This window comes from Balaenoptera borealis (genome assembly GCF_965194805.1).
Source record: "Balaenoptera borealis genome assembly, chromosome: 1".
In the NCBI taxonomy this organism is placed as follows: Eukaryota; Metazoa; Chordata; class Mammalia; order Artiodactyla; family Balaenopteridae; genus Balaenoptera; species Balaenoptera borealis.
The window spans coordinates 48,192,822-48,441,134 of record NC_138860.1 but is presented as its reverse complement, the minus strand read 5'-3'; the positions used below and the strand labels follow the sequence as shown (position 1 = coordinate 48,441,134).

At 44.1% G+C, this 248,313-nt stretch overlaps 4 protein-coding genes and 1 long non-coding RNA gene across 18 annotated transcripts; 2 read left to right on the top strand and 3 right to left on the bottom strand.

The window, feature by feature from the left end:
* Nucleotides 1–2,870: 2,870 nt before the first annotated feature.
* Nucleotides 2,871–20,582, bottom strand: RNASEL (ribonuclease L). Its single transcript, XM_082385489.1, has 7 exons — nucleotides 20,465–20,582; nucleotides 16,580–18,244; nucleotides 12,225–12,310; nucleotides 10,764–10,969; nucleotides 9,837–9,969; nucleotides 5,796–5,929; nucleotides 2,871–5,142 (listed from the first exon to the last, which is right to left on the bottom strand). The coding sequence occupies exons 2-7, from the start codon at nucleotides 18,054–18,056 to the stop codon at nucleotides 4,962–4,964; spliced, it is 2,217 nt and encodes a 738-aa protein (XP_082241615.1). The 5' UTR covers nucleotides 18,057–18,244; nucleotides 20,465–20,582; the 3' UTR covers nucleotides 2,871–4,961.
* Nucleotides 20,583–27,778: 7,196 nt separating this feature from the next.
* RGS16 (regulator of G protein signaling 16) lies at nucleotides 27,779–33,540 on the bottom strand. Of its 3 annotated transcripts, none has more exons than XM_082402201.1 (5): nucleotides 33,368–33,540; nucleotides 32,360–32,470; nucleotides 31,511–31,575; nucleotides 31,055–31,221; nucleotides 27,779–29,624 (listed from the first exon to the last, which is right to left on the bottom strand). In XM_082402201.1, the coding sequence occupies exons 1-5, from the start codon at nucleotides 33,409–33,411 to the stop codon at nucleotides 29,418–29,420; spliced, it is 594 nt and encodes a 197-aa protein (XP_082258327.1). In that variant the 5' UTR covers nucleotides 33,412–33,540; the 3' UTR covers nucleotides 27,779–29,417. The 3 variants fall into 3 exon arrangements, with proteins under 3 accessions (XP_082258327.1, XP_082258328.1, XP_082258329.1); XM_082402202.1 differs by having other exon boundaries at nucleotides 31,511–31,572; XM_082402203.1 differs by lacking the exon at nucleotides 32,360–32,470.
* Nucleotides 33,541–74,731: 41,191 nt separating this feature from the next.
* On the bottom strand, nucleotides 74,732–210,578 carry RGS8 (regulator of G protein signaling 8). 7 transcript variants are annotated; one of them, XM_082401391.1, is made up of 14 exons: nucleotides 210,292–210,578; nucleotides 201,660–201,774; nucleotides 177,126–177,209; nucleotides 167,940–173,241; nucleotides 166,608–166,681; nucleotides 165,509–165,656; nucleotides 104,688–104,803; nucleotides 103,481–103,553; nucleotides 101,978–102,125; nucleotides 101,440–101,568; nucleotides 98,905–99,006; nucleotides 97,819–97,883; nucleotides 81,219–81,385; nucleotides 74,732–79,999 (listed from the first exon to the last, which is right to left on the bottom strand). In XM_082401391.1, exons 10-14 carry the CDS (start codon nucleotides 101,463–101,465, stop codon nucleotides 79,817–79,819), a joined length of 543 nt encoding a protein of 180 aa, XP_082257517.1. In that variant the 5' UTR covers nucleotides 101,466–101,568; nucleotides 101,978–102,125; nucleotides 103,481–103,553; nucleotides 104,688–104,803; nucleotides 165,509–165,656; nucleotides 166,608–166,681; nucleotides 167,940–173,241; nucleotides 177,126–177,209; nucleotides 201,660–201,774; nucleotides 210,292–210,578; the 3' UTR covers nucleotides 74,732–79,816. The 7 variants fall into 7 exon arrangements, with proteins under 7 accessions (XP_082257517.1, XP_082257516.1, XP_082257515.1 ...); XM_082401390.1 differs by having other exon boundaries at nucleotides 166,608–173,241; XM_082401389.1 differs by having other exon boundaries at nucleotides 165,509–173,241.
* LOC309604894 lies at nucleotides 118,551–133,752 on the top strand. Its single transcript, XR_014231118.1, has 2 exons — nucleotides 118,551–124,165; nucleotides 124,198–133,752. It is a non-coding gene; the product is annotated as an uncharacterized lncRNA (long non-coding RNA).
* A 40-nt stretch (nucleotides 210,579–210,618) lies between the features above and the next one.
* Nucleotides 210,619–246,964, top strand: NPL (N-acetylneuraminate pyruvate lyase). Of its 6 annotated transcripts, XM_082402123.1 has the most exons (13): nucleotides 210,719–210,733; nucleotides 211,751–211,867; nucleotides 214,731–214,815; nucleotides 224,303–224,376; nucleotides 225,514–225,601; nucleotides 228,737–228,794; nucleotides 234,731–234,806; nucleotides 236,477–236,569; nucleotides 237,347–237,495; nucleotides 237,622–237,668; nucleotides 239,931–240,015; nucleotides 244,397–244,436; nucleotides 246,355–246,964. In XM_082402123.1, exons 2-13 carry the CDS (start codon nucleotides 211,825–211,827, stop codon nucleotides 246,537–246,539), a joined length of 1,023 nt encoding a protein of 340 aa, XP_082258249.1. In that variant the 5' UTR covers nucleotides 210,719–210,733; nucleotides 211,751–211,824; the 3' UTR covers nucleotides 246,540–246,964. The 6 variants fall into 6 exon arrangements, with proteins under 6 accessions (XP_082258251.1, XP_082258250.1, XP_082258249.1 ...); XM_082402125.1 differs by lacking the exon at nucleotides 211,751–211,867 and having other exon boundaries at nucleotides 210,619–210,733; XM_082402124.1 differs by lacking the exon at nucleotides 211,751–211,867 and having other exon boundaries at nucleotides 210,708–210,804.
* The last annotated feature ends 1,349 nt before the right edge of the window (nucleotides 246,965–248,313 follow it).

Sequence of the window (248,313 nt, the reverse complement as noted above, 5' to 3'; positions counted from 1 at the left end):
AGGAGGCCCTGCAAGACCTCTAGGTAGGTCTCTGGACCTGCTGTGAGCACTGTGGGGGCAGCTCAGACTCTGACCTGGCCCAACTCCCATGTGTACTTGCCCCTAAATTCCACAGCTGCTGAAGCTAGACTGGTCTCAGCTGTGGGAGCACTCGTCCATTCAGATTTTCTGCAGCCGTTGGCTATACCAGGCCGATAGCAGGGGTTTAATCCATGGCGTGTGCAGCTGCATGGAGAGATTTCAGTTCCTCTTCCTTAGTTGCACAGCCCCGGGGCTCAGCTTTGGTTTCAGCCCCACCTCTGATTGTGGGCCATCTTGAGGCGTCTGCTTCCCACCCAGATGAGAGGGGGTGAAGGCAGCGACTGACTGGGCACACTTGCTTGCTTAGGTGGAAGGGACAAGAGGTGGCTACCAGCTGGGGTGCACGTGCTTGCTCAGGCAGAAGGGGGATAAGGCAGCTGTGACTGGGGTGTGTGCGCTCGCTCCCATGGGATCCCCCCCTAGGGCCCACGGAGGCAAGGGCTGGCAGGAAGCTGTGACAGACTGGGGCATGAGCGCTCACTCTGTTGGGAGTCCCACCCAGTGCCTGCAGAGGCAGGTGCTGGTGTGTGGGGAGAGAGGCCCACGATGGCGGCCCTGCCCTTTGCATGCCACTCAACAATGGTGCCTCACTTCCAAGGCAGTCCACGCTTCCTCCAGAAGCATTCCCCACTGCAGAGGTCCTCACTCCCGTCCCTTCAGGCCATCTCCACGCAGCCAACAGCAGTCCTTTCCCCAGGTCCACTCTCTTAACCCCACACTTCAACACCCAGGCCCTGCCAGCATTGGCAGACACCCATCTCAGGGTGGGGCGTGCAGGACTGTGGCCCAGACCATCTGTGCAAGTCTTGCTCTGTCCTGCCTGCCACAGACGGGCCACTGCACTTTCTTCTGATAGCCCCTGAAGCTCCCCCTCTATTTCAGCATATTTTGCCACTGGTGGGGGGCCTCCCTGGGTGCAACTCCCCGGGCCTCCTCCTCTCCTCTCCTTCACCTATCCACCACGGGTGCAGGTCCCAACCCATTTCCTCTTTTCTTTTTCTTCCCTTTCTCTCCTTTGTCCTACCCAGTTATGTGGGGATCTTTTCTTGTCCTTTTAGGTGTCTGAGGTCCTAGGCTAGTGTTCAGCAGGTGCTCTGTGCGAATTGTTCCACTTGTTGATGTATTCTTGATGTGGGGAGAAGTGGAGAGATGTGGGGACTTGTGGGAAGAAGTGAACCCCAAGTCTTCCTATTCCATCATCTTGACCTCGACTTGGTCTCAGCATTTTTGAGGAACAGAGATAAGGCCAGTGTGGGAGGAGTTGAGCCTGCAAGGTACGAGAGCAAAGCAATGGGCACGACGGTATAGACACTGTCAGCTCACATAAGGCCCTGTGTGTGGTGGGAACAGCTGGGTTTTATCCTAACTGCCATGGAAAGTCACTGAAGGATTTTAATCTGGGAAGCGACCTGACGTGATTTATATTTTTTCAAGATCACTTTGTGGAGAAAAGATTGTTGGGGCACGAGGATGAAAACACAATAGTCAGTTACAAGGCTCATGCTTCAGTCCAAATGAGAAATGACGGTAGTTTGAGCACAGCAGACACAAAGGGTTGTGAACAGATTTAGAATTTATTTTGGTGAGAGAACCAACTGGACTTATTAATAGATTGGATGTAGGGCATATGGGAAAAAAAGAAGCAAACAAGACTGATAATTTGTAGGCAATTACGTGGATAAATTTCAGAACGTGGATATCATCTGTCTATTTATGATGATACTTGTCATGGCATTTGAAAAGATCATCCATGGAGAAAAGAGGAAAAGTGAATTGCTTGAGGATTAATTTGGGGGCACTCAATGTTTAGGGGTCGAGCAGAGAAGGAGCTGGCAAAGGACACTGTGGAGGAGCAACCACTGGGGAGGAAAAGCAGGTAAGTGTGGTGCTGCAGGTGCTAAAGAAGACAGGTGCAAGAGCAAAAGAGTAGTCAGCTGAATCAACTGTGGTGTGAGGTTGATGAAGACAGAGAAGGACCATTGGATTTGGTTGCTATGAAGGCCATGGGTAACCTTGACCTCCTAGGCTTTAATAGGAAGGAATGGATGAAAGCCCCGATACACACGCTCACAAAGACCATCCAGCCTACCTGAACTCTCCATCTTGGGCTCTCCAGAAAAACCACACCCTTTGGACTTGCAGACCTGGGTTTGCACCCTGGCTCTTCCACTTACTACCCATATGAACTTGGGCAACTTAGCAATCCTTTCTGAGCGTTAGTTGCCTCTTCTGTAAAATGGGAATAATTGCATCTTATGGCATTGTCATGTTTGTTATGGGATGTCATATATAAAAGCATTAGGCTCTGGAAAGCAGTAGGTGCTCAAGAGGTGGGAACTATTATTCTCACCATAATTTTCTCTCCTATGTTGCTTGTTCAGTGCATTCTAGGCAGGCAAGCTCCCCTCGTCTCTGTGTAACTGGCACTTCTGCTTGACAAGCCCACGCACAGAATCACCTTGCCTAACACAGTACCTAACAAGAACTACAAGCTCAATTAAACGTTTGTGATAATGGCAACTGAATAAGAAATATTTGCAGCATGTCCACAGAAACCCTTAGAGGATTAAAGTAGAGAGTACAATGATCAGACCCTTCCTTTTCTGCAAGGACCCCCAAGGTGCGTATTGTTCCCGAATTAATGGAGGGCTGAAATTAGGCTCCTTTTCCCATTATTAAAGAGCAGGATGCCTTTCTTAAAACTTACCCAGGAATTAATCACTGAGCATTTTCTATTGTAGATATCCCTACTCTCTAAAGTAGAAATGTCACTCAGAGAAAATCAGACATTCAGATAATTCAAAGTTTTATTGAATATGCTTTACAAATGGGCATTTGATTGTCATATCCAAGTACTCACTACAAATCAGAAAAACAAATCTTACTTTTAAAACTTAAAGCAACCTTGCTGCTCCTACAACCATAAAGAAAAGTCTTAAGTTTGTTTCTTCCACTACTTGTTAATTTCATTCAGTGACACCCTTTTTAGACCACCTCCTTTTTAAATTTTATTTATTTATTTATTTTTGGCCACGCCCTGTGGCATATGGTATCTTAGTCCCCAACCAGGGATCGAACCCGTGCCCCCTGCGTTGGAAATGTGGAGTCTTAACCACTGGACCACCAGGGAAGTCAAGACCATCTCCTTTTCAGAAAGAACCTAAGACACTGGTTTTTCTCCCAGCCCCTCTCCTTACAAAGCTTCATCTTCACAACCGCCGTGAGGATAAATGGAAAGAACATCAGACTTCATGCCAGAAAATCTTTTCAAATTCAGACAGTGACACTTCCCATGCATTAGAGGAAATCAACACGTCTCTAACCTTAGTTTCCTCATCTGCAAAATGACGATCACAACACTTATCTTACAGGATTATTTTGAAAACTAAAAGAGGTAAAATATGCAGGTGTAATTTATAAATTATAAAACACCCTCGAAATGTATCCTAGCATTATTACTCATGTATGAAGATGGATCATTCATTTTTCAATGAATATTTATTGGTCATTACCATGTGGCAGACATTTTGCTAGGCTGTAATGATACACATCAAAAAATATATATATCATTGGCCCGAAGGAGCCAATGATATATATATCATTCCAGTGGGGAAGAAGCATGCTCTGGGTGGAGAGAAGCAATGCTCTGGTGTGGCCACGGGTGCCAGGGAGCCAGAGAGGACACTCAGACGGGGGTGTGGAAAGTGAGGGCATTCAGAGGACTTCCTGAGGGGGTGAACCTGGAACGGTCTCACTGCAGATCCAAAAGCAAGACATCAAACTCGAGTCATTCCTCTGTGAGGTGAGCCACACAGTCCGCAGTCGTGGGCTCCCAGCCAGCTCAAACGTAGCACAGCCCGCTAAGGCAGAGCTTCTCAACCTCAGTGTCACTGATAATTCTGTTCTTCTGGATAATTCTGTGTTTCGGGGGTGCTATCCTGTGCATATCATAGAATGTTCAGCAGCATCCCTGACCACTATCTACTAGATGCCAGTACAACCCCCTACCCTCAGCTTTGACAGACATTTTAATTGCCAAATGGCCCCTGAAGGGCAAGATTGCCTACAGTTGAGAAATACAGCCTTAACATAATAGAAAACCAACACAGGTGATTCTAGAAGGAATGCATTTCATACAGTTGGTGCTTAGACTTATACTAGTTAGCGCTCAACAAATATTGAATGAATGAATGAGCCACCCAGAGCCCCTTTGACCTTTTGGGTCTCATGCAGAAGAGCTCTGAGCTAGTAATTAAGTTCTAAGGTGCTGAGTGAGAGGTAACAATAACACCACGTCCATTTATACTGCGCTCTGTGCAAGTTGTATAATCTGGGGCAAGGAGTTCAATTTCCCTGAGTCTCTCAGGCTCTTCAGTTCCTAAAAGGGGATATTAATCTTATCTGGCAAGGTTGTTGGGAGAATTTCATGAGATAATTGATGTAAAACATAAAGCATTAGAGGTCTAGGAACTCACTCCTTTGGTGCAGTTGACAAGACGAATCTTAGCAGGATGCTCTCCCAGCTCCTGCCACTAAGCTTTACCCTTAGAAAGGACTAGGGTAGTTTGAGCATATGCTTTTTTTGTTGTAAACGTGGAGAATGCTGAGCATGGCACCAGGAACTGACACATCAGCTATCCAATTCATTGCTCACAAGCAACCAGGTTAGTCAAGAGGCCCAGGGAATTCCCTAGTGGTCCAGTGGTTAGGACTCCGTGCTTCCACTACAGGGGGCATGGCTTCAGTCCCTGGTGGGGGAACTAAGATCCCACATGCTTCGTGGTGTGGCCAAAAACAAAAAAAAATGTCAAGAGGCCCAGAGAGTTGTGACTCGCCCAGAATTACACAGCAAAAAAGTACTTCCCTGAATTCAAAAGGCACTAGGGCTGGCCAGCCTGCTCACCACCACCACCTCCATCACACCTAGGCTCATTTAGATTGTGAGTTTTTGGAAAATGCTTTGTGTATTCTGTGTTCTGTAGTTTCCTATAGACATGCATGACCAGATCGGGAAATTTCTCCTGGAAATACTGGGAAGGTTCTCCAATTATTGACTTCATCCTGAAATGAAACATAAATATTTTTATATTCTTGCCCCAAACTCTGTATCCCCCCTTTATAGCATATGGCCCTGGAAATCTTTTTTGCTCCCCTGGTTTCTAGAGCAGAATAAATGAGGACTTTGGAATCTGACAGAGCAAGATTCATCTCCTGACTCTTCAACTAATGGACTAAACTTTGGCAACTTAAGTTTTATGAACCTCAGTTTTATTATCCATAAAGTGTACATAATACAATCCCACAATCCCTTATCTACAGTGCTGAAATCCAAAAGAGCCCTGAAAACTGCAAGTGTTTTGTGAGTTTGCAGCTAAGATTTTTGGTAGCAAAAGCTAATTGGATTAACACGGGGCTACTCTTCTAATGCTACATTCGCTTTACCCAGCCACGCAGTCCCCTGTGTTTCTTCACACAAGAATTGCTAGCCTGCTGTTCAAGGGGGCTCAGCAAAAACCGAAAAGGAAGAGGAGAACCTGCAGGGCATGTCCACTGTTGACTGTAAGACCCTTGTGATGGCCCTTTTCCAAACAGAAGGAGGAATGACTTTCACCAAAATAAATTTTCTTCTTTCCATCAAATAGCAGATATAAATTTAGAGCTGGAATTTTAAAATTATTCTCATCTCATACATGACTTCTCATACATGACTTAACTCTTTATTCTTTTCTTCAAGAATGTGCTCTCCCAAATTCCGGATGAACTTCAGCAGGTCACCCACAGTGTCCTGATAAAAATTGCCTGTTTTTTCATAAAACTTATTCATTTCTTTCATCACAAATTGGTCAATCTAAAAAAAAAAATTACACAAAAACGTGGTAGCAACACAAAATAAATCCTGAATGTTAATACAAAAAGGCAGAATACAAATTTGAACATATGTCAAAATTTCCACTAATTAATAAAGCAAATTAATACAAAGAAAAGAATGGAAGTAAGCACCGTACACCACAATGCTAACTGTAGTTGTGTTTGGATGTGGAATTATAAATATCTTTAAATTCATGTATCTATTTTCCAAGAGAATTGTTTTCATAGAAATTAACTACATTAAAACATGGTTTAGGAAATCGTTGGCTACTATACGAGGAAATTTGCTCACTATACAGTAGCACTATCCTTGTGGCCACCCTTCCAAATTCATACTTGATTACATCTCCTCCTTCAAGAAGGTTGTCCTGACTGAAACCAGGCGTTGCAGCCATTGCCATAGTGAGTGTGGTTGTTCTTTCTTTTGTTTTGTTTTTGTAATTATGTTTCCAAAGGTTACATGTTTCTCCTTGTCCCTAGGTGTCCCAGGGCAGCTGCTCTCATATTAATAATGCCTTCCTCTTGTAGATGACTCTGATAGGTAGAAAGAGTCTGGAGTAAGAGAATAAGATGCAACAACCATGAAGCCAGAGGGTCCCTTAGGAAGAGTAACTGGTGACTAGAAGCCTGCCTGGGGGCACTATGTGTGGAGCACATGTGAGAAATGCTGAGCACGTATGTGTGCGAGGAGAGGCAGCCGTGTGAAGAAGGTGGAGTCCACACTGGAAAACTGGTTGCACGCCCAGGAAAATGGGCAAGTCACCAAAATCAACAGGACAACAAAGCTGAAAATGAAAACAAAAAGATAAGACTTGAAGTCAATCAAAATTCAACATATGGGGCTTCCCTGGTGGTGCAGTGGTTGAGAATCTCCCTGCCAATGCAGGGGGCACGGGTTCGAGCCCTGGTCCGGGAAGATCCCACCTGCCGCAGAGCAACTGGGCCCGTGAGCCACAACTACTGAGCCTGTGCGTCTGGAGCCTGTGCTCCGCAACAAGAGAGGCCGCGATAGTGAGAGGCCCGCACACCGCGATGAAGAGTGGCCCCCGCTCACCGCAGCTAGAGAAAGCTCGGACAGAAACGAAGACCCAACACAGCCGAAATTAAATAAATAAATAAATAAAATTTTAAAATAAATAATTTAAAAAATAAAAAAATATGGAATATGCAAATAAAATACTTGGACAAATGGAAAATTTTTTTAAAAAAATTCAACATATGTCAATGAAGTTTAAGGGAAAGAACCAATGAACTGGGAGACAAAAGAACAGAATTCTCTTCCCAGCTCTACCAACCTCTGGCTTTCCAGCCCTGAGTATTTGGGGTTCCACCTCTGAGCCTCAATTTCCTTGGCAAGTAAATGATTTGGTGGACTTGACGGCATCATAACATTGTGCAGTGAGCCGCTTTAGTGCGTGGCCTTTTTTTTTTTTATTTCCCAATTTTTCATTGAAGTATAGTTGATTTACAAAGTTGTAATTTCTGGTACAGCAAAGTGATTCAGTTATACATATATATACATATTCTTTTTCACATTCTTTTCCATTATGGTTTATGAGAGGGTGTTGAATATAGTTCCCTGTGCTATGCAGTAGGACTTTGCTGACTAAATACGTTTTTATATTTTTATTTTTAACCAGTTTTAAATGTTTCTCTAGGGGAATTGGCACATTTAATACTTGGTCTCATTTGTATTATCTTTTTTTCTGGATCTCTGTTTTCCTATTCGCTTTTCAATTCTGTACCTTCTATTACAGTAGATTGGGTATCCTTTTTGTCATCTGAAGTACAATCAGAATAAAATCTTACGTAAATTATCTGAGGATAAAAAAGTAGTTCTACCATTATTTTTCATGTTTATAAATAAAACTGAGGCTCCTTTCTCTGGATGATAGAGTCTTGCATCTTAGGGTTCAGCCCCATTTTCTCCAACCCCCTTGTCTCCCAGGTTCCTCGTTGTTGTATCTTGTTCTCTGGAAGCACTTTTTAAAATTACATTTTTGCACCTTAGAACCTGCCTGTGTCATCACGTCTGATGACTGATAACGTCCCATCACCTCTGATGACTGATAACGTCCCATCACCTCCATAACCTTTATCTCTCTAGTGATAGCACTTTTCTTTATTTGTACTTTCATCTTCATTTCAATTCTGTCCTTCCTTCTTATGCCTCCGGACCTTTGGGCTTTGATTGATAATTTACCCAACACCACTGCATTTTCTCAAACCTTGCTTCTGCTTTCAAACAGAAAGTAAAGGCCAGATAATTAACCTTCAAGAGAACGACTTTCCTATATGGTCTGAAAATAATGCTCCATTTAACACTGAGTGGAGAGTGAGAAAAGAAGGGAAACAATAGCTTTCATCACCTGCTTCTTCTGTGCTTTGTGCTCTATACTTCTCTTATTTCTACTTTTGCAACCACTTTTATTAGCACTTCAGTCTTGAGGTTGGATTTCTCCTTTCTATTGCCTGTAGTCCTGTTTCTCTGTCTCAGACATTATAAAGAAAAAGAAAATGACAATCTCTATCAGCTACAGGTTAGCACATGGCCTTTAAGCCAGAGTGCCCAGCTTCAAATCCTGCTGCACCCTTTACTGATTCTGTGCCTTTGAAACAAATCACTTGTCTGTGCCTCAGTTTGCCCACCTGCAAGATGGAGCTAATTGCCTCAGAGGCTGTTGTAAAGATTAACTGTGGTTACTCATGCAAAGTCCTGAGAACTACAGCTGCCACAGAGTTAGCACTATGTGATCGTTAGCTATTACTATCATCTGCTCTGGTTTCAAATGTCTTTGTTTCTACAAGTTTAATTTTTAGCTGAACTTTTATAGACATTCATTTAGCAAAGAGTCATGGCACACCTACTCCATGCCAAGAATACAATGACAGACAAGACAACGGATGGTCTCTGCCCTGGTGGAACTTACTGGGTAGCAAGAAGGAGAGACGTTAAGCCAGCAATTATGAGTGTGATATGTGGTCTAGAGGCAAGCAAGGGAAGGAAAGCAAAATGAGACGCAAAAATGAAGAGGGTTGGAAGAAGCAAGAGTCCTACATCAGGCTTAAGATACAGAAGCTGCTGGTCTCACTCAAAGACTTGAGAGTTATGGATTTTCCCATAATGCTTTGCCCATGTCTCTGGGGTACCCAGCATGTATCCCACAGCCATCATTCTGTGGGTCTCTCCGCCCCACATGGATGCTGTACTCTGTTTTGTATATCTCTGACCTTGCATGGGCCTAACACATACTGGTACTTGATAGATGTCTGCTCATTAATAATAACGAAAGTTCTGATAGTACTGACTAGACTGAAATGGTGATTAATTTTTATGTTCCACTACATTGAGTGGACCTTCTCTGGAAGAGGAGGAATTTGAAAGATCATCTTTTTTTCTTTTTTTTTCAGTTTCCCTTCTCTCATACAGAAAACAGGTGTGTATACGGGTGCTCAGGCTGGGCTGTTCACTGGCAGCAGAAGCAGCCCGTCTCCCTGGATGGGAATGCCCCATGGGGCAGGACCTCCTTTGGGCTAAACTCTATTTAATCGGCTGCTCTTGTCACAGTGGAAATAGAATTATTAGTCAGACCTCGCTCAGAAAACAAGGCTTGAGAGAAAGAGTCACAGAAAAGAAAAAGGCTCTTGGGCTGTGACAAGGCCATCCTAAAGAGGAGGCTGGATGAGTCTCTCAGGAGGGCCTGGCCTGGAGCAGAGACTCAAAAGGGCAGAAGGGACCTGGGCTGGGAGGAGGGAAAGGAAAATCCCCTTTCTCACCACTTGGTTGGACCAGGCCCATAGTATAAAAAAGTTAGGAAAACCAACACAACACATGACACAGATTCTTCCTCCTGGAATAACTCCCAGACCATAGGAGCTGTTCATACCTTAGTTGTCCACTGGGCAAAACTTGTGGAAAGTTCAGATGTTCCAGGTTGCAAAAGCTTCAAGACCTTGCCATTAGCCTTTCTCTTTTTGATGTCAGATTCATTTCCCACATCCCTCAGGGTCCTGTAGCGGCTGAGAATGACGGAATTATCACGGTTGTTCCATCCTTCCCACTCTTTACAGAACTATTAGATTTTGGCTTTTGATACGAGTAGTAAAAGCATGTCTCTAAAATCTGCATAAGGGGAGAGCTCTCTCTCTCTCTCTTTTCCCTCATCCTTTTTCTATTCTTCAGTGGAGAAAACCAGATCCAGAGAAGTTAAGTCACTGCTCCAATGACACCCAGCCAGGAAATGCCAAGCTGAGAGAAAAGCCTGGGTCTGCTGATTCCCAGCCTGACTCCTGCCCACCTCACCATGACGGTTAATTTTATGTGTTAATTTCACTGACCACACAGGGCCCAGATTAAATATTATTCTGGGTGTGTCTGAGAGGATGTTTCCGAGGAGATTAGCATTTGAACCAGTGGACTCGGTAAACCAGACGGCCCTCCCCAGTGTGAGTGGGCATCATTGAATCTACGGAGAGCCTGAGTAGAACGAAAGGGGAAATCCGCCCGTCTCTGCCTGGCTGCTTCAGCTGGGACACGGCTCTTCTCTTGCCCTCAGCTCTCCTAGTTCTCAGGCCTTCAGACCCTTACTGGAATCTACATCTTCAGCTCCCCTGGTTCCCACACCTTTGGATTCAGGTGAAATTACACCATTGGCTTTCCTGGGTCACCAGCTTGAAGATGGCAAATAGTGGAACTTCTCAGCCCCAATATTGCATGAGGCATTTCCTTATTTTGTATATATATAAAGAGCCCTGACTAATACACTCACTGTCTCTGTCTTGGAGGCCTGTAATATACACTCAGTTTTCCTTACCTCGCCCAACTCCAAAAGAAGGGATGACCCAGCAGGCCACTCAGATGGTCCTTCACATTGTCCCCAGGGAAGAACAGGTGATGAATGAGGTCCCGAGTTTCCTCATCTGGAGAAAGTTGCATCAACTCTTCAGGTCTTAGATCCTTCAGCCTCTCAAAAGAAATGTCTCCCTGCTTGACCACGTACAGGACCAGCAGTCCCAGGGCCTACACAAAAGCCATAAATCAAGCCAAAAGTGCTTATGAATTATCACTCTATTTGGGGAACTTTGGAGGGTGTGGCGCAGGCTATGAGCAAATGGAAAACGGGTAGAATCTCGAGGAGATTCCACAGCCTGGTCAGGGAGAGAAGGCATGGGCTTGTGCATAGAGAACTCTTCAAGGTAGTATAGTTTAGTATACTACCTCTTCAAGGTAGTATAGCTTATAGGTTTAGGTTTATAAGGAACAACAGATAATCCCAGGCCAGAGTTGTCAGGGCAGACTGCTTTGAGGAAGAGGAATTTGAGCTAGACCTCAAAGTACGGATAGAATTAAGATAAACAGGGCAAAGGGAGAAGGTTTTAAACAAGGGGGATGCTCAGAGTCTGGCTGGGAACTGGGACTTTGGGTCGGGCCTACGTCAGGCCACAGATAAAGGAGCCAGACCAGGTCCCGCAGAATAGAGTGAAGGCCCCAGGAGTCAGGGCACAGCAGGGAAGAAGGACCAGGAAGGAGGCCAGCATAGAAACTGCACTGGGAAGGACACCAGTCAGGGAAGGAGCTAAGACCTGGAGCCACTGAACCAGAAAGGCCAGGCATGGATGGAGAGTTCTTGTCTATTGGGTTGGAAGTTCAGCACCCTGGAGAACTCCAGGCAAGAGCTGCCCTGACAAGCTCAGAATCTATCTGGGAGCTGTGGTCTGCAGAGGCTATGTCTCTGTTCTGTCTCCTCTCTGGAGAAACAGTTCTTTCAGGACCTTAACCTTTGGGGCCAAGTTTAGTCTCTTTCGAGTTGCGGATCGATCCCATCCCTCCGCTGTGCTTCAGGGGGCCTTAGTCGCTGGCCCTCCTAGGAGTTTGGCACACGTGTTTGAATAGAGTGGGAAAAGAAATCTCATTTACTTTGTCTTTAGGCAGAAAATACCTCCTACAGGAATTGTGGAATTCTTTTGGAGAAAATCTCCTGGCGGTAATTCTGGAAGAACTGTTGCATGCTCAGTGTATTTACTATTCAGCCTGTGGGGTCAGAGAGAGATCTAAAGAGATAGAGAAAGGGGCCACGGCGATGGCCAACCCCACACCCACTTGGGGAAATACTGCTGTCTGCAAGGGAGTGAAGGCAATGAGTACCGGGGAAATGCCTTGAGACGTCTTTCCTTCTGGTTGAAATAGGAACATCCTCTAACTGGCCACAGGGAGTAAGGTAATGAACAAAGAAGGAAGCAGAAAGATGGAAAAGTAAATTGTTTGTAGAAATTACCTCTAGATCTCTCTCGATTTCCTGTGGATCTCCAGTCCACTTGATGCTTTTATCGAAATCTGCCAGGCAAGCGCCATTCTTGGAATCTAAGGGATAGTTTGTAGAGATGCATTGAAAATCCTCATTCTCCATGCTGTAATTAATTTAAATAAGTCTGTAACACAATGTACAATCTATCGTCTCTGAGGAAGACAATGATAAGCTCATATCTGCTTTGTTGTTTGCTTCTCAAAACACTGTCATGTGCACTGTGTCGTTTGATCTCTTCGGTATCTGCCAAGAGCAGGACTTACATTTTATTTGTTCCAAGCCAAGCGGTGGGGAAGCATGAGGATAAGTATAACCAGCTCCCCAGTCATGCAACTCCTGGGGTCAAAGAGCACAGATTTGTAAAGAAGCTGCTGGCAGGAGTTAAGGTTACATCCTATAGCTAAAGAACAACTAAACAACAAGGGTCCAAATCCAAGACCACCTTAAGTATGCTTAAGTATACTTAAGCACCAAATCAAGTGCTTAAGTACCAAGCACCAAGCATCAAGTATGCACCAAATCAAGCCCACTAGTTACTGCCCACTAAGACGTTGTCATCTGTTACCACGAATAAACCATGTGCTTGGAATGAGTCACTGCCTCCTGGCCCCCTTCAGAATCTTCCTCCCGTAAAGGAAGCCACTAAGTCCTCAGAAAGAGGGATGCATGGATGAGAGAGGTCAGGAACGAAATGAAAGGTGGGTGAGTCAGTAATTTGTCCTCGAAGAGGTGGCTTAAAGGAGTCTGAGAGGAAGGCTGGGTAACCCCACGTAGGATGATGGCCAGTACAACTGTGTGCTTCTCAAACTCCTTTCATCATGAACTTAGACATCAGAGTTGTGAGGAAACTCAGAGTCTAACTAAAAGGAACCCATTAAATCATTCAACAAATGTTTAGTGAGGGGAAAAAAATGATGGTGAGGAAGGAGAACACAGTCCTGGCCCTACAGAGTTTAGAGTCTCTGGGCAAGGAGACCGATACTAAAGGAGGATAAACATTAAATTAATTGCAATTTTGAAAATGCTAGCCAAAAGTGCAGGATGCCCTAAAAGTGTATCACAAGAAGAGCTACATGGCTGGGGGGTGGGGGGGCGGGGAGGGTGGAGAAGTTTTCCTTAAGGAAGAGACGCCTAGGGAATCCCCTGCCGGTTCAGTGGTTAGGACTCCACACTTCCACTGCAGGGGGCATGGATTCAATCTCTAGTTGAGGAAATAAGATCCCACATGCCGCATGGTGAAGCCAAAAAAAAAAAAGGAAGAGACGCCTAGACAGAAAAGATCAGAAAGTAGAATTTGGGTAGGTGAGTGGAATGGGGAAGAGAGGGAAGAGAGAATTCCAGATAGGAATGCGTGGAGAATTCCACTCTGGCAGAAGGAAGGCCCAAGTGTGCACTTGGGGAGGAGGGACAGAGTCAGAAAGTTGCTTGTGATGAGGTTGAAGGGGCAGATGGGGTGCAGATCGTAAACCACAGACCACTTTCAATTATTTGAAGTGATAAATTCCCTTCACTTATTTAAGCCACTTGGAGTCGAGTTTTCTGCTACTGAAATTTGAAAGTACCTAATGGAATACCTCACATCTCTTCTAACATTTGATTTTTTTTTTACACTCCTCAATTTTTTATTTTTAGTTTCAACAGACATTGTTAAAGTGCTATAAAAAATGTTAATACTTACGCCCAGTTTCTGTACTACAGCGTAGAGAGGGAATTTGGCCCTGCTGACACCTGATTTGGTGCCCTTGGAATTGGTTTCATACTTCTGGCCTCCAGAACTGTGGGAGATTAAATTCCTGTGGTTTTAAGCCACCAGGTTTGTGACAATTTCTTTAACAGCCATGGAGACTTACACATTTGGTTAGCTATGTTTCTTTGGGTGTAAATTCTTCTGTTTCATGCATCTCTTTCACGGTATTGGCACCTCTTAAAAATCCTAAGTGATTTTCGACTGTAAGTCTTACTTTGCGGTTGAGACTCCCTGACGTCCTGCGAGTTGCTTCTGTTAATGCCACCCAACATAGCGGAGGGAGGGAAGCAGTCGTCAGAGCTTCTGCTTTGCGTTTTATTCAGTGAAGCTCTGGGGGAAGCAGGACATGCCACTTAGTAGCTGCTTTGGCAGAAATCTTGCATGTTTAACTGCTCTTTGTTTCTCTTGATATCACCAATGACCCAGTGTCTCAAGCAGTCCCCCTGTCTGTAGAAGAAAGGTCTGTCATAGATGCTTGGTCCCTGGGGAAGAGGGGAAGCCCAGGGTTTGATCTGCCTAGTGTCGACTGACGCAGCAATCTGCCTGCTAGCTGGTCCTTGGTCCTCTCCTGCTTCTGGCTTCCATCACTTTGGAGTGGCACTTTTCTACACTGTTCCTACTTTCATGAGGAATGTTTCCCTGTGGCTTCCTGCATTTGTCCTGGGCTCCTGTGTTATTCTTCAATCCCATCCTATCTATGTTTAGTCTCTCCATGATTCTTCAAGGATTTTGTCCTCTAGGAATTCTTTTTTTAACGTTGATCTCGGTTATGAATTCATTTAGAAACCTTTTCCCATCATTTGAGGGATTTAACACAGGGAAGAGTCTGCAGTATGTGCTAGGTTCGCCACCTTGAGGCAGAAATATAATCAATTCTTTCCTGTTCAAGCTTAAGAATGGAAGAAGTGGTGCTAGAAATTTCAAAGAATAGGTAGGCACAAATTATTTTTCTTTAGAACGTGATGTGTGACCCTTTTGCATCAAGATCAGCAGGTAAACTTGGGAAGGACCTCACCTTTGGCTGAACCTCAAAGACTCTTCCTTACTGGGTAGAGTTGCACATATTTCTGGCCCTTGTCAGTCTCCCCAGCGAAGCTGCTTAAAACCAGGAAGGAGTGCCACAAGCACCTGTCCTCAAACTAAAACCAGATCTTACGTCTACCTATTTCTCTCTTCCAGGACCTTAAGTACTCTTCTCTGACTCTCAGTACCCACATCTTCTTTTTGCCCTGGTCCCTTACACCAAGCTTAAATATCAGTGCATATCTGTAGGTTAGTTATCTGCTTCTGCTTAGCCCTCTAGACAAGTACCTGGCCTTTGTTGGGCACCTACAATGGACAGATGACTTGTCCATTTGACATACTACACTTAGACGTCATAACAACCTTATGAAGGAGGTATTATCAGTCTCAAGTGAGGAAACCAATGCTCACAGAATTAAGTGACCTGCTTGAGGTTACAAAACTACAAAGTGGTGGGACAAGGCTGCAAGGCTCCTTAAACATGGCTGAAGCCGGGGCTCTTTTTACTGTACCACCTTGCCCCCCGGGACTTCACACTCAGCTCTGCTTGGGTTTTTTTGTTGTTTTTTTTTTAAGTTTTGAATTTTATTTTATTTATTTATTTTTCATACTGCAGGTTCTTATTAGTTATCTATGTTATATATATTAGTGTATATATGTCCATCCCAATCTCCCAATTCATCTCACCGCCCCTCCCCACCTTTCACCCCCTTGGGGTCCATACATTTGTTCCCTACTCTGCTTGGTTTTTTTGTTTGTTTCTTTGGCTGCATTGGGTCTTCGTTGCTGTGCAGGCTTTCTCTAGTTGTGGCGAGCGGGGGCTACTCTTCATTGCAGTGTGTGGGCTTCTTATTGAGGTGGTTTCTCCTGTTGTGGAGCACGGGCTCTAGGTGTATGGGCTGCAGTAGTTGTGGCTCACGGGCTCAGTAGTTGTGGCGCACAGGATTAGTTGCTCTGCGGCATGTGGGATCTTCCCAGACCAGGGCTCGAACCCGTGTCCCCTGCATTGGCAGGCGGATTCTTAACCACTGCACCACCAAGGAAGCCCTCAGCTCTGCTTGTATCCTTGAATGTTGCTTTAGTTTATTTTGGTTTTGGTTTGCAACAGTGGACACTGACTTGTTCGGCCTGCTTGCAGTATGTTTCACTGTGTCACATCTTAACCTGGATCCCAATTGTAACCTCGGTTTTGCCATTAAGTTTCACTGTAACTGCCACCTTCTCTGAAGGAACACACTTTCTAGGTTCCCTGACTTGCAGACTACTCTAAGAGTTCAAACTTCTGGAGCTGGCTCCATCCAAGACCTACCTTCATATTTGTATTTGCCAAGGGCAGTATAAGGTTAGACTGCTATTCCATTGGCATCCTCGACCTCCACATGGAATACGGGTTATACCTGGTAGCAGGAGAGGTTGCCCTGTAACTATGGATTCGTTACATTAATCCTCAAACTGAACAATCCACACTGACCCTAGTTCTTCCCTGTTCTGCCAGGAAAATCCTTTCCTCTCGTACTAAAGACCCTACGTTTCTAAGAGAAGACTGGGGACTTACCTATTAACACGTTTTGTGGCTGCAGATCCTGGTGAGTGTATCCAGACAGGTGTAGTTCCTCAACAGCCTTAAATAGAGATGAGAGGACATTTCGAGCAAACTCATCTTCCTTGTTTTGCACAGCCTCCCCTCTGTGGTCGGCCAAGTGCTCCTCCAGTGTGTGTTCACACAGGCCGAGGCACACATACAGAGAGCCCCTGTAGTTCTCACTGCCATAGAATGTCACCACATTACTGTTGGTTCGGTTGCTCTGCAACAACGAGACTTCATTTTGTCCATGTGTGCTGCCTTCATAGAATAGCTTCACAGCTACCTCTTGGTCTTCATAGAACCCCAGGTAGATGCCCCCTTCAGAAGTGTCAGCAATTTTATATTCTTCCTCAATAAAGATCTTCAGTTTGCCAATCATAGGGCGGTATATCCTGTGGAGATGTTTCAGGGCTTCCCCCCAACGTGAGCTCTGCGGCTTCCAGTCTTGAGTGGGAGGGTGAAAATCTTCTACGGCTCCATGCTGCCTAAGAAATTTTGCAAGGTCACGGTCGTAATTGCGCCTTGCTATGGCAAGAAGGTCTCCACAGTCTGTTCTGGCTCCTTTGCGGCACAGCAACTTGGCGATTTCCCCCAGCTTGAGTTCGACAGCAAGATGCAGTGCTGTTTTGCCCTCAATGTCTGTGTCATTCATCTCTATATGTTTTTGTTCCAGAAGCATCTGCACCAAACCCAGGTTCTTCTTTTCCACTGCCAGGATCAGGGGCGTCTTCCTTCCTTCCCCCCTCACACTGACATCAACCTTACAGTCCAGCAGAAGGCGAGTAATGGCCTTCACCTTCTCACCATCAGAGTTCAGAAGAGCATAGGTCAAAGCATTTCTGCCCATATTGTCTCGGGCATTGACATCTGCCCCCATCTCATGAAGGAGGATCCTCACGACATCTACATGCCCTTCTTCAGCAGCATGCATGAGAGCAGTGGCCCCTCCTTTCCTAATCTTCTCTTGATCCTGCTTTGCCTTTCGACGCAAATTCACCTTTGCTCCATTCTTATACAGGAACCTTAAGGCTTCAACTCTACCATACACAGAGGCTTCCACAAAAGCTGTAAAGCCATGAACATCGCACTCATTGACATCTGCTACTTTCGGAAGTAAAAGTTTGAGCACCTTCACATTTCCAGCGATGCCAGCAACTATGAAGGGAGTGGCCCCATTCCTCTTCCGCAGACAAGTCTCAGCACCATGATTAAGCAGAAGATCCACCATGTCCTCGTTGCCACTTTGTACTGCATTATGCAAAGGTGACCAGCCAAATTCTTCATCCTGGAAATTGACATCAGCCCCTTTTTTTAGCAATCGCCGGACCAGCTTAATGTCTTCATTTTTAGTAGCTTTAAGCAACAAATGATTGTCTTCCACTGAAGCCCTCCCATTAGTAGAGGGTGTGGGTCTTTCCTGAGGATTGTTATGGTTCTTGGTCTCCATGATGGTAAATACCACTGGTTACAAATTTTTTGCCTTTTTTTCAAGAAAATGAAAATCTTATCTCCTTGGGATTTGATCAAAGAGACGTGGAACTCTTAGAAAATCCTGTCAGGGTAAATCAGAATTATCTGGCTACAGACCACCAGTATCAGGAAGGGCAATACCCTTGAAGTCTTCTGACTTTCCACCTGGAAATGAGAGAGGAGCTTTATAATTTTATAATAGTGAGAAAACATTTAGACTTCCCTGGTGGCGCAGTGGTTAAGAATCTGCCTGCCAATGCAGGGGGACACAGGTTCGAACCCTGCTGCGGGAAGATTCCACGTGCCGTGGAGCAACTAAGCCCATGTGCCACAACTACTGAAGCCCATGCGCCTAGAGCCTGTGCTCCACAACAAGAGAAGCCACCGCAATGAGAAGCCCGCGCACCGCAACGAAGAGTAGCCCCCGCTCGCAGCAGCTAGAGAAAGCCTGAATGCAGCAATGAAGACCCAATGCAGCCAAAAATAAATAAATTTGTAAAAAAAAAAGAAAACATTTGAATTCGAGAAATTAATTTTACTAGCAACTTTTTCAAAATACATCTATTATAGAAATTTTTATTATAGAATATCATAAATATATACAAATTTTAAACAAGAAAATTATTACTTTATTCTCCCACTGCCCAGAACAGGTATTTGTTAATATTTTAGTATAGTTCTATAGATTTTTTTTAAAAATAGTTGGGCTCATGCTCTGTAAGTAACTTTGTATCCTGCCTCCTTTCATTTAATGCCTTACTATAAATAATGTCCTATATTATTACAAGTGTTTTAAAACATTTTAATGGCTATGCAATATGCCATCAGAGAGGTTTTTCAGTTCTCTACTATGAAGCAGATTTTTAAAATAACTTTTAAAACAGAGTTTCAAAATGATTATTTTTTTCACAATTCTAAATAATGTCAGAGCAAATTTAGCTTATTTTAGCTTGTTTTCTTATGATAGATCTTATAATGGATTTCTTAGGATAGGTTTCAAAGAACTGAATGCCGAGTCAAAGGCTGTGATTGTTTTTAGGATTCTCAACCTATATTAATACATTTTTTTTCCAATGCCATATAAACATACTCTTACTAGAAATAGATGGCCTTTTTAAAAAACCAGAACCCTCATTTAATAAGAAAATAGTGTTTTTCATCAGTTTGTGTTTCTGGTTGAACATGCTCAGCACAGCCCTGGTTCTTTGCACACGTGCGGTCCTGTTCAAACTAGTGTAGCGTATGGTTAAGAACTCGGACTCCCAACTCAGCAAGATCTAAGTGTGAGCCCCTGGTCGTGTAATTCTAGACTCTTATTCCTAATTGTGTAACCTTAGATCATTGAGTCTCAATTTTCTGTTCCCTCAAATGGGGGCAATAATAAATACAGTCCCCCATATAAAGTGCATTGAAGTAGAGAGAGGGGGAAATATCAAGCCTTCAATAAATGGTAGAGCTAATGACGTCCGTTTATGAAAACAAAAGTTAACAAATCCCAGTCTCCCCACCCATGTGCATATACACACTACACAAATAGGGAACCTGGGGTGTCAGTTTAATCCAACTGCCCTTGATCAGATCTGAGCAATTTAGACCCAATTCAAATAGCAGATGGCAGCAAACTGTTACCTGAAGATTTATATAACTACATCTGCTGCAAAATTCACAGAGCAACCATTTTTCAGCAATCTCACCCCTCCGACAGTGTCAAAGCCCCTACCTCAGAGGTCTAATCAAATGTGCAGCGGAAGCACAATCACCCGGTAATGAACTCTCTGGACCCAATGTTTGTGTAAACACTTCCGGTGACAGTGGGTGTGAGGTGGGCTGGAATAAATAAAGGACCAGAGAAGGAAAGAAGCTCGAAGAAACCTGGAAGACTCAGGGTTTCTTCGAACTTCTTTCCTTCTCTGGTCCTTTATTTATTCCAGCCCACCTCCAACTGCTAACTTCAGTGTAATACAATCGTTTAAGAATACCACATCTTGGACTCCTTTTGAGGAAATGCAAATAAAAATGACGATAATGATAATAATAGTAATAAAAGAAACCCCAGGTAAAATAGAGTAGAAAATGAAAACAACCCATCAAAAACACTGCAAGGGAAGAGCCCTGCTTTCAGTTTCATTTTCTCCACACGACAAGACGCGCCTGATAAACTGAAATGACTTGCATAAATAACGTGTGGATTGTGAGAGAACCCTGGGAACCTCTGGTGGGCTCAGGCCCGAAGGGCCCCCTGGGGCTGGCCAGCTGGCTCTGTGCGCTCCTTCCTCTCCTCCAGTTCCACACCCACTGTCATCTCCAGTCCCCAGAGCCCAAGGACTCCTTCAAAGAAAACAACTTCTCAAGCTTTCCCAGCTCTCCTCCTTCTGCCCACCTTACCTTCTAAGTCAGGTAAGACGCCTCCTCCTTGGTTATTTCTCTGGCAGCACCTAACCCTCAAACACTGTAGCCAGCACGGAAACAGTTCCTCCTGCGGCTGGAGCGTCAAGGAGCCAGCCAGCTGGGCGGAGCCTAGAAAGGGGAGTGAAAGGAGGAGGGCGGGGTCACGGACCACGCCTACACTCGGCAGAGGTAGCCTGAGCTAGTAGCACCTTGGAACCTCCTGGAGGAAAGCGGTGGCTCTTTTGCTTTTTAACCTTTTATTTTATATTGGCGTGTAGTTGATTACCAATGTTGTGTTAATTTCAGGTGTACAGCAAAGGGGTTCAGTTATACGTATACATGTGTTTATTCGGTGGCTCTTAACTGATCGCTGAGGGCTGATTTGATGTCCAAGATCGTGCTGCTCAGCCTTCAGCCTTTCAGGTCACAGCATCCAGCTCCAGCCTGACCACGTTGTTCCAAACCCCCTATCTTCCTGAGGGAAATGAGTGGTAAAGAAACATTCATTGAGCACCGACAGGGTGCCCGGCACTATGTTCATTGCTTCACAAGAGACTCGGACCCAGTCAACCCCTACCAATCCTGATGATGATGAAACTGAGGCTCCAGGAAGCTAGATCAGCCCAAAGCCCAAGCTCCTTCACTCACCTGGGTGCCCTCAACTCACCGCCCTGAGGCAATGTGACCTCCTGGAAAGGGCACAAGGCTGGCAGTCTTGAGACCTGGTCCTGCAGCCAGAGCTATGGCTGTTTTGCTGAGTGACCACAGGCAAGTGGTTGAACAATGTTGGGCCTCGTTCTCTCATGTTAATATGATTTTTAAGATTCCTTTCTGCTCTAGAAGTTCTGTTCCTGACCATTTTCCTAGCACTGAGTTGCACGCTGTATACTGAAGGCTACAATGGGAAGTATTCCTGTCCTCAAATAATATCCCGTCTTGCCGGGAGACAAACTTCCTAGAGGGTCATGAACAGCGAGCAAGATGTGGTAACATGTTGGTCACCAGTGGCCCCTTACGCCCCACTGACTCCCAAGCCTCTCTCTCGCTAGCCCCAGCCTCTCTGCTGAACTTCAGACCCGCAAATCTAGAACATGTCCCAAACAGAGATTCTCGTCTCTCCCTAAATCTGCTCCTTTCCTTTCTCTCCATCCCCATGAATGGCACCGCCTCCTGAATGCCACTCCTCATTCTCATCCCAATCCCAAGTCTCCTACTTTCATCTGCAAGGGGATGACGACCTCAGCCCTTACTATCGCTTACTGGAAGAAACTGATGACTTGCTTCTCAGCCTCTAATCTAGTATTACCTGCTTCACTGACTCACCATAGTGTTCAGGACAAAGTTCAAAATCCTTAACCCATCATTCGTTCAATTAATACTTATTGAGCACTGACAGTGTTGCCAGTGACTATTCTAAATGCTTGGGATACAGTGATTTATCACACAAATGCCTCATGGGGGTCTTCCTGGAGCTTGCATCTTAGTAGGCAGAAATAGATCATAAATAATTGAGAAATGCAATATGTAACATGATTTCAGGTCCTGATATGGTCCCTGACTGTCCCGATTCCCCATGGGCATCGTCACTACTACCATCCAGTTCCCCATCACCTCACACTGCTTCCCACCACCATGTCTCTGCACACGCCGCTTTTGCTACCTGAACTAATAATAATGATAAGAAGAAGAAGAATGATGATGGTAGCAAGCATTTATGTAGCTCTTTAGTATGCTCTAGGAACTCTTCTGAGCCCTTTATATATATGTATATTAAATCATATAATCTAATCTTTATGAGGTAGGTACTTTTTTTTTAATATCTATTCATTTATTTATTTTATTTATTTGGCTGCACCAGGTCTTAGTTGCGGCATGCGGGATCTTCGTTGCCCCGTGTGGGCTCCTTTAGTTGCAGCATGCGAGATCTAGTTCCCTGAACAGGGATGGAACCTGGGTCCCCGGCATAGGGAGCTCAGAGTCTTAACCGCTGGACTGCCAGGGAAGTCCCTGAGGTAGGTACTGTTTTTGATCCCATTGTACAGATGAGGAAACTGAGGCACAAAGTGATTAAGTAACTTCCCTAGTTCTAGAGATTTGGCCTACATCACTGAACAACACAGAGAAAGGTGCCTGCCTTCATTCTTGTTGGAGAAGCCAGACAATAAACAAAATAAGTAAACTATATGTAATATGCTTTATGGGGAAAATCCTACAGAGAATAATAAGTAGAATAAGGAGGGTTGAAAGTACCAGGATGGGGATTATGAGTCAAGAGAATATTTTCTAAATAAAGAAGTCTCAAACTCCGTTCTCTAGCACCTAACTACATTACATCCCTCACTCTTAGGATCACTCCTCCGTTGCTTAAGTGTTCTTTTTTTTTTTTTTTTTTAAACAGATTATTTTTTAAATTTATTTATTTATTTATTTTTTGGCTGTGTTGGGTCTTCGTTTCTGTGCAAGGGCTTTCTCTAGTTGTGGCAAGCGGGGGCCACTCTTCGTCGCGGTGCGCAGGCCTTTCACTATCGCGGCCTCTCTTGTTGCAGAGCACAGGCTCCAGACGCGCAGGCTCAGTAATAGTGGCTCACTGGCCCAGTTGCTCCGCGGCATATGGGATCTTCCCAGACCAGGGCCCGAACCCGTGTCTCCTGCATTGGCAGGCAGATTCTCAACCACTGCGCCACCAGGGAAGCCCCCGTTGCTTAAGTTTTAAATCTGTCTTCTTCTCATAAAGTAATTTGAATAGCTGGGCCAGTTTAAAAGATTCAGTAACTCTGAATTACCTTGTGATCAGCACTTAATATGCCCAGCACACCTTTCTCTTGTGGGATCTTAGTTCCCTGACCAGGGATCGAACCTGGGCCCCTGCAGTGAAAGCACGCAGTCTTAACCACTGGACCGCCAGGGAATTCCCTCTAGGTTTATTGAGAAATAATTGACATACATCACTCTAGAAGTTTAAGTTATATAGTATGACGGCTTGATTCACACATACTCTGAAATGATTACCACAATAGGTTTAGTTAACATCCGTTATCTCATATAGCTACAATAAAAAAAACAAAAGAAGTAGAATTGCTGGATCCTATGGCAGTTCAATTTTTAATTTTTTGAGGAAGCTCCATACTGTTTTCCATCCTGGCTGCACCAATTTACCGTCCCACCAACTGTGCACAAGGTCTCCCTTCTCTCTACATAAACGCCAAGAGCTTCAGTTTTTAAGGGTGATTTCAGCCCTGTTGGCTAAAGAAATCTACTTTTAACCCCCGTACCCCCTGGGCTATCTTAGCAATTATGCTAATAATTTTCAGTTCTATTGAAATTTCACATCTTTATTAAACTGCATTAATAAACAAAACTAAAAGTTATACCTCTTGGATATAATTCCAAAGGAAGGAGCCAACTTAAAATGAGAGCAAAGTTAACCAATTCCAAGAGAAAAGTTTGTATAGCCTGACCTGCCATGGCCACAGGGAGGCAGCAGAGGGTGAGGGAATAGGCCAGAGCCCTCCACAGTCAACGCGGAAACAACAGCGCTGATGCGGAAATACACGAGCCTGGGTTGAGTGAGTACTGTCTGGATTGAATGGCTCAGTCCTTGATTTCCTCATCTGGAATTCTGGAATGCTCTTCATATCAGATAAAATACAGTGTGGAAACAGCTGTACTATACTTGGGAAAGTAGACTTGGAATCCTGGCTTTGAATTGTGACTCTTCTATTCTTTTCAAAAAGTCAACGAATAGTTATTGACTGTGTACAAGGACCTGTGCTGAGTACCTGGAATCAAGATAATAATAATAGTTAATATTCGTGGGATATCAGCACTGTGCCAAGCACTTTTCTTTCATTCCATGTGCCCTCCGAGGGGTACACTCTTACTGCCCTCCTTCACAGATGAGCAAAGCAAGCCTTGGAGAGGCTTAGTAGCTTCCCAAGGTCATACAGCGAAGGGGCCGGTTCCAGCCCCAACATTCCAACCCCACGAGCTGGGCTGTGTATCACTCTGCCGTGGTCTGTTCTGCCCCATCTTATCAAATAACGTGGCTCCCCATCTTGAAGAGAGTGGTTTAGTGAAAGAAAAAGAGCTGTGAAGAGGCAAGTGACAGTGCCATGTCACACATGAGGCGATCAAGGTTAGGACAGGATGTCCTGGAATCACGGAAGTGGCAGAGATGAACTCTGGGCAGTGGATGTCTGGGAAGGAAGGCTTCACTTGAGGAGGTGAGTTTTTGCTAGATTTTCAGGAGGCCTTTTGAGGAGGGCATCCTCCTCCTCAGCCCCCAACCCCTAATTAAAAGAAAGACAAAGAGGGCATTACGAGCAGAGAGCATGTGTGTAAGGGCCATCCGGGCAGGGGCGAAGTCAGGTGAGGGACTTGGGTCAGATCAGCGCGAACCTCGTATGTCATCGTTAAGAGCTGGACTTTCTCTCGTAGTCCAAGGGGAGCCACTGAAGGGCTTGAATGCAGCCACGGCGTGCTCAGATCTGTGCTTTATGGATAAAGACTGACACGGCGTGGAAAATGAACTGGAGGGGGAGAGCACTGGGGAGGGGCACCAGGTGGGAAGTCGTTTTTATAGCCTAGGTTGAAGAGGATGAAAGGTTCCTCTAAGAAATCTCAGTGAGGGTTTCCCTGGTGGTGCAATGGTTAAGAATCCGCCTGCCAATGCAGGGGACATGGGTTCGAGCCCTGGTCCTGGAAGATCCCACATGCCGCGGAGCAACTAAGCCCGTGAGCCACAACTACTGAGCCCATGTGCCACAACAACTGAAGCCCACGTGCTTAGAGCCCGTGCTCCACAACAAGAGAAGCCACCGCAATGAGAAGCCCGCGCACTGCAATGAAGAGTAGGCCCTGCTTCCTGCAGCTAGAGAAAGCCCGTGTGCAGCAACAAAGACCCAACACAGCCAAAAATATAAATAAATGTATTTTTTAAAAAAAACTATAAAGACGTCTCGGGGAGCCAGGAGGAGAAGCAGCGTCTCTCCTTATCAGGATTAGGGGACCAGAAGGCAGTGAATATCTGAGGGGGACGATGATGACCTTGGCTTTGAATGGGCTCCATACGATGACCCTGTGGGACGTCCAGAGAGAGGAGTCCGGTAGGAAGTTGGAAATGGTCATCTAAGTGTTTCTCCTGCTGGATTTAAAATTAATCATTAACGTAAGAGCCATCTGCTAAACATGTATATGCTAGGCCCTGGGTGTAGAAAATTGGAGAGGGGGACATGCCTAAACCCCAGGAGTTTGCCGTCTGGTAAAGGGAGACAGAAAGGAGGGAAGTAAGTGCTCTGATGAGGGTGAGCAGCTGTGGGGGCACATGAAGCACAGGCTTCAGGGATCAGACCCAAAGGCTCAGGGAAGGCGCCCCAGTAAGACCCTTGAGCCGGCTTTTGAAAGATGCATCCCCAGGCTGATGGAGTGATGAGAGTAGGGGACACAGCAGGGAGGTGGTCCAGGAGGCAAAAGCAAGGAGGCTTGAACAGTAGGGTGAATCTGGGAACCGTGAAAGATTTGTTTTCAAGGGGCAGGTGAGGGATAGGGAGGAGAGGCCGGAAAGGCATAAGCAACCCACTCAGGAAGTGCTTTGCCTGCTAAGCAAAAGCCTGAAGTGCTCTGGGGGAGGACCAGAGCCAGTGAGTTTAAAGATATTGGAGACCTCTTGCTGGCTGCGTGATTTTCAGGAAATCACTTAAACACTCTGAGAACCAATACAGTAGAGGTCCTGTGTTGGTTTGAGCCTGACACCTGGGAGACATCTAGGTCAGCCAAGAGTCGTTCTTCTTTATCTCTAATGCGTATCTACCACCTTCAGGCCACACCATGGGCTCCAAGACCACCCTGTATGTGAGAAGAAGGGCTAGGGGAGGGTAACAAGCCTTGAGGATGGTCTTGCTGGATTGAGGAGACTGCCAGCACCCACCCCAGTCACTGGATGTCCGTCACCCCAGTTCATTTCTCCATTACTCGCCGATTACACCCACGTTTTCCTACTGGCACCCATACTGCTTCAGGAAATACACACTTGTGCCCTTGTCTAAACTTATCCAGAATCCCCACCCACCATTAAATGAGGCTACCTGCAGTTGATGGTACGGCTATTTTGGTTTTCTGCCAGGCACATAGAATGCACTAGATGCAATAAATGCATGTAAAAAGGCAAAAAGATGGAAGGAAAATAATGAGAAGAGGACAAGGTTCCTACCTCCCCACCTCTCTGGGTACCATCTTTCTTCTTCCCTCATCCATCATATCCCTCGACCATCCCTCACAGACTGGACTCCCTCCCCACCATGGTGTCACTCGGTTCCGGTCTCATCTCTGCCACTCTCTCGAGCCAGCTGCCCTGGGCATGTTCCCCTCTCAACTCCCGATGCCCCCAAGAGCTTCGGTTTCCTCATCTGTATCGTAGGGTTATCATACCTACCTCACAGAGCTGTCGTAAGGACTAAATGAGATCAGGGCCTGCCACGGTGCGTGTTCCCATCTTCCATCCCAGGCCCTTAACCTCAGAATCCCTCCTGGCATCACGCATAGAATCGCCTCTTAGATCTGGGCTTAGAATGTGTTTCCATGGGGTTTTCTACTCGATGTACCTGAAGTCTGGTCACTTTACTCAATTACCTTTATATAAACAGATAATTCAACATAGAGAAGAATTTAGGGAGAACGAGTAGGTGATCGGCAGAGGGAGAGCAGATTGGATCCTTGCAAGCCTACCCCAAAATTCTTCCTAGCCCAGCGCAAACCTCTCATTCCCTCTGCCCCGGGAATGGAACAGTCCCGTGTATCAAGTGGCTTCCCAAAGCTCATCTCAGAGACGTCTATGAAATTATAAGGAATACTAATTCCCTGAATTTATATGACATCTTAAAAGGATACTAATGCAAATTGGAAATGGGCAAAGGTGAAAATGGCACACAAGTCCCCCCCAACTGATAATGTGTGGCTACTTGGCCAGGGGCAACCACCCCTTGCTCTGTTTGAAGAACTGGGAATGGCTTGTGCTGGGCAGGGTGGAGAGAGGAGATGGGCTCTGAAATGACAGCTGAGCCAGGTCCAATCAACACGACACAATGGCTTGACACAAGTTGGGCTGTCACCAGCTGAATGAAGTTACCCATCCTGGTGGCCACCGTTCGAACAGGTCACCAGGCAAACTTGAGCCTTTGACTTGTGCCTCTGCCCGTAACTCGAAAGCTCCCCATGCATCCTGTGGCATCTCCAGACGCCAGCTCTCCCACAAGACTCCCGCCGGCACTTCCCTCTCCCTCTTCCCCTGACCACACAGCCCTTGGAGACAGGATCTCATATTTGGGTTTTATTTTATTTCACAATAAAATAACATGCTGAAACAGGAAAATGGGGATCGAGTACATCATTCACATCTAGAAAACCAGCTCCAGGTGTCAACAATAAATAAATATTTAAACAGGGAGGAGTTCCTGACAGGCGCTAAGAGGTTCCCAGCATGTTCAAGAGGTAGAGTCCAGTGGAGAGGGAGAGAGTCAGGCCGCCAGCTCCTGTTGAGATTCTCCAGTAGAGGCAAACTCAAATGACAATAAATAACAATAGCAACAATACGACAATAGCAATAAAAATAATGTGCCATGACCATGGTCACAAAACCAACAATATGTTAGACTTAAATAATTGTCTCCTGGAGGAGCTCATAGCGCAGAGAGAACAGTGTGGATTTTCCTGGGGCACAAGGGAGCTGCCCGGTTAATTCACCTCCCCAGCCTGGGCCCAGGCAGAAGTCCCACCACGGAATGTGTGCTCAGTGATGCCCTGAGGTGACAAGCTGGTTCTGATTGCCCCCAGTCCTGCTCTTCCCAGCTTCTACGGTCTGTCCAAGTTCATTGAGGTTCCTGCCTCATTTCTCCCGACACCCCAGTGAGTGTACCTCACATCCACAGGAAAGAAACACGAGGCTCCCCTTCCATCCTGGGGGATCGCTTTTTCCCTGTTCTCAGACCCACAAAAATAAAAGATGAGCTTGATTTAAAGAGGATTTTCTGGAACTGCCAAGAGATTTGTTTCTCAGGACCCTTTTCTCCCTCCTTCCACCCTGCCCGGCAAAAGAGCTGGCTCACCAAGAGGCCCCATGCCCTTCTCCTGATGGGCCCCACGTTCAACAGCAGCACGGAGCTAAGAGAGGACACATCCCAGCAAGAGGTCCTCAGCGGGCCCTGCTCACAGGTGGACCCTGCTGCACACACAGGGTCGGGGCACCTGCAAGAGGCCACCAAGGGCACCAAGGTTCATTTCACGTGAGCAAGATGGCCTCTTTTCAGGGCTCTCTACTGATCTGCAAAGGGGCTGGAAGGCCAGTATTTGAGGTAAAAATCTCATCTGGGGAAAGCATCACCTTGGCTCTCTGGCCTTGACAAGACTGCCAGGCTGGACACAGGAGTGTTGAGAAATGCAAGCCAGGGAACCCCCGGGCAGCCCAGAGGCAGGTGAAGAGGACGGGATGGGAAGGTTCCACATCCATGGTTCCCCGTGCACCCAGGACGGTCTGGGAATTAGGAAACCAGGATGTGTCCCCCGATGGACAGGCAGAGCGGCTAACCTGGTTGTCTTTCCCTCACTCATTTCCAAGTTTCCCTTTATCCACAAGTTTCCCAAAGCACCCTGGAATATCCCTTGCCCCGCTGAGAGTGGCCAGAGCCGATGCTGACTCTTGCACCATCTTTCTTTTCCCCCAGAGAGCCACACACAACCGTCCTCTTCAGCCCTTGGGCGCAGGTCCTAGAAGTGGCGGAACCCTCTCACGCACGGATTTCAGTCCCGCAGTGTCTGGAGGAGAGGGTGTCACCGGGTGGGCTTTTTCCCTTCGCTGTCCTCTCTGGCTTTGCAGAACCCGCCCCCCGCACGGGGGCGGCGCCTCAGCTATGGGCGACCCAACCTCTCTGCCCGGCTGGCCCCCTCTCAGCCCGGAGGCTCAGGTATGCGAGGGCTCGGACAGGGAGGCGGAGGCGGCCGCGGCTTGGGCAGCTAGGTCCCGATAAGCTGGGGACTTCAGGAAGCGCGGGTACGAGTCCTTCTCCATCAGGGTGCGCGTCTTCCCCTGAGCCACGTCGAAGCACATGGCCGTGGGCGTCTGCAGGTTCGTCCTGGTCAGCTCCCTGGTCTCGTGGTCTATGTTCACCTGTGGGAAGGACGGCAAGCACGTGGGTGCGCGGGTGTCAGGGCACGGGGTGGCAGGGGCAGGAGGCCAGCAGGCGCGGGAGGACTGGCACGTGGGGCAGTGGAAGGCGCACTGGATTCCGAACACGGAACCGGGGGTCTGCAGAGTTGACCATCAACGGGCTTTTCAACTCCGGGCCTGTCCCCACCTCTGATCCAGTGACTGTCCTCCAGTCTCTCAGAATGACCCAGGATATGTTGAGAATGGGTACAAATCCAACCTCTTTTCACCCATTCCACTGTTAACAACCCGGGTTCAAGTCACCATCACCTCTCTCCTAGACTAGTGCCAGCGCCTGCCACCTGGTGTCTCTCTTGTCTCCCCCTAACCCCGGGGTCTATTCTCCACCCAGCAGTAGAGCGAGCCTTTTAAAACCCAAGTCAGTTTGCTAGCAGCTCTGTTGTTTCCCGTCACTCAGAGGAAAAGCCCAAGTGTGCAATGAGCCCACACGGCCACCTGGGCCGGCACCTGGCCATCTGCCACCTGTGTGACATCATCTCCCACTCTCTCTCCCTCACTGTCTGCTCCACATGGGCCCACTTGCTGGTCTGTGATCACAAAAGGCACGCTCTGGTCTTTGCACTTTCCGTTTCCTGTGTTAGAATGTTCTTTCCTCCTTTTCAGGTCTCTGTTCACATGTCACCTTATCAAACAGCCCATCCCTCACTTCCCTTTATAAATCGGAAAGACCTCACATCCTCCCACCCCGTACTCTGGTATTCCCTTCCATATCCTGCTTTGTTTTTATCAGAGCACAGATCATTCCCTGACAATATTTACTTAATTGGTTATTGTCATCTTCTCCCACTGGGGTAGAGACTTTTTGTTCACTGCCATATCCTCAATGTCTATAATAGTGCCTTGCATGTAACTGATGCTCAACAAATCTTCATGGAATAAATAAAAGTGCTCAGAAAATATAATATTGTACGGATACAAAAGCAAGGCATTACTACTCTCTCTCCACAAGGTGGCGCCATATTCTCTATCAAACACAGTGGAGGCGTGGGGGGAAGGTTAAAAGGTTCACAGACCACAGACCTGAGGCAGGTCAGCCAGGGGACTGAGCCAGGTTATCCTATGATGACCTGTCTCCCCAGTTGTGTAAGTGTTTTGAGCTCTAAAAAGGGCTTAGTTTATAGAAGTGCATATGGACAGAAGCCAAAAAAACACCTGCCAACCCCTCCGGTCCCACTGGTGAGTATGAGGGTAACAGCAGACAGGGGTGGCCCGGAGCCTGGCTTTTATAGTCTGCAGCCTCCTGTGCCAAATGAGGCCACTCTATTTCTAAACTTGGCCCTTTCCTTGCTGGCCCCCCACCATCCCCAATTCTCAGCGGGGAAGGAGCAGGCAGGGTCTGCAGGATCCCTGGAATATGTCACGGCTCTGACCTCTTTGGGGGCTTCACTGCAGATGAATTCCTCAAAGATCCTGTGAGCCCGGGAGGCCAGCTTGGTAGCTGACCGGAGCTTCTTGAACTCCTCACAGGCCAGCCAGAACTCCAGGTTCTCCTCGCTGAACTCTGTCTTCAGGAAGGCGTGGAAGGCGGCCACTCCATCTGGGGTTGCAGGGAGAGAGGAAGAGACAGGTCAGACAGCGGGGACAGCCAGCCGGGAAGAAAAGAAGAAAAGACAGCAATTGTACTTAATGGTTCTATTTTTAGGATGTAATTTTCTCCAACAAGGACCTGCCTTTGTATTCTGAATAGAGGCTGGCACACTAGGGGATCATTATTATTATTACTACTACTACTATTTTGCCCACGCTTTCAGCATCCTCAGGCTGACTCCACGGCACATGGGTACACATGTGCCATCCACAGACACACACAACAGGGTCCCACTCACTTTTACTGCTCAGCAGCAAGTCAAATGACTCTCTCCACCCCAGCACATCTTCTGAGAAGTTTCTGCTAAAAAAAAAAAAAAGGCAGGATTTTAATTTTAAAAAAAAATCAACAAACTACCGCACAGCACAAATCCTAGCCAGAACGCTGATGGAAGTTGTATAATTCACGCAATTGTATAATTGGATAATTATTGGAGCTGATGCCTCAAACTCTTGGTTGGGATTCAGGGAAATAGTTGGGTTTTCTAGAGGACAAGCTCAGTAACCAGAAACCAAAGCAGGGACCTTCTGGCCCTCAGTAAATATCTCAGACTGTGTCTTCGCTGTCCAAAATTCTTTCTATTCCCCTGACTCTCAGAGCTTGTTTTGTATACTTTCTCAAGGAAATAAGGGTCTTATGAATAGAGATTATGTCTACCCAGAACCCCAGAGCCTAACGCAGCACCTGGCACAGTTGATGGTCAGTATAAAAGGGCTTCCAGGTAAAGTGCATGTCAGTGGAAGTAGCCACTAATTTAAAACCCTCCAGTGGCCTTGGACCCTGCCCTTGCCCTGCTTGCATGTGCAATGACATCTTCAGGTGCGGGAGTCTGGTAACTAGACGTTCAGGCCCTGGGTATGCTCATTTGTTGGTGGAATTAGAAGCCTGGAGCCATCCACCCAGTCACCCATGAGCCAGGCAGCCAAAGCAGACCAGCTATGACCAGCTCCATTACAATCTCTAGGAAGAGGTCACCAACGTCCACGCTGGCATGTCCTAATTTCTCCTGGTGTTTTCCTTCTCAGGACTCCTTTCCTAAATCTGGCTCCCTCCCTCTAGGGGCCCTAGGCTGTTCAGCAGGACTTACCCCTCTTTGCTGTGTTTACTGTCCCACTCGAACTTGCCAACACTCCCAGTACCGGAGCCCAGTTCTGACTTGTGAAGAAAGATCCCCAGCCGTGTCTTGAACTCTTTGGCTCTGGAAGACAAAGCACGAGCTTGTGAGGATTCTCCATTCGCTCGGCCAGGGCAGAGAGATTGATGAGGTCCCAGAAGAGCTCAGGTTAGTGTCACTCAAATTCCAGCCTTGGGGTTCCTGGGAACCCATAACTGTTCCCAGGGCCTAAACGTTGCCTCTCTCAGCGGTATCATGAACCCAGAAACAATGAAAGCAATATTTAAGCTGTGCCTCGGTAGGTCTTATACTTTCTGGGTCTACAGTACAGCACACATGGGCTTTTTCCCACTTAAGTCACACTGATCCATCTTTGTGCCTGTTGATTAGCAGAAGGCAGTTCAGCACTCTCTTACACTTGTCACAAATATTTCTGGAGCTGTGTGGAAGCTGATTTCTGCCTTCATCTTTACTTTTTCTTTCCCAGCTCCAGCAAGGATTGGAGTGGGTGAGTAGCTCCCTGGGAAGCGGGCACATCCCTCACTGGGGGGGGCTGCTGAAAAACACTTCCCTGCCTTTCCAGGGCCAGAGGAGGCCATGCCCCTAGACCTATGACTTAGAATGAAAACCAAGTGCTTAAGAAACCGGGGAAGACTCAGTTCTGCCTGGTGATGCCACCGTGGTTTTCCTGAAGCTGGGTCACCTGAGTAGAACTGCCACTTGTCAGAGGATGGGGCATGGCAGTAAGCTGTGGTCCCCCTGCTTCCCTTTGCTTTGCCTTCTCCATTCTCGTCGCCCATCCTTCTCTAAGACTCTAAGGGAGGCATCTGAGAACGTGGAACCAAGTTGACCTCTGCCTCTCGTCACTTGCGTCCCATTCTCCAGCCCACCCAGGTCTGCAAGCCTGCCACCGCTGCACTCCCTAAGGTTGGTGGGACTTCTCTTCTTCTTCCTCCAGGCAGCTGGACAAGCTGCTCTTACCTCTCCAGGCAGGTGGTGGGGAAGGCGGCCAGGGTCCGGCACATGGCTGCGGGTGCAGGGCAGCACGTCGTGTGGAGGATGGTGACGGGCTCCAGAGGGCACCGCAGGGCGCGAGGAGGCAGAGCAGCGGCGGCCAGCGCCTGTCTGCGAAGATTGGGTTTACTCAACTGCTTGCGCCGAGGCAGCGGCTTTTATTGCCTTGGAGGGGGCGGGGCGGGGTTGCGCGCCGCCGACCAATCGGAGAGCGATACTGAGCGCGGGCGAAGGCGCAGGAGGGGCCTGGAGCTCGACGGGGCGGGGCGCCCGGGGCGCCCTGCCGGGGATGCGCCGCTACCCTCGTGCAACCTTCACACCGCGGGGGTGCTCACGGGGCTAACCCCCTCCTCCGGGCGGACACCGGCGTGGCGAGGGAGAAGCGGCAGAGAAGTCACACGGAGATGAGAAGCGCACACCCAGTTGTAGTAGGGGGGAAAAAAAAAACACCTTCTGCCGCTAGTAAAAGCAGGGAACCAACTCAGCGGTGCCAGGAGGATTGGTGTTGGGGTGCCTCCTCGGGGAGGCACGCATGGTGTCGAGCACAGCCTGAGCCTGAGTCTGTTGGGTCCTGCAGGACCGGAGCACAGGATGCAAGCCAGGCAGGAGAGCATCATGGTTACACTGATTACTTCCATTTACTGTGCTCCTAGCCAAATGGCCACGGGTCAACTAAGTAAGCCCTTTGTCATCATCACCTCCATTTTATAGATGAAGAAACTGAGTCAGAACGTTAGAGAGACTTGCCCAAGATCAGAGTTAGAAATAGCAGACAAGGGGTGGGGGTGGTGGCTGGCTTTATTGAGCATCTACTATGTACTTTTTTACTAAGACTCGGGTTAAATAACTTGCTCAAAGTCACACAGTAAGTGTTTTGCCAGAAGTCAAATATGAATGTACCATGCTTTTTCACTGCCCCTCAGCAGATTAGAATCCCAACACCTCCGGAACTAATGAATGATCCTGCCCTTAAGCAGTTGCTAGCTAGTTCGGCGTCCTCATCTCTGAGATAAAGGTAATAAATGCCCTGCCTCTCTCCTCACTTTCCCATAAAGGCGTCAGAGCCTCCGCATTGCCCCTCACTTCCCTTTGGGATTGCTGTTAAGAGGCTGCACTTGAGGTTAAGAGTGTGCCATCTAGGGATAGGTTTCTCAGTTTCAAATCTGGGCTCCACCATTTACTGATGGGAGACTTTAGGCGAGTTTCTCAACCTTTCCATGCCTCCGTTTCCTTGTCTCTAAAACGAAAACATGATGCGCTTATTTCATAAAGTTGTTGTGAGAACTAAAGAAATTTAATTCTTAGTTTGAATTCCCCAGGAGACGGGAAACTCAGTTTCTGGGAGGCAGAGACTTGCTGGGGAGAGTTCTGGGAACTAAGAGGGTGTGAGGGAAGCAGGGTTGGGCAGAGGGAGGGAACGAATGCCCGAAGCTGGTCCCAGGGGATACTCTGGAGTGGGGTGACCCAGTCCCGCAGTGAAGCAAGGGGCCGGGCCTTTGAATCCCACATCAACGATTCATTGGACGGCCAAATTTTAGACGAGGCAATTCCCTCTGTCAAGGGCAACTCCCAGCGAGAGACGGCTGTGAGCCTACAGCCTCCAGCACCCCGGGGGATGAGGACCTGGTCCCAAACGCAGATCTGGGAGAGACACCACAGCACCTGCAGCCACACCTGGAAGGTGCTTGGGACGGGGCTCAGCTCGTAGTCAGCCCTCAGTCAACCTTCGCTCTCAGGTTTACTTAGTAGGGTTACAGGGGTTGCTAGGCAATAAGGCAAAGTAGCAAGTTTTTTCTGTGACTCTCGGAGTTTACGTGTTTATTTCATGAGAGGCATTGAAGAGTTGCTATTCCTCAGCAGGGCCTGGAAGTAAGGGTCGGAAACCAGAGGCGAAGAGGTTCCACCTGACAGAGCCCAGTGAGAAGTCCCAGAAAAGCTGGTCAGGGAAGGAAAGGGGAAAACCACAGAGGGGAAGAGGGGAGGAAGGCCTGTGAGAGAGCCGTTGAGGCACTGCTATAGGAAAAGAGGCCCAAATCAGAACAATATGGGGGGTCTTTTGTCAGAGCAGATTCCCTTGTTAAGCCAGGGCCTGCAGAAGATGATCCAGTTAGTCAAAACCTAATGCTCTCTGAAGCCAGAGCTGAACCCTCCCCAGCCCCCCGGGTGGTTAGTGGGTTGGTTAGTGGAACACAGGGACAGGCAAGGCAGCAGCTCACGCACTGGCAGCACCATCTTAGATGCCGCTTCCCACCTGCGCCCCGTCTCGCGCACCTTGGCTCTTGTTCTACTTTTCTCACAAGTCCAGGCTGGACCGGTGTGGGGCAGGGCGATGGGCAAGGGTTGGGAGGGGGGCAACGGAAGGATGCCTTTCTGAACGTTTGCTTCTCAGCACAGCCCTTGGTCCACACGATGACGCAGCCCACCCGGCAGCATTGGCAAGCCCTTCTGCTGGAGGAGTTGGTCAGCTGGGATGAGGGCTGTTTTGTCACCTGCTGCTGCTCTGGCCCCAGTGCATATGCTTTTATTATGCAGCTGCCGAATGGGGACGTGGGTGGTGTCTGAGACAGCTTTTCTCCAAGCAATAAAGGCAAGTTTATGGACGGATTGAACCCCCGGTCTTACCCTCAGTAGTACCACGTTGGAATCAGCCTGGACGTGGCCACATGACAACAATAATAGTGATTAGGCAGAAAACCTCCTCAAACCTTCCTGTCCTTTCTGCCTTCCCTGTGAATAGGCCAGAGGAGCTTTTAAATTTCCATTCTGCAGACAACAAAACGGCAGTACTAAAGGCACTTAGTTAAGTGCACTGGAGCTGAAAACAGCTGAACCCTGGGCCCAATCTCCAGATTCCTGAGCTAGTACTTTTTCATTTGACAAAGAAAGCGAAAGAGACAAAGGAATTGATGCATGGTGCGCAGACGGGCAAATCCAAGAGCACAAAGCTCCCTGCTCAAGATGAAGAGCCCTCTCCGAGTTCAACCTGCCTCCCGGTTGCCATGGTTACCTCTTCAGTTTCCAGGCAGAAACTTTTTGAAGTTCACGGTTTATCCCAAATTCTCTTCCCAGCAGGTAAATCGGTTCATGTCTGCAATTGCAGTAATGACTCAACAGTTGCTGTCAATCCGGCAAGCTGAGCTCGCCTGTGAATCGTACTGGCTTTGACAGAACCTGATCTCATTTTTGCCCAGCGCTCCCAGTGCAGCTGTGCTCTCTTTAGTGGAGAGTATGGGGACACAGCTCTGCAGCCTGGGTCATCTGGGGTCAGGATTCAACATCCCACAGTATCCCAGCCACATTGCCTTCCATCTCCTTCAGCCCCTCTGACCCCCCAGGACCACTCTTTCCACAGAGACTGAGGTCTAGACAGGACCTTTGTCTGCTGAAAACAGTTAGAGGAAATGAAAATACTGGCTCGACTTTGGCACAGACGATCCCCACAGTGGTCGGGACCTTCCAAAGTCAGTCATCAATCTACTAATAAATATTTATTAAGAATTTACTATGGGGCTTCCCTGGTGGTGCAGTGGTTAAGAATCCGCCTGCCAATGCAGGGGACACGGGTTCGATCTCTGGTCCGGGAAGATCCCACATGCCACGGAGCAACTAAGCCCCTGCACCACAGCTACTGAGCCTGTGCTCTGGAGCCCGCGAGCCACAACTGCTGAGCCCATGCACCTAGAGCCCGTGCTCCGCAACAAGAGAAGCTACCGCAATGAGAAGCCCGCGCACCTCAACCAAGAGTAGCCCCCCGCTCGTCGCAACTAGAGAAGCCCACGTGCAGCAACGAAGACCCAACGCAAACATAAATAAATAAATAAATAAATAAATAAATAAATAAATAAATAAATAAAAGAAACATGACTCCAAAAAAGAGAATTAAAAAAAAAAAAAAAAAAGAATGTACTATGTTCCCAAGTTGATGGGGAAACAACAGCTTTTAAGGCTCTTCTCTGACTGTAATGGCCTTATATTTCCTTCCAGCTGAGGAAACAGAACTACCAGAGGGGAGAGGGAGAGGTGATAGGAAATTATTGCCTGGTGTTGCAACAAGTGTCCAGGAAAGGGAGAGATCAGAGAGCATTGGCAGTGTTTAAAAAAAAAAAAAAAAAAAACAGGAGTGAGAGAGGTTTGAGCACCATGGAAGGTCAGAATATGCAGGGCATGTGGGAGGAAGCATGCCTCAGGTGGGACAAACAACTAGGAAAAGCCTGTCGTAGTTTGGGGGTACAGCAAAGATGCACAAAGATTTAGGAATTCCTTACATACAGGCAGAGGCGCTTAAGCTGGCAGTGTGCACACTTGGATGCCACTTTTAGGTTTAGAAGCACAAAAACAGCAGGGGCAGCACATATCCTAAGACGTCTGCATGAGAAGAGAGAGATTGCCTCCAGCAGATGTGAAATAGACAGTCTCTGGGGGTCAGTTCCCTGCTGCATCATGACAAGAACTGTGGGTATTCTCCCCTCCTGGGCAGGGGAAGTTGACAGAGTTCAGCCTGGGTGCAAGAAACGACTGTTTTCCCCTGATTATCCTTTAGGGCATTGGGTGCAGCTCACTTTGATGGCTGTGCTACTCATCTCTGATTTCTCCTCTTCCCTCCCCTCCTTCCCTCTGAGCAGAGTTTTGAGGGGATGGGAGGCCTGCTTCTCTCTACCCAACTGGACCAATGGACCCCTAGGCTCCAAGGAGGGCAGTCCCAGCCACTTGGGAGAGGCTGAAACTCTTCAGCAGCACCCATGGCTAGTAGGATCATGTCTAGTCTCCTCTACATGGCACCTAAGGCTCTAACCAACTGATCTCACATCCTTCACCTCACGCCCTAACACCCAGCCAACCTCAGCAGCTGCAGGTTACCCCAGGCATCATGCTGCCTGCACCTACAAGCCCTGAGCATGAGGTTCTCTAGGCCTGAAGGACCCTCCAATCCCAGTCCTACTCATTTTAAAAGATATTTTCAATAAACTAATTTATATATATTGAGATATAGTTTGCATATAATGAATGCACAGATCTTAAGTATACAGCTCGATGAGTTTTGACAAATGTAGACATCCATGTAACCATGGCATACACCATGCCAGCTTGCTGGGTGGCATTTTAATCAAGAGCCAATCAAGCTACGGAATACTTCTGTCACCCTAGAAAACTTCACGCTCCTTCCAACCAACCTCCCACCCCACCCCACCCCCCATCAGAGGCAACCACTAGTCTGAGTCCTAGAACCATAGGACTCACGTTGAATCCTGAGTTTGTTTTCTACTTATTTTTGAGGCCTGGCGCAAGTGCTCTCTCATCCCTGGAACTTGTTCCTGCCTATGTTACCCTGAACTCACAATTGATTCCCAATCTGTTTGCTCTGTGAGCTCCTGCAGGGCAGGGACCATTGCCTTGGTCCTCTTTTTGTCTTCAGCCCCTAGCACCATGCCCAGTTTGGTGTGTGTTCTATAAATGTTGGCTGGCAGGCTGGCTTCTGCTTCAACACAAATCATAATAGCTAAGAACACTAACTGTGTGCCATGCTCTGTTCTGTGTGCTATTTTCCCCTGAATTACCTTTCAGTTCTCACAATTACCCCATAAGGCGGGTGCTATCTTGTCCTCATTTTACATTTGAGTAAACTCTGGCAGAGACTGGTTAAGTAACTTGCCTGTGATCACACAGCTAGTGAGTGGTCAAGCTGGGTTTTGATCTCAGTCCAATTCCAGAGCCTGTGTTGCTAACATAACACCATGCCAGTTTGCTGTATGGTGTTTTCTAGAACTCAGAGTTTGCTCACTACGAGAAGAACGAAGCATAAGCTTGGGAAGGACGTTACACCTCATCCTCTGTTTTCTGTAGTTTTCTTTCCTGTATCCCCCCGACCCCGACCCCTCTTCTTTGCTCACCCCATCCCTCTGCGGCCATTCACATTTCCCACTTTCTGTCTTTGCCCTCAGCTGTGTCTCATCACTGGCTCTGGACTTGTCCGCTTCTTCTGTCTCTTGTGTATGCAATTCCCGCATGTGGCTGCCGAGAGCTCCTTTCTCTGTTAAAATCCCTTGGTGAACATCTGGGCTTTTACTATCTTTTCAGGAAAACTCAATTCAGCTGCTTTGCCACGCCTCCCTTCCCAGCTGTGCTTCCCGAGCCCTCTTTGCTCATAGAGGATCCTGGTTCCCACCTTGGAAAGAGCCCCGGGGCAGCTTTCAAGGGAGGCAGAGCTCCAGTTCCCAAAGCCTTTGGGATGTGTGGGACCCCGGAAACCTTTGTTCCTCTTCATCCTCCTGCTGGTAGATGGAGCCTCTGGGGTTAATGCTTTCTCCGTTGCATGCGGGCCGTGGCCCTTCACAGGCCCTGTGCTTGGTGTTTTGTGGTCTCCCCCATGCAGGTGGGCTTGCCTGCCTGGCCGTGATGGTCTGCTTTACCCCACACCCCAACCAGACTGTCTGCCTGCCTTGAATCCTGAATTCTCCCAGTGTCCGGGGTGCCCCCTGCAGCGTGCTGCCTCAGCTTTCACCTGCATGTGCTCGCATATTGATTCATTCCCTAAAGTATCAACGAAATCAGTGGCAATAAATGAGGCCCCCCTCACCCTAATACTGCCAATTCCAAAAGAGGAGGGTTACCTAAGTGCCCTGGGTTTCTGTCTTCTTCTTTTTCACCCTCTCTCCCCATCCCCTTTTTCACTTTTGTCACCAATGTCATTTTTCTGAGAGCATCTCACTTCTACTCACTGAGTCTTGGAAACAAAGTTTATAAAAATCTGGATTGTTCTCATTTAATAATCTTCCAAGGCCCTGAGAAGCCACGTAGAATGAATGATTAGAGGGGGCAAAAAAGTGAGGCCTGGGATTTGCAAATGACTGAAAGTTGAAATGTACATTTCCAATTCCCTGTTCTTTCCTGGACTGAGGAGTGAAGACTTTTGGATTCCAGATCTGGGACGTGAGGCAGGTACTGCCTGCCGGCTTGTGCCTCACTCCAGGCAGGAAACAAGCACTGGGGGAATCTAACAGATGCCACCCCCTGGTTGGGGAGGAGAGGGGGCTTCTGACCAACTCACTCCCTCTACCATATTCACCGGCCGGGGCAGCCACGAACACTGATAGGCAATGCTCTGGGCAAGGAGAATGCCCCCTGCTCTCTGGGAAGTAAATGGCCTAACTGAAACATTTTTACCCTCAAACCATGTGGGGGGCGGGGGGGCGGGGGCGGACAGGGGACTGAAAGACCCTCAGAGACAGAAACCTGTGCAAGTAGCAGTTTAAGTCCCAGCCCACCCACCTTTATTTCTTAGGAAAGCTCAGCACACCAGTCCATCCCTGGTTCTAGAGACACTTAGTGTGCTCTCCTCGGTTGGAAAGCTGCCTTTGAGATGTAGGTGCTCACCTGGGCGGGTCTGAAATGGCCCCAGGGTGGCCTGGAACCTGGAATTTGTACCTAGCTCAGTGTCGGGCATAATATAGATAGTCATGAAATGTTGGATGAGGAAAGAAGGACTGCATCCCACTGGACACGGTGGATGTCGTTGGAGAGCCATTGTCAGCTCAGCCTCTCCAGGCTCCTTGGGATCGCAGACACTCTTGGCTGAACTTCAACCTGATGACTTTCTGGAAGTGGGTCACAGACAGGCTGCCTTACGCAATGAAATTTATTATTATGCACCTCCCTCACATGGCCCCCACTGGGGCTGGTGGAGTCCCCCAGTGCAGGCAAACCGACACAAAGCCAGGGAAAGCCTGACACACATCAGTCATTTCAGAGCCCAGCTCGAGTTGGAAACAGGGCACCAAACACACACGGAACTGTGCCACTTCGTCCCATCTCTCTGAAGGTCTTCAGTAAGGAGAGCTCCCGGCACACCTCGCTGCCTTTTCCCCTCTCCTAGGTATTCCAGAGAGGCAGGTGCTAGGGAGATGCTGTGTTTGGTAGCAAGAACAGATTTCAGCTGCTTGCAGCTGGCTAACACCTGTCCCGGCTCTAGACCTTGTCTTGGAGGAAGGGACATGCCATTTGCAGGGCCCCCATGACCCAACACTGAGCTCAGTGCCTTCCAGATGGAGAAACCGACAGTGTGGGTAAGTAATCTACCCGCAGTGACACACCCCGTGAACAGAGGTGCCAGGATTGAAACCCAGTTCTGTCCAGCAGGTCCGGACACAGGGCTGCTCAATGCGCCGTCCTCTTGCCTCTGAGCAGCATTCCCCCTGGCCCCTGGCTGCTACTTCAGGCCATTTCTCCACGCTGCCCTAGATAGGGATATGTAGGTGCTTACACAAGCCACAGACGACACACGAGGACTGCTCACACAGCAAGCCCCGGCATGTGAACGTCTCACACACGTGCAGAGATGTCAGGTCGGAGCTCCAGGAGGGGGTGGCCGTCTCCTGGGAGTTTGGGGTCTGCCCTCCTTTGAGTCACAGTCTCTGAACCCCCATTTCAATAGGGAGAGAATAGGGGCGGGTGTGGGGAGGGTTGAAGGAGGGGCGCAGAGGAGAAGCAATCTTGTAGGAAAGCAGGAGGCTTGACAAAGCATCAGCCCTAGCTGTTCCTCCGTAACAAGTTGGGAGGAAACGTGCCTCCTTGCACTGTGCCCGCAGCTCCCCGAGCGAAGGGAGGAACGTGGCCGGCTGTCTGAGCCACGGGAGGCTGGGGCCGACAGACGTGGGGTGGGAGGGAAGGGGGCGGGGGGAGCCATGGGAACAGGTGATCCTTTCACAAGCTCCCCGGCCATCAGCTCCTGACATAGCAGATGTCCTAGAAACAGGCCCAGGTGGACAGAGGGAAGAGCGCAGCGGGAAGGCTGCGTGATGTTTGGCCGAGAAAGAAATGAGCTCTGACTAATGGGCCCCGGACATCTGAGCAGGGCAGACACGCGCTGGGCTGTGTGCCTGAGCCCCGGCGAGCCACTCCCTCTCCGCTCGCCACGTGGATGTGCTGCTCCGGTGTGGGCTACGGGAGAACCTGTCGGATCCAAATCCCCAGGCTTCCCGAACCCCCGGGCGCCAGCAATGGTGATGACAATTGCTACATGAAGCGAGCATTCTCTGTGCTCCACATTTATGGTTCTTCTCTTCTCATCTCATCCTCACGCTAACCTCTGCGGAAGGTACGCCTACTATTGTGGTTTTACAGATGGGGAAACCGAGGCATAGACAGGCTAATTGGAGAAGGGACAAGAGGGCAGAGCCCTGGTTTGATACCGGGTCGTCTGACACCAGCACGCATGCAGTGAGCCACTCGCTGTGTAGACAGTCCCCTCCTCGCCCCCCTCCAGAGTTGCAGAAAGCTCTTTCCTGCCCTGGGTTCCAAACCCTCACGTCCCCGGCTCTAAGAGGATTCGAGAGATGAAGGTTTACCTTCCTCCTCTTTGAATTCAGTCTGGTCTTCCCTTCTGGGGAACAGGAACAGGGCTTTCAGCTTCCAAGGCTCAGTTCAGCAGGAGGCAGCCCTTCAATCCCGGCAGCTTCTGACCCTGGAGCCGCACTCATCACCTACAACAGCCATCCACTCTAAGAATGGTACTTTCGGGACTTCCCTGGCGGTCCAGTGGTTAAGACTTTGCCTTCCAATGCAGGGGTTGCGGGTTCAATCCCTGGTGGGAGAGCTAAGATCCCACATGCCTTGCAGCCAAAAAACCAAAACATGTTACAGAAGCAATATTGTAACAAATTCAATAAAGACTTTAAAACTGGTCCACATCAAAAAAAAAAAAAAAAAAAAGAATGGTACTTTCACTTATCCAACAACTACCCAGCCCTAGCCTGGAGTTTGGAATCTCACACATATGAGCTCATTTAATGCTCACTGGGAACCTGGCGGGTGGGCGGGCCTCCCTCTAGCTGGTCTCCCACCTCCGAGGCTGCCCCTCTTGTCTTCTGTCTGTCCTTCCATATAGGTGCTGCCCAAGGTTGTGCCCTGGCCAGCCTCTCTCCTTGTACTTCAGCCTCTACCAGAGTAAGTTGTTTTTGCTTCAGCCACTATCTATACACTGCTGCCTTCCCAAACCCATCTCTCTGACCCCTTCTAGCGTTCAAGACCCATATTTCCACCTGCTTATTAGGTGTCTTCATACTTAACTTGTCCAAAACTCATTCAACATGGTGTACATACCATCATGTGACTAGATGAATGGCATCGATGAATGGCAGTAAAGCATCCATTCACTTGCTCTTGAGAGAAATCTCACTCGCCATCAATGATCCCTCACTTTCATCCCTCCTGTTTCCAATCAGCCTCTAAGTCCTGTCTACTCTCATCCAACCTCTGGACTCTCCCTTCTCCATCCTCACGACCACTGTACACCTTCTTGCATCCTAAGCCATCTTCTCACATCCTACCCATCCTCCCTACTGTGGCGCCAGATAAAGAAAAATTGGAGCATGTCCTTACCCTCTTCAGGCCTCCAGTATCTCCCACCTCCCCCAGGGCCACACTGAAACCCTTAGCAGGACATTCCCGTTCCTCTGGTTCCAATCAGTTGCTCCAGGCTCCTCTTCTACCTGCTCCCCAACCCCTTCAGCTCTGGTCACGCTCCATAAGCTTTCCCCCAAATGCTCCACGCCATTCATTTGCTTTCACGTACATTGTCATTGCCATTACCTGAAATGACCTTCCCCTTTTGTCTGATAAACTCCTATTCATCTGACAAGACCCAACTCAAAATTCACCTCTCCAAATGTCCTTATTCTTCGAAGACGCATGCTGAGATGTTTAGGAGTGAGTGTTATGACATCCCTCACTGACTTCTAAATGATTCAGCTATATGCCTACATAAATGTGTATATATCTGCGTATCTAGGTATCTATATCCACCTGTCTATATATCAAGAGAGAGAAAGATAATATGGCAAATGATAGCAACGGTTGAACCTAGGTGGTGGTTATAATCATCTTTCAGCTCTTCTATATGCTTGAAATTTTTCACAATTAAAAGTTGGGGGACAAGGGCCTACTGTATAGCACAGGCAACTATAGTCAATATCTTGTAATAACCTATCATGGTAAAAAATCTGAAAAAGAGTGTATATATATTCTTCATGTATATATAACTGAATCACTTTGCTGTATACCTGAAACTAGCACAACATTGTAAATCAACTATACTTCAATAAAAAAATTTTTTTAAGTTAGGGGGAAAAACCACCTCATCTGTGATTTGTCCTCATTGCCCCTAACAAAGTGTTTGTTTGTTTGTTTGTTTGTTTATTGGCTGCGCGGCTTGTGGGATCTTAGTTCCCTGAACAAGGATTAAACCTTCGCCCTCAGCAGTGAAAGCGTGGAGTCCTAACCACGGGGGTGCCAGGGAATGCCCCCCAACAAAGTGAATTACCCCTTTCATTGTGTTCCCTAAACATTCTGTGTTTGCCAACAACACAGCACTTTACTACATTTTATTGTAATTTTGCATTTAGCAACTTTCTCTTCTGCAAATTGTGAACCTGCAAAAGCACAGTAGTTGCACACAGCAGGCACACAATAACTGTTCATTTGCATGAATGAATGTCCTCTCCTGTGAGGTTGAGAAGCAATAAGCCATAGGAACAGGAAGTCTTGGGAATTACCATAGACCAGCCCCCGGGCTACGTTCTCCGTCACACGCATGCTGACAAGCACGGGAAGGCGCCTTGGCATGGGGAAAGATAATAAATGGCTGTTTACTGAATGGCAGAAAATAGTTTAAACCTCAGGAGATCTAGCCTCTGTGACCAGTTCCGTGACTAACCAGCTGTGTGACCGTGGGCAATGACCAACCTCTCTGTGCCTCTGTTTTCTCACTTGCAAACAGGGAGTTACACGGTCTGTCTTACCCAACAAATGGGGGGGAAGTGGGTGACCGGGCTCTGAGAAGTCTAAGATTTACACAAATAATGTGGTACTCTCCTCATTTCTGTTATTAAAATGAACAAGACTTTTTTGTCGTGGCCAGGACCAGTGAAGAATTCTGAGTCACTCTGTCTGGGGCTGGAGGGCGGTGCTTCGCTTCATTGAAGGATGGGAATTTCCACCCAGCTGGAAGGAATGAGCCCCTGTGGCTTGGGCCTCATCTTCTCCCACCCCCGCTTTCCCTTTCCTCTGACCAATTGACAACTTCTGGGAAACAGACAGAACTAGGAATCTTAAAATAGAGCAGCAAACATCTGGGCTCATAGCCCCATGCTCGGTTGCACCATCAGTGGACTTTGGCAGCAGACACCGAGAAATGGATGGCTCACGTGGCATCCAGCCCTCTGTGCCGGAAGAGCCAAGACCATGGAAAAAGTAACACACTAAAAAAAAAAAAAAAAAAAAGTAACACACTGGTTCTGGAGAAAAGCAGTCATCCAGGAATGTGATGTTTTAGTTGGCTGCCCTGCCACAGCCTGTCTGGGTGAAAGGCTCTCCCTTGATGTTCCTGTATCATCCAAGGCCTGGGGATCCCAAAAGGAGCAGCTCTTCCTGGAAGCAGTGACCGTCCCACTAGCCCCAGCAGCCTGGGGAAAGACAGTGAGGGGACTCTGAGGAAGGAGATGGCGGGCCATGACTCAGTGCTTCAGAGAAGCTTGGCTTCCCAGGCTCTGAACACCCAGGTTTGGGATGCTTATGTAACAAAACAGGGGCAGCATGAAATGCTCAAAAGAGGAGAGCATGTCGAAGACTGGGCCCTTGGTTCTGGACCCCAAATTTCAATCTGATAAACTCAGCCTAAGCCTAGGAAAGGGGTTCTCCACTGAGAGTGAAGGTTAAAGCAATGGGACAGAGATCATCAAATCCTGAAAAGCAGCTGCCTTCTTATTTGGATTTCTCCTAAGTTCATCCATGAACACTGTGTGCCAAGCACTCTTCCCATATGTGTCCTCATTTAATCCTCACAACAACTGTACACAGGAACTGTTATTATCCCTGCTTTACTGTACGGGAAGCCAAGACACACAGAGGTCTGAAATCTCACAGTGGCACTGCCATGGTTCAGACCCAGGCAGGCTGGCCCCGGCGTCTGTGGGCATAGCCAGGATGCTATGCCAAGCAGCTTCCAGGAGCCTGGCTGTGGATGGACCCCAGAGGACGGCAGATGAAGCCCTCAGGCAGCTTACATCCGGAAGGGGAAGAGAAATAAGGAACAAGCATCAAATTGGTAAAATAATGATGAACAGTGACGAAAGCGATAAAGGAAACAGAGAGCAAAGGGGGACCTACTTTAAGTAAGGTGGTCAGAAAGATGTCCTGGTCAAGTTTCTGTTGCTAAGGATGGAAATGGACTGTCTCTGACTTAAAGAGAAAAAAATTATTGAAGGGAGTTTGGGGTAGCCTACAGAATTTTCAGGGAGTCTCCGAACACAGACAAGAACAAAAGGAGGCTCGGTGGCCAAAAATCCCTCCACATAACCACTCTGATGAGCACCAACAAGGTGCCACGGCTGAAGGCTAGACGTCTCAGCCCACTCCACAGCCAGCGCTGGAACTCCCCAGAACCCCCCTGCTGGCTCCGCTGCCCCTGGAAACCAGATGCCACGGCCACCACTAACCTCAAAGTGGAGTCTCCCCCACCCCATTTCTTTGCATCACCAGCTCCTGACTCAAGAGTCCCAGATGAGGGTACCTTACTGGCACCCTGCTGCTTCTGATGCAAAATTCCAAGCTGTGCTGGGCAGATACAGGCAGCCTCTGGCACCGGTCCAATTGCTTCTGAGTATGCAGACCTGAGCTTAGGGCTGACTATCCATCCACTCTTTATTGAAGTCCGCCCCCCTCCAAACACACTTTGGCTGATGGCAGCCTTCCTCTTTCCCCTTGATGGGATTTCAGCCTCTCTTCCAATAAAAATAATAGCTGCTAATTTGGAGTGCCTATTATATGCAAATCCTTTACAGACATCATCTCTCAGGCTTACTACCTCTTTGCAAGGTAGCTACTCACTCTCTCCATTTTTGGATGCAGAATCTAAGGCTTAGAGAGATTAGGAATCTTGTCTGGAACATGGCTGAGCCCAGATTTGAACACAGATCTGTTATGTTCACAGGAACGCACGCTGTCTCCTAGGGGGGTTGAAATTCAGGCAAAATTTTGGCACAAAAGAGATCCCTGCTGCTGAATCTCAGCCATGATCCATGGGGGGAGGGGACAGTAAACTCCATCTGGATTTAGGACCAGAGGCTCTCCAGCTCTTTAGCTGCTAACCACCTGTGTCTCTTCTTGACACCCCAGGACTGCAGCTGTCCCAGAATCCCACGTAGCCAAGCTCTGTGAGGCCATTTGACAGGGATCTATGGTTTCTTCTTTGTCAAGGCAGACCTCTCCATCCCACTGAGCCTTAGCCCACCAGGCCTCCATAAATCTTCTCTGGGGTTCTATACCTCTGGGTTTACACTGCTATGGGCAGGGCTCCCTTTCAAAAAACACATATGGCCCCAAAGCTGCATGTGAGTTGCATTTTTGTGAATTGATTCTATATACTCATTGGCTTACACCATCATTTCAGAAATCATTGTTAATTTACAACTGCTCTTCAGCACACATTGACAACTGGGTATTTCAGCTTAAAGTTTCATTGCCCCCTGCCTTCATACTTTTCTTGGCAAGCAAAGATCTATGAGCCAATATTTAAATGTACCAGGGAGTACTTCCCAGAACTTCTGCTGCCAGTGTCCTCCTACAGGCAGTGAGCCAAAGCCACCCCCTGCCTCTGCAGGACACCCTCCAACACTAGAAGCCATGTGGCTGACAGAGTCTTGGTGATCCGGCCTGGTGTCAGGCCTGAGCCTCTGAGGTGGGAGAGCCGAGTTCAGGACATTGGACCATGAGAGACCTCCTGGCCCCAGGAGGTCTCTCTTGGTCCAATGTGATATCAGTCAGTGAGAGCTCTCCCAGAGATCTCCGTCTCAATGCTAAGACCCAGCTCCACTCAACGACCAGCAAGCTCCAGTGCTGGACACCCCATGCCAAACAACTAGCAAGACAGGAACACAACCCCATCCATTAGCAGAGAGGCTGCCTAAAATCATAATAAGTTCACAGACACCCCAAAACAGACCACCGGACATGGTCCTGCCCACCATAAAGACAAGATCCAGCCTCATCCACCAGACCACAGGCACCAGTCCCCTCCACCAGGAAGCCTACACAACCCACTGAACCAACCTTACCCACTGGGGGCAGACACCAAAAACAATGGGAACGACGAACCTGCAGCCTGAGAAAAGGAGACCCCAAACACAGTAAGTTAAGCAAAATGAGAAGACAGAGAAATACGCAGCAGATGAAGGAGCAAAGTAAAAACCCACCAGACCAAACAAATGAAGAGGAAATAGGCAGCTACCTGAAAAAGAATTCAGAGTAATGATAGTAAAGATGATCCAAAATCTTGGAAATAGACTGGAGAAAATACAAGAAACGTTTAACAAGGACCTAGAAGCACTAAAGAGCAAACAAACAATGATGAACAACAAAATAAATGAAATTTAAAATTCTCTAGAAGGAATCAATAGCAGAATAACTGAGGCAGAAGAACGGATAAGTGACCTGGAAGATAAAATAGTGGAAATAACTATCACAGAGCAAAATAAAGAAAAAAAGAATGAAAAGAATTGAGGGCAGTCTCAGAGACCTCTGGGACAACATTAAACGCACCAACATTCAAACTATAGGGGTCCCAGAAGAAGAAGAGAAAAAGAAAGGAACTGAGAAAATATTTGAAGAGATTATAGTTGAAAACTTCCCTAATATGGGAAAGGAAATAGTCAATCAAGTCCAGGAAGCACAAAGAGTCCCATACAGGATAAATCCAAGGAGAAACACGCCAAGACACATATTAATCAAACTATCAAAAATAAATACAAAGAAAAAATATTAAAAGCAGCAAGGGAAAAGCAACAAATAACATATAAGGGAATCCCCATAAGGTTAACAGCTGATCTTTCAGCAGAAACTCTGCAAGCCAGAAGGGAGTGGCAGGACATATTTAAAGTCATGAAAGAGAAAAACCTACAACCAAGATTACTCTACCCAGCAAGGATCTCATTCAGATTCAATGGAGAAATTAAAAGCTTTACAGACAAGCGAAAGCTGAGAGAATTCAGCACCACCAAACCAGCTTTACAACAAAACCTAAAGGAACTTCTCTAGGCAGAAACACAAGAGAAGGAAAAGACCTACAATAACAAACCCAAAACAATTAAGAAAATGGTAATAGGAACATACATATTGATAATTACCTTAAATGTAAATGGATTAAATGCTCCAACCAAAAGACATAGACTGGATAAATAGATATAAAAACAAGACCCATATATATGCAGTCTACAAGAGACCCACTTCAGACCTCGGGACACATACAGACTGAAAGTGAGGGGATGTAAAAAGATATTCCATGCAAATGGAAATCAAAAGAAAGCTGGAGTAGCAATTCTCATATCAGACAAAATAGACTTTAAAATAAAGATTATTACAAAAGACAAAGAAGGACACTACATAATGATCAAGGGATCAATCCAAGAAGAAGATATAACAGTTGTAAATATTTATGCACCCAACATAGGAGCACCTCAATACATAAGGCAAATGCTAACAACCATAAAAGGGGAAATCGACAGTAGCACAATAATCGTAAGGGACTTTAACACCTCACTTTCACCAATGGACAGATCATCCAAAATGAAAATAAATAAGGACACACAAGCTTTACATGACACATTAAACAAGTTGGGCTTAATTGATATTTATAGGACATTCCATCCCAAAACAACAGAATACACTTTCTTCTCAAGTGCTCATGGAACATTCTCCAGGATAGATCATATCTTGGTTCACAATCAAGCCTTGGTAAATTTAAGAAAATTGGAATCCTATCAAGTATCTTTTCTGACCACAACGTTATGAGACTAGATATCAATTACAGGAGAAAAACTGTAAAAGATACAAACACATGGAGGTTAAACAATACACTACTAAATACCCAAGAGATCACTGAAGAAATCAAAGGGGAAATAAAAATTACCTAGAAACAAATGACAATGAAAACACGATGATCCAAAACCTAAGGGATGCAGTAAAAGCAGTTCTAAGAGGAAAGTTTATAGCAATACAATCCTACCTCAAGAAAAAAGAAAAATCTCAAACAACCTAACCTTACATCTAAAGCAATTAGAGAAAGAAGAACAAAAAAACCCCAGAGTTAGTAAAAGGAAAGAAATCATAAAAATCTGATCAGAAATAAATGAAAAAGAAATGAAGGAAACAATAACAAAGATCAATAAAACTAAAAGCTGGTTCTTTGAGAAGATAAACAAAATTGATAAACCATTAGCCAGACTCATCAAGAAAAAAAGGGAGAAGACTCAAATCAATAGAATTAGAAATGAAAAAGGAGAAGTAACAACTGACACTGCAGAAATACAAAGGATCATGAGAGATTACTACAAGCAACTATACGCCAATAAAACGGACAACCTGGAAGAAATGGGACAAAGTCTTAGAAAAGCACAACCTTCCAAAACTGAACCAGGAAGAAATAGAAAATATAAACAGACCAATCACAAGCACTGAAGTTGAAACTGTGATTAAAAATCTTCAAACAAACGCCCAGGACCAGATGGCTTCACAGGCAAATTCTATCAAACATTTAGAGAAGAGCTAACACCCATCCTTCTCAGACTCTTCCAAAATATAGCAGAGGGAGGAACACTCCCAAACTCATTCTACGAGGCCACCATCACCCTGATACCAAAACCACACAAAGATGTCACAAAAGAAGAAATCTACAGGCCAATATCACTGATGAACATAGTTGCAAAAATCCTCAGCAAAATACTAGCAAACAGAATCCAAGAGCACATTAAAAGGATCATCCACCATGATCAAGTGGGGTTTATCCCAGGAGTGCAAGGATTCTTCAGTATACACAAATCAATCAATGTGATACACCATATTAACAAACTGAAGGAGAAAAACCATATGATCATCTCAATAGATGCAGAAAAACCTTTTGACAAAATTCAACACCTATTTATGATAAAAACTCTCCAGAAAGTAGGCATAGAGGGAACTTACCTCAACATAATAAAGGCCATATATGACAAACCCACAGTCAACATCATTCTCAATGGTGAAAAACTGCAACCATCTCCACTAAGATCAGGAACAAGACAAGGATATCCACTCTCACTACTATTATGCAACATAGTTTTGGGAGTTTTAGCCACAGCAATCAGAGAAAAAGAAATAAAAGGAATCCAAATTGGAAAAGAAGTAAAACTGTCACTGCTTGCAGATGACATGATACTATACATAGAGAATCCTAAATTTGCTACCAGAAAACTACTAGAGCTAATCAATGAATTTGGTAAAGTAGCAAGATACAAAATTAATGCACAGAAATCTCTTCCATTCCTGTACACTAATGATGAAAAATCTGAAAAAGATATTAAGGAAACAATCCCATTTACCACTGCAACAAAAAGAATAAAATACCTAGGTATAAACGTACTTAAGGAGATAAAAGACCCATACGCAGAAAACTATAAGACACTGATGAAAGAAATTAAAGTTGATACAAACAGATGGAGAGATATACCATGTTCTTGGATTGGAAGAATCAACATTGTGAAAATGACTATACTACCCAAAGCAATCTACAGATTCAATGCAATCCCTATCAAACTACCACTGGCATTTTTCACAGAACTAGAACAAAAAATTTCACAATTTGTATGGAAACACAAAAGACCCCAAATAGCCAAAGCAATCTTAAGAAAGAAAAGCAGAGTTGGAGGAATCAGGCTCCCTGACTTCAGACTATACTACAAAGCTACTGTAATCAAGACAGTATGGTACTGGCACAAAAACAGAAATATAGATCAATGGAACAGGATAGAAAGCCCAGAGATAAACCCACGCACATATGGTCACCTTATCTTTGATAAAGGAGGCAAGAATATACAATGGAGAAAAGACAGCCTCTTCAATAAGTGGTGCTGGGAAAACTGGACAGCTATATGTAAAAGAATGAAATTAGAGCATTCCCTAACAACACCATACACAAAAATAAACTCAAAATGGATTAAAGACCTAAATGTAAGGCCAGACACTATCAAACTCTTAGAGAAAACTATTGGCAGAACACTCTATGACATAAATCACAGCAAGATCCTTTTTGACCCACCTCCTAGAGAAATGGAAATAAAAACAAAAATAAACAAATGGGACCTAATGAAACTTAAAAGCTTTTGCACAGCAAAGGAAACCATAAACAAGACGAAAAGACAACCCTCAGAATGCAAGAAAATATTTGCAAATGAAGCAACTGACAAAGGATTAATCTCCAAAATTTACAAGCAGCTCATGCAGCTCAATATCAAAAAAACAAACAACCCAATCCAAAAATGGGCAGAAGACCTAAATAGACATTTCTCCAAAGAAGATGTAAAGATTGCCAACAAGCACATGAAAGAATGCACAACATCATGAATCATTAGAGAAATGCAAATCAAAACTACAATGAGGTATCACTTCACACCAGTCAGAATGGCCATCATCAAAAAATCTACAAACAATAAATGCTGGAGAGGGTGTGGAGAAAAGGGAACCCTTTTGCACTGTTGGTGGGAGTGTAAATTAATACAGCCACTATGGAGAACAATATGGAGGTTCCTTAAAAAACTAAAAATAGAATTACCATATGACCCAGCAATCCCACTACTGGGCATATACCCTGAGAAAACCATAATTCAAAAAGGGACATGTACCACAATGTTCACTGCAGCACTATTTACAATAGCCACGATGTGGAAGCAACCTAAGTGTCCATCAACAGATGAATGGATAAAGAAGATGTCGCACATATATACAATGGAATATTACTCAGCCATAAAAAGAAATGAAATTGAGTTATTTGTAGCGAGGTGGATGGACCTAGAGTCTGTCATACAGAGTGAAGTAAGTCAAAAAGAGAAAAACAAATACCGTATGCTAACACATATATATGGAATCTAAAAAAAAAAAAAATGGTTCTGAAAAACCTGGGGGCAGGACAGGAATAAAGACGCAAACGTATAGAATGGACTTGAGGACAGGGGGAGGGGGAATGGTAAGCTGGGATGAAGTGAGAGAGTGGCATGGACATATATACACTACCAAATGTAAAATAGCTAGTGGGAAGCAGCCACATAGCACAGGGAGATCAGCTCGGTGCTTTGTGACCACCTAGAGGGGTGGGATAGCGAGGGTGGGAGGGAGACGCAAGAGGGAGGGGATATGGGGATATATGTATACGTATAGCTGATTCACTTTGTTATACAGTAGAAACTAACACAACATTGTAAAGTAATTATAGTCCAATAAAGATGTTAAAAAATAATAATAATATAAATAAATAAATAAATGTACCAGGGAAGCGCACCATGAATGGACTTCCAAGGGAAATCATCTTATAAAGTGAAAAAAAAATGCTTTTTGATAAGAAACATCATCCCCGAAGACATTCGTGTTGTGAACTGGATTTTTTCTTCTTGGTTTTTATCCTTCAGATTGCATGTATATACTTAGAGGTCTAGTAATAAATCAGTATTTTTAAAATGGGTAATTTGGTTAAATTAATTAATCTGGAGAGAGAAAGAGAGAGGCGATGAGAGTGAAATGAATTTCTTGCTCTTTTTGTTACTGGTTACTCATGGGCCACCCAGCTGGCCATTCAGGACTCAGTTTCTCTCTTTGAAATACAGAGCACGGAGTTTTTTGTATATTTCATGAGGCTCGCATGAGATTTTAATGAAGCTCTCTGGTTAAGGCCCTTTGAGATGAGCACAAAGTATTATTCGAATGCAACTGCATACATCTAAGAGAGCAGCGTCTCACCTACCGGTATGATGAACAGGTTACTGCCACTCCTAGCTAAGTGCTCTCCCCTGGGCCAGGTTTCTATTTTCCCAAAGTGCTGAGTCATCCCTAGCAAGGAGGGCTGGCATTGCATCATGGACACTCTTCCCCAAGGCCCAACAACAAGACAGGCAAAACAGCTATAAAGTTGAAGACCCAGTCTCAGGCTGCTGCTAGAAATCTGCACAGCTGTACTTCCCCTGGCGGTAGACAGCGGCCGTGTTAGGTGTGAATCAAACACGCAAACCTCTGGAGATTTGTCTTTCACTTCCCCGAGACACAACTTAGCAGAATCACTGAAAATACGGTGACGCGTTGCCTCAGCCCTGGGGCTCGCAGGGAAGTGTGGGAGGGGAGGGAGGGAGGGTTGTTTCTCACCAGTGCTCAGGAGGGAGTCCCTCCCCATCACCGCCCTCTCGTGTGTGCCTCGGTGCCCTGCCACCGTCTCTCTTCTCCACCCTGCCTTTCTGAAACTGTCAGACTCTAAGAAGTTGGGCTGGCCCCCAGCTGCACCTGACACCTCTTTGGGATTGTGATTACATCTCCAGAGGCACTGAGGCCCTGTCTGGAGAGTTCTGGGCTTTGTCTGGAGAGTTCTGGAATTGCGCTGGAAATGAGCCCGATGGTTCCCTCATCTCTCCCCCGACCACTTGAGTTAGGAAGCCAGTCCGTATGTGTATGCATGTGTACATGTGTGCACACACATGTGTGATTCCTAAGCTAAACGACTGAAATTCTCTCCAAATATGTCAGCAGTTTCAGCTGCATTGATCTGACTTTCCCATTAGGGTTGGTGATTCCCTGATGATATATGAGTGGGACGGTACAGGGTAGAATCATTCTTTAGCTTCCTCCGATGATGGATTCAGGTTAGACTTACCATGAGAGGCTGAGGGATGCCACGGAGCCAACAGAAGCCTATCCAGAACTCCTGCATTTGGGGTCTAGGAATTTATTTTATGTCATCATTATGTGGCACACTTGGTGTTGATTTATCTGCAACTGTACACATACCAGCTGTGAATCCCAGTCCTCAAGCTACTATTTTCTTTTTCTTTCTTTCTTTCTTTTTTTTTTACTATTTTCTTTATTTCCTATAGGTTAACCTAATTTCTCAATTTGAGCACCTGTTTTGCAAACTGCTAGAGAAGCAAAAACAAAACAAGAAATCAGACCTATCTGAGGTACCCCTCCATGAAATATTACCAGGGTGATAAGGCTTTATACAACAGTGAGGCATCAGGTAGTGGGAGTGAGTGGCCCTCTTTTGTCTTTGGTCCTCTGTCCACTCAGGTTTTTGCTCAGACGGCCACAATCCCCATCCACAGTCAGGTCCAGCAGCAGCTGCTGCTTCGTAACTTCTCTTGCTGAACAGCAACCTTTGGAAGTACTGTCTATGGACCCCTTGCCCTCCCAGCCATGACTCTCAGGGTCTTGCTGCCTCCCTGGGGACACCCCTGGAGAACAGGTCCCAGGCCTCCTCTGCTTTGATGACCCAGCAGCTATTTTTTCCTTCCCGGCCCAGCCCCAGGGGAACCACTTTCCAATGGAGAGGTCAAACCGCTCCAGAGAGGAGACTTACAGATGCTGACATTTGGGGTTTCCCACAGAAAAAGCCCCACTTACGCACACAGAGCTTTTAGTCACATTCTTAGTGCTTCACTCGTAAATGTGAGGGAAAAACCAAGGATCACCAGACCTTAGAGCAAAGTCTCAAACATGAAAGAAAGAGACTAAAACAAATAATAACATGGAACCTGGGAGAAACAGAAACAATGCAGGGAATGGAAGAAAAAGTAAACAAAACAAAACAAAACCCATCATTAATATCCTCAGACAAGTAGGAGAAAATATTGCATTATGAAATAAGAACAGAATTTTGCTTTCTAAGGACTAATCAGAGAAAAGAAATACAAGCTCTTGGCAATCAAAACTACAATAGCAAAACAAACAAACAAAAACAACCAACAGAAGTGTCCAAAGGCAATGTTGAGGAAATCTCCCAGAAAGTAGAAAAAAAGATAAAGCAAAGGACAATAAAAAAAGTGAATAAGACCATTAGGCGATAAAGCCAAAGAGTGTCATTTCTAACTAATAGGAGTGCCAGAAAAAAAAAAAACAAACAGAGAAAACAATGGGGAAGAAATCATCAAAGAAATAATATAAGCAAACCATCCCCAAAGTGAAGCATGAGTCTTCTCCAAATTGGCAAGGCCTTCTACATGCTCACATGAATGGAAAAAGCCCCACATCATTGTAAATTCAGAACGCTGAAACAAACAAAAAAGATCCTATAAGTTGAGAAACCAGGGTGAGGGAGACCACAAATGATACACAGGAATCAAAATAATTCTTCTTCTTAACGGCAACATTGAAAACAGAAAACAAGAGTAGTGCCTCCAAAGTTCTAAGTGAAAACAATTTTCAACCTGGAATTCTGTACCACTCAAATCAAAGGTGAGCAGAGGTGAGATTTTCAGTAAAAAAAGTTTCCAAAAATTATCTCCCATGCACCCTTTCTTAGAAAGCTACTACTGGAAAGTGTGCTCTATTGAAACAAAAACAAGAAAATAAGAAGAGAGAGGATGGGCTGGGAGACGGGAATTAGGAGACGAGAGAGGTGAAAGGAATTCCCAGGAAGTCAGCAAAGGAAAGGGCCACAACATCTAAACGGCAGACTGAGACAGCAACCGATCCCTAATAAGGGGGTCAGAGGACTCTAGGAGAGATGTCTGGGGTGGTGAAGTGGGGTGTGGGGATTATCTGACAGACTGGACGATGTGGAGGTGTCATCGGGCAGTGTTTTACAGCTGTGGGAGCACGTGGGAAGATGTAACCAGGTGTTGATAGAACACTAAACAGATGAAAATTAGAGGCAATTATTAATCCCAGGGGGAAAAGATTGTGCAATAATGGATATGTAATTAAAATATATTAATTGGCTTAACAGTAAACAATATCTATACAATCATGATAGCAAAATCATTGTTAACCAGAAACTGGGGAGACCTAGAAGAAGAGAAGAGGGGAAAGTACATGACTTTAGAATCCTCACTGCCATAATGAGAAGTCTAGAACTGACGTCTAAAATTGATGAATCAAGAGGGAGTGGCATGAGTTAGAAGCATAGGGGAAATCACCAGATAAAGAACTTAACGCTGCATTGACAGTGGTTTTCTCTGTGGAAAGGGAGCTGGGGCAGAGGGGAGGGGAATAAGAGACAGTTTTTATGGTGTTTTTTCTTTTTTTTTTTATAATGATGTTTCCCTATTTACTTATTTATTTATTCATTTATTTATTTATTTTTGGCCATGTCACATGGCTTGTGGGATCCTAGTTCCCTGACCAGGGATTGAACCCAGGCCCTTGACAGTGAGAGCATGGAGTCCTAACCCCTGGACCGCCAGGGAATTCCCTACTGTGTTTTTTTCTACATCTATAACTTACAACTCATTTCCCAGCAATATTTTTATTTAAAATAAAAGTATGTTAAGTGAATATTAAAAATGTGCCCCACTGGTCACATATGTGAAACAGACACATAAACAGATCAGTACAGGAAAGAGTTACAGGTGCTACATGTGTACAGGTAAGACATGGGCATAAAAGAGAGTAGCCAATTCTACCTAAGAAGGGAGGGCCAAGAAATTCCTGACTTCTACCCCCCTGCCCCCCTTACCTAGGGTCACTGCTGCCAGTGTGTGTATTCAGACGTGGCTCACTTGAGAAACCTGAGAAGCGAGGCAGAAACTCACCAAACACTCATGAAGAGGTTGGTAGGATCTGCCGGTTAGGATCCTGAACATGAGCGTCGCTCTAACTGGGTTTGAATCCTGACTCAGCCACCGACTAACTATGTCATTTTGGACATGCAACTTGCCCCCTCGGTCTCCTCAAATGTTCCTACCTCGTAGGGTTATTTCAAGGATTAAATAAGTTAATGCGTACAGGGCTCAGAACAATTCTTGGTACATGTAAGTGTTATATTCTCTCAGCAACCACTAGGGACATCTGCCAAGTGCAGGCACTGGATAGGCAGTGAGGCAGAGGGGCTGCCACTAAGCCTGTCCCTGCCCTCCAGGAGCTTAAGGAGGGGGTAGGGAGTGGGCCAGAAGATGCACCCATAAATAAGCATATTACCAGCACCAGTGTCCAGGTGGCTGGATGCGGAATTGGAGGGGGCTAGTTTCCTAGAGGGAGAACCTGTCAGTACGTGCCCCATGAGAAGGTCTGGGGGACACCTGGATTGTGGCTCCAGTACCCCCTTCTCTAAAAATTTCCCTTTCCCCTCCTGCTTCCACACAGTTGCAGCAGAAGCTGTGTTCTGATAAAGCGAGCTTGCCTCCTTGACCCAAGGGAGCACATCCAAATCAAGTTGGGCCAGTCAGTCTGGGAGTTTTTTGACCTGAGACTGAGAGACAGAATGGTCTCCTCTCCATGTCTTTGTGTTAGGACTGATGTGTAAACATGGGAGCTACCAGCCATTTTTTGCCATGTGAACTGGGAAACAGAGGAAAACAGTCTGCAAGAAGAGAAAAGGATGTGGCAGGTGCACAGAGAGAAACAGAGGGGAGGAGAAACAGGGCTTCCAGGTTCCCTACAGCTCTGCTCACTGTTTCTGATGCCAGCTGGGCTGCATCCCTGTCTAGATACTCTGGCCAAGACCCCCTTTTATTCATGCTGGTTTGAGTTGAATTTATGTTGCCAACCAATATTTCTTTTGTAATAGAGGCGGCCCTCCCGTCTTCCTCCCTCCTGTAGACACAGCAGGAAAAAAAGGAAGATCTGATCATATTCCCTGGCCTGGTGAGACACTGGGTGAGTTTAAACTTGGAAAAACCCAAAGGAGTCCCTAGGGTTGCATTGAGATGTAATCTGGCTCTGGGCCCAAGACAGAGCAGCTCTGGCTTCCTGGGAAGGACTTGGACTGTGGGATGGGATGAGAGCAAGGACAGAAAAGGCTGAGGTCCTGGGCTCTGGGGGAAGGCGAGGGCATCTGCGGCTGAGTTTATTCAGACTTGAAGTGCAGAGGCTTCAGTGGGAGGATGCGAGGGGAAGGCGGAGACACCCGACAGCGGTGGCAACAGCCAGGTGAAGAAGGACGGGCAGTAGCCACAAAGCAAAAGTGGGTCACGCTAGATGCAGGGGTAGGCCAACCAGTAGTAGCCTTTGCCATCACTGACTATGTCATTTCCTGCCCATTGTATGCTAGGCAGCAACATTTGGGGACAAGAGAATGAAATACCACCTTTTCGGGGACTCTGCCATGGAGATGAATCATGGAATTATGGGGTGTTTCCATTGTGTTCCCCTAGGTAAGTGTGGCTGAAGATTCACCAATCGGCAGGTAGACTCACCATTCAAAGCTACAATTCAAAAACTTCCAAGGAGGCAAAGATCAGAGAGCACGGCTCGTTGGGAAACCTGGGAAGGCTTCATAGAAGAAGTGGACCTTAAAGGGTGGATAGGATTTAGACATTTAAAGGCCAAGCTTTACAATGTCCAGTAGCCAGATATTGTTCCTCTTTGTAGCTCCAGCTCCCACAGTCCTAAAAGAGCAGATGCTCAATTTTTATGCTTAATTGAATTGGATTCCAGGCAAAAGGAATAACATAAGTAAAGGCAAGAGATGGGAAAGGGTATGGAGTGCATCTATAGGAGCCCCAAGTAGAAATCCTATTTGTTTTTAACAGGAGGCGCAAAATCGATCCATGGAAGATATACTGAAAAGGAAAGTTGAGGCAGGAGCTATAACTTAGGAATGGCTGGTCGATCTTTGAGCTCCCTGAGGACAGGGACCATGACATTTATCTTAGCCTGCCTAGTCATGGCCTCAAAGGCCTACAGACTAGGTGCACAGAAAGTATTTAAATGAATGAAAGAATATAGAAAGTTATCCAATTAATGAAAAGTTTACCCCTGGGTTTCTTTAAATCAAAGGTCCCTTAGTCCATTTAACACAGGACTCAGCGCACAGAAATGATTTTTGCACACAACTCTTAGAATGAAGCCCACTGATGTAGTAAAGGCTTTGGCATGTGGACCTGTGTCTGAATTCCACCTGACTGTTGGGGAGAATACTTATTTCTGATTCCTTGTGTTTTCATGTTAAGGGACTCCCTCAAAGTTATACTGGTGGCCTCTCTCCCCAACCTGACTCAGTCCTACCCATGGAAGCAGCAGCTTCTGAAGTGGCCTGTCCCCAGGAAGCCTGAAATCCCTACTCTTTGCTAAGTTTAGTGGGGCCTGAGGGAAAGCCTGAAATCTGAGAGTTCAGGTCAGGTCAAAAGAACCTATTAGCAAAACCATTTAGCAGCACTTCTCAGCCAAGACTTCCAAACCAGCTTTTATCAGTAATGAAGTTGATATTTTCATCATTGTGTGTCTGACTCCTGAGTCAGACAAAGGGTTCAGAACTCAGGAAACGAGTGGGAAAAGGGGGTGTTAGTTATTGGCTCCCCCAAACCCCAACTGTTGCTGTGTTGAGAATTTCTTACCAGTAAGATGGATATGATGGTAATAGCCATCACGTAGGGTTTAGTGGAAATTTTTACAGATCACATGTTAGATATTGTCTTAGTCACTTTAGGCTGCTATAGCAAAGATATCATAGTCTAGGTGGCTTAAACAACAGATGTGTATTTCTCACAGTTCTGGAGGCTGGGAAGTCCAAGTTCAAGGCACCGGCAGACCCAGTAGACAGTCGCCTTCTCACTAAGTCCCCACATGGCCCAGAGAGCGAGCCATCTCTAGTCTCTTTCCCTCTCATAAGGACACTAATCCCATCATGGGGACCCCACCCTCATGACCTCATCTTTACCTAATCACCTCCCAACGGTCCCACCTCCTAATACTGTCCCATTGGGGGTTAGAGTTTCAACATATCAATTTGGGGGAGACTCGAACACGCAGTTCATAACAGATACTCAGTAAATCTTTATTCGCTTGACTCCTTTTTTGGAAGTCCTCTTCTTTTAAGCATTATCCCCATGAAGTCACGGTGTATATTATTCCGTACGTCTAGCATATTTGTGGATGTTTTATAGAGGTTTAAAAAGTGGAAATGGTAATTGCAGGGCCTCCCAGCAACTGATTCATTTCTGCCCATATTTTTGTAAACAGCTCTATTAAGGAGTAATCAACACACAATAAAGTGTACATATTTAAAGTGTAAAATCTGATGTTTTGACATATGTAAACACAGTGCAATCATCACAGTCAAACAGTGAGCACATCCATTACCCCCCCAAAGTCTTTATCATCTCCTTGTAATCTCTGCTTCTCACTTTGTTCTGCCCTCTCATTCCCCAGGTAACCACTGAGCTGCTCTCTGGCTCTATGGATTAGTTTATATTTTCTAGAATTGTATATAAAGGGAATCACAGTATATTCTCTTCTTTTGCCTGTTTGCCTGTAGTTTGGAAGAGTAGTACACAGTCATCATTGAATAATGAGAGAATAATCATTTTGGAGCCAAGGGACCAGGGCCATTGTTCTGAGTAGACAGTAACAGGTCATGTGACCTCGGACAGCTCATGTAACTCTTCTGCGCCTCAGTTTCCCTTATCAATTAGATGGGGAATACTAGTGTCTTCAGTACCTCACAGATTCCCTTATAGAGGAAATACAATATAAGTTATAGTACTAGAAAACAGAGAGTGCAAGTGCATGTGTAAGTAGCTAAAGGATATTTGGCAATATTAATCTGGGGTTTTCTTCCCCTACCTAAAATTTCCTCTTTCAGCCTTTCTCACCTTCTGAGATGGCCCACACTCTGTAGAGTGTGTTTCTCTCTAAATAAATCCACTTCTTACCTATCAAAAAATCAAAAAATCAAAATCTCCTCTTTCGCTTCCTCTCTTCAAGCAAATAAGCTACTTTGTACCTTCTTTTGTCAGAGGAGGGTTGTACAGAGCAAGAAAACAGAAATAGATCGCTGATCTTCCTGGCTTTGGATTTCCCAGACGCTAAACCTTGAGAAGGGTTCAGGATTGCAGAAAAGTAAAAGGAGGAGTTTGTGGGTTCATAGCGATGGTGTCCTAGGGAAGCAGTGGGGAGGCTGTAGTGAACACTTCTCACCAGTCTCTCAAACAGTCCTTCCGCCCCAGCGTCCCCATCCCACACACCCCTGCTGATTCCTCTAGCACCAGAGCCTTTCTGGATTTCTGCAGGCCGTTGAACTTGACCCTTGTCCATCAACCAACATCCCACTCTTCACCCCTACCCCTCAGGGCTCAGATTTGGCTTCTATCCTCTCTGCTAAATCACTTGGCATTCCTTGCTCTGCTCTCTGTCTCTGTGTATTATTGTGGGTTACAGATGTTACCTAGTTTCATTGAGCCTCAGTTTATTTTGCTGTTTGCTGTTTTCCTAGCTGTGAGTTGTTTTTGAGAGAAGATGGGTACAAAAAGGTCTTTACTCTGCCTTATTGAAATTGGAAAGTAGTGATTTCTTTGCCTCGCATTTTTATTGAGATGTAATTTACATACAGCAAAATACTGGGATGGCCAAAAAGTTTGTCTGGGTTTTCCGTAAGATGGTACGGGAAAAGACGAACAAACTTTTTGGCCAACCCAATACACAGATCTTAACTGTTTTAGTTCAAGGAGTATTGACAAATGCACTCACCTATGTTACCCACGTCGCTATGAAGATCTAGAACATTCCCATCAACCCAGACAGTTCCCTTGTGGCCCTCCCCAGTTTCCTGCTACCGTCCCACTCCATCCATCCCCAACCGGGCTCTTATTTTTTTTGATTTTTTTTAAAACCGTAGATTAGTTTGCGTGTTGTAGAATTTCACATAAACAGAATCACACAGGATATAGTGCTGTGTGTCTGCCTTCTTTAGCTCAGTATGTTGTTGAGTCGTCCGTGTTGTTACATGTATCAATAATGCATTCCTTTTAACTGTTGAGTAGTATTTTCCATGTATGACTACACCACGATTTGCTTATCCTGCATTGTCCTGCTTATTTGGGTTGTTTCGAGTTTTTGCCTATTGTGAATACAGCTGCTATGAACATTTGTGTGCATGTCTTTTTGTGGACGTATGTTTTCAGATATGAAAACTCCTTGAGTAGAGTAGCTGGGCCATAGGGTTAGCTTTATAAGAAAGTTATAAGTTATATATAACTTATATATATGTTATATATGTTAGCTTTATAAGAAGCTGTCAAACTGCTTTCTGAAGCGCTTGGTACCATTTTGCATTCACAACAGCACTTTATAAGAATTCCAGTTATTCCACATCCTTGCGAACCCTTGTGTGACCAAGATTTTCATTTTACATGTCTGGTGGGCGTATATCACTGTGGGTTTTTGCCATAATTTTTCCAAGTGTTCCCTAGTCCCTGGAAGAGCCTCTTAGAGCCCTGGACAGGAGTCTCTTAGCACTCTTTTTGGGTGTCACTTGTACTTCACAAGTGTAGCAGTTTATGGGCAAGAGAAAATCGTTACGGTGCTATACTAGTAGTAACGCGAGTTTGCATGTTTACAGAGGATGGTGACTGCAGCCCACTGGGAGATCGCTCCCTGGCAAACAGAAATATTAATATGTCATTTTTGAACTTAGAAAAGAGGCCTCGGAGGCCATTAATGAAGGATTACAAAACCATTGACATCTGTGGATCATCTAGCTGTATCTTCATGGCTTTAGTGCTGTGGATAAAAATAATTTGGAGGCAGAGAAGGGATATGAGAAAAAGTTTTATAACTAAAATAAGAAAAAGCACTTGGGAATCCATGGAACTGTTAAGGACACACACAAAGCCATTTCAAATGGCGGCACTGCTATTTAAAAGCAAACTGTTGTCAAGCTACTGATTTACACTCCCCGAATGATTGATGGTGTTGACTAGTTTTTTAATTCGGTTTACTGGCCAGTAATGTACAATTCATTTCTGAAGTGTCTGTGTAAGTCTTTTGACCAATGTTTTATATTGTTTTTTGTTTGTTTTTTATTGAGTTGTGGGAGTTCTTCGCATTTTCTGGATACAAATTTACTGTCCGATATAAGTATTGCAAATATGGTCTCCCACTCTGGTTTCCCTATTTATTTTAGCGATTGTCATTTCATGAGCAGAAGTTTTAAACTTCGATATACTCTAATTTATCATTTTTTTCCTTTTATACTTAGGGCTTTTGGGGTCTATCTCCAAGCCAGGAAAGTGTTCTGTTTTCTTCTAGAAGCCTTATGGAAATTATTGCCTTTTGAACTGGCCTCTGAAAAACCCTAGAAGGGCCTCAAGGGGACATGGTGAGGTCCGGCCAACAGGACCCCTGACCTTCTACCTCTTTCACCCCTTCCTTCCTCTATCTCCACCTCAATCAAAGCAGCCCAGCCCCTCTTCATGTTACGTATTGAGGTTTTTAATTAAAATTTCATTTAACAATAAGATTCCGTGCCCCCCCCCCTTTATTTAGCCAGTCCTGAACTATAAGTTCCTTGAATACAGGAATCATGCATGTATTATTCTTTATGTTTTCAGCTATGCGCAGTGCCTGAGCACATTGTAAACGCTTAATTTAAAAGTTTAATTGATATAAATCTAACGAAATTTGAACTGGGAAGAGGGGCTCTATCACTTTAGTCAAGTCTTACATAAGATGTATTCCTGGGCTTCAAATCTGGGTCAGGCTCCAAGGTAGGGAGAAAGGCTCCCAGTGGGAGTGAGATCAGAGACCTCTGCTTGCATCAGTCTCCATAGGAAGCAGTAAGAAAAGCATCACCTTACACTTATGTAACCTTTTACTATTTATAAAACACTTTCATGTACCTTATCTCCCCCCAAAAATGTTCCTAAATGTAAAAGCCTGTCCCTGCTCACAAAGACAAGCAAATACCCCAGAGTTTCAAATCTATGGGAGGGTGGGGGGAGTGAGGAGACTGGCCACATTTCCAAATAGGACAAAATTCTGCCCTTTGGAGTGAAGGGAAGGGCATTCAAGGGGTCCTTTTAAAACCCTCCCTCCCCCCAAATTCCTACTGATGCTCAGAATCTCACCAAGCTCTATCCCTTCATCCCAGTTAAATGCAGATTCTGCTGGGGTGACAGGCCAACGTTAGTCATCTCCTTTCTCCACATGGTGTGGCAAGATGGGCTGTGTGGAAAGGTCAGTATTGCCAGGAGATAGTTCCAGCTGGGAAGCTAGGGGCCCCCAGGGCCTCCCTCCCAAGTCTCACAACTGTGCTCTGGTCAGAATCCGCAGACATCACCCCTGTCGCTGAGGTAGACGGGCAGGTGTGACCTAAGATACAGGATGCCCTCACTTCCTGTCTGTGGCAGCCACCTCAGCCCTGACGCCTGGTTTCTGCCCTCACATTTTCACTATTTATCTCTGGGTAACCCCATCTAATTTAAGAAGTCATCCCAAGTCTAGAAAATGAAGATTTAGAGACATATTGGCTAGATACCGTAAAGATTGCTTTTTGAAGTACATAAAAAGCTTTGCACAGTGCTAGCACATAATGGGTGTTCAATATATCTCTGTTTTGAAAGTAAGTTTCAGAGTTCACCCCAGGCTTCCGGTCTATTTCACAGACCTAGAACTAACTAATCATGGGCTGGGCTGGGCTAAGTCCTTTTTTTTTTTTGAGGAAAAAGGAGATAGCTTTCTCAGGCCAAGCTTAGCAATTTTTAAAAGGCCTATAGGATGTAAATTACCTGTCCCCTTAAACCTTCCTCCCGACTTCCACCTCTATTAGGGTTCTCCAGAATCGATATCCAGCAACTTATTTTCCCTCCTAGGACTGCTCTGGTTGTCTCCTTCCCTGGGTTCCATCTGACAGAAAAGTTGAGAAGAGAGCCACCAGTACATGTGATTTGTTTTCTCTTTTCCAGTCATCCTGCACCAATGGTTAGGGCTCAGGAAGTAAGGAAGGTGGTCAAGGAACTGCTTCCAACCCCATGACAAATGTCACCCATCTATCCCACCAATTCATCAGCACTGAATCTCAAAATGATGTTTTCTTGTCAGATCTGGATTAAGCCATTTTCACTCTAGCTGAAGTGAGTGTCCCAATGCCCCAGCAGGAAACTTGGGCTCTGGAGAGGATATAGGATTCAGATTCAGCAAGTAGTATTTGAATGTCCGCTATGTGTCAGGCAAGCGTTGTACTGATTCTGTGTGTGTGTCTGTTTAATTTACATTCAACGTGCATTGTACAGATAAGGGAAGCAGGGCTCAGTGATACTGAGTAACCCGCCTACCTACAGCCAATGAGTGGGAAGGTCAGGATTCTAACCTAGGTTTTATAGCTCCAAGCCCAAGTCCAGGGTTCTTTCCATTCAATCACAGATGCCATTCCAGGGGCAACGCCTGGCCACCTCCTGCAGCATCCCCCTAGAATATTAGAGATCACATCAGTCTCTCTCCTCCCCAAACATCAGCTGCCTGGCCACGGGTCCATTTCACTTACAGAAGCTGCCCAGCTCAAGAGTTGTGTCTTGTTGTTTTCTCTCACTGATAGAATGCAGGGCACATAGGAAAGTGACAGTTTACTGGGGGCACTTAACAATCTCAAAGCCTTCTCCTATATAGTATCCCCATAACTCTGTGACATAGGATAAATAAGCCTTATTTGTTCTGGGGAGGGAGAGGAAAGTAGGGGGAAGGAGGAAGGAAGTAGAAGAAAATTAGTGAGTGATTTAGGATTCAGCCCTAAAGGATCAAAGCACCAAGAATCCTTACTTATGGGGAGCAAGATAAGATCCCTGGGTGGCTGGGAGAATTGAGGGATTAACTTAATTTCTTGAATACCTACTGGATGCCAGATAGTGGTTGTTATGAATATTATCTCATTTAATGGAATCCTGCAATCATATTTTTTAATGGAATCAGTGTGCAAAATTGAGTTAATCTTTACAATTTTTGGATTCATTTCATACTATCCTTATTGATCCATGCTTGTTCCCTACCTATTTATTTTCTAATTCTTTCAATCACTAATTTTAGTGATATGATAAGCACCCTTGAACTCGCATCCAACCCGAGAATTAAGACACTGATGCTAAATTACATTTACTCATGTGCTCCTTCCCGTTCCTCTCCGACCTCCCCTTACACAAGTCAACCACCTCTCCTATCATTCCCTTGCTCGTTTTTAGTTTTATTGCATATATACGGAAATCTCAGAATACACTGTTTATTTTGGTTATATTTAAATTTTAATAAAAGGACCTTCTTTTTTAGCTCAACGTTGTTTTGCTAAATTCATCCATAGGGTTACTACAATATCACTGCCGTCTGTTCACTTTCACAGCTAGATGGTATTTCACTGTGTGACCGTGCCACAATTTATTCATTCTTCTTTCTAAGGCCTGGTGTGTGGTATCCAGCCTTTGGCTCTTGCAAACAGTGCTGCTAAAAACACTCTTGTGTCTACTGGTGTCCTCGGATAAGACTGTCTCTGAGATTTACATGCCTAGGGGTGGAAATGCTGGGCCCACTTTACAGATAAGGAATCTGAGGCTTAGCGAGGTTAAGGAAACTGTTCAAGATCACACAACTAGCAAATAACCAGATCCAGGATTTGAATCCAGGACTGCTATGAAGAGCAGAAGGTGAGGAAAAAGTAGGGGAAAGGAGTAATGAGGAGTATTCTCCCTCCCCACCCCCTCTGGCCCACCTGCTCCCACCCCTACCCCATGCGCACACACTATGGGGTGAGGCCACCCACAGAGCCATTTAATCATCCCCAGAGCAAGGCCACATCACAGGCGCAGACAACAGGAAGGGAAAACAAGATCTGCAGCTGCCTTGTGATGTCAGCGATTGGGCAGATGGGCATTCAAATAAAAATTAGAATTACCAGACAAATATGCCCTCGGCAGGCCAGCTGTTCGCTGGCTCCAGGCTTACAGGATTCACAGATCTGTGTACGTTTAAGTAATGGCAGGGCCCATAAAACCCCTCCTCACAGGGCCCCCAGGCACAGATCCTGTTCCTCTGGACCGAGGCCTCATTCTTTCCGAAGGCTGCAGACCTGTCCTCACTCAGACCTTCACCTTATAATGGAATTTGCTGAAGGTGATTAGGAGAACGAGTGTGGGACCCAACTGGGAAAACTATCTCATACTGAGGCCCTACAGATAGAGGGTCAGGGATATCATCTCACGCAGGAAGGACAGCCGGTGTGATCTTGGATCATCAGAGAGCATTTGGGTGTTCAATGTGTAGCATCCAAGTGCCCTGGGCAGCAGGAGCTGCCTGCCAAGAAGTATCAGATTTGGCTCTTGCCCTTGGAAAGCTTATATTCTGGATAAAAAGAGAGAAAATGAACAACAGATGAAAAGTTAAATAAATGGCTTAGCTCTCTCCTAGGAGAGGTGTCTAGAGAGGTTTTGCCTGTCGGAAGGCAGAGCACAGACACAGGAGGTTGCGAAAGGCCAGGACTAAGAGCACAGGGCCAGAGTCTGCAGTGCCCTCCTGCCAACCCTTCAGAGCCTCATGCCCCTCTCTATAAAACAGGAGGGTGATGCCTGCTTCCTAGGGCTGCCGGGAGGATTAAACCGTGTTTGTAAGGCATATAGTAAGTGCTTCGTGAAGAGCGGCGATTTCTACATCTAGTTCTCTGCTCAAAATCAAGGATTACAGGATGTGTTACTTCCTCACCTCTGGGTCTGTTTCTTTCCTGCTTGATCGGTGGTGAATATGTACACATGGCATTTTCTTCTACAGCTTTATAGAATATGTCCCTGCTCCTCTAGCCCCCCAAACCTCCTCCCTACATAAGCACAGACACCCCACAGGTGGTTGGTTGGCCCTGCTCTGGGACCTGCACTTGTTCTAGTGGAAGGGCTGGCATCCCCGAATCTCTCTGCCCAGCCGGCTGCCAGCCTGTCTGGCTCTGGGAGAGACACCTCCTCTGGGACAGGGACATAGGAGCAGGGGCACGTGGTACTGAGACAAGAAGGCCCGCAGACGGGACAGCTGCCAGCATCCAGAGGGGACCCTGTGTGGGACCTTAGGTGGAGCCATAGGGCACGTGACAAGCGTCTGGGCCACCACACCCCACTCACGGCTCACCTCCCGAAGCTAATGGCCGGGGCAGGCGGCACTGAACGCGCCCTTTATTCTAGAGGCCAGCCTCCTTCACTCCTGCTCAAAAGAGGACTTGACCCAGGCTGGTGAGCAGGTGGCCGACAGCTGCTCCTTCCACAGAGTAAGTAAGACTGTCTCTGTGGCTGCAGAGCGGGCCCAGATGCCGCCCCTCTGCATGAGAATGCTTCCTCCTGGCCGAGACAAGTCCTCCGCAGAGCTGCGTGCCAAGAGCCATTGGCCAGTGAAATGGGCCAGGGTCCCACGACTCCCCTAGCTGCCCACAAGCACTAGCTCCCCTCTTCTCTTGCAAAGCCCCCGTATCTTAGCAACTGCCTCGCCCGCCCCGAGTCAGGAAAGGAAACCTGTTTGCCCTCTGGCCTGGGTTCAGTCTTCCCCAATGCCAGGCCACAGTGAGGGCTGATATTACTTTTGGGTAATTGCCCCCTATTCATCTCCCCAGGAGTCAACTCCCTTTCTCCCCGTCATGCAGGGAGAGGAAGCTGGCCTTGACCCAGCGTGCTGCTGAAAACCCAGGGTTTCTGTGATTTGAATGTGACTGTGATGCCTTAGGTTCTAGAAGCCCCCTTCCTAGCTCCTCAGCCCTTCCTTGCCATTTCCTGGGAGTTGCTGCCAACCTAGGCCCTGCGGGCTTGTAGAGTGACATCATCCTTGCTATTGGTTACAACTGACCTGATAAAGCACTTACTGGAAAACCCTGAAAATTGCACTTTTAAAACACATGATTGAAATGATTTCCCTTAATATCCTAGCAAACCTCCACACAGCTATTCTGTAGTCGAGGCAGGCTCCATTTTAATCTACTCCAGAGCCACTTACATACTCTGCACCTTGAATGAGAATATCCACATCAGTTTCGTTTCCTGAGTTTCTGCAAAAGCTACAAGTCAAAAGTATAATTCTGGTCCCGGGGTTAATTAGAAAACCTGTACTGGAGGTGCCTGATCAGTTACATTGGTTTTGAAAGACACAGGGATTTTTTTTTAACTCTGTCAGTTCAAAGTCCAGTTAGTTTGTTGCCTTTTGAGTGCCCTTTGAAAAGCCTGTGTGACAAGTGAGTGAGACCTATTACATTTAGCTCACAGGGCACCCGTGGAGCGGTCCTAATATCTTGGCCAGGGCAGAGCGCCCTCTTGAACGAAAGCCACCTTGTTTTGTTTCTAGCTGACAAAGGTCCTGTTTTCCTGCAAGTACAACTTACATTCGACCCGATAGACTTTCCACTGCCAACAGCTCCATGACAGGTTCTGGCCCCCAGAAAAGGTTAGAGACCTAGCGCCAGGATGTCTGCAACCTTGGGCCTGGATCTCTAATACTTATAGCTGCCATTTTTTGAGTCCCTATCTGTACCAGCTCCTGCCTCAGGTGCTTTGCACGTATCACCTCTAATCCTCACAGCCACCTTGCCTGGAAATGTAGGCATTATTACCCCCACTTTTGCTAATAAGAAAACAGAGGCTAGGAGAGGCTAAGTTCCCCAGAGTCACACACACAGAATAAGCAAGAGTGTCAGGATTCAGTCTCAGGCTAGTTCATCCACATCTCTTATTCTTTCCCACCCTGTGGCTGGGGGAAGAGCCCCCTGTCCCTTTTGGTGCCTGCAAGGTAGGTCTCAGTGCCTGAGAAGATGGGGCTATTTCTCCCTCCTTGGGAGAAATGTGCTCACCCCATGGCAGATGCAGGAGATGGAGCCAAAGGTTTTCTGCAGGCAGTGGGCGGGGCCGTGACTCAGCCTCCCCCAGAAGAGTGGTGGGCTCAGGGGTGATGGCCGAGCGGTGCTGTGAGACAGCAGCGGACTTATCGTACGAACGGAGAGAAAGTACAAAGGTCAGGGCAGCAACAAAACAAACCCGAATAACTGCGCCTGAACGCACGGCCAGGGGACAGCTCAGGCAGATAATTGGCTAATCCAATTTCCAGCAGGCTCTGCAGTGTGTCTTTCAGCCACCATCATTTTCCACCAGGCCTCCAGCTTCTCCAGGAGCCCAGATTTCCACCCCTACCCTCACCCCTACCTCACCTGCATTGGTGTGCCTATGAATTCTTCCCATCCCATGAGCATTTAGTTCCAGCCTCCCCTCCCCTCCCCCATACCTCCTCAGGTCCCCACTCCACCCCTATGCCCCCGACCCCACATTCCCTTCTGGTCCGCTGGCATAGCAGGGGTTAAGAGCATCGGTTCTGGATTTACAGGGTTCTAAATCCCTGTTCTGCCACCCGCAGGTTGTGTGACCTTTGGTGCGTTACTTAAGCTCTCTTTCCTCATCTGTAAATGGGGATAGTAACAGGTAACAGTGTCTACCTGTTATGGATGAATTATACCCCCCCCTCAAATATTCATATGTTAAAGCCTTACCCCCTAGTACCTTGGAATGTGACTATATTTTGAGGTAGGTGGTTAGAGGGGTGATATTAACTCAAAATGAGGCTGTTAGGGTGGGACCTAATCCAATCTGACTAGTGTCCTTACAAGAAGAGAAAGGGACACCAATGGTGTAGGCACCGAGGAAAGACCACGTGAGGACACAGTGCGAAGGTCCCATCTACCAGCCAAGAAAAGAGGCCCTGGAAGACATTAATCCTGACTACAGCTTGATCTTGGACTTCCAGCCTCCAGAATCATGAGAAATAAATTTCTGTTGTTATAAACCACCCAGCCTGCGGTACCTTGTTATGGCAGCCCTAGCAAACCAATACACTACCTCATAGAATTGTTGTGGAGATTCAACTAGATGAGGCATCTAAATTGCTCTGCAAAGTTCTAGGCTCCGAGGTGTTTTCTATTAGTATCGCCACTGTGACTATGCAGCCACTTAACTTCCTTTACCACTCATTTGTTAAGTTCTTTGGTATCTGAGATCTGTCTCCTAGGCCTTGGCAAGGGTTAAGCTCCTGTAAGAGTGAAATAAGCTCTTTGAGGGCCCATGCTGTGGATTTCTTGCCTTCACCTCCAAACAATCCCAGTGCCTAACTTATAAGAGGTGCTCAAAAAACGTTTGTAGGTACAATATTCTTTCAATAAATATTCAGGGACTAGAGCAGGGAACAAAGCAAACAGTCTCTGCCCTCAGGGAGTTTATGATTTAGCAGGGAAGGAAGAGACATTGAACCTGTCAGTATCATTTGCTTTGAGTGGTTTCCTTTTTCAATCAAGAAGGGGGTGCTGGCTTGAGCCCTGGTGATCCCAGTGTGAAAGAAGATGCCAATGAGCACGCACTGTGTGCCTACTATGTGCCAGGCATCACAATAAACACTCGTCTATGTTAACTTACATAATGTTCACAACAGCCCCAAGCAGTTGGCTCTGTTATTTTAGTTTCGCAGATGAGAAAACTGAGGCACAGCCAAGTAACTTTCCTAGGCTCACACAACTTATCAGAGTTAAAGCTGGGATTCAAACTCAGAATCTGCATCAGAGCCCCAGATATGAGGAGGAGTGTTTGATGAAACCCTGATCAAAGACAGTTCTCCCAAGCTCGTGACTTTGTTTCCCTGGCTGGGCACGAGCCGCTGTGCCAGGGGCTGGTGGACCTGGACTCTCCTCTATGCTGTAGAATGAGGCCTGAACAGGGGGAAGCATTCCCATGATGGATCCCCACTCCCTCCTGCCTTCCAGAGGGCTTTGTCCCACAGCTCCTGGGCAGGGGACCAAGACAGACCCCAACCAAGAAGTGTATCCACGGGAGGGCGTTATCTCAATGACCCCTGCTTTGTCTCCCTCTGGCTGTGGATCTCACTTTGTGGATGTAAACAATAGGACCAGAAGGGACTTTGCTTGTTTTCTTCCACATGTACTGCATGTTAATGAGATGCCCCTCATAGTGTTAAGGCTGTGTGAGAGGCTTCCGTCAAGGCCTAGGAGATAGATAGGAGATCTGAAGGGTTCCAGACCAAGCAAACACTGCAGGGAGGGAGTGGAGAACCAGGGACGGGCACTCAAAGCCTGTCTCCAAGGGAAAAAGGTCAGGCCTAGAGAATTCGTGAAAGTTTTTGGAGAGAGCTGTTGGAGGACTGTGAGTCCCACCCCACGCACATGGGGCTGAATGCCTGCCTCTCACTTTGCCCCCAGGGAGAGCAGGGGCGGTAGGTCCCTTGGAGAGCCTGACATGTGCCTCCTGATGCTTGGGGATCTGACTCCAGCCTGGAAAACTGAAAAGATGAGCAGTGGGCTGGCTGTAGGCTCTGGTTGCAGAGCAAAGGCAGAGCAGCTGCTGCCTGGTAATTCTAGGGCCAAATGAGGCCCCAGCGCTTCCAGTGGGCCAGTCATGGGTCTCTGAGAGAAAGAGACTAGCAAAGGGTCATCCAAGCAGCTGTCCAAGAGGGCGTCCTGGAGGGACAAACAGACTGCAGCAGAGAGACGCCGGGGCACCTCCCAGGAAGAAGCAAGCCACCAGCCAGGGGTGGAAAGCATTCATCCCGGTTGAGAGAGCTGGAGGGAGGAAGGAATCCCCCAGAGACAGGGTCTCCCATGAGCCCGGGAACGACCCACCAGAGTCCTCCCAGGTTCAGAGAGCCAGAGGCCTGTCCCAGGAGGCATGAGCCCAAGGGCTGAGCCCCTTGCTCCCTCACCTCACCTCCCACCCTGCTCTTCTCAGGCCTGGGGGCGGGGTCCGAAAGTCCAGGTGGCAAATGGGGTAGGAAGGAGTAGAAGGGCAAAGCTGGGAAGAGAGGAGCCAATGCCATCCCCTCCCCAGGGGCAGGCCTCCTGTCTGCAGCAGCCTCCTGCCGACTCTCATGACCAGTCCACAAAACTGGGACTGGGGAGGGGGGTTCATCTGCATGGCAAAGCCTTCTTCATTTAACCCAAAGCATTCACCTTTGAAGAAACATCAGCTTTCCTTTAAAAGATAGACCTTCTCTGGTACATTTTAATTATTTTGGATGAATAATATTTTGTATATCCCTGTCTCATCACCACAACTGAAAAATGAGCTTTTGTGAGCAGGCTCTCCAGCTCATTCTCCTGCGGTCCCCTCCATGGGGCCCATCACCAGAGACTCTGGAAGATTCGATGACTCACGCAGGCCTTTCAGGGGCATGCTGATTGTACAAAGGGAGGTACGGGCATAAGCAAGATCAACCCACTCCATTTTCAGACTGCTCCAGCTGAACAAATATATAAACCATCCCTCAGCCTTTTCTCTCCCTGCGTTTTCACGCAGTAGGTGGCACTAATAAAAATACCACCTCGTGTTTGTATAGCACTTTACAGTTTCAAAGCCACTCTCACATCCCAAAGTCACTCTCCACCCCGAAACTCATCCCAAGTCATTCCCATCCCGTTTCCACCCACACTGCTGCTTTTCCTGATGGCCAGCTCCGTGCCATCCTCTGCAAGGGAGAGGCCGCGTGCCCCCTCCCGGGGAGTCCACGTGTTATGGGAAGTGTTTCCTCATAAAGAGTCAGCTGGCCAGAAATGTGGGCAGAGAGCAAAATGCAGCGTGTTCAGGTTCTGTTTATTATGTCCTCACAGCCTTGTTTATAGTAGAGGTGAGTGACATTATTCCACTTTGCATGGTAATGAAACAACTCAATGAGGACACCATCAGCCAAGCGGTTTCTACAGCAGACGAGCTGCTACAGATCTGTGCCGCCATGTGACTCGGCGAATGTCACCACGCCTGGCGGGCACACCAGCCCAGCCACCTTCTCCGTACCTGGCAGAGGGGAGGGAGCAGAATGGCAGAAGGGAGGAAGAATCAAGAAGAGAACGGTTTATTGAGAAGACCAGGACCCCACACCAGGGAAGGCCAGTGGCCCCATCCTGCCATCTCTCATCTTGGTGCACAGCATCTTGTGAATCCTGAGAGGTCACAGGGACAGGAAGACATCTCTGCTCTTGGCTTCTTCCTTCACAGTCTCATGCCAAGTGGCACAGGCTCCCCATGCCAGGGGTGACTTTGCCACCTCCTTTGCTTCTAAAACGGAGGATGCAGATTTGAAGAGGGCTGACACTTGGCAGACTGAAGGACAGCCTCGGATGGAAAATGATAATTCCTCTGCCTTGCTTGGAAGTGGGCACTGACACGGTCAGGAGAGCTCTGGGTGCTCTTGTTGACGGGAGACGATCCTGCCTCTGAACTCACCACTCATCACCTCTCCCTGCTGGTTTATGGAGAAGCAGATGCCACGTGAGCTGCTTGTCTTTCCCCCCTGCTCCTTCCTCTTCAGTCTTCCCCATTCTCAGCCCGGCTCTCCGCACCGTGAGTTCATGCCTTTCCCTCACAGTCCAGGGCCTGGAGCACCCAGACACCCGGCCCTGCTGAGGACAGGCGCCCAGGGCCTGCACCCAGAGGCTGGGCCTGCAGCCTGAGCAGAGAGCCATTTCACAGCTTTGGTTCATCCAGAGCAGCAAGTTCTGCGGAGAGCACCAGAGGGTAAAATCAACTAGGAACCTTCTAGCTGCCCATCCGGCCTAAGACCAAAGGGAATGGTGAGGGCTTAGAGCAGCAACCAAAACCCCGTGGTGGCCTTGGAAAAGAAAGCCTCAAAGAGCTTGCTATTCTGAGGGTAAAACACCCTCCCTTGAGAAATTTGAAGCTGTTGTGCTACCACTATTATCACTACTACACACCTCTCACCCACTACCTGAGTCCAACTACCATGTCGCGTGGCCTTGGGTACAGAGGCACGGCCTAACACGAAATGACCAAGCACAAGAGCACATGAAAACAAACAGCGAAGCAGCCTAGGAGGAGAGATTGGAGGAAGCCCTGTGAACGAGACCTGGCAGGCAAGGAAAACCCCAAGGACCCTTTCAGCCCCCGCTGTTGGCATACCCACTGCCTGACAACGCATTCAGCTGGGGCAGAAACATTTTTATCTCAAAGGTCAGAGAGGGCATAGAGGCAACCACCCTAAGAGTCAAATTCAGGGCTGGCAGGTTCCTGGTTATTGTGCTTGTTTGTGTCTGGGTGTGCGCCAGCCCTCTCGGCTCACACAGCTGTGTGTTACCCTTAGCTGTGTTCCTCCTCACCCCTCAGGCCCAGCATCCCAGCCTCATCTATACATTGGACCCACCCACTCCTCAGGCCCAGCATCCCAGCCTCATCTATACGTTGGACCCACCCACTCCTCAGGCCCAGCATCCCAGCCTCATCTATACGTTGGACCCACCCACTCCTCAGGCCCAGCATCCCAGCCTCAGCTATACATTGGACCCAGCCACCTGTGGAGTAGCTTAAAAACTACTGATGCCTTGAGTTCCAACCCCAAGCTGTTCTGGGGTGGGACCTAGACATTCGGGTTTTTTTAACTCCCCAGGTGATTCCATTGAACAGCCAAGGGTGAGAGCCTCTGTCTTAGACCACTGTCTTAGACCATCTTTTTTCAAAGTATGGTCCACAGGCCACTACACACCTGGGAGCTTATTAAAAATGCAGACTCCTGGATCCCACCCCAGATCTATTAGATCAGCATCTCTGAGTGTGGAACCTGGGAATTAGCACTTATAACAGGCTTTCCGGGTGATCCCTGCACATCCTCAACTTTCAGAATAAACGCTGCTCAGGGAACACTCCTCACCCCAGAAGTGCCCAGGGCTATGAAGGGTTGTTGCCGATTGTGTTCTATTTGGTTTGCCGAGGGCAACAGGAAATCTCACACCAGCCCCCAAACGGGTTAATACTCACGTGGGGCTGAAAGGCCACTCAGGGATGGAGAGCAATCCTAAAAGTCACAGCTCTGCCCGGCCTACCGCATGGCTCGCCTTGAGCCTTTAAAGGTCCCAAGCACAGAGCAAGCCTTGTGCCCGGAAGGCAGTCCACAGCACGAGCCCGGTGTGAGAAGCCAAGGAAGACGTGGAGAAGCGGCCGCTGTGGGTGCCCACCAAACGGGGCAGAGGACGCCTTGTGGAGAGGGTGAGGGAGAGGGCGGGCCAGGGCGATGTGGAAGGTCAGGGATGAGGTATGCTTGGCTATTGCTCTAGATGTTGTAAACATATCTGTTTGTTTCGTCACAGACCAAAATCTCGGTTGGCATGACCAAAGTGCCTGAAAGTAGCACTGGAGCGGAGAGCTCTGTGCCTTCTGGCGGAAGCAGGACATAAAGGGTGTGAGGAAAGCTCCACCCATGGGAAGACCATCTCTGTGGTGTACTAGTCTAGTGTTCATAATTCTCTCTCTCTCTCTCACACACACACACACACACACACTCCACGGGAGTACCATAAACATAACTATCACGTTCCTCTACACACGAACATACACCCACAGACCCTCACTTAGCGGCAAATTTCGGGATACCCAAATTGGGTCCTTCACACCTCCCCATCGTGGGAGGAAGTCACCAGGCGCCATGACACCACCATCTGCAGCCTTCGTTCCACCAATAGTTGGCAAGAACTCTAGGCCCCAGATAAGGCGACCGCAAAACGCTCTTGTTCAGACTTTTCTTCTGGGGACAGTGGAAGTGGTAAAAAGGCCCCTCTTAGGACGTTTCAGGTCTCCATAACTCTGTGCTGTTCCCATTTATAGGCACCTCCTAGTCGACAGTAGAGTTGGCGGCAGACATACATTTCGTATGTAAACAACATTGAAAATACCCTGTTCCAGAATTTGATCATTAAAGTAATTCTAGCAGCTTAAACCAAGGATGGTTTTTCAACAGTGGGGGTGGGGGAATACTACTTGATCTAACTAGGAACACCCACATGAGGCTGCAGAGTTCTTGAACGTGAAATTCCACAGGTCTCTTCAGGAGGCCTGCATTCTCTCTCTCCTCGATGGTTCGTACAGACACGTCAACCCTCACTCACAGATACTCACAGATACTCACAGATACATGGCAGGGCAGCGGACCCTAACAGTCTGTGCGACTCAAGAGCCTTCTTGGCCTTGTCTAGCTGCAGCCAAGGAAGGAAGAGATCCATAAAGTTACTGCACAGGAACGCAAGCACTGGAATACCTGCACATCTAAAAAGGCTCATCCCCCGCTACGTGAGGAGGCTGCTTCAGCCCAGTTTTCAATCACCTGCATTCCAGAGCTTACACCTCATCATGTGCTGTTTCACTTAGTCAAGCTGAAAGTTTTGGAGATCTGCAGTGAATCCAAATCCATCGGCTGTGCGTTAGCCCAATAGTACCTCCAGCACGTTTTCTGTGATTCAGTCTACCCAGAGACCAGCCTCTCCCAGGCTCCTCTTCCACTTTCTGGTCTCTCTGCTGAGGATTCACCTCCTCACCACTGCAGTCTTGGGCCAAAGTCAGCTTTTTCCCGGGCAGCTGGAGGAAGTTTCCTGTGTCTTGCTCATCCTCCAGGGAAAGGTTTCCTGATGTATTTCCAAGAGCAGCATGGGGATACCATGAAGACATCTTAGGAAGGTTCTCTACAACCAGATGTTCACAGTGATCTTCTTAGCCGCGCCTCCTGTTCCACGTTCAATCCCAAAAAGTCAAGAAGAAAGCTGCTGATCAGCCAAGATGGCCCTCACGAGAGGAACCTTTCTAAAAAAGCATGCTCCCAGGAAGCAAGCTGGAAAGAGAATTACAGCCTAAGTTCCCATTCTCCCCCATCGGAATTATATGACCTGCATGGAGGGGGGAAGAGGGAGAGACAGGGGAAGTATCAGGCACTGTGAGAGCTGTCCATGCTAGGGGAATTCACCTCCCTTTACCAAGCCATCCATCAGTCTAAGAGATCAGTGATGTGTGATACCACAGGGAGGTGAGGGCAGACAATACATTAAGCAACAGAGAGGTTATATGGTGGCCCACTGCACAAAAATCGACTGGTGCTACATTCCCTGCTCATTCAACTTCTGGAAAACTTCTTGGTAGAACTGAGGAAGATTTGCAAGCTGTCTTTTTCTCAACAGCAGTTCCACATCAGAAGTGGTGAAGGGCATCTCCCAAGACCCTTTCTGGAATTGCAAGGGTATGGGAGTCTTGTGAATTTCCTAGGCTGAGATGGTCAGTGACACTGGTCTTATGCAAATGGAAGAAACAGCCAACTCCATGGAGTGTGCCCCTTCTCTCAGAGGCCACCTATCGGTGACGGCGCTAGAAACCTGGGATTCCACCGAGACCTCTCTCCTAAACCGTGAGGTCCCAGCACGCGGGACCGGCTATTACATTGTAACAGCAAATCACAAACATAAGCCAGAGTCTTCTAGCTCTTCCTCACAGGAGTATAGGACAAGTTAGAGAGTCAGGAATCCTAACTGAGGAGGGTGTGGAAGTGGTGGAAATTGCATTTGCATTATTTACAGATTAGCCCAGCATGGCATATCTGCCTTCTTAGTGGAGATGACCCAAGGCATTATGGAGGGCAAGTTGCCCACCCAGAGAAGGGTGACAACGACAAGGTACTACCACTAACCAAAACACAAACATGGGTTAATGGAATAGAGTCCGAGCTCTGGTGGCTGGATCATACTTTGGAATGGCCCTTCATCCCTTCCTCACTCCCGGGCTCCCAACCTAAATGCCACTGCTTTTGAACACCTATGACATTTCACATTAGAATATGGTCTTGGCAGCAAGGGGAGGGGAAAGCCGGTGATCTCCAGGAGTTCCCATCTGAGGTCTAACTGAGCCGCCTCTGGCTTTGGGACAGCAAATCTAAGTACATTTTGGACCTCAGGAACCGGGGGTAAGAGTCTTTCTCCATGAGACTGTGTACTTTTCCCTGGGCTTGGTCAAAGCAAGTCAGGGAGGGTTCTTGCATGTTCTTCCTCGTGGCTTCTCGGGTCTGGAAGTCTATGTTTACCTGGAGACACAAACAGAGAGCATGGTCACAGGCCCTCAAGGGCCAAGGTACCTGGCAGCTGGTCCTATATAATAATTATTAATGACAGCATCTTAAATATGTAAGGTTATTCATGCTTTTCAAACTGCTTTCCTGAAGGTCATCCCTTTTGATGCCAGGAAGAATCCTGTGAGGTCTGAAGACCAGATATTCTTCATCCCAATTTACAGATAAAGATACTGAAGAAAAGGGATACTAAAAAAGCTGGTCTAACTTACTATGGAAAGTTAGTAACAGCCAAGGCAAAACCCCAAATTACTCAACTCTTAATCCATGGGTCTTTGCAATGTCAGGCAGAGTTAAACCAGAGACAAGCATTAATGTGGGTTCCCTAAAGTAAGCTTGCCCTTTTGTCCTTTCTCAGCTGCTAAGGAAACAAATATCCCAGGGAGAAAGACTATGTTTAGAATGTACATCTCTGTTCCAACCGGCATTTATAAGGAGCCTGCAGCATTCTGGCCCCTGGCCAAAGACCTCCTGCATCCCAAGTCAAAGCATAATTGAAGAGTTTTAGGTATAGAATGCACCTAAACTCATAGACAACAAATATTTGTCTCCTATAAAACTCTCCCAGGTAAAACTCTGTTTTATAACTCAGAATAGCAGTACATAGAAATTCGTATTATTATTATAAGTAATTATAATAAATGATCATAAAATAATATAAATGACTATAATTACTCATTAATAAGCAGTGACAAATATTGAATAGGTGTTTGACTCCTAATACTCAGAGTGGTCTTGAAAGGTGATATTATAGCCTTTTACATTGGGGAAAATGTGATTCAGAGAGACCAGGTAACTTGACCAAGATCACACAACGAGTAAGTACTGGAGCTGATATTGGAACACGATTCCAAAATACATGCTCATTCCATCAAGTCATGCTGCCTTCCACTAGGAAAACTAACATGGATTTACCGGCATCTATCTTGCAGAATCCCTATAGAAACACAGTTCCTGCTGGCACATGTTTAACTGACAGACAGCTAAAATACTCCCAGTTGAGCTCCTTTTTATAGAATCCCTGGGCTCTGCACCTTAAAAGTGATCCCTTTTGTATCAAGAGCCGTCAGAGCAGTGAGGTTCATTTCAGAACAAAGTCCCCATCAAACCTGGCTCAAACCCCAGCAAGGAGAGCAATGGATGGAGGTCTGACAAGACCCCACCGCCAACACACCTCCCGCGGAGCCTGCACATCCACAAACTCCTCAAAGATCCTATGGGCCTTGGAGACCAGTTTTGCAGTTGACCTGGTCTTCTTGAACTCCTCACAGGCCAACCAGAACTCCAGGTTCTCTTCACTGAACTCCGTCTTCAGGAAGGCGCGGAACGCAGCCACCCCATCTGTGGACGTGGAGGGAAGTGGAAAGGAAGAGAAATAGGAAGAGGCTTAAGTCCAAGAACTGTAGAAGAAAGAAAGGTAGTCATAACACAAGAGCGGCCCTGATTGTCCAGCCCTCACTGCTCTCCTCCACATCCTCTTGAAGACTCCAGTCTCTTAAACACACAGGTACCGTCAGAGGCAAGCCATGCTTCTCATTCAAGGATCATAGTGATATTCTGGAGAAATGTTTAGGAAGCCATAGGAATAATGACTATGGGAAGGCCTGGTCACTTCTAATCAGCCCTCGGTGGTGACTGCCTGTCCCCTAATGCAGAGTTGGCTGCCCCCTGGGTGTACTGGTCAGCCTGTGCTTCTAACGAGGCCAAAGTAATATACGTAATCCATTCCCTGCACCAATCCAAGTCAACCAACCTGAAAAAACAATCTGTCACAAGACAAACTGATGGGGGGTGGGGGGCAGTGAATGCCTCAGGGCAAATCCTTCACTATTATCAGAAAAATGTCTGAAAGTAAACACCCACTGAAATGCAATCTGTAAAACCATTCCGTTATATGGAAGGGGTTCTCAGCCTCTTTTAAAAAACTTTTGAGGCCCCATATTTAACGATTAATTCCATGGATGCTTTATTTTAAAAGATCTTGCCTATCAAATTATACATTTTAATTAAGATTAATTATAATTTTTCTAGTAAATGATTTAATGATTAACAAATCCTTGCATTTTTCTTAATCAATGTCATGCGTATGGCCAAACAGAGCTTCCAATCAGAGTAAGATGAGCAGGGTTATCACATAGATTTGGAAAGGGAAACAACATTCATTGATAGCCTATGCATTCAGCTGATGTTTTTATTTTAAAATAGTTTTGATAAATTATCTTAACCCTTAACGCATGCTCCTCAAATCAAATAAGAGCTATAGCTTTCTACCAACTGTCCTCAGAGGAAGGACAGATACAGCCTAAAATAAAGGAGTGACTGCATTGGTTAAAAATGACTCTGGCTGGGGGCTTCCCTGGTGGTGCAGTAGTTTAAAATCCACCTGCCAGTGCAGGGGACACGCGTTCGAGCCCTGGTCCGGGAAGATCCCACATCCCGCGGAACAACTAAGCCGGTGCGCCATAACTACTCAGCCTGCGCTCTAGAGCCCACGAGCCACAACTACTGAGCCCACATGCCACAACTACTGAAGCCCGCGCACCTAGAGCCCGTGCTCCGCAACAAGAGAAGCCACGACAATGAGAAGCCCATGCGCTGCAACGAAGACCCAACGCAGCCAAAAATAATAAATAAATAAAATTAATTAATTAAACAAAAAGACTCTGGCTATAATGTTTTATTTCTTTTCTAAAATTTACTAGAAGGACAATATGTTAACAGTTCTTAATTCTGGGTGACGGACTCCCCTGAGCATCGAAGGTCCATCCATAGGCGCTAGGCCCGGGCACTGTCCACCATCATTCCGTGGATTGATGGCGCCATGTGGTTGACATATTTAACTGTTTGTTTTTACTTTTCTGAAACATTTTTATTTCTCCTAATTAAAAAGTCATTGTTTATCTTTCAAAATAGACATCTTAATGCTCACCCTAGAACCATAGTTATAAAAGTCAAGACTTTTAATTGTAAGAGCCAGGAACTTGGGAGAGAAAAGGGTGTTGATGGAAATCCCAAAGCTAAACCTTAAATCACAAAGAAATCTAAGTTTGGAGGCCTGAGCTTAAAGTGTTTAACAAAAGTAGGGGTGGCCGTGAAATTTATCACCCCAGCCAGGACATTTCTGGGAGTCAAGGGGGCCACTTCTGTTAATTACACAGGGACAACAGACATAAACCATGACCACCATAGGCAAAAACCAGGACACATGGTCACCTTAACAGTAAGACAAGGAGTCTGGAGAAAGCAGAATATGATATAAGGTTGTTTCCCATCAGGCAGGATGGAAATAAAACTGTCCCTGTGCCAGGCAGGAGGAGAGTAACACAGTTTAGACTCATACGAAGGGTCTGCTCAGTGCCCCACTGGCCCTCATTCCTGCACTGGGTTCAAAACCCTGAGAGGAGGACATAGAAATCCGAGATAAATTCAGAATCAAAGTGAGTGTGAAGCAGTGGCGTGGCACTAATTAGGCAGAGAGATGTTCTGAAAAGCATTCATTCAATTCAACAATTTAAAAAAAAAAAACTACTCATGAACAAAGTACTGTTCAAAATCTTGGGATACATCAGAGAACAGATCATAAAATCCCTGTCCATAAAATCCCTTGTGGGTGCTCTTGTTGCCATGTCTTGTCTCCTCCAAGTTCTCATAGAGGAGCTCTAGAAGTTTCCTCAGGCTCTAAAAGAACAGGGGTTTGAGAGCTAGCATGCCTGTCAGAGGCTACAGGCAGAGGTGGGAGGGAAAACCACCTGCAGCTGCGGAAGCCTCTGAGACTCAGTGCCAGTGAGAGCCAAGGGGCGTGGGCGGGGCTGCTTCCGCGACGTGTCCTCGGAGCAATGACCAGTCCACACGTGACAAGAGCCAGGGACGCGATCCATGACACAGGGAGGACACAGGCCAGAGGCCCTCCCCTGCTGCCTTCCCGCTGTGGTCAGGGTGTGGGAAGGAAAAGGTGCGGGGCTGGGGGAACCCTAAAACGCTATGCGTTTATCTAAAGGGGCAAATGTAAAGTGACTCAGAAGAGTGCCTCTGAAGAGCCTGTTGTTTTTAAACCAGACGAGACTAAATTCTTTGAACTGAAAACTTTGTTTGTTGTTTGTGTTAGATTTTGTTCTGCTTTCCATCAAGCAAAAATGGGTGCTTGTGAGCAAGCTGAGATCAAGAAAATTACCTCTCTGCCTTCCTCGATGTTATTAGCGAGGATCGCCCTGCTAGGGAAACTGTGTGGCCTCACCCTACCCAAGGTACAGACATTATCTCCTTGCATCAGATCTCAGCTTTGCTGGGTCTTTGTGTGGATTAAAGGAGATAACACCTGCAGAGTACCCTCAGGAACATTGCTTTACTTCTTCCCACTTTATAGATGAGGAAACATGCTTAGAGAAGTGGATTGGCTGAGTTCACACAAGGAATAATATGCAGCATTTAAAAACGTAAGATAGGGGCTTCCCTGGTGGCGCAGTGGTTGAGAATCTGCCTGCCAATGCAGCGGACACGGGTTCAAGCCCTGGTCTGGGAAGATCCCACATGCCGCGGAGCAACTAGGCCCGTGAGCCACAACTACTGAGCCTGCGCGTCTGGAGCCTGTGCTCCGCAACAAGAGAGGCCGCGATAGTGAGAGGCCCGCGCATCGCGATGAAGAGTGGCCCCCGCTTGCCGCAGCTAGAGAAAGCCCTCGCACAGAAACGAAGATCCAACACAGCCATAAATAAATAAATAAATAAATAAATTAAAAAAAGAAAAAAAGTAAGATAGCCTAACTACCAATCCAACACAGCAGTAAGGCCATCCCCACTCATTCATTCATTCATTCTTTCACCCATTATGTGACCCAGGCATTCTGCTAGGAACCTGGGCACAAAGCACAGGCACAACCAAGTGCTCACAGAACTTTCAGTAACAGAGCAATTTGAGCCAAGATAACATAATTACGGTAATTATGGTATAGATGATAAGTGATATGCTAGGGAAAGCGTAGGTGGCTGTGAAAGTACCCAGGGGGGGCGCCCGAGCCCGAGCTGAGGGGGAGAGGGAAGTCTTATAGGAGGAAGAAGCTTCTAGGCTGAGATGTGAAGCTGAGGAGAAGGAAGCTAAGTGAAAAAGGAAGGGAAAGAGGAAGAAGAGACTTGCAGAAAGGGGGAACCACAGGCACGGAGGCCTACAATTAAGAAAGGTTTATTTGAGTAACCAGAAATAGTTTAGTAAGACTAGTGTTTAATAATAATAATAATAATAATGCTAAAATTATTGAGCCTACCTGTAGGATAGACATACACCAAGAGGCCTGTGAAAGAGCCAGAGACAGAAGGATAACACAGCATTCCAAAAGGCCAGGGAAGGGAACATTTCAGGTAGGAAGTGGCCACTGTGTCCAGCGCTACCCAGAGGTCAAGCTAGATACGGTCTGAGAAGCGGTGGTCTTTAGACTCGGCGACAAGATTCCGGAACCACTGGCAAGAACAGTCTTCGTGGTGTGATGAGAGCCCTAGTCATATTGTGGTAAGCATAGTGGGGAATGAGGGGGGAGGAAGTTGAAACAATGAATTCAGATGCCTCTTGCAAGAAGGGGAGTAGAGAGATCAGACAGCACAGCTGGAGGGAAACAAGAAGTCAGGAAAGAGGTCTGGGGTGTGTGTGTGTCTGTGTGTCTGTGTGTCTGTGTGTGTCTGTGTGTCGTGGGGTTTTTGTAAGATAGCCTTGGGTATGATTAAACGTTGATCTGGCCAGGAAAGACTTGTTGAGCAGGAGGAGTTGAAGTTAACGAAAAGAAAGTTTCATTGATAAAATGTTGCCTCCAGGAAGGTAGGAGAAATAGGCCTGAGAACAGCGCTGTGACGGAGAAGAAGAGGAAAGGCTGCACGTGGATGCGGGAAAGTTTCTAGTTTGGGTGCAGGATGTTGAAGGAGTTCCCATCTGATATTAGCTGGAGAAAGTGGTAGGAAATGGAAATGGTACAGTTTTTATTTCTTTCTTTAGGATCTGGGGCAGGGAGTTTTATTTATTTACTATACGCCATGCTTTTTGCTGGAGATTTTACAAACAGCAGCTAAATTTATTTTCACAGCAGTGCCGGTCCATAGATAGCACAGATGATCCGCTCTCATTTTCCACAGGAAGAAACTAAAACTTACGAAGTCAGATAAATTTTCCAGCCCACAGCTGGCAGGAACAGCCAAGTTTCCCTACCGTCCATATGACTCTGAAGCAAGATCTTTCCAGGTGTGTTTGCAAGCAGAAGGGAAAGAGCAAGGGAAGAGAGCAATTAAAGGGGCAAAAGAGGGCTTCCCTGGTGGCGCAGTGGTTAGGAATCCGCCTGCCAATGCAGGGGACACGGGTTCGTGCCCCGGTCCGGGAAGATCCCACATGCCACGGAGTGGCTGGGCCCGTGAGCCACAACTACTGAGCCTGCGCGTCTGGAGCCTGTGCTCCACAACAAGAGAGGCCACGATAGTGAGAGGCCCGCGCACCGCGATGAAGAGTGGCCCCCGCTTGCCGCAACTAGAGAAAGCCCTCGCACAGAAACGAAGACCCAACACAGCCATAAAAATAAATTAATTAATTAATTAATTTTTTTAAAAAAATTAAAAAAAAAAGGGGGGGCAAAAGAACAGCATCTGGTAAAGGCAGATTCTAGAGAAGGAAAGGGTTCAAGAAGAAGTGGATGAACTTGACTTCCTGAAAGTCAAAAGTAGAGAAAGAGAGGGGGGCAGATGGAGATAGAGAGAAATGGTCCAGGAAGGGACATATTTGAGATGCATCACGGTTGAACAGCTTTGATCTTCTTTATGAATTTGGGATGAAGGCCCTGCAGGTGGTCTGCCTCCACGTGCCAGATTTTGGAGATACGGTAGAATCAAATCATATAAAGTCACCACCTCACAGAACTTGCAAGCTAGTCTAGTGTAACAGACATTAAGCAATCATTTAAAATAATTAATTGAATAATTACAAATGTAGTATGTACTGTGGTGGGGACACCTATGAGAGTGAAAAGAGTCTGGGAACAGCTACTCTAGAAAAAAGAATAGGACCCTGGTAGGAAACAGGCAAACCATTACGAAGACCTAGATTTCAGTTCCTGGAGAGGGTTATGATGCACCAGGAAAGGAGCAAGACCTTTTAGTTTTGGGGTGTCCCCGTCATTCAAAGACAGGAGCATAGGGACTTCCCTGCTGGCACAGTGGTTAAGAATCCGCCTGCCAATGCAGGTGACACGGGTTTGATCCCTGGTCCAGGAAGATCCCACATGCCGCAGAGCAACTAAGCCCATGTGCCACAACTATTGAGCCTGCGCTCTAGAGCCCGCGAGCCACAATGACTGAGCCTGCGTGCCACAACTACTGAAGCCCGCGCGCCTAGAGCCCGTGCTCCAAAACAAGAGAAGCCACTGCAATGAGAAACCCACACAGTGCAACGAAGAGCAGCTCCCGCTCGCCGCAACTAGAGACAGCCCATGAGCAGCAATGAAGACCCAATACAGCCAAAAATAAATAAATTAAAAAAAAAAAAAAGACAGGAGCATCAGCTCCAGGCTGGCAAATGGAACCTGGAGAGCAGGAAGGCACCAGCAGTTGGGACACTAAAAAAGAAAGAGGCTAAGCGGGAGGTAAAGAAAAGTTGAAGTTAGAGAAGGCATTTTTAAAATAACCACTGCAAATAGGTATTGAGCGCTCACTTTGGGCCAGGCGCAGCACCAAATGCATTGTGAACCTCGTGGCAAATCCACAGCATGGGTCCTGATAGTTTCACCATTTCCCAGTAGAGAAAAATGAAACTTAGAGAAGTTAAATAGCTTGCCAACGGTCACGCAGTTAGCAAGTGGCAAGGATGTCAAGCTGCAGAGCCAGCATTCTTACGTGACACAGTGGTCCACTCTCCAGCTCTGCACAACGGTGGGCCCGAGGGACGCCTGCGCCAGTGGTGACTGGAGAGCCGGGGAGGGAGAGCCATCGCACAGCACAAGACAAGGAGGCCTCAAGCAACAACACAACAGTGACGACATTTCCAGGAATGATGGCAACAGATGAGGTGGGGAGGAAATGAAAAAAGTCACCAAGGGAGGCAGAGGAGTATCGGAGAGTAGAACAGCATAGAGATAAGAATGGGCATGGGCAGTAGCATCCGACTGAATTACAGCAGCTCAGACTGACTCAGTGGGGATGGGGATTTGGAGTAAAATGTGTGGTGAGCTCATACTCAGATTGCAATTGTCTGGCAGCTCCGTTGAGGCAGCCTACTGACCTTGCCCATCCCTCCTGGTGCGGGAGCACCAGTGTCTCAGCCAGAAGCACCAGTTCTGATCACAGGCAGGCTGCCCATAGTTGGCACATTCAACCTCACTGAGTCTCAGCATCCTCGTCTGGAAAGCGAGGGTGGTGGATCTCATGAACTCTCCCAGGTAGGGTTAGTGCTCTGCTCTGTGCCCCCATCACAACTTTGATGTGCCTGCGTCACACACAGCTCTCAGACGATGGTTTTCCATCCTCCTCCTCCTCCTCCTCATCGCCGTTATACATCAAGGACTTACCCCAGGCCAAGTTCTATGGTATCCAATCTACATATCAACTCACGTAACCCTTACACCAACCCTATTATCAAGGCAGAGGCTCTGGAGTCAGACAGCCTGCGTTTGAATCCTGTGTGACCTTGGAAAAACACCTTAACATCTCAAAGCCCAAGGCTTTCTCACCTTGGAGAGTTTAAGTGAAACGTCTGTGGTCCCTTAGACAGTAAGGGGTGGGAGGTGGATTTACACACTCATCTACGTGACTCTGCCTGTCTCTCCTCTGGTGACCACTGGCAGGCCCCACGTTATCACTTCCTCTAAAGGAGGGATGGACGATAACCCCAAATCAGACAGTATGCTGCAAGTACGCCACAGCAGGCCAAACACACCATTTGGCTCACAGAGCTGGAGATTCTCCGGCAGGACAACACCTGCCATCACCTCCTCTGTGGCGACAATGGAGGCCATCAGGTACCACTCATAACCTGGAATCGGTCTAAACTCTCTTCTTTCCCGCAGCTCTGATACCCACCCTACGTGTCCCTCCCAAGATGCAGGGGCACCTCAGAGAGCAGACAGGCATACTCCCCCACCCTGGCCCGGGGACACTCTAACACAGCACAGCTGAGTGACCTTGTAAAGGTGCATCCTGTTCACGGGCAGCCTTGATCCAAACTGTGTTTGCCTGCATTTCCAGGGCAGGCTTCAGAGGGAGTGGGAGGGCAAACAAAGCAAAATGTAGCACTTGAAATTTACCAGGATTTCAAGGGAAGAGCTTGAGGAGAGATGAGGAAGGAGGGGAGAAAGGCCTAGGAGGGTCTGGACCCGAGAAGCGGCACTGCAGCAAAGACACACTGAAAGCCTCATGGAGGCCTGCACAGACCGTGGGGATCCCCTCCTCCTCTGCTTGCCCTCCCCTCTCAGCCCCTCTCCCCATCCTTTCGTACTCCCAGGGCCAGCTCTGAGCAAGGCAGGGTGGAGGGTCACTGTGCAAAGAGAAACTTCATCCCTGAACAATGGAAGTGAGATGGGGTGGAAGCCTCCCTCCACCGCCCCATGGCTGCAGGAGCCCCTCCCCTGCCCGAGAGCAGATGGCCGCAGCGGGCCTCTGTGTACAGACCACTTGTCCCCAACCTGGCCCAGCTTTCCTGCTCATGTGACCTAGCAAAGGAACTGTATGAGGCTGCAGCAGGATTCCTTCTTCCCATCTACATCTTTTCCTCCCCCTTCTATCACCTCCCGCCTCCTCCCAGCAAGCCTTTTGTCTGGTCCTCTCCCTAACGCTTCAGCATCTTTCCCCGCTCTTCTCCCTTTTCTTCTGTCCCCTGTCCCTTTTCGCTCCTCCTTCCATTTTTCCCCTTCTCTCCACCAGGACCCTCTCCTTCCCTTCTGCTTGTCCATAAACTGCAGTTGGTTAAAATACAGGATGCCGGTTCATCTCTGAAAGGCTCATCAGCATCTACTGGCATCTCTCAGAGTGAGCTGCTATGTTAGCTGTGCTTCCTTTGCCCACACCTGCCATGCACCATCCACCCCCCCTTACCCACTCACCCCCCTGGGGTATCCCAGACTCAGATCCCTCCCCAATACTCAGAGAAGTAGAGTCCCCCCCTCCACCACCCCCACAGATTCCAGGCTGCTGGAGAGTGATTCCTCTCTGACCCCTGAAGCTATTCTGCCTGGGGCTGTGTCCTGGCTCTGTGTGACCTTGAGCAAGATGCTTAACCTCTCTGTGCCTCAGTCCTCTCCTCTGTGAAATGCAGATGCTAACAGTACTTCCCCCATGGGGCCGTGGGGAGGAGGTGAGTTAATACACGTAAACAGCATGCAGAGCCTGACACTAACACAGTGATTGCTCCACATGTGTTTGCGATCATTATTCCTGTACTTTGCTGGCTTAAGGAATCATTGGACAGAACGTAACATGCCTACTACCAAAAAACGACCCTGGTAACTTAAAGATGATGGGTGAGAAACCGTTCAGGAGAATGAGAGAGAAACAGGAGGATCTGCCTTTTTTTTTTTTTTTTTTTTCATTTCATTTTCATTTCACTTTGGCTTTCTCTGCATGACCTTCTAAGTCAAGACACTTAAGAACATCAGACATTTTTGAGATTAGTGTCTGTTGAGTTGCAGGAAAGGAAAGGATGGTGTCCACAGTTCCTGGAACACTGGACAGAATTTCGGCATCCTCCGGAGCAAGCACGGCATCTCCAAGAACACTCCCGCGGCCGCACACACGCTGCCTGCTGCCGGCATCTTCCCTCTAGTTCTTTGATGCAGGGTGCTTACATAAGAAAAGAAACTGGGTCACTATGAATGAGCAGTGCAGCTGGTGCAGCAGGGAGGGTGGCTTAGGTAACAGTTCAAGGTCCAGGAGCCCTGATTTAGCTGGCACTGGGGGTGGGCTTGAGCCTAGTTCAGTTCCCAGGCTTGGAAAAAAAGATCACAAGAATGATTTTTTTTTTTTTTTTTTTTTTTTAGCTTTCTGTTTGCTAAAGTATAGTCCCAAAGACCAGAGTCCTCTTGCATCCCTGATCAATTGGGAAAAAATAAGCTGGTTAATGGATCCAAGGTCAGACAAAAGAGAGGAGAGGACAATACATTCATAAAATCTAGGATACATATACTAATGACGAAGTCAAAACCTCTTTGATTCAAAACCAAGCTCACTAATTTGAAATTTGTGATGAGAAAAGCACCAGGATCAAAGCCTTTCTTTTATGTTATCTATAAAATGAAGGTTTTAAAGCAAATAACTGGGGCTAAGAAGATTTAGGTAGGAAGATTATTTACAGAACAAACTATTTCCAGTTACTGACATTTACTGGCAAGCAATTAGTATGCTAATTGTACTTCAGTCTTGTGATTTGCGTAATTTTCTTCAATGATCTCTACTTTGTTAGTATATATATAGCAAGATGATAGATTATGATAGTAGTAGGACTTGGTTGCTAGATTCTTTGAGTCAGAAAAGACATGGGACATCCTATGATCCAGCCCTACACGGAACACAAGGAAATGGTGAGGCCCTGGGGTTGCATTGCTTCTTATTCCTAGGACGTGGTCACAGAAGAGGAAGGAGAGCCTGGGTCTTACAACTCCTAGTCCAATGTTCCTTCTTATTTTATCAAGCAGAAACTGAGTCAAGTAACAGAAAAAACGTGGTAGAGCCTGTATCTGCAACTATTGTAAGAAATTGGCAAGGGGTTTTTTTATTAAAGGGGTGACAAAGGAGATGTGCCCCAAATAGGGTGAAAGTTTAGCATTCACAAATGACTCCTTTAAAACAAGAGAAGTATTATCAAATCCCATGGACACCAGTCCACAGCCTAAAAGATTTCAAAAATTAAGTGTTTAGGAATGTTTTTCTGGTTGGTTTGACATAACAACACCGCAGGGACTCTCAAAGAGGAAACATACCAGATTCACCTACTGGGCTTTTAAAAACTACATCCCAGACGGATGCTTTCACATACATTGAGGGGAAGTTGGGACAGTATGAAGAAGGGATGCCAAAACCTCATGTGGCAAAAGGGGGTGAGGTATTATGAGATTGGAATAAGCCCACTGGTGGTGCTGACGTGAACCCCACCCTACCCCCAGAGTTCAACCTCAAGCTGCCTATGGGATCAAGAAGCTGACACCATCTCTAGCATATAGGAGTCACGAAATGCATGTGTTCTCCATGAATTTAATGTTGGGTTATAATAAAAATAATAAGAATATTTATCCTTCATGGAGCCCCCCACCATGTACCAGTCATCATGCTTAGCATTTCACAACCGCAGTCACATTTAATCCTCGCAACAACTCTACAAGGTAAGTCTAAGCATTCCCCTTTTACAGATGAGGAATGTGAAGTTTATAGAGTTTACATAATTTACCAAAGGTCACAGCTGGTAAGCAAGACAATGCGTGTCCAAACGCTTTCATTCAAACCTTTTTCAACAAGTTTTTAATAGCTGCCTTAGATATTCTTGGCACTCCTTCTATAAAGGTTAAATGCATCCATGTTCCTGGGTGCAAATAAAAATTATAGCAATATAGAGAGGGTGGCAAGGAGGAGGAGAAGTTTCTTTTCTATCCATCTCTAGTTCGAGTATCTCTAACTTTTATCATCACTTTATCCAGAAAGCACACCTGCCATATTTGTTTATTTACTGTGTACACTCTCCACCATGCCTGCTACACGTGTGGACTCTGCAACACATGGACGATGTCCCGTTAAAGGGATGTGCTGCCTGAGAACTTTGGAGAACGGCAGTACAGTCTTTAGCATGTTTCTTTGAAAGCACAGACCACCTGCCCCGCCAGGAGGCTCCAGGTTCATAGTTTCCCGTACTTGTGTTCTAGAGCAGTGTTTCTCAAGCTTCAGCGCACATCAACATTACTGGGGGGCTTGAGCAAAAACAGACTGCTGGTTCCCACTCCCAGAGATTCTGATTCAGTAGGTATGAGATGGGACCCAAGAATTTCCATTTCTCACAGGCTGCCATCGGCTCATCAGCTGCTGGTGCTGCCTTCCTTGGATCCCACTTTGAGTGACACTGTTCTAGAACCTTTCGGCTTGCAGAGGGATGTGAGGAGAGCTGTGTGACAGGTGGAAATCTGTTTGTTAAATGGTACATTCTAGAGCTAAAGACCATTTGCATGAACAAGTAAGGAATTTCATGAGCTGATAATTTTAGTGTTTGCTTGTGTGGGGTTTTCTGCTTGGTTGCTATGTGACCAGGTCACTTCATTCTATTTTTCTATATCTCAATCGTTATCCCAAAGGGGCTAATTTTTTTTAAACTAAAAGCTTCTTTACTGCTCTCTTTTGCTCAGAGATGAATACTAACTCTGCAAATGCAAAACAGCTTTCAGTTACACTATTCCATGAACCTAGCCTTCCCTTGGCCTGGCGGGGACCCTCCATGCGCTGCAAACAATGAAACAAAGCTAAGGACCACATGGAGGCCCAGGGGGAGGTGGTCTGTCATCCAGGTGGGGGATCAGGCTGAAAGAAAGAGGGAAGAAACCCTGTCTACACCTTCACCTTAAAACTGGGATGAATTTCAACTTTTACGTCAAAAAAAAAAAAAAAACAACAAAGACAGGAGGGAGGGGCAGAGGGAAGGAGGGAGAATTGATTCAGAGTTAAGGACTGAACGTCCTACTAAAAGCTGGACAAATAACAAGCATATGCCTGAACCTCATGAAGAATAAAAGCAGAAGACACAGAATTTCGTGCTCTCCAGCAACCTGTCAGAAAAGATTTCCCACAAGCTGGGAGCCTTCATTCTCCCGAGTATGAACTGCAGAGGTGGGCACATGCACACATGCCCCTGGGGACAGACTAGGTGCACACACACAGACAGCAAGTCTATAATTGTCACTGGATGAACAGGAGAAAGATGCCAAATTAACACACAGTAGAAATCCCTCCCTATCTAATGAAGCCATCAGCACTTTCAATTTCATTTTTCATTTGTTAGTTAGGAAAAAAAAAAGAGCACTTAGCAAGTGGTTATCTCCCAGACCTCCACGGGTGCGTCTTTAGCTCTGCACTGCACTTGTAAGCAAATGTAATTGGAAATAAAATTCCTCCCCAAATATTTACGTTCCAGATTTTTTTATTCTAAAAAATAGTAAAAGTTGCTTTCTTTTTTTCCTGAGATTTGAACCCACGAGGTGCATCCCTGCCCAGTGGGATCCTGCCAAGGAGAGGAGAAAGCTTCATAACACAGGTACCTTCGCCTCTCATCGGGTTGCTCAAGCCATTTCAACTCTCAAGCAGTTTTTTTTTTTTTTAATTAATTTATTTATTTTTATGGCTGTGTTGGGTCTTCATTTCTGTGCGAGGGCTTTCTCTAGTTGTGGCAAGCGGGGGCCACTCTTCATCGCAGTGCGCGGGCCTCTCACCATCGCGGCCTCTCTTGTTGCGGAGCACAGGCTCCAGACGCGCAGGCTCAGTAGTTGTGGCTCACGGGCCCAGCCGCTCCGTGGCATGTGGGATCTTCCCAGACCAGGGCTCGAACCCATGTCCCCTGCATTGGCAGGCAGATTCTCAACCACTGCGCCACCAGGGAAGCCCTCTCAAGCAGTTTTACATAACCCTGCAGGCACCATGGTCTCAAACCACCTGCCGTAGGTGACTAGTGACTGCCAATCCTGGTGGTTGCTACAGACAGCATCCTAGAATAATAGGGCAGAACTCAATCCAGCCCCCCTTGGATCCAGATCCTTCAGTGTAGAGATGAGGAAACAGATTTTCCAAGACACTGAAGGATTCCGTCAGGGCTGCCCAGCTATTTAGCAGCAGAGCTGGGTCAAAATCGAGAGGTCTGACTACCAGTCAGGGTTCTTAATTCTGCAGAAGTACACGCCCTGATTAAATGGAACAATGCTCTAAACCAAAAGCAGCCCTTCTGCTCCGGATCGGTGAGGACGTCTAACATCGACAAGATGGCATTTAAGAGGAACACTGAATGTCAGGATTCTATTTGAAATCTTGAGGCCCCCTAGTCTTAGCACGTGGCCTTATTTCTTGTGTTATCTGTATCTATGTCTGTTTTCTCGGAAACCTGCGTTCTCCACCAGGGCAGGACTGTCCAGTTCATCTTGGGGCCCCTCTCCCATCAGCTGCTTAGCATAGATTTTGTCCGTAATGAAGACTCAGGACACCTTTTTTAGAGTAAATGAGTGCCCTAAACATCCAGGCAGAGCAGGATGGCAGAGATGTTCTGTAAACTGAGAATGGGAACAAGAACAATTATGTGAATTTTCCGAAATAGAAAACTCAGGGAGGACAGCTGCCTGGAGAATTACCAGGGAGTGGGCTCTAGACTAACACGCGTTTTTCCATGGCCCAGTCGTTCAGTCATTCTCCTTTCTTTTAGGACACTTTGTTGTTTTAATTGAAAGCCCTGCACACCTCTGATCAACTGCTGTCCCTCGTAAGAGACCAGCACACATGTAATCCCTTTGCAAAAGCTTAATCAGCCCCAACTGAGTCACAGTACTAACCCAAATTAATTAGACTTGCGGAAAGTTGTCAACACTCTTGGAGGTAGGCTGGGCTCTGACCCTCCACAGCTTCACGGGAACCTTGCAATTCTGCCAGAGGCCCCTGAATAAAAGCCCCTTGCTTCTCAAAGACATTCACTCCATTGGCTTTTTATTTCCGTACTAAACAGAAATAAAAACGAGCATCAGACTCCAAGAAGGAGCACAGAACTTCAAAGTTCAAAAAGCTTATTTCTGTACTGGTTTTTTTTTTTTTTTTTTACAAAGAAGCGAAGCAATCTGGTGTTGGCTTGTAACACTCCTTAGTGGAATCCCCAACTCAGAAAATTGTGATTGCATTCCTGGAAACCCAAAGCACCCCTGATAGAAGCAGAACCAAGTGTCTTTAGCTCTCAAAGTCATTGAGTCAAACAAACACAATTAAACCTCTAAATCACCGGGTCTTGCCACTGCAGCAATCCAAACATACCGTAAGCTTCCATCCACTAATTTTACCATCATAAACTCTGTCTATAAAGGCTTCACGTTAATCGTTGGCAGTGAAACTTGCATTTTTATTCTCAAGCCACAGTTATTTTTCATTTGAGAAATACAAGCATCATTTTTGAAAAACTCCACCATATTCTTACAAAACACCTTTGCATAGAGAACCCAAAATCATCTAAAGTTGTCCTCTCATGAAGATTCTCACACCCAGGTGACAGGTAGCACACAGGTATTTCCATCCCCATTTAAGAATGAGGAAACGGCCTCAGTGACTTAAACTGAGTCAATCATGAGGCTGAAATAGAAACCAAACTTCAAGATGACCTTGAATCAAATCCAGCCAGGAAAGAAGGTGTAAATTGATAGTGACACTTGTTTAGCCTAATGTGATTCCAGAAAATAAGTCAGAATCGCCCCATAAAAAACAACTATCAAATCCTAAGTATTATCGTACATATTCCATTACCTCGGCAGATTCACCACAGAAGTTTGCTGTTTGGGGGGTATAGCCATATGTTACATGTGCTGTTCTCTTCTGCTTTATTTTCTTTCCTAAGTGTAATCCATAGAACACTAAAATGACTATTTGTCTCACAAAATTACTTGCTACAATATGTGCTTATTCTTAAATTTTGCATTTTGTTTTAAAATCTAGTCAAAGCATTCGTTAATTAGTACTAGGATGAGGGGCATAATAAGAGGGAACTCCTCATCCAGATGAAAGCAAAATCACTTCTAAAGACATTTTCTGAAGACTGAGGGACTCCATCAAGGCCATCAACTATCTGGTAGCCGAGCTGGGTCAAAATCGAGAACACAAGCATGAGTACCAGACAATGCCCTTCACTTTGTTGTATCAGAATTATGCCCCCCAAGTAAGTGGAAACAACGCTGTAAACTAAAAGAAGCCATTCTGCTCCCAGATCAATCAGGACTTCTAATATCAGCAAGATGAATTTATGGGGAGCCCTGAATGTCTGTGTAAAACCTTCTTTTCTCTTCAAAAGACACTTCCTGACTCCTATTCTCCCACTCCCATGTTTTTCATGCCACTAGGATGTAAAGCCCAAGGAACTTGGACTTGCTTATGATAAGAAAAAAGCAAGAGCTGAAAAGTCTGGCCGCCATCAAAATGCCCTTCCCACGCTGCAAAGTGCACAACTCTTTTTGCCTTTGTGGGAAACAGAAGGCATACAAGATGAGGAAAGGGGAAAATGGAAGAGGAAGGATAGCAGAAGTGTGTACAATAAAACTTGTACCCAGTCGGAAGTTGAGGGGTATAGTACAGCTGGGGTAGTAAACACCCCAAATAAGGAGGGACAAGAAAACTCAAAACTCTGCCAACTCAAGTCAATAACAAAATGCATAGAATATTCATTTGACTGATTAGTAACCTGAGGCTCTCCAGTGACTTGGGGGGAGGTCATCTCAGTTTATGAAACAAGCTTTGGATGGAATCTAGACTGTCATTCCCATTGAGCACATCACTGCAACGCCCTAAGCCAAATTCTTTCTTGCTAAAGTTGCTGAGAACATGAAGGCTCCTTGGGACCATCCTTTCAGCTCAGAATACAAAATAAGGGCCCTCTTCCCACTGCATTTAAATTATGTTTTCTTGTCTATAGGTCCTCTAGCCAGGAGGCTCTGTGAGGGCAGAGACTGGAGCTGTCTTGGACACCAGGCACAGTACCTGGATCATGGCAGGTATTTGGTGCATCTTTTACAAAATGATTGATTTGCCGAGACCTGATGAAACCTGAATTCTACTTACACTTATGGGAGAGAAGCACATCAAAGGAATCTGCCCACCTCGTAGCTTCTTCTGTGGATAGTCTCCTAGGAAAGAAGAAACATCTGTCTTGAATATTTCTGAAACGACCTCCTCTCCTTCAGCCACCACTGAGATTTGCTCAGGAGAATAAATCAAAACAATGGAGGGCAAATGAAGATCATACCTAGATTCCTACAATCCTGTCGCTATAAATGTATATATTCTTAAGTAGTTGATGGAAAAATCTCAGGATTGGAATTCTGTAAGTTTAATATGTTGACTTTCAGTCTAAAAAGCAAAACTAAGAAAGCGCATCATTTAAAGATGTCACTGTAGGGGAATTCCCTGGCAGTCCGGTGGCTGAGACTCTGGGCTTTCACCGCTGACGGCCCAGGTTCAATTCCCGGTCGGGGAACTAAGATCCCACAAGCCAAAAAAAAAAAAAAAAAAATCTAAAAAAATAAAAATAAAGATGTCACTGTAAACCAACTATACTTCTAGTTAATTAATTAATTAATTAATATGTCACAGTAACAATGGGAAGAAACTGGACTTAGAAAAAGTTAGGCTGAGCTCCTGACTCCATCTCTTACTGTCACCTTAGCTTCCTCACATCTGTAATGGGAATAACGGCACCCATCACAGAACCCCGTGAGGGTTAAATGAGGTACCATCTGTGACATCACTTAACACAGTATAGGCACTGGATCCAGTTTATCTGAACCTAAGCAGAATTTTAGAGTAGATTTGAGTAATTTGTTTCCAAACTGAGAAGCTCAGATTGACAACTAAGTAGAACCAAGAAGTATCCTACACTGCAGCTTTATAAGGGTGGTGCATGATATGGTTTTCTTAGGAGAAAAAGAGGGTCCCTATTCTGAGATCATTAAGCCATACACTTTGAAAAGGAATATAACATTTTTTCATTCATGTTCAGAGATATAAAAGGAGCTGCCAAGAGGCAGGAAATTATTGTCACTCGGCTCATCTGTTCAGCCATCTACCAGAGAAGACGAGGCTGTATAGTCCCACAGTGGGCATCCCATGGTCGGCACCCCGGGAATGCTGTGTGGCCATATTACTCACTTCAGAGCACGGTTGGGTTTGTCGGGAAGAATAGCTGTGAAATCACTACACGAGTCGGACTTGTGAGACAGGCATCCCAGTCGAGTCCTCATCCCTTTGTTCCTGCAACAAGCACAGGGGCAGAAGGATGGGGAACTGTCATAATAATAACTGTCAGCCCCATAAAGCGCCCCTGGAGTTGCTGTGGCAGGAGCCAGCACTGCCCCCTCCCCTTCTTCCCCAGGTGGCCCCTGAAGATCTCATAAACAAGAGGAGAAACACCTAGAGGATCAAGGGCAATACTCACTCCCCATCTTGACTACCGGAATAGTAATAGGTCCCCTACCCTTAGAGGCTTAAGGCTTTTTAAAGCTGACATGCAAGTTGATGGTAAGTCAATGAAGGTCGTTAGCTTGGAAGAATTTCTAAATTAGGATTCTCTGTGGGGAAAGGAAATACAGTGATGACATAATAACAATCCACATTTTGCTCTCCCACTAGGAGGGCAAAGTAGCAGCAGCAGCAGCAGTAACTCCTGATTACAGAGCCCCAGTGGTACCCATATGGAGAGCAGAGGGATGCTTGCATGATACAGGGATGCATGTCATAGAATCTCAGAGCACAGACAAAGTATGGGGCTTCAGGGCAGGTCAGTTCTACCTCAGGTCCTTCCTACCGATCCCACAAACCTGAGGCTATACATGAATGGCTACAGACCAGTGAGGACTGATGCCTACAGGTGGGGAGGAGCTGTGGGTACAATCAGCCATTAAGAACCAGGGTGCCCTTTGTCAGCACTTTCACTTAACTAAGCTCTCATACACCTATTTATATTTTGGTTTATCTCAATCAACATATGTAAAATTGTAACATGCATGCTTAGATTTCTCATATTTTTTATTCTCCTAAGGACCAGACACTTAGTAGTTATTTGTTGTGGCAGATCCAATGAGAAATTATGCTAATGTCTCTTTCTGACTCTTAATATTAGGCCACTTTTACCTTTCACTGAGATTGGCAAACTACAGCCCTGCAAGATACATGTTTGTGTAAATAAAGTTTTATTGGAATGCAACACCCCATTTGTTTACATATTGTCTAAAGCTGTTTTTGAACACAAGGGCAGAGTTGGGTGGTTGCAACACAGACCGTATGGCCCATGAAGTCAAAAATATTTACTCCCTGGCTCTTGACAGAATAAGTTTACTGACCCCTGGCCTTTAACCATGGCAACTCCTCAGATGGAGGGTAAAGCTAAGAGGGAGGGGTTTGGGATAATCAGGACTTAAGAGTGACTGATAAAAGGGGACTGCCACATGCACACTGGTAACAGTTTTCCATGGAAATTGTCCTAGAAGATGTCATTCTCTTTGTTGAAAGGAAGTTCTTCCAGCCTGGTTTTCCCTTCCTCATTTTCTCAAATCCTGGACCTGGGCAGAGATGTTAGATCCAATTCAAGCTCTTTCTTTTACTTCAAATGGGTTTTCATCTCTGACCCTGGTAATTGTTCACAGAAATCTTATCCAACAAATGTCTACGGGGGTGGTATTACATTTGGTAGGGATGGACAACACTTGTATTCCACAGTCCATCTCCGAGGAGTCTTTTAAGGCCAGAACATTCAAGTTCTCAGAAATATCTCCTCTTCTGCACAATCTGTGCCCCTACCGCTCATCTCAGCCAGGTGCATTGTGAAGCCATCGATTTCCTGGCATTTCAAAATATTGGCTACAGCCATTCTCCCTTCCTTGACAGTGAGCATCTCATGTCCACTCACTGTTACAAATCACGGGGTGCCCCAGCACTAGGCTATTGCGGCAACTGATTAAGGGCCCTTGAGTCATCACATTCCATGAATTCAAGTGCAGGTCCTGCCCAGGCTGCACCACAGGCCAGAACCGACTTAGAGTGAGTCGGTTCATTCCTTGGTGCCTCAGAAACATCAATCATTGAAGAGTCAGGTCGATGCCCCTAAAGGGCAATTAAGAGGATTTCAAAAAACGGCACATCCATGCAAGCCATTTAACAAGGTTTAGCAGGGGCCAGGGTAAAGTCTGCTACTTGTTACCAAGACAACAGTAAGTCTCCCAAATAGTTCGCAAAAATCTTCCGCAAAATATTCTTTGGGGCAAAATAGTTCTATTTTCCATCTTGTCTGAGACTTAACCTTTTAGACAAGCCTGAAATAATAGGAGTAGAAGCAAGAGTCAAAGGTTAAGGTCACTTAAGAAAAAGACTAGACTTGCCCTCGTGTTTCTTCTCTACCCCGGAAACTCAGAGACCCCTAAATGGTTCCATGCACACTCATGCACAGTCCCACCCCATAGGTCCCGGCAGAGTGCGGGAGGGCCTTGCAGATGCTGCTTGCAAGGCCCCAACTTTGCAAGGGGCACCCAGGGAAGGACAGCGCCGTCCACACAGGAGGCCTGGGGGACGGACGCCAGTGGCCCACCCACGGCATTAGGAGGCTTGGAGCAGGCTCAGACAGCAGGGGAGGTGGGAAGGTGGAGGAAGAGGAAAGTGGCAGGGATGAGAAGAGAGGTTAGTATCAGTTACCTGCGTGGCATCAGTAAAGCGGCCATACAGGCACCCGCTTACAGTTAACCCTCTGGCTGGTGTGCAGGGACGTCAGGGCGGGAGATAAGACTGCGGGGCACAGGGATTTACCCTTTCACGTCCTCTCACCTAAAATCAAAGAATCTGCTGTAAGAGCGGGCCCCCTCTCTTATCTGACTGCACTACAAGTCCTCGCAGGTGACTTTCTGCCAACGGAATACCTCCCCCCACACCCCACCCCGTGCCCCACGAATGTCTGCTGGTCCTGAGCAAGGGTGACCAACCGGCGGTGAATGAGGACCAGTTGTTGGGTGGCTTCACATTGCTGCCTGTTGGTCAGGAGGTCCTGCTTCCCCAACCACTGGCCATCAGCGTAAAGTGGGACACGAGCCCCCGGGGAGGAAAGCACAGGCATGGCAAGCCAAAAATTACAGTTCTCTGTGTCTTACTCGAGTGGGACCCAAGTGACCAGCCAGCCCTGGGTGGGGGAGGAGTGGTCAGCACTTGCTCCAGAATCCTTTGATTGGCTGCTTCTCACCTCCCTCCAAGGGAACGTGTCCCAGAGGTGGGAGTGCCGGAGCCTGGGGAGGGCGTGAGCGGGAGGAAGGTTGGAAGAACTCCAAGGGAGGCTTGTCAGGCACTGTCACCACTCAGGTTTGCTCCTTTGCAGGGATCACAGGCACAGGCTGAAGAAATGAATATGCAAGTCACTCTTTCCTGCCCATATGGAGGCTGCCTGACCTTCCACATTCTGCAGACTGGCCTGTTCCCGACCCGAAGCAGGAAGGGCATCAGGGAAAGGGGGTCTTGAGGTAGAGGCCTGATAGACTAATAATCTGTCTCTCCTGAGGGTCCCATTCTCAGAGCATCAAACCCTTCATTCCCACAGAAGAAACTGACAGGAAGAAACACATGAGGAGAGCAGCCCACCAATAAAGGGTTCCCCTGGGGAACCGTGACACCAAACATAGAATCCATTTTAAAAGAAACTTAATTTAGATAGATAAGGTTCCAACACGACCTATGCAGGTGAAATTATTTTGATATTACCTAGAACATTTCACAAATACTTTTGAAAAAACCTTCTCTAATAATACTATAATCAATCAAATTAAAAGACTGCTTTGTTAAAACTGGGAAAAAAATTTAGTTAGACTTCGTGTAAAGGCTCATCTCTGGGAGACCGAGCCAAGGCTGTGTTCCCTGACAGCAAGGACATTTCCTTAATCTTTGTCCTAACCGTGCATACACCTGCTTGCCCAGAAGTCGGGAAATCAAAGCCCTTTACAGCTGTAAGGGTCTCTAGAAATCATTGTTTGGGGTACCTTAGCCTTGTTTTCTCTGACCTGTGGGATATAGCCCCAGAGGAGGGGGAAGTCTCCTTTATTACCTTGGGGCTCAGCAGAACCAGGCGCTATCACCCACATTCACAGCAGGCAAGGTCACCTGGGGCAGTTATCACCTGGTCTCCTGTCACTGCCTTGTCGCTTTTCCCATCCCACTGCTAATCCACGCTGGCTTCCGAGAGCTGCTGAGATGTCTGCCTCTCTCTCTTCCAAATCCAGCACTGGCCATCATTGCCCTTCAGCCCTTCCACCACCCCTTATATTAACTTAAAGTCGATTAAGTAAGAATCTGCAGGATACTCTGACCCCATCTTTCTCATTCATCCCAGCACCTAGGGGCTCTTATCCCATTTGGCCCTCGACTTCTAGGGGACAGACTTTGGGGTTACTCAGAGCCCAGGAAGGCCGAGGGTATGATGGCACCATGCTACATGTGCCCTAATAAGTGGGCATCAAGTTACAGGTGACTCTGGGGCAGACAGGGTGGGACATATTGGAAAGCGAGGATACTCAAGGAAAAAAAAATGGTTAAAAGCAAAGAGCAAAGATTTATAAAGAGGGGAAGAGAAACTAAGAGCCTCAGCGGGAAGAAAGCAATCAATATGCATGGAGAGACAGGTTAATTAAATATGCATAATGCAATCAGCCCACACGGGCACCCAGAGAGGAAAGAGAGAAGCCAAAGCAATACTCACTGTCTTTGACCAGTCCTCATGGCCTGCGGGTCTTTGCCAACGGGATAGTCAGAGAGGTTGCGGGTAAGGAGCTCTGGGGAAAGAGTAGATCTTTCTCTTAGCAAGCAAATCCTTGGCGGGTGAAGGGCATGTGTGCATGAACACAGAGGCACATTTGCACACGCACACACACACGCACACAAACACACATATTCACATTGCATACATGCACAACACACCTCCCACCACCTGAGCCGGGCAGCAAGCGGCCCCGCCGAAAGCTCTGCTCTCTGCTTGTCACATTCGGTAAATACTGAAGCAGCCTACACCCAGCGGGCGGCGGCTCAGCTCCCAGGCACAGTCTGCACGCCCATCCTCATTGGCAGGATACAGGAGGTGCCCCTGAGCAGAGCTCGCCTGGCACTCCTCCCGCACTTTCGTCTTCAGCCTCACTAAGTGCTTCCCTGCTCCTCTGGCCGGAGCTCAGCAGCTCAGGGGGAGTCCCCACAGCCCAGAGCTGCCCTCCTCTGCACCCAGAGGCTGCCCAGGGGGCAAAGAAGCCAGAGGTATTAACTCTTTCCCGCCACCAGTGAGCTGAAAATCAAGGGTCCAGGGGGTCTCTTCTAATACGCTCTGCTGCTGGCCGAAGGCTGGTTGTTGCTTAGGGAGCAGGGAGCGTAAAGATCTTGCCCCAGACAGCTGCTGACTGCAGGAGCCAAGCCGAATCAAGTCTCCTAATGAACCAGGAGGAGGGGGCTGTCTTGTTGGGTGTGACGTGATGTGATAAATGCAGACAGCAAGAAAGCCACGGGGCAGGTCACACATATAAATTCCACCCCCTTTCTCCCGATGTCTATTGTGCTGCACTACCGAGCCACACCACACAGCCCTGAAATTACCCCGCTCTGCCACATCTCAGCTGTCCCTCTTACTCTGCAGTGGCATGCCTCTCCCAGCCCGTCCCACGCCCCAGCACCAACCACACCACTCCTCACTTCCTAACGAGAAATCTCCACCTCCCCAGACACATGTATTTCCAAGTCAATGCTCCTGCCTCTCACCTGGGTTTCCTTACAATGGAAATTCACCTCTCTCCCTCATCCATCACCTAGCAACTTCCCCCTACCTGCATTTGTTACGGAATGAGACTTTTCCCTTTGTTCTGCCCAATCTGCATGTTGTCTCTATTTTTCTGTCTTCTGCATTTTTTTCTTCCAAATCACCTTACCTACATGGATCTTTACACTGCCCAGCTCAGTTCCAGAAGGAGGACTCTCTCCTCCTGCTCGCCCTAGTACAGCGGTTCTCCAAGTGTGGTCCCTGGGCCGGCAGCGTCAGCACCACCTGGGAATGTGTTAGAAATGTAAAGTCTCAGGCCCCACCCCCAGACCTACAGAACTGGAAACTCTGGGGATGGGGCCAGCCTTCCGGGTGATTCCAGTGCATGCTAAAGTTTACAAACCGCTGCCCTGGGATAAAGCTTACTTACCTTCTCCCCATTCCGCTCTAGGTCTCTAAGGCAGAGCTTCCTGCTCCCACCCAGGACCTAGCTCCAAATGTACCTAGACTTTGCTGCAAATCATTTCTGAAACTCAGAAGGCAGCATCTGCTAGAGGCAGCAGACATCTCTATGGAAAGTGATGCTTTTATAATAAAGATACTAGATTCCATTTGTTGAACCTTTTACAACGTAGAAAGCATTGTCATGTATTGTCACTGGACAACCCCATGCCATAGTCAGACAGAGTATTATTATCCCTGTGTCACAGATCAGAGAACTGAGGGTAGAAAAGGTGACCTGCCTTTTTCAAAGTGACACAACACGTCAGAGGCCAGCTCAAGGACCAGAACTTGTTTTCTGATGACTCTTAGAGCAGAGCTTTTTCTACTACGTCACACCTGGACCCAGTCTTTCCTGGCAGATCTATTGGTGCATAACCTGTACTCTCACAGGGCACTGATTCTGCTGCAACCACACGTTGCCTGAAGACAGGATGAAATAAAAATTCTGTTGCTGCCTCTACAGTAACTCATTGTCTCTCTCTGAAAATGTCCACAGTGCCCCTCTGTTAGGTAAAAGGAACTTAGCGTTATAAAAGGAGATGCGAAAGAAATGTTTTCCATTCCTCAGAATTCCTGTCTTGAACGCTGAGGTTAGCTGGGGTTTAGAATTAAAGCATAAAGAGAATCCTACACTCCTGGGCATTTCCCTGGTGTACTGCACCGTAAGTAAGAGGTACACAGATAAACTGGAGAATAAAAGTCCACTGATAAGCACTTCGCTAATCCAAGATAAGTTTATTTTATAAGGTGGATCCCCCCTGGATTCCCTGCCCAGGGCTAATGTTTAATGAGCACTTAGTATGTGCCAGACACTGTGCTAAACATGGCACTTCATTATCTTATTTAACTCGCCCAACAAACCTACAAGGCCAGCATCTTTATCATCCCTACTTTACAGATGGGAAAACAGAGACAAGTCGTTTATAAGTGGCAGAGCTGGTGTCTGATACCAAACTCCATACCTCCAGCCTCTGTTCCGCCTCTCGCCTTAGCACAAAGGCAGCGTCATCGTGGGACCTCAACCGGGGCTCAAATGGGAGGATGAAGCACTCCTCCAAGTCTTAAGCTGCCCAGTCCTGTATCCAGGATTTTAAAGGCACCACGGAGACAGGGCAGGGCTGCAGATGGGCCCAAGTCTCAAGTGGAAGCTGATCAATATTAACCAGGAAGTCAATAAGCCAACCCAAATGTTTAAGGAAAGATATCACAATGAATAAAGCTTTAAAAGAAAGAACAGGAATATAAAGACAGAGGGTTGAGAGTGTGTGGACATGCCTCTAGCATGAGTAAAAAGAAAATTAAAAGCATTCCAAACGTTTTTTTTTTTTAACCAAAACTCTCCTAAACATCAAGGCGTAAGCACACAGCACCCAGTTTGAGCGGCACAGACCTAGCACAGGCCCCTCTCAAGGTAGGACTCTAATTTAATCTTCCTTCCTATAGAGGCAGGTACATAAAGAACCCCCGGGGTCAGGGAGGGGCGTGGTATTAAGCCAAACCAAGGGGGTAAGAAGCATCCTAGCATGGTCTTCTTTCCTGAAGGAGAGAGACAGGAAAAGGCAAGCAGGTTGGAGGGCTAATGAGAAAGGCACTCGCTATTTGGACTCTGGTCCAGGGATGCAGAGCTCTGGATTCTTCTCTGGTTACTGCTCCTGAGTTGCTGGCTGAAGAATGGACGCAGAACATTGCCGCTGTTCGAGACAGATGGTTTTTCCCAGGAAAACAGTCACGATAAGCCCTGCTCTGGCATCACCCGCTGCCCTGTACCTTGTTGCTTGTCCCACTCTGCCTTTGCTCCTGGGACACACAGTCCTCCCAGGCACCGGCCACGGCTTCTCTCCAGAATCAGTGCTTTGGTCCTGCCTCTTTTGAGCTCCACGCTGCTTTTCCAGAGGTCTTCTAGACAGCCCCACCCCTCTCAGACCCCACAGACTCGACTGCCCCCAAAACAACCACCTTCCCCTCCAAGTGTTCATGACGTCACTCTGTTCTAGCCCCTCAGGGTAACAAGTGCAGGTATTTGGGGTTTCTTTTCCTCCATTCCCCTTGCTGAATTGGTTTTTAAACCTTGTCATTGTATTTCTGGTATATTTCTCAGTTTCATCCTCTCCCATCCATTGACACTGCCATGTCAGAGGTTATCAGCACCCAGCACAACGCCTATGCCCTCCCACCCACTCCTAACTAACTGATCTTCCTGCCCCCGTTTCATCACCCCCATTCCTCACAAACCTGCTGGCACACTCCACTTCCACGAGAGTTACCCACTGAATAGGTACCATAAAGCAGATCATCAGTATAATAGTCTTTGATGGGCTCCGTTGTAGCTCTCTGTCCTGCCTGATAGTCCAATAATTTGGTCCCATTTACCTATCCAGTCTCATATCCCATTGTACACACGTGCGTGTGCGTGTGCACACACACAGAGACACACGCATGCACGCAAGCACACACCTGATTCCTCTGCTGGTCTCTCTGCCCCGAATGTCCCCACCCTGGGTCTGCCTCTTAACTCCTAGCTCCTTCTCAAAACCCAATACCTCCAAGCTAAAATTTCTCCTTTCCAAAGCTTTTCCAGAACTTCCTCAATCAGGAGGAATCCCCCCATCCCAACACCACCGCTGTGCTGTGTGATTCTCTGACAGCCTGCATCACAGCCTGTAGTTTATCCTTGTGATTTATGTTTTCAGAGCCTCCCAAATGACTGTGTGCTCCGCAAAGACAGACTCTCTGACTTACTCCCCTTGCTATAAATTCTCATTGCCCGGTATGGAGCAGGTGTTTAATAAATGTCAGCTGTATTTGATTTTGAGTGCATGAGAAAATGTGAAAAATCACTGAGGGTTCCTTATGGCAGAAACACACCAGACTTCTGCAGTCTCCAGGTCAAGAGGGAAGTCAGTCTAATGCTAATGACACCCAGGGGCAGCAGCACAGGTACCTATGGCATCTGCAAACTATTGTTCCCAACAGCCTGGTCAGGGCAGAGTGGAATTAATCAAGAGCAAAAGGACACCTGCCATTGTCACACAGGCCACAGAAATGTTATTACATTGAAGATAAAGGGAATTACAGTCTGCAATATAATATTTTTAAAAGGCACGATAGTGGAAGAGGAGGTTTATTGCCAAATGCCCCCTGTGTGCTTATTTAATCAACATACCACCTAGGATAGGACCACATTAAAAGCTTTTAAAAAAACAGTCATTTTGATATTAGATTTGAATTCTGGTGAGCATGCTAAAGCTTTTCCACAAATCTTTTAAAAGCAATTTCCAGTTTGTAGCTTCCTAGTAACAGTAGAAACATGAATCAACATATGCCACATTGATTTGGGGTTTCCATGGAGACTGGAAGGACACAGGGAAAGGAAGGACAGAAAGAGGCCACTTGGCCCAAAATTCCGCTAAAAAAATGCATCTCGATTCCATTCCTCTGAGCATTAGCAGCCTCATTTCCTGTTCATCAGTTCAGGCATCCAGATATTTAATTTGTAATAAGCCTGCTTGACTTCGCACAAGGAACATCAGAGGGGACGTGGAAAAAAGTAGCAGCTAAAGGTGTGGGCCCATGAGATTTGCAAAGAGGACCCGAGAAGCACGGGATGTGGAATCAGAAGAAAGGGCCTCCGGTCCTAACTCTGCCATTAACTGGCTCCGTGACACTAACTGCCCTTACTAGCTGCCTGATTACTAACTAACATAATCAAAAGCTTTGAATGTCAATTTCCTCATCTGTAAAACACAAATTAACACACCTGCCCTATTTTTCAAGGTGGTTAAAAGAAAGAAATGAGACAGTCTGTGGGAAGGAAAATGCTCTGCAAATTCCAGCACACTGTACCCTGTTATTATATTTAGTGACGTTCTGAGCTTCTCTTTAAATGGAATTTTGCCAGTGAGCAAGTATATGCAAAACAAGATTGACGACTTAGTAGACTGACCTGGAAAGAAAGAACAGTGGGTTTGACAGCCCTGAGTTTCCATCCCCACTCCTTGATTTTCCAGATCTGTAACTGTGGGCAAGTTACTCTCCCTCTCTGAGTGTTATTTTCGTCATGTCATCGGCTTGTTATAAGGATTGTAACGATCCTTATACCAATGTCATCGGCTTGTTATAAGGATTATAACGATCCTTATACCAATGTCATCAGCTTGTTATAAGTATTAAATTAGATAATGTCATCAAGTTTAGCACAATGTTTGACAAATTATTTAGCCGTATCAACTGTTTCATCATCTGTAAAATGGGAATTAGAATTCCTACTGCTTCCCTACTTTACATAGAGGATTACTTCGACGATACCTGCTCAGCTATTTGATAAGCTGTTTGGGAAAACACACTAAACAAATAGATGTTATTATTCAAAGATTAATGTTTGCCACCTGCTAATCTAGGTGACAGCAAAAAGTGTATGAAACACATCTGTAAGGATTTTCAACCTTGGTGGATAGTGGGTTACATAAGTCTCTATTACTATTTTCCTTTTCTTTTGTTCCTCTTGAGCCTTCATGTGTCTCCCTACCACTCCCTGCAGGCTTTTCTTCTTTCTATCCTCTTTTCTTTATTCATTATTTTTATACTTCTCCTTCTAAGTGTGTCTAGAGGAATTTTACAATGAAACTTTGGAGGCTTTGGTGTCTAAACTGCAATTGTGCCTTGGATCTAAAATTAAATGGCAGACCAACACTGGGGGAAATTACATGAAATCAGGAGATGTTGTAGGATAACAGAGCTATCTCTCAGACAATGGTCTTCGGTGGTAAAAAAAAAAAAAAATCTTAAGAAGCACATCCACCTAATGTAGTATATGGAATTTAATTTGCATCCTGATTCAAATTTAAAACCATAAAAATATTATGAGACAATTATGGAAATGTGAGCACTGATTATTGTTATTAGTGTGATATTGATCTTGAGATTTTTTTTTCCTTAAGCAACCTTCTTCTTTAGAAATACACTTGGAAATATTTAGCATTGAAATGATATGCTATCTGGGAACTGCTTCAAAATCATCTAGGGTGGGGAGTGCAAGGGGGTCGAAGCTGAGTGGTAGGTACAGAGGGGATCATTGTCCTATTTTCTTGACTCATGTATATCTGATATTATGTATAAAAAATTTTTTAAGTAGTGTGACCAGTAACAATATGTGCTTTAGTAAAATGAGCATACCATGTGTAAACTATCAGTGCAAGGAAATCAAACTACGGAAGAAAAGTGCAATTTGAATGGGAATTGATTTCCTGTATATTTTCCATTGTGAACTTTCTTCCCCATAAATAAATCAATTTTCAGAAAAAACTATTATTTGACTCCTAGGAAGTAGGTGCCAAAATTCATAGAGGTTAGAGTGGGTATAACTCTTAGATATCACCTACAGAAACTAAACTTTAAAGACTTCGCCCAAAGTCACGTTTCTTAGAGTCATAGCCAGGACTCAAGCCCAGAGCTGCTGGGGCAGAATCCAGCTACCTCCTTTCTTCCTACTGCTGACCTGACCACCTACACACCCAGAATCCAGGAGGGCAATAAGTCAACCTTGGCTGAGGAGGCAAAGGATGATCTGTTCGCTTACCTCCCCAACTCTTCTCTGTCCCTATTGTGACCTCAGCCTTAAACAGTGAACTCAGTTTTTACAAATTAGCTTCCCAGTGGCCAGCTGGCTTCCGTGAAGGCAGCTGAAGGGCAGGAAGCCACAGTACAGAGAGAGAGAGCTCATGTCACACAATCCTTCACACGCCCACAGCCTCATCTCCTGTTTCATCAAGATAATCCAGGCCTCAGGTATGAAATACCTCAGCCTCTTTCCCCATCTCCTCCCCTACAAGTCTGTCCACATTTACACACATCCACCCCTCTCAGATGTGTCTATTCAGGGCAAATTCTTCCTCCTTAGCTTCGAGCCCCTCCTTCCCCACTTACCTTGCTTTATCAACTCTCACCTCTATCTTTATTCTCTCTCTCTCTCCCATTACACTTACTAATAAAAATACTCTTTCATTAAAAAAAAAAAAAAATTCCCTCTTGGGTATTCCTCCCTTTGTCAGCAAAGCTGTCTGAGAGAATCTCCCGTTTCCCTGTTTCCTATCCCCTCCTCAATCCTTCACGATTGGCTTCCATCCCTACCACTCCCTTGAAAGAGTGACTCCCATCCTGTGAGGTCAAATAACCCTTGTCCTTAAGGACCTCTTCACTGCATTCACCACGGTGACCGTTCACTTCTAGCATCTCTACTCTCTTCACCTCCTCGACCTTACACTCTCCTAACTGCCCTGTCCCTTGGTCTCCTGTGCTGCCTCCTCCTCCTCACCCCATAAATGTTGATATTCTCCCGCCCTCTAACCTTGGCTCCCTGCTCTTCTCTCCTTAAATGCTTCTTCGGCAATCTCATTCTTGTCCACAGTCCTAACTACACGGCTATACTGACCATTTCTAAATACTTTCCTCTAATTCTGGGCCCCCTACCAGTTGTAAACATTCTTATAGCCCATGGGCTGCTGAACATACCCTTCAGATATTCCCCAGGTACAACAAATGCAAATATACCTAAAAATAGAGCACACCATATCCCTTTCTTTTCCTGACCCATTTTATTCCCCACCGTACCTGCCACACACATACAAATCTTGGCTTCCTCTGGAAGCCCTGGTTTCAGTTTCTGGCACCACCATCCACTGAGTAACTCAAGCCAAAAATAGGGAAGTAATTAGAGATGACACCTTTTCTGTCATCTCCTATAGTCAACCAGTTACCAAATCATACTGATTAAATCTCCTTTATAGTTTTTACACCGGCCTCCACTCCATCCTTACTATCACTGCTCTGGTTCACGTCTTGGCTCATGGTCCTTAGTTCTTGTCCTCGTGATCTGTGATCTAGCCTACCTCCTTAAATTCAACTCCGTTCTGCAGCCATAATCTCCTGTTTAAATCAAAAATGTGATTATGTTCCCTTCCCCTTACAACCTATAAGCCCCGCTAGCCTAAGGATAAAGTTTGAGCTTGAATAAAGATTCTGACACATAGGACTTCCCTGGTGACGCAGTGGTTGAGAATCCACCTGCCAATGCAGGGGACACGGGCTCGAGCCCTGGTCCGGGAAGATCCCACATGCCGTGGAGCAACTAGGCCCACATGCCACAACTACTGAAGCCCATGCCCCCTACAGCCTGTGCACCACAACTACTGAGCCCACACACTGCAACTACTGAAGCCCGTGTGCCTAGAGCCTGTGCTCCACAACAAGAGAAGCTACTGCAAGGAGAAGCCCGCGCACCGCCACTAAGAGCAGCCCCCGCTCGCTGCAACTAGAGAAAGCCTGCGCGCAGCAACGAAGACCCAACGCAGCCAAAAAAAAAAAAAAAAAAAAAAAGATTCTGACACATAAGCTCCCCAAGAGCTGGGGCCTGCCTACCTGGAGAGTCACCCACCATCCCCGTGGCTTGTGCTTCATGTTCCAGTGACTCCACACTGTTCACAATCTTGAGCACACACCACGGCTCCAAGTTTCTAGGCCTCGTTTCTACCATTCGCTCTGCCTACTCACCCTTCAAGCTGCACTTCAGGACCACTTCCTCCAAGCAGCTTCCCCTGTACAGCCAGGTTCCGCAAGTGCCCTACTCTGTGCTCCCAAACTTCCCTACCTCAGCACCTGGCACGATTAAGTGCCTGCAACTCTCTTCTCCTAACCAGACTCTCTCAAGTTCACCAAGGATAGGAAAGTATATCCTCTCATTCGTTCTTTCATTCATTTATTCAACTAACATTTAGGTATCTCCTGTGTGCCAAGCAATGTACCAGGCAGCATAGGTCCATCACATGACCTATGTACACTACACAGGTAAAAAATGTTTTTTTCATCTCTACATCACCAACACCTAGCCCAGTGCCTGGCACCAAGAAGATGCTCAGTAAATGTTTGCTGAACTTAACTGAACCAGCCGTCGGGTGGGTGAGTGAAACTATGTTTGGAGCAGGATGCTGGCTCGAAGAGGCAGCATGGAGTCACAGAAACAGTACGGGCTTCCGGGTCCGGTAACAAGGGCTCAAACTCCAACTCCACCCCTTCATGGCTGGGTCATCTTGGCTTAAGACCTTGCTTTCCCATCTCTGAAATCAGAATACTAAGGCAACGCCAACTTCCTGTGTTACTGTAAGAATTCAATAGATATATAAGCAAACACGGATTGTAAATTCTTCAGCCTTATGAAAACATGGAGAGCATCAGAGTCATAGAAGACAGAGGCCCAAGACCAAATAGGGGTGGAGGGGAGGCTGCAGAGGAAAGGGCAGCAGGACCAGAGATGGAAAAGCAGCAGGACCTAGTTTTCAAAGCCCTGGGGCTGAGATGTAAGCGCACGAGGCACCGCCACAACTGAAATGTGGCTCTCCTCCTTTCTCGCAGTGCCAGGGTGCTGGTTATCAATCTCTTCGCCTTCGTAGGCAGTAACAAAAGCTTTACCATTTGCCATCAGGGTCTACAGCTGTGGGCAGAAAGCAGTTTCAGCACTCTCCCCCTCCTCTGAATATAAAATAAGCTCTTTCTCATCCTCCATTTTTAATGACTTCAGCCAATGGCTTTTATGTCCTCCCTGCCAGCTACATTCTAGCCAGCCACCTAGAGTCATGCAAAAAGGAAACTCCACAAGCCGTCAGACCCAGGGATGGGGGCTGGCCACAACAGCGGCAGGAAATAGTGGTGTGGTGACTGGGGACAGCTCTCCCGCTGGGATCTGCTACTACCTTCACAGCGCTCTCTGGGAAATGAGATGCCTTGCTTTCGAGCCTGTGCTAGGTGCACATTAATGTCTGCACTGGGGGCGGGAGGAGGAACCAGGGTTGTGTGGGTGTGCTCTGATGCACAAAGATGCTGAGCAAATTCTGACACTTCTCCTTGAGAGACAAGGCCCTGGTAGGAATCTACCTTAAGCCATTCAGCTTCTCTGAGACCCTCTTCTTTCTAGGACCTTTTATTGAAGGATTCAAAAGCTTTGTGGAAATTCCATACAGAGAACACTGATAAATGTTCTGATGAGAATGCTGATGCTTCTTGGACAGCAAACAATATTCTAATCCTCAAGGCACAGAGGAGACACAAGGAGCATTTCTAGTGACTCTGGAGCTGTAGGTATTTGGACAAAGAGGACATGAGAAAGCACAAAACAGAGAGCCTGGGATAGGATTAACAGGACAAGTATTCTAAGCCATGAAATCATGATACACAACAAAACTTACATTTGTATGGCACTGTCACAGCCTACAAACTGCTTTCACTTCTTTAGCTGATCAGGTTTCTTAAGCTCCTTGAGACTCAGTTTGTTTGGGGAATTTGGGAGGATTAAACAGCAGCATGTAAGGAAAGTACCTAGCAAAGTTTCCCGGCACATCTTGATAATTGGGAGCTATCATTATTTCTTTCAGTTGATCCTCACAAAAACCTTTCGAGGTAAGCTGGGCACTTGTTTCTGTGCCCATTTTACAGATTACAAAACCAAAACTGTTTAGGAGCCCTGAGTGAAGGGCACAGAGTAATTCAATTAATGACCCTAGGGAGACTCGAACCCAGGACAGCCAGGGCTTCTTCCACTCTATACAACATCACATCCTTTTCAGTGCTGCTGCAGCTGACCTGTCCCTGAGACCCACATTGGGAGGGTTTTTTAAATGGAAACACGATGGATTTGTGCCGTCCATCCACACTCTTGTTCAATCCCTCGGGAGTCCCTGGCATTTGTGAAATGGCTCTTGTGGCTAAAGAACCATGCCCTTCAGGCCAGAGCTCACTGACCCATAGGGGAAACACCTTGGCTTCATTAGCAGGTCTAATTCAACTGGACAAAGAATATGAGGAAGTTTTCAGATTCCTTTGTGTGTAAGGCACTGTGTGAAAATTTTTTTTTAAATGCCAGCAGAACCTGGTCCCCAGGAGCAGCTTACCTCTGCCTGGCCATGGTGGGCTAGGAGCCACCCGACACACTCCAACCCCCGCTCACCCCACTCCCATCAACTTTCCTCTAGGACACCTACTCTAAGGATTGAACAGAGAGCAAATGGCTAATAAAAACTAGTTTGCCAGATTGACTGAGTGTTCATTGGGCTATCGTGCCCAAACTAAAAATAATAGCTGTCATCAGCATAATACCACATTGCATGTTTAGAGCTTTGAACTTTCCCCAAGCACTTAGATGCGCTCATGATAACAGTTACCTCACTCCCCCACATTCCAGCACCTCTTGCATCTTCCAAGAAAACCCTGGAGTTTTCCAAAACTGTAGGAACGAATAATTCAAAAATGTCCCAAGTTGCAGGATGGGGTAGGCTTTCCTTCCTATTTCATTAGATTGAATGCTTTCCAAGATAAAGACCTATGAGGACCTGAAAGGCAGGTTTTGAGTATGGAGTGAAACAATGGAGTGATACTGAGTGACTCTAACACAGAGAAAAGCCACTTTCCTCCTCCATGGCCCCCCTAGACAGCTCTGAGAAGGACCCGGTTAGCTGATGCCAAAGATTCATCACCTCCTGTAGGTGGTAACTGTGTCCTCGACTCACTGCTTAGAAATTGGTGACCTGCCAAAAAAAAAAAATCTGCAGCTATGTGTGGTGATGAATGTTAACTGGACTTAATTGTGGTGACCTTTTCACAATATATACATATATCAAATCGTTATGTTGTATACCGGAAACCAAAATAATGTTATATGTCACTTGTATCAATTTAAAAAAAAAGTCATCCAAGCAAGTCTCATTCTAAGAATATGTCTAAGAAAACAATCCAGCATGTGAACAAAATTTTAACTATGATGTTATTTCAGTATTATGTATAATAATAAAAAGGTGGAATAACATTTTTAAACTAGAAATTGGTGACCTGCCAGTGGATGTGTTAATTAACTCGACGGTGGGAATTCTTTCACAATGTATACATGCATCAAATCATCCCATTGTGCACTTTAAACATATTATAATTTTATTTGTTATTACATCTCAATAAAGCTGAAAAAAAAAAAGAAATTGGTGACCTCCAGTATATTTTGATCTCCCTCAAACTCATTGTGATTGTGAGTCCTCCTGCGTTGGAATGTGTCACCGGTGTTAGTCACCAGCAACACGGGAGACCTGCATGCTGTCTGGAAACAGAAGAGACGCTGTGGGCAGCCAGACTGCTGTGCAGGTGATCCGATCAAAACAACAGCAGAAAAAGACATGAATGAAACTAACAGAGAAAGCCTCACGGTCCAGACAGCAACCTACCATATTCGCAGAGTTCCCGAAGGGATCTGAGGGAAGATACTGCATCCCTTTGGATCAGAAGGCAGGTTTCAGGGGACCTGGGGAGTTGAGATCGAGGAGGAGGAAGAACAAAAAAAGGACATTTGCAGCTTAGCGCCCACTAACTGGGAAGGATGGGCATATTCCTGCACCCTTGTTCCTGGCAAGGGTGACTGGCTTAACCCACTCTGAGGAGCACTATTAGAGAACGAAGGAGGATTATGACGGGCGGACGGTGCCTTTTCTGCCTTGGGTTGTTCTGCACTTCCCAGCAAGACCCGTGGCTCAGGACGACCTGTTCAGGGACCCACTCAGGCCCTGCTGGAAGAGCTGCTCTCTCTTACCTGTCTGGCGGTGGGCAGTGCAGCTGGGAAGGTGTGGCCGGCGCGAGCCCCAGCTGGGCATGGCTCGGTGAAGCCCTGAGTGACAGAGTCGGCCACCTGCTGGTACATGGGAGAGGGTGGCCGAGGGGCGGCTCACCTCACCTCGGCCCCTAGCAGAGCGGCTGCAACACGCGGCTCCCACTAGCTTGGCTCCTCGCCTGCCTGGCTTTGCAGCTCATGAACGGGAATGCAGCGAGCGCCAGGGGAAGGGGGTGGGGAGGAGGAGGGAGGGGAGGGGGCACTCTGACAGATGATGCGCACTGCCACGCAGAGTCGGGGGAGGACCGCAGACTCCAGCAGGATGGCACTGCCTATGTGGCTCTCCTGCTGACAGCTTGTTCACTGGCAGCTGCCTCCGAGGGGCCGACGCTCTGAAGAATTCAGAGAGAGGCAGAGCCCAGAGGGGTCTGAGGGTGGAGGTTGGGGAGGGAGGAGGTCCCCTGGGTCGCACACTGAGGAAGGAGGTGAAGCAGGGTAACTGGCATCAGGGAGAGAGAAGGACCTGCTTTGGCTCAAAAACAGACCAGGTTGGACACGAGAGCCAAAGGCCCTGCTCCCGCTCTGGCTTCAAGGTGGTGTCTCTCCTGCCACAGCCAACAAGCCAGGCCACTCTGGCTTAGGGATTCAGAATGGCTGGGCAACGTAGACAAAGCACAATTCCAACTTTCTCGACGAGGAGACAAAAATCAGGCCTAGAAGAGTACAGAGCATGAAATGTTTCGTGTTATTTGTCACTCCACGCCACAGGCAAGGCTGAGTGCCCCCTCTTACAATGGCCCAACCTGTGACGGGGCTGAGGTGGCAAAAACAGGAGCGAGAGGGAGGCCCAGGAGGGGATGGAGAGGGCGTGTCACGGGATGCTTCTGTCTGTAAAGTTCCATTTGGATGGTGAGGAGCGAAACCTTTTGGACAGCTCGGGCCGGCACCTGGAGCGGCTTCTGAGCGTCAGGGGTAACCCTTCGCATTGGATTCTCGAGTCTACTCTACCTGCCGCCACGTGCGGCAGGTTCACCGCACAGGCCCCTGAGCTGACAGTCATCGGCTCTATTTACAACCACAGCCAGAGAAAGAGGCTGACTGGGAAACAAACAAACAGCGAAGCCAGAGAAGACCAAAGGAAGTGCAGCTGGGGAGACTCAACAAGCACAGCTAATGAAGGGAAACAGCTCACAAATGAGGGCCTTCTCCGGAGGGAGGGGTGGGAAGCAGGGGCCAAGAACTGCGACAGACTTCCAGAGAAGCGTCCTCCCCGCTACAAGCTAGTTCTTTTCCTTTAGGTCTGCCTTCAGATGCCCTGACGAGCGCTGCCCCGGATGGCCCTCAGGGTATGGTTGCTCCGGTTAGGACAGTGCCTCTGTAAAGGGTCACGATCACCATTTCACTGCAGCATCAAACACTGCCCCAATTCAACAAAATCAGGGCAATTCAAACAATCGTTGGAGCCTACTGTGTGCTGTGGGGTTGCAAAGATGACTGAGACATCCTTGTCATGTCTCGGGTGATCCGAGGAGAGAGAGATTTAAATAAGTGATGCTAGTGTATAGATAAGTGAACTAAGGACACAGAGAGTGACACAGAAACACTCGGGGGAGGAGAGACCAGGTCCACGTGAGAAAGCAGAGCTGTCCTCTCACTGGAGGCCTCATCTGACCCGCATGGTGAAGGTTACCTGTGGATTTTGACCAGCGGAGTTTAGTGAGAGGAGAATTCAAGGCTGAGTAACAGCCTGGGCAAAGGCATAGAGTCTAGAGGTGACCCAGGTGTTTGGGGAAGTGAGTGCTCTTCCTAGGGAGGCTGGAGCAGAAAGTAAAGTGTGATAGGAGGCTGCAGTGGATGATGTAAATTAATGGGTACATTGCAACCAGATGGTAAAAAAAAGAAAAAAAAATGTTTTAAATAAAGGAGTGTTGGTCAAATCATTTGCATTATCAGATATGAGTTTTGGGTTTTTTTGAATTTTATTTTATTTATTTTTTATACAGCAGGTTCTTATTAGTTATCTATTTTATACATATTAGTGTATACATGTCAATCCCAATCGCCCAATTCATCCCACCACGGCCCCCACCCCGCTTTCCCTCCTTGGTGTCCATACTTTTGTTCTCTGCATCTGTGTCTCTACTTCTGCCTTGCAAACTGGTTCATCTGTACTATTTTTCTAGATTCCACATATATGTGTTAATATACGATATTTGTTTTTCTCTTTCTGACTTACTTCACTCCCTATGGCAGTCTCTAGATCCATCCACATCTCTACAAATGACCCAGTTTCGTTCCCTTTTATGGCTGAGTAATATTCCATTGTATATATGGACCACATCTTCTTTATCCATTCGTCTGTCGATGGGCATTTAGGTTGCTTCCATGACCCGGCTATTGTAAATAGTGCTGCAATGAACATTGGGGTGCATGTGTCTTTTTGAATTGTGGTTTTCTCTGGGTATATGCCCAGTAGTGGGATTGCTGGGTCATATGGTAATTCTATTTTTAGTTTTTTAAGCAACCTCTATACTGTTCTCCACAGTGGCTGTATCAATTTACATTCCCACCAACAGTGCAAGAGGGTTCCCTTTTCTCCACACCCACTCCAGCATTTGTAGTTTGTAGATTTTCTGATGATGCCCATTCTAACTGGTGTGAGGTGATACCTCATTGTAGTTTTGATTTGCACTTCTCTAATAATTAGTGATGTTGAGCAGCTTTTCATGTGCCTCTTGGCCATCTGTATGTCTTCTTTGGAGAAATGTCTACTTAGGTTTTCTGCCCATTTTTGGATTGGGTTGTTTGTTTTTGTTTTTTTTAATATTGAGCTGCATGAGCTGTTTATATATTTTGGAGATTAATCCTTTGTCTGTTGATTCATTTGCAAATATTTTCTCCCATAATGAGGGTTGTCTTTTTGTCTTGTTTGTAGTTTCCTTTGCTGTGCAAAAAAAAAGCTTTTAAGTTTCATTAGGTCTCATTTATTTATTTTTGTTTTTATTTCCATTTTTCTAGGAGGTGGACCAAAAAAGATCTTGCTGTGATTTATGTCAAAGAGTGTTCTTCCTATGTTTTCCTCTAAGAGTTTTATAGCGTCTGGTCTTACATTTAGGTCTTTAATCCATTTTGAGTTTATTTTTGTGTATGGTGTTAGGGAGTGATCTAATTTCATTCTTTTACATGTAGCTGTCCAGTTTCCCCAGCACCACTTATTGAAGAGCCTGTCTTTTCTCCATTGTATATCCTTGCCTCCTTTGTCATAAATTAGTTGACCATAGGTGCATGGGTTTATCTCTGGGCTTTCTATCCTGTTCCATTGAACTATATTTCTGTTTTTGTGCCAGTACCATATTGTCTTGATTACTGTAGCTTTGTAGTATAGTCTGAAGTCAGGGAGTCTGACTAAAGTCCCCCACTATTATTGTGTTACTTTTGATTTCCTCTTTTATAGCTGTTAGCATTTGCCTTATGTATTGAGGTGCTCCTGTGTTGTGTGCATATATATTTATAATTGTTATATCTTCTTCTTGGATTGATCCCTTGATCATTATGTAGTGTCCTTCCTTGTCTCTTGTAACATTCTTTATTTTAAAGTCTATTTTATCTGATATGACTATTGCTACTCCAGCTTTCTTTTGATTTCCATTTGCATGGAATATCTTTTTCCATCCCCTCACGTTCAGTCTGTATGTGTCCCTAGGTCTGAAGTGGGTCTCTTGTAGACAGCATATAGATGGGTCTTGTTTTTGTATCCATTCAGCGAGCCTGTGTCTTTTGGTTGGAGCATTTAATCCATTCACATTTAAGGTAATTATTGATATGTATGTTCCTATGACCATTTTCTTAATTGTCTTGAGTTTGTTTTGGTAGGTCTTTTTCTTCTCTTGTGTTTCCCACTTAGAGAAGTTCCTTTAGCATTTGTTGTAGAGCTGGTTTGGTGCTGCTGAATTCTCTTAGGTTTTGCTTGTCTGTAAACTTTTGATTTCTCCGTCAAATCTGAATGAGATCATTGCCAGGTAGAGTAATCTTGGTTGTAGGTTCTTCCCTTTCATCACTTTAAATATATTGTGCCACTCCCTTCTGGCCTGTAGAGTTTCTGCTGAAAACTCAGCTGTTAACTTTATGGGAGTTCCCTTGTATGTTATTTGTCATTTTTCCCTTGTTGCTTTTAATAATTTTTCTTTGTCTTTAGTTTTTGTCACTTTGATTACTATGTGTCTCGGTGTGTTCCTCCTTGGGTTTATCCTGCCTGGGACTCTCTGCGCTTCCTGGACTCGGGTGGCTATTTCCCTTCCCATGTTAGGGAAGTTTTCGACTATAATCTCTTCAAATATTTTCTCAGGTCCTTTTTCTCTTCTCCTTCTGGGACCCCTGTAATGCAAATGTTGGTGTGTTTAATGTTGTCCCAGATGTCACTTAGGCTGTCTTCATTTCTTTTCATTCTTTTTTCTTTATTCTGTTCCGCAGCAGTGAATTCCACCATTCTGTCTTCCAGGTCTCTTATCCATTCTTCTGCCTCAGTTATGCCTCTATTTATTCCTTCTAGTGTATTTTTAATTTCAGTTATTGTATTGTTCATCTCCGTTTGTTTGTTCTTTAATTCTTCTAGGTGTTTGTTCTTTAATTCTTCTAGGTCTTTGTTAAACATTTCTTGCATCTTCTCGATCTTTGCCTCCATTCTTTTTCTGAGGTCCTGGATCATCTTCACTATCATTATTCTGAATTCTTTTTTTGGAAGGTTGCCTATCTCCACTTCATTTAGTTGTTTTTCTGGGGTTTTATCTTGTTCCTTCATCCGGTACATAGTCCTTTGCCTTTTCATTTTGTCTATCTGTGAAATGTGGTTTTCATTCCACAGGCTGCAGGACTTTAGTTCTTCTAGCTTTTGCTGTCTGCCTTCTGGTGGATGAGGTTATCTAAGAGCCTTGTGCAAGCTTCCTGATGGGAGGGACTGGTGGTGGATAAAGGTGGGTGTTGCTCTGGTGGGCAGAGCTCAGCAAAACTTTAATCCACTTGTCTGCTAATGGGTGGGGCTGAGTTTCCTCCCTGTTGGTTGTTTGGCCTGAGGCGACCCAGCACTGGAGCCTGCAGGCTCTTTGGTGGGGCTAATGGTGGACTCCGGAAGGGCTCACACCAAGGAGTACTTCCCAGAACTTCTGCTGCCAGTGTCCTTGTCCCCACAGTGAGCCACAGCTGCCCCCCACCTCTGCGGGAGACCCTCCAACACCAGCAGGCAGGCCTGGCTCAGTCTCCTATAGGGTCACTGCTCCTTCCCCCTGGGTCCCAATGCACACACTACCGTGTATGTGTCCTTCAAGAATGGAGTCTCTGTTTCCCCCAGTCCTGTTGAAGTCCTGCAATCAAATCCCACTAGGCTTCAAAGTCTGATTCTCTGGGAATTCCTCCTCCCATTGCCGGACTCCCAGGTTGGGAAGCCTGACGTCAGGCTCAGAACCTTCACTCCAGTGAGTGGACCTCTGTGGTATAAGTGTTTACCACAGTTTGTGAGTCACCCACCCAGCGGTTATGGGATTTGATTTTATTGTGATTGCACCCCTCCTACCGTCTCATTGTGGCTTCTCCTTTGTCTTTGGACATGGGGTATCTTTTTTGGTGAGTTCCAGTGTCTTCCTGTCAACGATTGTTCAGCAGTTAGCTGTGATTCCAGTGCTGTTGCAAGAGGGATGGGTGCACATCCTTCTACTCCGTCATCTTGAACCAATCTCCAGATCTGAGTCTTAAGGAGATACTGAGTAGAGAGAGACTGGAGGAAAATGAAGCCAATCAAGGTTATTATAAATCCCTGGGTGAGAGGGGATGAACAAAGTACAGAGATATGTGAAGGCTGAATCAGCAGGTCTTGATTTGAAGTGAGGGATGGAGGAGTTCAGAATGGAGAAGGATGGGAGGGAGATGGGATCTATAATCTTACATTTGAAAACAGGCTTTGAAAGCTAGGGGACCCAAGAGAAAGAGCAGATGTAGGCTGGTAACAGGAAAACTAATGTGTTTGGTTTAGGATTGTTTGAGCTATTAAACTATTACTATTACTAGGGAAGAAGATCAAGAGGAGATGGAAATATAGTGCTGATCTCAGCAAAAGCGTGGAAAGCTGGGAGCTCTCTCCTTGAAGATAAGAGATGGGAATAGATGAAATCACTCAAGAGAGGGGCTGAGGGCAGAACCTTGAGAAGTGACTATATTTAAAAGAGGAGGAGAGAAAGAGGAGTCAATCAGAGATTATCAGAGTGAGTGATAAGGAAACCAGAGGAATGAAATGTAATAGAAGACAGGAAAGATGAGCTTTTGAGACGCAGGTGTCATATACCTTGGAGAAGTCAACGTGAGTGATAACTGAAATGAAGATGGTGGCAGACTTTGAATTTTAGGTTGAATTGGTGACCATTGAGAAAGTGGTTTGAAAAAATAAACTGTGGCCTACACCCCCAGATTTTCCCATTCAGTAGGTCTAGGGTGGGTTCTGAGAATTTGCATTTCTAACAAATTCCCAGTAATGCTGATGTTGCATATCTAGGACCACACCTGACAACTACTGGCTTAGAGTATTACTGCCCAGATTTTCACATATCATGGCAAACACAGAAAACAGTTTTTGACAGCAAAGGAAACCATCAACAGAGTGAAAAGGCAATCTACCAAATGGGAGAAAATAGTTGCAAATCATATAAGGGGTTAATATCCAAACTATACAAAGAACTCATATAACTCAGTAGCAAAAAACCAAACAGTCCAATTAGAAAATGGGCAGAGGATCTGAATAGACATTTTTCCAAAGAAGATGTACAGATGCCCAACAGGTACATGAAAGTGCTCAACATCACTAACCATCAGGGAGATGCAAATCAAAACCACAGTGAGATATCACCTCACGGTTGTTAGAATGGCTATTATCAAAAAGACAAGAAATACCAAGTGTTGGTGAGGATGAGGAGAAAAGGGAACCTTTGCATTGTTGGTAGGAATGTAAACTGGTGCAGCTGCTATGGGAAACATTTATGGAGGTTCCTCAAAAAATTCAAAATAGAACTACCAGGAGATCCAGCAATTCCACTTCTGGATATTTACCTGAAAGAAATAAAACAATAACTTGAAAAGATATCTGAACCTCCATGTTCATTGCAGCACTATTTATAATAGCTAAGATGTGCACAGACAGAGAGAACAGACTTGTGGTTGCCAAGGGGGAGGGGGATGGGGGAGGGAAGGACTGGGAGTTTGGTATTAGCAGATGCAAACTAGTATATATAGGTTGGATAAACAACAAGGTCCTACTGTATAGCACAGGGAACTATATTAAATATCTTGTGGTAAACCATAATAGAAAGGAATATTAAAAAGAATATATATCTATAACTGAGTCACTTTGCTATACAGCAGAAATTAACACAACATTGTAAATCAACTATACTTCAATAAAATTAAAAAAAAAAAACAGTAGCCAAGATATGGAAACAAATGTTCATCAATGGATGATGGACAAAGAAAATGTGGTATATATATACATATATACACATAATAGAATGGAAATATATATATGTATACACACACATAATGGAATACTATTCAGCCATTAAAAAGAATGAAATCTTGCCATTTGCAACAACATGGGTGGACCTTGAGGGCATTATGCTACGTGAAATAAGTTAGACAGAGAAAGATAAATACCACATGATCTTACTTGTATGTGGAATCTAAACAAACAAAGTCTCATAGATACAGAGAACAGATTGGTGGTTACCAGAGGTGGGAGGTAGGGGTTGAGTGAAATGGGTGAAGGGGGTCAAAAGGTACAAAATTCTAGTTGTAAAATAAATGAGTCACGGGATGTAATGTACAGCATGGTGACTATAGTTAATGATACCATATTGTATATTTGAAAGTTGCTAAGAGGGGAAGTCTTAAAAGTTCTCTCCTCACAAGAAAAAAAACTGTAACTATTTGTGGTGATGGATTTAAAATATTATTGTTGTGATCACTTCACAATACATACAAATGTCGAACCATTATGTTGTACACCTGAAACTAATGTTATATGTCAGATATACTGCAATAAAAAATTTTAAAGATGGATCTATTTAACAAAAAGATCGCTAAAAGAGTTCATAACTTTCCCAAGACTTTTTTCCTTCTGAATCTCAGATTTTGCATGATTGAGTAGCAATTTATGAGAACAATGAATCACATTTGCATTCAAAATACAACCCTTTTCTCTTGGATTTCTTTTCTGAAAAGTTTCAATACTATCTCCAACCTGCAAGAGATTATTTCTGGTTTGATTATGTTACACTGGTAAATTTCTCTACGTTATTTGAAATAAATCATATATTTGTTTTTGTTTTAAAAAATAAATAAAATTTTTTATGGAACACTGGAGTAAGTGGGGTCCATGGCTCTGCCACTCTGCCCAAATGCTGAGGGAAGGAATATCTGAGTACACGGCAGTATACACTAGGCAAACAAGTTGGGAAGCTTTGGCTTAAGGAATGAAACAATGTAGAGATACAGAAATAAATAGGATGTAAGTAGAGGCTTGGAAAGCACTTGTAAATTGGGGCTTGCTCTATCTTGTTGCTCTCGGAGTCCTACATTCTCCATGTGAAGAAGCTTGCACTAGCTTACTGGATGAATAGAAACATGTGACCCAGTCACTACTACTGTACCAGCCAACCAGCCAATAGCCAGTTAATGCCAGACATGTGAGTGAGGTCACAGTGGATAATCCAGCCACCAGCCAACCCACCAGCTGACTACTGACACATGAGCAAGCCCAACCAAGATTAGCTAAACCAGTACAAATCAGAAGGGCTGCCCAACTGACTCACATAATTATGACCTAATAAATGGTTGTTGTTTTAAGCCATTCAGTTTTAGGATATTTTGTTACACAGCAAAAGCTCACTCATACATCCTGGAGTAGCCCAGCTTTCAAACCCATTCTGGGTACTTCCAGCTCCTTTCCTTGCACACCAGCCATTTTTAATGTATCCACCACCCCAACTTCATTTCTAAAATCAATGAGTAAAATTGACATTGGCAACTAATAAAATCCCGGCTTTATGAGAAAGCTGACTTGTGTTTGTTTCTTCTGAAACCTTCGTCAACCCTTCTTTGCCTCAGATTGGTTAATTTTTTTCTTGAATATAATAGGTATGTTAATTTACTCACCTATCATGACACAGTCCATTTATTGAACACAGCTTTGGAAGTTAACTTTTTGCCAGCTGTTTTGTCCTAATGTCTAATTGTCCCACAGGAATTGCTTACTCTTGGAGAGCAAGAAGTCATCCTTCTTTGTCTTTCACAGTGCCTAGTGTAGCCTTTCAGCCATTTCCAGACCTGTAAATCATGGCCCCGGTAAATTTATAAAATTCCCAGGCAGCAACCACAGGATCATCAATCTTTATTTTTTCAAATAAGAACATTAAAAGTGGTTATCTACTGTTGCCATTATTTTATAAAATAATCTTAATGCCAAGAAGAGTATGAAGGACATAATCTGAGAATGAAGGATAATTCTTCCCATGCAAGCCCAGTTGGAAACTTTGCATCCACATTTAGGTACTTAGAAACTGATATAAAGAAATATATACACACATACACATACATATGCACAGGTACGCATGCACACGTACACACCGGATCATGTTAGCTTTTTCTTTCATTTTTTGTGGTTAGAGATAACTTTATCTTTGACTGGGACCTATAGTTGGACTGGATTTGGGAACCACTGGCCTGCATCATTGCATACATGAAACAAATACTCGGTAGAATAATAAAAGACCATAATCAGAGAAGGTGTTTGATAAGAACACCTAGGAGATATCTCAGCATTCATTACTTCTGCTAACGGGATTAGCCCTTTTTCACATTGACTCTGGAAACCTGTCCTGGAGCAGGTCCTGACCCCTCCCATCACTGGCAGTAGATCCAAGTGAGACATATTTGCAGCACCGCAAAAATAGACGTGCAATAACTAGCTACAACTCACATTTTATGGAGCACTTTGAAGGCAAACAAACTTTCCTATATTTCAGCACACTCAGAACTGTGCAGCTTTTGGAGCTCAGAAATCCTATTTGAATTTTGTGCAACTGCAGAACTACCTACAATCACTCTTAAACAGCTATTTAAGAAAGGATTCCCTACATCCCAGACTAATATCTGACATGAATGTCCTGAGACCCAGATGTGGTCAATAGACTTTGCAGAAGTCGAAGAAAGAATAAGAGAGTTCTAGCCTGAACAGAAGAGACATTTCCTAGTCCACACCCAGTCCTTAGATATGAGAGATTTGGAGGTAAATATCAGAATACACTGTAGTTTGATGTATATATGCACATGCTTAAGATGAATGTTTAGTAAATTGTTTACATACACTCCGCGTCTGGTAGATATGGAATTTCAAAACCTGTGCAGAATTGTGCCCATATGTCTGCCCACTTATGAGCATCTACACCCATATATAGTGCTCAGTATAAAATCTGTTGAAAGTATGAATGAATGAACAAAGGAAATTTCTAGGAAAGAGAGGATTTACTTATTAATCTAATGAACTTGTATTTATTTATCACCTCCTAGGGCCAGGCATTGTGCTAAGGATACCAATGCTAGGGATACTTCTATAAACAAAACAATCTTGGTTTCTTGTCTAGTTTTCATTCTCCCTACTCTGCCTCTGCCCTGTGTCAAAACCCATCTAATTAGGGCTTCCCTGGTGGTGCAGTTGTTAAGAATCTGCCTGCCAATGCAGGGGACACGGGTTCAAGCCCTGGTCTGGGAAGATCCCACATGCCGCAGAGCAACTAAGCCTGTGTGCCACAGCTATTGAGCCTGCGTGCCACAACTTCTGAAGCCCACACGCCTAGAGCCCGTGCTCCACAACGAGAAGCCACCGCAGTGAGAAGCCCGCGCACCACAACGAAGAGTAGACCCCGCTCGTCGCAACTAGAGAAAGCCCGCATGCAGCCAAAAAGAAAAATAAATACAATAAATAAATTTAAGAAAAAAAACATCTAATTTAAGAGTCGACCAGCTACTCAAGAAGGTAAGTCATAGACATCCCAAGGCCATTCTCAACAATGATCCTCTAGGCCCATCTTTTGTTTTTGAACAGCTGTTGCTCCAAACCTAGTCTCTGCCTTATTCTAAACCCTTAGGTCTGGTGCCCTAATTTCAATCCGGTATTTGGTCTTTGTGTCAGTTAGTTATTGCTGTGAAACAAGCCACTCAATATCTTAGTGACTTAAAATAATCACCATTTGTTATTGATTATGTATCTCTGAGTCATCTGGCTGGTTCTGCTGATTTGAGCCAGGCTTGGCTGATCTTCACTAGGCTGGTTCATGAATTCAAAGTCAACTGGTGGGTCAGCAGGGCCTGGCTGGTCTAGGATGGTCTCACCAGCATGCCTGGCACTTGAATGTCTGTTGGCTAGAGTGACGGGGCACATGTCCCTTATCAACCATCTGGCTAGCCAAGCTTTTTTATGGTAGAGGTAAGGTCCCCAAAAAAAAGACCAGAAGTGCAAAGACCTCTTGAAGCCCAGGCTTGGTACTGCCACAACTTTACTCTGCCATACTTTACTGGCCAAGGCAAGTCACAAGGCCAGCAGAGATTCAAGAGCTAGATAAACAGACCCCACACTTGATGAGAAAAGCTGCAAAGTCACATTATAAAGGCACGAGTATAGGGAAAGATAGAAGAATGGGGCCATTTTTATGACAAATCTACTGCAGTCTTGGTGCTTGAATTTATTTCTGGAGTTTGAATCTCTCTGCTTTCCCTGATCTCAAACCTGGCTCACCTCTCCGACTTTTCCAACTCTTCTGCTTCAGATAAGAATCTCCACTCAATTCCTATCCCATTACGGGGGCAACCCCTGAAGCCAGCCCCTTCCTAACAAGAAAGAAACTCAGACCCCTTTCATGAGTCAGTTCTCTTATTCTTAAGTAATCCTCCTCTTGTCATGAAAAAAAAAAAAAAAAAACCTTCAGCTATTGCTAAAAATAGATATCTGAACAAGGCTGAACTCCAGCTGACAACTGTAATCAAAATTCGGATACCCAGAGAGGGCAGATCACATAAGAAGAATCTTTACAACATGCTACCTTAACAAGGCTTATTCCTTGTTGAATGATAGGAATAGAATACTCTATATTTTCTCAATTCTAAAACACATTTTTTTCTCACATTTTAACATTTCTGTAACTAAGTTGTCTTACAATCAGCAGGTACATATAATGTGGTAAGACTGGTAATCCCCCCGCCACTCCCATCAATGCCCCTCAAAAAATAAAGCTATATTAAAAACATAATTCCTCTTTCAATTGAGGGATGGAATCTTAAAACTGAGAAAACGTTGTTGTGGGTCACCACCCCTCATTGCTTATGAAAATGATCCAAATGAAGTCAGAGAAAAGTAAGGCCTCAGAACTGATACGGTTTCCAAAAACTTCAACGTGTTATCATCTCTAATTCAGGGAATTAGAGGTACTACTGGAAAGGACGACACAAATTAACCGATTGTTTTCCTCTCTTGACATTTACTAGAATGGCTAATGATGATTGAAAGTGATGGATTTGAGTTCCCTGTCTCTCCCTTCCTCTGCTTCCCTCTGGCACAGGGGCTGCTGGACAATAGAATGGAGAAAAATACAAAATCAAGGAGAAGAAGCCAAAGCCATGAAAATCTACAAATGAGTGGATAACCTTTGAATAAGGAGCTGGCATCATCTAATCATTACATGGTTTCTTTGTCTGGTTTTTGTTTGTTTGTTTATTTGTTTTATTGTGTCCATTATAGGAGTTAAAAGGGCAGACTCTGGAGCCAGACTGCTTTGGTTTGAATCCCAGCTCCACCACTTAAAAGCTGTGTGACTTTAGGCAGGTGACTTAACCCTGCTGTGCCTCAGTTTTTATACCCATAAAAGTTATCATAACTAAGTATACTTACGGTAATGCCTGCCAGACAGAAATGCTCAATAAAGTTATTTACTATTATGTCCTTGAAATTTCCTTGAAGAACAAATGATCCCTTCTCTCTGGAAAGCCAAAAGACATTTCCACAAAGTCCTAGGAGAAACCTAAGTACTTCCCTGATGCATAATTATTTTCCCTCTAGGATTAAAGCCACATCTACCTTTCCCCAAGATTTCTCCTTTTTGAAGATGAAAAAAAATCAGCAATGTTACTTAGGTGAGGGTGAATTTGCTAACTGAGCAAACTCCTTTTCCAGTGTTCAAAATTGCACCAGTCCTGAAGAAGAAAAGGGCAGAGTCATCTCAGCACTTGCCACAGGGAAAGTGGAAAATATTTTACAAAACAGGCTAGATACGTGCCATATGGCTGTGTCCTCAGAAACTCCCATATAGAGCCCTGTTGGAGGCTCTTCTCCCTGGGCTGCCGCTTCCCAAAGTCAGCTTGCTTGCTGCAGGGACCTTGAGAATCCGTGGGGATTCACAGAACCCTGGGGGTTGCGACAAGGACACAGGGAAAGTCCCTGGAGTGGCCTGCAACGTGCTGCAGGCTTGGGCCTTCCTGGCAGCACGGATATCTCTATTCCAAGAACCAAAAGATCTGGAATCGAGTGAAAGGAATCCCTTGGGGACTATAATGAATGCTGTGCTCCAGCAGTGCCCGCTCGGTTCAGCTGCTTGATTAATGACACGTGAGAAGACTCAGGGCAAATTTAATGGGAGAGCAAACCTTTGCACGGTCGGTGACTGCCCTGGATAAGATCCGGCACCTCACACCCCACAAAGGAAAACGGCAGAGGGGCGTATGAGACTCCTTCCGGAGCCGTGGGCCAAGGGCAAAAACGTGGTAAGAAGCTGCTTTGGTCTGAGCGTCTGAGTCCTGCGTGCCTACAAGCCCTGAGAGCCAGCCAGGGGGAGAAAGGCCTCCATCTGCTCCTTCGGAAGTCTCTGCTCCAGCGAGGGGGTCCCTCAGCTGCCAGGCCAGTCCTGCCCGGCTGTTGCCTAACACATTTTCAAAGCTGTTCTCAAAGGCTTTGATGAGCTGGCTGTTGCTGGACAGCAGCTGAAGCCATTTGCCCTGGAAAATGGAAGGAAGCAGGTGTAACCACTCACCCCAACCTGACCCCTCAAACAGCGCCCCTACATACACTCTACAAATCATCGGGTTACTCTGTCCCTGTGTGTTTTAATAAGCACACCAATCTCTGATCCCTTAGCATTCCTGCCCTAAAATATAACCAAGAGCATCGTTCTTCTTGGCTTCCCTTTCGAGAGAGAGGTGCCAGTCCAGGGTGGTATTCTAGCCGAGAACCCAGGTCCCTCCTCGGGTGCATTCTGCCTGAAGATGATGCAGGATGCATCTTCCACCCTCTAAGTTCCATAGCCTCCGTGAAATAGAGCTCCTGGATCCAGAGGTGTCTCAGGAAGACCGAAGTCTTTTTACTAGCTTTCTCATTTTATCAAGTACAAAAAATACTGAATAACACTTTACTTAAAAATTAACGAAATCTCTAATTTTTGTTAACTGATGAAATTTTGTGTTTGAAAGAACTCTGAATTGAAAATTTAGCATTTGAAAGGACTCTTTTGCAGCCATCTACTCTGATCACCACAACGACCCAGTGGGCTAAGTATCTTTGAGGAAACTGAGATACCAGAAGGAAACTAAATTATTTAAGGATTTATTGTGAGTAATAGAGCAGAGCTGGGATTCATATTCAAGTTTTCCCAATCCCAGTCAAATATTCTTTCCAAGCTTCCCAATTCTAATAAATAAATTACATATATTGTGAATCATTGTAAGACATTTGTCATATAAATGGACTCAATGTGGTTGTCATGTTTTCTTTTTTTAAATTTTTTATTTTATATTGGAGCACAGTTGATTAACAACATTGTGCTATTTTCAGGTGTACAGCAAAGTGATTCGGTTATACTGTCATGTTTTCTTGAAAACCTGTTAAGTATGTCCAACATGACATTTAGGCCTCTTCTTCCCCTACCTGTTGTTCTGTCCCAAATAAGGCAAAAAAGTGAAGTTGGAGTCATGGAGTAGAATAGGAGGAGTTTGAGTTGATGGACAAAAAACAACCATTGGATGTCTTTGAGCAGAATTATGACATCATAACAGCTGCATTTTAGGGAATTTCATCCAGCAGCAAGGTGCCAGACTCAGAAGAAAAAGCAGATCCGAGTTACCATTTCTCTCGTGCCATACTCCAATCTTCCCTTGGGACAAATGCAACTTCTTGCCCCTCCAAATGTACCATAAAGAAGGTTCCTGCAACGCTTACATCGGAGGTAGCGACTGCTCCTGAGAGGAGCTAAGATTACAGGGTTGACATCGAGATTACTCGTTAGATGCATCCCTCATATCCAGCAACCTGGAAAACTGAGTGCTATTTACAAAGGATCTTAACTTCCAGCTGGGGATGGGGCAAGGTCTGGATAAAACTGGAAAGCAGGACCCTCTATCTAAAGAGGCAGAGGCAAAGGTCTCCCCTTCGGAGTCCAGTCAACCTTTGAGCTGAAACCTTGAGCTGTCGTCCACCCTTAGATATTTCCTCGTCACTGCTGGATTCTCTGCTTTTAAAGCTCTTGTCTTATAACTCATATACTTGTTTTTTAAAATATTTATTTATTTTATTTATTTATTTTCCTTATTTTTTTTGGCACACGGGATCTTTGTTGAGGCATGCAGGATCTTTTCATTACAGCACGCGGTCTCTTTGTTGCAGAGCTTGGGTTTTCTCTCTAGTTGAGGGATGTGGGTTTTCTCTTCTCTAGTTGTAGCGCGTGGGCTCCAGGGCACGTGGGCTCCGTAGTTTGCAGCACGCAGGCTCTCTTGTTGAGGCGCGAGAGCTCAATAATTGTGGTGCGCAGGCTCAGTTGCCCCACAGCATGTGGGATCTCAGTTCCCCGACCAGGGATCGAACCTACATCCCCTGCATTGGAAAGCAGATTCTTTACCACTGAGCCACCAGGGAAGTCCCTCTCATATACTTGTTAACAAAGGGATCAACCAGCTAACCTGAGAGAGGGTTAAAAGTCCAATCCCAAGTAAAATATTTACATTATCTGTGACTTCTTAAATAAATCAATGTTACATTTTTCCAGTGACTTCCTAAACAAATTCAATTCTTCAGCTTTGTTATCTAACCCCTAAGTGATAATTATGATGGGAATTTCAGACCAGGTCAAAGGAATGGATCACTGGGAGATGACCCAATATTTTGAAGGAGATTAAAAACTTCTGTCCCTTGATTTACACCAAATACATATCCACCTGACATATATTACAGTCCACTAACTGCAAGTACACGGCAAGTCACCTCCACTAAATGGGAGTACACTGGGTCATTGGAATGTGCGGGCCAATGACAAAAAGGCAGGAGCACTTTGTTTTCAGCAAGTTCATTCATGCACTCACCCATTCATTCATTCATTTTCAGTATCTGTTATGTGCCATGCACCCTGCAACGCTGGACAAGATAGAGGGATTCCGAATGGTCCAGACTGAGTATACAATTTCCAGCCAGAGCCCTGACCTAAATTTTGCAAAAATCCCTGGCCCTCCAGGCTTCAGCCTCTACAAATTGCCCTCTGAAGGGGAAGGAGCACTTTCGCCTGCAACCCAAATTTCTGGGAGAGTTGCTTGGGTGGTAGCAAAAGCATAAACCAGAACTGCTCCCTGGGGGGCTGGCAAAGTTTTATCATCCCCAGAGGAGATGACACTAGTCTGGGTAACAAACTGCTCTGGTCTCACAAACCCTACCTGCCACCCATTCCCAGCCTCAGCCCTGAGCGAACCTGATGAGAGAACACATAGAATTAGAGCTTGCAGAGGGGTAGCCTGAATGTAAATCGACAGGCTTCAGCTAAGAAAAATACTATCCCTTTTAGATCAGCTCGGTGCTTTGTGACCACCTAGAAGGGTGGGATAGGGAGGGTGGGAGGGAGGGAGACACAAGAGGGAAGAGATATGGGGATATACGTATATGTATAGCTGATTCACTTTGTTATAAAGCAGAAACTAACACACCATTGTAAAGCAATTATACTCCAATAAAGATGTTAAAAAAATAAATTAATTTAAAAAATAATAATAAAATAAAATAAAAATACTATCCCTTTTGTTTTTGAGTCTTCGGCTCAACACAACTCTGGGGTTTTTCTAACTTTATTTTCTCCTGATTCTTCCTCACAGCACCCTCCTGCCTTTCCCCTCTGCTCTAAAGTGGAAATACAGAACCAATATCAGCTCTAACCTGATTATCTGTTAAAATTGGGCCAGCAGAGGGTCAGGGATAATAACCACAGACAATTCTGAAAAACTATTTAAATTTGCCTTTGGCCTACATTTGTTTGTATGTGAGCATCTCGAAGTACATTTACCTTCCTAATTATGTTTTGTTTGCATTTCCTCGGCACACATTGATGGGGAAGTCAGGGAGGGGTGCAGGGAGTGGGCTGAGTGTTGAGAAAAGCTGATTTGAGATTAAAATTTGTAGGAGTTAAGCCACAAATTGCATCATTCATTTAACAAATATTTATTGAACGGCGAGAAATGGTGCAGCACGGCACTTGGTTTTGCAGGAGGTAGAAAGTAGGAATGAGATACAGCGTCTGCCTTCTTCTCAGGAAGTGTACACACACACTTGGTGTTTATGCAATTGAAATTTCACTACAGCTTTAAATATGAGCCTAAATAGCCCTGTTTTTAACACAAATATCAGCAGAACCTAGGTGGCTTTTGATCGAACAAGGCTCAGATAAATAGGGATTTCTCCAAGAACCATACTGCAATTTTCTGTGTTTCTCTGCTTGCATAAAATGCGTGTTTCTCAGCTTGTAGAAAATAGCAGAGGAATCACTTCCCAGGGTACACGAGCATTCACAGTAATGGGTTGCAGAGGTTTCCCCTTGAGACAGCATTTCTGAATTTACTGATAAATTAATCACTGAGGAAGCAAACACTCAGTGTGTCACATGCTCTCGGTTCAGCCGCTTCCAGGCAAGCCCATCACAGCCTTCCTTTTGGTTTGCACCCCTAGGCCTGGAATCTGTGACACTGCCCCTCAAAGGGCAGGAGTCTTCCCCAGTTCAGTCATCCATGGAAGTCAAGTGTGTCAACTTGGGAAAAGCAGGTGAGAGGACAAGAGTCATGTTGGACCCACATGTGAAGTGGGACAAAAGTGTGAATCCATAACACTAACCCTTCACCCAGATTCTCCTATTAAAACAGATTCTTGGGGCTTCCCTGGTGGCGCAGTGGTTGAGAGTCTACCTGCCAATGCAGGGGACACAGGTTCGAGCCCTGGTCTGGGAAGATCCCACATGCCGCGGAGCAACTGGGCCCGTGAGCCACAACTACTGAGCCTGCGCGTCTGGAGCCTGTGCTCCGCAACAAGAGAGGCCGCGATAATGAGAGGCCCGCGCACCGCGATGAAGAGTGGCCCCCACTTGCCGCGGCTAGAGAAAGCCCTCGCACAGAAACGAAGACCCAACACAGCCAAAAATAATAAATAAATAAAGTGTAAAAATTAAAAAAAAAAAACAAAAACAGATTCTTTTCCACTCCCTCGCTGCCATTTCCACGATGGCAAGAGGAATTGGTAAGGTGGATTATGTGTGTGTCACTTGCAGTGTGTGAATCCCAGACACACCCCTCAACTGCCCCCACTGCTGGGAGAGCATCTGGGCCCCAAGCTGTCCTTGGTGTGTTGTGGGAGAGAGGGTCGCCTCCTGTTAGCGATGAGTGAGGCATTCTCAGAAGGCACCTCCAGCCAGGCTTACCTGGTCATTATCAGCACCAAGGTCAGAGGCACTCAGAACACAGGCTCGCTTGTACATGTGCAAGGTAGGTGCCTCCTCACTGCAGGTGACCTAGGGAATCAGTGAACTCGTTTCAAAGGTCAAACAACATATTTTACACATAGTAAAAGTAAGAACTGTTATGTGAAATGACACATACATTAGGTATATTCTTACTCTGTATCACGGTTTTTTTAAAAAACTACTCTATCTAGGACATTCAGTATTGATGTGCATGAGCATGAAGCAAAAGCCTGAGAAATGATCCCCTAATACTCATAGAATCAGTACTAAGGTAAGAGTAAATATCTGCATCGTGAACAAGCATCGACAACATAAATAAAAGGACAAGGGAGAGTAAGTTCCTTTTTTTTTAATATTTTATTTATTTATTTGGTTGCACTGGGTCTGAGTTGTGGCAGGCGGGCCCCTCAATTGCAGCTCACTGGGTCCTTAGTTGCAGCAGGTGGGCTCCTTAGTTGTGGCATGCAAACTCTTAGTTGCAGCATGCATGTGGGATCTAGTTCCCTGACCAGGGATCGAACTCAGACCCCTGCATTGGGAGCTCAGAGTCTTAACCACTGCACCACCAGGGAAGTCCCTGAAGTTCCTCTCAAGACAAGGCTGTGTATAAGGGAGCTGGCGTACCCTTCCAATTCTTGCCATGGGTTTCAAGTTCCCAGAAATGCCTCTTGTAAAGCATCACTCAGCAAGGGAAGAGCAGCCACCTACTTTATAGTTTCTCCTATAACTGAAGAGTTTTAGGAGAAAGGGAGGGAGAGAGGGCAGGAGATTCAGTGCCCTAGTGTCCCTGAGAAACTTTTCAAAAATACATCTTGTAGGGGCTTCCCTGGTGGCTCAGTGGTTAAGAATCTGCCTGCCAACGTAGGGGACACGGGCTCAAGCCCTGGTCCAGGAAGATCTCACATGCCACAGAGCAACTAAGCCCATGCGCCGCAACTACTGAGCCTGCGCTCTAGAGCCCGCGAGTCACAACTACTGAGCCCACATGCCACAACTACTGAAGCTTGTGCACCTAGAGCCCATGCTCCACAACAAGAGAAGCCACTGCAATGAGAAGCCCGCGCACCGCAACGAAGAGTAGTCCCCGCTCGCCGCAACTAGAGAAAGCCCGCGCACGGCAGCCAAAAATAAATAAAATAAATAAATTTATTTTAAAAAAATACATCTTGTAAAGACTCTGACTCCCCTGTACAACTGGTGCTAACCATGCCACCTGCTAAACTGAGCAGGTGGAGATTTGAACACCGAGATTGAGCAAGTAATTAACCACCTAAGTAGGAGGACCTGATACCCCCAGAATGCCTTCCCCACTCTTAAAATTAATGTGGGAGTTAAGTATATTTTATTTCAAAAACCAAATTCCCCTGAAGAGGTAACACTTTAGACTGTCCATCATTTACATCTCAGTGTGAATTTGTTTCAGATCCTGTTCTAAAACCAGGTATTGGTAAGAACAAGAAAAGAACAGGACAACCCCATGTGGCTTTGAGGATACTACCGTTGTAAAAAAGGGGCCTCAAGGAAGGAGGCTGCAGAGGCAAAGACAGCCTTCTACTTCGCGGTGCTCAGAGCTGGTCCAGCTGAGGAACATGGCCTTCTGCCCACTAAGAAACTGCAGCCACTGTGGTTTGAACCAGCTTTCTAAGAACATTGGCCATCTGAGATTGGCTTTGAACAAAGCAGGATAGCGTGTGCCCAGAAGCATCAATCACTTGATTTTAATATTTGTCAACCATCCTTATTCCTTTTCCTGTCTTCCCCTTCCCCCCACCAACACCACCAGGATAATCATTCCAATAACCCCCTAACTTGGGATCAGATGATCTCCATGCTGTGGCCAGGAAAAGTCCAAGGGCTGAGGCACCTAAGACAACTATCTGGACATCATCATCATCAATAAGGAACATGTATATTATTAGACACTTTACGCCAGCATCATTCTAAGCTTTTTACGTGGATTATTTCTTTTGATCATCACAACCACCTATGAAGTAAGTTTCTCATTGTCCAGTGATAAAAGCAAGGCTTGAGAGGTTAAGCCAAGGTTACGGGGCTTGTAAGTAGTGCAGCTGGGATTCACCGAAGGCAGTCTAACTCCGGCAGCAGCAACACTTGGGAAGAAGTACTCGTTAGTGGCGTGATCAACTGCAAAAGCTTTGCACTCTGTGTGTCGTCCACTCTGGCCTCCTCCCTGCACAAGGCGACCTGACAAAAGACTTTCTGCCCATACTACCTCCCAGGTGGTACTGGAAAGGAAACCCTGGCCTGGGCCCCAAGGCATCCTTCAAGGAGATGCATGAAGGAGAGACAGACGTGGCTCACAGCCACTGTCAGCCCCGCACTGAAGAGCAGCCGTCTCCAAGGAGGCGTGCCTGGGCTTCCCCACCCCTGAGATGAAATCATGGCTCAGACAAGGGGTGTGAAGCCATCCATGGACTGACAGCATAATACCCATGACTTTCACAGTATGTGTCTTTCAGCTGCAGAAATACGGACAGGATAATTTTAGCTCCACGTGCCTTAGCACAGCTCCATCTCTCCTGCCACCCGACTGGCTCCAGACAGAGGCCCATTGTGTCCTTCTGCACCAAGGCCCTCAGACCCGGTTAAGAAGCACAGACTGCAAACTCTGGGGGGTCAGTTGGGGGCCCAGTGGAGAGCAAGGCTCAGGGCTACCACCGGTTCTCTCCCCATGCCCCAGAGCCGTGTGTCCTGAAGTGACGGCCTCTGAACATCCAAGGGGACGCTGCTGCTCCCAGCATCTGCTCGCTGATACACAGCTTCCCTAAGCAGCTCCACACAGGCGGAGCAGAGGGGAAAGAAGGACCCGCCTGTGCGGAACGCTGGGACAGCCAGCACCCTTTGACCTAGAAAGAAAGAGGGACCTAACCGCACTCCTTCTCCTCCCTTTCTTTCTTTGGGTTTAGTGTCTCTTCTTTTTCCTGATTTTCCTCCTACTTCTGCCAATGTGCTTTTATGTGTGTGCAGGGGTTTTTATCCTTTATAGGATATTGTCCAGTTTTCTCTCACTTCCCTAATTTTATGGGTCTTATATCTTAGTGGGAAAACCTAGGCGCTCATCATTTCCATTATAACCAATTTCGTTCTCCTCAGCGCGTCTCTCTCTGCTCACCAAAGGCCAGGCCTAAGTGCTTAGTGAGGAAAAAAACTCAAGAATCTGAACTATGAAGCACGTACACATGCGTGTGCACACACACACGCACACACGCGTGCACACCCTTCCCACTTGGGACAGAATATATGCTTGGCTCAAACCCACCCAAGCCAGTAGAAGACGATGACCTTTCTCTCTCTCATTACAATCTCCACATCAATGTGGCACACCTAATCACCTTTAGAATCCAGGGACTGCATTTCCTTAGCTCTTGGTGAACTGTAAGTTACTCCATAGGGCCAAAGACTGGATGACATACCATGGGATGACCAGGTGTTGGCACTGGATAACACTGTATCTCACTGGCACTCCCCTGCCCACTTGGGATTTAAAATTCTGACAAGCTACCTATTCCCAGTCTTAAAGAAAAAGATACTGAGTTGCAAACTATTGTCAAGTTAATTCTTATTTTTTCAAATCTCACCACTGCCCCTTACTTGCTCTGCGAGCTCAGGCAACCTTAACATTCCTTTGCCTCAGTTTCCTCAACTTTAAAAAAGGATAACAAAAATCACGTATCCCTTAGGGTCGTGGTATCCAATCAATAGGAAACATCTACAACAATCCAACTCTGGACAACTTAACTAACAAGATAGTGCCTAGGCTCAAGAGAAAAAAATGAACGCTCAGGTCCCGGAAAAGGCAGTGAAACACCAAGATTCCAGGTTACAGAAAGGAACAATTTCCTCAGGGCAGCCCTATTGGGATTCATCAACTCCATTCATTGTTCCCATCTTGTTTCACTCAACTCAAGTTTTGTATTTCCAAGAGAGAGCCTGATGGGTCTAGCACAGGTCATACACCCATCCTTGTTACCAGTGAAGGGCACAGAATGTGGATTTACAGGTGTGGTATAAAGCCTAAAATTCAGACCCAGTATCATGTGTGCCTTGACATCTGGGGAAAACTGGGAGGGTCTCGAATGGCCTAACCACAAATTCTCCTCCCTCTCTGCTCCTGCAAATAGGGCCCCCTAGTCAAAGGACCCTCCTTATCAAACAGACCAAGTGCAAGTCCTGCCTATCCCTGAGTAGCTAGTTTCAGTTCCCTGCCAGCTCATGGAATTATTCAAACAACCCAATCACATCCTCATGTGGAAACCAGGGGGCACCCCAAACTCCTGATACTACAAAGTTTGCCTCCCACAGCCTCTGCTTGTTCCCTTTCTTCCCACATGCAGCCCCCATGTGACCCTGTGTGGCCTGTGCTGTCCTCCTCCCCCAGCCTGCGAGAGCATGTGACTCATAAACTTCTGTCAATCTCATCTGTCCAGTGTCAGGAGTCATGTGTCCATCCACCCCCATAACGCTCTGGAGAGAATCCCTCCTTCACCAGTGGAGTAAAGGGGAGGCAAATAAAACAGGCCCCTAAGGTTACATGTTCTAGGGGCTGGGTGGTTCCCAAGAGGAAAGTCAAGCGCTGTTACCAGAGACTAGGAGGAATGCGGGTCCAACAAAAACAACAGGTGCCCAGTACATCATGAAGAGTGCTTAACACAGGGCCTGAAAACCAGGAAGTGATCCTGAAAATGTAGGCAGTAGTAACATTATTTCCACATTGTCATGGAAATCGACAAAGTCTCTGAAAATAAACCTCCTACTGTAGCATTTTCCATGTTTATGGAGTACTCGTTGCCCCCCTCTCTAGACGTATTCCCAGCACCTCATGACAGTACAGAGCACCAGGCGCCCAAAAAGCCAAAGGCATCGTTAAGGCAACCACAGGTGTGGGTCCCAAGGCAGGAAGTGCAGAGACACCGGCAGAAACTCCCTTGCTTGGGATTCCTGAATTGAGCCGACGGACAAGGCAGTAGGGCATCATACAAGCACCTTGCTCTGCAAGTAATGTCATTGCATCCGGCGGGAAGGGAACAGGTGATGAACCAATACCGCCCCTGCACTGAGCCACTCCCCTGATTATTTACGTCCTCCAAGTAAGAGGAACACTATTAAAAACACTACATTTGGCAAGGGACTGGCCTTCTGAGCAGAATGCGTAGCCAGTGCATGATGACGTATCCCAATCACAAATGCCAGACAAAGCCCCCGACCCCAAACATCAACCTGTTGCCTATCATTCTGCCACTAAAATGTCATTCTTTCAGTTTCTGAGAGTCTTTTTCAAAATAACACAGGTCCCACCTTTTTTAGCAAATACCTCACCTTTGCGGAGTTTTGCTCTCCTTAAGCTGAGAACCAAAATAGGACACAGGCTGGGTACCTGACTGGAAGCGGAACACCTGACTAGGACAAGACCCAGGAGGGAGGAAAGGAGGACTGAGCAGTGGCTGGGGACACACACCAGTGACAAATATCAAGACAGCTGCTCAGTGGACCAGGGTCAGCCAGCATTGGCTTGAGCTCTGGGACCACCTAGCTAAGTGATGGCCACAGCCTAGCTTCACCCTAATCTCTGTGTGCCAAGCACTTGGCATTGGCATCAACAGCCGGGGATATGCTGGCCCCAGATGTTGGCTAAATTCCCCAAATTCCCAGATGCTGCACAGGACCTGGGATCTCAGCTCCCTGAGCGCCAAGAAATCCTAACTTGGGCTTTCCACCATGCCAATCCCTATTTTCCTCCTTTGTTTCCCATCACCCTAGTGATTCTCATTTGTTTTATGTTTAGAAATCAAAATTCTTGAGTAACTGCAAGCACAGCTCTCTGCTATTTAAGAGTGCACATAATAAAAACAGTAAGGGTAACAATTAAAGAGCTTATCAAATACCAGGCGCTTTATAAATATTATCTTCTTTACTCCCCTACAATTACCCTGCAAGGTGGCCTTTGTTACTCCCACTAAACAGGTGAGTCTGAAATGTTAAGGGACTTGTCCAAGGTCACTCGGAGAGTCAGTGGCAGAGCTGGAACTCAAATCTAACTGCAAAGCCTCAAACACACTCATTGTCTCTTGAAAAAGGGTGCTAACTTATTATCATATCCTAATCACGCTGTAAAGGCTAACCATACACCCATGAAGGGTCCATGAAAACATGACAGTTTTTCCCAAAAGTTTTACTCAGGTGTTCAGAATGTGTAAACTACTTGGACGTCAATTCATGGCCACACTTGACCTTATTACTCAGGTCTCAGAGAGTCAGACCTTGCCCTAGAAGCTAAATAAACATATCTTGTTCCATCTGAATTCTACCATGAAATCCTGCTATCTTTTTAGTCTGTTTCTAGAGTCCTTATTGATATATCTTTTCAAGGTTTTCACGTTATCACCCACAGCTAGAACATAAAAGTGTTCCTGGCTTGGAACACCATATGAACAGCATTTACACCTTTCTAAAATGTGGGCATCCTTTAAAATATCCACATTTTACAATAAATGATACCATTTAGGATGTTCCAACAGAGAAGCATTCTTTTCCTTCTGTTCTTCTATTGTAGTCATGGAGACTTCAAATTTGGTTAAAATGAACAGACAAAATTAAAACCTGCACAAAAAGTTGGTATCAGAGCAAATAATAATGACAGTTTATATTTCAGCGGTTTTTGTGTCTGAGGAAATCAATCATTCTACAGACGTTACCTCATTGTGATCTCTCACTAAGATAGGAAAAGGACAGGTACTCCCGTCCTCTCAAGATCCACAAGGGAACCATGGTGAAGACCATGATAAAGGGAGACTGGGTCTGTACTACAGGGAAATAAACAGCTGAAAGAAACAATTGCACCCACCCAGTTATTTGGCATCAGACTGGTCAAATTAATCATTTGAAATTAATGTTTTAATCAGTCAACTCAGCCGTATTGGTCTGTACAGACAAGAACTGCCAGATTTACCAGCAAGCCATGGAGAATAGCTGAGAATAAACCTCAGGTCACTTCACTGAATGGGTTGCTTTAAAAAGACAACATTTCCCTGCCCCACCGGATATTGCTCACCTTGATGGCTGCAGGTGTCCTACATATCTCCACACTGTCACCAGGGGGGGTGTCTCTAAAATACAGATCTGATTACGTTACTCCCCAGTGATAATTGGATGGACTTGAAACTCTTCCTGATGACACAATGTCCTTCCTGATCTGACCTCCTGACTACTTTGCTGTCCCATGTCTCACTCTCCACCCCCAATGCCATGCTGCGGTTGTAAGAAGCTATTGGTGGCTAGCAATTCTTTAAATATTCCAGCCTGTTGCCTGGCCATACTACCTTGCCCAGCCATATACATACACCCCAATCTCAACCCAGCATCGCCTGTACGAAAACAACCATTTATCCCTCCTTCCTTACTTTTTTAAAGTAACGTTTTATTATTTTTAAAAAAGCACCAGAAAATATGGTAAAGAAAGACAGAAACAAGAAAACTAAAAGTATATATAATCCCATTGCCCACAGATAACATCCTGTTAGCATTTTCAGTATATTCCTTATAGTCTTCTTTATATGCGCAAATACAGACATTTTCTACCACACCAATTTGACTTCTGAGACTCAACTCTAGTGTCACTTCCTGTAAGATGATTTTTCTAACCTTTTCTCCCCCTCATCCTCCCAAACTTAATCATGCTCTCTCCCACTCACACTTCAGGTCTCAGTTTAAATGTCATAACCTCAGACAGTCCTTTCCAGACCACCCCCCCAAAGTATATAAATTACATCACCCCACTTACTCATCACCCCACTTACTCTCTCTGATAACACAGTCCTTTTCTTTCGTCACAGTACCTGAATTTATAATTGTATATTTATTTGTGTGTTTATACATCCACATCTTTCCCATTAGATTGATAACTCCATGAAAGTAGGAACCATAGCTGTACCCCAAAACCTGAAACAGCATCTAGTGTCATCAAACACACAATGAATGTGTGTTTAATAACTAATGAATGGCAGCTCCCTTCTCTGTACCCACACTAACACCTTACCAACCTCTACCACGTCAACTTACGTATTTTATTATACCAGTTGCTCACACTTAACTGTATGCTCCTGGAAGACAAAGACTGTCTTTAAGTCCACGACTTCATTTTTACCTATGAAGTAATAATTACATCCCTATCACACGATGTCCTGAACATGGCACATATTCAATTCTTTTGAATGATGAAAAAAACGAATGAATGAATTGCTATATGGTCAGGACAGCTTGCCAGGGATGCCCTTGGGTGATCCTATTTCTTATGTAAATTCTTTATTCCTGGTTTTGCTTAATAATGGTTTCTACATAATACCAAAATATTTCTGAAAAGTGAAAACATTGCTTCGTGCTCCAGATGTTTCATTTTCAGAAGCCAAACATCCAGATCATTGCACACACATGAGAAATTTAGTGTCCTTTCATCCAGGTGTTTGGCATCTTCTTGGCTCATTCAGAATCTAAAGGAAACAAGAAACAGATGCTTTGTCCCACCACCACCTATAAAACTAAATAAATATAGATAGCTTTAGAGAAAACGAAAATAAATAATTTCCGTGATTAAAGCCCACATTTTCAGTGCACCATAATCTTTCTACATTCCAAAGAGCACTGGCTTACATAAGAGACAACTGTTACGTGGGAATATCAGTGAGCTTGCTTTCAGCTGCAAATGAGAAAACCCAACTGAAAATGACTTAAATATCAATAATTTCAGTACCGCACATAAGAGGAAGTCTGGAGGTTGGCTAATTCAGCAGTTCAGCAGCATCAACAGAGATCCCAGTGTTTTCTACCTTTCTGCTCTGCCTTTCTTAGAAAACACCTTCCCAGAGTTTCAAAGCAATAGGAATAGGACCAGGTGTCACAGACACAACAAATAGCATCCTGCAAAGAAGGCAGTTATTCCCATGCAGCTCTTTAAATTGGCAAAGACAACTTTAGTGCTCTTCCCCTCCCTAAGTCACTTCTCTAGCCCTAGAGATCAAGACTGAGTCAAATGTCCATGCTTAACTCAATTACTGGAAAGGGGAATAAGATTAACACAGTTGCTTTAGATCAGTGGTTTTTAAGCTTTAGCCCAGATCGGAGTCATCCAGAGGGTTTGTTAAAACAGACTGCTGGGCTCTACCCTGAGCCTTTGATTCAATAGATCTGGTGTGGGGCCTGAAATTGTGCATTTATAACAAGTTCCCAGGCGATGCTGATGCCGCTCATCCTGGGACCACATCTGAAAACCTCTGGCTGAGAACACTTATGAACTACCTACCAGGGATGGTGAGGGGGACAAGCCTGCCAGGGACCTTGGTTGCCTGAGAGCTATACAGGAATCATGGTTTTCTTTGCAAGCAAGGGGGGAGTAGCTGTAGGCTGGCAATATTAGGGTCTGCCATAGTGAAACAGAATAATAATAGCTAGAATGTATTCATATGTACCAAAATTGCTCTAAACCTGGAATATACATTATACAACTCTCCCAAATAATCCTTTGAGGTAGGTATTTATCATGCCCACTTATAGACCAGAAAATCAAGAATCAGAAAGGCTGCAGAAATTGCCCATAGTCCTACTGCTAGAAAGTTCTGCAGCCTGGGTTTAAACCTAAATCTGTGTGACCCCCATGGCCCATGCACTTCAATGCGAGGCAACCTGGGGACCTGAGTTTGAATTCTGGCCCTGCTACTCTTTCATTCCTCAGATAACAGAGGTTCCAGGCCACCATCTGCTTTCACCTTAGAAATGATCATAGTTTAATGGAAAATGAATGTGGTTTGGGGTCAGGCAGAAGATTAAGCTTAGTACTTGAGTGACTCGGCTAAGTCTTTTTATCTCTCCAAAGTCAACTTCCTCCAATATATAATGAGCATGCTCATGCTTGCCCCCCAGGAAAACTGGAGTGAATATTTGGTAAAACACTTTCTCTGCCCCTGGCCCATAGTAGGCAGTCACTCTGAGTAGCTCTCATTACTATTACTAGCTCTGTGACCCAGGACACTCACTTGTACAGAATTAGGAAGACTCTATAAGTGCTGAGAAAATGCCTGGTGCATTTTTTTCTTTGAATAACTAAATATATACAGTTGTATATAGTTAAATGAGGGCCACGTGATGTATTGGTATAAGAAAGTGAAAATCATGCTCAAATTTACCCTCAACCGAAGGAGAAAGCTGAGGCTGAGGTTGGGGGGAGGATGGTTGGGCGCAGAAAAGGCTACTGGCAACATCAATAACTTCCCTATGGAAAAGAGTCAGGCCCATCTTTCTTCCTGAAACCAACAGTGTCTCCTTCCCTTTACGTGTCAATGACTCTGAACTGAAATCGGTGAAATAAAATGATACCTCTGACCTCAGCACACAGATGGAATCAGCTCTCCAGCTCGTTTCATTGACAACACCCCAGACGGGAGTTTCCTGACATTAAAATCACTAAAAGTCTGGTATTTCAGCAACTCTGAGAGAGAGACCTGCCCTGACGGACCACCCTATCTCAACCAGTGCCCCCCACCCACTGTTACTCTTGAGTCCCTTTCCTGTTGTATTTTCTTCCAAGAACTTACCACTATCTGAAATTACAATGTTGGTTGACTTGTTTATTGTCTGCCTCCCCCATGAGACAGAAAGCTCCAAGAAGGGAGGAATTCTGTGTGTCTTGATCACTGGTAAGTCCTCAATCCCTAGATGTAGAGTGATTGCTAATTAAATATGTGCTGACTCTATGACATGAATCACAGCAAACAAATCCTTTTTGACCCACCTCCTAGAGAAATGGAAATAAAAACAAAAATAAACAAATGGGACCTAATGAAACTTAAAAGCTTTTGCACAGCAAAGGAAACCATAAACCAGACCAAAAGACAAGCCTCAGGATGCAAGAAAATATTCAAATGAAGCAACTGACAAAGGATTAATCTCCAAAATTTACAAGCAGCTCATGCAGCTCAATATCAAAAAAACAAACAGCCCAATCCAAAAATGGGCAGATGACCTAAACAGACATTTCTCCAAAGAAGATATACAGATTGCCAACAAACACATGAAAGGATGCTCAACATCACTAATCATTAGAGAAATGCAAATCAAAACTACAATGAGGTATCACCTCACACCTGTCAGAATGGCCATCATCAAAAAATCTACAAACAATAAATGCTGGAGAAGGTGTGGAGAAAAGGGAACCCTCTTGCAGTGTTGGTGGGAATGTAAATTGATACAACCACTATGGAGAACAGTATAGAGGTTCCTTAAAAAACTAAAAATAGAATTACCATACGACCCAGAAATCCCACTACTGGGCATACACCCTGAGAAAACCATAATTCAAAAAGACACATGCACCCCAATGTTCATTGCAGCTCTATTTACAATAGCCAGGACATGGAAGCAACCTAAGTGTCCATCGACAGATGAATGGATGAAGAAGATGTGGCACATATATACAATGGAATATTACTCAGCCATAAAAAGAAATGAAATTGAGTTATTTGTAGTGAGGTGGATGGACCTAGAGACTGTCATAGAGAGTGAAGTAAGTCAGAAAGAGAAAAACAAATACTGTATGCTAACACATATATATGGAATGTAAAAAAAAAAAAAAAGGTTCTGAAGAACGTAGGGGCAGGACAGGAATAAAGATGCAGACGTAGAGAATGGACTTGAGGACACGGGGAGGGGGAGGGTAAGCTGGGACGAAGTGAGAGAGTGGCATGGACTTATATATACTACCAAACGTAAAATAGATAGCTAGTGGGAAGCAGACACATAGCACAGGGAGATCAGCTCAGTGCTTTGTGACCACCTAGAGGGGTGGGATAGGGAGGGTGGGAGGGAGACGAAAGAGGGAGGGGATACGGGGATATGTGTATATGTATAGCTGATTCACTTTGTTATAAAGCAGAAACTAACACACCATTGTAAAGCAATTATACTCCAATAAACATGTTAAAAAAATAAATAAATATGTGTTGAATGAACAAAATAAATAAATATAAATGGGTATTTAAATAAGAGACAAGCTCATCTCTCTTTCAAAACTGGAAATTTTATCAGCTGTGAGACAGAAACCCATTATCCTAATGGTATACTCATTAACATTTCAACAAAGGAGAGAGTAGAAATGAAAGGACTGTGAAAATTGTCATCCATGAAGCTGGGATGAGGGCCTAAACTGAGATTTGGACAAGTCTAAGCATGATCAGGCCTGTGACAAGCCTCACATGAGGGACTAAAGCACCTCTGGGGACAGAACATGTCTTAAGGTAAGGCAGAGTTGATCCCAGGACAAAGCAGTGTTGAAGGAGTATTTCTGAGGCTGGCCAGGTTCTGCTTTCCAGGGTGTCCTACAATCAAACATGTCTTAAGGTAAGGCAGAGTTGATCCCAGGACAAAGCAGTGTTGAAGGAGTATTTCTGAGGCTGGCCAGGTTCTGCTTTCCAGGGTGTCCTACAATCATAGTCCCATATCTGAGTCCTAGAGAGAGCGGACTAAGGTAAAAACCAAAAGGGAACAGAATGGATTCAACAGTTGGTGCAGTGGACGAGCAACTGCATCTGTAATGGGAAATGCCAAAGATAAGGTAATCAAATACAGGCAGCACCATGGTCCCTTCAGAGATGTTAGAGACACCTTCATAAGGTAATAGGGGCAAAGTCTTCACTTGACATTAGCAGCATTTTCCGAATCAGCCACACCTTGGGGGATACCAGCAATGGAGCCTTGAGTAGACGCCCTTGACATGATGGTGGCCGTGATACCTCAGTGGCCAGAGACATCACCTAAACTTACTAGAAAGGAGAAAATCAGTGGATCCCACATGACAGCTGAGAGGACTAGTTTGTGAGTACATGGTAAACAACACAGAATCTGGAACCCCAGAACAATATGAAAGGGACTAAAGAATAAAAACACTGTTCTACCTTTTACACTGTTGGTGGGAATGTAAATTGGTGCAGCCACATTGGAAAACAGTGTGGAAGTTCCTCTAAAAACTAAAAATAGAGTTGCCATATGAGCCAGCAGTCCCACTCCTGGGCATATACCCAGACAAAACTATAATTCGAAAAGATACATGCACTCCTATGTTCACAGCAGCGCTATTTACAATAGCCAGGACATGGAAACAACCTAAATGTCCATCAACAGATGAATGGATAAACACGATGTGAGATATATATATGTAATGGAATATTACTTAGCCATCAAAAAGAATGAAATAATGCCATTTGCAGCAACATGGATGGACCTAGAGATTATCATACTAAGTGAAGTAAGTCTGACAGAGTAAGACAAATATTATATGATATCACTCATATGTGGAATCTAAAATATGACACAAATGAACATATCTACAAAACAGAAATAGACTCACAGACATAGAGAAGAGACTTGTGGTTGCCAAAGGGGAGGAGGGGTAGGGGAGGGAAGGAATGGGAGTTTGAGATTAGGAGATGCAAACTATTATATATAGGATGCATAAGCAACAAAGTCCTATGGTATAGCACAGGGAACTATATTCAGTATCCTGTGACAAACCATAATGGGAAAGAACATGAAAAAGAATATATATATATATATATATATATATATGTATATATGTGTGTGTGTGTATAACTGAGTCACATCACTGTACAGAAGAAATTAACACAACATTGTAAATCAACTATACTTCAATAAAATTTTTTAAAAACACTGTTCTATAGCTGTTGTCATGGCTCTCTTTTACAGAAAGTCTTCTTTCTATAGTTTTAATCGCCATACTATGGTGTACTTATAAAAATAAAGTCACCCAAATAAAACTGGGCCATCTTAAGGGACCCTTCTCTCACCTTGAATCCAATCTCCACATATTGACAAATTAGAAAAACAGGTGCACATTCACAAATCTGACTGTAAAAGCATCAGATGGAAATAAGATGTTTTTATGGGAAAGTGATATGGATTCAGAGGTAGGTGTGATACCTTTTATCCCAAATCAAAACTTCCTTAAAATTGCTTTTAAAAAATCATTCTTCCCCACTCCAGATTCCTCTGGCAGTGACTGAAATGTTCCCATGTGTCCCACCAACCCAGGTTCTCTCGTCTCAACATTTCCTCTTCATTTCCCATCTGGCCCAGGTGTCTCATTATTATACCCAGCCCTCTGTTCTCTCTGTCTCCATCCTTTCCTGCTCACCACCATCAAGGCCAGGAGCTGAGCAGCACCAAGCAGCCTTCCTCCTGGGAAGAGAGTATTAACACTTAGGATCATTTTTCCTCTACCACAGAAATCAAAACCAGAGAAAATAATTTCCTCCGAGAAGAGAATAAAAAATTAGATTCTTTCTAATAATTCATTTACTAAAAGGAAATGCATTTTTACAAGCAATACCACAAAAAGAAGAAGAAAATTGATATAGATGCAGAAGAAATAGCAGGATACCTTGAGACCAGAAATATAGTTTCTGAAAATTTCAAAATCCAAAGGAAAAAGCTTTTTTTTCATTTACGTAGATTGGGGAAAGAGGAAAAAACATGTTGCAGAGAAATCAAAACTAAAAGGATATGTTTCTACAATTTATAGCCAGTGTTGTTAATGAAGGGTATAAAATGTTACATACTCTAATTGGATTGCTCACAAAATTGTCTTTTCCCGCTAATCTCCCTGTCTAATTTGACCACACCCTATTTTTTCTGGTCTAATTTATTTCACTTACCCCAGGCTCCAATCAGAGTAGGCATAATTGGTCTTAGTTTCTGTGCTATTCACGCAATTTCTGCTTCTTCAGATGTTTCTCTTTTAAATCATCTGATAGTTTTATCATTGCTGAAAACTTATCTTAAATATTTTATTCATCATTTAACATTTTTCCAAAAGTTAAAGGAGACCTGCAGAGAAAAACGCCTTTCTTCACTTTTCTTGTTTTTCTTTCCTTTTCCTCCCTTCAGGCCTTCATAATTTCTATTTCAGAGTCCCAAAAGTTGCAAATAGGTTTTTGAGAAATGAGTGAATTTAACCTCAGATTATCACAGGAAAATGACTAGTCATAAGACAGCAGTGGGCCTACATGGTGTAATTTGAGACTGTTGAAAGCTCTTTCACAAATATCTTCACTAACCTGCTCTATGACCTTAAATTCCTATTATGTAAGAGTATATTCTTATTAAGCATTGGGTTTTCTCTTAAAATGAAACTATCCATGGAAGGGATAATATCTCATTTCTCTGCTCAAAAATCATCCATTGATTCCTCACTAGCTACCAAATAAATTCCAGGTTCTTCAACTGGTCATTCAAAGCTCTCAGAGATGGGCTCACCCTGCCCCCTGCCTTCTCAGCACCATCCTCACCCCCTCCCTCAGAAACTCAATATCCAACAGGATGACTGCACTGCCTCCATTGTCATATGGCCTTCTTGCCTGTGTCTCTGTGCGTCCTCTTCTCTACTTATAAGGACACCAGTCACTGGATTAAGGACTCATCCTACCCTAGTATGACCTCATCTTAACTAATTACATTTGCAAAGAGCCTATTTCCAAATAAGGTCACAATCTGAGGTTCTGAGTGGGCATGATTTGGGGGAAACACTATTCAACCAATTACATGCTCCAAAACTTAGCATCTTAAAATGATCAGTATGTGTGATTTCACATCCTGGTTTCATCATGATCAGGAATCCAGGAGTGGTTTATCTGGATGGTTCTGACTCAGGTTCTTACAAAGCTACAGTCCAGCTGTCAGTCCTCAGGCCTCAGTTTTTCACCACGTGGGCTTGGTTTCATAGGCTGCCTGAGTTTTTTCATGACAAGAAAGCTGGCTTCCCCCAAAGTAGTGATCCGAGAGAGATTGAGAGAGAGACAGAGACAGAAAGACAGGGAGAATATGAGCAAAGGAGTAAGAGAGTGCCCAAGGCAGAAGCTGCAATCTTTTATAACCTAATGTCAAAAGCGACACACCACGACTTGTGCTGGATGCTATTGGTCCCACAGACCACGTCTGACCCAATGTGGGAGAAGACTACACAAGGGCGTGAAAACCAGGAGGCTGGGATCCTTGGGGGCCATGTTGGAGGCTGCCAGCCACAATAGTAATGCAACCCAATATATCATGAGACGATTTTTAAATGTATGTAAATTATTCCTTTGGATGCCTTAATTTCAGATTAATTTTGCATTTTATTTGGAATTATTGACGATTCTAAATTTTAAAATATTATGGAGGTGTGTCATGAAGTTAATTACAAATACAGACCCCAAAATATACCAGATGCTCACTATACTCCCCTGCAGGGCTGTTGCTAACTTCTGTAGACCCAGACTGGATGTGTCTTAACACTTCTTTGCACACTTCTTAGGCCAAGAAGAATATCTGAACCTTTTCACAGCTTCAAAACTAGGAAAACCAGCTGGTCATCCAGCAGAGCCCTGAGAAAGAACACATAAGAAGGGACATGCTGATAGGAATTCGAGTGAGTGATAGGTCTGGGATCCAATAGCCCCTCATATGACGAGGAGCAATAAGAGGTGCTAGGGTAGCTATGGGACCTCCTGAACCCTAGGAGTGGGGAGAAGGACATAAAAATGAAACTTGCTGATATATGGCACCATGTTGCAGGGTTGAGTTTGTATGGCTGGTATTCTAGAAGTCGTGTGTTTTCAACTAGATTCTATGTCTAGAACTCTGGTGGGCTCAGCTACACAGAGATGCCCGAAGTTAAGGTCATGTGCCTCAATCAGCCAGGCTTTCCCCAGTCCCAGGCAAAAGAAAGACACATTAATTGAGCTTTAAAAATAAATAACATATAACCCCATTAAAGTAACAGAACATTAATGTTAACAATTCATGAGTAACTAACATTTGCACACATTTTAAAGGCTGCACTACAGAGAGGGTAGTTAATAAATTATGAACACTTAGGTACAAGTAAAACAGCTGTCTCAGCTTCCACAACTGCTATTAGCACTGCTTGAATTTCCTCTGGATCTTTAACATCTGGGCGATACTCCTACTCAGTGGCTTCTCAGTAGCTTGCAGTTTGCAGTTCTTTGTTAATTGCAGTAAGCTGGCACTGATTGCCCTTAGGAAAGAATTTCATTTATGCCTATGCAGTGTCAATCCCAGAAAAATCCTTAGGTTTCTAAACCTTTGTTTTAAAGAAAATGGCTTCGGGTTTTACTAAGCTTTCTCGGCAGAATGCTTACAAGTATCCACCCTAAGTAACCCTCTTTTCATCTAAGGGTAGAGCTAAGTCTATGAAGCGCCCCAAGGCCAATGCTAACGTGTCACTCCACTGAAATTCCCATTCCATCACAATCCTCCCCAACAAAGCCAGAAAGTAATGCACTCCACGTTAAAGAAACTCTAATGTTGCAGCCATTTTCATGGTCACTCTTCCAAAGTGAGAAGGAACCTGGTGAAGGAACCCAGCTATAGCAGCCTGTGCATTGCAGCAGGTCCTTGACCTCCAGGAGCCCTACAGCCAAGCATGAGGCTTTTAATAGGGGCATTTGTTATCTTGGACACTCCTGGCTGAAGCTGGCTTCTTGGCTACCTGAGACCATGTACCTTCCTTTAGAAGTTGGAACAGTAAAAGGTGAATCTCCCATCGGCTCCTCCCTCTCTCTCATTCCAGCATCCCCCACCCCAACCCAGCAACTGAAGATAAGAGCTAACTGTTATTGGATGCTTTCTGTGTGCCAGGAACCCCACACCTAAGTAATTTTCAGGTACATCTCATTTAAGAAATGACACCTTGATTAAGAGCATGAATTCAAGTCAAATTGTCTGAGTTCAAGTCTTGCTGTACCACTTCTTAGCTGTGTGACCTTAGATAAATGACTTATTCTCTTGGACCCTTAGCATCTTCATCTGTAGAATAGGCTAATCATACCCATACTTCGTAGGACCATTGAGAGAACTATGTGAGTTACTATAGAGAAAGTATGTAGAGCAGAGCAATTTAAGTATTGGATTAATAATATTTCTGGACTGAAGATGGTTTATGATGAATTTTGTATTTTATGATTTGGAGTTTTTCTCTTCATGACATTTCAAGGCAGTAATACTGACATTCTGCTTTTTATTCATTCTCATAAAATGTGAACAATTTCCAAATAGAACCTTTACTTGAGAGACTCATGACTTGAATTAAACAACTAAAAACTAATAAATACAGTTCTTACAGGCTATTTTGTTTAATGTTACAAATTTTAGAACACCAAATAATTCTACAAAAATTGGAATTCTGATATCATCTATTCTATATTTCTCTACCTTGTATTATAATTTATTTGATGTTATAAATATTTGTAGGTTCTGAAAGCACATGGTTTTCTCTAAAGTAATTTAGCTAATATGTCCCATTATTATACATATTGGCATTCTTTCACTATGTGAAATTTCTTAGTAGTTGTTTTTATGTATAAAATTATAGTTCTCACAGTCATGTTAGTTTTTTCAGAATTTTACTCTTGCAAAAATAAATATATGTTTATACTTCATTTGACTGAGAGATTTAACTGAATAAAGCACACAAAGAGATTTTTTACTCCAAGTCACATCTGGAATAAAACTTACCTTTATTTGAATGTTCTAATATCTTGATACTCCAACATTAACAACAAATCCAAAAAATCTGACGTGTTCATTTTACAGATATTGTTATGCTGATATTTTATGATGGTAAATAAGTGATTACACAACCACTGCTCACACACAAGCTCAGAGACATCACAAATGATATTGAAGTCGACATTCATCTATCAGGGCTTCAGAGACTAAACCTGAACCAAAGGTGAATAGCATGTTTAGCTAAATACCAAAGCCAAGGCTTCAGTGTGTCTCTAATATATTAGAATAGTCTTCAGTCATGAAGGATGATAGTTTAAAACTTAAAGATATGAGAAAATGCTCACGATAGCATCAGAGTACATAAGAAAATAGGATATTTAATTATATAAATAATCTGATCCAGATCATTTCCATTTGAACTCTCTTTAGATCCTGAAGAATACTCACCCTAGTGAGCACAGGTAAAGGAAATTTGGCATAAGGGTAAACATTGGGCAATACAAAGAGTACCAGTGAAATCCAAGAGCTGAAACTTAATGGAGCTAAAAAATAGGAAGAAAAAGCAAAAGGGTAAGTGTGCTAAAATCTTCATCTAACATGGCAGGGTATCAAGAGGTAGTGTCTAAAGTTGACCGAACCAGAAAAGATGTAAGGATAATCTTTATAAAGATTCAACAAAGGAAACCAACAGAAGAACTAACAATAATTGCATTAAAATTAGAAGAAAAAGAGAATGGTGTAATATTCCTTTTTAATAGAGGGTACTCAATATATATATCCTAAAATAACGAATCAAAACTTAGCAGGCAAGTGTATTATTTAGAAATAGAAAGGTAACTATCAAAAACCCTAAAAACAGAGTCACTTAAAGATGGTTGCCTCTGGGAGGTGGGAATGGGATGAGGCAAGACACCGTGGCCTCTTTTATAAGGCTTTCTGCATGATCCTTTAAAACTCAAGGTTCACGTATTACCAGGATAAAAAATTTTACATGAAATGGCTAATTGTACTACAGACTTTCTTCCCCTGGGACATTTATGTCTGCACAGATGATAAAGATGTTGGCTTGTTGTAATTGCATCTCTCTTCACCCCAGAATACCTTGAGATGAACGAAAGTGGTCTGGGTGGGTGAGGTCGTGACAGAGATTTCTTCCGTATCAGAAGGCAGCTCTTTTGCCACAACCGTCCAGTCTGCTCCCTTTCACTAGCTATGTTAATTCTGATTATGGGCAAAAGTAGGAAACTTCCATTTATATTTTAAAATCACATCCTGTCTCCAAAGACAGTACAGCGAAATTGTTTCTCATTTACATTTCGTAACTCCCTCAGTCACATAATAATTCATTATTCTATGAAAATGTGCATTAGTCTGTAAACGTGAATGGCTTCAAGAAGCAAAGCGTTCTTAAAAAATATAATGTCCTTCCTTGCCACATAAGTCAAACCCTGATAAAGCTACATTAACATACTGATCAGTGAATTTTGCATATCAAAATTTGTATATAGATTTAACACAATTTTCAGCTTTTGTTTAATGAATATTTAATTTGGAAAGCTATGAAATAATAGGTAATTATAGCTCTACAAGAACACATATTGACATGTAGTTTAAAAGACTATGAAAGGTGCCTTGTGCTTGCAGTGAGTTTATAATTTAAACACAAAGAAAAATTTTAAGGTTGCCAATCAAATATTCATCAGAAGAAAGAATGCACAGAGGATCTCACTTCCTTAGGGCATGTCTGCAAAGGAGATACTAAAAATAACACAGGAGCAGGTTTGGCAGACCTTGCTTAGGCAAAATTCCAAACACATCCAAAAAGAGCTGATGAAGAAAAAAAAAAGTTTCCCTAGCTTGAAAGCAAAGGCAACAGCATATAAGGGTCAGGTTTGGAAAAGATGGTGAGTGAGGACAATATGCAAAGGCTTCAGAAGTAGGAAAATATGGGCAAGCCCAAGAAATTGAAATATTATTTCCCCACCCTTTCTTTTAATATCTTTTTCTTAACATGAGCTGTCCTCCAATATCTTCAACCCTGACTCATGATGGAACCCAGGTCCCTCTTGCTGTCCATAAGAAACTCATTCACTCTAATGTGTAGGGAGTAAATGGGTTGTCCCTCTTAGGTGGGCTTTACATTTTTAAAAAGCCCAAACAATGCAGTAGTAAAGTTTAAAACATGTATACCCTATCATACCCATCAGTAATCACCTTTTCTTGCAAAGAGTATGGCCAGGTTTAAAAAAGAAAACTTTAGAGTCCTTCCAGCAACTTGCTCCCTACCTTGCAGAGAAAGTCCATAGGCCAGAAGATCTCAAATTTTTAACATGCTTTAAAACTTTCTGGAATGCTACAACCGACCAGCCCCATTCCCTGAAATTCTGAAATTCTGATTCAGCCCCAGAAAGCTGCATGTTTACCCAGCACTATAAGCAAGTCTGACATAACCCATCTCCTGATCCACATTTGAAAATCACTGCATTGCTCTATTTACAATAGTCAGGACATGGAAGCAACCTAAGTGTCCATTGACAGATGAATGGATAAAGAAGATGTGGCACGCATATACAATGGAATATTACTCAGCCATAAAAAGAAATGAAATTGAGTTATTTGTAGTGAGGTGGATGGACCTAGAGTCTGTCATACAGAGTGAAGTAAGTCAGAAAGAGAAAAACAAATACCGTATGCTAACACATATATATGGAATCTAAAAAAAAAAAAGGTTCTGAAGAACATAGGGGCAGGACAGGAATAAAGACGCAGACGTAGAGAATGGACCTGAGGACACGGGGAAGGGGAAGGGGAAGCTGGGATGAAGTGAGCGAGTGGCATGGACATATATACACTACCAAATGTAAAACAGATAGCTAGTGGGAAGCAGCCGCATAGCACAGGGAGATCAGCTCGGTGCTTTGTGACCACCTAGAGGGGTGGGATAGGGAGGGTGGGAGGGAGATGCAAGAGGGAGGGGATATGGGGATATATGTATACATACAGCTGATTCACTTTGTTATAAAGCAGAAACTAGCACACCATTGTAAAGCAATTATACTCCAATAAAGATGTTAAAAAAAAAAAGAAAGAAAGAAAATCACTGCATTACACTAAAAGACAAAGGGGTTAGAGAAACCTTCACTTCTCTCTGCTGCAGGAAAATCCACCAGGGCAGGTTTTCTGAAGAATTTCTCTGTCCTGCATTCTATCTTCCCATCCTCACCCATGACTTGTTTTGAAAAATTCTCAAGGATCCTTAATTGTCCTTTCATTCCCCATCACAGGCACTAATCCTCTTGCAAACTGGCAGCTCCTTCCCACACACTCAGAGACACCTGTAGCCTCTGGAGATCTAGATAGGAGCTAACCCAATAATCCTTCATCTAAGAGACATAGCGCCACACTAGTATTTTTAATTTCTCCAATTGTTGCTTGTTGGTTGACTGATTGGCAGTTGGGTTCCATCCTATTTCTTGTTTACTGGATACTATAAAATCATTCCCTTTTGCTTATTCCCCAAGCCTTGTGTCATCCATCTGTGCCCAACCTACCTCAAAGAAAGAGGGTAAACCCACCATCTATAGTTAAACCATTACCTTAGAGCTAGAAAAGACGGAAAAGTCTTCTTCCAGATAGAGATTCTTGAAATTACTGCTGAAAAAAAAACCCTCAATCTGCTTTTTTCCCCCAAATCCATCCCAGTTAAAGTAGCACTCCTTGTTCTCAGCATTACAATGAGCACAAACACCGGCACTGAAACTGTGTCCCAGTCCTCAGTTATGAGACAGTCACTCAGGTGGTCTAGCATATTCTCATGGTTAACAGATTGCCATTTAAAGGAAAACATATAATTTACAAATCCTCTGAAAGTTACTTGAGAATGTCTTTAGACTCCCAGGGTTCTACAGATCACAGTTTGAAAACATCAGTATAATAGAAAGAATTCTTATCTCTGCCACTTGTTGCCTATGTGACCATGTTTGTGGTACCTAATCTCTTTGAGCCTCGCTTCCAACTAAAGTAGATTGCTCAATAAAAGGCTGCCAATATTAGTACAGTACAGAGGAGGTACTGCATTGGGAGACACTGAAGTTTGGAAGATGAGTTGGAAACTTATTGCAATGGCCCCGTTGTGAGCAGATAAGGGATGGGATTAGATTACCAGCAGTGGAGTGAAAAGGGCCAGCTCCAGAAGACTAATTTAGGAAGAATCGACATTTGTGACTGACCTGGATGTTTTCCCCAACTATACTCCCAGGATGTTAACTGGTGTTTTGTGAAAACTATGATTCCATCTTTGAAGACATTTGGGAAATTTTGCTGTAAGGTAAGCAAAGAAATCCTGATAAATCTTATTCCAGAATAATATTTGCTGGCTCTACAACTCCTAACCCCTATGAAATTAGGAGTAAAAGTCTGTTGTAGTTCACACTCTCTCTCTTCTCTCTTTCACACATACACACACACACACACACATAAACACACTCAGCCCTATAGCAGTACTTAGGCTGTCCCAGTGCTCTAAGTTTTCTTGTAGGATGCTACATTACCCGTGCCTCAGTCAGAACCTGTCCAGTGGCAGGCACTAAATAACTATTTTTTGAATTAGTAAATAATAAGGAAACAACTAGGTGGTGGAATTTTAAGAGTCTAGGAAGGACTCATACCACTCATTCCAAATTCTTTCTTCTGATGGCTAATGTTAAAATGTCAACAATGGAATTTAAATCCTTTGGCCAAAATCTCTCAGGAGAAGATATGGCTTCAGCAAAAGTATTCTCAGACTTACCAAGATGGCAGAGAACATGCAAGTGATGATTGATGTTCATTGTGAAGCACCTGGGCTAGAAATAATTTTATTATTAGAAACAATGTTATATGTTGGTTAAGATTGACAAATATGGATGTGCTATAATAGAAAAAAAGAAAGGCTGCTTGAGTAGACATCCTTGGACCAAAGCCTTTGACGACAAAAGCAAGATGGCAGCCATAGCGAAAAGAATCAAGGTTTCCTTACCCTGGCAACTCCAAAGATGATTTCCTATGGTGCATGCCTCAGGTAGAGTCCTGGCTAGACAGCCAAGTGTTACTGTGGCTTCCCATAAATCACAAAGTGAAGCCATCAACAGCTTAATATAACCAAGTTGAAAGGTCACTCTGGGAATTTAAAATATCCAATATATGGGACTTTTATAGGAAACCTGAACTCCGAAGCAAGTACATCTCATGGTTCCAATAGTCTGCTCTAAAAAAGGATTTAACAACAGAGGATGCTCAGTATGCAAATGCTGTAGATATAAGCAGTGACTCCTCATAGTGTCTGATACATGTGTTATATAGTGCTTTCTGTTAATTAAATCTCAGTACAAATTTGTGGCAAGATTATTTGTCCTGTGTTTCAGACAGTCCCAAGTGTGTTGGGTAAGAAATGATATGCCATGCTCAATATTCTAGGAAATTAATTATCTGGGGGCATTCATTAACGACTGTAGAATTATGATGCTGAATTTTAATATCCATTTGCTATTTTTTCATTGGTTTTGTTGACTACCTAAACTTGTTAGCTGACACAGGACATCAGGTATCAAATGTGTAAAGAATATTGGCAGGATAGGACAAATATAGCCAGCAGACAGGAGCTAAGCTAGGACTGGGATTTGGGCCCAGGTGCAAGCTTGGGCCAGGACAGGACTGGGACAACGCATTGGAGTGAGTCTTACGCATTTCTCTAAGCTGAGGCCACAATGCAGCACCAGGAGGCTGGAGACAGCTTGAAGATTAAGGAAGCAAAGCAGATATTGCTAAGGATGATGTCAAGGGTCAGCCAGGGTTCAAGGTAAGGAGGAGAGTAATGAAGTCAGATCTACCTCCAGTACCAGGTGTTCATCTACACTGTCCAATAAAATTAGGAATATATACAGTCACAACATCAACAGACTAACAGAGATGCATAAAGCCAATAGTATTTTGTTTAATGGCGTGGCTAGAACAAAAGACACAGCCTGAATACCAAATTATTTACTTTGGCTTCAGATTTAGGTAAACAAAAAACAGGTCAGTCACAATATAATCTGATTCTCTACATTCATAGATAGGTATTGATTTGACTGGAAGCTAAAGAATTCAATCATAATGATGATGGTTATAATTTTTAATGCCTGATTGACGATACATGCAGCAGAAAGAGCTTTATGAGGTCTAAACATCCCACCTGAGAAGAGGTGATATTGTCAGTTAAAAAGATTGGAAGGGGCTTCCCTGGTGGCGCAGCGGTTAAGAATCTGCCTGCCAATGCAGGGGACACGGGTTCGAGCCCTGGTCCGGGAAGATCCCACATGCCGCGGAGCAACTAGGCCCGTGAGCCACAGTTACTGAGCCTGCGCGTCTGGAGCCTGTGCTCCGCAACAAGAGAGGCCACGATAGTGAGAGGCCTGCACACCGCGATGAAGAGTGGCCCCCGCTCGCCACAGCTGGAGAAAGCCCTCGCACAGAAACGAAGACCCAACGCAGCCAAAAATAAATAAATAAATAAATAAATAAATTTATAAAAAAAAAAAAAAAAAAAAAATGATTGGAAGATTCTCATCAATAAGCCACAGGAAAAATAACTGAAGGAATCTTGGGCTTGTTACAAATATATTTTCAATAACGTGATACTCCTACATCCTTCTTTGACTTTGTGGTTGATCCAAATAATTTTTCATGTATTTTAATGTTGTCTCATTACAAGGTATGGTTTTGTAAGAATTAGGCTTGACCACGATGATCTCTCTGTAATAGAATCTACTAATATTAACTAAGGAGGTAAGGGAATAGACCTAAATATCCAAGATAGGAAACAAAGACTTATTTTGTATTGTCAGCACTCAGAGGATGTTAGGAGGTTCAGAGCCTATGATCACTTAGTGTCAAGTCCATTAAAGGTCAGGATTTATTGCAAGTTGAACTTGGTATTTTCTAAGGCAATGCTGTCTATAGAAATATGTGAACCACTAATATGCTAATATGAGCCACATATGTAATTTCAAATTTTCTAGTAGCCACATTAAAACAGGTTTAAACAAAAAGTGAGATTAATTTGTATGGTATATTTTAACAAAATATAGCCAAAATATTATCATTTCAACATATACTCAATATTTTAAAATTATTAATAGTATATTTTACATTCTCTTTTGTTACACCAAGTTGTTGAAATTCAGTGTATATTTTGCGCTGACAACACATCTCAGTTCAGACTAGCCCCAAGTCAAGTGTTCAATAGCTCCATGTGGCTAGTGGCTACCATAAGGGCAACAGAGTCCTAAGACCTCAAATGGGTAGTGAAATGCAAAAAGAAAAAAAACACTTATTGAATGTATTGTATGACAAATCAAATTTTCAAAAACATCAAATTGTTTTAACATATATTGTGTTACATTGTTTAGAGAGTACTGTAATTATCTGTAAGTAAAGTCACTGCTTTATTGTTAAAAAAAAAGAAAAAGAAAGGGTTTTTTGTTTCCAAATTAAGAAAATATTAGTTAATTTTTAATTAGTTAATTTTTGTGGTAGAATGCGTCAACCCAACAGAATTTGAAGACCAATGCTTTGGAATATTGTGGGTCATATACAACTCTGAAAACAATGAAAACCCTTGAGAGCCCAAATGGATGGGGGCAGGGTGGGAGAGAAGGAAGGGGAAAAGGTAAGGAAGGAGGGAGCAGTGGGCGCTTTGACAATGACAAAGAAAGGACCTGGGCAGGGGTGGGGGGTGGGGGGAGGGCATGGGAGGGGCTTCATTTCCACTGCATTTCGCCAAGAACCAGTCCTGATGTTGAAGAACTTTATGGCTCTACACAGCTTTATTGCACCAGTTTGCAATTATTTATTGCTCTGGCTCTCTTTATTCACAAGAGACACATCTGAAAGCGAGGCTCATCTACTCATTCTGATTCGCTTCATGACTGATGCAGATCACCACGGCCCACCCCACACAAAAGTATGGGCAGTGACCTACAAAGGCCCTTTCTGACCCCAAATGCCTCCTCCACTTCCCACTGTGATGCCTGAAATCCACAGAGAGCCTTCCTTTGGGTAAGGAGAGTGTTTCCCAAACTTCAACCGTTTGATTATGTTGGTCATTGTTTCTGCCAGGTCTGTATACCACCTGTTCTATTATTTATTTAATATGTTTTTTTTAAACAAACTCCTTTTTTTTCCTCACAGAAATAATCTTATGAAGGAAAGAAACTCTATATCACTACCAAAAAGTAAAACCTATAAAATTGGACATAAATACTCTAAAGATAACAAATACCACTGTTACACTTTAAATGGTCACATATGTAACACCCCCAAATCATCATGCCTACCACCAGTGGTAAAATTACCACTTATTAGGAAATACTGGTTTAAGTATTTCCAAATACTTTAAAAGGTGACTGCAAAAACATGAATATCATACAGCAGATACAGCATTCATAAATAGTTTGGAAAACTGCTTGAGCAGGGAATTTGGTTTATGTAGCATTCTCATCTTTATTGTGCCTAAGAATCACCTGGGAAGCTTATTTAAAATATAGGTTTCTGGGTCCCACATCAGATTTTGTAGATTTAGCAGAACTGGGTTGGGTGTAGATATAGGCATTTTTATCAAACTCTTCAGGTGATTAGGATTTAGTTGGTCTGCAAAGCACGCAAAAAATCCTGGGACACAGCACTACAAGTCAGTAAGAGACGTGAAGCTATGTCATGGACAACAGTACCCTGGGGGACCAGCGGGATTCTAATACAGAACAGATGCACGAGGAGAGGGGAGGGATCTGAAGATCAGCTCCATCAACTCCCTATTTTGTGGAAGGTCCCTTTCAATATGACCAGAGCTTAATGCAACAATCTATTCCCTTCAGTATAAACCCAGCAACAAAAGCACTTCAATAGTTATAAGTAAATCATATATATCAGCCATAGATGGAATCTCTCTGTGGGTGTCTTGGGTTTTCCCTCTTTCAGAAAAGATAAAGGTCATGTGTTTATTATGTTTAGGGTATTGGGAATCTATATAAAACTTCCACTTGATCATGATAGTTTACGTGAAAGATGTGAGATTTAAGGTCGGTGTAAAAAGGAGGGGTAGAGATTATATGCTTGGACTTTTCCCACAAACTGTAATGAATCAGAATGGATCCTGTAGGAAATAAAGTCATTCCCAACAAAAGCCCTCCAGGTAAATGCTGCCTTGGCAAATGAAGCAAACCAGAGACAGAAAAACCTCAACAGGGACCCATCTGCAATTTGAGATACTTTCTGGTTTCTCCTTATCTCACACCAAATATTATAGGTTGCTGTGTAGGAAGCTTCTAAGATGGTGCCCAGTGATGCCTGCCTCCTGGTATTCATACCCTTGTGTGATCCCCTCCTCTGCAGTGTGGTCTGAACCTAGCGACTTGCTTCTAATTTATAGACTAGAGCAAAAGTAATGGGAGGTACAGCTGAGATTAGGTTCTACAACTGTGACTTTGATCTTGCTGATGCCCTCTCTCTGGTTCTTCCTGCTTGCTCAGTCTGATGAAACAAACTACCATTTTGTGAGATGCCCTACAGAGAGGTCCATGTGGCAAGAGACTGAGGGGCTTATATCAGTTCCTATGGCTGCTGTAACAAATTACCACAAACTTCGTGGCTTAAAACAACAGAAATGTATTCACTCCATTCTGGAGGCCAGAAGTCTGAAATCAGTTTCACTGGGCTGTAATCAAGGTGTCAGCATAGCTGTGCTTCCTCTGGAGGCTCTAGGGGAGAATCTGTCCCTTAGTTCTTCCAGCTTCTGGTGGCTGCCGGCATCCCTTGACTTGTGGCTGCATCACTCCTGTCTCCGTGGTCACATGCCCCCTCCTTTCCTGTGTCTAATCTCCCTCTGCGTCTCTCTTATAATGATACTTCTGATGGCATTTAGGGCCCACCCAGACAGTGCAGGAAAATTTCCTCATCTCCAAAGTCTTAATCTCATTCATTAAAAACTTTACCATATGGTAAATTTTATGTCATGTATTTTACCACAATTAATTTTTTTTTTAATTTTAAGGTAACATACACATATTCCAGAGATTAAGACCTGATATCTTTGGCGGCCACCATTCCACCCACTACAGAGGCCAGTTCAACAGCCAGTGAGGAACTCAGTCCTGCCAACAACCACATGAGTGAGCTCAGAAGCAGATTCTTCCCTAGTCGAGCCTAGAGATGACTGCAGCCCAGATGAAGCCCTGAATGCAGCCTGTGGAGACCCTGAGCCAGAGAACCCAGCTAAACTGTGCCCAGAGTCCTGACTCACAGAAATTGTGAGATAATAAAGGCTTTTGTAACCAACTAAGCTTGAGGGTATTGTTATACAGCAACAGATAACTAACAGTTGCTTTGCTCAAGGCCTGTAAAATGCCAATTCATTACATTGTATTCACATCTATCTAAGATGACAATCAAGCCAAAACTATATTATTAATGGAGGCAACTTAAGACCACAAGCTATAGAGTTGGAAAAAGCCCACCTTCTCTATGACCTTAAGCAAGGTCTCTGAGACTTTGTTTCCATTTGTGTTAGATGGAGTTAATGATACTTTCCTCATAGTGTTGTTGATAATATTTCATAACATGTAAAGCCTCTACTTTAGGATCATACTTTGACATATAGTAAGTGCTCAATAAATAGCAGCCTATACTATTTTTATATGCCTTAAGAAAATATATATATTGGGACTTCCCTGGTGGTGCAGTGGTTAAGACTCCGCCTGCCGGTGTGGGGGACATGGGTTCGATCCCTGGTCTGGGAGGATCCCCCATGCCGCAGAGCACCTGGGCCCATGCGCCACAACTACTGAGCCTGTGCTCTAGAGCCTGCGTGCCACAACTATCGAAGCCCGCGTGCCACAACTACCGAAGCCCGCGCGCCTAGAGCCCATGCTCCGCAACAAGAGAAGCCACCACAATAAGAAGCCTGTGCACTGCAACGAAAAGTAGCCCCCGCTCGCTGCAACTAGAGAAAGCCCACGTGCAGCAACGGAGACCCAATGCAGCCAAAAATAAATTAACTAATTAATTAATTAATTTAAAAAAGAAAGAAAATATATATATTAAAACAAAATAGAATTAAATATATTTTAGACTTATCATCTCAAACTTTTTAAATGAAATAATCGTTTCTCCAAGGCCAATTATTTGGTGTTACTTAAAAAAAAATTTAACATCTCCTATGATGTGTTCTCTCATCTCCATAGGCCATGCCAGCTGTACTCTGAGCACCCTTTTTATGGTTGATCCTGTTTGAAACATTAAAAATAATTAATATAAAATATGGAATCAGGAAATGGAAGAGATAAAGAAATCAAGACCAAATTGTTTTAGCAGGAGTCAGTGAAACATTTCTTGACAGAGAGAGATGATGCAATCACTCACCAAGAGAAAACTAATAAAGGACCTTGAAACCAAGTATAAGTCTGGGAAACTGTTCAGAGATGGATGGCAGGTCCATTTAGGTGGCAGGGTCAGAATGAAGAGGCTGTAACATGCCTTGGAGGGCCAGGGAGATAGTCTCAGAAGCAGTCTGTGGGGAAAGAGGCTGAAGGTTAATGATACGGGACACTGAAAAATGTGAAAGCTAGAGAGTTAAATGGACATCCTCTCTCTTTCATGGAAGGTTTAATCTGGAGTCTCATCCCTGAACTGGATAAGCACTTAACCTCTGCTCTCTCCTCATCCCTGAAATAAGGAATCATCTGGATCATCTCCCAGGTCCCTTCTAGCTGACATTCACGGCCACTGCCCATGTGAAAATGGATTATTCCCTCACACATGTGCTCAGCTTACCGATGAACACTGAAATACGCTGGGGACAGTCAGCTGCTATTCTGCTTCACTTTCTGCTCTTTTTCTGGTGTAAGTTATTACTCATTTAGGAAGAGAATCAGTGCTTAATATGTGAGAGAAAAAGACCCTGACACATGGCTTTCCAAGGAGCCCTGCAGAGTCTGGGAAGACAATTTATCTTCCCCCTAACGCTGACGGTAAGAGTCACTGGGCCAGCGGACCTGTCCTGAGTACTGAGTAATGAGTACTGTACTCAGAGTACTGAGATGAAGGACTGATGTGCTTTGGACGGGGGTATTATAGCGCCAACAGTCACATCCATACACACGTTTGCTGGAATTTGGGGGGACTTATTTTTAAAGGAGAAAGAAAAGAATAAGTCAAATTGTTTATTCCTTTTCCAAAGTATTTTATATTCACTAGCTTTTTATTTGTGCCAGAGATGAATATGCATGGGAAAAGGAGGTGCTGAGGATTTCCTTGTTATCTACATGTTTTTCAGGCCTCCCCTTCTTCCATAAGCCTAGAGGCCGTCTCAGCAGCCCTGGTTTATAAGTGCAGGCACTGATGCTTCCTTTCCTGTCAGCCTTGACCTCTGCCTCCTTGCAGCTCCCTCCCAGTCACCCAGCCAGCGGGCAGCCAAGCGCTGGCCGCTCCCCCAGAAGCCTTTGCAGGAGCCAGCAGTTACCTGGCAACAGCGACAATCTTCGAACAGGAGACAAAACAGCAGCGGACACCAGAAAGAGCAGTTCCTTCCAGAATCTAAAAGAGGAAAAGAGAAGGGAGGCAAATGGCTCTTTTTATCAATGGCTTTTTATCCCCGCCCATGCTGTTCTCCTGAATCCCCAACTCCCAATTTCTATCATCACCTGGTAAAAATAGCCTCCAATTGGAGAGTTTAGTAACAGCCGCAGAGATTCATATGGAAGATTGTACTTGGGTAGACTCAGTAATCACACCCTCCCTTAAACCCCCTGTAGAATGCTCAGGAGTTAATCAACCTAGTTTCCATCTGTGCACATGCTGTGTTCCAATCCAAGGAACCACCTAACTGTCCTTCCATGATGGCATCCTAAATTCTGCATACTGAGAAGCACTGACAAGCAATTACCTCATGTCTTGCCTCCTTAGCCACAATTCTACGGTGAGTGGTACTGGGTCGGGGGGAGGTGAAAGTGGATAAGCATACTAGCTAACGATAGCTAACATTTACTTCAGTAAATGTTTACTCTGTTCTAGGTGCTGCTCTGAGCACCTTTAACTTTCAGAACGGTCCTATGAGATCAATAATACCATTATCTCCATTTTACTGATGGAGAAACTGGAGCTCAGAATGACTAATTGTCAAATGTCACACATCTATTAAGAGCAAGGCTAGGATTTGAGCTCGATTCAGTGTTTGAACTCATGTCCTTCATCACCTTGTTATGTAGCTAAAAGGCGAGAGACTGTAGGATTTGCTAAGAGGGAACCTGGCTGGATGGTAAGGCAGAGACGAAAATTACTAAACTGCAAAAGTCAGGGATAAAAATTAATTATGCTAAATTCACCTAATAGAATATACTGATCAAAACTTGCTCCTCAGTTAAAGTGGGATTGTGTAATTATAAGAGAGGCTGATCAACCCCTTTTAGCGGAGTCCTGTGAAACTACTGCGTAAACTCCCACAGGCCTCAGAACACGTAAACATCAACCTATGGGGAAGATAACCCCTGAGGACTCTGTCATCCGCATTATTCTGTGATTCAATGGGAAAAGTAACATGGCCACATGAGTCAGCGCAGACAGAATAGGGTGTGGAATGAGATGACCAGAACTTCAGTCTTGGCTTGGTTGGCCACTCACTTTGTGACCTCAGAGAAGTCAATTCCATAAACACTCACTGGGCCTATGTCTTGCACCAAGTGCTGACGTAGGGCCTGAGAAAACAGGAATTCCCAGACATGGGTCATGATCTGAAGTGGGGTCACAGTCCCATGGAGCAGGAAGAATTGTGGACAATTTCTCACATTTTCCTTACCTCTAGACTGAGAAGACTAATTGCAACTTCTTTTGTTGTGAGCATCAGACAAGATAATGGTTGTGAGAAGGACTTAGGGACTACAAAAAAGGCATGCAAAGTTAGTAGTGATTATCAATGCTAAGACTGAGCTCTTAAAATAATTCACAGATATTATTATCATGGTTATTACCCTGCATGACCTGACTCCTGCCAACCTCTCCAACTTTATTTCCCACAAGTGCCCTGTTCTGCTTCTCGGCTGCACAGGCCAAAAATATTCCTGCCTTAAGGTGTGCACTGCCTGAGATGTACTTAACTCCAGTCATCTGGATGGCTCATTCTGGGAGGATCCAGAGAGGTCCTCCCTATTCACCCTATCTAAAATAGAGAACATGTGTGCACACACAGACACACACATACACACAATGTGCACATATACACATGCATACACACATGCACACAATACACACATGCACACATACAGACAGGTATGCTATAGCTATACACTCAGACACACAAACACATATACACAGATGCACGCACACACATCACTCTCTATTTCCTTATCCTGCTTTATTTTTCTTCAGCATGCTATCTCTTCCTAAAGTTATGTTTTTACATGTTTGCTCACACATTTATTACCTGATTCTCCCACTGGAATGTAAGCTCTCTGAGGGCAGGGACTTAGTCTTGTTAACATTCTATTTCTAGTGCCCAGAGCAGTTTCTGACTCATAACACAGCTCCATAATTTTTGAGGTATAATTCACATACCATACAATTCACCTATGCAAAGTATAAAATTCAGTGGTTTTTAGTGTATTCACAGAGTTGTGTAACCATCACCACAACGGATTTTAGAACATTTTCATCCCCTCAAAAAGAAACCCCATATCCATCAGCAGTCACTCTGTTCCTCCCCTCAAAGTCCGCACTCCATCCCCAAGCGCTACCCATCTACTTTCTGTTTCTATGTATTTGCCTATTTCTGGACATTTCATGTAAAGAGAATCATATAATATGTGATCTTTTGAACATTAAAGTTTGATGAGTGAATTAAAACAATGTTAAATCCAATTTTTGCCACACCCTCTAGATATCAGTAACTCCTCAGAAAGTTTCAGGAGTTTTGAGCAATCTATTATCCAACCTAAGAAACAGAATTCGTCTGGCAAAAATCCTCATTTATTCATAGTGCACTTTTTGTTTGTTTTTTACTTGTGACATTTTGATATAAGCTTCCCTTTGCACTATCAACAGAAAAAAAGGAAAGGCTGACAGCAAATAAATACTTGAAATGAAAATCTGAGGGGCCTCTTTATTTACTTAAGAGACCAACTGTTTTCAAACATTCTGAATTACAAATGATTTGATTCTAATCTAAGCAGAGGCCAGCAAGTCTGGTGCTCTGATACGTTGATTACAAATCATTCTCTATTCATTAAAGCAGGACCTTTATCAGGCAACTTCGGTAGACATAATTCCACACATCCATGGACCTGAAAGTCGTAAAATAGCCTTTTATTATTTACAAGCATTTCATAAACAACTTCACCAACCAAACTGGCTTTCCCCTTCAATTATTTTAAATTATTGAAGTTTTAGTGCATAAATACACTCTTCTCCAACGTACACTGTTAAATGATTTCTCATATTTGATTCACATAAGAGTAACTGACATCAGTGTCTCAATCAAACCGTGAACTAGAATTGGAATGGAACTTACGGTCATTGGGTATAACCTCTCACCCAGTGCTGGAATCCAAGCCATAGCTTCCCTGGTTTGAATGCATCCCAGTGATAGGGAGCATATCATTAGGTATGGAGGTATCCCCCTCCATCATTCCAAACAACTTTAATGCCCAAGCACTGTTCCTTATAGTAAACTCTCCACGCATCCTGATTTAAAGATTTTCCCCACATGACTGTTTTCCTTCATCTACCTTCTTTTAGTCCAAGTTCTGCCCCCTAGGGTAAAAGAGGGGAAGCCGACTTCTTTCTGCCCAGGGAAGTGAGTCCCCTGAGTATCTGAAGACAGCTTGCCTCCTTCAGACTTCTTCCCTGAGCTAAAAACCCCCAGGCCATCTTACAACGTGGTTTTTAGATCCCTGTCTGCTGCCACCTCCCACCACCCTCACCTTTCTGATCACCCACCACTGAAGCAATTCATTGCTGTGTGTCAGTACAAATATGCAATATAGGCACCTAACTATGAACCTTCCCAATGAAAAGGGGGTCAGACATGCCTCATGTTCATTGCTGAAATACCCTCTTAAATGCAAACACAATATATATGAATTGCTGAGACCATACAGATAAAATTATCCATATTGAGGGACTTCTATGGGCTTTTCATATTCATTTGTGGGTCAAGGACTGCTTTGAGCTAAAATGAGCAGATCCCATTTAAACAAAGGACAATATCCATTCAGGAGCTCTGACCTGCATGTCCTATCTTTAGACACATGTAATTTCAACCAAAGTTATCATGAATCAAACCAGGAAAGCCAGAGCTATTTCAGCAGCTGTGAAAACAAAAGCAATAATACCAAGCTACTTGTATCCATTTAATTTGGAGCTTTCCTGAGGAGAAAAAGTAAATTTCAGCGTGCTTCCCATTTAAGGATGCCACACAGAGAATATTTTGTGTCTTCACAAGTCCTTCCAGAGGGTAATCAGTGCCAAAATATAAGGGGAAGAACTGACAACCTATTTTTGTCAGGGCCACAGAGACACTATCTTCATGAGAATACCGCAGTTCAAGGTCTGATCTGGTTCCATCCTATCCATTCAAACACAATAACAAGTTCACCCACAAATAACCAGTGTGGGAGGCTTGAGTCTCACCAACTGTGGCCACTCCTTCATTTCCAGCCAGGGAGACAACTCTGGTGCAAGATTAGAAAACCAGAAGCATCACGCAGTTTCCTTCCAATAGGCAGCAGCATGCAGAAAAGAAAGAAGGCATTGAAAGTTAGTCCAAGCAGTATTAAATCACAGCTCTACCATTGCTGATGAGTAACTCTGAGGAAGTGACTTAACCACCCTTAGTCTGCTTCTTCCTCTAAAAATGGGGTTCTCAATACTTGCCTTAAAAGGTCGCTGTGAGGAGCCATGTATGAGAATGCACATGAAATGTATGTAGTAAGCAGGGCCAGGCATATAGTAGGTGCTCATTAAGAGTGATTAATAAACAAATTAGAGATCACAAAGTTGTTTGCTGAAAGTAGAATTACAACAGAGGATGTGGAATATGTTTAACGGCTCTTTTTCTTGGGCTGTAAGAGCTTAATGAATTGTCCCCTTTCCACTCTGTCTAAAGAACTGGGACCAGTCAGCTAGAATGGCCTGCCCTCTTTCCTGGATAACAAAGAAGACATAGTGACACTTACCAAATTTTCTATTTTTAAGCTCTGTGAAGACCAACACCCTTCTCTGGCACTTGTCATGGTAACACTACCATCTTGACATCAACAAGCAGTTTCAGACCCCTGACTTTACAGAGGATTTTTCTTTCTTTATAATCAATGGGAAGATACTTAAGCCCACTGGCAAAGCATTCTTTATAGATTAGGCTTAATCGCTTCCAAAGGTTTTCTAAGTATATTTTTTAAAATTCAGTCACAAGAGGTAACATTTTTTCCTTGGAGTATCCTGTTCTTCCACCAAACTCATCTCTTTGGGGACTTCTCTGTGGACTGATGGCCCCCTGGAAATCCACCATCAGTAAATAAATGTAGACTCTCCATTTTTTAAAAATTTTTATTTTATATTGGAGTATAGTTGATTAACAATGTTGTGTTAGTTTCAGGTGTACTGCAAAGATACATATACATGTATCTATTCTTTTTCAAATTCTTTTCCCATTTAGGTTATTACAGAATATCGGGCAGAGTTCCCTGTGCTATACAGTAGGTTCTTGTTGGTTATCTATTTTAAGTATAGCAGTGTGTACATGTCCATCCCAAACTCCCAATCCGTCCCTCCCCACCCAGTAACCATAAGTTCGTAGACTCTCAGTTTTATCAGTCAACGCAAATGCACTGGATGCCTTTATGCTAATGAAATAGGCCACATAGTCCATGCTTTTAAGTGAGTTTATCCTCTAATTCCTGCCCAGCCGTTCTAGGTCATTAACCCCACAGATGAGAAAACTAAGACCCAGAGAGTTCCAACCCACCTAATGTCATCTGTTAGGCTAAAGTCTAGCTGACATAGAGACAAGACTTCCAGGACAATACTCCCTCCATTCTGTCCCACCTCTTGCCCTCACAACAGAGTCTGGGCTGAGCCACCTGATCGGACACTCTTTTCGTTTTTTTTCAAAGATTTTTTTTTTTTTGATGTGGCCCATTTTTTTTAAAGTCTTTATTGAATTTGTTACAATATTGCTTCTGCGTTATGTTTTTTGGTTCTTTTGGCCGTGAGGCATGTGGGATCTCAGCTCCTTGACCTGCACCCCCTGCATTAGAAGGCAAAGTCTTAATCACTGGACAGCCAGGGAAGTCCCTGATTGGACATTCTTGAGGGATTACCTTGCTTCCTTGGCAACCAGAGGTGGCAGCACATCAATCAGGCCTGCTCAGGGATGGCCAATGATTCAAGGCCCTGACACAGAATATCCCCAGGTGGTTCCTCTCAGGAACTGCCTTTCCTGGCAATGGGTGGCCTGTTGTCTCAGGGGACATTTGGTCAGACGGTACAATGGCAGCTTTGTCTCCTTCATTAGAATTTCCTCCTATTGTGCATCTACAGAAGGGAACTGACTATACGGCAGAGTGACTAAAGAAAGATGCTAAAGTTGGAACTGGGGACAGTCCAAGTTGGCAGCCGCTGAATCATGAGGAGATTCTATGCTGCCACTTGTTCCTCCGTCAAGTTCGAGTGACTCGGTTGTTTAAATCTTGTGGCAAGACACCTGGAAGCTATTTGTCTTTTTCCTAAGGACTCATTCACAGGGTAAAAATGTAATAACGTTCATTTACCATCACTCGATTACCCTGAAAACCAGATTGCTGCTAATTCAACGTGGTGCTGATTCAGTCATCATATCACTGAGGCAACATTCTTCTGCAATAGCTATTTATGTCCCAGCACCATTTGAAACACCCTTCAGATCTTTTTTGAAATGTTCGAGCCCCACAGGGGCAGTGTGATCTGATGAGAACAGTGTTGGATGTGGGTCTAAGGACCACGTGTCTGAAGGTCAGCCAGCCACCTTGGGGTCATGCCTTCCCAGCTCGAGTGATACTCACCTTTTCTCCTCAGACTTGTTTCAGGACAAACCAGCCCACCTCAGCTCTGGAACCGTCCCCTGCTCACTACAGGCAGGAGGAAGGTGGAGAGACAGGTCGGTAGCTGAACATCTGATAACATTTGCTCCAGAATTGTCAATGGCCTGGCTTGAGAACTCAATCATCCTGCACGGCTTCTCTGTGCGTCGGTTTCCCCAGTCAAGAATGAGGATATTTACCCCACGTGGAAATGAGGCAAATAAATGATGGAATGAGGATAATTACACAGTAGTGGGTAACTGGACACCCAGCCAGCATGAAGCCAGTAGAGGCGCAATACTGTGAGCCCATTTATACAATGAAAAAGTCCTTGGGTTTTCTTCCCCCCCCACCCTCTCCTTCCGAAGTCCTGCTTCCCCCCCCTTCCCAGGTACCACCCCCCCCTTGCCCCCTGCCCCATGAGAGTAGCTGATAAAATGCTTATGGAGGACTTCAAGCTCCTGGTAGATCAATGCTACATGAATAGAAAGGTTTATTATTATGCAAAACACTGGAGAACCGGCTTCCCTGGAAATCATCACACACCAGGCAGAGAATAGATGAAATAATTTCCTTTCCTTACTTCTGATCTCTGGCTAAAAGCTTCTCAGTCATTTAAGGAGGATTTAATCCACTAGTGGACTGTCCCCATTTGAGGACTGCAGGGCTAAAGTTAGTACTGACCTGAACATAACAACCACAAGGGGGAAGAGACCACAGTTTCTCTCTACTGCTGCAAACCAGTCACCTGCCAGTTTGCACACTTGTTCCTTCCCCAGAGTTTGGGCGACACAGTCTTCCACCAGGATTTCTCCTTTGAAATACCTTCAAGCCAAAGCAGGCTTAGGAAAAACTTCTCTCTGGCCCTTCTCCCCAGCCTTGATTTTCACTGCTTTTCTTCAAAGGACCTACTCCTACTCATTGGCACAGGGCTTCACTCTCAGCAAGTTATACTGTAGCCCCTTTAAAGACCCTCTTGTAAACAGAACCAATTTTAAGGCTCTGGGGAAGAGTCTTGCTAGGGGCTAAAGAAGAACTTTGGAGGCTAGTGGACCTACTTTTTCCCTTCAAATTGCTCCATAAAAGTAGCTGCCCATTCCAGCCTTCATGATAGTCCATTTTTAAAGACTACAACTCTATGGTCCAGAGAGAAAGGACCAAGAGAGGGAGTAAACACCAGGGATGAAGATTAACTGATTGAATTGGGGGTGTTTTGCTTAGAGAGGGATCTCTCAAGGAGATGCATGGGAGTTTTCAAGTACATGACTGCGTGTCATTGCAGTTTGGTTTTTATGATAATAAACAACAGAAACTCATTCAAGCTAGCTCAGGTAAAATGGGATTAGTACAGAGCTTCTAAGGAGACTCCTAGGGATATTCAAGAGATGGAACCGTAATAGGCTTGGGCCTCCTAGAAAAATGGTGGGAGAGTGGGTTTGAACTTCAGGTGGTCTAGACACTACAGGAGCAGAAGCTCAAGTGCCTTTTTATAGAAAAGTCACCTTTCACATGACTCATCTGGCCCCATCTGCTTCTTCCCCTAACAGCTAACAAATGCTTTCCAAGTTGCTGCATTTAAATACCATTGAGTGAGAATCTCAGTGGCTTGACTTACTTTTTTTAAAAGACTTTCTTTTTCTAGAGCAGTTTTAGGTTCACAGCAAAATTGAGAGGAAAATACAGATTCCCCATACACCCCCTCTCCCCACCCATGCGTAGCCTCCCCCATCATCATCATCCCTCACCAGAGCAGTACATTTGTTACAACTGATGAACCTACATTGACACATCATAATCACCCTAAGTCCGTCCATAGTTTACATTAGAGTTCACTCTTGGTTTTGCGCATTCTATAGGTTTGGACAGATGTATAATGACACGGATCCATCATTACTGTATCATACAGAGTATCTTCTCTGCCTTAAAAATCCTCTGTGTTCTGCCTATTCATTTCTCCTCTCCCACCTCCAAACCCTGGCAACCACTGATCTTTTTACTGCTTTCATAGTTTTGCCTTTTCCAGAATGTCATATAGTTGGAGTCATACTATATAATTCCAAGTGTGTAGCTTTTTCAGTTGACTTCTTTTACTAAATAATACGATTTTAAGCTTCCTCCATGTCTTCATAGCCTGGTAACTCACTTCTTTTTAGCGCTGAGTAATATTCCATTGTCCGGAAGAACCACGGTTAATTTATCCGCTCATCTACCCAAGGACATCTTGGTTGCTTCCAAGTTTTGGCAATTATGAATAAAGCTGCTATAAACATCCATGTGCATATTTTTGGGTGGACATAAGTTTTCGACTCCTTTGGATAAACACCAAGGAGCAAGATTTCTGAATCATATGGTAAGAGTACATTTAATTTTGTAAGAAACCACAGACTGTTTCCCAAAGTGGCTGTACCATTTGGCATTTCCACCAGCAGTGAATTAGAGTTCTTGTTGCTCCACATCCCAACCAGCATTTTGTGTTCTCAGTGTTCCAGATTTTGGTGATTCTAATAGATGTATTTAATTTACATTTCTCTGATGATATATGATGTAAGCATCTTTTTGTATGCTTATTTGCCATCTGTATATCTTCTCTGGTGAGGTATCTGTTAATGTCTTTGGCTCTTTTTTTCTTAAATTTTTTATTTATTTATTTTTGGCTGCGTTGGGTCTTCGTTGCTGCGTGCGGGCTTTCTCTAGTTGCAGTGAGCAGGGGCTACTCTTTGTTGTGGTGTGCGGGCTTCTCATTGCAGTGGCTCCTCTTGTTGCAGAGTACAGGCTCTAGGCTCTTGGGCTTCAGTAGTTGTGGCACACGGGCTCAGTAGTTGTGGCTGGCGGGCTCTAGAGAGCAGGCTCAGTAGTTGTGGCGCACGGACTTAGTTGCTCCGTGGCATGTGGGATCTTCCCGGACCAGGGCTTGAACCGTGTCCCCTGCACTGGCAGGCGGATTCTTAACCATTGCACCACCAGGGAAGTCCCCATTTTTGAATTAAATTGTTTGTTTTCTTATCCTTCAGTTTTAGAGTTCTTTGTATATTTTGGAAAACAATCCTGTACCACATGTGTCTTTTTTTTTTATATATATATATATATTTTTTAATATTTATTTATTTATTTATGGCTGTGTTGGGTCTTCGTTTCTGTGCGAGGGCTCTCCCTAGTTGTGGCAAGTGGGGACCACTCTTCATCGCAGTGCACGGGCCTCTCACTATCGCAGCCTCTCCTGTTGTGGAGCACAGGCTCCAGACGCGCAGGCTCAGCAATTGTGGCTCACGGGCCCAGCCGCTCCGCGGCATGTGGGACCCTCCCAGACCAGGGCTCGAACCCGCGCCCCCTGCATTGGCAGGCAGACTCTCAACCACTGCGCCACCAGGGAAGCCCCCACATGTGTCTTTTGCAAATATTTTCTCCCAGTCTGTGGCTTGTCTACTCATTCTTGTGACATTGTCTTCACAGAGCAGAATTTTTTAATTTTAACAAAGCCCAGCTTATCAATTACTGGTTTTTAGCAGACCACCCAAGTGGTAAGTTATAGTCTAGTTACAGATTGCCTGGCTATGAATCAGGGATTCATCTCTCCTCCAATCAGCTATAGCAAGAGGGTGGGGTTAAGTGGTATTAAAAAAAAATGCCCTGCCCTGGCAATCTGGGCTATGAGCAAGGCAGCAACAAGTTTTTCTCGAAAGAAGCACAGAAGGATGGGCAAACTAGCACGGAGGTAATGAGCATATAAGAGGTAACTATTAGGTATAAAATAAGCTACAAGGATATATTGTACAACTTGGAGAATATTGTCAATATTTTATAATAACTATAAATTAAGTATAACCTTTAAAAATTGTGAATCACTATATTGTATACCTGTAACATAATATTACTGTACTTCAACTATACTTCAATTTGAAAAAAAATGAGCCTAATAGGTCCTGGAGTCATACCGCTTGGTTTGAATTCCTGCACATCACTTCCTTACTGGATAAACCTTGAGCAAGTCACTCATCTCTGTGCCTCAATTTGCCCATCTGTAAAATGGAAAAATAAATAAGGTTATTGAAAGTATTAATTAGGCAATCCACATGAAGCACTTAAAATAGTGTCCAGCATAGAGTAGCACTCAATAAATATTTGCTATTGTTTTTCTTGCCAGTATAGTGCTTCTCCATAATGTGAATACCCGAAGAGCTTTTAAAATGCAGATTCTGATTCAGTAGATACAGGGTGAGACCTGAGATTCTGCATGTCTAATCAGCCTCCAGGTGATGTCAAATCAGCCTCCAGGTGATGTCAATGCTCCTGGTCTATGGCTCACACTTCAAATAGCCAAGCTCTTGTACTCAGGACACGAGGAAGAAGGAAGAGACTATTTCTAGGGAAAAGAACTAGAATAAAAGTCTTTAACGAAGAAAAGCAAACTTCAGCTCAAAATAAAAAAGAACTTTCTATCAAATAAAATCATCCTTAAATGGAATATATAGGCTGCTTTGTAAGAATGAGTCCCCTCTCTGGAAGCAGAGCGGACTTCTCCAAAGTACAGAAGGCAAGTGCCAAAGGCCCGTGATTCTTTTAGGGGCCCACAAAAATGTTTTAATTTTGATTTCTTTTAAAATCATAAGAAAAATGTGTGTGATAATAATAAATATATAATAATGAATCCGGCCTAGATTATAGTCGGTTTTATTCCAGTGGAATCATAAAATATAATTTTAAATATTTTTTATGAAGCAGAAGGCCTACAAAGCAAATATGCCTGGGACTCATGAAAGTGATAATGTGGCCCTGACTGGATGTTTTCACAAGGATTCAAGCATGAGATAAAGAATGGAACCATAAGGTTCCTTCCAACTTTAAGAGTCAGTATTTCTTTAAAATTCTATGACCTTGCGCTAGGTTTGCTAGTTACAAACCTCACACCAGCAAAAGTTCACTTCCTGCCTGTCCCACATTCTCACACAGAGACTAACGTTGCTTACTTACCATTGTCAATGAATTAGCATTTCACAAGCCACCCCTGGAATTTATCATCTATCTCTACCTTCTCCCAGTTTGCTTCCAAAATAAAGTATGATTTTTATTTTTACAAAATACATTTGATTCCAGAAGCATTTTGCAGACATTTCCTCATTTATACATAAATCACTTTGTTGAAGGAGGTGGAGTTTTGCTTTGTTTTCACTTTTAAAGAGGGAAATGAAGCCAAGAAAAGATTGAGACCTGTGCTTTGAAACTCAGTGGGAGAAAGAAAAATACGTGTCTAAGGTGATAGCTATGTTTATGATGATTATTTTTATATAGCTGTGGGTGTAAAACATACATTAAGCACTCATCAATCACTTAGGAAGTGATTCTCAACCATTGATACAAAATCGAATTATTTGTGTAGCCTGGATCCTCCTGCAAACATTCTCAGAATATCCAGAGAACAGAGCCCCAGACCCACATTTTGAAAAGGCTCCCTGTGTGAGTTCTGCCATTATGAGGGTTTAAAACCACTGTGTCACAGACATGAGGAATATTGCAGAAGCCCAGGAAGGAGAAAGTTCCAAGGAGAGAATGGTTTGGCTTCTGAGGCTGCACAGAGATGGAGTAATAATGAAGATGGAAAAACATCCTTTGAATTGGAGGGGACATTTGTGACTTTGGTGAGAAGAGGGACCATGGGCCATGGGAGTAAAAGCTAGATTACAAAACATTGCTTACCCTATACACAGTCGGCACTCAACAGATATCTGAGGAATCATAAACTTGAGAGATGAATGGAAGATGAGGAAGTGGGCAGGGAGTATAGACTTTAAACCAGGGGTTTTAATCTGGGGTCCACAGATTCTTCCCACCAAGGGATCCATGGATAGAATTCAGGGAATCCATGAACTTGAAATGGAAAAAAAATTGCATCTTGATTTTCACTCACCTTTAACTGAAAGTTAGCCTTTCCCTAGATTATGATTGTAGGTGTCATACTTAGAAGGTAGTAACAGCAGCGCCTATTACTTTGTCACCTATGACAAAGCTATTTTAATACCACATTACAGTTGATATAATGTTGCAAAATGTTGTTTACAGTCATCACTACTACTTTGACATTATAGGAGTCATTAGACCCACTTCAAGCTTTGGTTATTTAATATATTAATAAAAAACATATAATAGAATGAAAAAATAAAACATAAAATAAATGCACTCTGTGCCAGGATAAGTGTCTAACTTAACTGACAGAAGCTTCCTTCTAGACCTTCCATCCTGAGCCCTCAGACATGAGACAGGTGATATTCTGTTCCTACGCTATCCAAATGATAACGTTATATTTGGTCTCCTGACAACTCTTTCTTATTTCTTGAAAGTGAGGGCTAAGGGCAGGGAGTAGTGAACAAGGAACTTTGGAGTAAGGAGGAAGGAGAATCAAAGGCAACCCATAAATCCCAGGGGCTGACAACATCCACACTCCCGAATGCTGTATCTCCCTGCCCTATTCCAGCCCTGCTCCATCTCACTGTGCACTGTTCACTCTCCTGACCAAATAGAATAAAGCCACTGGAAGACAGAGCAAGAAGACAGCATCATACAGTACTCCCCAAATTCCAGCCACAGATGCGGCTATTCTGGGCAGAGCTTTCACAAGGTCCCAGTGAACTGGGAAAATTAACGACAAGGTACTGAGTATGTTACAAAACTAACATATCCAATTTCAAAGAATGTTCTTTGTTCTCAAATTATGGCTTTATATTATATTAAATGTCCTTTTTAACAATTTATATTTTATATTAAAATGTCCTTTTTAAGAATCAGTACTGATATTAGATAACACTTTGTTTTATATTTTAATATTCTTATTTGGTAGAATAAAGTATTGTAAAGCCCTGTGTCTGTTCCCCAATATTTAAAACTATTTTTATTGTTCTTGAAATCCACAAGGCTGGAAAGCACCATCTTATGCATTCTGTTTAATTCACTCTTCTCCTTTTAGAGATGAGTTCCCAACAAGCAATGTGACTTCTGTGCCAGCATGTCGGTTTAGAAGCATACGATTTAGAGTCTAGTTTTGAGACTTGGGTTTGACCCCTGCCTCTGCCCTTCTCTACCTGTGTGACCTTGGGCAAGGAACTTAATCTTCCCAAGCCTCAGTTTCCTCATCCATAAGTCAAAATACATCACTTTGTATATTGCTAAGTAAAGTTGTTATTATGACTGTTACCACCATCATTATTTTTATTATTGTAACTCAGTATCACCTGGTTAATAGCAGAACTTGGCTTCCACACTGGGTTTTGGATTCCACACTTGGCTGACTCCCTGTCCGGTAATCTTCAAACCATCCAGTGATTGACAATTCACACTTAGAGAATCTATGTCAGATCGTGTCTTCTATTTAGCTCAAAAAACATTAACCACTTATTTAATATGCCTGCCAAAACTGCGTAATCTGACTCTAGCCATGAGGGAGCATCAGACAAAACCCAGTTTGAAAGACCTCTAAAAAATAACTGGCCTAAATTCTTCAAAAATGTCAATGTCATGAAAATCAAAAAAAGGCCAGAACACCATTCCAGATGTATGATTCTGTATTAGATTCTGGACCAGATAAAAAAGCATCACTGTGCAAAAAATTTTATAAAAAATTATGGAAACAACTTGCAAAATGTGAGACCTGCAATTAGATAATAGTATTCATTGTTAAATATCCTGAGTGAATATTCTTCTTAGAAAATATATGCTGAAGTATTTAGGGACAAAGGGACATGGTTTCTGAAAGGTTGCCAAGAGGTTTAGAAAAAATATAAATATATGTAATACATAAATATAAGAAGATATGCTATATAAATAATATATATATGAAATATATATACAGAGATAGAGAAAGAGAAAGATATAGAGAGAGAGAGACAATGATAAAAACAAATTTGGCAAAATATTAAAAGTACCTATTACATGTAAGGCACTATGTAGGACAATAACACCTGATATTATACAGGACTTTACAGTTTGCAGCATACTTTCACATGACTTCCCATTTGATTGGATTCTCACTGAATTACAAGTGAAGTACGATGAAACCGTGCCTGCACAAACTATGCGAGGGTGCCCAACGTTGACCAGGCTCAACAAATAGTAAGTACTCAAATTATTATTCTACAGCTTTTCTCCAGGAAATTAAAGCAAACTTTCCTTTGTTATCTGTTCATTTTTCACTTCCTAAGGCAAGAAAGAGAGGGGAGGGCTCCAGACAGAAATGAATAGGGGTGATGTTAACTCTCCAGATTCCATCATGATGAGCAGGGATTCAGAAAACACTCAGCAGGAAATTTAACCAGGAGCAGGGGCTCAAAACCCAAGCACCCATAAACAAATGCAGCCTCTATCTTACTTCTGAAAAGATGAAAGCAGGATAGGTAGATAATGAAGGGAGTTAACATTTATCCAACATATCAGGCTCTTGCTCAATTTTCAAAACAAATTTAAGAGGCGAGTAATATTATTAACACCATTTCCTGGGTGAAGGGACTCAGGCTCAGGTGAAGTGAGGGAACCACTCAAGGTCACACAGCTATTGAATATCTTAACCAGCTGGAGGAACAAGTATCTCAGCCCAGGCTTCTCCAAGGTCTATTTCTTTAACCATTTGCCACATAATGCAGCTCTCCGTAAGGTGAATGACTGCCAATATTTTTTCCACTCCCCAAAATAGTGTTTTCTAAGCTGAAATAGACAACCATTGATTAAACCCAGCAGCCCTCATTAATCAGTTTCTTGAGTGAAAAATAAAACAGCAGGTTCCAGCATTTTTATTCTTAGCTCCCTTACCAGGAGAAAGGAGAAGGAAGGGGAAAGGAAGGAAACTAGTGTCCAAACCCAAGATGACTGATTCAAACCCATCTTCAGCTGCCCCTGGATTCCCACCCACACAGCCCTTGACCAGTTCCACGGCACCAGAACTTCGGCAACTCACTCCTGACTCCGTGCAGGATTTCCATGCCTTAGAACCATTTATTCCTCCACAGTGAGAGGGCCGCAGTATTTTGTGTCCCTAATATTAACAGTGCATTTTCCCTCAATGGCAACTGGCTAAAATTCACAGGTGAGAATGACAATGCTCTGCCATGCGAGCCCTCTGACCACCTCACTGGCCCCTCACTTGTCCAGGTGTTTCTGCTGCTCTTGATTACAATACCAAGGTTTCGATACTCCTTCCTGCCGCCACACAAATGCCCGGTGATTCATTCATAACTGACACCCAAGCCTTCATTTCTCACTGCTGGAAAAAGAATTTCGGAATTCTCTCTGGGAGTTCTAACATTTCCCCATTTTTCTTTTGTGCTGATAAATTCTGGGGAGCAGTAGGGATAGCAGTAAGACATCCATCATCTTGTGGGATTTAGAAGCAGCTGGCATGACATTCTCAGCCAATATAACTGCACGCTGACTTTAACCACTATCTGTGGATCTCAGCTTTCAGGAATATTGCCTGGATGCCACCTTCTATTCCTCCTCTGTGCTAAATGCTCTAAGGAAGGCATTCTGAGTCTCACCATCTAAGAAGCCCCAGGAAACAGGAAAGCTATGACTAAATCCCACTGGCAACTGTAGATTCTGGAAGGAATGCAGAGAACTCTTATTTCATTTGCAAAGGTAAGTGGAAAACACTTGGGTCTTAAAAGTCCATGGACCTTGAAAGAAGACAATTTAAGCTAAAATCTGAGGACATGAAAGTATTTGCAAATGTTAGCAAAATCTGTGCCAAACAAATGTTCCATCTCGCTGAATTTCACTGATTTCTTCTAATAATGTTCATTGAGTATTTCCACATTTTCTAACATGACCCTTGGATTACCAATAAGGCTAGTCGCTTTTTATCATTAATGGCAACCTGAGTTTGTGAGTCTTCCTAAAAATTTCAGTTCTTCAAAAACTACTTTCAGTTCTTCGAAAAAAAAACTCAGCTGACTTAACCATCATTCCGTGATAATTACAGCTTTTGATTATGCGAGGGGATGGCTTAGAAATGGTGAGCTGCTGTACCCCGCGTCTGACAGGACAAAACAACTCTGACTATTTCATTTGCATTTAGCAAGTCCTTAAACTAGTGGCCTCGGGGTTTCCCTGGTGGCGCAGTGGTTGAGAATCCGCCTGTCAGTGCAGAGAACACGGGTTCGATCCCTGGTCCAGGAAGATCCCACATGCCACGGAGCAACTAAGCCCGTGAGCCACAACTACTGAGCCCACATGCTGCAACTACTGAAGCCCACGCACCTAGAGCCCGTGCTCTGCAGCAAGAGAAGCCACCGCAATGAGAAGCCCGTGCACTGCAATGAAGAGTAGCCCCTGCTCACCGCAATTAGAGAAAGCCCGAGCGCAGCAACGAAGACCCAACACAGCCAAAATAAATAAATTAAATAAATACAAACAAACAAACAAACCAAAAAAACTAGTGGCCTCCCAATATTTTTCACAGGCATCCCCCCACCAAATGTTAAGCATGCTCCCTGTATGCTAGGCTGTAATAACAAAGAGACCCAAATATGTACAATGGCTCAAATACACAAAAGTTTTTTTCTTCGTTTGATAATAGCCTGAGGTGGATGTTCTTTGCAAGTGAGTGGCCACCCTCCCAGCAATGCTTCCGGGATGCAGCTTCCTTCCATCTAGTCTTCCAACATCCCCAGGACCTGGCCATTTTCTGCATCTAAGCCAGCAGAAGGGGAAAGAGTGCAAAGGAGGCATGCCTGCTTCTCAGAATCCTTGGTCCATAACTGATATATATCCCTTCAACTTACCTCCCATTGGGGAGAACTGGGAACAGCTACTTACAAGGGGTTTGGGCAAGTTGCCTCTGGCTGGGCAGCAGCTTCCCAGCTTCTGTATATTCTGGAAGAAAGGACAGATTTTGGTGAACAGCTAACTGTCTGCCATAACTCTGTTTATTCTTTCCTTTATTCAGTCACTCTTATTTATTTATAAATGGTATACATATGTGTATATATGTATAAAGCACTGTACTAATATGTATACTGTAAAGCATACACAGAAATGTACATTAAAAAGGATGAGAAGAAAAGTTTAAATAGAAATTTTGAATGTTCTTCCTACAGCCCATTGGGTTATTCTATGTCTCCCCTGGTCAGGATTCAACCCCTAGATTTACTGCTCAAGACTCTAGGCAGTCCTGGAAGTTAGGAAGCGCTCTTCTAGAGGAGAGTTTTAGGAAATGAAAGACATCACCCTCCCCTAGTCTTTCCCACCTTTGTAGATGGCACCACTCACACAGCTGCTCAAGCCCCAAACCTAGATAACATCTTCAATTCTTCACTGCCCTTTCCCTCCATATCCAGTCCCCAGCTGGTCCTGCCCACTCACCCTCCCAACCAGATCCAGAATCTCCACTCATTTCTCCACCTCCATGGCTCCAACCCTACCCCAGGCACTATCATCTCTTATCTGGACTCTATAATAGTCTCTTGTCCTCAAAATCCACCCTTCATGGGACAGCCAGTGTGATCTTTAAAACTATTATAGACTAGGTGACTGCCCTTCAAACTCTCCAAGGGGTTGATACTTCATATAAAATCCAACCTCCTTACCCAAGCTTCCAAGGCATAGTAAGAACTCAATAAATATCTCTTAAATATTGTTGAATGCATGCATAGTAAAAAAAAAAAAAAAAAAAAAAATAGACTGGGCTTCCCTGGTGGCGCAGTGGTTAAGAATCCGCCTGCGGGCTTCCCTGGTGGCGCAGTGGTTGAGAATCCGCCTGCGGGCTTCCCTGGTGGCGCAGTGGTTGAGAATCTGCCTGCCAATGCAGGGGACACGGGTTCGAGCCCTGGTCTGGGAAGATCCCACATGCCGCGGAGCAACTGGGCCCGTGAGCCACAATTACTGAGCCTGCGCGTCTGGAGCCTGTGCTCCGCAACAAGAGAGGCCGCGATAGTGAGAGGCCCGCACACCGCGATGAAGAGTGGCCCCCGCTCGCCGCAGCTAGAGAAAGCCCTCGCACAGAAACGAAGACCCAATACAGCCAAAAATAAATAAATAAATAAGTAAGTAAAAAAAAAAAAAAAAAAAAAAAAAAGAATCCGCCTGCCAATTTAGGAGACACGGGTTCGAGCCCTGGTCCGGGAAGATCCCATATGCCGAGGAGCAACTAAGCCCGTGCACCACAACTACTGAGCCTGCGCTCTAGAGCCCACAAGCCACAACTACTGAGCGCACATGCCACAACTACTGAAGCCTACGTGCCTAGAGCCCGTGCTCCGCAACAAGAGAAGCCACGACAATGAGAAGCCCATGCACCGCAAGAGAGAATAGCCCCCGCTCACCACAACTAGAGAAAGCCCACGCACAGTAACGAAGACCCAACGCAGCCAATTAATTAATTAATTAATTAATTTTTTAAAAAAAGTTCTGAAAAACATACGCCAAACTGTAGTTATCTTTACTCTTAATTTGCTCAATGGCATCTTTCATAATTGAAAACAAACTTATTTACATTTTGTAAAGAAGAAAGAGGAGAGGGAGAGGAGGAGAAGGAGAAAAAGAAGTGAAAGATAACTGTTTCCCGTTATCTTAGAATGGTAAATTTACCATTAGAGTGGTAAGTTCCACTCTAATGACCAATAATTCCATTATTCTTGGAATTACTATTTTCCCCCTCTAATTCAAGCAGATTCTCGCTTACTTGCCTTACAACAGGTTAGCAGCAAGATAGAAAACAGAAAAGATATTTAACTTCCCAGCTTTTCTTTCTTCCCAAAGAGCAAAACCCATTGAGGAGAATAGAGTTTGATGAAAGAATAAAAGTCTCAGAGGGAAACTGGGGAGGGGATTTCCCTCCAAGAAAAAGAAACAGGGGCTTCCCTGGTGGTCCAGTGGTTAAGACTCTGCACTTCCAATGCAGGGGGCGTAGGTTTGATCCCTGGTCAGGGAACTAAGATCCCACACGCCACACGTCAGGGCCTAAATAAAGAAAAAGAAAAAAGAAAAAAGAAACAGCCCTGGGTTAGGGGGAAGAGAGACAGATCTAAGGACCTTGGAGAAAAAGGCCATGTGAAGCCTGGGGGAAGCTGGGAGGCCGTGTTCTCACACAAGGCTCCCAGATGCCTCATGGGTTTCAGGGTCCCAAGAGCCAAAGGGATCCTGTGGGTTCAAGACAGCAGTTGTCTCAGTGGAACCAGTATAGAGAACTGTCCAACGCAATTTGTTGGCCCTGCATAAGACCTCAGAACCTTGACACACTCATGGGAAGTGAGAGAGGTTAGCCCAGAATTAAATTTTCTGTCAATCCAAGAGGCTGGGTGTCCAGAGTCAAAATTAAGTTGATTTATGGAAACAAAAGAAATGTCATATTTCTTGAATAGCTTTATTTGTGTCCAGAGATTTATACCCACTATCTTCTTACACGAAAAAGTGCAAAGGATTTATCACCTTCGTAATTAGCTCCGATTCAATGTCATTACTATAATAATGCCACTCTTACTCATGTGCATTCTAATATGCTTTCCTGGAGCAAGAGGGTGGAGTAAAAGGGTTCGGGGGCGGTGGGGGGGGGGAGATTATGCAGAATGCTGGTGCTGTCCCAGAGAATGCATCTCATGCACGCACATTAGCTGGCATACGTTTCAGTGGGCAAAAGGCTGAGACCCGGTGCTCTATACCTGTCTCATTCTGACTTGATTACAGTTTGCTGTTTGCATCCCTAACCAGGCTTACTACATAACCTCGGACAGAAGGAGATGACATGGCACGGCAGGTTTTGGACTAAGGCTATCTGGGATGGAAATCAAGCTCTGCCAGCCCAATGAACTATGTGATGTGGAGCGGGTTTCCTAATCCCCCTGTTTTCTCATGGGGGGATAATAACGTTCTTACTTCGTGGGATTACTGTGAGGATTAAATGTGATAATAGTTTTAAGGTGCTTAGCACAACGCCTGTCACATGGTAAGTTCTATTAAATGATAACCGTTACTACTAGCTTCTACTATAGTAGGCACTTGGAAAAGGCTGAGTGAATAAATGAATGAATGAATGAATGACCTACCCTCCAGTGTATGAAGAACAGAAAATTACCCAAGAAATATGGAATTGGCCAGATTACCCTCCATTCAGGGCTGTTCTAGGCCAAATACTGCTACGTTTAGCGTTGCTGCTAAAGCACACACATTCAGTGCTTGTCATCTATCCTGAGGTGACGGTAAGATACTGCATGGGACACACAGTGTCACTGGTGACCCACAGCCGACACTGGCAAGAACTTCAGCCATGATCAGGAATATACTTCCTGGTTATCCCCAATAATTTTCTCCCAGAAATGCTATATCGTACGTGGGAATAAATCTTGCAATTTTAGCCTCAAGTAGCATTAGAATAAATCAATTTCAAGAATAATGGGAAATCAAGAAATTTGTATCCTTCACCTGGGGATGTATTTAGAACCCTCAGCCAACAACTCAGCAGGGTGAACAGCTGGACAGCAGCCATTTAAAAACATTCAGGTTTTGAGAAATGGTGTTGACAAATTCCTTTCCTAACATCCTCTGGAAAAACCTCTGTGGTGAAAGAAAAATGATGCATGTATGATCAATGGCTCTGTGTTGCTTTCCCACCAAAACCCAAAACAAAATCATGGGATGTTCTCTCATGTGTCTGGGCCATTCATTGCCCATGCTGTTCCCTCAGCCTGGAATGTCCTCCACACACACCCCTTCCCCACTCAACCCCATAATCCCAGCAAATCAGGGGTTAACAGCATGGGTTCAAATCCCAGCTCCAGGGCTTCCCTGGTGGTGCGGTGGTTAAGAATCTGCCTGCCAATGCAGGGGACATGGGTTCAAGCCCTGGTCCAGGAAGATCCCACATGCCACGGAGCAACTAAGCCTGTGCACCACAACTACTGAGTCTGCGCTCTGGAGCTCGCGAGCCACAACTACTGAAGCCCGCGCTCCTAGAACCCATGCTCCGCAACAAGAGAAGCCACCGCAATGAGAAGCCTGGGCACCACAACAAAGAGTAGCCCCCGCTCGCCGCAACTAGAGAAAGCCCGAGCGCAGCAACGAAGACCCAACACAGCCAAAAATAAATAAATTTACAAATCCCAGCTCCACAGTTCCCTAGGTAGGTGACACTGAACATGTTATTTAACTTCTCTATTTCTCAGGTTCCTATGGGGATGATAATCGTACCAACCTTGTAGGGCTTTTGGAAAATTAAATAGGTTAATATATGGCAAATGCTTAGAACAGGACAGTTCATGGAACATAGTAAGCACTACATAACTGGTGTCATTCTTGTTCTTCAAATCCTAGCTCCAGCTTGGAACTCTTGTGAAGGTTCTTTCATTCCCCTGGGCAAAGTAACACACCTCCTCCTCCATGGTTGCACTTTTCTCTACCGTAGTATCTACCACCTTCAATTACAACTGCCAATGCGTATGTCTGCCTTGCCACTCTGCAAAAACGTGAGGAATACAAACGCCATCATTTGACCCAGAAAGTCTTCAGGACTTTCAACAGAGCCATGAACATGAGAGATGCACAATAAATATTTGGTTAACATATGAATGCATCAATTAAATGCTATTTAAGCTTTTCAGGCTTCCTATGCAGTCATTATTTTCCCCTCCTCGCATGAAACTGTTGAAGGACTGCTGTTTCTGGGGCTGCTTGGAAAGTCAAATGAGGTATGGTTTTGAGTTTGTATGATAATCACTGGTATCATAAAAATTCATTCTCAGCACCATTAATAACGGTGGATTAATGTTATTACTGAGACGGCAGAATGACTCGGCCTAGCACGCTGTCTCTAGAGATGAGGCTTAAAGTTTCCTCGGGAAGCTCTCAAGCACTGCATCCCTACGGCGTTGCTGGGACATGGGACCAGTCGCAGTCCTGAGTGGAGATGTGGGAGTGGCTAGTCACAGAAGATCTGCAAGTGGAGCAGGACCTTGGCAGGAATGTGATCCAAGGAGACACAGAAAATAGCAAGCCCATCAAAGGCCAAGGGAATTTCCTCCTATGAAAGTGAGAAGGGGGTGAGGAAATGAGTTTCCGGGCAGTTGAACAGAAAACATCCTGTCTGAGTTGGATGTCAAGAGAGGAACCGGGGAAGTTTCTGGCCATCTTGGGGGATGACACGTGTGGAGCCGCCGGGAAAGCACCAGATTTGAAAAGAAATCAAATCTCCATTCTTCCATTGCGTGAGCGAACCTTCTCCTCTTCAAAATGGGGAATCAAATAAAGAAAACTGCAAAGTGCTGGATAAACGTAAGAAATGATTCAATATCGTTGGAAAAGGCCCCTTCACACAGGAACTCATGGAAAGGGCTCCCACTCTGAACAGAAACCCCTTCACCACTCTAGGGTCGAAAGAGATGTCTTTGCCTCTGTTTTACTTAAATTAGCAACTTTTAAAAAAGTTTAGAGGACAAGAGGCTTAAAGCTTTTAAAGGGTTTATCTTGGGATAAAACTTTTTGTTAGGAATCCCCTTTTTTCGCCAGTATAGCTTTGAAATATATGAAACTATATGGTATGATTTATGGCCTATGAAGTTTTTTTACCTTAAGAGCAAACACTTAAGATGCAAACTGCCAGGGGAGTGCATTGGGAGCTGTCTGCCTCTAGTTAACAAGAACTTATCTTGCACATCTCTTCCCAAATTCGTGTTTTGTGACACGTGTTGGTAACCTGAAATTAGCCATGGTGGATGTATTTAACCCTGGCAGTTGACAAATGCTATAAATTAGTTGTTGGGCTTTTTTTCTCTCCAAAAGTTGGCTGATCAGCACACCACTGACTGAAGGACTCAAGATTCCCCCAGCTATCACTCTCCACTCCAAATGCTACAAAAAGGAAACTGCAACCACACACACAAATATTAGACAGGGACACCACACAATGAGGATTGAAAAACAAAAACAAAATGAAAACCCCTGCTATATCAACTGTACATTCTTATCACATGAGATTCTGGCAATGAGATGTCTTGAGTTTTTTTTAACTGAGAGGTAACTGTAATATGCCAGAGAATTTTGAATCAGCCTTATCTGGAGCTTCAAATGAATATACTCAAAAAACATATTACAGCTGGAATTCAAACACCTCAATTGCACATTGAGTATAATGTAATGACGGAGTAGCCAGCTTTTCAAAATAGGTGATCTGTTATTTATTCCAGTTAACAAATTATGTAGTGTTGCATTTATAACCTTTCAAAACATAACGGTCAAATGAATGAATAGTCTTTGTTTTCTCTTACATGTTTTATCTATTCTCTTAAAGTTTAAATAGATTGTTCCTTTTCTGCTAGAACTCCAAACTTTATGCTATGTTCCCAAGGCTGTGACAGGGGAAGAGAATAATGCCTTGCATGTATAAGGAAGGCCCTTGATGCTTTTAGAGGCCTTTCTCACATGCAATTCTCAATGAATTCTTACATGCACCCTCTAAAGTAGGGTGTACCCATTTCCAGATGAGGAAAAAGATGTTCTTCATGATCATAAGAGCTGTGGTCTCTGCACCCTATTGTCATTACTGCTACTGGCTATTGGACACTGACTGTCACAGCCATCAACACTCTGCCACTAGAATGACTACTGTAGGGGAGCAAAATTTGCCACCCCAAATTGTGTCTCTTTGGCATGAAGATTAATTTAGGCTGATTATTTTTGAAGCCCAAAAGACTCAGGAAGAACCACTGACCTTCCCTCTAACTGCCTAAAGGGAAGTAGAGAGAGGACCTGTTCCAGTAAGGAGTTATCACCATAGACACCTACAGTATGAACTAGGGAGGAACCTCGGAAATTCTGCTCATACAAATTCCTCCCTTTATCCCATTGTCTCTGCATGGCCAAGCAAACATTTATTTATCAAACATGTGCTTTTCTTTTTTTCTTTTAATATTTTTATTTATTTATTTGGTCACACTGGGTCTTAGTTGCAGCAGGCGGGCTCCTTAGTTGCAGCTCACCAGCTCCTTGGTTGTGACATGCAAACTCTTAGTTGCGGCATGCATGTGGGATCTAGTTCCCTGACCAGGGATCGAACACAGGCCCCCTGCACTGGGAGCACGGAGTCTTAACCACTGTGCCACCAGGGAAGTCCCAAACATTTGCTTTTCCATCTCCATGTATATTGCCTTCCTCCCCTTTGTAGGTCCAAACCACTACCCCCAACATCCTCTTTTGTCTTTAGCTAAAGATGGTATTTAAGATGAGGGCTGTGGCCATTTTGGCGAGTTATTGAGTTTTCCTGGGTCTCTTCCATGTATACATGTTATTAAACTTTTGTTTGATTGTCTCCTGTTAATCTGTCTCCTGTCAACTTGATTTTTTAGACCAGCCAGAAGAACCTAGAAGGGTAGAGGAAAATTTCTTCCTCCCTGACACTACCAAACTGCCCCTGCTTCTCTGCGTCACTCTTACAGTCACAAAGCATAGGACAAGAGCTTAAGTCTCACGTCAAAATTTCAAGCAAACCAGTATCAGGTCTTTTTTTGGCTTCTGCTGTAGGTGAAGATCTTCCACCTAGCAAGACTTACAAAAAGGTAAATTCCCCAAACATAGGAGGGAGTTCAAATTCAGGACAGTAAATATGATGATGATCGTGGGCATCTATCCTATTCACGACAGCCTATCATCTTTTGAGTCTCCTTCCTATATTTGGGGAAATATCCAAATTCTGAGTCATTATCACTCCAACAGAATGCGGGACTTCCCTAGTGGTCCAGTGGATAAGACTCCCCGCTCCCAATGCAGGGGGCCTGGGTTCAATCCCTGGTCAGGGAACTAGATCTTACATGCCACAACTAAGAGTTCGCATGCCGCAACTAAAGATACCGCATGCCACAATGAAGATCCCACATGCCACAACTAAGACCTGGTGCAGTCAAATAAATACATAAATTTTAAAAATTTTAAAAAAAGAAGTGAGAATGCAAATTTCCTGCCTCCCTTGCAGCTAGGATTCAGGCACGTGCTTTAGTTACTGCCAATCAGGGATGCCATCGTAAGATTTTGATTCAGAAGTAAGCAACAAGGAAAGAAGTTGTGCATGGACATTCCATCTTTGCATCTTCGCTGGTGAGGGGGAGGCAGAGGTGTCTGGTTTTTCATGGTGGCAGCAGCAGTGGTGGCTATTTCCCAGGGATTGCGGTGGTGATTTTCTGATGCAGAAGTAGCAGCTGTGGAGCAGCAGCAATTTTCCATTAGATCTGTGGCTTGGTTTGTGGCATTGTTCCACCAGGCTTATCTTCAAGCCCAGTTTTACAGTCCACTCAACTCTTCTGTGATTCATCCAATATTTTTTAAATAAAATGCTTTTCCTCTTATTCAGCAAGAGTCATCTTCTACTGCTTAGAGAACTCTAACACAAGAACAATTATTTTTCTATTTCTCAGATGTGGAAACTGAGGCTTTAAGAGGTTAAACTGCTCAAGATCACAAAGTTAATCAATGACAGAGCAAGGATTTGAACCAGGATTGTCATAATCCAAAACCCACATTGTAAACCAGAAAAGTTACACCACAAGGACGTAAAACTGATGAATCAGAGTTGAGTGACTGTTGTTTTTTAATGTTAGAATAAATTATAGAAATACCTAGTTCTAACCTGAAGTTCTGAGAAATAAAGTGTAAAAGCAGAGGTCACAACTCAAATCTTCTGATTTGATGTGTTTTCCAAGGTACCTCTCATCTTCATAATTCCATCATATTTTTGCTTTATGCATTTCAAGATGAATTTTTAAGTGCAGTTGAGTTCAAGGCATACAGGGAGGCTATTATCATTGTTTGTTGTATCCCACACCTTCCTTCTATATCCAATGCCCATCTTACCAAAGTATATGTTTTGGTAGTTCTTTAGCAAGAGTCTAGTTTTTAAATTATTTATCATTAAATGCCAATATTTTCCCCTCATTCTTGAATGATAATTCAGTTGGATATAGCTTTCTAGGTTGAACATTATTTTTCATCAAAAAAAAGGGTGGCTATGGATAGAACCTCTCCCTGCCTCCCTAATGGCTTTCTGATACAATTGATGTGTGTATTTTCTGGACAGTGCTTTTAAGGAAATGGGCATGCATGCCCCTTCTCCCTTGCCTGCAAACTCCCCCACCACCACCACCCCTGCCTAGGATACAGACCTGAGGGCCAAGGCTAAAGAAGCCATGTGGGATCCTGAAATAGAAGCCACAGATTGAAAATAGCAGAGCCACTCTACCAGTCCTTGACATCTTATATGGGAGAGAAATAAGTTTCTATCTGTGTTTTAGGGTGTCTTTTTTAAAAGCAACTTCTATTATGTCTTAACAATTGTACCTCTGTTCTCTCCACCCTCCCCTTTCCTTATGTCTTCCGTGTGTGTGTGTGTGTGCATGTGTGTCCACGCACGCATCACCTTTTTTTAAATTTTATTGAAGTATAGTTGATTTACAATGTTGTGATGCATCACCTTCTCGTTCTAACCTCCAATTCTGCTATTCATGTTCGTATTTTTCTGCCTCATTATTTCTCTGTGCTTCATTCGGGGTGACTGCCTTAGTTCTTTCTTCCAGTTCACTTGTTCTCTTCAGGTGTCTAATGTGCTATGTAACATGTCCCTTTGAGTTTCTCATGTCAACAAGTACATCTTTAATTTCTTTACTTTCCATTTGGTTCTTTTTCAAACAAACCTATTCTTTTTTTCATAATAAACTATTCTTTCATTCTATTCTTTCCTTTATGTCTCTGGCATTTAAAAGAAACCTATTTCACAATTTTTCAAAGTTAGCTCAGTTCTTAAGTGGCTAATTTTCCTGTTTATTTTATCTTTGGGTTGCCCTTCAGGGTGATTCATTTCATTTGGTTTGTCATTTTTTATTAAGACTTCACCTTCAGCAGGGCTGTTTATCCCAATGGATCCCTGTGTGTTTAAGTTCAAGAAATACCCCCAACACATTAGTTTGTTTCTGGTGAAATTCTGAGGGTTCAAAGGTTCTGGACCAGATTTTATGGTAATTTCTCAGGTTGACATTTCTACGTCCCTTAGGTTGTATAAATTTAAATTCTATGTTTATTCATGGTAAGGCCTGGGAGGCATTTACATTTTCCTACCCACGGCCCCAGACTAACTACAAGCTTCCTGCTTCTTCACAACAGTGGTCAATGTTTTCTCTAGTCCCTCCTTCACGGATGAGGCACCCTGCGTAGACTCCAGGATTTATTGACAGAACTTTGTCACAGGGTTATCAGACAAAATACTGTACACTCACTTATTTTTTTTTTCACTTTTTGTCTTGTATTGGAGTATAGTTGATTAACAATGTTGTGTTAGTTTCAGGTGTACAGTAAAGTGATTCAGTTATACATATACATGTATCTACTCTTTTTCAAATTCTTTTCCCATTTAGGTTGTTGCATAATATTGAGCAGAGTTCCCTGTGCTATAGAGTAGGTCCTTGTTGTTTATCCATTTTAAATATAGCAGTGTGTACATGTCAATCCCAAACTCCCTAACTATCCCTCCCCCCCACTCTTCCCCTCTGGTAACCTAAGTTCTTTCTCTAAGTCTGTGAGTCTGTTTCTGTTTTGTAAATAAGTTCATTTGTATCATTTTTTTTTTTTAGATTCTGCGTATTAGCAATCTCATACGATATTTGACTTTCTCTGTCTGACTTACTTCACTCAGTATGACAATTTCTAGGCAGGATACTCAGTTAAATTTGAATTTCAGGTAAACATCTTTTACTTTACGTATGCACCATTCAACTTTTGGGACATACTTATGCTAAAAAAAAAATATTCATTTTTTTATGTGTAACTCAACTGTAACTGGGCATTCTGTATTTTTATTTGCTAAATCTGACAAGCTTAGTCACAGTGCCCTGCCTAAACCTGGCCTGAGGCCACATATCCTGTCTCTGCATGGGCCTCAACACCCCAGCCCCCAGATTCTCAGACCCACATTCAGGTCCAGCAACATTTAGCTACAGTTATCACACTGGTTCTGAGTTCCTTTTTCATACTGAGACCTAGACTATTTCCCTTACTTTTTACAATACTGGTTGTATATCTTTTCAATTGCTGCCATGTTTTATCCAGCCTTCTACATACAGGTAGTGGGAGAGAAGGCTTGTCCATGTCAGCTGTCTGCCATTTGTCAGAAATGCTTTAATTACTTGCTATACGCCACTCATCCTCCAGCCGAGCACTGTGCAATGCCACCCAATGGAAAGCCTGGCGCACAGAGGGTTAATTAACCCAAAGTAATGGGAAGACAAAGGAGTGTGCAGGGACAAGTCCTCACTTGTACTCCAGGGATGCTGCCCACGGAATTTTTCCTATAGGATGGATTCTTCAAAAGGGAGGCAGACATGCCCCAGTTTTAGCTAAGGTTTGACTTCCCCCAAACCTGGGTATCCAAGGATTTCCTCTATATTTGGGAAGCATAAAAAAGGAAGTAAAATTCTGACTTTGCTGTGTTTTATTTTCACTGGGCCAACTGAAGATGCGAAGCTAGATGGTGAGGTAAAAATAGAAAATTACTAATGAAAAGGGGTTCAAACAAATATATTTGAAGACCTTAGATTAGTCAAAACCTAAAAAATGTAAGACACTGAGTCATAGGATGAGAAAATAAAGTACTTTTGTATTGAAATGTTTCAGAGAAAGACCCCTTTCAAAATAGTTCTAAATCAAGTCCTTAGAATAGAAAAAGAGTATTTTGTTTTCAGTTTAGACATGGAAAATCCCGTGGACCAAAAATTCCAAAATCCTTTCCAGACGTTGGTTGTTTTTGTTCAGTGATTCCACATCCTCATGTGGTTTCAAGGCAGTGCCTGATTTGTCTTTGAGCCCACATTCACCAGAGATCTCAAATTTAGGCTTCTGACCTAATCTCCAAATGAAGTTTTACTTTCTGTTCTTGTGTTCAAGACAAAAGTTTAAAATACACCTTCTCAAACTCTGTTTCGGTGCTTTTTTTTTTTTTTTTTTTAGTATTCCAGACGTCTTAAAAATTGATTCATGTCCTGGGCTTTCTGCCCCCCTCTGAAAGGCTTTGCTATTAAAAATTCATGTTGTGTGAGCCTTAAAAAATGTGTATACCTCTAAAACATCTCCTACCTGATGTGAGTTCAAGAAATAAGGTATATATTCTGCTAAATAGGAATTGTTTCTAACTCAAAGGAGAATGGAACAGTGCTTCTGATGCTTGTCTCTTAGCCCAGAACTCCTCTGTTGCATGAGTTCTTCAGTTCCAACCACCTCCACTTCCACCTCCAGCTGCTAGGTCTGTAGGAATCCCTATAGGATAGGCCTACCCCACTCTAAGAAAACTCACTGAATGACAGTCCAGAGTATGACTACTCAAACTCTCAAAACAAACCAAATCAGAGAACCATAGGATTTTAATACATGTCTTACTACAGAGCAAACCGTGTAGCTTGGGAAACATTTGGAAATTACACAAAAGCATAAAGAAATGGAAATTCCATATATCTTCACCACTCAGGTAAGTTTTTCTGCATAAAACATATCTTTATCAAAAATGAAATCATACTCTACAAGTTTTAGAATTTGCTTTTTTCACTTACCCACATTTTGTAAATATTTTCCACTATATTAAATATTTTTCTACAGTATTTTAGTAATTACACATGCCATTTTCTAAATGTGTGTTAATTTATTTCATCAGTCCTTTATTTGAGGGCATTCAGGTTGTCCCCAGTTTCTCTCAACTCTGTGATAATTATCCTCGCAGAAAAGTTATTCTTGCAGTCAGTCGTGATTACTTCCTTAGGATAAATTCCCAGAAGTGAAATTGACAAGCTGAAGAATATGCACATTTTCAAGATTTGAGGTACACATTGCCAAATTACCTTGCAATAGGTTTGTCAGTCCCACCAGTAGTATTCAAGAGTATCTATTTACTTGCTTTAAGGAATCTTGTGTAAACTAGGAAGTGATTATCTATTATGCAAAAGTATTCTTCATTAATGAAAAGGACTTACAACATAGTTTCTTTAAACACTGAACTCTCCTAGTGTTCGTAACACATTATTCCATTTAAAATAAGTTTCAGGGGCTTCCCTGGTGGCGCAGTGGTTGAGAACATGCCTGCCAATGCAGGGGACACGGGTTCGAGCCCTGGTCTGGGAAGATCCCACATGCCGCAGAGCAACTAGGCCCGTGAGCCACAACTACTGAGCCTGCGCGTCTGGAGCCTGTGCTCCGCAACAAGAGAGGCCGCCATAGTGAGAGGCCCGCGCACCGCGATGAAGAGTGGCCCCCACTCGCCGCAACTAGAGAAAGCCCTCACAGAAACAAAGACCCAACAGAGCCAAAAATAAATAAATAAATAAATAAAAAAATTTTTAAAACTGCTAAAATAAGTTTCAGAGGAAATTTTCTGTAACACAATTAATAAAGAAAATAAGGCCTTTCTCCATTTGATTTTTTTTTTTTTAATGGAGAATGCCACCTGTCAAAGAACTCCTTCTCTTTCTGTCCTCGCCCAGACTGAGAGGAGATGCCATGGTACAGCACAGTTATTCTGCTCTTAATCCATCTTCTATTTCATATTCAGTTTCCCATCATGCACTGGATAAACACGGCAGCCTGACATGATGAGAAGCCTTTCCTGAAGACTACAGCCCACACTCATCCATCCCTTCACTGAACTCCTATTATACTTATTGTCTGTACCACACAATTAGCACTTTATTATATACTGTCTTGTTCTCTAATTGCCTACACCACACAATTTAGCACTTTATTATATTCTGTCAGATTCTGTAATTGTGTCGTGTAGCTTTCTTTGTCTTGTCTCCCCATGTAGATTACAAGCACCAGGGTGGCAGGGACCCTGTCTGGTCTTGCTTCGGCATTTCCCACAGCACCAAACAAACACTGTTCCAAGAACAACAAAGTGAGCCTTTGACAAACGCTGGCTGGTTTATTGGTTGGTGGGTGGGTTGGGAGACTGGTTGATCTTCTGATGGGCTTTAAGCCAGCATCCGAGTTATCTAGAACGTGGAGTAGAAAACAGAGAAGGTGCTGGGTAACAGAACACTTGGCACCGTGGTCATTCCAGCCACTATCCTTCAGTCCAACCTGCCTCATCACCTAGCAGGTCATTTCGTTTCTCTCTACCTAAGTTTTTCTATGTATATAGAACAGGGAAACCAAAACATGTCACCAAACAATACCATTTTTAAAATCACGTGATGTTTTTCATCTGAAGATTTTACATGATAGCATTCTCCCATTGAGCAGGCATTGCCGTGTAGAGGAAAGAGGTCATGCTTTGGAATTAGAGAGACTTCTTACGAGCTGTGGGATCGTTAACAGATTGTTAAATAAATCTCTCTCTCTCTCTTTCTCTCTCTCAAACTAAACTCTCATTCTCATCTCTGAAATTATTTCAATGACTAATTTTTTGTGATATTACCACTGAGTGTCCTAAGCCTGCTGGAATATTCTTATTTTTTCCAATTTCTGCAAATGCCACACCTTGAAGGAAGTGTTAAGAATTATTATTATCGTAATAAATACAACGAATACCTCTGTTTGTCTCACACACCAGTTGAAGAGTGTCTGCCTTTGCGGTGAATCATGGGTTTGCTTCTCAGAGAACAAAGTCAGATAGTTATACAATTTCTTTCTCTTTCTTGGTTGAAGAATCGCTTATGCTTAGTGGTCTATCATATGACATCAGACTTATTCAACTAAATAATAAGCGAAGAAACACCTGATACCCAGCATTAATAAATCCATGCCTCAGTCTGTCACTTTCACCTCCGCTATAAACATGTAGGTGAAGGAGCACTGAGTTAACCTTATTTCTCTGAACTAGGAATGATACAAATAAAATGTTCTGTCCCTGTGTATCATCTGCTTTTCCCCCTTCTGGTCAATATGTTTTGCCATACTGTGCCCTTTCCTGTTTTTGTCTTTGTTTTTTCGATTGGCAAGTACACAATAAAATGTAACTAGTCAAATAGTTGTTCAACACGTTATTCTCTTAAAACAAGCTCAGTTTAGGACTTCCCTAGCGGTCCAGTCGAGGAACTAAGAGCCCACATGCTGCGGGGCGCAGCCAAAAAATAAAAAGGAAAAAAAAGATCATTTTAAGCCTCTCCGAAAGTACTGCTCTAACCCTGGATCTTCCCCACCTGAGAATGCAAGGAGCCTAAACAGCTTTGAAGCAGTACTTCTGTAGGATAGAGGACACCCTTTAAGAATAGCTTTCCTCCGTTTGGGTGGGCTGCCTGACTCTCCCTTTGGTAAAGATGAGCTATTTTCTTTTGGGTATCTGTGCTAAATGACTGTGTTCAATTTTTCTTTCAAAAGTATTTTTCAAGGTCTGCCGTGTAAACAGGCAGGGCCTGGGTGCCGGGGAGACAAAGGTGGCTACTACACAGTTAGAAACTCATACTTGAGGAACCCACAGTCTGACGGGGCCAACAGTTAACTACCACACAGGGAGGTAAGTGTAAATAGAATGTGTGCGGCCAGGCTGTCAGCTTGAGCCCAGTGGTGCCCACCACTAAGAGTCAACTCTGTCTGATAAATCTAAGGGAGCAGTGGACCTGGTTAGGAGCTGATTACACTGAAGGGAAGGGACGGCTTGAAGATGCTTTTATGACAGCCTTGGGGGTGGAGAAAGGATAGGAAGGAATAGTCCTGGGGTGCGGAAAGGGGCATGGGAAACACAAAAATCTCCTCTCCGACTTTGGTTCCCTGCCTAAGCCCCATAGACTCATGTCTGAGCCTGTGGATGGAGAGCCTGCAGGTAGAGAGGGAAGGGGCTCAGTGAGACACTGGGTACAAGTCATGCCGCTTTGGGACCTGGGTGAAAAACTGTGGTAAAGTGGAAGAGAAGGGGCTTCTCTCCATGTCTTTAGGCCCCAGGAGAGAGCAACTTTGGCTGAGAGTGGCTGTGACAGTGGCTGAGATGAGACACTGCCCCCCAATGGCTTCATGGCACGGGACACCAACAAGGAGCTGCAAGTCTTACAGGGAAAGATGGGAGGGAGCACAGCAGAGGTACCACATGCCTCCCAGGAACACTGGGGGAGACCTGGAGGCAGGGGTGTCCGCTCCACAGGTGGGTGGAGGCACAGCCAGTGCAACGTGACCTATCACCACTAAGATAATAACCATTACCCTCAGTGCTGATGCATAGGTACAGCTTCAGAAAACACAGGTTCTACATACACAAAAGTTGTATGAACACAAAAAAGTGCTTATTTCCTGGTCACAAGATTAAGCAGAGTGATACCTACACTAGTTAGTGATGGGACTGAGGTCTGGTAGGTGGAGAGATAGGAGGTCCAAGAAAAGTAACAAAAGGGGATTCAGACACCAACTTTGGGGACGGGGGTGGAGACTGGGTGATGGTGAGAGGGAGTTCAGCCAGGCAAGCAGAGGGACTTATGCAAAGCTCTGGGTGGGGGAGTTGCCAGCAAGACGGAACTAAAGAAGATGGCCCCGAGGCTGTAGACAGACTGGAGTCAGATGACTAGACAGAAATGTCTAGAACCAAATTCTAAGAAAAGACTTACCTTCTGAGCTGAACAAAATGAAATTCTATCCACAAGTACATGGTTCAATGGAAAGAAGAAACAAACAAAAATTTCAAACAGAACTAAAAGGCATGTTGAAAATTAAGTTCCTCCCTCCCTCAATCCCCTTTCCTAGGAGAAACAGTTGATAGCTGCTGGCATACACTAGTATAATCCACAGGTTGTTAAAATATTTAAATATTTCCCTTCAGGTTGGTAAATAGCCACTGTTTTGAGCCCGTGGAGCGCTGCCTGCCCAGAATTTCAATCAATCATTAAAGAGTTAAAGCTTAGATACTAGGGGGTCTCCAGCATCCCTCCAGCTCGAAGGCCAGCAGCCATCCCTGTTTGCCAATGCTGAACCAGTTGTTAAGTATTCTGAACATCACTGTTTTCCTTCTAGATAACTTATCTGCATATACAGGTATATCCCTACAAACACCTTTACTTCTTTTAATACAGATGGAAGAATTGAATACGGTTCTGTGTTTTGCTTTTTTTACCTACTTTGGCCACCTTTACATGCATGACCAAATATAGACTGTATGTATTACTTTCAGAGCTAACATAATTTAACTATAACTAAGATACCTAACCCGAGAAATGGGGCACAGGAATAAAGAGTAACACTTCGGAATAACTTATGGGAGCTTTCCAGTAGACCCGGAAGAACTTGACCAATGGGGACAGTGGAAATACCACTGAAAGCTGGAATCTGAGAGTGCTGGACCAGGATAATGATGCCCTGACGGCTTGGATAGAAAGATTAAGGAGGGACAGGACCAGCAAAACCTCTCCAAGTCCCCCTCCAGAGGCCATCTGGGCTCCTGCCCCAGCTACCAGATGACAGAGCAGGCCTAAGCCTTCCTGAGCCTGAACTATTAGCACTTAAATTCAGATGTTACCCAGAATCAAACCAGCCTTGGGTAAAAAATTTCAAACTGCACTTACCTCAATGAATTCCTGCCAGGGAGTTTCCTTTCATTCAAAAGGTACATGTGATAAACTTTCTTCATAAAAGAACCAAAATGTATTTCTCCTAATTGCTCCATCTTCACCTCAAATGCTGAAAGGAAGCATAGCGTTTTTTTTTTTTTTTTCATGAGAGAGAAAATACTTACAGACTTGAACCAGATTTTTAAGTATTCTCTACATATCAAAAGGTCAAGACCACTGAATATACCTCTTCTTAGAGTCATCTTCATCTTCAAAACCCAAAGGGCTAGTATGTGGGGTGGGGAAACATAATTTTCCACGTCTAGTTTCTGTGTTTCTATACATCTTTTTTTTTCATTATTTTTAAATTAATGAAAGAAACAAGGATTAAAAACATTTAAAATTAAAGATGTAATCTGCATAGATTTGGGGGAAAGGAGGATGGGGAAATGGGAGAAAGAAAAGATTAGCTAGTATTTTTACTGTTTACTGATATTCCCAGAAACTTTCAGTCCAGAAAGGATTCATTAAAAGAGAAAGCAATTTCTGCTGATAGACTGTCACCTAGTGGTGAGTTTTTACCTTACTCATAATATAAGCAGCTACTGGGCTTTGGGATGCTTCGGAAGACATGCTTATTTCTCTTTGAGATCTCTGGGGAACCTTACAGACTATTGTCACAAGTAGAATAGACTCACTTGTGTGTTTCCCAAAGGCCTAAGGTTCATGTAGGGAACAGCTAATGCAGGCTGAACATCCTTCAAAAGGAAGTCTTGCCTCTGTAATTATTTGAATATTGTCGAAGAAGCCCAGCCAAGTAAAATTAATATTATTAACTTTCGCTTCTGTTTTCAACCTATAGCACTCTCATGATTCACCCTTGCTAGTTGTCAAACGAGGCCCAAATTTTCAAAGGGTTTTCCTATTATTAGGTGGTGACGAAACAATGTGTAAAACCCACTGGCACATCAGTCCAGAGACAGAACAGAAAGAGGGTTTCCAAGTCAGCAACAAGGCAATGTTCCCCTGGTTTAATCCATGCCAGGAATCCCCTCCTTCTTACTCTCAGAGAGGCATTACTGTCCTCTTCATCCAGCTCCCGTGTCCTTGGTGTTCCCTAGTTTCACATCTTCTGTGCTGACACCATCCCTCTTAGCTACAAGGGTCCCGACTATTGAATCAACACCAGTCAACAAGGAGGCAGCCTCTTCCCATCAGTGCTGAAGTCTGTGTTCAGGGCATAGAGCTAGCATACTGCTCTCGGTTACCAACATCCATTCTGCATTCCATACTATTTCAACTATTTGTTGAGTGTCTGCCATGTAGCACTATGTATAGTACTATGTGTGTCCCAGGGAATAGAACAGACAGACTACTGTCTTCAAGAAACTTACAGACTAATAGGGAGAACTAAACATACTAATAAGTTGTGATGGGAAGGGAAAGCATTGGGGGTTATGAGGAGGAAGGCATCACCTAGATGGGGAGGGCCTGCATGAGCTAACTCTTAGGAAAGTTACATTGGAGCCATGATCTGAAGGTGAGTAGGAATCAGCCAGATGAAGAGCATCCTGGGCACCTGTAAAAGCCTTGATCTTGGTAAGAACTTGGGGCTTCCAAGGAACTAAACAGAGACCAGTTATACACTGACTATAAACTGTAAACTAACTCTACTGGGAAAAGGACACCATAAAATTCGAGGAGGTTGAAAATTTGAAGTCACAGTAGCAGCATTATTCCTAATAGCCAGAAAGTGGAAACAATTCAAATTTCCATCAGCTGATGAATGGATAAATAAAATGTGGTATATCCATGCAATGAAATATTATTTGGCCATAAAAAGGAACAAAGAATTGAACCATGCTGCAAAATGGAGAAAACTTAAAAACTTACACTAAGGGAAAGAAGCCAGACATAAAAGACCACATACTGTAATGATTCCATTTATATGAAATGTCCAAAACAGACATATCTATAGAAATAGAAATATTAGCGGTTGCTTAGGGCTGGGGGCAGGGAGGAGGGAGGGAATAGGGAGCGACTACTAATGGGTACAGGTTGTTGGGGGGTGTTGGAAATGTTCTAAAATTGACTGTAGTGATGGTTGCACAATTCTCTGAATATAGTAAAGACAACTGAACTACTGTATGCTTAAAATAGGTGAAATGTATACTATTAAATTATATCTCAATAAAACTCTTATTTTAAAAAACTGGAATCACAGATCCCCACTTAAGAAGGACAAGTATGGAAGTACATCTCTTCTGTTCAATTGATTTTTCTCCTTCAAGCTCCTTCTCCCTAGGAACCCAGTGGATGTTTACCAAAGGACTGAGCCAGGAGACATTGAGCATGACTGTTCTCAACACCTTCCCTTCCTGTGACCCCAGAGGGTTCTCTGAAACCAAGTTTATGCACAGGACTTTTCTCCCTTCAAGAGATGTCCCTCTAGAAACTGAGAAAAATATCACAGAAAACCACCAAACCAAAATGACAGACAAAAACACATTGAAGTATACAGCAATCAGAAAACAAAAGATACAATGGTGGTACTAATTTCTCATCTATCAATAATCACCCTAGGGCTTCCCTGGTGGTGCAGTGGTTTAGAATCCACCTGCCAATGCAGAGGACACGGGTTTGAGGCCTGGTCTGGGAAGATCCCACATGCCGGGGAGCAACTAAGCCCGTGTGCCACAACTACTGAGCCTGTGCTCTACAGCCCACGAGCCACAACTACCAAGCCCGCGCACCACAACTACTGAAGCCTGTGCACCTAGAGCCCGTGCTCCACAACAAGAGAAGCCACCACAACGAGAAGCCCACACACTGCAACGAAGAGTAGCCCCCACTTGCTACAACTAGAGAAAGCCCGCGCGCAGCAACAAAGACCCAACACAGCCAAAAATAAATAAATAAATAAATAAATAAATTTATTAAGGAAAAAAAAGCTTCCAAATGATGTTAAAAAAACCCAAAACACCTTAAATGTAAATGGATTGAATTCACCAATCAAAAAACACAGAGTGGCTGAATGGAATAAAAAACAAGACTCAACTATATGCTACCTCCAGGAGGCTCACCTCAGTCCTAAAGATAAACACAGGCTAAAAGTTAAGGGATGGAAGATATGCCAAGCAAATAGCAGCCAACAGAAAGCAGGTGTAGCCATACTTATATCAGACAAAATAGACCTCAAGCCAAAAAAAGTAACAAGAGACAAAAATGGACAGTATATGATAATAAAGAGGACAATTCATCAAGAAGATGTAACAGTGATTATATATGCACCTAACATAGGAGCACCAAAATACATAAAACAATTATCAACAGACCTAAAGGAAGAAATTGACAGCAACACAATAATAGTAGGGGGTTTTAACACCTCACTTATATCAATGAATAGATCATCCAGACAGAAAGTCCACATGGAAATTCTGGCCTTAAATGAAACATTAAACCTGATGAATTTGATAGATTTCTACAGAAGATTCCATCTAAATGCAGCAGAATACACATTCTTTTCAAGTGCACATGGAACTTTCTCAATGATAGACCATAAGTTGAGACACAAAACAAGTCTCAAATTTAAGATGATTGAAATCATATCAAGCATCTTTTCCAACCACAAAGGTATAAAACTAGAAATCAACTACAAGAAGAAAGCTGGAGGCTTCCCTGGTGGCGCAGTGGTTGAGAATCTGCCTGCCAATGCAGAGGATACGGGTTCGAGCCCTGGTCTGGGAAGATCCCACAAGCCGCGGAGCAACTGGGCCCGTGAGCCACAATTACTGAGCCTGCGCGTCTGGAGCCTGTGCTCCGCAACAAGAGAGGCCACGATAATGAGAGGCCCGCGCACTGCGATGAAGAATGGCCCCCACTTGCCGCAACTAGAGAGAGCCCTCACACAGAAACGAAGACCCAACACAGCCATAAAAATAAATAAATAAATAAACACAAAGTTAAAAAAAAAAAAAAAAATTTAAAAAAAAAAAAAAAGAAGAAAGCTGGAAAGATCACAAAAATGTGGAGACTGGACAACATGCTACAAAACAACCATTGGGTCAATGAAGAAATCAAAGGAGAAATCAAAAAATATCTGAAGACAAATGAAAATACAACATTCCAAAATCTATGGGATGCAGCAAAAGTAGTACTACGAGGGAATTTTATAGTAATACAGGCCTACCTCAAGAAACAAGAAAATCTCAATCTAACTTTACACCTAAAGGAACTAGAAGAAGAACAAACAAAGCCCAAAGTTAGTAGAAGGAAGAAAATAATAAATATCAGAGCAGAAATCAATGAAATAGAGACTAAAATGACAATAGAAAAGATCAATGAAACTAACAGCTGGTTCTTCATAAAAATAAACAAAACTGACAAACTATTAGCTAGACTCACTAAGAAAAAAAGAGAAGGCCTTGATAAATAAAATCAGAAATGAAAGAGGCGAAATAACAGATACTATAGAAATGCAAAGGATTATAAGAGAATATTATGAACAGCTATACACCAACAAATTGGACAACCTAGAAGAAATGGTCAAATTCTTAGAATCATACAACTTTCCAAGAATGAATCAGAAATAGAAAATCTGAATAGACCGATCACTAGTTCAGAGATTGAAACAATAATCAAAAAGCTCCCAAGAAAACAAAGGCCCAGGACCAAACAGCTTCACAAGTAAATTCCACCAAATATTCAAAGATTTAATACTTATCCTTCTCAAACTACTCCAAAAATACGAAGAGAAGGGAACACTTCCTAACTCATTTTTCAAGGCCAACATCACCCTGATATCAAAACCAGACACAGATAACACAAGAAAAGAAGATTACAGGCCAGTGTCTCTGATGAACAGATGCAAAAATCTTTAACAAAATATTAGCAAACCAAATTCAACAAAATATCAAAAGGATCATACACCATGATCAAGTGGGATTCATTCTAAGGACACAAGGATGGTTCAACATCCACAAATCAATGTGATATACTACATTAATAAAATGAAGGATAAAAACCATATGATGTAGAACAAGCATTTGACAAGATGCAAAATGAACTCCAGCTTTTCTACCAGCCCCTCTGACATACCTGCATGGCCAGAATTTCCAAGAGAAATTCTCATAACTATAACCTGGTTATACGTTCTTTACACTGAATGGAAACAACTCTGGCTCACCTAAGGACAGACCTGTTCTGGTCCACAATGGATAGCAACACTTCAAGATCCAACTTACCCTCTCCTTCCTTCATGAATGTGCCCTAATGTAGCAGTATTTTAGCTGCCTGAAATCCATTTCTTCTTTTCTGATAAGGGCAACTGTGATATTGTGATTTATAATAAGAAATATATATTTGGTCTTCATCCAGTTCCTGGCATGGAGTGACTAAAACCTTGTAATTTCCTAAGTGATGAGAGCAATCAAGGTGTCTTTTGTTATGTTAATGAGGCAGCTTTTGAAAAGCACCTAAGGATAGGGGCTTCTTATCAGGAGACCAAACCTGTGATTAGAGGGTTGGATCTTTCAGTCTCAACCCCCTGATCTTCAGGGAGAGGAGAGGGGCTGGAGGTTGACTCAATCACCAATAGCCATGATTTAATCATTCTTGCCAGTGTAATGAAGCTTCCATAAAAACCCCAAAGGACAGGGTTTGGAGACCTTCCGTGTTGGTGAACACACGGAGGTGCTGGTGTTGCTGAAAAACTGGCCTCTGTTTACCAGCGCCAAATAGAAATGCGGAGACACAGCTTTGGAGGAGTAAAAAAGAACAGCTTTATTACTTTGCCAGGCAAAGGGGGACACAGGGGACTGCTGCCTCGAAAAACTGTGTTTTTCGAGGCAAAACCCAGGAGGATTTGATGAGGAGTTTTGTAACAATACTTCCCAAGGGTGGGGTTGCTGACAAGATTAGGGTGTGTGCAGGGCCTCAGGTGGTCGGATCTCCTGATCTTGATGAGCTTCTCTGGTCCCTTTAATCTTGCCTCAGGTGGTTTCTTGGCTGCTTCTCCCTTGATTAGCAACTGTTCAAATCTGCCCTTTGGAATTCAGGGAAGGTCATGGAGGTTGGAGTCTGGCCTATAAGAAATGGGGGACAAAAAGAGGCCTCCGTGCCCTGGAGGCCCACAGGGCCCTGCTCGGTTTCACTCAGAGAGTGGGGAGGTCAGCTGGGGAGGCTTGGAATCTCAACTTTTCCCCATGCCTTGCCCTACGCATCTCTTCCAACTGGCTGTGCCTGAGTTGTATGCTTTTTATAATAAAGCGGTGATTTAGTAAGGAAAATGTTTCTCTGAGTTCTATGAGCCCCTCTAGCAAATTAATCCAACCCAAGGAGGGGGTCATGGGAACCTCTGATTTACAGCCAGTTGGTCAGAAGCACAGGTAACAACCCGGGTCTAAAGTGGCAGCTGAAGTGGAGGGGAGGACTGAACCCTTGTGGAATCTGATGCTCTGGGTAAACAGTGTTAAGAAGTGAGTTAAATTACAGGATACCCAACTGGTGTCAGGGAACTGCTCCTTGTTAGTGTGGGAAAACCCCCTCCCTGACACATATACATTCAGATTGGTTCTAGAACCTTTCAGCAACCTCACAAGAAGGTGAGGGCAACCTTTCTGGGAAACCACCCTTCACCCCAGTTCAGGTGCCTTGTGATGGGGCTCCACATCCCGCTCCAAGGATGGAACATGTGGCCAATCTGATCAATTACAGTGCTCTATATCCCCCAAGCTCTTTCCTCTACATCACCGAGTTTCAAACCTGAGTTAGAGTGAACAAAATATGATGTGGAACCCCAATATTTCTAAAAAAACAAAGGAGAGTTGAAGGGAGTCAATGCCTCCAAACCCCACACTCCTGGCCTGCAGGTGGACAGACGCTGTGCTCTCTGCACTGTGGGAAAAACAAAGAAATAGGACCCGGTGCCTGCTTGGAGCACCTCACAGTGGTGTGAGGGGGCAGGAAACAAAAGCATGAAAAGTTAATAAAGGTGATTAAATAATACTGGATAACAAGAGATGAAATGTCACAGAGCCCTTGCCACTCATCAGAAAAGTGTCAGAGGACTTTAAGCCAGCAGTGAGCCTTTTGTTGTCTCTCCCTTCTTCTAAGGCTTACTCAATTGTCTAAGACTTAACTCAGGTGTCACCTCCCCCCCCCCAGGAAGACTTTCCTGAAACACTCTCTTGCCTCATCATGCACACACTTACACATAAACACACACCCACTCAACTAGCCCACTGAGACTCTCCCCTCAGGATTTCTTAGCATCTTTGCACAGGTCTATATATTTTTTTTAAATAAATGCCTTTCCCACAATTCACAGTGGAGGCTATGAGTTTCTTCAGGGCAGATAGTGGATACTGGGATGTGCACCGCCCCCCACTCTAATGAGACTCTTTCTACCCTCCCCTCTTTCTTCCCATCTCTCCTTCCACAGGTGTCAGCCCTCTATGACAACCTAAAGGCTCTCCCTGCCTTTTCCTGCTCCCTCTCCCCAAAAATCTCCTGCGCATCAACTCCCATTTTAGCATCTGCTTCTTAGCAAATCCTAACACATTATAATAAAGAACTGCTGTGTGGGCTTCCCTGGTGGCGCAGTGGTTGAGAATCTGCCTGCCAATGCAGGGGACACGGGTTCGAGCCCTGGTCTGGGAAGATCCCACATGCCACGGAGCAACTAGGCCCGTGAGCCACAACTACTGAGCCTGCGCGTCTGGAGCCCGTGCTCCGCAACAAGAGAGGCCGCGATAGTGAGAGGCCCGCGCACCGCGATGAAGAATGGCACCCGCTTGCCGCAACTGGAGAAAGCCCTCGCACAGAAACGAAGACCCAACACAGCTAAAAATAAATAAATAAATAAATTTATTTAAAAAAAAAAAACAAAAAAACTGCTGTGTACTACCAAATTTATACAAACATTTATATATTTATATAAACATGTATTTATTTATAAAATATTATATAAAATGTATTCAGAATACTGGCTTATTGGCTGACAATATTAACCCTAATGGCTTATATCTTTGGGGTGTTGAAATACTTAATTTTGCATATATTAAAGTGTGACTGAAAAAAAATACTAACATTGTCCCATTGGAATATAATATCCTTAACACTACAAAACAAACAGATGTAACTAGGACTCTTTCTTCCTTCCTTCCTTTTTTGCAGGATAACAGAATAGCAGTTAATAGTAACAGCTCCCAGACTACTTGAAATCAAAGTACGGCTCAACCACTCACTGGCTCTAGGGCCTTTGGCAAATCACTTAACTCTCTAAACATCGGTTTCTGATCTATAAAATGGGAGAATTCTTCATCTGTAAAATATGAATTAAAAAAATAGTACCCACCACACAGAACTGTTTTACGAATTCATTAATGAATTAATTTCTGGTGCTGTGTACAATGAAAGAATTATCCTAATGGATATAAAAGCACTTTGCAAACCAGAAAGCACTTTGAGAAATTCATTTTTTTCTAAATGAAACAAGCATCAGCCACTGCCTTTTATGGAAAATTGAGGTTAATTCACATCAGCAAGAGAAAGCTGAGGACTTGTTTATGGCTGTGTTTCTGATTAACACAGCACTTGCTATTAGAAAATAAACTCTTGACGTTCCTGCAAGTGGACCACAAAATACCTGTTGTTGCAGGGCCGTGGACAGAAGAAAAGTTAAGACGGAAAGGAGCCCAGGACGCGGAAGTGCTAGGAAAGGCCAAGCAGAATAAGTGGGGCTGCAGCAGAGCCGCGCCGCGGGTGAGCACGCGCTGCGGACACCCAAGTGCAAGTTCAGATGCTCGCAACTGTCAGAAAGCTGGGACTGCGCGCCCACGTTCATTCAGGCCCCGGTGTTCGGGGGACCCCGCAGAGAGAGGGACTCCACCTTTGCCTAATGCTTTGGGGCGAGGGGCGGCGCGGGGCGGCGCGGGGCAGGGCGGCGCGGGGCGGGGCGGGGCGGCGCGGGGCGGCGCTACAGCCCCAAGGCCCCGGGGCGGGGCGGGCACGTGGTGCGCGGCCCCGGCGATAAAGAGCGCGCTTGGGAGCGCCGCGCGGAGCGGCAGAGGTGGACCCGCGGCGAGTGGGTGAGCGCGGCCGCGCAGGCGTGGACTGACGGACGGACGGATGGAGACTGACCGACAGTCAGGGAACGGGGGTAGAGGGCCGGGGCACTGGACTCGGGGGTGGGCGAGGCGCTGACGGCCGGACGCAAAGGGCAAGGCAGGGGAGCTGGGAAATGGAGCCAGAGGAAGTGTGAACGCGACACCTTCCCGGCCCGGGCGAGTGTCTCTGTACGGACGGGGCAGAGGGACCCACTCCCCTGGATTCTGTCCAGACCACAGAGCCGGGCCCTAAGGATCCTTTTTTCAAAATGATCAGAGGCAGCCACTGGTGGGAAGAGAGTTTAGTGATTAAGTGTGATACAATCCCTTCATTTGATGGGAAATTGTATTTATGCATTTTTGTTTGTTTGTTTAGGTTCTCTATTTGTTTCTTCCTTTCCAAGTATTAATATTTCTCTCTCGAGTGATTCCTCATGCCCAGAGCTGCATCCTCCTCCTCCACCTTCCCCAGAGGTTTTTTTTTTTTAACTTTTCCCTTTTAAGAGAATTTAACTTAGGCAACCTGAATTCTTTGCACTAAGGGTTCTTGTCTGTGGATAAAGGTGTAAGACTTCGAGAGTAATAGGCCCTGCCCAAGTGTTTCAGTAGTAACATTCTAAATTCACATTAAGCCTTAGGCTGGAGAACATTCTATTTGTTTTTGATACAAGCTATGAAGAATTTGAAAGCATCACGTTACCCAGTTTTTATTTAAAACTCGAATTTACAAAATCTGGATCATTCTCAGTTACGGTTGTTGTGATTTTTTTAACCCATCTCTCCTGTAGCAGTTTCACAGATTACAAAGCCAGCAGTCTTTGCTTGTTTACTTAGTGTATTGCTCTGTGCAAAGATAGATTTTTGAAGCTGTTCTTGCCCCCTGATGGCTTACACTCTAGACGAGCCAAAACTACCTTGCTAATATCTCTGATGTAAAGTTTTTAATGAAAAGCAAATGTTTGAGGGAATTCTGAAGAGTAAGAAGTTATTTTCATTTAGGGCATCAGAGAATGTTCTCTAGTTTTTAAAGTGAGTTCTGAAAGTTGGTTATACTGAAGGAGCTGAAGTGGGAGATGTTGCCATTCCGGGTGGGAGAGCCGGACAAGCCAGCACAAGGTAGGTAGCAGTGGGGACCAGTTGGGCTAGTGCACTTCAGGTGTGAAGACATCTGTACGGAGACCCAGACCATGAAATTTGGTATTTGTCCTGTGGAAGTCAGGAAGAAGTTAATTGGCCTTTTTCCAGCAGGGCAAAAGCAAGATCAGAAATGTCTGAGCTACTGGAAGGTTACTCTGGCAGCCTGACTATTTTGAAGAAGAGAGTTGGGATTAGGACAGTGATTCCCAGGCCCCATATCTTTAACCAATCAAACTGTATTTAAGTGCACTTAATTTGAGATATATGGATATCTATATCTATCTATCTGCCAGTCCAAGCTTTTGACCATCCTAAGAATATCCTTATAACTGCTCTAAATATGAAATAAATGCAGCCAAAAGCACAAGAATGTGGAAATCTAGGGTGTACAGCCTAGTACTTTTCAATATAGGAGACTTTTAATGTGGAACCTAGCTCTCTGGACTCTTATCACTTGAACCTTCTTGAGTCCCTACGGGCCCCTTGGACATGGAGTTGTGCCCATTGGTCTAGATAAGAAGTAACAAAGGGTAAGTTAGGAGAGGGGCAGTAAGGTGGGAGAGAAGGATTGCAGGGAAAGAAGATAACAGTTGGAACTGAAATGACTTAGTCTCTGAACAGAAAAGAGTAGCCAGGGTTGGGGAGGGGGGTACCAGTGGAGGTGAGATGACAGGAAAGAGTGTGCTGATAAAGGAATGCTACTTGCTAATGTCCTGTGGTCAGCAGACAAGACTTCATGGAGGGGACTGAACCTGTACTTACTATGTGCCTGGCACTGCTGTTAATCACTCTGCAAGAATTAAGTAATTTAATTCTCTCAACAACCCTGTGAGATATGATGCTTGTTATCCCCATTTACAGAAGGGGAAACTGAAGCACAGAGAGGTTAAATAACAGTCCCAAAGTCACGCAGCTGGTGAGTGATGGAGCCAGGATGCAGGCCCAGGAAGTCTGACTCCAGAGCTGGTGCTCTAACCCCTCTACTGTAAGGAGCAAAGGAAGAAATTGTTTAGAAGGCCAGGTGGCAGGTTTGCTTTGGGCTATCGAGTTGAGATGCATGCAGGAAGGCCAGGTGAAGATGTGCAGCGGGCACAACATCAACCTCATTTGATGCTCAGACCTTCCTCTGGGGTAGACTGGGCCTGTGTTATTGGCCTTGCATTTTCCCCATGGGCCAGGTGATTACATTTCTCTTCCAAAACTTCCAACAGGAGTTAGTCTCATCTTCAAACTACGAAAAGTCAGAGAAACCCTAGTATCCTATATATCTGATAAGGTTCCCCTTTATTGCCCTTCAGTACAGAGCAAAGCTACTTGAAGGATTTGGGCTTAATTTCAGGAGCAAGCCTCACCAGGGACGTATCTGTTTATAAGGGGAGGTATCACCGTTGGCCTTTCACAAAAGCAATAAGTTTTGCCACACTGTACCCTTTCATGTTTTTGTCCTTGTTCTGCCCTGTTTCTAGCTTCAAGGGCTCACCTGAGCCAGGACTCTTGGGAGATGCAGAAAAAGTAGAAGGAATGATCTCTGTACTCTGGAAGTTTATACTCCTATGTGGGGAGATGAGATTAACAGTTATAAAGAACAAACAAAATGAGATAGTTCATAAGTATTACATTATGTGGGTAAGATGTAAGTTGCTAGTGGGCATTTGTGTTTTTAAATGTGCCAGTGACCTCAGAACTATAATATACCCTCTCTTGTATTTTCTCTAAGCCAAACATCTTTTGTACAATTGTCACCAAATACTGTCTGATTATATTTTATTTTCTTCTTCAATTGTTAGACTTTGCATTTGTGGCTTCGAATTTTCATGTCCTACAGCTCAAAAAATAACAATGCTTCTATAACTAGTTAAGTGGCAGAGCTGTGGGTTGAATCAGGCAGTCTACCTATGGAATGCAGGCTACTAACCAGGATGCTCTGTTGCCTCTCATTGCCTGTTTTGGGCAACTTCTTGGCTTTTTTTTACACTGGTTGTGGACAGGTACACTCGCCAGGTGGTGAGGGATGCTTTTGCCTCAAATGAGTGTTGCCAGGTTCACTGTTTCAGCAGCGATCTCCCCATCTGTGGAAGTCATCATCGAGCTACAGTCTGAACACCTCATTCAATCACCCATATATTCATCACTTTTTAATTGAACATGAGATGTCCAGCAAAGCACTCAGTGCAGAGAAAGCAAAGGCAAATGAAATCTGTTTCCTGTCCCGGGGTGGGGCTTGGTCTAGTGGGGGAGAAGTGAATAAATGTTTGTGATGCGATTTACTAGAGCTAGGAAAACAGGGAAAAACTGGTCAAAACCAGCATATGAAAGGGTAGTTAGGTAAATCTGAAGATAGTCTTGTAGATCACACTGAAGCCTTAAGACTTAAGTACTGATTTTAGAGGAGATTCTTGCTTAACAGTATGAAGATATAGAAAGAGATAAGAATGTCCCTTTTCTCCTGACCATATTTCAACTTGAGCAATAAGTAATTTTTTATATATTCGACCTCGCTGAGTTAGGTTCATATTCTTTCTTCTGCTGTTATTCACCCCTGCTCTCTGAGGTTTCAGATTGCCTCAGTCATCCATATAGATAAAACAGGAGGCCTTTCCAATGGTGTTTTCCCAGAACATTGCTCTTCTTGTCTCCAAATCTCCTGTCTTTAAAATATAGTTTCCTCCTCTATAAAATGAAGCTGTCACATTTTACATTCTTCTCATTTGCTCTGTGTGTTTGTATACTTGTAAGCATTTTTCACAGTTCTAAACTTTGTGGGAACAGACTTTGCCCCCGAGTTTTATCATTAATTGACATTCCTAGAAGAAGGAGAGGAATTACGCTGTATGTTTTCCAGACTTTTTCAGCAGCTCAATGGCCTCCCCGAAGAAGAAACTTCAAGGTCTTGTTGCTGCGACCATCACGCCAATGACTGAGCATGGGTAACTATGGTTTGGGACTAAAGGGATCTCCCTCCACCCCAATGGTCAGAAGGTCTCTATAGCAGCGGTCGATTAGACTCTGCAGCTTCTGCCCCTGCACTGTCTCTGACCCCAAGTCAGAGAAGAGGTCTCCATATCACAAACAGTGCAGAAGGAGACGAGGTAAGATATGGCAGCTTGCCTTCCTCCCAGTGTCTGTAGCCCCACAAAGCAAATTCTCCTTGCATTTCAGCAGAGCCCTGGCCTTCCCAAATAAGGCCAGTGGAGTTGGGTGAGGAGAATCTCATTTTAGCAGGATTTGATACCGAGTTCTGGCCTCTAGATCCTGTCTCTAGACTGTCCATGGACGTGATGAAAATGTCCTACCCTGAGGGAAGTGGGGAAGATAGCTGCCAGACGGCCCCCTTAGGCATGTCTTACAGTCACGTTTCAAAATTGGTTAAATGTTGGGGAGCTTGCAAGAGGGAGGTAACAACAGATGATTGCTGAGAAATTGTTACCCAAGCAAGCATTTTCCAGTGAATGTTATGGCAGTCCCTTTGCTGGTACTAGCAGTTAGTGGTCATGTGCCCCGGGCGTCCATGAGCAATATATAACTCCCCCCCTGGACATTGCCATTAATAAGTTGGGGATTTATCCACCATCTGGATCTAAGTGTTTTAACCTGTTAGAGGAGTCAGTTTGCCAAAACAGTCAGAATTCTGGCTTCTTTAAGCTTCTCCTTTCTTCCTCTGTAAAACTTAAATGGAGTCATACCTACATCATGGAGTTATGAGTATTAAAATGGGATAATCCATATAACAGTGCTTAGCACAGGGTCAGTATGTGCTTAGGTCAATAAGTTTGAATTGCTATTGTGGCATAAGAAGTAAACGGAAGATGAGGTATTTAAGGTATCTTTAAATAAGGCTTTTACATTTTTGGTCTTCTGTTACTGAATTTTGTAAACCTTAACCCTACCCCTTTAAAGTAGATGAAATTTCTTATGACTTTTACCATTCTCATTCAAAGTTGACCATATCACAGTTTTCCCTTAGATCATTGGAATTCAAGACTTCTGGCTTCTAAGATTCTTGAAAAATCACATCTTTACTTGGTCTAAATAAAATTCTTGCTGAGATGGCATGTAAATTATTCAATGGTTAATAGCAATTTTTTTTTTCTGTTGCTTCTCCATTTCCACAAGCCCTAAGAAAGACTGAAGTCAGCGCTTCCTCAATGTGTCAGCTACTTGTTGGGCAGATAAAACAGAAGGCATGTGATTGTGTGAGCAGACAGGATTTACTTCCTGTTATGGAGTAAGATCCTGTTTGCAAGCTCAAAACATTACATCTGGTTGATACTACTTTAACCGTTTTAATCAGACCCCTCTTAGCCTAGAAGTGGCTTCTTCTAAGTCTTGTTTGTTCATCTGGGACCTGCGGAGTGTCACTGTGCTTTCTCTATCCTGCCATTTTCCTGGGACACCAGGACCCACGCATATTAGATATAACTGAAATGACTCTGCTTTTCCGGATCCTTCTCTGTTTTCCAAATACCTCTGGCCCTGTTGCCTCCATTACACAATTTCCTCTTTTTTCATGAATTCTTTTCTAGGACCCTCACTTTCCTAAGGTGTGAAATAAAAATAAAAATGCATTTTTTTAATAAGGGCCTTGTAAGAATTTAAATTAAATCAAAATGTGTGTCAGTACATGGCACAGAGTAGACATGTAAGTTTTGTTAGTTCCCTTTTCTCTCCATCTTTCTGCTCCATCCAAACATTCCTATAGGTATGAAGCAGGTTTGGAGCACCCACCAATAGCAGGTGGCCATTAACTCACTTGCCCACAAGGGAATCTGCATTTCTGACATGTTTCTAAGAGACAGGACAGAAAGAATAGCCACATGGAATCTAACACCTGGAAATTCTGCCTGGTGACCAGACATCATAGGAGTTTTCCTAACCTGGCTCTTAGAGTAAACCATGGCCTCCGTAATTCAGAATGGCTGAACATTTTTCCTTCATAATTCTAATGATTCAACTCTGAATATAAGTTGATGTCCTAGAGTGGGGAAGTTGTCAGCAAAAACATGGTTAAATATATTTTAGTTAGAGTATCTGGGTTCTTGACCCCCAGCTTTGATACCACTAGCTGTCTGACCCTGGGGAGCTCTTGTCACCTTGTAAATTCTCTCATATTTTATGAAGAGACAGAGTTCAACCACATTATCTCTAAGGCCCATTCAAACGCTAAGAGTCTGAAGTCCTCTGATGTTAAATATTATTAAGGATATTGTGGTGATCTCCATTAAGTAAGAATGCCTGAGTACCTGCAACTCCAATCTGTCCTCCACACTGTAGTCCAGTCCTCATAAATAAATCTAATCATTTGTTAGATTTACTCTTTAAGAATCTGAATTCCCTTTTGTCTAAGCCTTGCTACTCGTACAGACCATGGACCATTAGCTCCAGCATCACATAGGAACTTGCTAGAAATGCAGAAACTCAGGTGCTGCTACATACCACTGAACCAGAACCTGCATTTTAACGGTGTCCCTGGATGATTCTTTAGCACATAAAAGTCTGGGATGAACTGGTCTGAAGGTTAAAGCTCAGGAGTCTGGGCTGACATAGGAAGTCCTTTACAGTCTACCTTTCCTGCTACGTTTCTATTTCCCCAAACACCTCATCCCCTTTCTTCCCTCTGCCTTTACACATTGTTTCCTCTGCCTTTTTCTACCATCACCCTCTCCATTCTCTGCTCCAATTGAATACATCTATTCATCCATCAAAACCATCCTCTGATGATTCTTCCCCACTTTCCATAGAAAGCAGTATAGAGTCCTTCCTCTGTGGTCCCATAGTATCCTGTGCCTACATTTTCACATTACATCACAATTATTTATGATAATTGTTACAATAGCTGTTTGTTACATGCCTGTCTCTCCCAACAGGCTATGAGCTGCTTAACCTTATGCAGACCATACATGGGGACTGAGCACGTATCTTATTTATCTTCTTATTTATCTTCAGCATCTAGCACAGTGTGTGGTAAATTTGGTTATTTCATGAGTGAATAATTTTGTTATTTCATGAGGAAAGGAAGCTAATACTGATTGGCTAAAGACTACGTGTCAGTCTTCATGCTGGGCATTTTAATGGACATATTCCACTTAAATCTTGACAGCAACTCGGTGAGAAAGAGCTGTTATCTCTATTTTTGCAGTTGATGAAACCAAGATCCTAAAGATTAACACATAGCTGGAAAGGAAGGTCTGTCTCTACCCATCCCAACTCCCATCTTTTTCTACACTAGAGTGAAAGACTTTTGCATTCCTTAGTTGTTTCAAGAAATCACTTTCCTTTGGGTACATTCACAGTCATTAGAACAGAAAGTCCATTTCAGATTGGCCAAAATGTCTAGAAAAAAGTTGTGTTTTCTCCCTCAAATGCCCTTGACTTCACCATGGGAATCTTCACAACACCCTCTAGTAACAAGCCTGTTACCCAACCAGTCAGAAAGGGCCTGGCCTGCTGGATTCGGAGTTGTATAGATTATTGTCTTTGTAACTGTTCTGGGAGACTAAATGACCCAGATTTCCAGAACAGGATGTTTTCTACCTCTGGCAAGGTGGGGTACTTATTGTCCCTGCATGCTTCTCTGCCAAAGGAATTTTGAAGTAACCAAGTAGTTATTTTGCCAAAAAGGGCACATAACTTCCATCTGATTTTGAATGCTGAAGTATACATATAATGGGCGAAGAGACAGAATGTCAGATTTTCTGATACGCATGCCAGCTCATGCCAGTTATGAAAAGAACCTGTCCTGTTGATTCGTGTTCTCAAATAAAGTGAAAGTCTTTCACCGTGTGTGATGCACCAGGAGAAGAAATGTATAGCAGTAGGGATTTTTCTCTGAAAAGCTGCTTCGGAAAAATTCTGTTATCCTTATACGCTAAGAGAAGAGATATAATCTACATGCGGTTTCACAATTCACCTACTCTAGGCCTCAATTTGTGGCAAGAATCATTTGATAAATGTTCCGCCCTCTTAACGTAGTTTGGAAGTAAACTAAATGTCCAAGAATAGAGGCTTAGCTAAATTAATTATGTTCTTCCATACAATGAAATGCTGTGCAACCAGTATAGTAACAATATCTGAGAATGTGGGAAAATATCCAATTTGGAATGCTAAGTGAAAAAAATATTACAGTACTATGTACAATATGACTACATTTATTTAAGAAAATACTATATTGTGTATTTGTGAATAGAAAAATATCAAACTAATGAGAGTAATAATCTCTAGGGAGATCCTGAGTGGTTTTTTTTTTCTCTTTTATTGTGTGTACTTTCTAAAATGTATAGCTTCTGTAATATGAAAAAAGTTAAGTACTTCTATTATAAAAAAATCATGGTCCTAAGACAGAATCTGAACCCATGAGAACTGAAATTAAGACATTACATTGGAGTTAAGTGTGATGGTCCCGTAGCTAAGACTTCCCTGATGGTCCCATAGTTAAGACTTTGCGCTTCCAATGCAGGGGGCGCAGGTTCAATCCCTGGTGGGGGAACTAAGATCCCATATGCCATGTGGCATGGCCAAAGAAGAAGAACAACAACAAAAAACCAAACAAAACTAAAGCGTTAAAAATCTGTTCACGTTTACAAAACAAGTATGAGAATGTCTACAGCAAGCATGGAGTTTGGTTCTGGGCCACTCTCCCCGTAGGTGCTAAGAGGTGTTTGTAGGGCTCATGAAGGAAGAGATGAGGCGGTGGAGAGCCAGTGGAACCTTTCCCAGTGAACTGGCCTATGCCACCTCTCACCTTCCAGGAGCAACGAGCCCCAAACGGCCAGCCAGTGGGGAGTCTCATTCTTTCCACCCTCTGTAGTGACTGCGCAATAACTGGTTCAGTGCCTGCAATAATGAACATAAACCCAGGCACCCTAGGGAGGTAGCGCAGGGTGGGAAAATAGGGAAGGGAGCAGAGTCCCCAGAGAGAATTATCATCCTCTTGCCACCCTAGCCCTGCTATTTGGGGTGCCTTTGTGACAAATATGGTAACACCTCTGTGTGATTTCCCTGGGCCCATTTGTGACTGGAGCCCTGAGCATCTTCTGTCAAGGGCTGCAAACCTCGCACCTACAGTCAGGCAGGTATCTGAAATCTCTGAGGTGACCTGGGGGGCTTCTGTGCCTCCAAAGCAGACAGCCACTGCTCTTCCCAGCCAGTTGGTGCTGTATGGAAATGTGGGCCTGGCCTTGTTAGATCATCCGGGTTTTATTTTTTTTATTATCTAAGTTACAGGTATACAATATAGTGATTCACAGTTTTTAAAGGTTATACTCCATTTATAGTTATTATAAAATATTGGCTATATTCCCCTTGTTGTACAGTGTATCCTTATAGCTTATTTTATACCTAATAGTTTGTACCTCTTAATCCCCTAACCCTAAATTGCCCCTCTCCCCTTCCCTCTTCCAACCGGTAACCACTAGTTTGTTTTCTGTATCTGCGAGTATTCTTTTTTTTTTTGGTTATGTTCACTAGTTTGTTATATTTTTTAGATTCCACATGTAAGTGCTATCATACAGTATTTGTCTTTCTCTGCCTGACTTATTTCACTTAGCCTAATGCCCTCCAAGTCCATCTGTGTTGCTGCAAATGGCAACATTTCGTTCTTTTTTATGGTTGAGTGGTATTCCATCATATATATACCACATCTTCTTTATCCATTCATCTGTTAATGGACACTTAGGTTGCTTCCGTATCTTGGCAATTGTAAATAATGCTGCTATGAACATTGGGGTGCATGCATCTTTTCAAATTAGTGTTTTTGTCTTTTTCAGGTATATACCCAGGAGTGGAATTGCTAGGTCATATGGTAGTTCTATTTTTAGTTTTTTTGAGAAACCCCATACTGTTTTCCATAGTGGATGTGCGAATTTACATTCCCACCAACAGTGTACAAGGGTTCCTTTTTCTCCACATCCTTGCCAACATTTGTGTTCTTATTGATGATAGCCATTCTGACAGGTGTGAGGCGATATCTCATTGTGGTTTTGATTTGCATTTCCCTTGTCTGGCTTTTCAAACAAAGGTGTTTTTTTTTAACATGAAAAGAAATGTTAACGTTGTGAAAGTCAAACGAAACACGTATAGGAGCCATCCCTTTTCAACCTCTGATCTCTCTAAGGAGATTTGGTAGTTCCAAAAGGCCATAAGTCCAAGGACATTGTGGGGGGCTCTGCCACTGCCCCAGAATTCCACCATTAGTGTCACTCCTATAGGCTAGGGACATTTTATAAGAAAAAGCAAACTGCTTTCTTGAAGGAATAGATGATGTATCACCCATTAGCACCCCTAACCTGAGTGGAATTATCGTAGCTGTCATCCAGCAAGGCCTAAAGGAGTAGGGGAGAGTGGGTGAGTGTAGACAAAAGCACTGCTACACTGACGCCATAAAATAGCGTGGAGTTCTCTGAGGAAGGAGAAGGAGCTGGAGGGTTCACATGCTGGCCTAGATCTGCCTGAGGGTGTGGCCAGCTCTCTAGAAGGAGGACACCAGAGTAGGGCCAGACAAATAGCAGCTCTCAATACAGTCAGAGGGAAAGAGGATCATAGGATTTCACCCTATTTATTCCAGATCCACCTCGTCCTTGAAGTCTCCTTCCCAGCCTCCCTAAGTGGAATTATCAGTCCCCTGCTGAACCGCTATACACTTTCTAACCAATCACAGCCTTTGTTGTATTTTTCTCAATATTTTAGTTATTTATATATGCTATTTTCTTTGCTCAGTTAATATGGTAGTGAAATGTAAACATATCCTGCAAGTGTGGAGATAATCTGCTTTTAAAGCAGAGATTATGGGTGTTTCATCATCATTGTAAATTCCTGCATCACGGCTCCTTCACTAGCCTTTGTTGAGTGTCTGTGCTGTGCCAGGTGCGGATGAGAGATTGTAAGGTATAAAAGGCACAGTTCTTGCCTTCAGGAAGTTCTTGCTCCAGACTGGAGGGTGGGCATAAACAATTTACAAAGTGATGTTCATGATAATAGAGAGATGAACTTTGCTGAGGGTGTGAGGAATAATAACAGCAATAATGATTGAGCCTTTAATTGAAGCCAGGTGCAGTGCTGAGCACTTGTGCTGGACTGGCCAATACTGGGCCCCTTGGTAGTGGGGGTCCTTGCTGAGTTTAGAGTCCACTTTGGGGATACACACATGCACCCTAAAAGACTAAATTTCTTCCTTAAGGACTTCTGGAAATGGAAACAAGCTCTCTAGCTTCCCTTTCCAAATAAGAAAACATTCGATTAAACCAAAAGAAAGCACATCAAAGTGAGTACAGTGCCTACCGGGCCTCAATCATCTGGAGCTCTGCAGGCTCCTCCTTGTTGAAAAGGCCAGGCCTGCTCTCAGTGTCTGAGTATGTGGCCAGGGTGGGACAGGGAAGGTGTCAAGACTTCAGTGAAAGTGTGCAGGAGCCACTGTGTTTGAATCTGTGACCCCAACACAAGCTATTGCCCAGAGACTTTATTTCCAGTTTCCAATCTGTGATTGGAAAGTTACTTGCTCGAGTAGATGGACATCATTGGTCAAAACCAAAGTTAGTGTCACACAAACAAAGCCCCAGCTAATTGTTTCTGCATCTCAGGGCTTGTCCCAAGTGGGGAAGAGCTGATGGAAGCAGCAGGGGGCTAGTATGGTGTAAAGGTGTGGTTCCAAGTGGTCAGATATATCTGAGGCAGAGAGATTTCAAGAAGTTGAGTGGCTCAAGCTGACCTAACTGAAGGTCCTGAGATGATTGTCTAGGCAGCTAACTCCCCCATCTTGGAGTCTTGCTCAGTGAGACTGATAAGCAAAGATTTGGCATTTGAGCAAGTGGGACAGGGAGGGGCAGTGTTATGATATTTCAGGCATGAGCCGTTGTGGAGAGAGTTTGCTCCCCTTGCAGGCCTTTTAACTACATTAAAACCTACCTTTTCCCAAGTGGCAGCTTGGACTAGTTGTCTTTTGAGGTTTGTGGGCAGTGGTTGCCTATCCATTCTTTGTTTTTATCTCTATTGTTCCTATTCCCTTTGACATATGCACTTTGATGTCTTTGTTTTCTATATACATCAGATATTTTGGTTCCATTTTGTTTTTTAAGGAATACAAGTAAAGATGAAAAGAATGTTAATAAGGTTAAACTTACATTAGGATTCTCTGGCCCCGCTGACGAAAATGCAGAAGTACTAGCCAACTAGTACTTAGTGTTCTCGGCAACCATGCATTCTGCAACATTTAACACACACTTGCCCCACCATTTTCCTTTGTATTTTCCTTCTCCATCCTCCATCCTCCCCACCTGTATTTTTTTTTTATAAATTTTTTTTTAATTTATTTATTTTTGGCTGTGTTGAGTCTTCGTTGCTGCGCGCAGGCTTTCTCTAGTTGCGGCGAGCGGGGACTACTCTTCGTTGCGGTGCACGGGCTTCTCATTGCGGTGGCTTCTCTTGTTGCGGAGCACGGGCTCTAGGCACGCGGGCTTCAGTAGTTGTGGCTCACGGGCTCTAGAGCACAGGCTCAGTAGTTGTGGCACATGGACTTAGTGGCTTCGCGGCATGTGGGATCTTCCTGGACCAGGGATCGAACCTGTGTCCCCTGCATTGGCAGGCGGATTCTTAACCACAGCGCCACCAGGGAAGTCCCCCCCACCTGTATTTTGATTGAGAACAGGTCACTTTACCTGATCTGTAAGTCAGTTTCTAGGTTTTTAAACTCAGTATGATTTTAAGCATCAGATCTTTGCAAGGTCAGTACTCTTCAAACGGCAAAGTGCATGCAGATCACGTGGATATCTTGTTACAGTGCAGATTCTGACCAGGAGAACTGTGTGCGGCCTGGGACTCTTCATTTGCAACAATTCCCCCAGTTGCTGATACTGCTGTTCCGCAGATAACACTTTGAAAGGCAAAGTGATGACAAAGTTCCTTTTCAACTGTTACCCCTCTTCAGTTTAACACTAACATGTATAAATGACTTTAAGCCTTCATTTATTGTGACAAATATTAAGTGCTAAAATTCTTAAATTACTAAGTTTGAATTTTCTTATTTTGTAAGCCTAAGAAATGATTGCTTCTTGCCACATGGAAAATGTTAAGTTCTCGTTTAACCATGCCCCCAGCCATCACTCCGCCCCCAAAGGGCAAAAGATAATTAACTACTTTTTAAGTATTACTTGTGATGAAGTTTAAACATAAAACCTTTGTGGATAACTAATAGTGCTTTTCTCACATAAGTGAGGCACATATGGCTGAGTAGAGAAACCACCAGACTCAAGGGAAGAAAAAAACCCAAGCATTATTCAGAGCAGGCTAAGAATTTCAGACTGGTTAGGTGGATTTGAATAACTATTAACAAGAGAGAGCAGTTTATAATTGTGGGGATGAATTGAATAATCTAGAAAAGAATAAATACGCATTTTTTTTCTAATTTTTTTTCTTTATGTCTTTCAGAGAAATCAACTTCTCAGTCATTGGTCGGTATGTGGATTATCTTGTAGAAGAACAGGGAGTGAAGAATATCTTTGGTAAGTCATCTTTAGAGATATACATATCTCTACACATCTCTAGCTCAGTCCTTAGAAAGTAGCTGTCACCAGGTTACTAGCTAGGAGGTCACAGTGTTATTGTGTCACAGGTTATGGTTGAGCCTGGCTAAGCCATGTAAAATTTGTGGATTTTTAGTCTCATCAATTTTAGACCTAAAAGATGATCAAGAGATTATATAATTTGGTAGCGTACCTGAGATAGGCTGGGACCTGGGACCCTTTACCGGAGTGCTTACACCTGGACAAACGTCTCTGAGAGCAAGAGACTACAAAGAAACTATTAGGGAGTAAAAATCACTACACACATGAGCAGTGGGGGCAATTATGAACAATAAGATTCAAAAAGGCCACAAGCCAACTGCCACTTCTAAGGTACTGGGAGCATGCAGGGTACCGCGCAGGACCCCTGCACCCAGCAGCACCGAGGGGGTGGGTAGACCACCTAAGCTACGCCTCCTGCCCAACCCACAGACCCGCCCCTGTTGTTACCCCTTTTAAGGAACCAGCTCGCCACCTTGGGGAGCGAGCAAAGACATCTCTTTCTTGTTCTCCCTCCCTCATGCCGCAGCAGGAGCCTCAGTAAAGCCTTGCCTGAATTCTCATCTGGCCTCTTATCAATTTCTATTGATTAAAGAGTCCGGGGACCCAGGTCTATAGACAGAGGTCGTTTTAGATCTGTAGTACACACCATTGTCTTCATAAGTAACTGCCACTTATGACCACCTTGACATCCCAGTACTGAATGGTATTGGTTTTCCTGCCATTCAAGCCCAAATGTAGAACTGGCTGGTGTGCTCGGAGATTTGCCTGAAACATGGGCAGTTACCTGTGTCTCCATTTAAAATACTCTCTATCCCTGAAAACAATGAGATTTGTAAATTACAAGTCATACTTAACCTTCCCACTCCTTTTGACGAGGTGAGGATGGAAAAAAGGCTGAGTCTGAGGTGGAAATGGAAACATGGCATCACCCCACCCACCCAGATTCTGTCCTCTGGTGTTTCTCTGTGTCCCTTCCTCTTGAGCAGGGATTTCTGCCCCTGCACTGCCAGCGTTGGTGCTGGAAGAACGAAAGGTATCGGTTGGTCCCACTGACTGACTCTCTGTTTGGAACAGTGAATGGCACGACCGGAGAAGGCCTGTCCCTGAGCATCTCAGAGCGCTGCCGGGTCGCGGAGGAGTGGGTGACAGAAGGGAGGAACAAGTGAGTGGCTCCATCAAGATAAACACACGCGTCTGCAAGAGCTGCGTAGACCACAGCTATACCCCAGATGACGCAGCCTCCCCGCTCTCCGACCACATGTCAGGCCTGAGGTCAGCTTGTGGGAAGAGGAGCTGAGGCAGAGGAGCGCCCTTCCTTTCCGTGTGGAAGGGCAGCCAGACGCAGCCGGCTCTCAGAGATCCCGTCGGGAAACTGGAAACTGCCTCTTGTGTTATCTACCAGGCCAGTCCCTCCGGTTCCCTGTCCTGGGCCTGAAGGGATGTGGAGGAGGGCCCTGGTGACTGGCTGCTGAGCTCCTGGCCCTTCTGCTGAGCAGCTCCTACTCCTTCCGGTCGCAGGGTGGCTCCTGGTGGTTATGTCAGCCTGTTGCCTCCTTACAGGTCTCTCTGCGTGTGACTCAGCATGCTCTTTGTGGTGCTTCCTCTTGTAGTCTTAGGGAGCTTTCTGCACCCTCTAAACTTCAGTGAGTTAATGTATTTGGTTATAACACTCAATTTGTGCCACGGTGAAACAAATAGGACAGCATCCATTCAATAAGCACGGCAATTAACCAAGCTTGATTTGTGGTCTGTTCTGCCCTGTTATGCATCGTGTGTTATGCAGTGCGCTGGCACTGGAGATATAAAACAGGATCTCTGCCCTCAGGTTGCTTACCATCCAATGGAGATGTCAGACCATGAAAACTAACACTGATCCTTCCGATAAATAGTGTAAACAGGGATCAGAGAAGGGTGATTGACGGTGCCTTAGGTGGAGGCAAAGATTGGAGGTAAGTCTCAAGTGAGCCTGGAGCAGAGGTTGTCAGTGCAAAGCCCCTGCCCACTTTGGGGACCCTTAAATGGCTTTAGAGCAACTTGGATACTCTGAAATTATACGCCAAATGTGAATGCGTGTCCACGTATGCACTTTCTGGTGACCTTCAGTTTTCAGCTGATTTTCAGTCAGATCCTGGGCCCCAAAAGATTAAAGACCACGGGCAGAGTGAGGAAAGAAAAAGGCTAAGGGTAAACATCAAGAAAAGCACCAGAACCGGGAGGGATAGTGAAGTGGGCACAGACAGAAAACCCTCAGAAGGGTCAGAGGGAGGTGAGGAGCGAATCCTGTCATGGAAGGAAGGATGGCTTCAGAGATCATCAGGGGAGCGTGGAAATTAAGAGCAGGGCCTGGAGAGCCGGACTGCCTGAGTTGGGTCCTGAGTCTGCCTCTAAGTAGCTCTGTGAACTCAGGCAGGTCTTAAATGCCCTGTGCTTTGTTTGTAAAATAGGAATACTAATAGTACCTATCTTGTGAGGCGGTGGTGAGGATTCAAGCAGTGCCACACATATATTACTAAGTATTATATAAGAATTCACTGTAATTATTTGCAGTGGATGCTGTGTTCATTATAACATTTGTTATAATAAGTATTAGATGCTGTGAGAGTCAGTAGGATTGAGAAAGTAGGAAATGACCAGCTAACCTCAGAGAGAGCAGAACCAGTCGGGTCATTGTCACAGAAGCAGCTGCAGTGAGGTTAGAATGCAGCAGACACATGGCAGGGGAACCAGTGAAGGTAGCTTATTCTCACACAAAAATTTGCTGCTGAGGAGAAGGAGAGAAGGAATCATGGATTAGAGCAGAGGAAGCAAGATTAAAAGAAGGGTAGTTTTTTTCTCTTAAAGCAGGGAAGTAATGAGCACGTTTCCTCGCTGAAAGGACAGTGCCATTGGAGAAGAGATTAAAGAGAGTGGAGAACTGATGCCTTTGATGGCAGGTCTCGGCGGGGGCTTGAAATAAACCCAAACGTAAGCAGAGTAGCTTTAGGAGACAGCTAAGAAGCTGGGAGGAACGCATAGAATAGAAGGTAACACAGCTAAGCACAGAGGTGAGGAGGAGGTGAAGGGAGGGAGTCTGTGTGTGGAAGAATCTTTATCTTTGGTGTCTTGGAAGCGAGGACATCTGCCAAGAACAAGGGTTTGGGTGGAATTTAGAGCTTGGGGAGAAAAGGCAAGATTTGGAGCAGCCGCTGCAGTGACTTGGAGAGGAAAGTAAGTCATGGGGACCAGAAGGCTTTTGGTGGCCTCGTCCTCCTGAATTGGGAAATCACGAGTTTGTACTAAAGCCACAGACCCAGCAGCCGGGTGGAGAGGAGGAGGGGATGCATGATTGTTTTAACCTAAGCCAGGAGACAGGGGTAGTGAAAGGTTTAAGGAGGTCATGCAATAAAGCTGCTGGTGAGGGTAAAGCAGACCAGCCAGCCACCTTTTCTCCTTTCAGAAGTCTTCTGTTATCCTTAACAAATGCAGACCTGATCGTAGCGCTTCCCAGCTAGGTCCCATTTTACCGAAGCCAGAACAAGTCAAGAATCACAGGAGGACTCAGTGCTCGGGCCTTAACGGGGATGTGGTGTCTCCATCCCATGAGGGCAGCATGTGTGTCACTCCAAGTCCCTGGAAGACTCGCCAGTATGACTGCATTCACAGCTGAGTTTTATTGATCCTACCCTCAGCAAACCAGTCTAAGTGTGGCCTCTTCCCACGTGGCCCCGTGGAGCACCTCCAAAGATGAACACTGAGGTCTCAGAGAAAACCTCACTCATGGCCAAATTCTGAGGACATAAGAGATAGGAAAAAACTTTTCACAGTGAATTCTTTTCTCATATGGCTGGTTCCTGGTTGTACTCTTTGAGGAACCTCTTTATTTTTATCTCCAACCAAAAGTATCTCAGCTTTACACCTATCTTCATGCACATGGTCACCATCAAATGCAGCATCTCTAACAATGCATAGTCAAAGTAAGGTACTTGAGTATTGATTGATTAACCAGTTATTGCTTTCAAAATCCTATTGCTTATATACAGCAGAAACTAACACAACATTGTAAAGCAATTATACCCCAATAAAGATGTTAAAAAAAAAATCCTATTGCTTAGTTGAACCTTAAATTTTATTCCCTGGACATGTTTTTTAAATCCCTGATTAGATTAATTTTAAGTATACCACTGTAGAATTCAGTAGTCTTGAGATTGAGATTAGTCAGATATTAGCTAATTGCTAAAACCAGCACAAACCAAGGTAGCACAGCTCTTCCGTGTTACTATGAACTTCAAGTGATGCAACAGTGTTTTCTCTTTTGCAGGTTGGATCAGATAGTAATTCATGTGGGAGCACTGAGCTTGAAGGAGTCACAAGAACTGGTATGTATGTGGGTCCCTCTGGGAGAGACCACTTGAGGGACCTCCATCTTCATGCTGGAGTTAAAATCAATATCATTTTTGCTAAATATTGGATGCTGGAGAGTATAAGGTGTAGGACTGCGGGGAAGCCGACACAGAGCCATAAAGAGTAGCCCAAGGTGATAACTGCTGTAGCAGAGCGTTGAATAGGAGACAGAGGCACCTCTTCTTTTGGGCAAAGTAAGGATGGGTATAGAGCTACCTAGTTTGCAGGTAAGGAACAGAACTTGAGCCAACCTAAGTTTTCTCTAGGAAGTAAAAGGCAAGGCCATCTGCTGGGCATAAAGGAGATGGAAATGGGGTTCAGAAATGAGAAGTGGTAAAAACTGAGAATCGCTGCCTGGAGAACGGAAGAGAAAACTTAAACAGAAAAAGATTGTCCCCACCCATGTTTATAGCAGCACTATTCATGAGGTCTAAGCAACCCAAATGCCCATGGACAGATGAATGGATAAAGAAAAGGTGGTATATACATACAATGGAATGTTATTCAGCCTTAAGGAAGCAAATCCATCTTGTCACATGCTACAATAGGGATGAATCTCCTTGAGAACATTATGTTAAGTGAAGTAAGCCAGTCACTAAAAGACAAATACTATATTCTTATACTATGAGGTATCTAAAGTAGTCAAATTCATAAAAACAGAATTAGAGTTAGTCCCGCTAGGGACTAGGGGGAGAAGGAAAGAAGAGTTGTTTAATGGGTATAGAGTTTGTTGTCTGCGAAAAAGAAGCAGGCTGTAAAACAAAGAAATGCATTTATTTGGGGTCTTTTTTAAAAAATTGAAGTATAGTTGATTTACAGTGTTGTGTTAGTTTCTGGTGTACAGCAGTGATTCATTTTTATTTTGATATATATGTATATAGATACAGATATATAGATATATAGATTAAGCAGTTATTGCCTTCAAAATTCTATTGCTTGGTTGAACCTTAAATTTTATTCCCTGGACATTTTTTTAAATCCCTGATTAGATTAATTTTTAGTAGACCACTGTAGAATTTAGTAGTCTTGAGACTGAGATTTTTTTTTTTTTTTTGGCTGCGTTGGGTCTTCGTTGCTTCGTGGGCTTTCTCTAGTTGTGGCGAGCGGGGGCTACTCTTTGCTGCTGTGCATGGGCTTCTCGTTGTGGTGGCTTCTCTTGTTGCGGAGCACGGGCTGTAGGTGCGCAGGCTTCAGTAGTTGTGGCTCGTGGACTCTAGAGCACAGGCTCAAGAGTTGTGGCGCATGGGCTTAGTTGCTCCGGGGCGTGTGGGATCTTCCCAGACGAGGGATCGTCCCCATGTCCCCTGCATTGGCAGGTGGATTCTTAATCACTGCACCGCCAGGGAAGTCGCCGAGATTGAGATTAGATATTAGCTAACTATTAAAACCAGCGTAAAGCACAATAGTGCAGCCCTTTGTGTTACTATAAACTTCAAGTGATGCAACAGTGTTTTCTCTTTTGCAGGATCAGATATGTGTGTATATATATATATATATTCGTTTTCAGATTCTTTTTCGTTTTCAGATTCTTTTCCATTATAGGTTATTACAAGATATTGAATATAGTTCTCTGTGCTGTATAGTAAGTCCTTGTTGTTTATTTTATATAAAGTAGTGTGTATCTGTTAATTCAGCATGGGTGGACCTAGAGAATATCATACTAAGTGAAGTAAGTCAGGCAGAGAAAGACAAATACCATATGATATCACTTATATGTGGAATCTAAAAAAATGATACAAATGAACTTATTTACAAAGGAGAAACAGACTCACAGCCATAGAAAACAAATTTATGGTTATTTGGAGTCTTAGAATTACAATTCAGGGAACACAGATTCCAGCAGCCACCAGAACAGTGTCCCCTCTGGGAAACAAAAGGCAGGAGTTTTTAAAGGAAAACAGAGAAGCACACTTAGTTTCCAAAAGATTTTTGCAAAGAGTTGTGACTGGAAGGTATGTATTCTTTTTTTTTTTCCTGTTACAATTTATTGACTCATCAAGTGCGTTTCACTTGTTATCAGTAAAGGCACACTTCTGCACAGTTCCGCAGGATGCCTTTCTCAACAGATAGCTTCTTCTTTTTTTTTTTTAAGTCAGCGGGGTCAGCACAGTTCACAGTTTAACAGGATGGAGCCCTAAAGTATAAAGTGGAGTTCCTGCTGACAGCTCCTTCCAAAACTTTCAGATCTGCAAGATGAAAAAGTTCTGGAGATCTGTTTCACAACAATGTGAATATACTTAACAGCAGTGAACTGTACACTTAAAAATGGCTAAGATGGTGATTTTTTTTTCAATTTTTATTTTTTGGCCGCACCACATGGCTTGCGGGATCTCAGTTCCCCGACCAGGGACTGAACCCAGGCCACGGCAGTGAAAGCCCGGAATCCTAACCACTAGGCCCCCAGGGAACTCCCGATGTGTTTTTCTTGGTCACAATTTTGAAAAATAAATTTAAAAGTAATGAATTTTTTTAAAAGGATTGCCCCAGTGGTACTAAAAACCAACCAAAGTTGTAAGTCATAAATTTGTCATACCACCACTCCACACAGGTGTGGAGATTTTCTTCTAGGTACACTCTTCAACCAGAACGTAGGAACAAGAACGCAAAGACTGGATTGCTCTGGGTTTAGAGGTGAGCAGGTTAGGTGGAGTAATATTGTGGCGAGGGAGGAAGGAGTTAAAGTTGCTAGCAGAAAAGTAAACCACGTGGTGGTTTTGAGGTCTTTGTGAATCAAGTAAGAAAAGAAAACACAAAGATGTTGTAGCCTGGACTGTCGACTGAAAAAAAATGTACAACCTAAAAGTTGAGAATTATGTTTTATTCAGCAGACTTACTGAGGACTTAAGCCTGGGATACAGCCACTCAGTGAGCTCTGAGGGACTGTTCCAAAGAGGTAAGGGAGGAGCCTGGATGTGTAGGAGTTTTTGGCTGGAAAAAAAAAAATGTAGTTGAACATCAAAAGATTATTGCTAATCACAAAAACATGCATCTCAAGTTAATGATTTTAGTGTTTTCTTGTATGGGAAAGGGCAAGAGATCGGGCTTATTGAAACCATTCCTTTGATATGCATGTTTTTCTCCATCCTGAGTTCCCCTTAGGTCGCACCGACCTGGTGCCTGCAGTGGCTGATGGCTGTTTGGCCGAAGCATCCTCTGTTTACTGAAATGGCAGGGACATTCTTTGTCCACATAACCATGTCCTCAGAATTTAGATATTCTAATTCCAAAGAGCACAGTGACTTGATCTAACCCCAACATCTTCTTGTGGGTTTTGTTTGATTCTGTTTCCTATTAATTGAATTTAGAAATGGAATGTATACTGTATACTTGCAAAACCGCAATTCAACACTCTTAGGCAAGCCACTAGGGAAGACGTTACTAGATGATTGCTTAGTAAGCCTAGAATTAGAACTTGGAAACTTGATTTATCCTTTGTATACTTGATTTGTTCTTCTTCTTTTTTTTTTTTTTATTAGTAGACTTTTACTTTTTTTTTTTAAAGTATTTGTTTATTTATGGCTGTGTTGGGTCTTCGTTTCTGTGCGAGGGCTTTCTCTAGTTGTGGCAAGCGGGGGCCACTCTTCATCGCGGTGCGCGGGCCTTTCACTGTCGCGGCCTCTCTTGTTGCGGAGCACAGGCTCCAGACGCACAGGCTCAGTAATTGTGGCTCACGGGCCTAGTTGCTCCGCGGCACGTGGGATCTTCCCAGACCAGGGCTCGAACCCGTGTCCCCTGCATTGGCAGGCAGACTCTCAACCACAGCGCCACCAGGGAAGCCCAGATTTGTTCTTCTTAACAGTAGGTCTTTCAACTATGGTAGCGTAATGGAGGAAATCTTTTTTTTTTCCTTCTCTTTTCAATTGCTTTCTTCTATGCATAATGTGAATTTTAAAATATTGCTGTGTCATGACATGACAGACAGTGTCAACCATGGGGCTCAACACTAGAATAGTATAAAGATAATCTTAGTATAGAGATAATCCCCTGCTATAGGGATAATCCCCTGCTGTGGGATAATCTTGCCAAGGAGATAGTAATATTGGCATCTGCTTAGACATAACTCTCCATTGGATGATGCTTGAATGGGCACTGCCATCAACTGTCTCTGAAGTGGGTTTTTTTTCCTTCCTTTCAGCTAAGGTTACCCTACTACTCTTGTCCTAAACAAAGTGCTAAATAAATGATTCGGATATATCGCATTCCAATCCTGTGTCAATAAAATCCTATCCAATGTCTTGATTGTTCTTTGGACTATATCCCAGTCTCTTTTTGACCCTCCTACTTTACTTCTGCAGAAAGTTAATCACATCTATTAGATATAGATATCACTAGCTTAAGTCTCAGAGGAAAGCCGTTTTTCCCTTTTAGGTAGTGGGGCATGTTTCAAAGCAATCAACTACATCTACTGAGTCCTGCTATGTGCTCAGCACCATGATTGACCTGAACACAAGAGTGAATAAGATCTGACCTCTGCCCTCAGGGAAGTCACTCTAGTTGGAGACCAGTAACGATACACAACTACCTCACAATGTGTTAGGTTTAAGTACTCTACTTGAAATAGATAAAAATTATTATGAGGGCCCAGTGGGAGGAAATGTTCATTTTTTCTGAAAGAATGTGAGTAAATATCAGGAGAGTAGTGCAATGTATCTTCTGTGATATGTATAATCTTTTTCTTCTCAGCCTTTCTCAACTGCATTTCCAATCTGTAACATAAATTTTAAAGTATGACTGTTATATCTTTGGAGAGGAAAGACAGTATCATCCAGTGGGCTGAACACTAGAAGAGAAATGACATCTGCAAGTTTCTCTATATTTAACAGTTATAGTTTATCAAAATGAACTGCTCATGTCTCCTTAGCAAGTTTTTTTTGTACTCACAAAGTCTGCAGAAGAATAAGATTAAATACACAGCTCACCTCCACCAGGAGTCTCTACTTTGCAACCTGGGATTTTCCTGGTAATGACATTTATCATTAAATGTGGTAATTTTCCACTCTCTAGTGGTACATCTGTTGGCAAATTTGAAGAGTTTGTTGTTAACCTCTAGTATCTAAGCTGTAGGTGAATATAACAAATCGTTTACTCCAGGATGGTTGTGAAATTGTGATCTATAACAAGAAATAGATATGTGGTCTTTGTCCCATTTCTGGCACAGAGCTCCAAAACCCTTGGAATTCCCCGAGATGAGAACAATAAAGGTGTCTCTTGTTATGTTAATGAGGTGACTTTTAGAAAGCACCTAAGGATGGGGGCTGGTTGCCAAGAGTACCAGGCATGAGAATTAGGGGGTTGGAACTTTCAGTTAGGGTTGATATAATCGACCCTATTTTAACCACTCCCCAATCGCCAATGATATAATCAATCATGCCTATGTAGTAAAGCCTCCATGAAAACGCCGAAGGACGGATTTCAAAGAGCTTCCAGTTTTGTGAACATGTGGCGATTTGGGGAGGGTGGTGCACTCACACTGGGAGAAGAAAAATGAGTCCTGCTTACATGGAAGCATTGTGCCCTTTCCCCATGCCTTGCCCTATGCACCTCTTCTAGCTGGCTGTTCCTGAGTCATATCCTTTTATAAAAAACCAGTGATCTCGTAAGTAAAATTTTCCCTGAGTTCTGTGAGCCTCCCCAACAAATTAATTGACCCAAGGAGGGGGTTGTTGGAACCTCTAATTTATAGCCCATAGGTCAGGAGCACAGGTGATATAACCTGGCATTTGAAATGGGGGTAGGGAGCTAGTCTTGTAGGACTGAGCCCTTAACCTGTATCTCCAGTTAGATAGTGTCAGAGTTGAGTTGTATTGTAGGAAACCCCACTGGTGTTTGAGAATTGCCTTTTGAGGTAGAGAAAACCCCACATTCACACACATCAGAATTGTGACCAATGGTCTTCTTTCTTCTTTTAAAGGCCCAACATGCAGCAAAAATAGGAGCCGATGGCATCGCTGTCATTGCACCTTTCTTCCTCAAGCCGTGGAACAAAGGTAGGTAGACAGGTCAAAACGCACAGTGCTGTACATGGTCCACTTCTTTATGCCTTCATTCCAAATGGTTGTATTTAACTCATGCAAGTAAAGTCTTATGGACTGGAGGCATGAAGTTGCAATGGTACAGTAGTTCTCCGGAATATTCAGCCTCCCTGGACCCATAAAAGAGAAAAAAAGACTCCATTAAAGGACTTCAGCTCTTTTGTCAAGTAATCTGATTAGGTCATCCACCAAGTCCCGGATCAACCTACAGGTGCCTGTGTTTGGGTCAGGTGTCCACTTTTGGCCAATCAGTTGCCTAGTGTGTCAGAATCACATGGCAAAGCATGAGACCACTTTTCTCAAAAAAAGAGGAATATAAGTAATGGGCATTTTAAGACTACATGTACTATTCAAATTTTAGTAAGTGATGAATTTGAAAAGAGATTTCACAGAAATATCCATTGTCTTCCAAAATATCAAATTATTGTTTTCTCTATGGAAACTATTTTTGGTTTCCAGGTATACTGAGTCTTTTTAATCCTTTTGATTAGCAAAAATGCAGTACAAATTTTAAAAGGATTAAAAACAGACAAGATGTTATTCGTATGTATGATTAAATAAATCCATAGCTAAATGTATATATAACAGGTCAAAATTATCATGAAATATTACCTGTTATCAGTAAAATAGTTGTTAATATTGGTAAATAATTTAAATACTGCTATTTGGGAAATTTAGAATGAACATTTTTAAAGTGTTTTTCACATGGTTTTAAAAAATTTTGCATAAATATGTTTTGCATAAGACAAATGAAAAATAACAAATAATACACAATAATTTTGTCAAAATATTTATTATCACAGTATTCAAATGTGTTCATAAGCTTCTCTCCCACTATTCAGTGGCATCCAGATGTAAGCAGTTCTGCTGGATTTATTTATCATCTGTAGTAATGTTGCTGCTGAAGCTCAAATTGGATGATGTAGAAAATCCCAATTCCTCAGTAAACCAGAGTGAACTCTCTTCTGATATATCTGAATTTCTCTCCAAAAGGGAAAGGTACCAAACTCTGGTTGAGATGTGCCACTACTTTTATGACTTCCCATCTTGAGCAGACGTTGTTTATCTTTTTGTTGTAGAATTTACTGTTACAACTTTATTCTGATCTTAATGCAAAGTCTTTGCTGTTCACTGACCACACTTACCCTTCTGGGTAAGAGGAAGAGGATCCTGCCTGATGGGCTTCTGATTTTTGTAAGAGTATTTCATGAGCTTCTCTTAATATGTGGGAAGATTTGCACCAGTTTTTTAATAGTTCTTTAGTATGGTAGGAAAGTGATCCTCTTAATTTTGGCCTTTCTACAGAGAGGAAAATAAAACTTTGAATAAAGTGAATTGCAAAGACATTGCAGTAGCAGTCTCAGAGATGGTAAGAGTGGTCAAGAATTTTTGGCTTCCAAAAAGGATGGTTGCATTTCATTAGATGGTTCTTTTTTTTTTTTTTTTGGCTGCGCGGCCTGTGGTATCTTAGTTCCCCGACCAGGGATCAAACCCATGCCCCCTACATTGGAAGCATGGAGTCTTAACCACTGGACCGCCAGGGAAGTCCCAAGGTTCAGTTTTTACTGGGGAAAGCCAGTGTTTTACACTTGTTCACACCGTGACTTTTCCTGCTGTTCTTTCAGATGTCCTGATTAACTTCCTAAAGGAGGTGGCCGCGGCTGCCCCTGCACTGCCGTTTTACTACTATCACATTCCTGCCTTGACAGGGGTAAAGAGTAAGTACCGCTTCTTTTCATATTCCTTCACCTTCACCTCTCACGTCGTACCCTATTTCACTAAGAAACCCCGACTCCACCCAACCTCACCCTGTATCACGAAAGCATAAGACTGTTGACTAGATGGTTCCAACAGCTCCAAAATAAGTCACTCTTATCAAAAATAAGTCAGCCCTTATCAATCATTGACACCACCTTATAATGGAAGATTTTTAAGTATGAAAGACGAGTTGACCCCTTCGTACTTGTAGCAGACAACTTGTGTCTGTCACACACACCCCTCCGTCTTACGTGGGAAGACATAGCCTGTAAGCCCCACTAAGACAGGGATTGGGTCTACCTTGTACCCTACTGTGTTCTCAGCATCTGGCACGCAGGAAGGTACTCCGATCTCTTCTCACTTTTCTTTTAGGTTTTCTTTTATCATTATCGTACTTCTCCAGCAAGAAGATTGTTACAGTTAGATGAAATTTCTTAGGAGGTTATTTTTAAAATCCCATTCCTTTCTAACTTCCTTAGAAGAAAAAATAGAAGTTGTGCTTTATAAATATCCATCTATTGTCTTCAAGGAACAGAAGATTTAGGGTTACTATTTGACAAGTACAGAGGAACTAGGAGGCAAGGGCAAGTGATTATGTTCAATATGTTCAATCTGCAGCCAGTTGCAGCTGAGAGCAACCCCTGGCAGCTCAGTGCAGATGTGTGGCGCTAGATGAGATGTTCTCTGATATTTTCTGGGGGTGTACAGGTGAATGAGACATTTATTGTTTTGAACAGTTCGTGCTGAGGAGTTGTTGGATGGAATTCAGGATAAGATCCCCACCTTCCAAGGGCTGAAATTCAGTGACACAGATCTCTTAGACTTCGGGCAGTGTGTTGATCAGAATCGCCAGCAACAGTTTGCTTTCCTTTTTGGGGTGGATGAGGTAAGTTTCCCCCTGGCATATCCCAGCAGGTTAGTTTCCCTCTGCAACAATTGATGTAGCCGCTTATATAGTAGCATCTTTTCTCTTTTTCATCAAAGTTAATACTCTTTGTCTGTTTCTGATCAGCAACTGTTGAGTGCTCTGGTGATGGGAGCAACTGGAGCAGTGGGCAGGTAAGCAGGACTCATTTTCCCCAATGCTTATTAGTGTAAAATCCCCCACAGAGGCAATCATCGCCTGCGCAGTTGTATTTCTTGCAAGTACACCTTTTCTAATAGAAATTGCCTTTCTTTGCCACATTCTCGTAGTGAAAAGGAATGAACTAGGGCTTAGCACTTTGTGAGCGACTCAGTCACTCTTATAAGAAGCATCTGTTGCAGTTAGGGGGTGAGGCACAGAAGCTGAGAGCATGCACAGAACTTCTTTATCAGAAATTATTTTGTTACAAATAACAGAAAGCCATTCAAACTAGCTTATGGGAAAGAAGGTAAGTTATTATAAAATACTGGGAAATTTCATAAAACCCAAGGGGAGGAAGTGCAGTGAGGTCTCAGAGAAGATGAGAACCTAAAACTGCAAAGCTCTCAACAGCCAAGACCGATCGTTCTCCACCCTGTGGTCCTTTGGACATCTCTTTATTTGCCTTTCTCTCCAGATGGGCTTTCTCTGCTTCAGCATGCACGTGGCCAGTCATGGTGCCCAAATGGGGCATCTCAGGATATCACTAGATAGCACTGCCAAGTCAGGTGTGCGTGTAAGGTCCAGTCAGCTGCAGCTAGGAAGGTAGAATCATGTGGCCTGATGTCTACTCAGCAGAAGGCCTAGGGACGTTCAATTTAGCACGTCCACTGCACATGTTAACCTAGTTCAGTAGCAATGTGCCTGCAAGCAGATTGACTGAACTATTTACATTAACTGAAAGTGTATTTCCTCCCTGTGGGAAAAGTACAGGGGAAGCAAAGTAATGTAGCATATCTTGGTGAGCATGGCTTTGATGAAGAGTAGTTGGGTTGGATGTAATGGTAAGTAATGGTTTGTTCACTGAGCCAGGATGCCTGCAAGATCCATCATCACTACAGGCCATTTCCGCCAAGGAAACCTGAATGCCTGGATCTGCTGACCCTGGAAATTCTTACTTTTTAGACTTTTTTTTTTTCTGGCCTCCATACTAGGCATTTTTATTCTGTCAACAGAATCTGAAAGCAAAACACATTTGATTACACTTCATTTCTCCTTAATTACGATCACATTCCTCTCTAAATGAGGATACATCTGAGACCCCTGGGATTCAAATTAGAGTATTCTGAAACCCCTTAGACATTCATGCACATAGTGCGACTTTGGGTGTTTCACATCTGCAGGTAACTTATCTCAATGATTATATTTTATTCTTCCCTACTTTTTTTACCAGAAGATAATGTGAACTTCACATTCTCGGAATGCCTTGCATTGACTCCAGGGACTACATTTACGAAGTACCAACAATATTCTGTTCCTGGTACACCAAGATAAAACTCTTTTCTGATCCTGAACTACTGTAGGAGAAGTCATTAGAAACTGGGGAAACATCTTTGTTCTGAATTTCTAGAACCTTCTACCTTGCTGGTGTCTCTAAGAATTCAGTGATTAGTCTAAGATATTTGTCTTTATTGGTAGAGTTAGAGATTCTTTTCTAAGTCAGCAAGAACATTTTATGAGATCACATATCATTCTCATCTCCATTTTTGTTGAAATGTAATAGAATAAGCAGTATGAAGGGATGGAAAGCTTCTTGACAACTCTGTAGCCCTTCTTTGAGACATAGTTTCTTCACAGCAAAATGGAAACCACACCTACCTCACAGGGCTTTGAGAGGATTAGACATGGTTTATGTCAGGCACCCGGAATACAATAGTCAATAAATGGTCCTCGTATTATTATCAGTATTAACATTATTATTAGAAACTAGTCTCTGGGTAACATATAACTTGGCAAACAATTTAGGTTATCTGCTAGTATTTGCCCCTTTTACTGTGGTGCTACATTCACCCAGTTTCTCAGCATAGGGTTTTTAGGACCCACCTCAGATACTACATTTTATCCACAGTTCTTACCTAGCATTGCACCTCTGTGTGTGCCCTGGGCCAGATGTTACCCTCAATCACTCCTTGCCAAATACACCTCTGTCTTTCACTTTTTTTTTTTTTCTAACTTTACCCTTTTTCTATTTTTCTCCCTTTTCTTTATTCCCTTTGGTGTTCTCTGCCTCCTCTGTACTGCTTAGTGTTGCTGGAAAACTCAGAACTGAAGACACCTGATCCTTTAATAGATTAGGGCCTAAAAATAGACTTCTGGAAGGCTTGGTAGATTTTTCCCTTTTGAGCATTAGAGGGGTTTGAAGAGCTGGACCTTCTTGCTAAGTTATTGATCCTGCAGATGTGCTGTTTTCTTTCCAGTACCTATAACTACCTGGGAAAAAAGACAAACCAGATGTTGGAGGCTTTTGAACGGAAGGACTTCTCCTCGGCCCTGAACCATCAGGTTAGCTTTCTTTTCCCTTCATATAAATCACAGCCTTTCTTCTTTCCCACTTGAGAATTCTTATTTTCTCTCATCAGCATTCCTACCACACCTGCCCTCCTTAAGATTGCCTAGCTGCTTCTTTCTGTATTTTCCTTCTTTTTCTTACTTTTCTTGTTTAAAACCAAACCTGTCCCCATTATCCATGCTTCCTGCATGTCTCATCAGGACAGGCCCCATACAGGAATGACTCCTTTCTGTTCCTCCTAGAAATGATCTTATTTTTAGTCTACATTCAAAGTATTTTTATGACTGGGAAATAATGGTGATAGATTTTTGGGGAAATGACCACATGCCATCCCCTTGAGAACTTCACACCTGAGTCACCAGAGTATATAAAGAAGCTATGAGGCTAGTGATCTAAAAAGGGAAGACTTAATCCAAAGTCAGAGCAGGTCAGTCCTCTTTGCCCTGGAAATGTGCTGAGAACTGAAAACATTCACCAGGCGGGAAACAAGAGCTGAGTAGGTGATCCAAAAGGAGACAATGGCTTTGAAACAGGAAGGGAAAAGCAGCAGGATCTGAAGTGTTCCAGGGAAGACCCCTGGGGGAAACGGTGGCTGCTGCTAATGTTACAGGGAGGACAGCCTAGCTGTCCAGAGAAGGAACAGCCTCACCGAAGGGTAGAACCAGTCCCACAGCTGGTAGTGTGTATAAGTTAGGTAAACAGAATAAGGTGGAAAGAAATAAGGTAAGCACTACAGAGAGACTTCTGGAGGCCGAGAGGCCCAGGAACTTTCAGGATCATAAAAGTGACTGAGGGCTTCCCTGGTGGCGCAGTGGTTGAGAGTCTGCCTGCCGATGCAGGGGACACGGGTTCGAGCCCTGGTCCGGGAGGATCCCACATGCCGTGGAGCAACTAGGCCCATGAGCCACAGCTACTGAGCCTGCGCGTCTGGAGCCTGTGCTCCGCAACAAGAGAGGCCGCGATAGTGAGAGGCCCGCGCACCGCGATGAAGAGTGGCCCCCGCTTGCCACAGCTAGAGAAAGCCCTCGCACGGAAACGAAGACCCAGCACAGCCAAAAATAAATAAATAAAAATTTTAAAAAAAGGGGCTTCCCTGGTGGTGCAGTGGCTGAGAATCTGCCTGCCAACGCAGGGGACACGGGTTCGAGCCCTGGTCTGGGAAGATCCCACATGCCGCGGAGCAACTGGGCCCGTGAGCCACAATTACTGAGCCTGCGCGTCTGGAGCCTGTGCTCCGCAACAAGAGAGGCCGCGATAGTGAGAGGCCCGCACACCGCGATGAAGAGTGGCCCCCGCTTGCCACAACTAGAGAAAGCCCTCGTGCAGAAACGAGGACCCAACACAGCCATAAATAAATAAATAAACAACAACAAAAAAAAGTGACTGAGAGGAGTGTCCCAAGAAAATGAGTGAGAATGAAAGGCATAAGGAAGATCAGAGCAGGTGGTCAGTCCCAGTAAGTTTAGATAAGGGATCTTTTGAACAGGACAGGCCACCATCAGGGCAATCAGAAATTACAGAGCAGAAGCCACAAAGCATCCTGGAGGTTTGAGGGAGTGACCTGAGCTCCAACCAAGAAGAGAACAGGAGGAAGCAGTTGCCAGGAGTGATTAAATACATCTCTACTCTTTAGCCCTGAACACTGAGCAAGCCTAAATCTACTTCCTACTTAACTTAAAGTTTAAATAGCTTATTTAATATTAACCTTTATTCAGCCCCAGACCAGGTGAAGCTGAAAGCAGGAACAGTGTAAGGACTTAGGAAGCTATGTCAACTAGATTAAACTTTGGCAAGACTTTGGTTTAAATTAAGATATGAAGTCTGAATTGTGTGGACTCTGCCGTCTCTTTTCTTTTTTTTTAATTAGTTAATTTATTTATTTCTTTATTTCTTTATTTTTGGCTGCCTTGGGTTTTCATTGCTGTGCGTGGGCTTTTCTCTAGTTGTGACAAGCGGGGGCTACTCTTCGTTGCGCTGTGCGGGCTTCTCATTGCGGTGGCTTCTCTTGTTGCGGAGCACAGGCTCTAGGCATGCGGGCTTCAGTAGCTGTGGCACACGGGCTCAGTAGTTGTGGCTCGCGGCTCTAGAGCGCAGGCTCAGTAGTTGTGGTGCACAGGCTTAGTTGCTCTGCGGCACGTGGGATCTTCCCGGACCAGGGCTTGAATCTGTGTCCCCGGCATTGGCAGGTGGATTTTTAACCACTGCGCCACCAGGGAAGTCCCTGCCATCTCTTTTCATATACGATTTTCTTTTTCCTAAGTTTCCCAGAAAAAATTATTTCTGAACATTTCAACCTGTTCTGAGCTGAATGATGTGAAAATCATAGGATAGAGTAAACTGTGAAACAGCTGTGATACGGAACCTTCCACTTAGTGGTTTCTTTTACTGGCTGATTCAATTTCCATCTCTTTTTCTTTTTTTTCTTTTAGTCCTACTTAAATAAATTATCGCACCCAAAACAGTATTGGTAAGCAGTTTAGTTTACCACATTCTGGTTGTTCTTACAGAAAGCAAGTGTGAGCAGGTCTCATTTACTCACTTATTAATATACCATGGGCTGAACTGAATGTATAATTTCAATAAAACTGGTCTCTGCCCTAAAGGAGTTTGCAGTCAAGTGAAGAAACATATAAGTAAAAAGTTAGGGCTAAACTTACTCATTCTCATGGACTTTATTTTTGGCTGTGTTGGGTCTCCGTTGTTGCGGCGAGCGGGAGCTACTGTTCGTTGCGGTGCACGGGCTTCTCATTGCAGTGGCTTCTCTTGTTGCGGAGCACGGGCTCTAGGTGTGCGGGCTTCAGTAGTTGTGGCACATGGGCTCAGTAGTTGTGGCGCACGGGCTTAGTTGCTCCGTGGCATGTGGGATCTTCCCGGACCAGGGCTCGAACCCGTGTCCCCTTCATTGACAGGCAGATTCTTAACCACTGTGCCACCAGGGAAGTCCATCATTCTCATGGACTTAAATGCCATCTGTTATATTTACAAAGTGAAATGACACATGTACAGAGATATTCCTTATAGCATTGTTTATACTAGCAAAAGATAGAAACAGCCCAAATATCCACCCATAAGGAAATGGTTAAATACATTATGTTTGAGTTATTTAATGGAATTATATACAGTCCTTTAAAAGGATGAGATACTTTTATATGCACACATCTGGAGAGATCTCAATGATATATTAAGTGTAAAAAAAGCAACGAAGTAGAGACTTCTGAATGTAATGTGCCATACTTTGTGTGTTAGGGAGAAAAAGAACATGTGCATATATGTTTGTAAGGCTTGATATCAAAATTTTATTCTGCATTGACTTTTTTATTACTAGTATACAATTGATTAAAACAACATAAAAGTAAAATGTTATTGAAAATGCATCTCTTGATGAGATGAATGGGAATCTTTTTTTTAAGAATTGCTTCATGAATTTGTGGATGAATATCCTTTAATGCTAAGATGAGTTAAAGTTCAGCATCAATACTATTTCTGTTTTTTGTTTTTATAGAAATAAGTGCTGTGAAACCCTGTTTATATATATTAGTAGATAAGAATGGAAGAAACTTAGGTATAGCAATGTCACTCAGTTCTTTGAGCAGTTTTTGAGTCATATGCTTGATCATTTAATGATTTTCAACTGACAACCTGAATCACAACATTAAAAGCAAAGTTGAAAGGAAAAAATTGAAAACCCTATGATTCTTTAGAGGACTTGTTATCCATTAATTAAAGGAATCAGTCTGTTAGCTCTCTTTGTTAATGCCAATACCAACATTCTGATTTGCTCCTTTATTTGGTTCCCAGAGGTGTCCCAAGGCAGTGATATAAGAGGTATGTCTTTATTTTTTCAAAAGTAGGAGAAGGACTGTGAAAAGGGAAATATAAAAGGACAAGCTACACCTCCATTATGTGCAAATTCTTATTCTGATCAATTTTAGAAATAGCACTTATGGAAGTTGAGGGTCTAGAAATTGCCATATATCTTAGCCTTGACCAAGTGCCCCTGAGGTATCTTGGAAAGTACCCTAGAGGTTAGAGTACCCCAGTTTGGAAACTGCACTAGCTGATAAGTTTACCTCTGTAACCTAGGTGGGTAAAGGTTACCTTCCCCATCCTAACTCTCTATTGTACAATTCCTTCATTGGAGCTTCTTTTCTTCATGGGCTCATTTCATAAAGCTTATATATATGAAAAGATCCTACCTTATCCTGGGTAGATCTCAGCCATCCTCACTTGGCTGTTCTTCTCCACTCCAACAGACCTTCAGAAAACTAAGGTGTGTGGACTTTTTAGTTTGGGGCTTCTGCAATTTGACCTCTAAATTCTTTAAATTATCACAGTTTAGTAATACTGACTATAGATTTGTTTGTTCCTTTCCAGTTTTGTATTCAGAGATTTATCAACTTTGTGGTCAAACTAGGTAAGTTTCCCACTTTGTCTCCTACTGGAGAGTGTAAAGGAAATAGACTTTCTCTGAGGGTTTACTCTTTTGCCAGGATTTACTCTTTTGCCAGATTTTTGGCATTTTAAAAGAGGCCTCTTGAAGACAGTTTTTATGATCTAAAAGAATGTATCTTTAGAGAGCTCATTTCAGACTTCCTTGGGGGTTGGAGTTTCCATGGTTTAGTCAAAGAAAGACTTTTTTTTTTCTTTCAGTTTTTTTGAGATAAAATTGACACACAGCACTGTATAACTCTGTTTCTGTTTTATTATGTTTGTTCATTTTTTGTTTTTTAGATTCCACATATAAGTGAAATCATACAGTATTTGTCTTTTTCTATCTGACTTATTTCATTTAGCATAATACCCTCTAGGTCCATCTGTGTTGTCACAAACAGCAAGATTTCATTTTTTTATGGCTGAGTAATATTCCATTGTATATAAGAGAGACTTAATCTTAATAAACATGATAAAGCCTTATCATGAAGGTAGCTCTCAGTCTTCCACCATTCATAATAAGCCTAGGAGGGCCATTTTGCATTTAGCAAAGTATATTCTATATATTTAGCCAAGCTAGTATTTTTCTTCCCAATGCTCAATTGTTACTGTAACCAAATTACCTTAGTAAAAGAAAGTTACTTCTCGTACCTTTGATCCAAGAGCAATAGCCAGTTAAGAAAACAAATATCTTCCTGTGCTATATTCTGGATTATTTCCTTAGATCTACCTTCAAAATCACTAATTCTATCTTTATGTTTTCTACTGTTTAGTTTTACTGATTATGTATTTTTAATTTCCAGCATTTCTTTTTGGCTTTTTCTTCCAGATCTTCCTGTTCTTTATTTATATGCCCTTCTCTTAGCCTATGGCTTCTATTCTTACGTTTATTTCTGTGAAGCCTCTTTCAGAATTTTGTATCATCTTTTCTCAGGATGTAAAATTTGTCAGTTGTGCATTTGCTGTCTCTCATGCAGCTTCTTTTTCCTCGTGTGCTTTGTAATTTTTAACTCTGATTTCATCTTCAGAGACAGCTGTTTTCTGGAGAATCCATTGTACTCTAGGTTGTGAGGTGTCCTATCAAATGATTTTACATTTGCCTCTGCTAGGACACTATCGTTTCATCAGTTCTAACCAGTCTTTAGGTATATTTCTTAGTATGGTTCCTGTACCAAGCACATAATGCAAATATGGATCCAGCATTCATATATGGCACAGGCTTGGGATTTCATTTATATGGTCTTTTTCCTTCCACACCCTGGCAGAAGTCATGCTTCCTTGCCTCTCAGGCCAGTGGGCCAGTTTTTTTTCTATTGCTTTTCGTAGAAGGCTGGCTACCAATTTTATATGGGGAGTTTAATTCCAGCTCCTTGCTGTGTACAGACTCAAGGCTTCATCTTGCATTCCTGCCCTAGTCTAAAACAGCAGCATTGAGTCATAAACTACCTTAAATAGTGCATTTCTCAGGGACTTCTTAGATGTGTTTGAACTAAATTGTGACCTCGTGACCAAGTCCTACATCATTCAATCCAGTGTATCCCTGAATCAGATTATCCTCATGGACCATTGGCTTCAGCTCCTCCTTACCACTCTGACCTCTTTATTCCTGATACTTCTCGTTCCTCCTTCTTGCTTCTGAGGTTGACTTTGAGTCTCACTTTGTTTTGTTTTACAGTTTGTCAATTTGTTAAAAAGTTTCCAGCATTTCTATATGTTTAAAGCAGGAATAGGGATTTCCTGCATCTGCTCAATCTGCCATATTGACAAGAAATGTTCCCATCTTTTAGTTCCACTTTATCCTGTTATAGTAATCACTGTAAGAATATGATCTCTTCTTTCGAGTGTTTGTGGCAAAGTGGACAGTGCCAGCCATGTTTCCTCATTTATTTTTTCCTGTCTAGGTTTTGGAGTGTCACAGACCAAAGCCATCATGACTCTTGTCTCTGGGATTCCAATGGGCCCACCCCGGCTTCCACTACAGAAAGCCTCCAGGGAGTTTACTGATAATGCAGAAGCTAAACTGAAAAGCCTAGATTTCCTTTCTTTCACTGATTTAAAGGATGGAAACTTGGAAGCTTGTAGCTAGCGCCTCTCTCTATCAAATCAGGGTGTGTACGTTGAGATATAATCCACTTTGAATACTGCATTCATTTCTCAAAAACTTTTTAGATGAGTTTGAACTAAACTTTCCTAGCAAATGAAATCTTGCATCAATCAACAAGTATTTAAATACCTACTATGATCTTTTAAAAGTTTTAATTTGTGAAGGGGCAAAAACTCTAAAAGGAGTTATGAGCCCTAAGTCATTCAATATTTCACAGAATTTTGGTGGAGAAGTTTTTGCATAAATGGATAAGATGGAATCAAGAGGAAAATTGTAATTGATTAATTCCATCTGCCTTTGGGAGCTCCCATTATCTTGATTTCTGCTTGTTAATCCTATTTTAAACTTTTCTAATTTTAAACCACCATAATGTACTTTCATTTTAATAAATATCCATTTGGAATCTAGGACAACTCTGAGCTATTGCATTTAGGCAGACATACTAACTTTAATGCCAAATTACAGTGTGACTCAACTATGCACAACTGTTAACAAACCAGTTCACTTGGCTGCTCAGTCTAACTTTAGGATATCTGCTTTCGGATTAATTGCGTGCGATGTCGCAATTTTCCCCAAAAACACAGGGTTAGGTGAAGAGTTGCTTCAGTTACTATAACTAAAGGGCCATTAGGGTGGTTTTCACATAACAAAGGAAAGGCCTTCCCCAAAGATGAATTCAAGTCTCTAATTGTTGCTATAGAGAACTTCTCAAAGTTTGAAAGAACCAAAGAGCTCTCTGCTCTGGGCACCACAAACTTCCCCTTTCCTCTCTGAGAAGAAAGTGTCCCTCAACAGTGCCCTGAATTATTGGAAGTGAAAGCCAGCGTCCCTTCTGCCGTGAGCCCAGGGGCTACTTACTGTTATTTCCCAGTCACATTTTCACACAGTCACTTTTCAGTGATAAGAGATTTAGGGAGGACCCAAAGATTTAACTTTAACTTTCTCTACACACCTTCTTTACTTTTTTCTTTCTCTGCACTATATAACTGGCTGCTCAGTCTCCTCTCTAACAAACCCTGGTGCATGCCTTCTAGTAACAAAGTGTACTGATGGTCAATCCTTAGTGATTTTAAACTGGACTATCCAGTCTAATAACTACCTAAGATTTTATTTTGTTTCTTATCTAATTAGTCTGCTCATTGGCAGAAGGAAAGTATTTGAAATTCATATCAGTTTACTCTATTTTTTAATTTTTAAAAATCAAAAAGAAAATGTTTGCAAAATGAGAATTTGAAATGATCAGTGGATTTAATTATCTTTGCTACCCTTCTCTTTATATCTCCTCGCTCCTTTTTTGCCCAGGAATAACACACACTTTTCTCATATTTCTCTCACCTTTAGGAGTAAGGTATCTGAATTAGAAAATGAACCACAATGGCTTATGTGAGCTTATATTCTACCTCACTGAAACTTTTCTCTATAGCCGTTAATTTCCTGAAAGAATAAAAGTGAGGTTTTTGTTAGTCTTTGGTTCTGAGGATGTCATATCCCTACTTAATGATACTAAAGACAAATTAATTTTTCAGTGAAGATAAATATTGGATATCCACTAAGCAATGAACTCTGCTTTTCCTTTTTTGCTCTTCTGAAATTAGTGCTTGGAGAGCTTTTATCATGATTAATGAGATCTTGTGAACACAAAGATAGTTAAACAAAATGACCAAGGGCTGAGTTTAGCTCTATGTATTTTAACATCCAACTCCGTAGAAACAAGGGACTTCTCTGGTGGCGCAGTGTTTGGGACTCCGTGCTCCCA

Excerpts from the sequence above, each read along its gene's own strand:
- RNASEL (XM_082385489.1), bottom strand. The coding sequence starts at position 18,056 with ATGGAGACCAAGAACCATAACAATCCTCAGGAAAGACCCACACCCTCT. Across the intron at positions 9,970-10,763 it reads TTCTTTTGGAGTTGGGCGAG|CCGCTACAGGACCCTGAGGG; the intron begins GTAAGGAAAACT and ends CGTCATTCTCAG. Across the intron at positions 5,143-5,795 it reads CTTGAAGAAAAGAATAAAGA|GATGAAGTCAATAATTGGAG; the intron begins GTTAAGTCATGT and ends GTTTCATTTCAG.
- RGS16 (XM_082402201.1), bottom strand. The coding sequence starts at position 33,411 with ATGTGCCGGACCCTGGCCGCCTTCCCCACCACCTGCCTGGAGAG. Across the intron at positions 31,576-32,359 it reads AGTAAACACAGCAAAGAGGG|CAGAAACTTCTCAGAAGATG; the intron begins GTAAGTCCTGCT and ends TTTTTTTTTTAG. Across the intron at positions 29,625-31,054 it reads GCAGTGAAGCCCCCAAAGAG|GTGAACATAGACCACGAGAC; the intron begins GTCAGAGCCGTG and ends TCCTTCCCACAG.
- RGS8 (XM_082401387.1), bottom strand. The coding sequence starts at position 103,683 with ATGCAATGTGAATATGTGTGTTTGTGTGCGTGTGTGTGTGCGTGTGCA. Across the intron at positions 99,007-103,480 it reads ATGAGGACTGGTCAAAGACA|GAACAAAGGGATGAGGACTC; the intron begins GTGAGTATTGCT and ends TGCTTGTTGCAG. Across the intron at positions 81,386-97,818 it reads TGTGCTTCTCTCCCATAAGT|ATGGGGTGGCTGCGTTCCGC; the intron begins GTAAGTAGAATT and ends CCACGTCCACAG.
- NPL (XM_082402123.1), top strand. The coding sequence starts at position 211,825 with ATGTTGCCATTCCGGGTGGGAGAGCCGGACAAGCCAGCACAAG. Across the intron at positions 225,602-228,736 it reads GTGACAGAAGGGAGGAACAA|GTTGGATCAGATAGTAATTC; the intron begins GTGAGTGGCTCC and ends TCTCTTTTGCAG. Across the intron at positions 234,807-236,476 it reads CCTCAAGCCGTGGAACAAAG|ATGTCCTGATTAACTTCCTA; the intron begins GTAGGTAGACAG and ends CTGTTCTTTCAG.